Genomic DNA, 261,934 nt, shown 5'->3' with positions numbered 1-261,934 from the left:
TCCTTTACTTTATTAAATCACCTTCAAATCAAAAGCTCCATCTTTCTGTCTCCATTCCTCACCGTACCATGGTACCAGTTATCATGGGCCGCTTGACTGCTTCTTTGCTCAATCCTCTCTTTGTCAGTCGTGTCTTGGTAGGTTTGCAGTTGTGTCATACTCTTGGTGCACGGTTATCTGTTCTTTGTTTGGGTTATTTGTATTGGGTTCTAAAAAAAAAAAAAAAAAAAAAAAAGAGCACTGGATTTATTTATTTTGTGTAAGGGTATCATTTTAAATGAAAGCTGAATAAAAATGCAAAAACAAAAAACTGTTTTCTATGTTCTTTCTATGATAAAATGTTTTTCAAATGTCTAACAATTATTCCCTACTTTTTGTAGGTTTCTTACATAAAATCTTAATAAGATTGCAGTTTTAGTAACAGTAACAGGATTTGAAAGGCCAACATCCTCATTCCTGCAGGTTCAGAGTCTCGTCACTATATCTACATCCTGCTGGAGGTTCCTTGTCATCCAATTTTATTATGAGCAACTTGTTTTCAGGATAAACCTTCGCTGGTTTGGTTTTCAATTTGAATTGCTGGTTTCTGTCAGCAAACTCATATTCACACATCTGTCCCTCTCTTCTGAAGCACTGGAAAACATTGTCTTTGTTCGGCAGTGAAAAAAATCCTCCCACCTGCTGTGAAAATCAGTAACATCCATCCTTGTTAAGTAAAACAGGACACCTATTCATGTAAGACTGGATCAATAATAACAAGAAAAAATAACTGTTTGTCTTGTTACATATGTAGTAATTTCTGCAGTATTTCAGTTTTATGGTTGTAATCTCAGTCGGTTTATCTGCATCTCAACTGTCCAGCTGTTCTTCATCATAAATCTGCTCTGTGTGTGTCACAATGAATGTCTCACCTGACAGTTTGAACACCTGGATCTCTCAGTCTGCAGCAGGCTGTGGCTCTCTCCGTTCTGCCAGAGGAGGAATTATGTAAAAAATTCAGCTCTTCGCTGCTCAGATTAAAATGTGCTGAAGCCTTCTAGTTAATTTAGCTGCAGGGCTCTCAGAGTTCACAGCTGCTGCCCTTATTCTCTGGCTGTTATCAGGTTTAGTTATGGGTTACTGTGGAGCTGCACACAGTTTCTGATTTCTGCAGCAGCTTGACTCATCCAGGAATTAATCCAACTCCAAACTCAAAGAGACCACTTGAACTTCCAAAGGATGTTGATGGTAATAAACCCTGGAACAAACTCTCAGGGAACAGATGTGGTTAATTCACCCACATTTTAGGGTTCCCCTCAGAGCTGAGCTTCAGATGATGGAGCTTTGGTTATATTGGTCAGTACCAGTTCTTAGAGAACCTGGAAAAGCCACACTGGTGTAACAAAATACCTTGTTCCTGTTTGATAGCAGGATGTGGCAGGAGATGGATAGATGAATCAAGATGTGGTAAGAAAAGGACCTGAAAGGTGAAGCAGATGGATGGATATCAGAAACATAAAGTGATGTGATGTGAGTCTCCTCAGACTGCTGTTGCTTCTGTAGATAATCAGTGTTATTCTCATTGTCTCCATGTATCTACTCTCACCCTGACCTGCTCTCATTATGTTATCATCTTCATAAATATGGACATTTGGTTGATGCAGCAGTTTGTTTGCTGGTGGGCTGAATGCATTTAAATTAGAATGAACCAACGTAGCATTTGCATGTTGTTTTGTTAGATCAGTTTATAATTTTCTGTCCATCAGGAGCAGATCATTCAACTTACAGGTAATCATCAGGAGCCTGTTAAAGTTCCAGCTCAGGTCAAAGATCTCTTGCCCTTTTAGTCATTTCCTCCTCGTACCTGACAGCTGCCTGATGAAACAGCAGTAATTACGTGTCTGCAGCTGAATTATCTCCATTTACACAGATGACAGCTGTAATTCTGCTCTGACTGATCAGAGAGCCAGAACTAAAGCTGTCCACCATCATCTCTGTATATCAGATCATCTGTCACATTTGAATAATTATAATGAAACTTTTGATTAAGTCTTTATTATTCACCTTTTATTAGAAGTGGATGTTCCTTCAGAGCCTGCAGAGACACGTGACGTGAGTTGAAGTTTTTTGAGCAGAGCATAAAGAATCTCGCCTTGATTTGTCAATCCAGATTAGTGATGTAATTTCAGACAAATCTGCAGATGCTCTTTGTCTTAAAGAGAATCATATTTCTCCTCATGCTCACTTTACATGTGACCTTATGATGTCCCTGCAGACTTATGACGATATATGAAAGCATAAATCACATTTCTGTGGTTTTAGTTTCACTCTGTCCTTTTTGATTCCAGGATTTAGGTTTATTTTCCTACATACAACCCTTTCACATTCTGTGACGTTAAAACCACAAACTTCATCGTATTCTATAGGAATTCAACACAAAGTGGTGCATAATTGTTACGTTGAAGGAAAAGGATGCATGGTTTAAAAATGCTTACCAAAAAATGTCCAATAGAATGCAGTGTGCATTTGTATTCAACCCCTTTTGTACTCTGATACACCTAAAGAAAACCCAGCACCAGACTCCGCCTGTGTGTAATTAAACATCATAATAAAATTAGCTCCACAGTGTTTGGTGTGAGGTTCTGCACAGCATTCAGAGAAAAGTTTGAAGCTCATACGACCATAAACCTCTAGATATAAACCTCCACTTCTTTAGTCTGATCTGGCTGATGTCCTGACAGACGCTCTTTCACATCCAGCCAGCTTATATCTGTAATAAAATGAATAATCACGTCGCTCACATCTCAGCTGTCTCAGGTCTTTACAGGTCCTTCTCAAAATATTAGCATATTGTGATAAAGTTCATTATTTTCCATAATGTCATGATGAAAATTTAACATTCATATATTTTAGATTCATTGCACACTAACTGAAATATTTCAGGTGTTTTATTGTCTTAATACGGATGATTTTGGCATACAGCTCATGAAAACCCAAAATTCCTATCTCACAAAATTAGCATATTTCATCCGACCAATAAAAGAAAAGTGTTTTTAATACAAAAAACGTCAACCTTCAAATAATCATGTACGGTTATGCACTCAATACTTGGTCGGGAATCCTTTTGCAGAAATGACTGCTTCAATGCGGCGTGGCATGGAGGCAATCAGCCTGTGGCACTGCTGAGGTCTTATGGAGGCCCAGGATGCTTCGATAGCAGCCTTTAGCTCATCCAGAGTGTTGGGTCTTGAGTCTCTCAACGTTCTCTTCACAATATCCCACAGATTCTCTATGGGGTTCAGGTCAGGAGAGTTGGCAGGCCAATTGAGCACAGTGATACCATGGTCAGTAAACCATTTACCAGTGGTTTTGGCACTGTGAGCAGGTGCCAGGTCGTGCTGAAAAATGAAATCTTCATCTCCATAAAGCTTTTCAGCAGATGGAAGCATGAAGTGCTCCAAAATCTCATGATAGCTAGCTGCATTGACCCTGCCCTTGATAAAACACAGTGGACCAACACCAGCAGCTGACACGGCACCCCAGACCATCACTGACTGTGGGTACTTGACACTGGACTTCTGGCATTTTGGCATTTCCTTCTCCCCAGTCTTCCTCCAGACTCTGGCACCTTGATTTCCGAATGACATGCAGAATTTGCTTTCATCCGAAAAAAGTACTTTGGACCACTGAGCAACAGTCCAGTGCTGCTTCTCTGTAGCCCAGGTCAGGCGCTTCTGCCGCTGTTTCTGGTTCAAAAGTGGCTTGACCTGGGGAATGCGGCACCTGTAGCCCATTTCCTGCACACACCTGTGCACGGTGGCTCTGGATGTTTCTACTCCAGACTCAGTCCACTGCTTCCTCAGGTCCCCCAAGGTCTGGAATCGGCCCTTCTCCACAATCTTCCTCAGGGTCCGGTCACCTCTTCTCGTTGTGCAGCGTTTTCTGCCACACTTTTTCCTTCCCACAGACTTCCCACTGAGGTGCCTTGATACAGCACTCTGGGAACAGACTATTCGTTCAGAAATTTCTTTCTGTGTCTTACCCTCTTGCTTGAGGGTGTCAATAGTGGCCTTCTGGACAGCAGTCAGGTCGGCAGTCTTACCCATGATTGGGGTTTTGAGTGATGAACCAGGCTGGGAGTTTTAAAGGCCTCAGGAATCTTTTGCAGGTGTTTAGAGTTAACTCGTTGATTCAGATGATTAGGTTCATAGCTCGTTTAGAGACCCTTTTAATGATATGCTAATTTTGTGAGATAGGAATTTTGGGTTTTCATGAGCTGTATGCCAAAATCATCCGTATTAAGACAATAAAAGACCTGAAATATTTCAGTTAGTGTACAATGAATCTAAAATATATGAATGTTAAATTTTCATCATTACATTATGGAAAATAATTAACTTTATCACAATATGCGAATATTTTGAGAAGGACCTGTATATGACTGACAGTTGGGCTGTTCTTTTTCAGGAAAGTCTCACAGACATCATCTGTAGAAGATCATCTTACACCATCTTGTTATGCCAGACTAATCCTCACAGTAAACCAATAAGAAACCGGTTTGTTTTTATGTCTTTAAGTTACATCAGTGAAATGGGTTCGTTCTACATTAATGGTTCCTGCATCTTCTCTTAGAACCCTTCAGAAGCTTCAGTTTAATCTACTGTATGTTTGGTTGCTGAACTCTGCCTCAAGGTTCGCATTTCTCCATTTTAACTCTTCAGCTGGTGGACAAAACTTAACGACCATAGATTATTATAATACATTGTGATTTTATGTAATCCTTTATCTGTTGGACTGGAACGGACCAGATGAAGATCAGATTGGTTTTATATCCAGATGTGGTGTAAGGACACAATAACATCAGGATGATTTAACAGATTTACATGAAAACTATTGATGTTCTATCTTCCAAACCTCCCGTAGCATCTCTAGTGCAGCAAACATCTCAGTGAGCTGGACGGATCCGTGGATGCGTCCACCTTCTGACCTGTAGAATGAAAGAGATCCAGAGTATTGTGCCGTTCCTAGTCACCAGAATGGCGATAAATAAAACCACAATTCTTCTTCTGCAGTGGAAAGTGTCTATTTTCAGATCTGGGTCACAGCAACAATCTGCAAAAAACTTCTGTTCAGAACAAAGACTGTGATGATCCTCCTGAGACGAGTCTTAGATGAGGAATATTTCCCAAACTGTCAGCTGGTTCCCAAAGGAAAGAAAAGCTGTCAGGCCATTACAAACTGTTCTAAAATTCCAGGTCTAGCTGTCTTATTTTTCATAGTTCCCACATGCAGGACACCTGAAGACCTCCTGCAGAGCTACAGCAGAATACCTTCAGAACACCTTCAGAACACCTTCAGAATACCTTCAGAATACCTTCAGAATACCTTCAGAACACCTTCAGAATACCTTCAGAACACCTTCAGAACACCATCAGAATACCATGCACAAGAACAGGGCAAAACTCCAACAAAACAATATGCAGAACATGGACAAAATTCTTGCTGAACTCTTTCCGAATCTCTGAAAACAGATAAAACATTGAACAAGGTCCAGTTCTGCACATGTTCCAGTTTGTTCTTATCATTTCAGCCCTCAGGCCTCAGCTAGATTAAACTGCTTTGATGTGAACATGATGCACACATCTATACATCTATACAATTTGATGGACGTGCCGTAGTCCTGAATGGTTTATTTAGAAGAACTGTTTTATTGGAGATCCTTCAAAGGAACGTCCTGAGGAATTAACTGAAGTTGGTTTTAAAGCAAAATGTTTTTCTCTTTTCTTGTCACGAGCAGAAACCAGCTGTTTGTTCTTCATCCTCCGACATGTCAGCGAGTTAATTGTTTTCAGAGGTTCAAAGAGAATAGGTTCCTATAGAAGAAGTTTGTTTTACACATGTTCTCACAGGGTTTATGGATGAAGATCAAACAAGTGTCAGCTTTAGTAGATGTGTGGCTCATTTAGTCGTACTATGAGAGAACTGTTCAGAAACCACCTCTGCCAGACACAGGTTTTATTCAGCAGCATCTGCTGATGGTAAATTGATTTCAGGACCCATGATCTGAGCTCAGTGAGTTTCTGTTTATCTCAAAGAAAATGTTTATTTTTACCTGAATGTCTAAATGTTTTCTATATGTTAAACGGATACCCTGCACTTTCCTTTTAGCATGATGTCTTTAATAATTACATATGAATCCGAGGTGAGTGTTTCCTCCCAGGGTTGGCTTAAAATGTGTCAGACAGAAAATCAGAGTCCAGCTGAGCTCACCGGACCAACAGAAACGATCCGTGGAGATCTGACCCCACAGCCGCTTAGAGTGAGAATAAAAGGGGAGAAAAACTCAGCTCACACTCAGCTGACCCAACAGATGACAAGAACAAACTCACCTCGTTGGAGGTCAAATAGGTTCAAATAGAAACCGGATTTCACTCCGCTTCACAGTAAGACATGAAACAGTATTCTCTGTAGTTGTTCAAAAACAGTATGAACTTCTTTAAAATGCAATAAGCATATAATTTGTCACATTTTTTAGATCATCTATTGATGTACTGAAACGTTCAAGGTCCAGCTCACTGAGTGATCACTAAACTGAGCAAAATTTAATCCTGTAGCTCAGTCTGATAATAATCATCCTTCAGTTTACAGGTTTAAAACAGAAGCTTTTCTCTCAAATAACAAGAAAAGAAAACCTGCGCAGGAGGTTAAAGATCCTGAAGGAACTCGTTGGATTCTTTAGGATAAATCTGTTACGCAAGAGTTTAAATAATTTCTGATTCATCTGGATGATTCTTCACAGCCCTCTTACATCATGTCCCATCTTAAAGAGCACCAGAGACCCCCAGAGCTTCACACTTCAATCACTTCTTAAACATGAAATAATAAGACAGCTGCCAATTTTCCAAGGACTCTTTTGACCCTGAGATCAGACCATGCAATGCTAAGAGAAAAACCCAACAGCTCCAAATCATACTCCACAGGCCTTAGTTAGCTTATTAAATGTTAAAGTTCATGACAGGACAATTAGAAATAGATTAAAAATGAATGGCTTGTTTTGGAAGAACTGATGGAGAAAGCTTGTTTTCAGGTTGTGTGACCTTCAAAGAAATGGGAATACATACATGTTTAAAAACCTCAATGAACTGAAAGAATATTTGAAAGAAGACCTGGGAGACTTTTATTTTAAACAAGAGAGTATTTTAGGATCATCCCGCATTTACTGCTGTGTTGTGTTTGTTTCTTTTTTACTGTAATATTTAAGTAAAACTTATCCCTGCTAACACTTCCATCTGTTTCTCTTTGTACCGGTCACCTCTATTTGTTGGTCCGAATGTGACCTGAATGAATCTGTGTGGAACTCAATGTCTTGAATGTGTTCTGAGTGTATTGTGGTGGTCCTGGATGGGTACTGGATTTGGCACTAAATGTGTTCTAAATGGACCTTTTTGGTCCTGAATGTGACCATGGGTCCATGTTGAACTTATTCTGTACTGAATATGACTGCATGAATGGGTCTCAAATGTATTTTGAACATGTCTTTGAGGTTGTAAATAAGTCCTAAACATTTCAATGTGGTCATGAACGCTTCTTATGTAGATTTCCATAATAGTGGTATCCATATGTTGTTCTGAATGTGTTCTGGATGTGTCTCTGTGGTTGTAAATGTCTCTGTGTGGTCCGGAATGGGTCCTGAATGTATTTGTTGGGTTCTGTTGGGGTTATTGGGGCCCTAAAAATATATGTGTGTTAAGGCTTGCGAAATAGGACCCCAGAATGCAGACAAGCAGGCAGCATGACGGTAAGTGAAAAATGATTTAATAACAAAAAACAAAAACTCACGCAGAGCAGGCGGCAGGAACAAAACAACAAACGGGCAGGCGAGACAGGCATGGCATGATCAGAAAACAAGACTTGAGCATGAAAAATGTTTCGCCCCGAATGACAGAACAGGTGTGTATTAATGGAGTGTGAACAGGTGAAACAAGAAGACAGATTAACTTGGTGCAGGTAATCTGAGTAAATTTAACTGACAGACAGAACAAAACGTGGCTGGAGCAAAACAGAGACTCTTGAACACAAACTAACAGAAACTAGAAAAACATGAAACAAAAGCATAACCAGATCCGAAAACCAAACTTGACAAAACATAAACAAGACGACAAAACTAAAGCATCACCAGGAAAACAACAAACAGAAGCATGATTCAAAAACTGAGAGAACATATAAGAAAAACACAGAAACCAAACAACCCCAAATCATAACACTGTGTGGTTCTGAATGCTGAATGGGTCCTAAATGTGTCCATGTGATCCTAAATGAGTTCTGAATGTGTCTGTTTGGGTCATAAATGTCTCGGTGTTGTTCTGAAAGGGTTGCTAGGGTTTTGAATATGTCTGTGAGGTCTTGAATGGGTCCATGTGGTCCTAAATAGGTTCTAAATGTGTCATAAATGGGTTCAGAGGGGTTCTGTATGGTTCTGAAAGGGCCCTGAAATAGCCTCTGTGGTCCTGAATGGGTCCTGAAAGAGCCTGTTTGGCATTGAATGGGTGCTGAATGTGTCTTTGTGGTCTTGGACCGGTTCAGAATGAGTCTGTGTGGTCCTGAATGTGTCCACCTCATCCTGAATGGGTCCATAACATCTCCCGAAGTCTCCTTGCTGTTTTGAATATGTTCTGAATGTGTCATGAGGTGTGTTGAGTCCAGAGAGACAGATGCTGGAACAGATGTTGGGACCTGCAGCAGGATAATTAAACAGCTCGTTCCTGTGGGTTTGTTGTTGTTAATTAATTAAAATGTGTTTAGACACGATAACTGTGTGAGACCACAGTAACATCTATAGATCAATCTGATGTCACACCACGTAGTCCAGATCATCTTTTTCTGTTGTGAATCATGTTAAACAACATCTGTGGTCTGAATAAAAGGGCAATTTTGCAGTCAGGCTCAGTTTATTATTCAAATTGGTTCAAAAGTTTTTCTATTGAAGGAAACCCAGCAGATTGCATTGAGTCAGTGACTTACAGCATTCACTCCTCCTGAAGGAGCATGAAGCAACAGTGAAAAGTTGCTTGCAGGGTTCCTGTCTGGTATAAATGTGTTTCTTCTAAAAATGTTAAAACTTTGTCTTCAGATTTAGGTTTGCAGATCTGATTCCCCTTCTGCTCATCTTCAAACAATGGCCTTGAAGTGTGATTATTTTTATATAATTCTATCGTCTCAGAGCTTTGTGGCAAAATGTCAAAATGTCAAAAAATAGAACAGTCTGAAAAAGTTCAATATTTGTTTCTCTCTTGTTTCAGAAAGTGCAACCTTCAGAAATGTCAGGTTTCTGAAAAGTATGTCCATTTCTATGCACTCAATACTTGGTTGGGGCTCTGTTTGCTTGAATTACTGCATCCATGCGGTGTGGCATGGAGACAATCCGACTGTGGTTCTGCTAAGGTGTAATGGACCCCCAGGTTGCTTTGATGGCAGTCTTCCGGTCATCTGAATTGTTGGGTCTGGTGTTTCTCATCTTCCTCTTGACAGTACTCCATAGATTCTCCATGGGGTTCAGGTCAGACCAGTTTGGTCACTGAACCAGTTTTTGAAACCTTTGGCAGAGTGGGTTTGTACCAAGTCCTGTTGTGAAATCTGTTTCTCAATTAAGTTTGTCACCAGAAGCAAGCATAAGTGAACTTCAGGAAACCCAGTGGACCAACACCAGCAGATGACATGCAAAATTTGTGGCCTTTGTGTAGGATTCATCTGTATGCAGTTGCTCCTGATGCGCTGACTCCTGCTTCAGTCCACTCTTTTTGAAGCTCCCCCAAATTCTTGAATGGATTTTGCTTGAAAATCCTCTCAAGGCTGCGGTTCTCCCTGCTGCTGGTGCACCTTGTCCTACCACACTTTTTCCTTCCACTCAACTTTCTATGAGTATACTAACTTTTTCACTATTCTAATTTTGGGTTTTCATTATCTGTAAGCCATAACTATTCAAAATACTATAAATATAGGCTTGAAATATTTTACTCTGTGTCTACAATCTATATAATATATGAATTTCACTTTCTGAAATGAGTGACAGAAAATACTGAACTTTTCTTTTTATATAGTTATATATTTTTGACAGCTGTATTTGTAACACAGGTTTACGTAAATCTTCAGTGTAAACAGTGTAAATACATTTTTCACAGGAATAATCATTAAACCGAGGTAAAAACAGAAAAAGGCTCAGAAATAAACTTTCTAATAAACTCAGATAATTGATCCTCAGTCGAACTGGATCTTTAGGGTAAATTTGGGAGGGATCTTCACATTAACATTTACTAATGTGGAAATATGTGTGACTGTCTAGACTAAACATAACTGACTAATACAGAAAGACGTAATGAGCATAAAAGCCTGACAATGTGTTAGTTTAAAGCTATAATGCATAGAGCATAAGTGCATAAAGATAACATCAGCAACTTAAATCAAATCAGGCTGAAGGAAAAACGAAATCTCTGTGGTTTAATAGTCGACACTCACCTTTTCTGGACTAAGAGCATGATAAAATGGATGTCGCCCATTTGGAAAGGATTTGGAAAATGAATAAGCTTTGATCTAAACCATTCCAGTGTATCTCTGGCTGTATGTTTAGGGTTGTTGTCCTGCTGGAAGGTGAACATTCGCCCCAGTCTCAATTCTTTTGCAGCCTCTAACAGGTTTTCTTCCAGGACTACCCTGTATTTAGCTCCATTCGTTTTCCATGAACTGACCAGTTGAACAAAATCATCCCCACAGCATGACACTGCCTTCACCATGTTTTACAGTGAGAATGGTGTTTCCAGGGTGACAGACAGTGTTGGTTTGCAACACACATGGCATTATTCTGAAATCCAAAAGAGTGAAGACAAAATTACAATGAAACAAGAAACATTTCTGACTCGAAATGAGACCTGAATGACAAAGAGAAACTTTGTTTGCAGGGAGAAATGTTACAATACATTTTATACTACTTTCAATTTACCAAAACAAAGAGGGACTCACAGTGCTTTCACCCCAAAAACCTTTGGAATGTTTTTTATCATGCCAGAGTCCAGTTTTTGGAGTGGTTCTTGCCAGTGTGGGCCCATCCCGCACCCTGAAACGGACCAGAAAATCATACCCTGGCCATACCATGGTTACAACTGCTGGTCTCTGTACAGTTTATCCGGACCCTGGAGCGTGTTGCTTGCAGTGTGATTGCAGGCCGTTCTTAAAGTACCATAAGATGTGATGTAAGAGTAACACCTTTCAGTAGAAGAAGAAGAAAAATATGGCATGAGCAGGAATTTGAAGATGAAAGAGATAGAAAATGTCTCGTGGGGCTATGTGGAGCAGTTAGGAGGTGCAGGCGCACAACTACAGTTGAACACCAAAAGAAGCAACAGAAACCCCGATGAGCCCAACTTTCTTCTTCTTGCTTTTTTTCTTCCCGATCAGCGCAATACTGTTCCCGAAACAATCCATTGCAACTACACAGAATAAAAATCTCTGTGTGAAAGCAAACCCTTGGCCAATCTCTCTCTGGACTGGCCCAGCAGTGTGAATGTGCCCTTAAAGTGCCTTTCACTAACTAATATTAAAATAACCCCCCAAAAGAAAAATCATAATTTGAACTTGGAGTTGGACTACCCTTCATTATTGTACGTGACCATTTCTCTTCCAGCTTCTCCAGTTTTCAGAGCTTGATAACATAAAAGACACTTCATCATCCTAAGCCTGCAGGGATTTCTCTGATAACAAAGGAGAATATTTAAAATTTAACTGCATATAACTTAGTTCTGGACAGAGAGGCAAACATAGAAAGGGATTTGGTTGAGGAGTAGAACTGGTCCAACATCTTAACTGTGGAAGGAGGTGGACCTGCCAGTCCATTCTGCCATTAGGTCGCCCTCTCTGATCCACAGCCCCAAGAAAAATCTCTGTATGAGGGAGGCAAGTGCAGAGCTCAGGATGAGCAGGAAATCCTAGATGTGGGAACACTCAGGCAGCACAGATGGATTATGGTCCCGAACATCAAATTGTCTTATGTAACACATTGTAATGCTGACAGCAGCAGCAGCGATTACACAATGTGACCCGGAAAGTGGGAGACGGCATGCACATGGGCGTGCACGCTAACTCAGGGAGATCAAGCCACCGTCATGTGACCAAAAATAGCAGGAAATCACTTTGAACTGCAGTCTGGGACACTTTTCCACCAGACTGATGTGAAGTTGAGCTGAAGAGATCTGAGAAACTGAAACAGTGTATAGGCGTGGATTTACTATCAGATCAGAACTCTGCCTTAAAGACCTGCATTATGACACTAAACTGGCTCAGAACCTGCCTTTGAACCTTTTAAAAGTTTCAAACTCAACAGTTTCTTCTTCAAGCATGATTCTTTCATCCTCAGAAAACGCTTTACTATCCGCACTGAAAATATTTAGCAGCTGTTTGCTGCTCGCAGATGTGAACAACATGGTTTTATCTTAGTTAAACCTAGGTGTACTGGTTAACAGATACAGAGGAACATATATGTCCAGAACAAACAGACCTTGGTTCCAGGAAAGGACCATGGTGAAGCTTCAGTTTGTTGACAAACATTCAATCCAAAGCTAGAGTCTGCAGAATAAAGAGGGATTAGTTTTACGCGGAAAGAAAAATCAGCTGTCAGAAAAGTTTGAGAGGGAGCTGTGCAGAAGATTAAATCTGACAGAGAACATCTCTGGGAATAGTCACATCAACACAAACCTTGTTCGCACAGCTGGCGTTCATGGAGGAGTTTTATTTCGTTTCTTTTGGGAGACATATTTAATTTAGTGACAGCTTTACAAAATAAAGCTCAAAAAAAGACAGCCATGAGACAGACATTTGGGAGTTTCTGCTCAGTTACCTTCCAAACTTGGAGCTGTGCCTCTGGGTAAAATGATAATGTTGATGGTGATGATGACAAAGATTATGATAAACATGACAATGACAGACAATAATAATCTTGCTTGATGATGATTGCCTTGGTGACAATGTTGTTGGTCTTCTTGGTGATGATAAATTTCCTTAAAGCACATCTGTCCCCAGCTGTGCTTCCAGCTACATCCAGCCTCTGAGTGAGAAGGTATTTCTCTTAGATTACATGTTGGGTTTCAAAGTGTTCAGCCCTTCCACATCTTCATTGGAATTTCTGTGGTTGGTTCCTTTCTAACAGCTTGTTGATGTCATATACTGAACAAACAAGGAGCTTCCGATGTTCCCTCAGGGGATTCTTAGTGTATAAGTGAGTAATATACAAAACCTTTGCCATAGTTACTATTACGTGGTTAGAGGCTCAGGCTCTTTTGAAGACGGTTGAAGGTTTAAAGGTTTCCCTGGTGCAGGTCCCCCCCTCCTTCTTTAATCTGTCCTGCTCTGGAACAGCTGTCCTGATCTCTACGCGTCTTCCTGTTAGTAAATGATCCGCCTGCTGTTGCTGCAGAAGCTGATCCTGATCCTCGCTACAAACAGCAGCGAACATCCTCAACGGCTATGCTGGAGTTTTAAAAAACGGATGCTCCCTTTTCCTGCCAAGGAATCAGCTGTCTCTGTGCCTGATCAGGTGAATCAGCTTTCTTGGAATTATTCTGTTGTTTACGATGATGAGTAGTTTCAGCTTCACGGGTTACTGACATAAAAATAGTAGGAAATCCTGAACAGCTTTTAAAGCCAGCATCCTTAAACATAATGTTGCAGATGAATATTCTAGGTTTGCAATCATGCAATAGAAAGTGTTGTACTGAATGGTGTATTTTACCTAACTTGTAGGTGTAAATGGTTTTTTGGCATCTTTTTCTGATCAGAATAACTTCATCCTAAAGTTTCAGCTGCTAATCAGAGATGAGGCATTCACTGATATCATGGAGACAGGAAAGTTTTCTTTTGATTTGTGGTTCTGTTTGCTTTGTAACTTCACGTTTGTTTATGTTCATTCTGAACTAGCATAACTTATTTTATGACTTTCTGAACTGCTCTTACAGTCAGTGAAAGAGTTTTTGAAACAGCAGATCTAATGTTGTCAAAGACTCTGAACACAACACGCTACCCTTGTGTCTTATTGCTGTATTTGATAAGTCCATCAAAAACCTCAGAGAAAACCTGCGATTATTTTATTTACCACATCAGTCAACACATACTGTTCATAGTTAATGGACCACTCTGAACTCAGTCCAATAATAGTTCCAGACATTTTCCTCGTCTTTTTGTTTGTTCACCCGTTCTTACTAGTCTTGTTTGTTTCGTTTACCTCACAATAAAAAATGGAAAACCCTCCAGCCTCACGCAGGGAGATGATTAAACACAGAGAACAACAGAGACAACGGAGGGATTAGGCATAACACAGCTCCGCTTGGAGACATGTTGGGGATTAAAGGCTCATTCTGACCATCAGACCTGAAATCCTTTGTTTGTGATGTGAAGAGGAACATTAAAGGATCTGAACATCGGAATCAGAACGTACATTACCAGTTCATGTTGCAGCTGTTAGATCATAAATCTACAGCATGATGTTCCGGAGACTCATACCTGGGGCTTTTAAACATGTCTTAACTCTTCACCTTTTACTACTACTTGTTTGTTCAAACCAAGTGGTCCCCAAAGATCACTTCCCATTTTTCCTTCTACAGTTGGAGAAGCTCAATGGCAGCGTTCTGCAGCAGAAACTCTTGTAAATCTTCAGACTTGGAGAACATGGTGTGCATGCTCAGTTTGGCTGAGGTGACTCCATTTAGATGGCTTAAACCCAGTTGCTTACATATTAAACAAAAATAGCTGCACATGCTCCAGAACAGTGTGCACAACAATTTCACCTGACTTCAAACATTTTGTTTCTGTGACAACAGGAAGTAGAAAATCCATCAGTTATGAAAGACCACAGCAGGACTGAAGATGGTGAAGCTATCCATTTGAAGGTACAAAGGATACTAACCAGTTTCTACAGGTTCATGTTTTACAGTGACTGCTGTTTGAATGGTGCAGGCAGGCATAAATGTGAGGTGAACAGGGTCTGTTTCATTCTTCCCTCCCTCCTTCAGGTCTCCGGGCATCAGACGGCACTTCACCGCAGTGCCATGGTGGGGAACAGTGAGACCATGGCTGCCCTGATAGCTGGAGGCTGTGCTGTGGACCTGCAGAACCCGGTAAGTTCTGAAAATCAGTGTTTAGTCCTACAGATCACGTGCCTTCATTCTGACTGCAATGTTTTGTGTTTCTGAGCTTGGAAACACAGCGCTTCATGAGGTGTCCTGGCATGGATTCACACAGTGTGTCAAACTGCTCGTTAAGGCCGGAGCTGACGTGCACGTCAAGAACAAGGTAATCAGAGGAGAAACTCGTCTTAGCTGTTGTTCTCAACAGCAAGGATGGAGATGTGAGGTCTCCACAACAAAGAACAATAAAGTCTCTGATATTGAAGGAATAAAAGCCTGAAAATGTATCAGAGCAGCTCTTCAGTCTGAGGATTAAGCAAAGTTCAGAAAACATCCTGTTAGTTTTGATTTTATAGAAATTATACCTCTGAGACAGCAGTTTTCCAACCGTGACTCACATCTGGACCCTGAGTGTGTCCTAATGTTTTCAATAAATCAAGTCCGACAGTTCTGCTCTGATGGAGTTATTTGAGTCTCTGATTGGGCCAGCAGAATCCCCATACTCTGCAGTTGCTCTTAAATTAACCTGACAATCATCAGTAGTTTGTTCAGGCAGAAATAAACCCCTCAATCATCCTCACTTATTCCTGCTGAGCCCGTCAGACCAACTCTGAAGTGATTTCTGATCTCTACCTTCAGCAGGAGCTGCAATGATCTCCTGGGGTTCATGTCTATGTTTATTCTGAATGTTTCAGGCTGGAAACACGGCGCTTCACCTGGCCTGTCAGAACGCACACGCTCCGACTGCTCAGCTCCTGCTGCTCGGAGCTTCGAATCCCAACACCAAGAACAAGGTGGGATAAGAGTGTCTGACTGTAAACTCATCTCCAGCAGTCCTAGTATAATTAAACCACTTCTGTCTCAGGTGGGTGATACCTGTCTGCATATGGCGGCTTGTTACAACAACCTGAACCTGCTAAAGATTCTGCTGAGGTCACAGTGTTGCTTGAATGAGACCAACCAGGTAAAGAACTCTCCACAGACTTGCAAATTGTGTAACAGAGCTTCATCAGGGAGATTCACTGTGTTTTTGCTTACTGAGAACCATCTCACAACTATCCTTCATGGAAGCTGAACTGCTTTAGGGGAGGTTGGAGCAAAAACTCCAGAACTTTTCACCTTCTGACTCACAAACTAACAGCAACTCTGCAACTCAGATTGTTGCTGCTGGTACACAAACATCTCTACCAGGACTGTGGTCTTCAGTTACAACAACTGGTTCTGATTCTTATTCTTGTCTGGTTCTGACAAGCCTCTAACTAAGATTCTGGTTCTGATTCCACTTCTTTGCTTTTAGTTATGGATCTGTTTTGAATTTTGGTCGATGACTCAGTTTCTGACAATGTTTGGATATCTTACTCTCTGCATCTTATTGATTCTGGTCTCTAGTTCTGGTGTGATTCTTGTCTTTTGTTTGATTGTGATTCTGGTTTTGATTCTTTGATTCTGTGGTGTGACTCTGAGTGTGGTTCTGATTCCAATCTCTGACACCAAATATAGTTTTGATTCTAGTTTCTGATTCTGGTTTACATTTTGGTCTACTTTTATGAGTCACAAATCTGTTTTGGTATTTGCTTCTGGTCATTGAATGAGGTTCTGAAACTCGTCCTGATATCAATCTTATTCTCTAGTTGTGATCTGGTTTTGATTCTGTTCTCTAATTCTGGTTGTTATTGTGGTCTCTCACTCCTATCTTCTGTTTTTTATCCAGGGTTTTGACTATTGTCCTGATACTGATGTCTGATGTTGAAACTGGTCTGATCTTGGTTCAGATTTATACTTGAGATTCTGATTCTGGTTTGGATTCTGCTCTATGATCCAGCTTCAATTCATGTTATCTGACTAATTGTAGTTCTGAACCTGCACGGTCACTGACTCCAACTCTGGTTCTAGGACTAATTCTGCCCTCTGAACATGATTCTGATCCTGGTCTCTGACTATGATACTGGTTCTGATTCTGTTCTTTTCGACTGCAGGCTGGAGACACAGCTATGCACGTTGCTGCAGCTCTGAACCACAGTAAAGCTGTGCAGCTTTTACTGTCAGCAGGTCTCAATGTGAGAGTCCGGAACAAAGTAAGTACCATCTGACGGGTCTTGGAATATCTGACACCTCCCCTGACCGATCCAGATGAACTCATATCAGAATCCGAGTGTTTCCTAAGCGACATGTTGTTTTCCTCCTTCAGGCAGGAAAAACAGCTCTGGATAAAGCCAGAGAGCACGAGAGCAAACATGTGGTTCTCCTGCTCTCCAAAAATCCTCAGGTTCAATAACTTAAACACACTTGTTAATCCATTAGCATTTCCTCTTTGAAAAAATAAAAAATGTGACCAGAGCAGGGGTTCCTGTCTTCAGGTACGTTACATGAGAAGAAAGACAATGAAGAGACCCAGACTGAGAGCTCCAACACGACCTGCCAAAGTAAGAAACCAGAAAGTTTTAGAGTAGCTGCAGAATCAGTCCAGGAACTTCGGTTTACAGCATTATTTTCTCTGGTTTACTGTCTCCAGGACAGCAGCTGTGGGATGGAGCAAACTGAGCCAGGACCAGACAGTAAGGTAAATCTTGAACTGAATCAGGTTCAATCAGAGAGTGGATCCGAGTCACACGACTTGAACTGAAGTCAGATAAGAGTCGCATGACTTAGACTTGAGTCAGGGTGGAGCCACACGAGTTAGGTCACACTGGAGTGTCACACCAGAGTAGCATGACTTTGACCTTCAGACACACAGGTGTAATGTGACTTGGACTTGAATCAGACTGGATTTACTTGACTTGGACTCGAGTCAGACTGGAGTCATATGAATGGGACTTTAGTCAGCGTGGACCCATACGAGTTAGATCACTGATGATTGTCACACTAGAGTAGCGTGACTTCAAACGTCAGTAACACAGGAGTCACATTACTTGGACTCAACTCATATCGGAATCATAAAACTTGGATTCCAGTGAGACAGGAATCACATGACTTGGACTTGAGTCAGAGTTGAGCCACACGGTCAGGTCACACTGGAGTGGCATGGTTTGGACACACTGTTTGGACACACTGTATTCACAGCAATTTGACTTGAATCAGACTGGGGTCATACAACTTGGACTCAAGTCAGAGTAGAGCCACATGGGTTAGGTCACACTGGAGTGTCACACTAGAGTAGCATGACTTTAAACGTCAGACACACAGGAGTCACATTACTTGGACTCGAATCAAACAGGAGTCACATGACTTGGACTTGAGTCAGAGTTGAGCCACACAGTCAGGTCACACTGGAGTGGCATGGTTTGGACACAATGTATTCACAGCATTTTGACTTGAATCAGACTGGAGTCATACAACTTGGACTCAAATCAGACTGGAATCACACGACTTGGATTCAAGTCAGACTAGAGACATGAGTTAGGTCACACTGGAGTGTCACACTAGAGTAGCATGACTATAAACTTCAGACACACAGGAGCCACATGACTTGGACTAAAATCAGTCTGCAGTCACATGTATTGGACTGGAGTCAGACTGGAGTTACATGACTTGGACTTGAGTCCAAGTTGTTGAATCACACAACATTAATCATATTAGTTGCTAAGTACTTTAATATCCTAGACATTTTATGAGGAGGTCTTTTGCTGAGCAGCAGGTGGGGATAAATTATACCTAAGGTCATTTCACTTACTAACTCAAACAACATTCCTTATGTAGTCCTGCCAGGGTAATATTTGCTGTGAAATGTAATGTCAGCGCTGTGTTTTTTAAGTCTTTGCAGTTTAGTTGTACTTACTTGTTGAGATGCAGTAATTATCTTTGGAAACCACTACCATAAGACTGAATTACATCATTGCCCAACTTATTTGTTGAAGACTACAAATTCAGAGTTTAGGACCTGAGACTTGGCTCCAAACTTGCAAGTCTTGGTTTTAGACTCGACTTGACACTTTGCCTTTTATTGACTTGAGACTCTAGTGGACTTGGTCCCACCTCTGGATTTAATGTATCTGATCAGCAAAACCAACTGACTAATACCCTGAACATCAGCTCCCTTTCTAACCCTAACTATGGCATAATCGTGAGAATGGTGAGGAGTAAATGAAGGAACTTTGAGATCTCTGCAGGATCTGGATAAAGACGATCTCACTTCAGGAAGGAAACAAAATAAAATGCAGAAGAATGAGCTCTGGGATGAAGGTGGAAAACCTTGTCAGCTTTATACTCTGTATAGAGACGGGGAGGGCAGAGTTCGACAGGTTCGTTCAGCGTCATTTAACCTGATTCACAACATGAAGGTTACTCAGCAGAATATTTCATAGATCTGTTTCTTCTAAGGCTCCTGCCAGAAGCTGCCTCTGTGAGTCTCTCCTGAAGAAGCTGCGAGATAATCTGAAGACAACAGAGGTGGACCTGAGACTGCATATCCTGACTGTCCAGGAGGAGCTCTGCAGACAGATGGACAGGATGGAGCGCCGTAACAAACACCAGGTTAGCCTCTGAGCTTCAGGTCAATAATTAGAAGGATCAAATCCCATGTCTGAAGAATCAAATGATTGCAAGGCTGTCAGGTCTGCTTTGTTTCTTTGAATAGCTCAGGATGTTGGACATGTTAATCCAGGAGAAAGCAGCATCTGAGAGGAGGAGCATTACATCCAGGATGGAGCAAAGAGCAGCACAGGCGCAAGCAGAAGGTCTGAGGAACCAGGTAACATCTCCAGAGTTCTTCGTCTGATCTGTTGGATGTGATGGTGTTTAGCAGCTCTGTACTCCATCTTCAGGCTGCTCTGAGACACGAGCTGAAGACCTGGTGTTTGTCTCTGCTGGAGTACATGAACATCTCAGTGCCAGCTGAGACCCAGTACCAGAACCTGCTGTTATCTCCATCTGCAGCAGAAACAGACCCGGAGTTGGTGCCACTTTTGTTTTCTGGAGACAGCAGCCCTACTGCGTCAACAACCACCCTGAGACCCAGATGTTCGGAGAGTTCGAAGTCAGCTGAGCAGACCAGGAGCAGGACCTACTTTGAGATGAAGATGGACAAGTGTGCAGGTACGTAACGTGAACCAGCAAGAATTCAATTCAATTCAATTCAGTTTATTTATATAGTGCCAATTCACAACACATGTTGTCTCAAGGCACTTCACAACAGTCAGGTTCATTCATTCCAATTAATCCTAACCATTGAACAGTGCAGTCGGAGTTAGTTATTTATTCAAATTGGATAAAAAGTTTATCTATCTAAGGAAACCCAGCAGATTGCATCCAGTCAGTGACTTGCAGCATTCCCTCCTCCCGGATGAGCTTGTAGAGACAGTGGACAGTCACTGGCGTTGACTTTACAGCAATCCCTCATACTGAGCATGCATGTAGCGACAGTGGAGAGGGAAAACTCCCTTTTAACAGGAAGAAACCTCCAGCAGAACCAGGCTCAGTATGAGCGGCCATCTGCCACGACCGACTGGGGGTTTGAGAGAACAGAGCAGAGACACAAAAAGAACAAAGAAGCACTGATCCAGAAGTACTTTCTATGGGAAGGAAAATTAAATGTTAATGGATGTAGCTCCTTTAGTCGTTTCACCTAGAAAGAAAGAACAGATAAACTCTGAGCCAGTTTTCAAAGTTAGAGTCTGAAAGAGAACACATAGAGTCACAGTAAAAGCTCAGTCAATTTCCATGTCTAGGAGGTAGACAGACACCCTAAGTCCACAGGATGAAGGTTCATGAGCATATAAATTACAGAAGCATTACTTTTTAAACAAATTGGTTAATTAAATTAAATGTGCATAAAAGCTGTTAAAAGTTAGAAATTTATTTTCCTCAGAAACAGTTCAGATCCAGAACCTACAAAGCTCATCAGACCTCCCCACAGTCTCTGCTGCCCCCTCCTGGCACTTTGCAGTACTGCAAAACCATCTTGATTCTGCAGATTACAAGGAGGAACCCTCCAGCAGCAACATGTCCAGCACCGGCCCCCAGGAAGAGGTCCGGGGCCCCACAAATGACAACATGATTCTGGAGTTCCTGGTGGACAGACCTGCTGAGCCCACATTTATCCAGGAGAGGAAACACCTGCACGCCATGGAGGTAAGTCTCCTCACTGCAGCCTTCAGTCAAAGCTGGAAGGAGTTGTAAAATGTCCTGTGTTTAGCCAGGAAAACTTGAATTTTTTGTCAAGTAGGAAGAAAAGGATACATATATTTTTTAAAATGTGGTGAGCATTTATTATTTAGACCCCTTCTGTAGAACCAGCTTTTTGCAGCAGTTACAGCTAAACATTTTTAGAAACTGAATTTTTTGCCCATTCCTCTTTTTACTGTAGCTAAACGTCAGTCAAGTCAGATGGAAAGCATCTATAAATATCAATTTTAAGGTCCTGCCACAGATTCTCAATTTAATTTAGGTCTGGACTTTGACTGGGTCATTCTAACGCATGTATATCATGCATGTATATAGCATGGTTCTCAGTTTTGGTCCTCAAGGCCCACTGTTCTGCAGGTTTAAGGGTGTTCCTGCTGCCAAACATCTTACCTAAATAAACTAGTGGTGGCCTGCTGAGGACTTATTGTAATCATTTGTATCAGGTGTGCTGGAACAGAGCCATATCTAAGACGTGAAGGACAATGGGCCGTCAGGACCAAGATTGAGAACCACTGATTTAAGCCACTCCATTGCAGCTCTGGCTTTATTTTCAAGGTCGTTGTCCTGCTGGAACATGAATTTCTTTCCCGGTCTCAAGTCTTTTGCACCCTCTAACAGGTTTTCTTCCAGGATTGTCCTGCATTTAGCTCTATCCATCTTCCTGTCAACGCTGACAAGCTTTACTGTCTCTGCTGAAGAAAATCCTCCCCACAGCATGGTGCCAACACTACCATATTTCAGTGTGGGGTTGGTCTGTCAAGTATGATACACAGTGTTAGTTTTCAGACTTGTGAATTGCACAATGAATAGTTGTCCTGTCAACAGAGTCTAACAGCTGAAATGTGCGTCTCTGCAGCTTCTCCAGAGTTACCAAGGATCTCTTGGCTCCTTCTCTGATTAAACCTCTCCTTGCACAGCCTGTCAGTTTAGGTGGACAGCCATGGTTTTGGTAGGTTTGCAGATGTGTCATACTCATTTTCAGTTAAAGGACTGAACAGAGCTCTGTGAGATGTTCAAAGCCTGGGATATTGTTTCAGAACCAAACCCTGCTTTAAACTCCTCCACAGCTTTCTCCCTAAACCGTCTGCTGTGTTCCTTGATCTTCGTGATGCAGTTTGTTTTTTAACGTTTCCTAACAAACCTCCGAGGCCTTCACAGAGTTGAAGACTGTTTACTAATAAGTTGATTTCTGAAGGCAGTTGATTGCACTGAATTCTCTTTCAGGTCTTCAGAGTTAAAGGGGTGAATACAAGCATATGCATAACGTTCCAGTTTTTATTTGTAAAAATATTGTGTAAACTGTGTTGGTTGTTTATGTGAAAGTACAATATAATATGTTGAAGTTAAACACTTTTGCCAAACTACCAGAAAACGACTGAAGCTGTGGTCTCACTGCAGGTGACTCAGAGGTTCTTTGATGCCGTGTCAGCTCAGATGGAGCGCTGGTGTTCCAGGAAGATCCTGGAGGTGGAGTGGCAGTCAGAGGTCATCGCCCGGGCGGAGAGGAAAGAGATGCTGCAGCGAATCAGAGAGCTGGAGGAGGAGATTCACAGGCTCCAGACCAATGAGGGGAAAGAGAGCTTTTTGAGACAGAACAAACCAGCTTGTGGATTAAGTCCCGTAGGTACAGAAGGTCTGCCATAGGTTTAAAATGAGCAGTGTAATTTCAGTTATTGTTTGTATTGTCAGGAGAATCAGTTTAGACTAAAAGCTGATCCTCGTGGATCTCACTTGACCTCCAGTTTATGAGATTTTAATACTGTGACAAACACTCCAGACTCTGTAAAATCTTTCGTTCACCTAGATGGCTCCCCATAAATTTGGGACCTGACCTCATCTTAAAATTTCTGGATAAAATTCCTTCTGATCCACTCTGTCAGGTACCACAGACAGTCTACAGAAACCGGTTCCAGTGTCGCTGCAGATTCTGTGTTTTTCGGATAAGCAGAACCTCTGAGTGTTGTGTAAAAAATAAGAACGTTTAATTGTAGCCTGATGTAGAGCCTACAGCTGAAGATTTGATGATAAATGCTCTCCTCCTTGTGATGATGACTGTTATGTGAGACAAGTGTGGAGTAATAAGATGCTGTACTCTATTTAATGTTGATTTGTAGGTTATTATCTTTGCAGAAACACAGGGCAGAAAATAAAGGTCATTTTCCAGTAACTGTATTTTCTGCAGAATGACAGAGCTCTGCTTAATGCATAAATTAAAACTACAGTAAAAAGAAAAGGCTAAATATTTGTCCCTGGTGATGGATTCAGGGACTCAGTGTTAAAGTTTAATCTGTACCAGCATCAGATTTTGCATCTTCTAACTCTACAAATTCATCCTGACAAATCACTGTCTCTGCTTCTGCTGCAGTTATTGGGTCATTTCCTCTCATGTTACACTAGATGTTTTTCATGGGGTTTTTTCCAGATCAAAACTGATTCACAACCATCGTCGCGTCATTGATTTTTCTGTGGAGAAAACTGAGAGCAGCAGAAACCTGATCTGATCTGAAAAGTGAAGGGTTGAGAAGCCTCAGCCGCTGAAGACCTTTTTCACAGAGGATCAGACATGCCCCCTGCTGTACAGGTTAAACACTGCATTATTCAATCCATCATCAGAAAATGAGTATATCAAAAACATACCAATACATGGCCCTCGTTCTAAATGGGTCAAGAAAGGAGTTATTATTTTTGAGTTATAACATTAATCAGTCGCCAAGCAGCTAATGGTAACTCTAGAGGAGCCGTACTTTAACCTTTTTTGTAAAAGTGGCAATAAGAAAGTTGTTTGCTAAAAGAAACACATAGGGTCATGTAAAGGTGCCATGAAAGGTGCTCTGGTCTGAAAAGGTAAAAGTTTAATCTTTTGGCTTACTTGCAATCGCTGCATGATGCAGAAATCTAACATTGCACATCATCCTGGACACACCATCTCCATGGTGATACATGGTGGTGGCAGCATCATGCTGGGGGTATTCTGATGAGAAGATTGATAGAGCTGTCCCAGAAAAATAAATTGCAGCGAATGGTGATTCTGTAAAATATTGACACAGCTGAATACATCAATTTCCACACCTGTTTTTCTCCAGGCGTCGATTAATAAAACAAATATGTTCCTTGGCCAAAACCTACAGAAGTCTGCTGAAAGTTGATGTTTGAAAGATTTCTCTCTGTGGAAAAATTTAAGAAAATGTGGGACTGGGAATTTACATCTGACATTTCCAAGCTGCATTAAATGTAGCATTGATCATTTCAGTTAAACAGGTTTTACAGCAAACAAGCTCTTTAAACTCTAATAAATTCAAATCTCTGACATGAAAATTGTTTAAATAGAAAAACTGTTTCCAGCTTCATTGGAAACCAAATATTTTATGTAAACTTAAAGCCTGTACCACAACGCAATTTCCAAAGATAGTTTCTTCATGAGCTGCGGTTATAGCGAACCAGTGGGCGGGGTTTCTGTCCAGTGGGCGGGGCTCTGGTTGTGTAACCCAATGATCCTGGTGTGACACCTCAGCGACCACGCTGTTGCTTCTGAAGGGAAAATCAAATCAATGCTGCATCGACTGCATGGAGGCACGATGGAAACCTAATTAAAGGGCCTGCAGGCACAGCTGGTCGTTTCATGCAGACCAAGCTGAAACATGAGTCTGTACAGTGACGGAAGGCTCAGCGTACAACAGGATGCTTCACTCTGAGCTTATCATGGGATTTGGGGAGGATGTTGATCATCTTTACAGTCAGCTGGAGTTGAAGACACGATCATCAATCAGTCTCGGTCCCAGCATTTAATGCAGTGTGAAAATTTAAACTATAATTTTGTTACAATAAATAAGCATATTGTGATAAAGTTCATTATTTTCCATTATTTAATGATGAAAATTTAACATTCATATATTTTAGATTCATTGCACACTAACTGAAATATTTCAGGTCTTTTATTGTCTTAATATGGATGATTTTGGCATACAGCTCATGAAAACTCAAAATTCCTATCTCACAAAATTAGCATATCATTAAAAGGGTCTCTAAACGAGCTATGAACCTAATCATCTGAATCAACGAGTTAACTCTAAACACCTGCAAAAGATTCCTGAGGAATTTAAAACTCCCAGCCTGGTTCATCACTCAAAACCCCAATCATGGGTAAGACAGCCAACCTGACTGCTGTCCAGAAGGCCACTATTGACACCCTCAAGCAAGAGGGTAAGACACAGAAAGAAATTTCTGAACGAATAGGCTGTTCCCAGAGTGCTGTATCAAAGCACCTCAGTGGGAAGTCTGTGGGAAGGAAAAAGTGTGGCAGAAAACGCTGCACAACGAGAAGAGGTGACCGGACCCTGAGAAAGATTGTGGAGAAGGGCCGATTCCAGACCTTGGGGGACCTGAGGAAGCAGTGGACTGAGTCTGGAGTAGAAACATCCAGAGCCACCGTGCACAGGCGTGTGCAGGAAATGGGCTACAGGTGCCGCATTCCCCAGGTCAAGCCACTTTTGAACCAGAAACAGCGGCAGAAGCGCCTGACCTGGGCTACAGAGAAGCAGCACTGGACTGTTGCTCAGTGGTCCAAAGTACTTTTTTCGGATGAAAGCAAATTCTGCATGTCATTCGGAAATCAAGGTGCCAGAGTCTGGAGGAAGACTGGGGAGAAGGAAATGCCAAAATGCCAGAAGTCCAGTGTCAAGTACCCACAGTCAGTGATGGTCTGGGGTGTCGTGTCAGCTGCTGGTGTTGGTCCACTGTGTTTCATCAAGGGCAGGGTCAATGCAGCTAGCTATCAGGAGATTTTGGAGCACTTCATGCTTCCATCTGCTGAAAAGCTTTATGGAGATGAAGATTTCATTTTTCAGCACGACCTGGCACCTGCTCACAGTGCCAAAACCACTGGTAAATGGTTTACTGACCATGGTATCACTGTGCTCAATTGGCCTGCCAACTCTCCTGACCTGAACCCCATAGAGAATCTGTGGGATATTGTGAAGAGAACGTTGAGAGACTCAAGACCCAACACTCTGGATGAGCTAAAGGCCGCTATCGAAGCATCCTGGGCCTCCATAAGACCTCAGCAGTGCCACAGGCTGATTGCCTCCATGCCACGCCGCATTGAAGCAGTTATTTCTGCAAAAGGATTCCTGACCAAGTATTGAGTGCATAACTGTACATGATTATTTGAAGGTTGACGTTTTTTGTATTAAAAACACTTTTCTTTTATTGGTCGGATGAAATATGCTAATTTTGTGAGATAGGAATTTTGGGTTTTCATGAGCTGTATGCCAAAATCATCCGTATTAAGACAATAAAAGACCTGAAATATTTAAGTTAGTGTGCAATGAATCTAAAATATATGAATGTTAAATTTTCATCATGACATTATGGAAAATAATGAACTTTATCACAATATGCTAATATTTTGAGAAGGACCTGTATGAACTCAGTACTTCATCAGATCTTCACCTAACTGAGATGAAGTTCAGTGTTCCCCCAGCTTCTCTATGAGAGAGATCTCATATCCCTCTCTGTCTCTGAGGCCTGTATTGATGGTCCAGGCTGGAGTTGGCACTCCTGGAGCAGGGAACGGGGTGGGGGCAGTGTCCCAGCAGGAGCTGATCAATGCTCACATCCTGTGAACCCTGCATGTAACACGGCAGAGCGTTCCCAACACACACAGACACACAGCTGCACGGCAGAGGGAACAGCACGGCCGCTCAGGATTAAAACCAAGGGAGAACCAAGCAGCCCCATGGGGTAGAAGCATCCCTAATCAGCGTTTTCCCAGGAATTACCAACATGATGATGTGCACATGGAGGCCCAGAGGGACAGAGGACCTATGAGATGTAAGCTGGCGTTTGCATCTTTGTGTCATGTTAATGTCAGCATGTTAGATCATTTGAGAAGGCAGAGAAACCTTAACAAAGTGCACACTGAGGGTCTGATTCCTACATCTCTGTAGGTTTTTAATGTTTTCTACAAACACCAGCAGCATCCTAGTTTGACCATTGACCTTACGTCATCCACTGCCCAAACATTGGTGAGCTTAGTTCACCTCACCAATGAAACTAATAACTAATTTAAAGACCAGGGTGAGCTGATTTTAGAAAGACACTTGCACTAAAATGTGAAAGATGAGTTTTTCCATCTTGTTTTTGCTCCTTAAGGGCATCTGTGCACCGATTTCAGTCTCTGGAACCATGGATCAAATCAGAACCTAAGCTCCTGTGGATGAAACATATTATATAACATCCGGCTCATAAGCAGCCCACAGCTCAACTTTGAAGATCGACCACCGAGCTTTCCAACAAGTGTTTTGTCAATATTTTCCATACTGGAGATTTACCTGGACAGTTTCACCTTACCCTTATCTTAAAGCCTTATTCTTGTCCTGGATGAGAGCTGACCACAGCTGACTGAAAGCCAAAGGTCTTCAATGGACACAGATGTTTTTGCTCAGGATTTGTCCTTTAAACTCTGGAAACTCCTGAGACTCTAAAGGATAATTTAAGTTATCAATGGGTTTTCCTATGGTACAGCCATCTGTCAACACACAGACAAGAGTCAGGAAAGTCAGATTTAAAGTTAGAAGTTTATGTTCTGTACATTATATTTTCTTCTGATTAGTTTGAATCATTGGATTTCTGTTTTGCCCAGTAACGTTTTGTTCTCCCTACCTCTATCAGCCATAGTAATTAACTTCATTCGGTCCACCTGCACTAAAGCAATCAGTCTACCGGTTTCACCTGCACCATGCTCTTCATATTCACTGCCATGTTGTTTACTCCTTGCGTAAACATTGTCAAGTCCTTCGTTCATGCCTAGCCGGTTTTACCTATGGTCATGTCAAGTATGTTTTGCCTCTGTTCATCCACGCCTGCATCTGCAACCATCTACCCGCCTGCCAGTTTGTGTTCTTTTTTATTATTAAATCTTTTACTCATCTTGTCTGCATTCTGGGGTCCACTTCCAAGAACAAAACCTGACATGTGGAAAGAAAATATTTCTGTGGCGGCAGTTTTTTTTTGCAAATAGCACTCTAACGGTAAAACTCTAAATAATATTTGTCCAGGATGTGAGGGGTGTGTAGAGATGTTAGCTGCCTTTTTCCTTAACATATACCTGTACACATCCTGGATGGAGGGAAGATCAGCCCTGATGATCCTCTCTCTAATCCTACCTGTTTGTTGCAGTTTGGACCTATCCTGTTTTGTGGATGAGCCAAACTTCACAGTGATGGGTGAACACAGGACAGACTGAATGCTGGCAGTGTAGAAGATGACCAGCAGCTCCTGCAGCTTCTTGAGTTGCCACAGGAAGCATGGTCTCTGCTGGACCTTCTTCGAAACAGTGTCTATTTGTGAGGACCATCTCAGATCCAAAGAAAGGGTGGGTCCTAGGATTCACACTAGACAGAGTGTCGTTGAAGATGGTAAGGGAAGAGAGTGTGGGGGGTGTTTCCAGGAAGTCTACCATCTCTATTGTCTTGAGCGGGTTAAGTTCCACATGGTTCTGACCGCACCAGTGGACCAGCTGATCCAGCTGCTGTCTGTATGAAGACTCATCATTATCCTGGATCAGACCAATAACAGTAGCAATTCAGAGAGGAGTGGGGAGGGAACACACCCCTGGGGGGCACTGGTGCTGATGGTTCTTGTTCTGGAGAAGATGCTCTCCTGCTTCACCTGCTGCTGCCAGTCAGTCAAGAAGCTGGTGATTCACTAACAGGTGAAGGCCGGGCCTGTGACGTCCTTCAGATGCCTTAATACCAGTCGCTCAAAAGTTTTCATGACCACAGACATCAAGGCGACAGGTCTGTAGTGATTCAACCCCATGATGGTGCATTTCCTGGGGACTGGGATGAAGGTGGAGCGTTTGAAGCAGGAGAGAATCTCACATAGATCCAAGATCTGGATGAAGGTGAGGGCCAGTTAGTCAGTGCAAACTCTCAGGCATAAGGGGGAGACATTGTCAGGTCCTGGAGATTTCCTGGTCTTCTGAAGCTGAAAGTGCCTATTCAGGTCTACCTCAGCTACCTTAATAAGTCGAGGTAGGGTGTCTGAGGAGAGGAGAGTGTGTGGGGCATTGGGAGCCTTTGTGTCAGAGTGAGATGTGGACAAGCTGGTGGGAGGTATGAAGGACTGTTTTTCAAACCTGCAGTAGAAGCTGCTAAAAAGATTCTTCTCAGGGTAAGAGATTCTGCTTCTCCTATAATTAGTGATGTTTTTCAGACAAATCCTACCTGATATTAAGTCAACTACTAAGAGGCTGTTTTTTAGCTTCTCGATGTAGCTTCTTTTAGCTGCCCTGATTTCCTTGGTCAGTTTGTTCCTGGCCTTCTTATACAGGGCCCGGTCCTGGAGCCTTTAAAACTCTATGACTGACTTTGGAAAATGCTGCGATGTTGTACTATTACCATATAATAGGAACTACAAAACAACCCATCATAAACCATTTGTCTTTTGTTTTGTTTTTACAAAAGTATATTTTATACTGACTAGAAAAGAGCATTTAAAGTTTCACATCCTACATAAGGAAGGCCTTGACATAAAAAAATCACAGAAGAGAGTCTCTGATGGGCGCAGATATTTCTTTATCATTTTCAGAGCATCCAGGATAATCCTGGCATCTCCAGAACATTTTGCAGCACAAGTGAAAACTAAATTAACCACATAAACATAAAAGGATGCTCATACAGTGTCTCATCAACAAGATTCTAAACATAACTGAATGCATTTACTGTAATGGTGATTTCTAAGCTTAATGATCCACTTACTACAGTGGTGATCACAGCCCATGCACTGGTTAAATGCCTGCATGACCCCCAAGTCACTGATCAGGCCAGGTGATGCTTTACTGGCTTCTTAATAAGGAGATTCAGGTATACAGGTACAGGTGTTTATGGTTCTTCAAAATAGAATACACAAATAAAACATAAATTATAATTAAATGTAGTCATGACTTCTCATTTCAATAGATTACATAGAATATTATGGCCACATGATGTCTTGCAGCCTAATAGGCCCAAAGGTATGGGGTACCGTTTATAAAGTTACACAGTCAAAAATTGACAGCAATATTTTTGGATTATTTAATTTGTCAAAAAAAATGGGGGTTCCTTTTTCAAAGTCATATTTTCACCATGTTATGCATACATTTATAAATGTCACAGTTCCAAATTATTAGCTTTAACTATTATAAGCTTGATATTTAGATTGTAAACTAAATATTTAGCTTGGTAACTAAATATTTAATTTGCAAGCTAAATATTTAGTTGAAGTCTAAGCTTGCAGCATAACACAAAAGTGAATAAGTACAAGGCATATGAACACTTTTGGAAGGTATTGCATGTGAATTCTGGCTAAATACTCCCTGATATAATCTGGTAAAATAATTCATTGAAATACTGTGAACTGAGGAGACCCCACAGGAAAGTCCTGGACTATTGCAGCTGACAACGAGGGACTCTGTGGGGGAAATTTAACTGACATGGTTTGCATCCAGCAGTGGCCTTAAAGGGAAGGTCACTGCAGATCAATGCAGTGCTGTTCACAGTTATCGCCTTTGTCCTGTGACGGGAGTGCTTCTTTATTTGATGCCAAACCAGCCATCAGCAGTACAGATGGTCATTTTATCAGAATTTTGCAGCACATGATGGACTCTTGCCAGAATCTATTTAAAAGGAGGATTTCTTTTTTCCTTTAGACAAGTCCAAAACACTGATAATACCAACACCTCACTATTTATCTTTATTCATGTTGGTGCACCTTGCAATTTCATCGGGTTCTGACATATACAGTTGAACTGACTGGAGACTGGACAGGCATCTCTTAAAAGATAATGAAACATTGTAGGGATGTAAGATATACCAGCATTAACATCTGTATCGGTCGATGTTAGTAATTTTGTAACATATCGGTATCGGCCAGTAAAACTGGGCCAACAACAACAACCAATGTTTATTTCCATCTTGTTGCTGTTTGCGCTCGTGATTCCAGACGGGGTGGGGGGCATATGGTATTTATTTGGTCATGTGACAGTGATAGTGATGCCACGCAGGATTGTGGAGTCCTTAACTGAAGCTGGGAAGCAATGTCAGGGGAGTGGTCGTTTTTTTCATGGTGTTCAGCTACAGGTAATTATCGGTTATCGGCCATAGAAGCAATATTAATATCGGAGACAGATATCGGCCCAAATTTTCATATCGTGCATCCCTGAAACAATGTAAAAGAACTCAGAATTTTAAAAATAAAAATCTAGTTTTATTTACATTTTGTTAAAAGCTTGCATGTGGAAAACTATCTATGCCCTTGTCAATAATTGATGGAAAACTCTTTATTGGCATTATGGTATTAAAACCCATGTTATACTGGCTGATCAGTTATGTGCAGGTATTTTCCAGATTTATTTTGCTGAAGAGGTTTGAAGGCCTTCTTGCCAGTACCCTGATCTTCAGCTCCTTCCACATATTATATCAGATTCAAGTCGGGACTCTTGCTGGGCCGCTCCAAATTGTTAATATTATTTCCAGTCAGAAGAAACAAGTTGGTCAATTTCAAAGATTATGTTAAACCTAAATCTGTGTAAATAATAAATGCATAAATAAAATGAAAAAGAGCATTTCTCACCTTTCTTTTTAACTATGAAAAATAACCACAGAAGAGCTGAGGAGTAAAGAAACTGCAAGTTTCTAAATATGCACTCACTTACAAAAAACTGTTTTATGTCATCCTTTGCTGCATTGTGAAGAGTACATCCCACACTTACTGAATGATCACTCACCATAGTTAAGGAACCCAATGTCTGTGCCAGAGTGCCTGGTTCGATGTAACCCATGATCCACGATATGACAATCCACGCTACAAGTGGTCTCTCTTGGGCAGATAGAGCTATTATGATGTGCAAGGGACCTCACTGTGGTGTTGCAAGCTTTTCAAAAGTTTGGGGGGTGTTGTCTGTCCGTGGGGGGCATCAGCTATGAACTTACACACATGCACCTGGGATGGAAATAAGCAACACACACACACTGTCTGCTTCAATTGACCTCTTTCACAAACTGCAACTAAAACACAGTATAGTTTAAACCTACATTTATTTAATTACTGACCTTAACTGCCTATCCTAAACCAGAAAGGTGCATTGGTAAAGATTTGGGCTTAACATGATTTTATGGCTTAGTTTATACAAAAAAGCTTAATCAAAAAAAAAACCTATTGGTTATTTTTCTCTTTAAATAGGCTTTTAGCTTTTTACAGTAATATCACTTACAGGATTTCTATTAAAAAACTTCTCAGTCTTCTCTTGTCAATTTCTTTTCTGCATCTTCATTATACTAAGTGGCAAAAAGACAATTAAAGCTTGACAGAGTCATGAATCTGACGGACATGACAGACAGACTGCTTTTTCTGGCTAACATTTGTTAGCACGTCCAGAGAAACAATATGTTAGCAATAAATTACTTCTGTGTCAATAATACCGGTGTTTCCTCAGCACCAACGTAAGACAAACACAAGACAGGCACGATTTAAGCCAGGACAGCCAATCAGCAGCCAATCAGCAGCCAGTGTCAGGTTTCAATAGGAGAAGGAAGGGGAAAGGATTGGGGGAGAAATTCAGCGAGAACAGTATGGAAGAAAGAGACTGGTAGCACTGTGGGAAACGTAAGGATGTTTAACCATCTTACAAGGAAAGGTATGGCTGTTAAAACACTCTGCAAACGCTATATAAACTGATTGACAGCTCTGGTTGGAGTGGCCAAGGGGGGTGGCCGATCAGATTCCAGGGGTAGCCGGTGCCACCACAGGCCACCCCTGTGGCCACACCCCTGGCCCCTGGACATACTGTTCTGTGAATAAGTATTTATTTGGAAAAAATAATGTATTCCCCCAAGAAAAATACTTCAAGACATGGGTTAGGTCTTTCCTACCCAGGGTCCAGTCAAGAAAACCTTCTATCATGTCTTATAATGTCTGTTCTAGATCAAATATCCTGAAAAGAGCATGACTCACTCAAAGAAATATGAACTGGAAGTAATTTCTGAACCAACAATAGCTGCTAATTATCTTATTAGGTCTTTTTAAGTCCTTTATTCTTATTCAGGGATCTTAGCAATTCTTCTGTGACTTCAGGAATCACCCATTGAACTATAACTCCTTCTTTAATCTCTGTTTGAAATACATTTGTCTGGACCTCTATTAAAATCTAATGAGCTGCATTTTTGTGTCCTTAGGTTGACTATGTGGCATTAAAGTGGTGAAAATCTGACCATGGGTGACTGGAACCTGCTGGGCAGCATCCTAGAAGAGGTCCACATTCATTCCACCATTGTAGGGAAGATCTGGCTCACTATCCTCTTCATCTTCCGCATGCTGATCCTGGGAGCTGCAGCTGAGGACGTCTGGGATGACGAACAGTCGGAGTTTGTCTGCAATACGGACCAACCAGGCTGCAAGACGGTCTGCTATGACCGGGCCTTCCCTATTTCCCTCATTCGCTACTGGGTGCTGCAGGTCATTTTTGTGTCTTCACCCTCGCTGGTCTACATGGGCCATGCTCTGTACTGCATAAGAGCGCTGGAGAAGGAGCGCCACCGGCGACGAATCCAGCTGAAGGGTGAGATGGATGAGGCAGAGCTAGGACTGGAGGCTCATAAACGCATAGAGAAGGAGCTGAGGAGGCTGGAGGAGCAGAGGAAGGTGAAGAAAGCCCCTCTTAGAGGTTCTCTGCTGAGAACCTACATCATCCATATCCTTACTCGCTCTCTGGTGGAGGTTTGCTTCATCCTGGGCCAGTGCATCCTGTATGGGATTCATCTGGAGCCCCTGTTTAGGTGTGAGAGGCTACCCTGCCCCAACAGTGTGGACTGCTACATCTCCAGGCCCACAGAAAAGACCATCTTCATGGTTTTCATGATCATCATTGCTGGGGTGTCACTATGCTTGAACATTCTGGAGATTGTCCACTTAGGAATCCGTAAAATCAAACAGACTCTGTGCGGAGAGAGGTACACAGAGGACGACAGTTTGATCTACAGGTCCAAGAAGAAGGCATCCTTGCAACAGCTTTGTGTCATGAGCAATGTTTCCCCTTACAATGGGCCACTGACTCAGACCTTCAAAGTGATTCAGGAGGCCGACATAAAACCTCTTCATTACAGCAGTGGAGTCAAAGTCATCCACGATCTGCCAAGACACAACAGCTTGGTTCATCTGGGTCAGAGCAGCTACACCTGCCCCACAGCTAGAATGACACTCAAGTCTGGAGAGATCTGTGCAATTCCACAAACCAGTGAAGGTTCAGAGGTCCACACAGTGACCCTGGACCATCATCCAGCCTGGAACTCAGCCATGTCCACAGTGGAGGAGGACACAACCAGCCAAGCAGAAATATATGAGCAGCATCCTCAGTCCAGCAATCTGGACCCAGTGCTGTCTGGGAGAACCTTAAGGCCTGGAGCCATCAGAACCCTCAATGAAGAAGAAAGACGACAGTCGACAGTCAGCGACTTCCTGATCCCCAACCCCAGAAGGACCAGTTTCATGAACAGGCCTCCCTCCGAAAGTCTGTCCTCCATGAGCGCCTCTACCAGTCAATCCTTGCACAGCTCAGAGGAGTCAGATGAACTGGGATCTCTCCAGGGAGACATGCCTATGATGCCGCCGGCAGGAGGCCGACGGATGTCAATGGTAAGCAGAGATACAAAAGGTTCTGAAAATGCTAAGTCTGTGAAGTTATTACAGGAGAGAGCAATTTGTACTTCTGGATAGGTCTTGTCTATACACAAATATAACAGTTCAATCAGTCACTCTGATGTTGGTGAGTGAAATTACAGAGATAATCTTGCTTTATGAGTCAAAACCACTGATAGAGTGAAGAGACAAGCTTGTTTTTTAAAGAGAGACAAAGGTATATATTGTCATTAGACAAAGATCAGCATGGAAAATAGTCAGAGTCCGGTCCGATACTATCATCAGAGACGAGAATAGTTCTGAAACCTGCTCTGACAAAGTCATCAACAGAAATAACAATTAACAATCTTTCAGGATAGCTTTATGAAGATGGTAGCTTCTGTTCACATCTGTTAACTATTTAGTGTTTCTAAGGGCTTTGTAAAGACATGGTGAAAAGCCTTACATACCCTTTCTTTATAAGTTTTTCTTAGAAGCTTATGTTAGGAGCACCTTGCTCTGTTTTATCTACACAAGGTTAGGGTTCTGGAAGACTATTTTATTCACACAGATAACCCGCTCATGGAAAGTTGTAGCTTTCAGACTGACAGTTCAGGGTAGCACTCAGCTGTCTTGGAAAACACTGAGTCTCAGATAGTTAAAGTTTCCTCGTATGGGGATAATCTGCTTCCTTCAAGTTGGTGCTGATCCAGGTTTGTGGAGCATACTGGTCTCAAAGAACCTGTTGAATTGGTTCAGATTTGTAAAACATCAGTTATGTAATAACTGATTAGCAGTCAGACATTTGGGCAATCACCAGTTCTGTTTCTCTGTGTCTTAGATATGTAAGGAGAACCTCCATCATCTGGGGTCATGGGGTGGGGGTGGCACTCAGAGTCGGTTCATCTGATCAGGAGATCTCCGTTCCCACTGTGTGGAGACTCCACAGACCCAGAACTCATGCAAAAGACTATCCTGCTATTCTTGCCCTGGCACGACTTGGGATCTTGTAGGAAGAGCTGGAGAATGACCGTAGGGAGAAAAAGAAATGTTGGTTTCCCTCTTGAATCCCTTAAGAAGATCTCTGCAAAGGCTAGGATGACGGACAAATATTATTTGTTTTCTTTGAGTAATTTTGTTTTTTGAGTCAGGTTGTTCCCTTCCCTTCACAGGAAGAAAGATAAACGAGAATAAGGATTTCAACTCAGCTCCACAGTCACAAATGACAAAGAAAACCTTCTAAAAAGGGTCCACTGGTGAATAAGCACTTTTAGCAACCCCTGCTTGCCTGCCTGTGTTGTATATTTGACTGTATATTGGAAAAATCATTATCCTGCTGCCAAAGAGACAAACTACTCTATGCATTAATTAGTCCCACAACATGTTTACCAGAAAGTGATCTGATAAGCCTGCTGGTGTGGTCTAAAAACCAATGTGTCTGCTTCTTTCAGAGCATGTTTCTGGATATTTCCTCCATCATGAAGAAGTGAAGAGATGAGGCTGAGTTACAGCAGCTGGAGAGAAACTGTATCAGCAATCCATCGATTCTCCGAGTGAGCCACATGGGGCCAGGATCGGCCATGATGAGGCAGCTGACTCCCCGCAGGAGAGCAGCATGATTCAAAGCACCTTACGAAGTCTGCACGAGCCTTTCACTGCAAAAGCTGGATTGGGTTTAAAGAGGATCTGCTTAATTCAGGAACTCTGTGTTCAAATCAAGGACAGATTCAGTCTGTGTAGTCATTCGTATAAAAACCTCTTCAGTTCGTTCAGATTTAAAACAGAAACACTTGGACATATTTACCCAGAACACACCACCAACAGTCCTCATGCTTTTATTTCTCTACAAAAAGTTTTTTTTTTCCTGTCAGACCTTTTTTCTTATCAAATAAATTAGATGTGACATGTTGTTCAGTTTCTACAAAAGCCAGAGAAACCTCATTCAGAGACTTAAAAAGAAAAAGCTTTAAATAACAGTCATCAGTTAACAGTTACACAAAACAGGTAAAAATGGTCCACAAAACCTACAAAGAAGTATGCAGAGTCAAAAGTTAGAAACACAGAGTCTGTCGCAAAAGAGGAATGCTGAAGATCCAAACATGGATTCTTCTTCATTTTTATCTGGTATCAAGTCCAAATGTCACAAAAGTTCTCCTGAATGTTGATACTGCTGCAGAAAGTTCAGCTCCATAACCGTGCTGAAGTTCAAACCAAAAATTCAGTTTGTTTAGTCATGTTTATGGGATAAGGTCAGAGGGTTTGGTTGGGAGGAGGCTTGGTCTTACATAAGCTTTAAAGAAAGTTGTTCAAATTGCAGAAGATATTTGGGACCCATATTAGTCCCGTATGACACTGTTTTTCAACAATAGTGTCTCCAGTCAGAGGCTTCTTCAGATCTGCTGTAAGACAGACCGCCACAGGAGATCCTTTCTGCCCAGAGCCATCAGCATCTACAACGGCTCTTTGATGAAACCTTCGTAATATGAGCTACGTTAAATTTCACTTCGGGATTAATAAAGTATTTTTGAATTTAAATTGTGTCAAACATGTATTGACTACTAAATTAACTTACAAAATGCCATCTGGGCCCATTTTTTAGCCCATTATCATTCACTATGAGCCCCTTATGCATAGGTTGGGTCCCCTGTATATGCAACCAACTTGGGGTTATGTATCCCATGGATAATCCAATTTGGGCACATTTTTCAGCGGTTTTCCTACCAATATGGGCCCAATATGTGAAGGATGGTTTGTCTTGTAAAGGCAACTAATGTGGGGCATTATGTGACCCAGTGGTCCGCAACCCTATCCCTCGGGGCCCAGTGTCCTGCGTGTTTTGGATGTGTCTGTGCTCCAGCACACCTGACCCGAAATGTGTGAATTACCTCCTCTGTTAGGTTATTAAGCAGGCATTAATTTAAGTCGGGTTAGTGGCAGCAGGGAAACACCTAAAACAATTAAGACAGTAGACCCTAGGACCAGGGCTAGAGACCATTTATGTAGCCCACAGCTATCTATCAATCTATCTATATATATATATATATATATATATATATATATATATATATATATATATATGAAACTGAAACACCTGTCATTTTAGTGTGGGAGGTTTCATGGCTAAATTGGACCAGCCTGGTAGCCAGTCTTCATTGATTGCACATTGCACCAGTAAGAGCAGAGTGTGAAGGTTCAATTAGCAGGGTAAGAGCACAGTTTTGCTCAAAATATTGAAATGCACACAACATTATGGGTGACATACCAGAGTTCAAAAGAGGACAAATTGTTGGTGCACGTCTTGCTGGTGCATCTGTGACCAAGACAGCAAGTCTTTGTGATGTATCAAGAGCCACAGTATCCAGGGTAATGTCAGCATACCACCAAGAAGGACGAACCACATCCAACAGGATTAACTGTGGACGCAAGAGGAAGCTGTCTGAAAGGGATGTTCGGGTGCTAACCCAGATTGTATCCAAAAAACATAAAACCACGGCTGCCCAAATCACGGCAGAATTAAATGTGCACCTCAACTCTCATGTTTCCACCAGAACTGTCCGTCGGGTACTCCACAGGGTTAATATACACGGCCGGGCTGCTATAGCCAAACCTTTGGTCACTCATGCCAATGCCAATCGTCGGTTTCAATGGTGCAAGGAGCGCAAATCTTGGGCTGTGGACAATGTGAAACATGTATTGTTCTCTGATGAGTCCACCTTTACTGTTTTCCCCACATCCAGGAGAGTTACGATGTGGAGAAGCCCCAAAGAAGCGTACCACCCAGACTGTTGCATAACCAGAGTGAAGCATGGGGGTGGATCAGTGATGGTTTGGGCTGCCATATCATGGCATTCCCTTGGCCCAATACTTGTGCTAGATGGGCGCGTCACTGCCAAGGACTACCGAACCATTCTTGAGGACCATGTGCATCCAATGGTTCAAACATTGTATCCTGAAGGTGGTGCCGTGTATCAGGATGACAATGCACCAATACACACAGCAAGACTGGTGAAAGATTGGTTTGATTAACATGAAAGTGAAGTTGAACATCTCCCATGGCCTGCACAGTCACCAGATCTAAATATTATTGAGCAGCTTTGGGGTGTTTTGGAGGAGCGAGTCAGGAAACGTTTTCCTCCACCAGTATGACGTAGTGACCTGGCCACTATCCTGCAAGAAGAATGGCTTAAAATCCTTCTGACCACTGTGCAGGACTTGTATATGTCATTCCCAAGACGAATTGACGCTGTATTGGCCACAAAAGGAGGCCCTACACCATACTAATAAATTATTGTGGTCTAAAACCAGGTGTTTCAGTTTCATTGTCCAACCCCTGTACATATATGTGTATATATATATCTATATATATATAGAGAGAGAGAGAGAGAGAGAATAGACTATTCTATAAATAAATATTCTGGCCATGTAAATCATGCCTTAAACAAATTAGATCCAATGAAACATTGTTAGGACTAATGGAAAATCTTCATCTAGGATATTACAAGGGGATATTGCCATACCATCAACCCAGTGTAGATTTGCTGATGATGAAGTTATGTTTTAGGATGATTTAATTGTCATTTTCAGAATGATAATGCGGCTGTCCAGCAAAATACATTCCAATCTTTTTCAGGACAGGCAAATCATCTCAATGACATGTCCATGAAACAGTCTGGATCTCACTCCAGCTGAAAAGTTATAGTAGAAACTGGAAAATCTTAATCCTGCAAAGCTGATCTGCAAGCAGTTCTATGTTGGAACCTGACTGATGAGGACTATTATTAGAAAAATCCTCAAATAATTGCAGAAATGCCAAAGGAGCTCCAACAAAGTACAGACTAGGATGTTTTTGGTTCACAGTTCCATCATTTTTTCCACCACCTGATCTAAAATGAAGATGGGCAAGAACAATGCCATTTAAAATTTTTAGGAATGTTGTTTCAAAGCCAGAATATTTAGTGGTTAAAAAGGCAAATTATGGGTCACATTTGATGATCCTTTTGCAACACAGTTAAACCGACTGACTAAACATCCTCTAAGAGGAGGGATCCCAGTTTTTTTTACAAAGGAGTTGTACTATATGTGTGAGCATGCACTGATCCCTGGAGGAAGGCTTCAGGGTCATCTTTGTTTGATGAGATTGCCGCTTCCCTCACTCAAAAGTTTGGCCTTTATGGGCTGGAAAATTAGAGCCGCACCAGAAAGATTTAATCTTTTTTCTCAAAAAGTCATGAAAACAGTGTACATTTTGGACTAAATAAACAGCGTACAGACTGAATTATTCAGTCTTCATTCTATGTTACAGAAAGATTACAACAGTCAGAGCTGGAGGTCAAATATTACAGTCAATAAAAGGTTATTTCTCAACAGATAAAAAAAACAAGGGGAACAAACAAATTCAGATTCACATGCATTTTTTTTTGTCAAAGATTCCAAATAAAGAAATAAAACAAAATCAATATAGCTGCTTCAGATGGATTTATTACATCTCCTACTGTGGTAAATATCTCCTGCCGTGTGTGTCCGCAGTGACCCTGTGACCCTACCGTGGACTCCAGGAGGCACCGGAACATGTTGGAGCCTGAAACAAACAGCAGCAGCACTCTGCGCAGCCACGTGCTCCTGCATCGACTTTTCAACACATGAATTTGGCATCCCACCAATCAATACTGTGCCACAGTGTTTATTTAGAGCTCTGGCTTCAAACCATCCACCATTAGACAAACTGGTGTGTCAGAACAAATTGATTAGTGGCTCAACAAATTTACATGATATGTGAATTTTAAAGTTGCATGGACACAGAGCAGCGTTTGAGTTTTATTTCGCAGCTGCTGCAGAATCTGGGAGCAGAAATGATAAACTCTGTTTAGTCTGAATCAGTTTAAGATGAAAGGCAGAATGAAATAAATCTAAACACAGCAAGTTATTTTTGAATGATTTTTAACAATTCCAACCTGCACCAATTACACATCTACAGATATTTAAATACATTCTGAGTGTGAAAATAAAGGAAATTCCTGCAGAACTGAAATATCTGAGCTCATCATAAAAGTTTTGGTTTATATGCCTGATGTTTCCTCCTCTGAACCACAGGAGGTCCACCTCCCATCTGATTAACTCTGAGTGTTCAGAGAAAACTGTTCATATGCAGTCAGCAAACAGTCTGATCACCAAGGGGCCTTTGTTACCGTGGATAAGAGCTGCAGATGCAGAATAATGAGAGTTTTCTGCTACAGCCTAGTTATTAAATCATTTTAGCTCCATAAAAAAATCCATCAATGCATTTTGGGTCTGGTTGAATGTCATTCTGCATTGACTTTTACATATAAACTGGAGTAAAGATTAAAATGTGTGTGAAGTTATTTTAACAGTGGGCAGCAGTGATAGTCTATAAAACACAGGGTGTGTTTGATGATCAGAGTGATCAGGAATCACATGAATTCATGTGCAGGATTGATTTTTATTGTTTCCAGTCAGTTTAGGAAACCGATTGCTTCATTAAATAAAAAGCTTGTCATTCTGTTTATAAAACGCCACTCCGGTCGTTTCGAGGTATTCTCCATTTTCCAGGAAATCCCGGTGAACTGTGGCAGTTTGCAGTTCAATTTAACCGCTGTACTTTGCCTATTGCACAAATTGATTTTCATACAGAAAAGACGAGAGTGAAATGAAGCGATAAATACTGAAAACGCTGAGCTGGAATGTGAACCGACTGGGGAGTGGTCAGCAACTCGGACCGACCCACAGGTGTGGCTCTATGACAACAGGAAGAAGAAACTGAAAGTCGAGGGAAAACAGAGTTTAATTGGATGTCTAATATTATGCACCATCAGTTATTGGACAAAGGGAGCAACCCAACAAAGAATAAATCCTTCAAACTGTGGAGGAATAAATTAAAGAATCAATGGATAAACAAACATTAGCAGCTTTAGCAGATGTAACTTTAGGTAGTCACTATCTGTCTGACTTTCTCAGGCTTCTCACATCACTGTGGAGGTTTGCAGAAATGTGTTTCTGCATGGCTCTACTAAGGTCCCATCACAGCAATTCAATATGGCTGAGGTCTGGCCTTTGACTAGGCCACTCCAACAATTCTTCTCCTTTTCAGCAGTTCTGTTGTAGATTAGGTGCTGTGTTTCAGATTATTGCTGAAGACCCAGTTTGAACCAAGCTTTAACCTTACATTTGACTCTAGAATACAAAGAAGCTCAAGGTCAACTCAATGAAAGCAAGGTGCCCGGGTACTGAGCCTGCAGAACAAGCCCAAATCATCAGCCCTCCACCACCATGCTTGACAGTTGGTGTGAAGCATTGTGATGAGCTGCTGATGTTTTGTTACCTTCGTACATGGTTCCATGCATTAAGGCCAAACATCTCTACTTTGTTCTCATCTGTTCATAAAACAATGTTCAAGAAGTTATGTGGTTTGTTCAGATGCAGCTTTGTAAACCCAATTTGTTCTCCATTACATCTTTTTAGACATTGCATCTTGTAAGTCCTGAGGAAGTCTTTCTTTTAATTTGCGCTTTTGCTTCATAAATCATAATCCTCTGGTGTGACAGATTTATTCTTTGTGGTTGTGTTGCATTAGCTCCATATTAGGAGATGTGAATTTATACTTAAGTTTGATGAGGTGATTTCTGTTGCTTGCTTCAGTTTTCACAGCTGCAGGTCACTTCATACCTGTACCTTTGCAGTTTTAGTAGTTTTTGTGCCGTTTATCAAAGAATATATCCTACTGACCATGCCTCAGTTCATACCCACCTTTATATACTCTACTTATAGTCTGCTATAAGGAAATCTTTTTATTATAATTTCAATAAATAATATCTACCAACAGGAGATCACTTAAGAGTTATTCCGATTTTAAATTGCCAATTGGCCCAAATGGGGATTAAAACTAAACTAAAAGGAAACAAAGTAAAATACAAAGATTTTAGATAACAATAAACAACTAAATAAGGTCACAGACCAAATTTGGCATTTTTAAATTCTATAATTCATGAGAATACTTACACCAGTGGTTTAAATAGATGGGCCTGAAATAGTTTTTTACAAATTCAATATGGAGGCAGCATGATAACGTATGGATTTAAATTGAGGGTAAGAACAGGCAAGAAACAAACTGACCTGGAGTTGTTCTAATCCGCTGTTTATTATGTGATGATGTGAATGTTTTCCTCCGTGGGAGCAGATAAGGCCACCGAGTGACACTGTGCTCATACATGGAGATATTTCCATGTTTTCCCAAGAAAACAGCTCCACAGACATCCGGAACCCTTTGATGGACGTCAGCAGGCCAAAGAGAAATCATTTGGTAAACAACAACTCTCCCTCTTTAAAAACTGTTCCTTCATGGGCTTCTTTTGTAGACCTACATGGAGCGCTGAGTCTTCCTCAGCTTTAGGGAATCTGGTTTGGTGCTCATGTTAAACCTGTTACACTTATTATGGACTTGTAAGTAAGTAAGAGTTAAGGAAGAGTTAATGAGGCATTAAGGAGGAGAAAACTGAGCAATTTGTACACTTCCTGAGAAACACCGAGATAACCGGAGAATGTAACTCTTAAACATAGGAAATGAAGCTGCCGACATCTTCACTCACACCGGTCCAAATAAAAAACACATCTGCTAAACACATAATGCCCCGTCCAGATCTCACCTCTCCATTAGTACTGATGAGATCACAGGTGTCTCACTCAGGAAAACAAACAGGTTCTGCTCAAGATGAGTCCTGCGTGTCCGGCTCTTCCGTTGTGCACTTCACAGTCATCTCCTGACAGAAATCCACTGTCACTGTGGGGCTACACACTTCCTCATTGGATACCAGAATTAGTGGACCGTCTTCCTGGACTGGCTGTCCACTCTCCAGTTGCTTAGAGTTCTCTCCGACCTCACCTTGCCACGACACAGCGCATCTGGCCTTCACAGAGTCCTGGTCAAGACAGGATAAAGGAGAATCTGATGTGAGGTCGATGGTGGCGGAGGCCGGCGGAGTCTGGCTACTTTGGACCTCCCTGCACACCTGCTGCGAGAGGAAGGAGAGGTTCTGCCAGAGCTCTGACATGCAGACCTGAAGCTGGTTCCTCTCGCTCAGCAGCTTCTCCTTCTCAGACACCTGCATCCAGCAAAACACACAATTAAGTCAGATCTCTGAATCAGCACAAAATACAAACTGAAATGAGCCGAAAGAGAGCAAACGTTTAGATGTTTCTTTTCTTCACTCTAGAGATTCTTGGTCATTTTTCCACCAAACTTTAAGTGTTTGAAGTTGGATCAGACGTCTAATCCTTCTATCTCCACCAACCAAAGCATTAAACATCAACTTTTTAACCCCCTGAGATATTTGTGCAGTTTGCAGCCAGGACCACGAGGCCATTGACCGTGAGTATTTAAAACCCCTACCAGTTTTCGGATCTCTATCTCAAGATTCTGAATGCAGTCCAGCTTCCTCTTGCGGCAGCGCTGAGCAGCGATGCGGTTTTTGCTGCGCCTACGGATGTCGTGGATGAACTCCAATTGTTCTGAGGTGAGTTTGTGCATCTTGATGAGGACCTGAAAGTCGTTGCGAGGGAGGTTGGAGATCTGATCCACAGGGAATGGCAGCTTCACCTGAAAGAACCAAGGAGTTTAATCTGATCATTTCCAGTCTGATGACATGGGAGTTTCATGACAAGTGAAAAAAACTTAACAATGAAAAGATTTTAGGTAAGTATGTAGATCAGGCTATTTAACCACTGATAGTTAATGTGCATTTGGATACATTATGCATCCACACACGTTACCATTTTGAGCGACAACCACCTCGGGATCGACTGTCCAACAATTTGCTCTAACAAATCTGCTATGAATTATTAGTATTAATCAACTCTTCAGCTTCCCATCACGTTCAGCAGGAACTTGCAACAGAGAAAGGATGTAAATCCTGCAGAATTGTGACTCTGATCTAAACAAAATTACAAAACTTTACACGAAAAATAATCTGCTGCATATATATGCAGGTGTGTGTAATGTGGGGTAACATCCAGCAGGTGTCAGTATCAGACTAAACTGTACCTGTTTACATCTACAGGCCAAATACATCCTTCAACCACCAACTGAAAAATGTATAGTATTTCTTCATATTTCTTTTTGACAGCAGGGAAAATCGCAGGTCTTTAAACTGACAGCTAAGGTTCTTTATGAGGCCACCTTGTCACCTGGAAACTACAACTAGGGATGGACAATAATTACATTGTTTATCATTATCATGGAAAAAAGTGATCATGATACAGACTCTGATTTATTGTGACAATGATAAACTCTAATTAATGATGCCTGCAAACCTCAAATCTGACAGCATGGTTGGGATTGTTGCTTGTTTTGTTAAAACTATCCATGTTGCAGTGTTGGTTCCAAAGGAGCCCAATTAACATCAGGACATTTAAGAATATGGGTTATTGCAATTATTGTGTGCTGTTATCTGTGCAGTGGCAGCACATTAGGTAACTGGTGTACGACTGTTCGATGAGGGGTGTGCTTTTTTTCACAGCAGCTTTTGTTCGCCACTGACTCTATGCAGCAACACATTTATTTCCAAAAAGATGATTACTGTAGTGATTACTTTAACACGTGTTACTGTCACTTTTATTGTTATTGCAATAAATGCCAGATATTATTGTGATAACATTTTAAGTCCATATTTCCCATCCCTAACTACGACAAACAGCAGAGCCAACCCAAGGTACAAGCAAACTAATCAGATGTTCAGGACCCTAAGGTCAGCACAGGACTCCCAAAGGTACCTGATGTCTCGCCACTGAACAGATCTAAAACATTATATAGGTTTAAAACATTTAAAAACAGTAGGCCTTCTTTTGAATTCACTCCATTGTTTTCTGACTAAATATAAAGCTAGTATGTTTCGGTCCACAGCGAGTCCTAGATGTCTTGCATGCGCTACGGCAGGGGTGCATCCTTGCTCCAACCCCATGGATTAAGTGCCTGGATCACTTCTGCAGTGTGTAACTGAGTTCTGCAGAGGCATGATGATGAGCTATCATTTGATTCAGGTGCATTAGAATGAGGATCCATTTAAAGGTTGTAGGACAGTGGCTCTTGAGGACTGGAGTTGAAGATGACTGCTCTGTTCACTTAGTCCAGTTGAGTGCTGATCTAATCTCTTGATACCACTGTTGCCTTGCAGCATGAGGTTCCTGGGTTCAACTAAGCTGGATGGATGGATAGAAATTCTGAGCTATCCAAACACTGATATACAGGTCCTTCTCAAAATATTAGCATATTGTGATAAAGTTCATTATTTTCCATAATGTAATGATGAAAATTTAACATTCATATATTTTAGATTCATTGCACACTAACTGAAATATTTCAGGTCTTTTATTGTCTTAATACAGATGATTTTGGCATACAGCTCATGAAAACCCAAAATTCCTATCTCACAAAATTAGCATATTTCATCCGACCAATAAAAGAAAAGTGTTTTTAATACAAAAAACGTCAACCTTCAAATAATCATGTACAGTTATGCACTCAATACTTGGTCGGGAATCCTTTTGCAGAAATGACTGCTTCAATGCGGCGTGGCATGGAGGCAATCAGCCTGTGGCACTGCTGAGGTCTTATGGAGGCCCAGAATGCTTCGATAGTGGCCTTTAGCTCATCCAGAGTGTTGGGTCTTGAGTCTCTCAACGTTCTCTTCACAATATCCCACAGATTCTCTATGGGGTTCAGGTCAGGAGAGTTGGCAGGCCAATTGAGCACAGTGATACCATGGTCAGTAAACTAATTACCAGTGGTTTTGGCACTGTGGGCAGGTACCAGGTCGTGCTGAAAAATTAAATCTTCATCTCCATAAAGCTTTTCAGCAGATGGAAGCATGAAGTGCTCCAAAATCTCCTGATAGCTAGCTGCATTGACCCTGCCCTTGATAAAACACAGTGGACCAACACCAGCAGCTGACACGGCACCCCAGACCATCACTGACTGTGAGTACTTGACACTGGACTTCTGGCATTTTGGCATTTCCTTCTCCCCAGTCTTCCTCCAGACTCTGGCACCTTGATTTCCGAATGACATGCAGAATTTGCTTTCATCCGAAAAAAGTACTTTGGACCACTGAGCAACAGTCCAGTGCTGCTTCTCTGTAGCCCAGGTCAGGCGCTTCTGCCGCTGTTTCTGGTTCAAAAGTGGCTTGACCTGGGGAATGTGGCACCTGTAGCCCATTTCCTGCACACGCCTGTGCATGGTGGCTCTGGATGTTTCTACTCCAGACTCAGTCCACTGCTTCCGCAGGTCCCCCAAGGTCTGGAATCGGCCCTTCTCCACAATCTTCCTCAGGGTCCGGTCAACTCTTCTCGTTGTGCAGCGTTTTCTGCCACACTTTTTCCTTCCCACTGAGGTGCCTTGATACAGCACTCTGGGAACAGCCTATTCGTTCAGAAATTTCTTTCTGTGTCTTACCCTCTTGCTTGAGGGTGTCAATAGTGGCCTTCTGGACAGCAGTCAGGTCGGCAGTCTTACCCATGATTGGGGTTTTGAGTGATGAACCAGGCTGGGAGTTTTAAAGGCCTCAGGAATCTTTTGCAGGTGTTTAGAGTTAACTTGTTGATTCAGATGATTAGGTTCATAGCTCGTTTAGAGACCCTTTTAATGATATGCTAATTTTGTGAGATAGGAATTTTGGGTTTTCATGAGCTGTATGCCAAAATCATCCGTATTAAGACAATAAAAGACCTGAAATATTTCAGTTAGTGTGCAATGAATCTAAAATATATGAATGTTAAAATTTCATCATTACATTATGGAAAATAATGAACTTTATCACAATATGCTAATATTTTGAGAAGGACCTGTAATAGAGGGACTGATTTAATGGCTGTGATGGACAGTGGTACTGTGGTGACACTGAGACCAAACTGACCTTAACACAGAACAGCTGTGAAGACAATTGAAAGGACTTACTGTTGGGCCCGGCAATGGATGGAGAAAAATGTGAACTACATAAACAAAGAGATTGGTAAAACTCTGAATCCCAGAATGCACAGCATTAACCTACTTTTAGGACATCCCCATGAAGGAGTCACAGTTGGAATCCCCATGATGTCATAGTACAAAACTCTGGGACCGTTTGTCCTCCACCCACAGTCATCAACTGTTTGCATAGGGAGGATCTCACCAACCAAGTCAACGGCTACAAGCAGGATCCAAGTTGAGTACGATCTGATGTTTGTGTATCTGTCAATTGTAAACCGGCCAATAAAAGACTGGTCAACCTAACCTTTCTTTCTGAGTTTCTGCAGAAAAAGAATCTTCTCTACGACCCAAGAAGAGACGGTGTCACTTATCACTTCGACAATAGGGTTTTTCCCAACCATGTGAAGAAGACGGCATCGGAACCACGGCTGTGCATGCCTGACCTGTGTAGTCTGAGGAGAGGTTTTCTCCAAGCTGCTACTGAGAGCAGCCCCCACAGCTTCTTTGCCCATTGGACCTACTGAACTCATCACACAACTTCCTATTCACCAGAATGGTTCACGTAAGAGATTGTCTCTGGACAGAGAAAATAAATATTGGATAAATATATTTAAATATTGCTTTTTTTATGATGTTTTGCTTTGTTTGATGCTTAAACTGTGTCAAGCCGGAGCCAGCCTAGAGCAAGCTGGAGCTGAGGCTAGATAAAGCTAAAAGCTCTGCTATTGCTAAAACATGTTTACAGCATAGCTTATTCATTCCGTGCTACAATCAGTCATAAAGCACCGCCAGTGCTTGAATCTCCTTTTTCATCTAGTTTCCATAATACCGCCATATTGGGCTGATATTCACAAGACAATACCTGACAGACAAAAAGCTGCTTGGGAAATGATTCCTGATCAGGTGGGGCCCTGATTTTAAGTCTGACTAAAGATTTTGTATTCTAATTTTATTAGTAATTCTGTTAATAAATAGTTGTTAATGACAGTTATTAATAGTTGTGACAGCCAAACCAAACCTTCTGTTACACGACAATACTAACCTCAGGGCCAGAGACTCTAGAACCACCTTCACTGTCGTCTTCTGAGAATGATTCAGACTCATCGCTGGAGTTTCCTCCACTGGTACCAAACCCCTGCTCACTTTTGATCTTGATGTGGCCCTGGCTGAAGACTACCTCACTCCTGAGAGGCGTCCGGGCCTCCACCACCCCAACCAGACAATGAGGAAGAGCCGAGACTGAACCAACTGAGGAGAGGTCAAAGGCCAGGCTCGGCGAGCTACCAGTGGGTATATCGTCTGGATATGAGGAGTGGGAGCTGGAAGTCTGAGTTTGGGGTTCAGATGGTACTGGAGAGGCAGCTAAAGTTTTGACTGAGACAGGAGAGCTAGTGAGGCATGTCAGATCGGATGAGGAAGTCTCAACTCGCTCCATGGTGGAGTTTTTTTCTCTGTGGGACAACGTAGGATGCTCACCGGCTGCAGAGGAGAAAATGACAGTACGTCTGTCGAGCTCTCCTTCATACCGAGAGGAAGAAGTTTTGAATTGTTGCATGTCCCTGTCATTGACGTCATTGAGGTTAGTTTGGCTCAGAGAGTCCGTCTTACTCCTCTGTCGGTCTTTGAGAAGCTCCCTGTAGTGGCTGATGGACAGATGGTTGGAAAGCAGCTGCTGAATGGTGCTGCCCGTCATGGTGCCAAGATCCAAGCCACCTCGCTGGAGGTAGGAACGCAGGCAGGATGAGGCTAGTTCCTGATCTGCAGAGGGCTTATCTACCACTGGAACCCCCTCTACCTCCAACTCCATCTCCAGAACCTCTTCAGTACCAAACTCTGCATTGAAGCCATTCCTCTCACGTCCTGCCTCCTCAAAGGCTTCCTCTTTAATCCTGGAGGGGGTAAAAATAGTCTGAGGAGCAGCACTGGACTCTGTTGGCTCTGAACAGGTTAGAGTGGGAATGGTCTGTTGACCTAATCCATTGTGCTTGTTGTCACAAACCTGGTGCTGGTACTTCCAGGATTTAGGACTTTGTGGAAGGTCTTCATGAGGTAAAGCAGCATCAGCTGTTTGATAGCTTTGCTTCTTTGTCTCCAAACAGTTATCAAAGGAAAGGTTTTGGGAAAATATGGTATCCTCTTCATCATATTCCGCTTTGCAATTCCTGGATTGCTGTCCATCACTCTCTAACTGAGCCTGAAGAAACTGGAAGCAGGAATCCTCCAAGTTGTGCACACCAAGAAGGTCAGCGCAAAGAATGACCTCATGGATGTTTTCTCGACTTAACACCAGCTTGGCAGTGTAGGCGAACTGAAGCAGCGGAGCAAAACCTTTGGCTGTCACCTGCAGAAAAACAAACACAGCTAACCTCAGAAACATGACAGATCCAAAAGATTTAGCTATAAAAGAGTTAAAACTAGAAAGCCAGTATCACTATTGCGAACGTCCTGATCCAATAGGTCCCGTTAATTACAGGTTTAAGTGATCAGTTCAGAGTCCCTGATTAAACTCAACGCATGACACCTGTTTTTGTTGCTGCACTCTCTGTGATCATGTCAGCTGTAGCCCCAGTGAAGCACGTGTCCATGTTTTCTGCAGTCAATTTTTAACAACGGACTGCAACCTTCTAAAGAAGTCTCCAAAAACTGTAAAATTTCATCAAAAGGGCTCTTTCTTTACAATCCAAAAGAGACTGCACAAGTTTACCTTTCATGGGAGGTTCAAGGCTGAAACCTTTTCTCTCTAAGAAAAAAATTAAAGCTAAACAAAAATTTACCAGCGAGAACATAGACTAAGACCTCAACATTCTTTGGACCGATGAATCTATAACTGAAATATTTGTATCTTTGGTTTAAACCAAATACAGCATTCCAGGAAAATTAAAGGTAAAGTGGAACTGGACCCTGCAACATGAAATCTGGCTGAGAATCAAACACTGAAACTTCCGAGCCGAGCCCATATCTTTCGAAGTGCTTGAAACGGGCTGAACATGCAGGAAATCTCTCAAACATCTCACAGTTGAAATTGAGGAGTGGGGCAAACTTTCCAAACATGGGAAATATCCAGAACTGAATCAAACCCAGAATCTGTCAAGAGCTACAGCTATTTTTTAAAGAAGAAAAATCAAAAATTTGACTTTATGTGCAAAGCTGGTGGAGACATACTATAAAAGGCTTGTAGCTGTAATTTCAGCCTAAGGTGGTTCTATAAAGTATTAACTTAGGAATTCTGAATACAAATGCACACCACACTTTTCAGATTTGTATTTGCAAAAGCCACACGTAATGTTCCTTCAACTTCACAACTGTAGAGTACTTTGTATTGGTCTATCTCGTAAAATCCTGTCAAAATGCACTGATGTTCTGTGTTAATCTGTGAAAGAATGTAAAAGAAAGTTCAAGGAATATGAGCACTTTTGCAAGGCACTGTAGAGTATGAATAGTAGAAAGATAAGTAGATTTAATAAACCAAAGTAGGTTTAATAAAACCAAACGTTTGCATGTTTTCCTCTTGCTGCTGTATTTATCTTATGTGTCCTGAATGATTCGGTCTCCTTCATCCTTCATCATCCTCAGCTTCATACTCCTTTGCTGTTGTCAGCATCATCTATGTCTGTGTGTGTGGTTTGTGCTCACATCAGCATCCCTTCAGGCTTCACAGCAGAACAATAAGATCATGAAACAGGCTGAAGAGAGCTCTGCTTTAACTGGACTGGACAGATAGAGTTCAGACTGTCTGTTGGTTTGGTTTGTTCTTCATTTATTTTAAGTAATGTTTTGAAAAGAGTTTTCTGTTAATTAAAAACCTCACTAAGGAACAAAAATCATGTGGATATGTCCAGTTATCTCTACATGCTGTCATTTGCCCTTTACCTTGTCTGGCAGGCTGATGATGGGTTCTGTGCTGCCTGTTGACTCGCTGTGTCCCAGCAGAACCTGCAGGAAGTAGCTGCTGCTGGCAGCCAGGACAGCCCGGTGTGCTCGGACCTCCCTGCCCTCCACCAGTACCGTGACATCACAGAGGAGACCCCGCCGACGCTGCTCCTCCAGGCTAAGCAACACGTTGGCACAGTGCACCTTGGATTCATACACGTACACAGGCGCTGACGCCTCACTGTCATGCTGCTGCTCCGACATCACTTCCTCTGACACCCTGTACAAACTATACACAGAATAAAAGACAGAATATTTATTATTTAACTTTACACCAAAAGGGAGTAGATTCACCTTAAACTCAGACCGGGTTGTGGCATTTTTAATGTTCTGTTCTTAGTTCAGCAAACCATCAGAGATAAATAGATGGAATAAGTCTGTGGCGTGGAGATGGTGTCATCACATGCCAAAGATCCAGCCTCAGCTGAAAGCCTACAGCAACAGCAGCTTGAAGGTTTGTGTTGAATCTATAATGTTTGAAGCTTAATTCAAACCTTAAATGTCTCTGTAGATAAACTTTTATAAAAATAGATGTTGTATTAGGTTTTTGTTAGTGGTTCTAGAACAGAGCCATGAGGAACCCCATCAGCTACTACAAGGGAACTTAATCAGTGTTTAGTGATTGGTTTTTTTTAAAGTTTAATAAGAAAACAGTCACTTCTTGTCCAAGGAATGGTTAAACTAATTACAAGTTCCTGATTACAAGTCTGACCATTTTTACAACATTTCTTTTCCTCAGAGAAAGAACAGTAACCAGTTGTTTTGATCGGATTAGCGCCCACCTTTAGATAAAGAGAAGTTAAAATACAGAGGTCCATGAAGAATTAGTTTTATGGTCATTTAAAAGATGTGGTAAGTGTGGAAGAATGAAAACTCCTCTTAAAAGGTTTCTGATTATAAGAAGAGTTTTCTGGTCCTTTGAGACTGAAAATAAAAAGGTCTTCATAAATTTGTTGCGACTAGGTTTTTGAGAGTTAATTCCTGTCTTTTGGACACTGCATCTTGGTCAGACCTGCCACCAGGTGGCACTCTGCAGACAACACACTAACCAGTTCTATGAGAAGACTGTAAACTGTTTATCAACAACATATCCTATGACATTCCCACTGCCTTCTGCTCTAGGTAGCTAGATTTAGCTACACTTTATACCATTCTGTTGCATCTCTCTGCATCCTGCAACATCCAGTTGAATGCATGCCCGTTCAACCTGTTGCATCCTACTCCATGAAGCTACATCCTGCTTTATGCCACTACATCCTGTGGTATCCTACAACATCCCGCTGCATATCCCTGCATCCTGTTGCCTACTGCTGCATATCCATTCATACTGTTGCATGATGCTCTAGGAAGCTACTTCCAGCTTCATCCCACTAGACCCTGCTTCAGCTGCATTCTTCTGCATCTGTCTGTATCTTACTACATACTACACCATCCTGCTACATCCAGCTATATCATGCTGCATGCGCCCACATTTTGGTGCTTTCGGTAGCTACACCAGCTTCATCCTGCTACATTCTGTTGCATCCTGCTGCCTCTGTCTAAATCTTACTATATCTTACTGCATCCCTCTGCATCCTGCTCCATTCTGCAATACTCTGCTACATCCTTCTGTATCTTGGCACATAAGGCTGCATCCTGCATTTTCCCGCCACATGACCCTACATGCTATTGCATCCCCCTCTAGGAAGCTACAAACTGCTCCATTCCGCTGCATCTGTCTGAATCAAACTACATCCAGCAGCATCCTGCTACATTCAGCAGTATCCTGCTGCTTTCCAATGCATCCAGCTACATTCTGTCACATGCCTCTGCATCCACACCAAATCCTGCTGAATCCTCCTCAGGCAGCTGCAACCAGCTTCTTTTGACTGCATCCTGCAACATCCCACTGTGCTTCCGCGGTGGTGGGTCGGTTCCCGAAGAGAGACTCTCTGAAGTATTTGTAGTTCAGTAAAGTCTGAAGTGGTATGGTTGCAAGGTTTTGGTAAATTGAAGTTTGGATTTGGTTTTCTGTTCACCATTCTGAAATCATTTTCTTTCTCCACCTGTTTTCCCTGCTCCTCTGTTTCTAGTGATCCTGGCGCATGAGTAATTGTCTCACCTGCATCTATTCAACTATCATCTCACATGTTAACATTTATATACAGAAAGTGAAATATTCTTCCACACAGTCAGATAACTGTTGAAGGGAGTAATTAATTACTCTGTAGTACTGCAAAAGTAGGCAGTTCCTCATATCATGAATTAGAGGAACAAACATGTGCAGCTGTAGAAAGAGGCAGACACACAGACAGATGCAGCCATGCACACAAACTGCAGGCAGAGCTGCTGCATTGTGATTCATAAATCCTCCCTGTAGACAGCTGAGTGTGCAGTCTGTCTGAGGGTGTGTGTAGGAGCTTTGTGCTGAGTCAGACCTGTTGGAGCAGCCCACCTCTGAAAGCTCACTGTGAATCCACACCCCGACCATCATCATCATCGTTTCCTCAGCCTATGTGCTGCGTCCCTGAGGATCAACAGGACAGCTATATATCACCTTTTTATCCTGATCTAGTGTTTTACAATCTGTCTCTGTACCCTTTCATCCAATCACAGAGTGGTTTAAAATAGGAGGCGGTTGGTGTCATACGACCAAGGATTGACCGCTCAAGCTTCTAACGACTGGTCTCATTGCTCCTGTTGTTCAGTTTTTATTCCTCTGCAGCATTGGTTTCTTACTGTAATTTAATGAATACATTTGATACCATTTTCACTTCAGTGGTTCCGTTGGGCCTAATCTGCATCAGTGTTTGCATCCACAACCCTCCAAACAATAAAAGGCAAGAACTCCATCAGAACCAATAACATTTCCCCATCTTCCTTAGCTCTGTCTCCCCTAATGGTCACTATGGCTCAGAGAGTTTGTATCCAACACATTGGAGGTGGATGGATTTAATGGTTGTATTAAAACAGCACTCTGATCTGACTGATCCACAGACATGACACCATCTGAACTGGCACACAGCTTACTGATCCAGAGTCTTTTGGGATCATACAACTGCCTGTCATCTGCTGTTTCAGCTGGTGTCAGATCAGAGCTAAATAAAGTTTACTTTAAAGCACAGCATCCTGCTGCAAACTCATAATTCTCCTATATTCTGCTGTATTCCACTACATCCTCCTACATCCAGCTGCATCCTGCTCCATCTTGCAACAATGTGCTGCATCCTGCTGCATCCTTCTTTATCCAGCTCCATCCTGCTTCATCTTGCTCCATATGGCTGAATCTTGCTGCCTCCTATTGCCTCCAGCTTAAGACCACCACATCCTGCTGTATCCTGCTGAATTCTGCTACAACCCACATCATGCTGCATCTCACATCATCATGCTACATCCTGCTGCAACCCACTACATTCTGCTACATCATCCTGCATCTCACAGCATCCTGCTGCATCCCACAACATTCTACTACATCCCACAGCATCCTGTTGCAATCAACTACATTCTGCTACATCCTGCAACAACCCACATCATGCTGCATGCCACTGCATTCTGCTACATTCTGCTGCATCCCACACCATCATGTAACATCCTACAGCATCCTTTTGCACAAAGCAGACAACACAGAAAAGTTTCTCCGGTTAAATAAAACATTTCAGAACCATTGAAGAAAGGCAGATTAACTCCACTTCAGAATGCGGAAACATGCTGTTTCTATGAGTCTTTCAGATTACTCTAAACAACATTTACATTTATATCTAAATCCCATCGGCTCCACAGACTGACGTTTTCTTCCCAACACATGCAGCCTGATTAAATTTAATCTAGAAAGCACCAGCAGACATCCCTGAGGAGATCCTGATAAACATCCTGAAATGATATAATTGTCTCCTTTTTCTTCGCAGACACTCTCATAGAGATCCGGAAACATGAACTCTGATGTCACCCAGAACCTTCATCCCTAGGGCAGCCAGCCCTCCTCATACCAGACTACAAAGATCTGAGGAAGCACAGTTGCTGAGCTTCAGCCACTGAATCAAATACAGGAGAGGAAGCATTTTGCTTTCAATAAATATTTTTTCTGTTGTTTCATGATTTGTTGGCTTAAAAAAAAATAGCTTAACCAACACGATCAACATCTCCGCAACAGAATCCTCAGACCAACAGGACCAGTCTGTTCAGGTTGAGAACGATCAGTTCAACGATGGGTTCAATTTCGCCTCAGTGTTGGACAGACTCGGATCAGAAAACCCAGCCTGCAGGCAGTTCAGGAAGTAGAAACTGGATCCAACACATCAGGTTTCAGGGAAACTGACATAAGTCACATATTAAAACTCTAACAGAGAAACCGGATTAAAACAAGGCACAGGGCTGCGGATAAAACCCAGAGTTAATTTTTTGTAGTACCAGAAAACTAATGGATTTCATGAAGCTTCATAAACAAAACCGCACACAAGTGAGCTCATCTGCATCAGAAAAGAGATCTACAAGAACAGTGCGCATAGATACTGTTGGAAGGTCAGGAGGAGATTCTTGGAGTTTCACTGGATTCACTTTAATAAAAGTAACTTCTTCAGACAATAAGAGAAGTGACAGAACTGAAGTATCCAAGCGCAGAATCAAAACCGTCAAAAAACAACACATATATCTTACTACAGCACTGTAGCACCATCACGACAGAAGCAGTTAAACAGCAGAAATTAAAAAAATAGTCAGCCCATTTGTTGTACCGCTGTACTACTCTCTGAAAACTCCCAACATTTTGTGAGACATGTGCGTGATCATTTCTCTTCCGTCTCTGTCTGATCGTTCTCCTCTGATCCCAGACACTGTTTCATGTGTCTCACAAACATCCAGGAAGGAAAACTTGAAGGTATCAGAGTGACGGCAACTTTATTTTTCTAGATGTTAATTAACAAATTTACCAGCAAAACTGAGGTGACTTTCAGAGCTGCTTCATTCCCATCAACAGCTACAGGGCCTTCCAAAAGTGTTCTTATCCCTATGCTTTTTTTATGTTGCAATCGCAATATTCTATGTATTTAATTGTAATTTTATGTGCTACCAAACACAAAGTAGTGCATATACGTGAAGTGGATAGAAAATGATACATTAAAGTGAACAAACAGTATCATGAAAACCAAGGAACACAACAGACGGGTCAGGCATAAAGTTGTGGAGAACTTTAAAGATGGGTTAGGTTATAAAATAGCTTTAAAAATTCCTAAGAACTCAGTTTAAAAAAAAAAGTACATTACCATGAACACATCATCTCCACTGTAAAATATGGTTATGGCAGTATCATGGTGTGGGGATGCTGTTCTTCAGCAGGAACAGGGAAGCTGATCAAAGTCGATGGGAGGAAGGATGGAGCAATAAATACATGACAATCCTGGAAGGAAACATGTTAGAGACTCCCAAAGACTTGAAACTGGGCTGAGCTTCACCTTCCAGCAGCAGCCACAGTGACATGGTTTAGATCGAGATATATTTGTGTTAGAAAGCCCCAATAAAAGTTCAGATCCAACTTAGGATCTAAGAGAATACTTAAAAAAACCATCTTCACAGTCACTCTCCATCCAATCTGTCTGAGCTATAGCTGCTTTTACAAAAAGAATGGGAATATTAAATCATTCGGATTTACAAGCCCGGTGGAGACATAGCCCACAAGACTTGCGGTTGTAATTGGTTGTACAAAGCATTGACTTAGGAAAGTGAAAACAGGTGCATGCCACACTTTTAAGATTTTGAGCACCATTATGAAGGCATCACCTTCCACTTTGTGTTGGTCTATCATGCTTAATACTCATTTTGAAGAAATGTCTTTAGTGTATGCAATAGAACAGAGGGATCTTAAACAACACGTCCTCACCCCCAGTGTGATTATCCCCGTGGAGCTCTGCTGGGTTTAAACTCAGCAACATGAACAGCTCGGATCCAGGAGTAAAACATGCCTTCCAGGACCAACGTGGAGGATCTCAACCTGATCCTGGAAGCTGATCTGGGTCCATCCTGGCTTTGTTCATGTAGGCAGCACATAGAATCAGACCATCAGAACTCCCGCAGCTCTGAATAAAAAGCTGGAGGACTGTCTGCAGAAAACAAAGAGCTCAGCCTGCACAACCAGGTGTGTGCGCAGTATATGCATGCTGTCACACACTGAGACTTTTAATGAGATGCTTTACGATGAGCTCAATTATGACACGGTTCTGTGCACTACTGCTGCTGGTTCTGGTTCCAGCGGCTCACAGTCGCTGCTGCACCGGCCCTCAGCGCTTTGTTCCCCGGCTGAGGGCGGAGCAGCGGTCGCCTCCTTTGTCCTCCCCCCGGAGTAAAGAAACGTGTTCCCACCGTGAGGACCCACCAACACAAAGACCCACAGCTCCCGTGAACGGCCTCATGGAGCTACTGGGTTATGCACACCCACGCACCGTGGGTGTGCATAGCCTGTGTGTGCAGCTCCGAACCGCCAAAGAGACAACCGCACTGGGACACATGCATCCGCAGCGGCCGCTTATGGCACTCACCGGCTCCTCGTCCACGGCCCGTCACAGGTCACAGCGTGTCCGCATGGTGCCGAACCTGGGTCTGAGCTGGTCCGTCACCGAGCGCTGCAGGTCCACATGGAGCCGAATCAGGTTCTGAGTGTGGACAAGAAGCGCGTTCACTGATTCAGGAGCTGCTTTGTTGACATCGGCTCAATGACGTCATGGTGTCCCTCATTCACAATAACAACCCCCCTCCTCCCTCAGCAGCACAACCCCCAGCACTCTGCATCTCTAAAGATTAATGAGAATAATAATACAGCAGAGGAATTAAAACCACGTTTTACAAGTTTTTTTTTTTTACAAATATATGTTCATAAGAGCATTAAAAAATGGAATATTAATACAGGAGTGTTATGTTATAAGAAACATTGCTGACACCCATAACAAGAAGGGCGAACCACAAAAGGTTAGTGCTAAAGAAGCTTCTGTATCCAAGCATATGAAAGGCAAGTTAAGTGGAAGGAAAAAGTGTGGTAGAAAAATTCGCAAAAGCAATATAACTGCCACGTTAAGGAGAAGTAAAGACAAGAGTCACAAGCAACATTTTCCACTGAAGGAACTCTCGTTTTTGAACCGGTTTGGTTCGCATCGAACTTTGGTGTTTTGTTGAGCACAGGCCTGTGTTTCCACCAGTTTTGGGGACCAAGCATGAGTCAACAACAGTGGGCGTTACACAAGTAAGGGGGAAAGCATGGTAGCAAAACAAAAAGGCTTGCTGAGCTGCACTTAGTTATCAAGAGAGCTCTCATTAACTACTGTTAATACAGAAAAGGATACAGTGACTCAATCCAAGAACAATGTACAATGTTTTCATTTGCATATGTTCAGTATCTGCGAGTAAAGGAAACCAGTAGTTATACAATGCGTGTTTAGTGTGTTTTTACAAACATATAAATAATATTCATACGGTACGTTCTTCGTCTTCGCCTCTGTACTTGTTGCTTCTATCGTCTGCAGCTTCATACCACCCATGGTTGATATTCACACAGAAGAAACAAGTATTCTGCAGAGTTGAGCAGAGATGGAACCTTTTTTTCATCGGTGGAAACACGTGTCGCCGGTATGAAATCACATTCAGGAACTGGAACGGTGCCCGAACCCCGTTGGTGGAAAAGGCGTAAAGGTGTGGACTGTGTCTGGAGTTAGTGCTTCAAGAGCCACCACACACAGGCACATGTGGAACATGGTTTACAACTGTCACATTCCTTTAAACCAAGTTCAAGGTTCGAGAAGCAGCATCAGAGCCAGGGACTTAAAAAAGCTCAACAAGCTGATAAAAAGGCTGGTTCTGTTCTGGGGACTCCTCTGGAACCTCTGGAGATCATTGTGGAAAGAAGGATTCTTCATAAAATGAAGAACATTATGGAGAACCCTGAGCATCCTCTTCATGAGACTGTCCTACAACAACAGTGTCTTCAGTCAGAGGCTTCTTCAGATCTGCTGTAAGACGGAGCGCTACAGGAGATCCTTCCTGCCCACAGCCATCAGCATCTACAACGGCTCTTTGAGGAAACCTTCATAATATGAGCTACAACAACATTTAATTTCCCTTTGGGATTAATAAAGTATTTTTGAATTGAATTGAGACTTTGGAGGAAGAGTGGAGAATCAAAGTTGCTACAGGTCCAGTATGTAGTTTCCACAAACAGTGATGATTTAAGGAGCCAGATCATCCGCTGCCATTGGTCGACTGTGTTTCATCGCCCAGGAAATGTTAGAGCACTTCATGCTTTTCCCTGCTGACAATCTTTTGGATAATCTGATTTCTTTTTCTAGCAGGACACACTGCCAAAGTACTACCACCTGCAACAATGAGCATGACATAGCTAAGATTGATTTGCCAGCAAATTGGCCTGACCTGACCGCTACAGAGAACCTGTAAAAACGAAGTGGTTGAACTATATCACACCAGTGCTGAACTATCAAAGCCCTCTGAAGACCTCTGGAAGTGACTGACCGGACTTGCATCTCCTCGCTCTGCTCTCTTTTGCCCCACGACTTTGCTCTTCAGCAACAAGAAAATGATGGAACACAGGAAGAGCTGGGAAATTCAGAGGCTGAAATTCAGCCGATGACCAAGAACAGATGACTGAAGATCCAAGACACTAAAGAGTCAATGAGGATCAGTAAAGAGGCCGCAAATCGAGAAAGCAGAAGGTCTTCATTCCTCTGAAAATGACTGTGAAGAGAGGGTTGGACAATCTCATTAGGGCACTCAAAGTCAACCAAAAAACAGGCTTAAGACCTCATCAAAGCTGATGCTTCTGAAGCATCAGGATGGTCACCGGACTGTAGGGATGATAAATAAAATGCTGAGCTCATGAGTTGAAGTAAGATGCTGATTCTTACCAGGACCTGGTAAGCAAGTTTTCTCATGGGTCACACTTAGCAAACATGGTGGTATACAGAAACATCACTCAGATTCAGAATAGAACAATGTAATCCGGACAAGGGCCTTGAGTCTCAAAATTTGACTCAGTGGGATTAGCTTCCTTCTGCTACATGTTGATGTGCCCCTGGGCAAGGCACTTAACACAATGTTGCCTACCAGTTTGCGTTTTGGTGTATGTGTGTGTGGCCCGGGTTTGTGAGTGCAACCGGGTGAATCTGGCTATATCACTATATAAATTCAGTCCATTTACCAAGAACCGTCACATTTTGGACACCTTCACTATCACAACTGCCACTGACACCAACTCCAAACCATTTTCTAAAAACTTCTCCAACATCCCAACAAATAACATTTGAACTCTTCTTCTTCTTCTGTTATTTTTTGGCAGTTGGCAAATAACGTTATGATGTGCATTACCGCCACCGACTGGTATGGAGTGTGGTTCTTCATGGTTTTAAATCTTATTTACTGTTACAACAATCAAATTCTATTTATTAATTTAGTGCTTTTGAAAAATCTAATTATAATTTGAATATGCTTGCTACCTAAACTTCTTTGCAAAGTATCTCTCAAAATAACATTTTCTTTAATACCTACAAATTCTCTCCTTAAAATTGTTCTTTCTTGTTCATATTTCTGACACTTCAATATTACATGTTCTATTGTTTCCTCCTCTCCACAATAATCACATTTTCCTGTATTATGTTTCTTTATCTTGAACAATGTAGAATCAAGTCCTGTATGTCCTATTCTTAATCTTGTAATTAATCTTTCCTCTTTTCTGCTCCTTCTTCCTGTTCTTACATCTCCTACTATCTTGTTGATTCTGTAAAACCATCTTCCTTTCTTTTCTTCATCCCACCTTTTTTGCCACTCTTTCCTGATTCTCTGTTTAATTATATTTCTTGCCTCTGACCTACTAATATTTATTATAAAGCTAATGTTGTTTTGTGTTGCCTTCTTTGCCATCCTGTCCGCCTTCTCATTCCCTCCAACTCCTACATGTGCTGATACCCATAAAAACACTAATATTAATCCCATTCTTTGTATTCCAAATAAAGTATGTTTTATTTCCAACAAAATGTCTGGTCTACCCTCTGAATGATTATGTTTTAAACTTAATAATGCTGAACTTGAGTCTGAACAAATGATTGTTTTTAATGGTTTTATATCCTCCACCCACTGCACTGCTAACAATATGGCTAATAATTCTCCTGAATATATTGATAATCCATCTGTAATTCTTTTTCCTACTTTTATTTTAAATTCTGGTATTACAAATGCTACTTCTATTTTTTCATCTGTTTTTGATGCGTCTGTGTAAATCTGGACATAATGATAGTAATTGTTTATATATTCTTGTATTATACTTGAATCTAATCTACATTTTGGATCCTTTTTCTTTTCCATCAATACCACATCCACCACTGCTTCTGGTAACAGCCACGGTGGCACTACTGGCAAAGGCAACATTGAACTTATTTCTTTTTCATATATTTGAAATTCTTCTGCTGTATTATTGATTATCCAACCAAAACTCTTAACTTGTTTTTTTTCTTTTTCCCAGCATGGTTTTAAAATATCACGTGTGGGATGATCCGGATTATTGCTTTGTAAGTTTATCCAGTAATTTATTGCTAACTGTTTCCTTCTTAGATCTAATGGCATCTCTCCCATCTCTACCTGAAGTGCTGCTATTGGACTGGTTCTGATTGCTCCTGTTCAAATTCTTAAAGCTTGATGTTGTATATTGTCTAATTTTATAAGGTGAGTGTTTGCTGCTGATCCATAAATTATACTTCCATAATCACTATTTGATCTAATTAATCCTGTATAAATTCTTTTTAATGATGTTCGATCTGCTCCCCAATCAGCACCAGCCATACATCTCATAATGTTTAATATTGTTTTTCATTTATCTATTATTTTTTTCTATATGTACTTTCCATATATTTTTTCATCAAACCATATACCTAAAAATTTATATTTTTTACTTGTTCTTAAACTTGATTGTATAATTTTAGTTTGATATTTTCTCTTTTCCTTTTCTGTGTGAACACTATTACTTTTGTTTTTTCCACTTAGAACTTAAATCCCCATTGATTTGCTTATTGTTCTATTCTAATAATCTCATCCTGTATTTTCTTTTCAATAAGTTTGATATTACGACCCCTTTTCCATATAACTTCATCATCTGCAAATAGTGAGCAACCGACTTCCTTACCAATATTTTTAAATACATCATTTATCATTATAGAAAACAATAACGGACTTATAATACTTCCTTGAGGAGTACCATTATCTATTATATATTTTCCTGACAATTCTTGACCAATTCTTACTTGTATTGTTCTATTTGATAAAAAATCTTTAATCCAGTTAAACATTTTTCCAGTAATACCCATTTTATTTAATTTAATTAATAATCCTTCAACCCACATCATGTCATATGCTTTTTCTATGTCAAAAAATACAGCTACTACATTTTCTTTGTTTATTTGGGCTCTCCTTATTTCATATTCTAAACATAATGCAGAGTCATTTTTGCTTCTCCCTTTTCGAAACCCATTTTGATTTCTAGATATATATTCATTAATATTTAAATAATATGTTAATCTATTATTAATCATTTTTTCCATTATTTTACAAATATTTGATGTTAATGCGATCAGTCTATAATTTTCTGGTTTTGTGTTATCTTTTCCTGGTTTAACTATTGGAATAATTATTGCTTCCTTCCAGCTCTGTGGCAGCTCTCCCTCCTCCCAGACTTTATTGTATAATTCTAATATTTTGTCTTTTGCTTTGTCATTAAGATGTTCTATCATTGTATAGTTCATTTGATCTTTTCCAGGTGATGTATTTTTTGTTTTCCTGGTTACAAAGTTCAATTCTCCTTGTGTAAATGGTTCATTTATTAATTTATTTGTATCCACATTATTTTGCATTAATTCTTTATATTTCATCTTTGTGATTTCTCTACCTTTCTTCCCCTCTTCACTAATATTATTTGAACTATGAATTTTACTAAATGTTTTAGCTAATATTTCTGCTTTTTCTTTATCTTCCGTTATAGTTGTATTATCTATTTTTAATATATGATATCCATATTCTTTTCTAATACCCTTCATTCTTTTAATCGTTTACCAAATTTGATCAATTTTTGTTTCTCTCCCTACGGTATTATAAAAGTTTCTCCAATATTCTCTTTTTGCATCTTTAATGATCTTTCTTACCTTTGCTTGCTTTCTTTTGTACTCAATTAGATTCTGATAAATTGGGTTACTTTTTAACATTTTAAATGCTTTATTTCTTAATTTTATTACTTCACTACAATCTTTTGTCCACCATGGCACAATTTTTTTATCGTTCTTTCTTCCTCCTTTTTTTATTGATTCTTCTGCAGCCTGTAAGATTTTTTTACAGATATTTATATTTAAACTATTGACATCAATTGACTCATCTATTTCTTCCAATTTCTTTTGACTTAAATATTTAAATTTTTCCCAATCAGCCTTATTAAAGTTCCATCTTTTATATAATCCTGTATTCCTGTTATGTATTAATATTCCTGTTATGATTTTAATGGGGTAATGATCACTGCCTACTGTTGTATCTTTGTCAATGTCCCACTCACAGTTATTGGCTAAACAATTTGATACTATTGTTAAATCAATCACAGATTCTGTACCTGTTTTTACATTAATTCTTGTTCCTTTTCCATCATTTATACATACCAAATTTTTTATTTCCATTATTTCTTCAATAACTTGTCCATTTTTATCATTACATTTTCCCCATAATGTGCTGTTAGCATTAAAATCTCCACACCAGATTATTTTTCCTTCTAAGTATCCCATTAATTCATCCATCAACTCAAATGATAATATTTTACATGGATTATAAAAATGTATTATCTTACATTTTTATTTTTTATTGTAAATTTAAACTACTATGTATTCAAAATTTTTACCTTTTCCTAATATCTGATATTGTATCCCTTCTTTTATAAATATTCCACATCCTCCTCCACTTCCTTCTTGTCTATCTCTTCTGATACTATTGTACCCTTTAAACACAAAATCTAGGTTTGGTTTTAACCACGTCTCCTGTATACATATAATTTCTGGTTTTTCTTCAATTCCATCTATATACCCTTTAAATTCCTGTCCATTAGCGATTAAACTTCTTGCATTTCACTGTAATATTATCATATATTTCTATCAGCTGGGGTTCCTCCTTGCCTCCCATCTGTTTCCAACTTTTTATTAATGTTTTCCCAAGATCCTTCTTTAAACCCTAAGAACTTTTCTGCTCCTCTGACTATCATTTTAATCTTTTCTGCTTTGTGTTTAGCCTGTTCAGTGCAGTTAATGACATAAGTTATGAATAATATCAGTTTTTCCACAGACATTGTAACATTTGCCTCTGATTCTACTTTTCTTTGTTGATAAGCTGGAATCTTAATTTGACCTTCATCCCTTGATCTTTCTTTCTGTACATTTTTGACTGCTTCAGCATAGCTTATGTTTTTAGTCATCTTAATTTGTTGAATTTCTTTTGCTTTCTTCCTTACCTCACATCCCCCGAATGTAACTCTATGTTGCCCTCCACAATAACAACATTTTTCCTGCACTTCTTCCCCACAATCTTCAATTCTGTGATCTTCTCCACATTTTGGACATCTTTTTCCTTTACAGACAGCTGCTATATGACCATATCTCTGACATTTAAAACATCTTAGTGGTGGAGGAATGAAAGGCCTCACAGAAAAACTCAGATATCCTATTTTAACATTTTGTGGCAACACCTTTTCTTCAAAGTCTATTAAAATTGATAGGCTTCCTACTCTTTCTCCATTTATATTTTTTGTCAGTCTTTTGAGATTTTTTATCTTTGCACCAACAATGCTTTTTTTTTTAACTTGTCTATATCTTCCTCCAGAGGAATGCCATAAATTACCCCCCGAATGATTTTATCTTCTCCTATAATCTTCCTCTCTGTCACCGTTTTCTTGCAAATGTTTTCAACTTGTAAAGCCTTTCTTCTTTGTTCTTCGGTTTTACACACCACCAGTATATTTCCATCTCTCAAGACCTTCACAATTTCAACATCTCCTATCTTTTTTTAAAAATTCTCTAGATAGTGAAATAGGACTCAGGTTCTCTTTTTCTTCTTCATTTTTTATCTTTAATATTATTTTACATTCTTCCCTTCCAATTTTCCTCCTAACTACTCTCTCTTCCTCAGAACTGTTTTCTTCCAACTCTCTTTTACTCCTTTGGCTGTCTACATTTGAACTCTTTCAGAGGTCCGACTGAAATTTGATCTTTTTCGCGGGTAAAACTTCAGTTTCCGTGTTCTGGAGAAAAACGTGACACCTGCTGGGCTAAAACAGTATTACACGGAGTCAGGTCCCTAAGCTTGGTGAGTAAATTTATTTTGTAACAGCAATTGGGTAAACATTCTGTAAAAGAAAATGTTTCTTCTTTGTTTTATCGGCTTACTCAAAGCAGTCAGTCTTAGTGGAGTAAAAATTTCTAAGTATAAAAATATAAAAGTAAAAGTAGATAATTTAAGAAGTTCAGTATGAGGCATCTATTAAAATCAGTGCTCGCATTTCTTCAGTTTTGACTCTGCAGTTGTTTAGCTGATCTACTGGTTTAACTTTCGTCAGTGAGGAGGACAAACAATGATATCAGGCTGGCGGGCGAGTCCCTCAGACCTCATTGTGAACTTCACGTCAGGATCAGTTTCACTCTGGAACGGCTCCGTTACAGACTGCTGGTTAGGTACATAAAGCAGTGAGCTGAAATAACACGTCCTTGATGATGCAGATGTGGACCTAATATGTTACATCTGAAAGAGGTTCATGGACCAGAATCAGGAACATGTCGCAGTGCTCAGTTTTCAGCTGTAGGGCTGGTTCTGACTCTGGGTCAGGCTCAGCTTGCTCCTCAGGCCCTGGCAGACAGTCAACAGGCTGCTGTGGTCCTCCAGCAGCTTGCTGTGTTCCTGCATGAGGCGTAAAGAGGTCTGCTGCTCCTTCTGCTCCAGCTCCAGCTCCACCGTGAGCTCCTCTCTGAAGAGAAAGCATCAGAACCGAATTGGTTAGGAAAACTCTTTAATGTCGAAGTCGTTATGTGCACAGAATCAAGGAATTTACTGTGAAAACCCAGGGATAGTTCAGATCCGATGAGCTGGACTTAATAGATACTCTACAGGCTTTTGTCAAACATGACTTTGAACTATGTTGCAGGAAGAGAATATCTCCCGTAGGTGGAGGAAAACTTACTTTCTGTTCAGCAGGTAAGCGATCTCTGACTGGACTTTCAGGTACTCCTCAGCCATTTGAATGTGCTGCTCAAACACGGCCATGGACTCCCAGGAGTTTGGACAAGGAGCCAGAGGCTGAAGGCAAGCACATGATTCAGAGACAAATACACAGCAGGGAAATAGCACTGACAGAGTATTCCAAGGAGCACTGGCAGTTAGTTAATCCCACAATGATTCACCAATAGATGGGCCAGGTTTCCTAATGATCAATACTGAGAACTTCAACTTTGTTTTGTCTGTAAATCCAGCATCTGGTGTAATTCCTTTAGTAAAAACCAGACAATGGTTGGAGAAATATGTTCTGATCCATACTGGATTCATTTTTTCCTTTATGGTCAGTATTTATTACATTTAAAACTAAATGAACTCCATAAGTATGGACGAGTTATAGTCTGTAAAAAGTAATCTGCAGGCCAGACCTCAAAGAAAAAGCCAGTGATATAAACCTACCTGTAGTTGGTAATCCAGTTTCAGGTACATAGAGGGTACCGGACTCTCTGATCCGTCAGTACCTGAAGACAAAGTAACATTACAGTGATATTAATTTAACAGTAATTTGACTGTGAAAGTGACCGTTTGTATCAGTCTGCCTGCTCTGTGATTACACCGAGGAACAGTACAAGTAAAGTAAGAGTAGCAGTAATGTTATATAGCAGTAATGGAACAGTATATGTAACAGTAACTCTAAAGTAACAGTAAGAGCAAATGTAACAGTGAAAGCACAAGTAACAAAGTTTCATTACTGTAAATAACATAACAGTAAAGTCACAATAACAATGACAATAGTGTAACGTAACATTAATAATGACAGTAACAGTAAAATCAGAGGAAAAATAAGGTATTATACTGTAACTCTAAATGTATAATGACAGTAACACAACACTAATCTAACAGCAATGTAACAGTAAATGTAAAGTATCAATGAAGTAACAACAACGTAGCAGTAATTACCAATACAGCAAAACAGTGGACTAACAGTAATAATAAAAGAACAGTAACAGTAGTGTTAAAGTAATAGTATGAACATCACTGTAAAGAAACATCACAATGTGACAGTTACATTACACATTAAAAGCAATGTAAGTACAATGTAACAGTAACAATCAAATAGCAATAATAGTAAGAGTAACAGTGACAGTGACAGAAAAAGCCACGTACAGCTAACAGTAAAAAAACTTTCTAGTAACAGTGACATCTCAGTAAAGTTACAGTAATAGCAGTGGTAAAAGTAAAATAAAAGTAATAGTAACAGTTAAAGTAACTAACATAACAATAGACAACCATGTTTCAGTTACAATAAGGTTAAAGTAACATTAAATTCATTGACAACAAACACGTTAAACGTTAAGCTTTTAATGAAACATGAGTAAACAAACTATCATTAGTCTTGTTGTCATGTGACTCGACACTGATGTTGCCTATGGCAACAGACACCGCAGGAGCGTTTTCTCTGACGTTTCAGAACCACCGAAGTCAGCCGACACAATCCTGCTGGAAGAGGAGCACGCCTGCTTTAAGAGAACCTCACCTGTAGGACCCAAGGTCGTTCTCAGCTCTGATTGGCTGCAAGCACTGACAGAGCTGATGAAGTGGGCGGGGCTTTGACTTTCCAGGCTGGAGGTCCTGGACACAGTGGACCACTGTGAAGAAGTCTGGTACAGAGAATCAGAAGGTTCTGTTGGATCACTTGTCAGACAGAGTCAGTGTCTTTAGATATGTCATTGTGTTGAGGCTCGGTGTCGGTTTAAACTGTGGGGTTTCTATTGTGTATTTAGTGTCCTGTTACCTTGGTGGTTCTGACCTGCAGCGGGATTCTGTTGTCAGAGTTCTGCAGAGTCTCCTCACTACCAGCTACAGATCTGTGTTTGGTGTCGTCACTGCGATTACTGTTAATGGTTCCATCGCCAAATGAGCCTGAAGACATTACACAAAACCACAGAGATGCACTGATTGTTGCAAAGAAAGAGAAACAGCTTCTGTTGATCCTCACAAAGAGATGACTGTCATCCTTCAGCATCTGCTGGTCCCTGAGAGATCATCCAAACTGAATTTAAACTTCTCATTTTCAGAACAAAATTCTCCATTGTTTGAGCTGTTCCTCCAGGTGCGGTCCGATTGGGTTTCAAATAGAATCAAAGACACTGGCAGCTGGGTCTGTTTCGAATGCCCCCTGTAGTTCAATGCAACATCTGTTCTTTATCCTAATCACAGAGGAAATACAAAGATTTCTGCTCACACACGTAAACATTTATAACCTAAAAACAACGGAACATTTTAAGACAAACTAGGATAACAGAGTCAATAATTTGAGGACAAATCAAAACCTAGAAACCTTTTACATGTTTCGGTTCCCTCAAAACCTCAGAAACAGTATTCAGTTAACGGAAACTAAGGCTGTAAAGAGTTCACAAATTTAACAACTTGTCAGGTAAAAATCTGAACCACAGGTGTCCAACTCCTTTCTTCGAGGGCGTGGGACACGTCCAAACGTTGGAGGACACCAATGTCTAGGCTGATGTTTGATTAGTTTTTAATGAAATCTTCGAAAAAGCTCCTAAGTGCTGAAGTAAAAGGCAACAGGACGTCTCTTGTTTCTTTAGTGACCGAAGAAGTCTTTTGGATGAGATGTGAAACGTCTTCAAGAAACACGAGAAGTTCAGTCACCTTCTCACTTAGGATTGTTATGTCCCAGATGAGAGATAATCTACACCATCATACTCCAAGTACCTCTGAAGAGTTAAAGCATTGTTTCCAGCAAGGGTTCCTGGAATCGTTTTATCTAATAGGCTGTTTTTGTGTCCTTTTCAACTGTGGGTAAATTACATCCCCTAACACTGAGCGGGTCCTTCTCCTGCAGGAGTGCTGCTGCGGTCTGAGGACACAGATCCATAATCCATTTAAAAACAGTGAAATCCAACTAATACAGCATGAATCGCATTGTATCGTAGCAGTTATGGTTTAAAAGCCCAGGACTGCCACTATGCGAAAATGTAAAGATAAGGGCTAAAATCGGCTATCCGTTTATGACAACTTCATAGCGGTTAACCTCTGAAACTGAACTAAAATCGCTTCTAACTCAGAAGAAGTTTGTAATAATCCACAGAACTTAATTAAAGCGTGCAAGATGTGTCTCGTTTAAACAGAAACCAGCAGTTGCTACCACAGCGTGTTTGCTTTATTCAAACTTCAAATCACCAAGTAATTAACAATCCCGGGCAGTTGGAATCCCTTTAATCTGTCTCAGAATACGTTCTAAATTATTCTGATTTTGCTGGTTAAAATCTCTTAGACAAGGCTTTCAAGGAGAGCGTTATGTTCTCTCACGTATCTGTGGAGGAGCTGAAAGTGGAAGTAAGTAAAATTTTATTTATATAGCACCTCTCAAGACACAGATCACAAAGTGCTTCACAACACTAAAACAAATTACAATTGGAATAATATATTTATATATGTAAAATAAAAGAAGATAAGACAAAATCAAAAATAAACATCCAAACGCAAGCCTAAAAAGATAAGTTTTTAGCAGTTTTTTAAAAGACACCACCGAATCCGCAGTCCTTATACACAAGGGGATAGAGTTCCAGAGTCAGAGAGCTGCTGTTGCAAAAGCTCTATCACCCTTAGTTTTCAGCCTTGTGTGATGTACAGCCAGTAGGACTTTATCGCATGACCTTAGAGACCTGGGGGGATTGTACGGATACAAGAGTTCACTGATATAACTTGACCGTGAAGACCTCTATAAGTCAGGACCAGAATCTTAAACTGAGCTCTGAAATTAATGGGGAGCCAGTGCAGCTGGATGAGTAACGGTGTGGAGTGGAAATACTTAGAAGATTTTGTCAGAAGTCTAGCAGCAGCATTCTGAACAACCTGGAAACGTTCCAGGGAGTTTTTGCTAAGACAGGTAAATAAAGCATTACAGTAATCCAAACATGAGGAAATGAATGCATGGATAGCAATCTGAAGTTCAGAACGTGACACAATGGGACTTAACTTAGCAAGTCCGCCCTTCCTTAATAAAATATTTTCATTAAGGTTGGAAGATTGTTTTATCAATGTATTCCAATGCAAACTCAGCAAAACACAGTGATATTCAGCATGGGTGGTTGAGAAATACAGAAATTATCGTTAATTATGACCAGCAAAGGAATACTACCGTAGTTCCTGAAAAGGTTTCTGCAGTGGAAACATATCCTTAATAACTTGAGCTGCCATTTACTGAAGAAGAGTTAGTTACTCCTGGAGACTTAGAGTTGGGTCACTAATCAGAGTTACTCACCTGTGCAGAGTTAGTTGTAGTGAATTACTTGTGTAGTTAGTTCCCTGTGCAGAGTTATTTACTTTTTTATATTTAGTTACCTGTGCTTGCTGCTGATGAGGAGCCACTTTTGTTGGATGAAGACTGGTGAGGAAGATTGAGGGGTTCATCAGAGCCTGGGAAATACTGGAACACACACAAGCAGGTGAATGCAGAGATCAGTGTGTGGGTCCTTCAAAATGGAGGTTTCTAACATCCAGTCATGTAAGGTATTTAGAAAATACAAGAACAACTATGTATCATGTTGTAATATTAAGTAATTAGGGATGTTGGGGTGGTTTATGCGATTTAAACTGGCTCACTTTGTTGCAGTTACATTACCTTCATCAAGCTGCTCATGGTGTCCCGGACCTCACTCATAGACGGTCTCTGGCTGGGCTCTTTGTCCCAGCAGCGGGTCATTAGAATCTCGATGGGTTCAGGGAGGTCTTTGATCAGAGGAGGACGAGTACCTGCATTGCAATGACCAGCTGGTTAGCTTAAAGACGAAGCTACAGGATAAATAACGACACTCTGCAGAATCAGGTTCAGGCACATCCACCTCTATGCACAGCCCACATGATGCAGAATGCCGACCCGCCAATCTCTTCAAAGGGCTTCTTGCGAGTGAGGACCTCCCACAGGATGATGCTCCAGCTGAACACGTCACACTTCTCGCTGTAGTTATTCCCTTAAGAACAGAACAGGAAAGGAGGGGTGAAGATGGAACTCAAGTAACTATTACCACTGCAACATGTCACACAGGAATGCAGAAGAAACACCACTGACCTTCAAACACCTCAGGAGCCATCCAGGCTGCACTGCCTTTGTTGTTGGTCATGCAGGTGTGAATGTTACAAGCTGTTCCAAAGTCACAGATCTTCAGCACAGTTCCTCTGGCCACAAGCAACAGACTGAAACAGAGAAAGTTGCATCTTCACAATTCTGAAAACAACCTGCAAAGAAACGACCAAACTGGGCCAAAAAACGGGTCACATAATCTTGATGGGGTGCAGGTGCATCATGGTCCAGCTGTGTCCATGATGCAGGTAATACAAGGGTGCACTTACTTTGGTGGCTTGAGGTCTCTGTGGATCAGAGCTTTGGGCTTCATGGCGTGCAGGTAGGCAACGCCGTGCGCGCACTGCAGGCACCAGCTCATGGCATGAGCGGTCGTGTAGTGAGGCAGCGGGTCGACGCTGTGCAGGACTGAAACACAACAGAGGAAAGTGCAACACACACAGATAAGGGACCCTAAAATGCCTTAAAAAACTATTTGATGATTTAATTTACTGTGGGAAAAAAGCTATCCAGCCTTATTAAATCATAAACTGTGATTAATCTTTTCTTTTTGGTTCAGTTTCTCCAGCCACACCCAGGACTAATTACTGCTTGACCAAAAGAATAAAGAAATAACTTAACCTGAACCGGTCTTACAACATGAAGTAGGCTAAAAGTTCTGGTAAAACAAAACATTCAAGAAATTCAAAAACAGATGAGCAAAAAAAGTCAGTTCTAATGTTTTAGGGCTATAGTGAACCACAGTGAGAACCATTTCTACAAATGGAAAAAACATGGAAAACTACTGAACCTTCCCAGGAGTAGCTACAAAAATGACTGTAAGAGCAGACTGATGAGTCATCCAGGAGGTCACAAGAGAACCCAGAACAAAATCTAATGATATACAGGCCCCAACTGGCCTCAGATAAGGAGGCGTGCAACACCAGAGGCATGAAAGAGACGGCAAAATGGTCTCCATGAGAAAATTGTGAAGTGAAAAAACTGCTGAGGAAAAACGGCACAATCGCCCAGTTTACATCGGCCAAAAAACATCTTGACGATCGCCAAGATTGTGGTCTCATTACTATACATCTGGTGTAGAACTAAAGCAGCTTTTTAGAGAAACCTTAAACATGCAGTCAAACATGGGGGCGGTAGTGTGATGGTCCAGGGCCGCTTTGCTTCTTTATGACTTGGACAACTTGCTGTAATAAATGGAACCACAAATTCTGCTCTCTATCAGAAAAACCTGATGGAGAATGTCCAGCCATCAGCTTCTGACCATGGGTTCATGAGCACTTTAGTTATGCAGCAGGGAAATTATCCAAAGCACTGCAGCAAATTCACCTCTGAATGGCTAAGAAAAAGTGATGGTTTTGCATTGGCCTAGTCAAAGTCAAGTAATTAAATCTAAGAAAGATGCTGGCCTTAAAAAGACCGTTCATGCTTGAAAACCCTCTGGTGTGGATGAAATAAAACAACGAAATTCCTCCGCAGATATGGAAAAGATTTATAATCACTTATCACAAACTCTCAATGGCAGCGGAGCTTTTACTTTCTCACTCAGGGCCCAGGTGGTCCGGAAAGGTTTTTTTCCTTAACGAATGAAATCACCATTAGAAAACTGCATTTTGTTTGTCCTTAGAGTAACTTTGTAAAATTTGTTTGAAAATCTGAAACATTTAAACGTGACAAAAAAGGAAAAACCAGAAGAAATCTGCAATACTTTTTCCACAGCACTTAAAATGATATGATATGAGGATAAGACTCACGGTTGTATAAAGAGCCACATTCTGCGTACTCCATCACCAGGCACACCTGACATCCCAAACAAGACCCAGAAAGGAGCAGATGTATGATGTTAAAAGTATATTCTGTAAAACATTGTTTTCTCCAGCAGAACTGGTGTAAAGACAAAACATGTAGTCCATGATTTCACCTCTATGTATCAGAGAAATAAATGCTCAAATCTGACCTGTCATTTAATGTGACTTATTATTATTTACTAGATTCTGCTAAATTATATAATTATTAATTGATTATTTTGTAAGGAATTATCACCATATTTCCAAACAAACAGTGCAGCCAGAACTCTCCGACAAAACCTTATGCTGAACTGTGCAAATGTAGCAGTGATGTGTACGTACCGGATCTTCACAGGAACCATACAGTTTCACAATGTTGGGATGACTGACCCGGGACAGCTGCCGGAGCTGCACACGTGTAAACAAAGAGGAGTCCGTCTCAGGAAAACCTTCACATCATCAGAATGAATTTCGCTCCGAAACAAAAGCTGAATCCTACAAAGACGGTTCTGGTCCATCTGGGTTTTCTTGAGGTCCCTGTTCAGGCCCAAAGGGAGCTGTTTGTTAATGACTAAGTCTATCAATCAGCTGATTGATTGGATCAGGTGGCTTTATTAACAATGTTAGAGATCAGGTCAGAGGAACGCTGTAGAACATTTGCTGCTGATTCTGTGCTCACAGCTGTCCAAGAGAGCAGAACCTCACCTCAGACACTGTCCCACCAGAACACCCACCTCACTAAGCAGATCAAAGGGAGAACAATAACTGCTGTCTAATAAATATATGTGCAATAATATGTAGATCTGTGCAAGTAATGCAAATTCAGTGATATATCACTGAATGTATAACAGGACTCCTAGACTAGAGATTTATTCAGTTTTCTGTAACTTTATTTCTGTAAGTTTATTAGTATGTCCTCTGAATACTTCACTAAGAGTATTAAGAAAAAAGGTCAACAAGGTTAAAAGACGCTTTTAGGTTTTGCACAACAATGTGTGAGCTGTGAACTATGAGCTTAAGTTCTTTTATTCATTTTACATGAATATGTTAAACGACTCAGGTTTTTTACCCAAATAAGGTAGTCTACATGTCTTACATTAATCATTAGCATAATTATATAGAACAAAATTATATATTTATTAATAAGTGATCTTTTTCCTGAGGGTCAAGTAAGTTTCGCAGCTCAAGACAGATTCTATTTAGCAGAACTGGGGCAAAAATGGCTCTTTGGATCGCAAAGCGTGCTGACCCTGCGCACCTATCTAACCATCACACATCAGGGTTGGTTAAACTGGACTTAACCCGGGTCAGTCCCGGTTCTGACCCATAAATAATGCGTCGCTACCTCCACCAAAAAGGCGTTCCTCTGTGCGTCGCTCTCGATGGTCTTGATGGCCACATCTTTTCCTCTCCACACAGCTTTGAAGACCACTCCAAAGGTTCCTCTCCCGACCGCCTGCACGCACACACACACAGAACCTAAAGATGGATCCGCTAATCCGAACCTGAAATCCACAAGCTCGGCCCTGAACCTCAACTCCAACCTCGGCTTGGCTGCAGAACCAAAACCTACCGCCTCAAATAGGATATCATCGTACTGGATGTCCTCAAACACCATGGTCCCCCCTTCGGCCGAACCGGAACCTAGGTGCTGCTCCTAGATACAACGAACCAAAACAAACTCTGCAGTTTGAGGAAGTGGAGTTTTGCAGCCTGAATCCTTAAAGTCCGAGTGCTCCTGAACGTATCACGGAGGCGGAAGAGAACAGTGTTCTTATGGCAAGCCAACTGTGCCTCAAAACGCCACTTTTACCACGCGTCTGGTTAAAAGGTCACGCAAAAACGCCGTTTTATAAGTCAGGACGCCGTAGTCAATCAATCAACATTTATTTATAGAACACTTTTCATACAGTCAGGTGTAACAAAAAGAGCTTTACAGAAACAAACACCTCCCCCTGTAAGTCAGGTGAATTGGAGGTAAAGGAGTTTAACCTAAATCCACTGAAACCATCAATCGCTAATGGTTTGAATTAAAATCTAAAAATCAGTCAGTCACTGACACCATCCCAAAGAAGGGTAAGACACTAAAGATTGTTGCTGTAGCCAAAGGTCAGTCCTGTATCCAAGTACAGTAGAGGCAAGTTGAGTGAAAGGAAAAAGGGATATAAAGGTGCAAAAGCAACAGGAATGACAGCAGCCTTAGAGGGATTGTGAAGTAAAGTCCATTGAAGAATTTGTGGGAGATTCATAAGCGACGGACTGTGGCAGTGCTTTTAGAGCCACAAAATCAGAAGCGTCTTATCTGGGCTACAGAGAAAAGGGACTAAACTGTTCGGGTTAAACAAAATTTTTAATTTCATTTGGAAAGAAAGGTGCCACAGACTGGAGGAAGACTGAAGAGGCAAAGACTGGTTGACCTCCTGTGTGAGGTTACTACTGTGAGAGATCATTTGAGGAGTCATGTTATCTGCTGGTGTTGGTCCGCTATGCTGTATCAAGTCCAAAGTCGACGCAGCCACACTGGCAAAGCAACCAATACCTGTTTAATGACCATACTGTTACTGTGAAGAATCCCACATGATGACCTGTTTAATGACCATACTGTTACTGTGAAGAATCCCACATGATGACTATAGAATCGAGGCACGTGACGTCGCCCGGTACGGCGGAGCCGGGGTCCCACCCTGGAGCCATGCCTGGGGTCGGGACTTGTAGGACAGCGCCTGGTGGCTGGGTTGCTCCTCGCGGGACCCGGCCAGGCCAAGCCCGAACGAGAGACGCAAGACCATCCCCCAGTGGGCCCACCACCTGCAGCGGGAACCGTGAGGGACCGGTGCAAAGAGGATTGGGCGGCGGACGAAGGTGGAGACCTTGGCGGCCCGATCCCCGGATGCTTGGGCTGGCTCTAGGGACGTGGAATGTCACCTCGCTGGGGGGAAAGGAGCCTTAGCTGGTGCGGGAGGTCGAGAGATATCGACTAGAAATAGGCTCGCCTCCACACACACGGTGGGCTCTGGAACCCATCTCCGTTGTATCATTAGACCTTCGGCCGCATGTTTTGGACACTCGGGTGAAGAGAGGGGCTGAGCTGTCCACTGATCACCACCTGGTGGTGAGTTGGATCCGCTGGAGGAGGAGAAAGCCGGACAGACTTGGCAGGCCCAAGCGCATAGTGAGGGTGTGCTGGGAACGTCTGGCGGACCCCTTGGCCAGGGATGTATTCAACTCTCACCTCCGGGAGAGGTTTGACCAGATTCCGAGGGATGTTGGAGACATAGAGTCCGAGTGGACCATGTTCTCCACATCTATTGTCGATGCTGCTGCCCGTAGCTGCGGCCGTAAGATCTGCGGTTCCTGTCGCGGCGGCAATCCCCGAACCCGTTGGTGGACACCGGCAGTAAGGAGAAGGAGTCCTATCGGCTGTGGTTGGCTTGTGGGACTCCTGAGGCGGCTGACGGGTACCGTGGGGCCAAGCGTGCCGCGGCCCGGGTGGTGGCAGAGGCAAAAACTAGGACCTGGGAGGAGTTTGGTGAGGCCATGGAAAAGGACTACCGGTTGGCCCCGAAGCGATTCTGGCAAACCGTCCGGCGCCTCAGGAGGGGGAAGCAGTGCTTCACCAACACTGTTTACAGTGGGGGTGGGGAGCTGCTGACCTCGACTAGGGACATTATCGGCCGGTGGAAGGAGTACTTCGAGGATCTCCTCAATCCTGCCATCACGCATTCCATGGTGGAAACAGAGGCTGGGGACTCAGGGTAGGACTCTTTCATCACCCAGGCTGAAGTCACCGAGGTGGTTAAAAAGCTCCGCGGTGGCAGGGCTTTGGGGTTGGATGGGATCCGCCCTGAGTACCTGAAGTCTTTCGATGTTGTGGGGCTGTCATGGTTGACACGCCTCTTCAACATTGCCTGGCGGTCGGGGACAGTGCCTTTGGATTGGCAGACTGGGGTGGTGGTCCCCCGACATAAGAAGGGTGACCGGAGGGTGTGTTCCAACTACAGGGGGATCACACTCCTCAGCCTCCCTGGTAAGGCCTACGCCAGGGTATTGGAGAGGAGAGTCCGGCCGATAGTCGAACCCCGGCTTCAGGAGGAGCAGTGTGGTTTTCGTCCAGGCCGTGGAACACTGGACCAGCTCTACACCCTCTACAGGGTACTCGAGGGTTCATGGGAGTTTGCCCAACCGGTCCACATGTGTTTTGTGGACCTGGAGAAAGCATTCGACTGTGTCCCTCGTGATGCCCTGTGGGGGTGCTCCAGGAGTATGGAATCGGTGGCCCTTTACTAGGGGCCATCCGATCTCTGTACAAGCGGAGCAGAAGTTTGGTTCGCATTGCTGGCACTAAGTCGGACCTGTTCCTGGTGCATGTTGGACTCCAGCAGGGCTGCCCTTTGTCACCGGTCCTGTTCATAACTTTTATGGACAGGATTTCTAGACACAGCCAAGGGCCGGAGGGGGTCTGGTTTGGGGACCAGAGGATTTCGTCTCTTCTTTTTGCAGATGACGTGGTCCTGCTGGCCCCCTCTAGCCAAGACCTACAGCATGCACTGGGGTGGTTTGCAGTCGAGTGTGAAGCGGCTGGGATGAAGATCAGCTCCTCCAAGTCCGAGGCCATGGTTCTCGACCGGAAAAGGGTGGCTTGTCCTCTTCAGGTTGGAGGGGAGTTTCTGCCTCAAGTGGAGGAGTTTAAGTATCTCGGGGTCTTGTTCACGAGTGATGGAAGAATGGAACGGGAGATCGACAGACGGATCGATGTGGCTGCCACAGTAATGGGGGCGCAGTGCCGGTCCGTTGTGGTGAAGAGAGAGCTGAGCCGAAAAGCGAAGCTCTCGATTTACCGGTCGGTCTACGTTCCTACCCTCACCTATGGCCATGAACTTTGGGTCATGACCGAAAGAACGAGATCCCGGATACAAGCGGCTGAAATGAGCTTCCTCCGTAGGGTGGCCAGGCACGCCCTTAGAGATAGGGTGAGGAACTTGGCCATCCGGGAGGGGCTCGGAGTAGAGCCGCTGCTCCTCCTATCGAGAGGAGCCAGTTGAGGTGGCTTGGGCATCTATACCGGATGCCTCCTGGACGCTTTCCTCGGGAGGTGTTCCAGGCACGTCCCACCGGGAGGAGGCCCAGGGGACGACCCAGGACACGCTGGAGGGACTATGTCTCTCGGCTGGCCTGTGAGTGCCTTGGGCTCCCCCCGGAGGAGCTGGAAGTGGTGTCTGGGGAGAGGGACGTCTGGGCGTCTCTGCTGAGTCTGCTGCCCCCGTGACCCGGTCCCGGATAAAGCGGAAGACGACGAGAACGAGTACGAGTATTAAAGATTAGAGACACCGTCTGGTGTCTCTAATCTTTAATACTAAACCAATGAAGCAGATCAGCTAAAGGCAGCAATTAAAGTAAACTTGGGCTTACATGACACCTCAGTAGAACCACAGTGTGATCACTTCCATGCCACACTACATCGATGCAGTAATTAATGCATAAGGAGGCCCAACCAAATACTGACCCCACATATTGTATAACATGGACAAACTTTTCAAGTAGCCCACCTTTGTGCATTAAAAATATCTTTGGTCCAATCTGATACTGTAATTTTCTTGGAAACTGAATTTTGTGTTTTCATTAGGTAACCATCACAAATAACAGAAAAAAACATCTGAAATATATCACTCTATGTTTCATGAATCTATATAAGATACAAGTTTAACATTTTAAATAAAGTTTTTGAAATTATTGAGCTTTTCAATTATTTTCTGAGTTATTGAGATTTTCTATGTGTATCAAAAAACAAAGATGTGAATTATGACAAACAAAAAGTCACGTGTTATTATTCTCTGCCAGCTCAGAAACATTTTTATTTAACAGTTTGTTAATCTGAAAGCGACTCATACAGCAACAGGACACAGTTTAATATTTTTCACTGTTTAACATCAGACACAGATATGAATCATAGTAAGAACATGTTTATAACTTTTCATGAAGTCAAAAACACATTTATGTAACACCGATTATGTACAGCAGATTCTTTAAATATAAGATTTTTTTATTCTTAAATTACTTAATGCTTCAAAACAGTCATCTTGGAATATTCTTTCATTATATTAAGCAGATATAAATAAGCATTAATAATCAACAGATGGTTCTGTTATTGCACATCCCTTTCAGAATCACATCAGCAGCTCTGAAGATGGCCTTCAGGTCCCAGTTCACATCTCAGATCAAATTCGGTTCTGAGCCACAAACATGATGAATAGTCACTCTAACAAACAATAAATAGTGGAAAAAACAAATCCCCAAATAAAAAGGTTTATTCTATGTGAAAACGTTTTAATTCAGAAATGTCAATTGGTTAAATTAAATCTTATTACCTTAATGCTCAATATGGGAATTGTTTGGTTTATTTTACTATATGTTGTTCTTAAATATCCGAGTCTCTGTTTGTTGTCTTATTCTTTGTTTTTTAATCAAGATGGATTGTAATTAGTTGAAAGTTTGTATTATGCCCAGTGTTTTTGTTTTCATAATTGTGCATAGTTTCAAATAAAGTGTTTTTAAAATGTCGTCTCACAGCTGTTGCCTCTTTTTTATTGGCTGTCGGTAACACGCCGGTGGTCAGTTTGCAAAACCCGACTGCATCCAGATCCGCCTCAAAAATCTCAGCAGGTTTGTTTGATTATAACTGAGGTCGGGTCGGGTTGGTTCCCCTTACACACTCAGACTGCAGCCTTTACCTACTCTCACACTAACAGAACTATGCACCGACTGACCACAGCTAGCGAAGACTGATGCAGTAAAAATAATTTTGTGTGGCTCAAACTTTACTTTTTTCTGGATCTTTTAAGTTAATTCTGGTCTCTGGCTGCTGAGAAACATGAGATTTGATGGGAATGTTTCAGCCCTTTCTGAGTTTGACTGAAGGTGAAATGTGAAGAAATAGATTTTTAATAGCAATGGTCAGGAGTGGGTTTTCCTAGAAGCAAACCAACATGAGTTTCTGTATCTTTCACTGAATTCTTTATCAAGCAGAGCCATTGAGTGAAGCCAATTTTCACAAGTTCTGGTCCTAGTGAGCTTACCGGATACTCATTATATTCCAGTCCCAGTAAGGTGCTGTTGGTTATCAACTGTTACTGGGTCATGTCCAGTCCCAGTTAGCTCCTCTTGTTCAGAAAATGTCCTACTACTTGTTTTACTCCCAGTGAATCAGTACTAGTTATAAACACTCTCCTGGTTCTGGTTCAATTCCAGTCCAAATGAGCCACTGGCTATTAACTGTTGTGATACTGGTTCAGGCTCAGTCCCAGTGAACCAGTGATGGCTATTAGCTGTCCTGGTACTGGTTTAGCTCCAGTTCCACAGAACCAGAACTGGTTATTATATACCCTAGAAGTGGTTTTGCGCAAGTCCCAATGAACCCGTACTGGTTACCTGTCCTGGTACTGGTTAAAGGTCGACATTGGTCTTTGTCGGCTGCCAAGCTCTTTGGCTTTGCGCTGCCTCTTGTTGTTCAATTTGGACAGATTTTTGTCAAAGACCTCTCCTGAGCGCAGCGCAGACACTAGGTCATCAAACTCTCCACCTTCCTCTTCTTCAACTGACTTTGCCTTCCTCATCCTCTGCTCTCGGTCTTTCTTCATCTGTAGGGACAAAGACAAAGAACTGATTTCATCGAATCAACAAGGAGAGACTGTGAAGGTAACCCTGTGACAGACAGCTGCAAAATAACCTCTCAGGTAGACTTCTCAGGGTCTCGACTGACCTGAGCCTCAACAAGTGCTCGTTTCTTCTCCTCCTCTTGCCGCCGGGCCATGTCCTCATTGTCCTGTCGGGCTTCAGAATACGCCGAGAGGAAAGTGTTGAAGATCCCAAAGAAGTCATCTGGCTGCTGGTTGGATGAGTCCTCTCCAAAGTGTGTCAGTGCCTTTGCAAACTTCAACAGGAAACAAGTAATCAAGAGGGGCCTGTGTGATCTACAGACAGCATGCTAACTTCTTGAACACCACTGAAGTTTTGGAGAAGTTCCAGAGCTCTAACTTTGAAAGAAAGCCTATGGAGATATTAATCAAGACCACTTTAAAAGGTTACAAGAAAGTCTGGGTCACAAGATGTAAAAGGTGAAGAAAACGAATTAAACAATATGAGGACGCTTCCTGAACAGTCACCAAGACATAATTTGACCGTAAGACCATTACCATGAGAAACTCACCAGGTCTTTAGCCTCTCGCAGTGAATCTTCTACGTCTGAGAAGGTGAAGGATGCCACGGTGATGAACTGGCTGACCACAGAAACAAACTTATCAACTGGACGCTGGGAGGACTGTGTCTGCCGGTACTGCAGCTCCTGCAGACGTACACATAAACACACACGTTAGTATAGATCCCACATGGTTCAGCAGGTCTTTCATGCTTTTATTGACCTTACCGCCTCAATGCTCTTCAGACCAGACCTCAGAATGTTGATTTCCTTCTCCAACTCGGTCATGCTGTCGAGACAGAAAATTATGGGCGTTGTTAATGATCATACCTCATTCATGAACACGTTTACGTCTGTGTGTATGTGCCCTTTTTTACTTGACTTTAGAAGCTTCTGGAATGTTCTGCAGGTCCTTGCTGAAGGACGTGGCTGCAGGAAACGTTTTCTCCAGCACAGTGATCATGTAGTGCAGCAGAGTGATGTTTCTAGAAACACACCAACAGTCAGTCAGACCTTCACACCAACCTGCTGCAGATAATCTGCTATAAACCAGCTAATTGGTCTCGTTTAGGTCAATAACAAGGATTTGGTTTCTGTCCACCTGACTGAGATCTGTGTCATACCTGTCATTGCTAGACTTAGTGTCCACCATCTTGTTGAGGCTAGAAACTTTGAATCCATAGGCGTTTCCTCGTTGTCCTTTGTTCATGTAGTTCCCGAAGGCCAGAACCACCTGCAGGAGCTGTCGGAGAGCCTGGCTCTGGACCACCTCCGTGGAGGCAAGACTGAGAGCTGAAAGAAGAGACAGGATGAGGAAGAGGACAATGAGGAAGTTGCACAAAAATGTGGCCCAGACAGAACTGATCTCCTACCTCTGATCTTAGGTTTGACCTCGGCCATTCGGTCAGTGAACTTCTTCTTGAAGTGAAGAGTCTGGAGTCTCTGCTGGTAGTGGTTGATTCTGGTTAAGCAGAAAACAGGCTCTAAAAACAGCTTGTATCAACCCCTATTGGTCTAACTGGGAGAGGTCCAGCCAGTTCCCACCAAATGGGTAAAGTATTCTTTAATAATACTGGTATCTTTGAGCAGCTATGGTGAATAAGATGTGATAGTGAAGCTAAAACCTGATGAAGGGATGGCCAAATGTACATCACAAGGCAACACAGAGAGAAGAAAGAAGGTGGTGTACCCAAAAAAACATGTAAAGTCCAGGAGGAAAGACCCCAGAAAGCTTACTCTTCTTGCAGCTCCCAGTACCCTTTTTTTCCACTAGTTAATGTAGAAAAAAAGGTGGCCATCAGGTCCCACTATCATGGAGTTTATAGTTTGTTTGGGACTACAGCTTTCAAAGACCCACCAAACCCTGTTCCTGTCCTAGAGTCAGCTGACAAAACATCCCACCGAAGATGTCAATAGATGTTCATGCTGTTTTCAGACATGTGGGTTTGTTACACACCTGCTCATGTCATACAGGAAGCGGTCGGCTCGAGCCATGCGGTCCAACTCGTGTTTGTGTTCCTCTAAAAGATCCACGTCACTCTTCTCAGGAACAAACCTCAACAGCTAAAACACACACACACACAGCAAGAAAAACCCTTGGTTTCATTCATCGTCTGGTTCACTAAACCTGCTTCATACAGAAAGTCTGACAGTTGTTTCATACCTGCTCCAACATGTCTTTGGGCAACTCCTCCTGATCATCCATGCTCAGGACGGCCTGGCATATCTCCTCGTTGGTCATCTTCAGTCTGTCACACACAAATTCAAACATTCATGTTTCACTTCATATTGAGATCTGAACAAAACCTTATTCAAATTATCCCTGCAGGAGTCATCAGATTTATTGGCTGTCCCCTGAAATTAACCCCAGTTTAGGCTTAGTTTATAACCCATAGAGAAACAACTGTTACAGACAGATCTAGAAACAAGTTCTGAGAATAAACAATACTCTTGGAACTGACCCGAACCTACAACCGGGTTCCAAAACGTAGCAACACATGTTTTAGGCCCACAAATAGGTTATCAGACTGAACAACAATCAGCTGAACAGGCAGAGACCCAGAAACAGGATCTGAGATGGACCCACAAACTTAAAACTGATCCTGACCAACTAGCAGACACAAAAACAGGCTCTAAGATTGACCCACAAACCCAGAACTAGCTGAGATGTAGAAACAGGTTCTGAGATGAACCCACAGATCCAGAACTAACCCAGAACAAGAAAAAGAGTTATCAAACTGAAACCCCAACTTAGAAACTGACCCGCAAACAGTGCCAGAAATAGGTTCTGAGACAGATTAACAAAGCCAAAACTGACTATAATCCACAAACAGGTTCTGACACTGACCCACAAACCACAAACAGCCCAGTTTCACAAAGAGAAACCAAATTTAGAAGCAGATCCACAGATCCACAGATCCAGAACCAGATAAACACCCAGAAACTGACTGTGTCAGCAGAACTCTAACAGTAAAGAGGGACACCTGATACACAAGGCCTCAGACCAACACACAGACGCACTAATGGACCTTGACCCAGACCCAGATACTTACCGTGACAGCAGGATGTTGCAGTTGTGTGCTCGGCGGCCATCAATCACCGACAGCTCCTTGACTTTTTTAACAGACTCGGCTTCCCCAGCTTCTTTCTGTAAAAACACACCCAGGCAATAGCTTGGTTTACTGTGAGACGATGTCACAAACACTGACTGAAGCCACGCTAAGTGCTGTCAGTGCGTGTGTTAAACTGACTTACACTCACAGGCCACTTTATTTGGTACACCTGTCCAACTGCTCGTTAACGCAAATTTCTAATCAGCCAATTACGTGGCAGCAACTCAATGCATTTAGGCATGTAGACATGGTCAAGACAATCTGCTGCAGTTCAAACCGAGCATAAGAATGGGGAAGAAAGATAATTTAAGTGACTTTGAACGTGGCATGGTTGTTGGTGGTCTGAGTATTTCAAAAACTGCTGATCTACTGGGATTTTCACGCACCACCATCTCTAGGGTTTACAGAGAATGGTCAGAAAAAGAGAAAATATCCAGTGAGCGGCAGTTCTGTGGGCACAAATGCCTTGTTGATGCCAGAGGTCAGAGGAGAATGGCCAGACTGGTTGGAGTAGATAGAAAGGCAACATTAACTCAAATAACCATTTGTTACAACCAAGGCATGCAGAAGGGCATCTCTAAACGCACAACATGTCGAACCTTGAGGTGTATGGGCTAAAGCAACAGAAGACCACACATGGTGCAACTCCTATCAGCTAAGAACAGGAAACTGAGGCTATAATTCACACAGGCTCACCAAAACTGGACAATAGAAGATTGGAAAAACGTTGTCTGGTCTGATGAGTCTCGATTTCTGCTGCAACATTCGGATGGTAGGGTCAGAATTTGGCGTCAACAACATGAAAACATGGATCCATCCTGCCTTGAATCAATGGTTCAAGCTGGTGATGGTGGTGTAATGGTGTGGGGGATATTTTCTTGGCACACTTTGGGCCCCTTAGTACCAATTGAGCATCATGTCAACACCTCAGCCTACCTGAGTGTTGTTGCTGACCATGTCCATCCCTTTATGACCACAGTGTACCCATCTTCTGATGGTTACTTCCAGCAGGATAACGTGCCATGTCATAAAGCACGAATCTTCTCAGACTGGTTTCTTGAACATGACAATGAGTTCCCTGTACTCAAATGGCCTCCACAGTCACCAGATCTCAATCCAATAGAGCACCTTTGGGATGTGGTGCAATGGGAGATTCGCATCATGGATGTACAGTCGACAAATCTGCAGCATCTGTGTGATGCTATCATGTCAATATGGACCAAACTCTGAGGAACATTTCCAGTACCTTGTTGAATTTATGCCACAAAGGATTAAGGCAGCCTCTTCACACTCGACTGCGAACCGCCCCAGTGCATGCTGTAGGTCTTGGCTAGAGGGGGCCAGCAGGACCACGTCATCTGCAAAATGAAGAGACGAAATCCTCTGGTCCCCAAACCAGACCCCCTCTGGCCCTTGGCTGCGCCTAGAAATCCTGCCCATAAAAGTTATGAACAGGATCGGTGACAAAGGGCAGCCCTGCCGGAGTCCAACAAGCACCGGGAACAGGTCCGACTTAGTGCCGGCAATGCGAACCAAACTCCTGCTCCGCTTGTACAGAGATCGGATGGCCCCTAGTAAAGGGCTCCCAATTCCATACTCCTGGAGCACCCCCCACAGGGCATCACAAGGGACACAGTCGAATGCTTTCTCCAGGTCCACAAAACACATGTGGACCAGTTGGGCAAACTCCCATGAACCCTCGAGTACCCTGTAGAGGGTATAGAGCTGGTCCAGTGTTCCACGGCCTGGACGAAAACCACACTGCTCCTCCTGAAGCCGGGGTTCGACTATCGGCCGGACTCTCCTCTCCAATACCCTGGCGTAGGCCTTACCAGGGAGGCTGAGGAGTGTGATCCCCCTGTAGTTGGAACACACCCTCCGGTCACCCTTCTTATGTCGGGGGACAGCCCCACTATATCCAAAGACTTGAGGTACTCAGGGCGGATCTCATCCAACCCCGAAGCCCTGCCACCGCGGAGCTTTTTAACCATCTCGGTGACTTCAGCCTGGGTGATGAAAGAGTCCAACCCCGAGTCCCCAGACTCTGTTTCCACCAGGGAATGCTTGATGGCATAATTGAGGAGATCCTACTCCTTCCACCGGCCGATAATGTCCCCAGTCGAGGTCAGCAGCTCCCCACCCCCACTGTAAACAGTGTTGGCGAAGCACTGCTTCCACCTCCTGAAGCGCCGGACGGTTTGCCAGAATCGCTTCGAGGCCAACCAGTAGTCCTTCCCCATGGCCTCACCGAACTCCTCCCAGGTCCGCGTTTTTGCCTCTGCCACCTTCCGGGCCGCAGCTCGCTTGGCACCACGGTACTCGTCAGCCGCCTCAGGAGTCTCACAAGCCAACCACAGCCGATAGGACTCCTTCTTCAGCTTGACAGCGTCCCTTACTGCCGGAGTCCACCACCGGGTTCGGGGATTGCCGCCGCGACAGGCACCGCAGACCTTACGGTCGCAGCTACGGCCAGCAGCATCGACAATAGATGCGGAGAACATGGTCCACTCGGACTCTATGTTTCCAACATCCCTCGGCATCTGGTCAAAGCTCTCCCGTAGGTGATAGTTGAATACATCCCTGGCCAAGGGGTCCGCCAGACATTCCCAGCAGACCCTCACTATGCGGTTGGGCCTGCCAAGTCTGTTCGGCTTTCTCCTACCCCAACGGATCCAACTCACCACCAGGTGGTGATCAGTGGACAGCTCAGCCCTCTCTTCACCCGAGTGTCCAAAACATGCGGCCGAAGGTCTGATGATACGACAACAAAGTCGATCATTGACCTCCTGACTAGGGTATCCTGGTGCCAAGTGCACTGATGGACACCCTTATGTTTGAACATGGTGTTCATTATGGACAATCCGCGACTAGCACAGAAGTCCAATAACGAAACACCGCTCGGATTCAGATCGGGGAGGCCATTCCTCCCGATCACGCCTCTCCAGGTGTCACTGTCATTTCCCACGTGAAGTCCCCCAGCAGAATAATGGAGTCCCCAGGAGGGGCACACTCCAGCACCCCCGACAGGGACGCCAAGAAGGCCGGGTACTCCGCACTACCACTCGGCCCGTAGGCTGAAATGATAGTCAGAGACCTCTCCCCAACCCGAAGGCGCAGGGATGCGACCCTGTCATCCACTGGGGTAAACCCCAACACGAGATGGCTGAGCTGGGGGGCAACAAGCAAACCCACCCCAGCCCGCCGCCTCTCCCCGTGGGCCACTCCAGAGTAGAAGAGAGTCCAGCCCCTCTCAAGGAGATGGGTTCCAGAGCCCACGCTGTGCGTGGAGGCGAGCCTGACTATTTCTAGTCGATATCTCTTGACCTCCCGTACCAGCTCAGGCTCCTTGACCCCCAGTGAGGTGACATTACACGTCCCTAGAGCCAGCCTAAGCATCCGCGGATCAGGCCGCCGAGGTCTCCACCTTCGTCCGCCGGCCAATCCTCTTTGCACCGGTCCCTCACGGTTCCCCCTGCAGGTGGTGGGCCCACTGGGGGATGGTCTCGCGTCTCTCGTTCGGGCTAGGCCTGGCCAGGTTCCGCGAGGAGCAACCCAGCCACCAGGCGCTCTCCGACGAGTCCTGACCCCAGGCCTGGCTCCAGGGTGGGACCCCGGCTCCGCCGTACCGGGCGATGTCACGTGCCTCGCTGGCTGGGATGAAGATCGGCCCCTCCAAGTCCGAGGCCATGGTTCTCGACCGGAAAAGGGTGGCTTGTCCTCTTCAGGTTGGAGCGGAGTTCCTGCCTCAAGTGGAGGAGTTTAAGTATCTCGGGGTCTTGTTCACAAGTGAGGGAAGAATGGAGCGGGAGATCGACAGACGGATCGGTGTGGCTGCCACAGTAATGGGGGCGCTGTGCCGGTCCTTTGTGGTGAAGAGAGAGCTGAGCCGAAAAGCGAAGCTCTCGATTTACCAGTCGGTCCACGTTCCTACCCTCACCTATGGCCATGAACTTTGGGTCATGACCGAAAGAACGAGATCCCGGATACAAGAGGCGGAAATGAGCTTCCTCCGTAGGGTGGCCGGGCACTCCCTTAGCAATAGGGTGAGAAGCTCGGCCATCCGGGAGGGGCTCGGAGTAGAGCCGGTGCTCCTCCACATCGAGAGGAGCCAGTTGAGGTGGCTCGGGCATCTATACTGGATGCCTCCTGGATGCCTTCCTCGGGAGGTTTTCCAGGCACGTCCCACCGGGAGGAGGCCCAGGGGACGGCCCAGGACACGCTGGAGGGACTATGTCTCTCGGCTGGCCTGGGAATGCCTTGGGCTCCCCCCGGAGGAGCTGGAGGAGGTGTCCGGGGAGAGGGACGTCTGGGCGTCTCTGCTGAGTCTGTTGCCCCCGCGACCCGGTCCCGGATAAAGCGGAAGATGACGAGTGCGAGTACGAGGATTAAGGCAGTTCTGAAGGCAAAAGGGGGTCCAACCCGGTACTAGCAAGGTGTACCTAATAAAGTGGCCGGTGAGCATATGTTTTGTGTTTAGTATGAGCATGTTGTGTTACTGCTGGTCGCTGGTAAGCTGAGAAAGTATTTTGAAACTCCTCCAGATCCAGAACTTTGAACACATCCTGATCGTCGATTTCTTTCCAGATGGTTCCTGCTATCTTAGTCTGAAACAAACAAACAAACAAACAAATAAATAAACATAATCATCATCATCATCATCAGAGCTTTGATTATACAGTTCAATAGTTTATCTCAGATTTAAACTATCAAATCTCTTTGCCAAGAATAAATGAAAGTATTTTGGTGTCTCGTTCAAAAGTGATGGTAGGACGGAGATGGATAGATGAATTGGGACTTCATCTGAAGTAATGTGGGCACTTCTTTGATATGTTGTGATAAAAAAAAAAGCTGGTGCAAATAGGACAGCTCATGGTTAACAAGTCTGTCCATGTTCTGACCTTTACCTATGGCACCGAGATTTGGATACAAGAAACCAAAATTAGATCTCCATCACAATCCCACTGGGAGGAGACCTAAAGGGAAGGTCTAGAGGCAGCTAGAAGGATTACATATCCCTTCTAGCCTGGGAATGTTTGAAGTAGCTGAGAGAGTTGCTGAGGAGAGGAATGTCTGGGTTTCCCTCCTAGACCTATTAACCCCACCATCCGATCTTGGATAAGTATAAAACAATGGATGAATGGATTATTTATCCATCCATATTGGCATGGATATACTTAAAGAAAACAAGCAGCTGAAACGTGGTTCGGGTCAGAGCAGTCAAACTAAATCAGTGAGAAGAAATCCAAAAAGAAGTTAGGTTTACCTCCGACAGTTTGCTCCAGTTGAAAGACTTCAGTGGGCTGGATGGCTGAGGGATGTTTTTCATCTTCTCTGCTATCCCTAAAGGAAGTCCTGGAGGAGGAGGGGGAAGTGGAGCCATGCCAAAGACTGGGGGATCTCCTGGAGGAGGAGGTGGAGGAGGAGGAGGTGGTGGAGGAGCAGGAGAACTTGGGGATGAAACATGTGAAACGAAACCACCAGAGGTGACTGGAGGTCCTCCTGGAACACTTGAGCTCTAAGGGGAGAGAAGACCTTCTTCAGAGCCACACGATGAAGATGCAGAATATTTTAAGTGGCAGAAACTTTATTCATGTGTTTAAATGTTTGAGCTTACAGAACTGAGCTGCTGCAATCGAGCAGTCAGCTCCTCCACTTGTTGTTTAGCTTGTTTGTGCTCGTGGCTCTCTCGCTCTAGCTTGGTTTTCATCTTGTTCAGCGTCTCCATCATCTCTTCTTTCTCCTTATTCTTGACTTCACACTCCCTCTCTTTCTTTTCCAAGCGTTGCTGCAGCTTCTGATGCTCTGAGAAGATGACACACAGTTTGAGTTCATGACATCTGTCAGACTCTCGTTTAAAATGCAGACATGAATACATTTTTCTGTTACCTTTTCGCATTTCATCTGCTTGTTCTTTCCACTGTTTCACCTCATTTTCCTTTACCAGCCTGTTAAAGCACACAAAGGCGACTTCAGGTAATTAACTAGTCAGCTGTGCTTTAATTTTGGCTTTCAGCAGCATGTCATCAATGCTGAACTCTGTAGACAGCATAACCAAATGAAGTAACATATGTTTCACATCCATAACCCAAAAATATCATTAACCTGGAATCAATAAATCGGTATCACTTTATGAACTCAAACCACCACTAGATGTCACAGTAAAACTGCAGATTTTCAGTCACATTCTGTAGTATTGTGTCAATAAAAATTTGGCTGGGACTCTAATGTGATTTTATGGGTGATTAGATGCATGATGGATTATTTTTAGTAATAGGTTTAAAACAAAAAGAGGCATAAACCTATGATAAACATGGTTAGTAATTAAGACTTTTAAGATAAAGCTCATATATATTTAAAAAAATCAGTTTCATGATAGTACACAAGCATGTTAGCTTAAGTTAGCATAGAATATATAGTTATGTACAATATGTAGTATATTAGCACACATTTCTGTGTTAGCTAATCTGCTAACTTAAGCATGTTAGCTAATGATAATATACTGCTATTAGCAAAGTAGGTTTAGTTAGATAACATTAACAACATTGCATACAAATGTTAGCATTTTAGGTGATGACAGCATATAAGCTGTCATTACCTAAGCACAGATATATAAACACACATATTAACCAACCATAAGTTGGCTAAGGCTAGAGTATTAGCAAATGCAGCAATATAATATAACTTGAGTATGATGAATAGTGTTTGCCATTGATAGCTCGCCTGCTTAGACCAGAATGTTAGCTGTTTGCCTTTTAGCTAATTATTCAATATAACCTATATAACACCATTATATCATCCCAACAGGCGAGGCTCCGAAAGAATCCAGCTGCAGTCATTGTATTAATTTATTTGGAAGACTAACTACTATAAAGAAAAGGCAGAGTTGCTCAAGATTTTTTTGTTTTTTGTAATGGTTTTGTCAACAGAAAAGGTAGCAATCATCACTTTGCATCAAAATGAACATACATCTCGGAAACTGCTGCTGAGAATATAGCAGATGGATTAACAGTTTGCCAGACCATTAACAAGCTGGGAATTGCAGTTGGAGAAGTCCAAAAGAGTCCATCAAGATCCAGAAGGGCTGTGCTACAGAATCATGTACACCGAGCTTGCTCAACATCAACAGCAGGTAGACACACAATGTGCATCTGCGCTCACAATAATAAAAACACTTTTGAATGAAGGCAGCAAAGTAGCAACTTCAGTTCAACTAAAACTAAAAGTTGGACAGTAAAAGACAAATGCAAATGTAAAAGTATGCTAACACAATCCTTAGTGTAAGGTTTGTTTAATTCAAGACAATGTCCTCCTAATTCTGTCTAGGAACACTACCATGAATAAAGAGTGGAATCAAGATATCCTTAAAAATTACTTCTTCCAACAGTCCACGGACAATCTGCAGAGGGACTATGGTCCGTTTTCTGAGATTAGATTTAAAACTAATAAAATGAGATTTGTTTTGAAAGTACATGGATTCATATGCACTGTGCTGTGAGCATCTTTACATAAAGCCATATAATTTTAACGAACGATGCTACTTCCCCAACATTGTTTTTACATTTCATCCAAAACTGAAGTAAATCAAAAGCTTTGTTGGAACAATAAAAAGAATGGATTCACACAATTTTAAAATTTTCTCTATTGTATTTTCAGCTTTTCCCTTAAATTTAACATCTGTTTGGATGTATGAACTCACATGCGGCCAATATTCTTTATATTGAAATCCTCCAGAGGGGCCACATCTGGGTCTTCACCTTTATCCGTCTGCAGAACCAGTTGCTGAATGATCCGGTCCAACAGCACCCAGTACTGAAGCGTGGTCCCGCTCTTATTATCTGTATACAGAACCGAGCCAACATGTTGAAATGATGTTGCTGTTAGCTGAGATAGAACAACAGCGTGAAGTCGAAGGTAAGGTCTTACATGGCATTATGAGACAATGCTGCAGAGCAGACAGTAAATGAGGGTAAGCTTCAGTGTGCTTTAGTTTACTCCTGATCACATCAAACATCTGGCTCGCACTCTTGGTGTCGACGTGGGTCTGAGGAGCAACATAGAACATCAGATGATCAAAACCTGACTGATTTTGTCTGAATTTCCCATCTGAACTGTGAAAATGTGACAGTTACTCACGCTATCAAATCGTTTATACATCTCAAACTCATCTGCGTTCCTGAACATCTCAAAAACGTCTATATGCCTGAAAAAGAGCTGATTAAAGTCAAAGAACCAACACTGACACAGCCTGAAAGGTGAACACCCGATCTACCTGTCTAGGGTGATGTTTTCATGGAACCGAAGTTTGTCGAGGATTGGTTGAATGCCCAACATAAGAAACTCATAGCGCAGATGGATCCGGAACTCCAGACTGGTCTGAGATCAGATTCAACAATAGATATAAAGGGAAGGACCCGATCAAAGATCAGAGAGACAAAAACTTTATTTACCTCTCCTGCTCCCTGACTGAGTACAGCATTAAAGAAAGACATGATGGTTGTCTTCAGGCTGACATCGTCCCTGTTGCGACCCGTGGACCGGTCCAAGTCCGTCATCAGGTTCTGTATACAGAAAACATGTCAAATTAAGGCATCTCTAAAATACTAGTCCATGCTTCTGGAAACTCTTGCTTCTGGTCCACCTTAGAAAACAGTGGCAAAGTTACTTTAGTCCACTTTAACAGTTTTTTCCCCAGGTCATTCCAAATGGTCTTGTTGGACCTTAGATGTAGTCAAATGTCTTTATCCACGCAGGTGTCTGCCAGAGACCCCAAAGACATTGGGAGTGTCGGTCATGGTAGCTCTGAAGGAGCCTAATAGAGCTCACTCTAATTCAGACTCTGTGGCAAGACTTAATAATGTCTAGAGACGATCTCTATCCAATCAGACTGGACTTCAGCTATTTGGCAAAAACTTGCATTTTTAACTGGAGCAAAAGCTGGTTCTGTTAGCACAGTTGCCTTGCAGCAAAAGATCCTGGATTCAAATTCTGATCTGGAGTCTTTCTGAATGGAGTTTTCATGTCCTCCCTGCATGTGTGGGTTCTCTCCATGGACTCCAGCTTTGTCCCATAGTCTAAAACTATGCATGTGAGGTTAATGGGCATTCTAAAGGGAGTGAGTGTATGTGTGCATGGTTGTTGGTCCTGTTTGTTTCTGTGTGGCTCTGTGATGGACAGGCGACCTGTCCCACCTTTCTTGTAACAACTTGCTGGAGATAGGCACCGAAAATGAAATTATAGAACTAATGAATAAATATTTATTTTAATCTGGGTTCTATGTTTTATAAGAACTGAAAGCAGAAACACGCTGACAGTACTAGTTAAGTATTTGTTGAATTTGTTACAACATTCACCAGTGTTATCGCATACTGCATGTTTTCCTAATAGCGTGCATCTACGGTACAGACAGTGAATGGACGGATGGCTGACTGATAGTGGTCAGTATTTGTTGAACACAGATGTTTAGAGATTGTTCTCTGATTCAAGCCATGTTTTTACGTTAAAAGTTAACCATTAACTTCCGGTAACCTTCTGAAAGACTGATGAATTAGAGCAGATAATATTTAAAACTTTCATTTCCTAGTTTTAATTTCCCTGGTTAGTTGTTTGTAGATTAATTGGCATTGTGTGTCTTGTTATGAGGTTTATTAATAATAAATTCAACTCTTTATTCCATTGGTTACTAGCTTTTTGTGTTTCCTCTCATTATCTTGAGTTCAAGGGTCAGTTCAAATCCTGAGGAATAGAAAACTTGCCCTCACTTGTTTTTATGTAAGAGAATTTACTTTCTGTTGTTCACTGTATCTATTAGATAATCTAGGGGGGCAGTTTCTGTATGTTTGTGCAGGTTGCTTTCTAATCTCCTGCTGTTTTATCTTCTAAACATTATTAACATATTTGAGCTCAACAGACAGCATTTCACCGCTGGTTCATAAACAATAGATAAAATATGTCTAGAAGGCCTTAGAATATTGAAAAAATCTGTTTTTATAGACTTCTACTGAGTAATTTATTGCTTCCTGTTTCCCTGGGAACAATTATGAGGTGACCCAAAAAACTATTTCTCTTAGCCACTCTTCAATTTAGGAAAGATAAGACAACATATCATTGTTATCAAGTCATTCAAGGTATTTCAATTAAGCCAGATTAGTGTATATCTTCTGACACAGCAACATTTAGAAAAGTTATAACAGCTGGAACTGTGGAAACCAAGGCTGAGGAGGATCTACGTTTATGCTGCTATTGTGATGGTAAAGGCTCAGCAATTCTCTGTAGCAACCATTGGACGCAATCTACATGTTGTTTTGGCGGCAAGCAGTGAAAAAGCTTTTGTCTGTCCTACAATCACAAACATAAGCAGGTGTTTGCTGAACTCTGATGGAATCTGATGGAATGTGGTGTTTCGGTCAGAAAAGACAAAGATTAAGCCACTCCAGATAGGTCTAAGGTGAAAAAAGGTCAAATAATCTCAAGGCTCATGTGAATTGTGTTAGACTGGAATTTTAGAAGGTCTTAAATGAGATGGACTTTACTTGAAAACTGAAAATGGCTTGTTATTGGGTCTTTTAGCTGGATAATGATCCAAAACATGTACAGATCAACACAAAAGTGGTTCACCAGACACACAATCAATTCTTTATCATTGCCCCCCAGGCTCAAATCCTATAGAAAACCGGTGGAGTGGGTTAGGGATTGCACCTTATTGGCTGAGTTCACAAAGCTGGTTAGAGTTTCCTGTTTTTTGTAGCTATCAGTTGGATCTAAAGCTCATTCTTTTTGTTTTTAGGTTTAAAAATCAAAAGTTATTACTCCTTTCAAAAACTGTGAGCCTTTCACCTTCTCTACTCTCCAGCGAGAGACCAAACCTTTAGAATAAGTGCTGTAACTTCACTTCTAGATGCATTTGCTTGCTGCTTCCATTGTTTAATTGCCCTCAGGTAGAGTGCATATAGAGGTCAAATTGCTGTGTGTGCAACAGCAGGCTGACCAAATAAAAATTATGGACTGTGGACTCTGAATTCACAGCTTGAGTTTACAGATTGTTGAAATACTTTTGCAAATCTGACTTTCATATCTTCTTCCCACATATTAGCAAGAACCACTGGAAATCTGTCAAACTGATTAAACTAAGGTAACAGAGTTTCGGTTACTGTTTATACGGTTAGCTTTTTTCCAAGAGAAACATCCAGAAACTCTAGAAACATCTGCAAACATTCTGCATTTAGTTCCTGGTTACACTTATGAAAACAGAAGAGTTTAGGTTGGGTAAAAGCCAGAACCAAAGCCAAAACCAGACCTGGAAACGAGTCCTCTCTGAGGCAAAGGTCTGGTAGTGCAGCATGGCCTCCAGGACTTTCTTATGGCCTCCTGGGACCAGACACACAGCACCGAGGATCTCCAAGACTGCCACCTGAGGATACGGAGATGAACAGTGAGCTGTCAGATGTGAGAACAGTTTATTTAATAAAAAATGTACAAATAAAACTTGAAAGGTTCTATGGACACAAACAGTTGGAATGGAAACATTTGACAGAAATATTCTCGATATTCAGTAAAAAATTTGGTCCTTTTTTTTTTGTTTTAAAGATATTTTTTTGGTAATAGTGGCCATTAGTTTTTTGACAGTAGGCAGACAGGAAAGAGGGGGAGACATTTGGCAGATGTTGCCAGGTCTGGGACTTGAACCTGGGAAGGCTGCTTCAAGGACTGCAGCCTCTGTATATGGTTGCACACTTTAACCCCTACACCATGAGCGCTGCGCCCAAAATCTGGTCCTTTTTTATAATGGGATGATCTCTTCTAGATTTCCCAGAACATCCTTCACTTTCTGGAGAAACTTTAGCGTGCATGTTTTTCTCTGAATCCAACACCAGCTGGCACGTTGAGGTGAAATCCACATCTGGCATTTGTGTTTATACTGGGAAATGTATTTTTACAAAAAAAAAACTTTGACTGCATTGTTGAGATTCCCATTGAGGCTTTGGCTTGGGCAATCTAAGAGAGTGAGGATGTTACAGGTTTGGTCTGTTTGACGTTTGGGTTCTCGAGGAAGGGAGGGGCCAGATGCTGTCCTGAGAGTTTGTTTAGTGTGTAAACACTCAGTGAGCAACCTTTCAGGAAATCACAGGTCTGAATGATGTCTGTAGGCCTGGTGGAGCTGTTATAGTTTAGATTAATTTACTACATTCTGTCTCACGTCTTTAGTTATATGTCTTTGGTTTGATTTCAAAAAATCAATTATCTGGTGAGAAAACCAACAAATACAGACTTTCTGAACATGTCTCAAAGTGTTTGGTAAACAGACCAGGAGACATGCATGGTGCTAAATAAGTGGAGTCCAGTTTGATACAGGTAAAGCAAGAAGTTCCTTCCCTGTCCTGCTTCTATCTAATATGTTACAGTGAGAACAACAAGTGTTTGTGCCAAGATTCCTGCATCACCCGAGCTGGGAGAAAGGACTTTGGGAACTGAACACTTGGACTAATTATGTCTGTCCCATTAATGAGGCAACAGCATAATGTTCAACCACAGCAGGCACTCTAATCTCCTAGTCAGACACTGCTAATCTTTAATCTATCCACATTCATTAAATTTATCATAGCTATACCAACGGAATGTCATTTTTCCACATAGCAACAACGTTACAGTTATAACTATGTTAATATGGTTGTAAAGGCTGCATCCATACACCTTGGTTTTGATGTTTTCTGCAGTCAGACTTTGAGCGATGATGTTGATGCTCTCTGGGTGTCCCAAGACGTGGGTTCTGCCCTCAGAACTGTTCATCAGTGCCTTGATGCAGCCGATCAGAGATGTGTGGACCTGGGATTCAACCGTCTCGTAGTCCATAGACTTGAGGAAGTTAAGGATGCAGGTGAGGCCATCCTGTTCAAGGAAGCCTGTCACAAATCTGCAGGAGGTCAGTAAAAGCAGTTAATCTCAAACTCTCTGGAGGTCAGAAGGACAGTCATCTCTTTGACTGAGGTGCACCTTATTGGCTGAGTTCGTAGAGCTGTTTTCAGACCATCAACGTCCTTCAGATTGGCTTGATCTTCTTCATCCAATGCCAGCAGAGGCTTCATCTGAGGAAACAGGGATGGAATCAGCACAACGCCTCAGCATTTTAAACAGACAACCTGCTAAAGCAATTTCTGCTCCTTCTAAGTGAGTGTTGTATCCTTATTTTGTTGGTGGATGGTGGTTAAAATGTTCAGAAATAACTCACAGCAGCCATTGAGTTGAGCCGGCTGATGTAAAATTCAGGCCTGCTGGTTGCTCCTTTTTCCTCCTCCTTGAAAAACACAATACAGTCATCAACATTCACTCTAACACTGGACGATATCAGTTCACACACTGAAGCTTATGTGGTATCATCTTGGGCCAGTTTGTGTCCTTTGAATCTTATATATTCAACAGATTTGTTGGATATCCATATCCCAGCAGAGCAACGTTGCTAAAATCAGGAACATACTAGAGTGATGAAGTAAAACGGGTTTATACATTTCTTTCCTCTAGGCTGGACTATACCACAGGACAAAGTTTCCATCCACGCATCATTGGCAAGAAGGTCAAGTTTGGTCTTTTAGGTCTTTATTGGAAATGTTCTTTTATCCAGGCTGGAATAATTCTAGTAGATAAAACTTCAATGAATTTTAAAAACAGGTTTGAGTTTAATTCGGATTTTCTGTAACTCACACAGGGTCAATAATTATACATCCAGACTCTAACATATCCATAAATGTATCTAAATATTTTACCAAGTGCCCATAAAAGTTTTGGAAAGTGTTTAGGCCAATGCCTAAAACCTTTTTGGATAGTAATCATGATTGAGTGCATCCAATTGTTTCTCTTTACAGCTGTTAAAAGGATGTGTTTGAGAGCTCTCGTTGTGTTGAACAATATTCTAAACAGAAGAAAAGCCCAAGGAATTCAATGAAGATCTAAAATGAAAAGCCACTTGCACAAGTTGGAAAAGTCTTTTGGATCCATTTCTAAGAAATATGGATGTCAAGATCAACAGCTCCTACAAATGGACACAAGTACAAGTTATTCGAACATGACACCATTTTGCCAGTTCTGGAAGAAGATTCAAACTGCCCCCTTCAGATGGAAGGAAACTGGTTTAGATGTTCCTGAATGCCCAAGAACTCACCAGGGCTCAACCATTAATTAAAATCTGCTGAAAGACAAGTTTCTGCCCACATTGAAGCCAGTTTTGCATAACCATGAACTAAGAGGATGCAAACCAAAAAAAGCTCTAAAATCAACAACTTGAAGCTAACTGAAATTTGTATGTTTTTAAGCATCAAGGTAAGACTTTTAAACCTAAGAACCTTACCAACTGTTATGCATGGTGGTGGCAGTATCATGCTGAGGGGCTCTTTCACTCCCAGTAGTACAGGTGCACTGCACAGAGTTCACCTCAAAATTCAGCTTCAAGGTTTCTTACCATTTTCTTACTGCAGTAAATCTGCCACTTCTTTTCTGGCGGCATAGCAAACATGGCCGTTCTTTGGTTCTCTGAGAGCCCCAGTTCGTCCTGCAGAGAAAACAAAAAGAGGGATTAATGTCTGAAGATGTATTCAGAATACTGACAGAAAACGCGGTCCTGAACGCACCATGAGTTCAGTGAACATGGAGTTCAGCTCCGGGGCAGAGGGCATGGGCATTGTGGGCTCCATCGCTGTGACGTTTTCATGGCAGTAGCGGATTTCAGGTTGTTCACTTTCTTGGTAGCAGCACGAAAACAGAGCAGCGAGGCCCCATCCTTGAGGCTGTTTCACCCCTGACGTCATGGTTACAATGCGTAGGAACTGGAGAGAAAGAAACACAGGTAGACAACATCAAGCCAAGTGCCACCAACCTGTGTTTGACTTAAGGCTTTATTCTTATGTACTTCTTTATGTTTTATTTGTTTGTTTCAATTCATTACATGATGTGTTTCTTTAATGCCATACTAGTCAGACACACATTAGCCTGGTTTCAGTCTGACTCCTGTTCACCAGATCTCAGTCTGACTCTGATTTGCCTGGTTTCAGTTGGACTCGGTTTCATCTGGTATCAGTCAGACTGTGGTTCACCAGGGCCCATTGGACTGTGGTTAGGCTGAGCTCAGTTTGACTCTGGATGGCCTGGTCTCTGGTTCTCTGATCTGGCTCTGGTTTTCCAGAGCTTTCATCAGTCTGAGAGCAGTTCATCTAGTCTCAGTCTGTCTCCGTCAGACTCCGGTTCACCAGGTCTAAATCTAATCCAATTCACCTGGTCTCAGTCTGACTCTGATTCACCTGCTCTCATTCATTTTCTAGTTTGCCAGGTGTCCATTTCACTCTCATTTGTTGATCTAGTTCTGGTTTACCTGGTTTCTGCTGCTCCGTTCTGACTCAGGTTTACCAGCTGTCAGAATGACCTGTTGTCAGTCTGACTGCTGATTCGTCTAGTCTCCTGGTCTCAGTCAAACTCCAGTTTACCAATGAGTAAGCTACTTAACAAATACCCTGTAAGTGATGATAGGATCAATTATTGATGATCAGAACCAACCCGCCACCATGCAGTCTTCATGGACATTGGTGTCATCAACATCATCAATTATTTAACTCCTCTTACCTATGATATGCTGAATTTATTAATTTAACCAAACTAAAGTGCATTGAAGTGGATGAATTACTCTAAATGTGGATTGATTTTAAAAAAACTGAATAAACCTAACTTCTTATTTGTTAAAGGTATGGTATAAAAACTGAGTTTGAAGCTTAACCATCTGGTTTTTGTTTTCCAATAAAACACCAAACTAGCTTTCAGATGGAGACCCTGAGACTCCAAAGTTCACAAACTCTGAAACATCTGAGTTTCACCTAGGTCACTGACCTCTGTATTCAGACCAACACACAACGCTCACTCTGTGTGAGAGTTAATACGTCTACTCTGTGGTCTGGTTTATATGTCACACCTGAGTAAGAAATTAACTGGTGTGTTGATGAGATAAGGTAAAAACCCAGGTTCAGGACGGTGTCTGTTTTTAATTGAGGGGATGATGTGTGAGTATCTTACCTGCGTGATCCTCACTTATGTTAGAGGGTGTGAAGTCATTTTCCAGCTGTGATTAGTCTGATTGTTGACTTTGCTCTCGATCTGCTTTGTCCAATCCAACATGGTGAAGAAAACCTCCTTACATGTTCCAAATTATCAGAAAAAGTAAAATAAAATTAAGCTGAATCGGGTCCAGCAAGCAGCAACTCTTAGTGAAAGGTAAAATATGATCCCACGGCTGTTTCCCTCCACAGGAGAACTGACTCCACTGCTGAGCTGATTGATGCTGTTTGTCCAGTTTCACAGAAACCTGCAGAACAGCAGCAGTGTCTGTTCTTTCACCCGTTCTCACAGTTACCTTATATTTACCTGATGTTACAGAGACAGGCTGTAAATGTGTGTGTGTGTGTGTGTGAGAGAGAGAGAGAGAGAGAGAGAGCAGGCACATCCAGCAGAATGCACCGAAAGCTGACTCACATTCATGGCGGGAGTTTAAAACACACATGACTGCATTCCTGCAGCTGCAGTCACACCCAACCTTGCCTCACCCCTGCAGAGGGAGGAGGGCGAGGCTCAGTGTGTGGCAACATCTCTATCTGATCCTGATGATTTACCTGCAAATCAGCAGGTGAACTGAACATCCTTCACAACTGTTCTGGTTAAACGTGGACTTGTCTCCAAAGACGTTCCACATGCTGTTCAAGAACTCTTTAATCATAAACCAATCAGTAACTGATTTTTGAAATCCATTCTTTCATGTCTCCATGAAAGAAATCCAGACCGCATGAGTCTAAAAAAAAATCTAAAGTGTTTGTTATGAAGCTGGATCACATTCCAACGCACAGTTATCTGATCATGCAGGAGGAAAAGCTGCTATGCCTTCAGGAAGAAGATCCGTAACGTTTACAGCTGAGGATCAAAGCTGAGCCAGTTCTTCCAGGATGGAAACTTCAGGGCGTACAGGGGTTGTACTGGGAGAGGCTGAGGTGACCAGTTAAACCAGCAGATTTGCAGGAGCACAACAAGCATCTGTCTAGACTAGTAAATTCAGTCTCACAAGTAAAAAGGCACAAAGCTGCCAACCCTGCAAAAGAAAAATGGAACGTTACTATGTTAAAAGTTTATTGTCCTAGCGATATATTTTCAACTTTAGAATAGAATAAAATTATCTCTCAGTGGGAAGATTTCTGTGTATCAGAAGCAAACTGCCAGCCACAGATATATAGATTAGAAATAAGGAATAATAATAAAGAAAAAGAACTGAAATCTTTATTGTCCACTAGACTGAAAACAAATTAACAAAAAAGACCAGGCACAAATGGAGCAAAGAAAGGTTTAAAACCTGTATAGATTAGCATAAAAACAGACACATAAAATGTTACTGTAGCTCATTTTGTTACTACACTGTGTTTATTTTTATAAATTAAAAATACTAATGGCATTTGGAATAAAATACTCTTTAAACACTTTGTAGATCCTACCACAGTTAAAAAGCTCAATCTGAGTGAAAAGAGAATGAGAGCTTTCTTCTTCGTTCTGACATTGTGTATGTGGCTCATCTGGGGTTTTCCCACTATTTTGCTTGCCAGTGACAGAGACACTCAAACACACAAGCAGCAATGGTAGGACACTCTTAGTGTGGTATGCATGTAAAAACAACTCTCAAACGTTTCTGTGAAAAAAATGTTTTTCAACCAAAATTTGTTTTTAAGAGAAGCCAAGATTGCAACCAAGAACTTTGCCTATACTTTAAAAGTTTCTACACCTTAACAAGTTGTTTAGTGTAACTGACTCTTGTCCGCCCTTGTTCATCATAAAAAACAGTTTTGGTTTATATACAGCGCCCATCAAAGTGTGCACATCCCTACTAAAATGTCAGGTTTATGTTAAAACTTTACTTTTTACATTTTTAACATTTTTTCTACATATCTGATATTCATCCTGTACAATTCAACTGAAAACCAAACAAAATGACAAAATGTCTTCACAGTATTTGCCTGCTCTTCCTTGCGAAGGTTCTCCAAATCTGTCAGATTATGAGAACATCTAATGTCCAAAGCTCTCTTCACGTGACCCCACAGATTTTCTGTCGAACATAGTTCTGGATGGTGGCTAGGCCATTATAGAAGATTCATTTTCTTCTTCATAGCCATTATTTTGTCAATTTGAGTGTATGCTTGGACCTGACAGGTATTTAAAATTATTCAGAATTTTTTCCACCTTGACAAAAATCATTTTCATCCAAGGAAAAGCAAAGCCAGAGCATGATGGCACCACCAACCCACGCTGCTCTTTTGGTGATGATCAGCATTTTTTCAAATCTTATGGGTCGGAAAAGTTCAAGTTTGGTTTACTCAGATCAAAAATGCACTTGAGGAGCACATTCTTCTAACACATCAATAGTTGTACGTCACTTGTGGCCTTTAACACACATTAGACTTGTCTTGCTTTAGTGCTCTGAGAGAGGAAAGACTACTGATCTTCAGCTATGGACAGCTTTATCCAAAACATTGATGCTCATAAAATATATCCGAAAAGGATCCCCAAATTCCCTGCCTTGGAGTGTTGGTTGCCAGGTCAGACACAGCTGTTTAATGTTGCCCTAAATACGCTCTCCTGGGAGATTTTATACAGGCCTGGATGTTTTTTTTTTAAAGAAAATAATTCTGTGTTGCAGTCCTACTCCTAAATCCAGATGTGTAGGGGTCATGGTTTTCTTTATAGATTTGACCCACATGCGAAGTGACACTCAGGAGGCAGGAGAAAAGTTTAACAGGTTTATTTAGACAGGAAGTGGGTATTGTGCTGGAACACGATGCATACTGTATGGGGAGGTAGTTCAGATAAATTACTCTGGTTTGATGTAGAATTATTGGGGACTGAATATAAGTTCTTGCTTACAGATGAAGGAAACGTGGTGGGCCGAGGGAGAATGATGCGGAGCCTGGAAGGACGGATTAGTTGCTGCTGACTCAGGGTTTTAATCCAAAGTAAGTGGAGAGCTCTCTGGTGAAGATTCAGGTTAGCAGTAGGAAGTTGGATTCTCACACAACAGTTCACAGAAATAATAATCACCTGGTGTTGTTTCTTGAGACTTGATGCAGAGCTAAAGGTGGGGGGTGAGCAGGGTTTGCTTGCCGGAGGTCCTTAGGAGTCGAAGGGCTTGGGCTGTCTGCTGGAACTTGATCCAAATCAATTCTTGAAGGCTTAGCTGTCTTGACATTGGCAGGAGGCTGACTGAAGCTTGAAGCCAGCAACAAAGAGACACAGGAGCTTGGACCCGGGACTAGGAAGTCACCTGAGAAGGAGCACAAGAAGAAGTGAGAAAAACTGGAGTCAAAAAACTGGAGACAAGCAAGGATTCTGAACAGGAGACGTTACCACAAAGGCTAACACTCAGGCAATGGAGTGCAGATAGCCCAGTCTTCTTATACAGGTCCTTCTCAAAATATTAGCATATTGTGATAAAGTTCATTATTTTCCATAATGTCATGATGAAAATTTAACATTCATATATTTTAGATTCATTGCACACTAACTGAAATATTTCAGGTCTTTTATTGTCTTAATACGGATGATTTTGGCATACAGCTCATGAAAACCCAAAATTCCTATCTCACAAAATTAGCATATCATTAAAAGGGTCTCTAAACGAGCTATGAACCTAATCATCTGAATCAACGAGGTAACTCTAAACACCTGCAAAAGATTCCTGAGGCCTTTAAAACTCCCAGCCTGGTTCATCACTCAAAACCCCAATCATGGGTAAGACTGCCGACCTGACTGCTGTCCAGAAGGCCACGATTGACACCCTCAAGCAAGAGGGTAAGACACAGAAAGAAATTTCTGAACGAATAGGCTGTTCCCAGAGTGCTGTATCAAGGCACCTCAGTGGGAAGTCTGTGGGAAGGAAAAAGTGTGGCAGAAAACGCTGCACAACGAGAAGAGGTGACCGGACCCTGAGGAAGATTGTGGAGACGGGCCGATTCCAGACCTTGGGGGACCTGCGGAAGCAGTGGACTGAGTCTGGAGTAGAAACATCCAGAGCCACCGTGCACAGGTGTGTGCAGGAAATGGGCTACAGGTGCCACATTCCCCAGGTCAAGGCACTTTTGAACCAGAAACAGCGGCAGAAGCGCCTGACCTGGGCTACAGAGAAGCAGCACTGGACTGTTGCTCAGTGGTCCAAAGTACTTTTTTCGGATGAAAGCAAATTCTGCATGTCATTCGGAAATCAAGGTGCCACAGTCTGGAGGAAGACTGGGGAGAAGGAAATGCCAAAATGCCAGAAGTCCAGTGTCAAGTACCCACAGTCAGTGATGGTCTGGGGTGCCGTATCAGCTGCTGATGTAACTGTACATGATTATTTGAAGGTTGACGTTTTTTGTATTAAAAACACTTTTCTTTTTTTGGTCGGATGAAATATGCTAATTTTGTGAGATAGGAATTTTGGGTTTTCATGAGCTGTATGCCAAAATCATCCGTATTAAGACAATAAAAGACCTGAAATATTTCAGTTAGTGTGCAATGAATCTAAAATATATGAATGTTACATTTTCATCATGACATTATGGAAAATAATGAACTTTATCACAATATGCTAATATTTTGAGAAGGACCTGTACACCTCCAGTAGAAAGAAGATTGGCACCACTTGTTCACCTCAGCACCTGTTGTTCACAAAAGCAGAGGCTCTGGCGGCATCTAGTGGTGAATGAATGTTAATAGCAGGCATGAAACACAAAAAAATCCGACAGTAGGAGAGTTGTCATATGTAATCCATGCTGTTCCCATATTTAATCAATTTGGTGGAACTATTTTTAAGATCAAGTTCTTTTGTACACCAGAGGAATTGAATTTTATCTAAAAATGCTGTGTGAATCCTGAGGGCTGATTGGATGAGCTGATCTGCTAAATAAAAGGCTGAAGCAAAGACACTTGATGAAATGTACATATTAGCAGAAAGATTAGAAAAATGAAATTTGAAAGTTCTTGTTTGACACATGTTCTACCTAACAACCAGCATATATATATGCAGACGTGGAATGTGGCCCATGGTAATGCACCTTTGTGTTCTTCATTTATTTAAGCTTCATGTGCTCGCCAGAGGTAGCCTGACTGCCATTAGGTACCAAGATGAGATCCTCAGACCCCTTGTGAGACCATATGCTGGTGCGGTTGGCCCTGAGTTCCTCCTAATGCAGGACAATGCTAGACCTCATGTGGCTGGAGTGTGTCAGCAGTTCCTGCAAGATGAAGACATTGAAGCTATGGACTGGCCCGTCCGTTCCCCAGAACTGAATCCGATTGAGCACATCTGGGTCATCATGTCTCGCTCCATCCACCAACGTCACGTTGCACCACAGACTGTCCAGGAGTTGGTGGATGCTTTCGTCCAGGTCTGGGAGGAGATCCCTCAGGAGACCATCCACCGTCTCATCAGGAGCATGTCCAGACGTTGTAGGGAGGTCATACAGACACATGGAGGTCACACACAATACTGAGCCTCATTTTGACGTGTTTTAAGGACATTACATCAAAGTTGGATCAGCCTGTAGTGTGTTTTTCCACTTTAATTTTGTGTGTGACTCCAAATCCAGGCCTCCATTGGTTAATAAATTTGATTTCTATTGATGATTTGTGTGTGATTTTGTTGTCAGCACATTCAACTTTGTACAGAACAAAGTATTCAATGAGAATATTTCATTCATTCAGATCTAGGATGTGTTATTTGAGTGTTCCCTTTTTTTTTTTGAGCAGTGCAATAATCCATAAAGAAGGTGAGTAACAATAAAACTATGTTCTTGGAAGACATTTCATTTATTTTAGAAACACGTGCAGCTAAAGACAGTGACACTTTAAAGTAAGAAATGTGGTTCAAAACAATAAAAAAGATCAATAAGGTTTAGTAAATAAAGGCAGAAATAAATAATCCCTTTGTTGTCCTACTGGGCTAATATTTACTGTGAAATGCAACTTCAGCATTGATTTTATAATTTTTAAAGATCTTAAAGTTCAGTAACACTTATTACAGCAGATAAATACATCTGTTAAATCACATTAATGATCTTTAGAAACTAGCGTCACCCTGTGATTAAATATCATATTTGTTAAACATAATTGGTTAAGACTTAATATCTGAACTTTAGGCTAGACTTGAATAGAAACTTGCATGTTTTGACTTTTTCCTTAACTTGGGACTTGACCAGGGACCCATTGGAAAGACTTGAGATTTGCAAAACAATGACTTGGTCCCACTTCCACTATATCGACTGGAATTATTCATTCTGAATAGTTCCAGAATGACGAGACAATGATAATATTCTCCTAGCCTCAGATAATGGACCTGGCTTCATAGTTGTCCTGTTAGAGCTCAGTACTGCATTACCTAAAGTCCTTCCGATATGATAGATGGGGACAGATGATGCCTTCACTATCCCAGGAAATGTTTCTGCAGAACATTCGTGAATGTCATCAAATTAAAGGATAAACCCTGCAGCACTGACAGAAGGGTGAGACTGAATAAATGCAACAAAACATCTGCATAGGTACCGCTTGTAGCACCCTAAAGAGGGTGACTCTCAGCGACATCTACTGGAGAACTACTATGAACCTTAAATATTGAGCTCACCTTGTGGAGCAACTGAGTCCAGCTTCCTGAAATCATTTTGAATCACAAATTAAAAAACAAACTAAACATTTGATCCCTCTGGTAATTCCTGTTTATGGTTCAGGAGTTACAAGCAGCTGCGAAACACCTTGAGACATCCTGCAGCTATCAGTTTATTTTCACAATCAAGTTTTTTCTCCTGTGCATTAGAATTACTCTCCAAAGACTATGTTGGTAAAGATTTAAAGATTTTACTCTGAGTAAAAACGTTGGTAATGAGACATGAACGATTTTAATCCGTGTTCAGTCTGCGTGTTCCCTGTGTTTCTTGCCTGAGGAGAACACACCATGCTGCAGCTCATTACCAAACCTCCAGCATCATCTCGCTCTGGGTAATGTCTCTGAACCTCCTTCTGACGCCATCACAGTCCAGCCAACCCTTTTATCTCCAGATAGATGCCCCTTGCTCCCCTGCCCACTTTACCTAACCAGCTGGATTTTATCATTTAGTCAAAACCAACCTTCTAGGCTGCTGTTGTACTGTTTCTGGTTATTTAAAAACTGTCTGCAGCTGCATTGGACTCTTTTTAAAGAGGCACAACAAGGTATCATGAAGGTTAACCCTCATAGTTCTTTCTTATTAAAATACTTTAAAAAATCAACAAAAGCTTCAATACTGGATGTTCATTATGTCCAAATCCTGAATATTAAACTGCTTTTACTCAGTAGGTTGATTTTATTTTTAAAATACCTTGGATATGCAAAGCAACACTTAGCAGTTTGTTTCAGTTAAGCTGAAATGTTGTGAAACTTTCCAACATCAGAGAGGAAAACCTCTCAGTAACTCGTTGACTTCAGACTCCCCTTTACCTCACAGGGTGAATAATTCGACGCAGCTCCCAAAAAAGTCTCCTTTTGATTGGTTGGTCTAGGTAAAAGTGCAAGTTCCAGTGGTAGTAATTTGGAAACTGAACAGAACGCTTTAGTCCATCAAAGAAGCCTGACCCGGCCAAGTCAGAACTGGGTTTGATCACCCTGTTGTAAATGTTTGCTTGGCATCGTCCTCTACACTACGTTTATTTTTTAATAATGCTTTGCCATTTCTTTTAACTTTCCACCCATCTTTTACACTTTCAGTAACTTTTTTTGAGTGCACCTTCTTCACACTAAGGTATCCAAAGTGAACCTAGAGCCCATCCAAAACCCAGTGCCAGATGAGACCTTGGCGTCTTCAGAGTGGTTTGTGGCAGACAGAACCACAGCTGGAGAGTCTTTGATCATGTTTATTTCTCATACAGAAGAGCGAGCATTTGTCTTTTAATTAACTCTCTAACTGCTCGTGTTTTAGATTAGAACCAGGTTTGATATTAATTTATTTGTACTGGACTTGATTTTAATCTGCAATCACCAATAAACTGATACATTTTCCATGTTGATTCTTTTAGGAAACATTAATTATAAACTATAACAAACCTTCTCTTCTTCTTTATGACTGCAGTTGTTAATTCAATGGTTAGTATTGGACTTGGTGTAAAACATGCTTCAGATGAAAGTAAAGGTGTTGTAAGACAGCGTTATGAACGTCAAAGTCACTTAGTTTTATCTAAAACAGCTTTAGATGTTTAGTTTTCTGAAGTAACATGATGGAAAAACTCTGAGACCGGATCTGAAGAACTGAACAGTGTTTTCCCGGGGAGGAACGTTTGGCACTTTGAAAAGCAAGGAAACGCAGAGCTGGTTCTTGTTCCGCCTCTAGATGAATCATTTACACAAAGGTTCTGCTTACATTTCTCATAAAAAAAGCTCCTTAAACGTCAAAGCAAAGTAAAAGATCTGCATTCAAATGTCAGAACATCAACGGCACAGATGGTCCTTCAGGTTTCTGGATCAAACCAGGAATCCAACAGAAGGACTCTTGCTTCTGACCCGGTCACAGGCTGGTATCGGCCGTCTTTGTCTTTAGCTCCCCACCAGCATTTGGCAGCGACGTGTCGTGTTGGGTGTCCCTGCAGAAGAACACGGCCGGGTTCTTGCAGGCCCACATAGCCACCTCTCCTCCTCCTGCCATTCCTGTTTTTCCAGGACTGGAGCTCGACAGTCGGCTGTTGTTGTTGGTCCCGGCTCGGCTAACGTACCGGTCCCTGACCCGGTTCCGGCTTTGGCTGGACAGGTAGGTAGCAATGTTTCTGGTCCTGTAGCCCTCCTCCCGGCTGCGGCCCAAGAGCATGGAGATGTTGGGGTTCCTCAGAGCATAGATCATGGGGTTGATGGCACCGTTGGCCCACGCTAGCCAGATGGCCACAGTGTCCATGGCCGGATTGAACCGGTAGTTCCCGATGGCTGTGACCAGGCCCATCAGACAGTACGGTCCCCAGCAGCAGATGATGAACACGATCATGATTAGAACCGTAGTGGCTGTTCTCATCTCACTGTAGAATCGTAGCAGGTACGCATAGGTGGTGACGGGCCGAACTCGGATCTCAGAGAGCCGCACTGTTTTACAGATGTTGTAGTGGCAGAAGCACATGAGGGAGAATGGCAGCAGGTAGCATACCACGATCAGGGAGATGCTGTACGCCTTCCCTACACCAGAGCTGCCAGGATGGAACACGTACATGCAGTGGTAGAACCCTCGTTTATGGACTCCTGATGAGGTCCGAACCAGCAGGTACCCGGGCAAGGAGAAAACCACCGCCGTTAACCACACAGCAACCAGCAGCTGGGTGGCTTTTTGACGGCCGATCTTAGCCTGAGGCTGCTTGACGATGGCGTAATACCTGTCAAAGGAGATCAGCGTCATGGTGAGCGTGGAGATGATCCCGAAGCAGGTGTTGAAGAATCCATTGGCCACGCAGAAGGCGTCTCCAAACATCCAGACACCATCCTTGATGAAGAGCATGACGAAGGAGAAGGGCAGGCACAGCACGGCCGTCAGGAAGTCCGACAGTGACAAAGACATAATGAAGGCGTTGGTCACTGTTCGCAGCTGTCTGTGTTTGATGATAACTACGACCACCGCAGAGTTACCCAGACTTGACAGAAGAAAGATGAAGAGCAGCACCAGAGCCTGAGCCGCCACAGCCACGCCCTGCAGAGCTGAGTTACCGTCAGCAGCACTCAGAACTGCCGCCATCGCTGGCAGCTGGATATCACCAAAGTCGGTGCCCCTCTGCTTCCTGAGGGCCGAGAGGTTTCCTGACGCTCCCCTGGCAGCCTGCGTGGCTGCCGTCACCAAGCCGGTTGCTATGGAGACGACCCTGGAAACACGTCCAGAAAAGAGGGAGAAATTAGTCAAACACCGACCTACAGGTCAAACACTGACCTGTAGCTTCAAATCACCGTCCAGTCACAACACTGCATATAACCCTGAACACACCATCACAACCAGTAGTGCAGAACAGCAACCCTTAAAATACAACTAGAGCCACCACAAAACAGCTTAGGACAAAGTATATATGTGTTAGAATGGTCCAGTCAAAGTCCGGGCCTAAATCCAACCCAGAATCTTTAGCATCACTTAAAAACTGATTTTCATAGATGTTCAGTCTAACCTGGACTCTTGCAAAGATATCAGCCTCCAGATGTGTTAACCTGACAGGGAAAGACCCTAAAATACTTACAGCTTCAACGAAAAGAAAAGTGTTGCCTTAATGTGAGCCATTTTTCAGGTTTTTATATGTAAAAAGAAAGTGAAAACCACATATTATGTTCCTTCCACTTCATAATTATGCTCTATTTTGCTTTAGCACATAAAATCTCAATAAAAAACATGGTGAAGTTTGTGAAATGTGAAAAAGTTAAAGGGTTGTGAATACTTTTTTAAGGAGAACCTGCATTATATGTTTACATTATGTTGGTTCTATGAGTGACTGATGTTCTGTTGGTGTGTTCGGGGTCTAAATGGAGCTGCAACCTCTCGCAGGTGAAACAATGTGGGGTGAACAGAGTTACCTGGGTTCTACAGGTGAGGTGGTAACACTCGAACCCACGGAGTCGCCTGTGTAGTTGGAGCCGGACTGAAGAGCCCTGCTAACAGGAGAATCCATCGAGTTTCTGCATCTGAACTGGTTCCCATCAGCTCCCAGTTAGTCCTGCAGCTGCTGATCAATTATTGACATTGGTCTGAGCTACATTCACCGCCTGCTGCTGACCTTCGTCTCCTGACAGCAGCTCCCAGATGGAGAGGTCATCCACTGAAGCTGCGACTGATCCGCAGGAGTCCTCATTAAATATAGATGTTCCCACATTTAGAAGCATATCACACAGAACTGTTTCAGAACCATAACCAGCTCAGAACCTGTTGTCATTCAACTGGTGGCTTTATGTGGACCCAGTCTAGATGTGCTGCAGCATCTGCAGCTCAGTTCAAATATTTCAGTTGACTAAGAATCACAGACCTTCAGTTCATGGTGCAGTTCACAATGAAACACTGATCCTGAATCAGAACCACAGACCACTCTGAGTGAAAAAACTGATTCTGGATCAGACCCAGATTGAGCAGAAACAAACATCCTGGATACGGACCTGTCTGAACTGGAAGACGGAATCTGGATCAGAACCACTGACCTGTATGAGCAGAAACACCGATCAAGGAGGGAGAACCTCCTTAGAACCGCTCTAAGCTATTAATGCGACCCACTGGGTTACCATTTCTAATCACATCCATCGATCCGCTCTCGGTCACTTCCTGTCAGCTCGCGCTCCTCCTGTGTCCGTCATCTCGCTCCGAACGCGCGCGGACCGGATGTAACGCTGCGGGTTCGGCTGCGTTTTTATGAGATGCGGACACAGTACGGCAGCTGAAGTCACGGTAAATGCGTGGACGTGGTAACGGCTTTGTGACGGTTGCCACGGTAACCACTGATGATGCAGTCAGATGGCTGCTGGTTCGTTCTGGTGTTTACTGGTCTGCAAACCAGTTCAGACGCAATCACGTGATCATATCAGCCACGTGACCCCTGCCACATCGTGTAAAATTTTAATGAGGCCTGGTTCTCTCAGTGGTCTCCATGGTTACATTAGCAGTTGCACTATTTGGACCAGCAGGAGGCGTGTTCTTCAGGGTTCTGAATGGTACCGTTTGTGTTTTGTGGCTCGTTTTGTCCTTCAGCTTGATTGTCTCTGTGAGGAATGATGGTATGGAACTTCGCACAGATTTTTATTAATTTTCAGGTTTTTAACTCAACTCAATTCAATTCAGTTTTATTTATATAATGCCAATTCACAACACATGTTGTCTCAAGACACTTCACAACAGTCAGGTTCATACATTCCAATTAATCCTAACCATTGAACAGTTCAGTCAGATTCAGTTATTTATTCAAATTGGATAAAAAGTTTTTCTATCTAAGGAAACCCAGCAGATTGCATCCAGTCAGTGACTTGTAGCATTCACTCCTCCTTGATGAACATGTAAAGACAGTGGACAGTCACTGGCGTTGACTTTGCAGCAATCCCTCATTCTGAGCATGCATGTAGCGACAGTGGAGAGGAAAAACTCCCTTTTAACAGGAAGAAACCTCCAGCAGAACCAGGCTCAGTGTGAGCGGCCATCTGCCACGACCGACTGGAGGTTTGAAAGAACAGAGCAGAGACACAAAGAGAACAAAGAAGCACTGATCCAGGAGTCCTTTCTATGGGAAGGAAAAGTAAATGTTAATGGATGTAGCTCCTTTAGTCGTTTCACCTAGAAAGAAAAAACATATAAACTCTGAGCCAGTTTTCAAGGTTAGAGTCTGAAAGAGAGCACATAGAGTTAGTCACAGAAGCTCAGTCAATCACCATGTCTAGGAGAGAGAAAGGGTTAAAAAGCTAAAATAACAGCAAATAATGCAAAATTGGGGAGTAGTGTGAGAACGTAGTGAAGACAGTGAAAGTGGTCATTATGTCCTCCAGCAGCCTAAGCCTATAGCAGCATAACTACAGAGATAGCTCAGGATAAACTAAGCCACTGTAACTATAAGCTTTATCAAAAAGGAAAGTTTTATGCCTAGCCTTAAAAGTAGACAGGGTGTCTGCCTCACGGACTAAAACCGGGAGTTGGTTCCACAGGAGAGGAGCCTGATAACTAAAGGATCTGCCTCCCATTCTACTTCTAGAGACTCTAGGAACCACCAGTAAACCTGCAGTCTGAGAACAAAGTGCTCTGTTAGGAACATATGGACCAATCAGATCTCTGATGTATGATGGAGCTAGATCATTAAGGGCTTTATATGTGAGGAGGAGAATTTTAAATTCAATTCTGGATTTAACAGGGAGCCAATGAAGGGAAGCTAAAATAGGAGAAATATGATCTCTCTTTTTAATTTTCATCAGAACTCTTGCTGCAGCATTTTGAATCAGCTGAAGGCTTTTAACTGCATTTTGTGGACATCCTGATAGTAAAGAATTACAATAGTCCAGCCTTGAAGTAACAAATGCATGGACTAGTTTTTCAGCATCACTCATAGACAGGATATTTCTAATTTTGGCAATGTTCCAGAGATGAAAGAAGGAAATCCTAGAAACCTGTTTAATATGGGATTTAAATGACATCAAAAATAACACCAAGGTTTTTTACTTTATTACCGGAGGTCAAATTAAATCCATCCATGTTAAGTGATTGACTAAGCAATTTCTTTTTCAAAGACTCCAGTCCAAAGACAACACCTTTTGTCTTGTCTGAATTTAGAAGCAGAAAATTTAAAGTCATCCAAGCTTTTATGTCTCCAAGACATGCTTATAGCATATATACAGTAAAGAGAAATGGCCCAAGTACTGAACCCTGTGGTACTCCACAATTAACCCTGGAGTTTAAAGATGATTTATCATTTACATGAACAACCTGGAGTCAGTCAGACAAATAAGATTTAAAACAGCCTAGTGCTGTTCCCTGCTGTTTTATTCTCACTCTGACATAGATAAGGTCAACACAACACAGAACCAGAACATCACAATGATATATGGGTTCAACCTTTTTAGAAATTCCTAAAAAAAAAACAAAAAAAACAATTTAAATCCTTCATTCATTTAAATAAATGAATACATGTATTTTAGGACCCTCGAAACTTTGAAGCCCCAATGCCAATGTAATTCTTGCTAAAATTTGCCCCAGGTTTGTAGGATGGTACCAGGGCGGGGTCGTTGTTCTCAGTCTGGCTGAGGAGGACACAGCTGGGGCAGGAAACATGGAGATAATGTTTTTGAGACAGAGAAAATGTTTAAAACAATCAGAGAGAAAACACAAGAAACGATTCTTACTTTTGTGGTGCATTATCAATATCTGATACTAAAATACTTTGGAATATCTTAAAGGAACAAAGAAAAAGCCATATGGGCCTGGAGAAACACTGACATGACAGGAACTGTAAGAGTTGGAAGTGCTTGATGACTGAGATCTATAAGCTCACTCTGAACTTGATACGTATCATCGAGTTTCAAATTTAGGTTAGATGAAAAAGTAAAAATAAAATATTACTTTAAAAAAAGCATAAAAACAAGTTAAATTAAGTTAAATTAAAATATTAATACAATTAAAACAAATAAAATATAATATGAAAGCATGACAAAAATGATTTAAAATAGAAATTTTCTGTACCTTCTGTGTTGACGTCAAGAAGAAAATGTATTTTCTTTCATTTTTCCAGTAGAAAAAATATGTGTTTGGTTCAGAAACCAAAGTAAGTATAGAAACTGGGTATTTCAAATAGAAATACACAAGTTAACATTAAATTTATATGAATGAGTTTTTTTTATGTCCAAAATATGTTTTAATTTTAATACTAAATTTGGTGACTGATATCTGCAAATTAAAAAAGACAGGGTAACCAATAGAAAACAAAATGTTTTCAAAATGCACTTAAACATATACTTTACCAGTAAATAATTTTGTTAATTCAGTTTTAGTTAAAATAACTAAACAATGTTTAGTGTAGTTATTTTCTTTTGCTGAAAAATAAGTAAAGGGGTGAAACATGTAATCAGTTTTTTTCACATATAAAACATTCTTGTAAATAATTATAATAATAATAATATATTTTATTTATAATGCACACAGTTTACCGACCACAAAGGGCTACAAATATATTAATAATATTATGGACTCAACACAGAATGCATAGAATAATACCAGATTAAGGAGATGACAGTATGCGATCACTGTCTTTTTATAGGGTTACTTGCTGTTAGTTTTGTTTCTGAACACTGTTGAAGACATGATGGTGTTGACATGTTTTCAGTGTCACAACAAGGCACACACACACACCACTTTACCCCTTAGAGCTGAATAGAGTTGTAACTACAGCTTTATGTTTAAACAAAAACCCACAGTTTATGACGGAAGGGGTGAAAAAGCAGGATATTTTTAATATTTCAGTTTCAGCATTTACCGATTTATACAAGGTCAAGATAATCCAAACGGAGAAGGCACGTTAATTGCATTGGGATTAAAGCTGGAAGTAGAAAATGGATATTGAAAAGAGAGGAGTCGCTGTTGTGGAGGGCAACATAGAGTTACGTTCGGGGGATGTGAGGTAAGGAAGAAAGCAAAAGAAATCCAACAAATTAAAATGACTAAAAACATAAGCTATGCTGAAGCAGTCAAAAATGTACAGAAAGAAAGATCAAGGGATGAAGGTCAAATTAGGATTCAAGATTATCAACAAAGAAAAGTAGAATCAGAGGAAAATGTTACAATGTCTGTGGAAAAACTGATATTATTCATAGCTTATGTCATTAACTGCACTGAACAGGCTAAACACAAAACAGAAAAGATTAAAATAATAGTCAGAGGAGCAGAAAAGTTCTTAGGGTTTAAAGAAGGATCTTGGGAAAACATTAATAAAAAGTTGGAAACAGATGGGAGGCAAGGAGGAACCCCAGCTGATAGAAATATATGATAATATTACAGTGGAATGCAAGAAGTTTAATCGCTAATGAACAGGAATTTAAATGGTATATAGATGGAATTGAAGAAAAACCAGAAATTATATGTATACAGGAGACGTGGTTAAACCCAAACCTAGATTTTGTGTTTAAAGGGTACAATAGTATCAGAAGAGATAGACAAGAAGGAAGTGGAGGAGGATGTGGAATATTTATAAAAGAAGGTATACAATATCAGATATTAGGAAAAGGCAAAGAGTTAGAATATATAGTAGTTGAAATTTACAATAAAAAGGAAAAATGTAAAATAATAAATTTTTATAATCCATGTAAAATATTATCATTTGAGTTGATGGATGAATTAATGGGATACTTAGAAGGAAAAGTAATCTGATGTGGAGATTTTAATGCTAACAGCACATTATGGGGAAAATGTAATGATAAAAATGGACAAGTTATTGAAGAAATAATGGAAATAAAAAATTTGGTATGTATAAATAATGGAAAAGGAACAAGAATTAATGTAAAAACAGGTACAGAATCTGTGATTGATTTAACAATAGTATCAAATTGTTTAGCTAATAACTGTGAGTGGGACATTACCAAAGATACAACAGTAGGTAGTGATCATTACCCCATTAAAATCATAACAGGAATATTAATAAATAACAGGAATACAGGATTATATAAAAGATGGAACTTTAATAAGGCTGATTGGGAAAAATTTAAATATTTAAGTCAAAAGAAATTGGAAGAAATAGATGAGTCAATTGATATAAATAGTTTAAATATAAATATCTGTAAAAAAATATTACAGGCTGCAGAAGAATCAATAAAAAAAGGAGGAAGAAAGAACGATAAAAAAATTGTGCCATGGTGGACAAAAGATTGTAGTGAAGTAATAAAATTAAGAAATAAAGCATTTAAAATGTTAAAAAGTAACCCAATTTATCAGAATCTAATTGAGTACAAAAGAAAGCAGGCAAAGGTAAGAAAGATCATTAAACATACAAAAAGAGAATATTGGAGAAACTTTTGTAATACCGTAGGGAGAGAAACAAAAATTGATCAAATTTGGAAAACGATTAAAAGAATGAAGGGTATTAGAAAAGAATATGGATATCATATATTAAAAATAGATAATATAACTATAACGGAAGATAAAGAAAAAGCAGAAATATTAGCTAAAACATTTAGTAAAATTCATAGTTCAAATAATATTAGTGAAGAGGGAAAGAAAGGTAGAGAAATCACAAAGATGAAATATAAAGAATTAATGCAAAATAATGTAGATACAAATAAATTAATAAATGAACCATTTACACAAGGAGAATTGAACTTTGTAACCAGGAAAACAAAAAATACATCACCTGGAAAAGATCAAATGTACTATACGATGATAGAACATCTTAATGACAAAGCAAAAGACAAAATATTAGAATTATACAATAAAGTCTGGGAGGAGGGAGAGCTGCCACAGAGCTGGAAGGAAACAATAATTATTCCAATAGCTAAACCAGGAAAAGATAACACAAAACCAGGAAATTATAGACCGATCGCATTAACATCAAATATTTGTAAAATAATGGAAAAAATGATTAATAATAGATTAACATATTATTTAAATATTAATGGATATATATCTAGAAATCAAAATGGGTTCAGAAAAGGGAGAAGCAAAAATGACTCTGCATTATGTTTAGAATATGAAATAAGGAGAGCACAAATAAACAAAGAAAATGTAGTAGCTGTATTTTTTGACATAGAAAAAGCTTATGACATGATGTGGGTTGAAGGATTATTAATTAAATTAAATAAAATGGGTATTACTGGAAAAATGTATAACTGGATTAAAGATTTTTTATCCAATAGAACAATACAAGTAAGAATTGGTCAAGAATTGTCAGATAAATATATAATAGATAATGGTACTCCTCAAGGAAGTATTATAAGTCCGTTATTGTTTTCTATAATGATAAATGATGTATTTAAAAATATTGGTAAGGAAGTCGGTTGTTCACTATTTGCAGATGATGGAGTTATATGGAAAAGGGGTCGTAATATCAAACTTATTGAAAAGAAAATACAGGATGAGATTATTAGAATAGAACAATAAGCAAATCAATGGGGATTTAAATTCTCAGTGGAAAAAACAAAAGTAATAGTGTTCACACAGAGAAGGAAAAGAGAAAATATAAAACTAAAATTATACAATCAAGTTTTAGAACAAGTAAAAAATATAAATTTTTAGGTATATGGTTTGATGAAAAAATATATGGAAAGTACATATAGAAAAAATCATAGATAAATGCAAAAAAATATTAAACATTATGAGATGTATGGCTGGTGCTGATTGGGGAGCAGATCGAACATCATTAAAAAGAATTTATACAGGATTAATTAGATCAAATATTGATTATGGAAGTATAATTTATGGATCAGCAGCAAACACTCATCTTATAAAATTAGACAATATACAACATCAAGCTTTAAGAATTTGAACAGGAGCAATCAGAACCAGTCCAATAGCAGCACTTCAGGTAGAGATGGGAGAGATGCCATTAGATCTAAGAAGGAAACAGTTAGCAATAAATTACTGGATAAATGTACAAAGCAATAATCCGGATCATCCCACACGTGATATTTTAAAACCATGCTGGGAAAAAGAAAAAAAACAAGTTAAGAGTTTTGGTTGGATTATCAATAATATAGCAGAAGAATTTCAAATATATGAAAAAGAAATAAGTTCAATGTTGCCTTTGCCAGTAGTGCCACCGTGGCTGTTACCAGAAGCAGTGGTGGATGTGGCGTTGATGGAAAAGAAAAAGGATCCAAAATGTAGATTAGATTCAAGTATAATACAGGAATATATAAACAATTACTATCATTATGTCCAGATTTACACAGACGCATCAAAAACAGATGAAAAAATAGAAGTAGCATTTGTAATACCAGAATTTAAAATAAAAGTAGGAAAAAGAATTACAGATGGATTATCAGTATATTCAGGAGAATTATTAGCCATATTGTTAGCAGTGCAGTGGGTGGAGGATATAAAACCATTAAAAACAATCATTTGTTCAGACTCAAGTTCAGCATTATTAAGTTTAAAACATAATCATTCAGAGGGTAGACCAGACATTTTGTTGGAAATAAAACTTACTTTATTTAGAATAAAAAGAATGGGATTAATATTAGTGTTTTTATGGGTACCAGCACATGTAGGAGTTGGAGGGAATGAGAAGGCGGACAGGATGGCAAAGAAGGCAACACAAAACAACATTAGCTTTATAATAAATATTAGTAGGTCAGAGGCAAGAAATATAATTAAACAGAGAATCAGGAAAGAGTGGAAAAAAAGGTGGGATGAAGAAAAGAAAGGAAGATGGTTTTACAGAATCAACAAGATAGTAGGAGAAGTAAGAACAGGAAGAAGGAGCAGAAAAGAGGAAAGATTAATTACAAGATTAAGAATAGGACATACAGGACTTAATTCTACATTATTTAAAATACAGAAACATAATACAGGAAAATGTGATTATTGTGGAGAGGAGGAAACAATAGAACATGTAATATTGAAGTGTCAGAAATATGAACAAGAAAGAACAATTTTAAGGAGAGAATTTGTAGGTATTAAAGAAAATTTTATATTGAGAGATACTTTGCAAAGAAGTTTAGGTAGCAAACATATTCAAATTATAATTAGATTTTTCAAAAGCACTAAATTAATAAATAAAATTTGATTGTTGTAACAGTAAATAAGATTTAAAACCATGAAGAACCACACTCCATACCAGTCGGTGGCGGTAATGCACATCTTCAAGTTATTTGCCAACTGCCAAAAAATAACACAGAAGAAGAAGAAGAAGAGGAGTCGCTGCTGCTCCGGTCCAGCTGGGGGCGCCACCGCTCCTTTTAAACAGGAGCAGGCGGAAGCAGGTCGGAGTGTATCAACAGAACCCGATTTTCCGGGATCATTCCTGTGTTATTATTCCTGTTGGATTCTTGTTTGGACGATGAGTTCGGGTGAGTTGGAGTTGCGGTTTCATTTCCTCTCTGATCACTCAGTAGAACTGAACCGGAACTCCTAGTTCTGCTGTTTGGACCGTTTCAGGACCATAATTCAGTTAGCATCATCCAAACTTCTTAAGCAGAACCAATGGTCGCCGTTAGATCAAACTGATACTGGTTGAATGTTTCCGAACTTTGTTTCTAATCTGTTTGGATGTTAATTGAAACAAAAACAAAAAAAACGGTTTCCCTTTAATCTGTCCAGATCTGTCAGGACTGACGTCAGATGAACTGCCGTGACGTCACTCATTGCAGAGCCTACATCTTCTATTTATACAACTGATGGTCTCTGGATATTTTCTCCTTTTCGGATCATTCTCTGTAAACCTGAGAGATGGGTGTCTGTTAAAACCCAAATATGCATCCAGTGCGTCCAGAAAGTATTCAGAGCGCTGCACTTTTAACATATTTAGTTATGTTACAGCCTTATTCTAAAATTAATCTGTTTCCTCAAAACCTCTGAACACAATGCCCAATTATGACAATGTGAAAAAGTTTAGAGATTATTGCAAATTTGTTACAAAGGGAAAACTAAGAAATCACATTTACACAAGTATTCACAGCCTTGGCTTAATATTTTGTTGATCCACCTTTGGCAGCAGTTACAGCTTCAAGTCTTTTTGAATATGATTAGCTCACATATCTTTAGGCAGTTTCACCCATTCTTCTTTGCAGTATATCTCAAGCTCCATCAGGTTGGATGGGAGACATCTGTGCACAGCCATCTTAAGATCTATCCAGAGATGTTCAATTGGACTCTGACTTGGCCCACTCCAGGACGTCACAGAGTGGTTCTGAAGCCACCCCTTTGAGATCCTGGCTGGGTGCTTTGGGTCATTGTCCTACTGAAAAATGAACCGTCGCCCCAGTCTGAGGTCAAGAGCGCTCTGGAGAAGGTTTTCATCCAGGATGTCTCATCTTCCAACATCCCCATATGATGCAGTGAAGCATGATGCTGCCACCACCATGCTTCACTGTAGGGATGGTATTGGCCTGGGAAGGAGCGGTCCTCCAAACATTATGCCTGGCATTCATATCAAAGAGTTGAATCTTTGTCTCATCAGACCAGAGAATTTTGTTTCTCATGGTCTGAGAGTCCTCCAGGTGCCTTTTGGTGAACTTCAGACAGGCTGCCATATGCCTTTTATTAAGGAATGGTTTTCGTCTGGTAACTCTCTCGTACAGGCCCGATTGGTGAATTGATGCAGAGATGGTTGTCCTTCTGGATGGTTCTCTTCTCTCCTAAGAGGAACGCTGAAGATCTGACAGTGCCCATGGGGTTTTTGGTCACCTCCGTTGCTAAGGCCCTTTTCCCCGATGGCTCAGTTTAGATGGCCGGCCAGCTCTACGAAGAGTCCTGGTGGTTCCAAACTTCTTCCCTTTACAAATGATGGAGGCTACTTTGCTCATTGGGACCTTGTGACGGAGCAGTTCTGTCCCTTCCGTTGATAGAACGCACACACCTGTTCACACCCACACATTGCAATGCATGTGCCTACACACCCATTCAATTACATGTCCCTCGCAGTATATGACAGCTACCGCCAGATCGCTTTACACATTCATCTTTCCTTCTTGTAGTCCGTGGCGACCAAGGGTGCACACTTGGAGGCGCACGTAGAAATCGGTACTCATACATTCACATTTAAACATAATGGTACTCACTCATGTAGCGTTGTCCGGGTGCCTGTGGCAGCTTGAGTAAAAGTGGGCGTAACGCTTCGTCCTGTTTATAAAGGAAGTCGGTACTCTTCCGCCAGAAAATTTAATGGTAGATTATTTTTAACTAAAGAAAACCAAGAGCTTCAGAATGAAAGCAAGAAGTTAATATTGATTGTTTTTGGGGTCATTAATGTTTGGTAGTAAAATAAATGATTAATTGTTGGCTGATCTGATTGTGGGGTGGGGCTTAGGGTTTATAAGAAGAGTTTCTGGTTCTGCTGGTGTCAGTCTGGCCTGGTTACAGAGGAGGTAATGTTGATGGGCAGCACGAAGAGAAAGATAAGGAGTTGTAAATATCATGTATACAGGTCCTTCTCAAAATATTAGCATATTGTGATAGAGTTCATTATTTTCCATAATGTAATGATGAAAATTTAACATTCATATATTTTAGATTCATTGCACACTAACTGAAATATTTCAGGTCTTTTATTGTCTTAATACGGATGATTTTGACATACAGCTCATGAAAACCCAAAATTCCTATCTCACAAAATTAGCATATTTCATCCGACCAATAAAAGAAAAGTGTTTTTAATACAAAAAACGTCAACCTTCAAATAATCATGTACAGTTATGCACTCAATACTTGGTCAGGAATCCTTTTGCAGAAATTACTGCTTCAATGCGGCGTGGCATGGAGGCAATCAGCCTGTGGCACTGCTGAGGTCTTATGGAGGCCCAGGATGCTTCGATAGCGACCTTTAGCTCATCCAGAGTGTTGGGTCTTGAGTCTCTCAACGTTCTCTTCACAATATCCCACAGATTCTCTATGGGGTTCAGGTCAGGAGAGTTGGCAGGCCAATTGAGCACAGTGATACCATGGTCAGTAAACCATTTACCAGTGGTTTTGGCACTGTGAGCAGGTGCCAGGTCGTAATGAAAAATGAAATCTTCATCTCCATAAAGCTTTTCAGCAGATGGAAGCATGAAGTGCTCCAAAATCTCCTGATAGCTAGCTGCATTGACCCTGCCCTTGATAAAACACAGTGGACCAACACCAACAGCTGACACGGCACCCCAGACCATCACTGACTGTGGGTACTTGACACTGGACTTCTGGCATTTTGGCATTTCCTTCTCCCCAGTCTTCCTCCAGACTCTGGCACCTTGATTTCCGAATGACATGCAGAATTTGCTTTCATCCGAAAAAAGTACTTTGGACCACTGAGCAACAGTCCAGTGCTGCTTCTCTGTAGCCCAGGTCTGGGGAATGCGGCACCTGTAGCCCATTTCCTGCACACGCCTGTGCACCGTGGCTCTGGATGTTTCTACTCCAGACTCAGTCCACTGCTTCCGCAGGTCCCCCAAGGTCTGGAATCGGCCCTTCTCCACAATCTTCCTCAGGGTCCGGTCACCTCTTCTCGTTGTGCAGCGTTTTCTGCCACACTTTTTCCTTCCCACAGACTTCCCACTGAGGTGCCTTGATACAGCACTCTGGGAACAGCCTATTTGTTCAGAAATTTCTTTCTGTGTCTTACCCTCTTGCTTGAGGGTGTCAATAGTGGCCTTCTGGACAGCAGTCAGGTCGGCAGTCTTACCCATGATTGGGGTTTTGAGTGATGAACCAGGCTGGGAGTTTTAAAGGCCTCAGGAATATTTTGTAGGTGTTTAGAGTTAACTCGTTGATTCAGATGATTAGGTTCATAGCTCGTTTAGAGACCCTTTTAATGATATGCTAATTTTGTGAGATAGGAATTTTGGGTTTTCATGAGCTGTATGCCAAAATCATCCGTATTAAGACAATAAAAGACCTGAAATATTTCAGTTAGTGTGCAATGAATCTAAAATATATGAATGTTAAATTTTCATCATGACATTATGGAAAATAATGAACTTTATCACAATATGCTAATATTTTGAGAAGGACCTGTATATCAAGTTTTTCCTCTCATCTTTTCTGCTACTCTGCACTTCAGTTTTTGGGAGGTGTGTAAATAAAAAACCTCAACCTTCAGATGCTGACATGCCCTCCGTGATTTTTTCCACTTGTTGGAGTCAAGTTGATGGTGTCCAGGCCCACCACATGGGCAACTAGAAGGAACCCACAACAGACCTTCAAAGCAGCGTAACTGTTTTCTACAGGTCCTTCTCAAAAAATTAGCATATTGTGATAAAGTTCATTATTTTCCATAATGTCATGATGAAAATTTAACATTCATATATTTTAGATTCATTGCACACTAACTGAAATATTTCAGGTCTTTTATTGTCTTAATACGGATGATTTTGGCATACAGCTCATGAAAACCCAAAATTCCTATCTCACAAAATTAGCATATCATTAAAAGGGTCTCTAAACGAGCTATGAACCTAATCATCTGAATCAACGAGTTAACTCTAAACACCTGCAAAAGATTCCTGAGGCCTTTAAAACTCCCAGCCTGGTTCATCACTCAAAACCCCAATCATGGGTAAGACTGCCAACCTGACTGCTGTCCAGAAGGCCACTATTGACACCCTAAAGCAAGAGGGTAAGACACAGAAAGAAATTTCTGAACGAATAGGCTGTTCCCAGAGTGCTGCATCAAGGCACCTCAGTGGGAAGTCTGTGGGAAGGAAAAAGTGTGGCAGAAAACGCTGCACAACGAGAAGAAGTGACCGGACCCTGAGGAAGATTGTGGAGAAGGGCTGATTCCAGACCTTGGGGGACCTGCGGAAGCAGTGGACTGAGTCTGGAGTAGAAACATTCAGAGCCACCGTGCACAGGCGTGTGCAGGAAATGGGCTACAGGTGCCGCATTCCCCAGACCTGGGCTACAGAGAAGCAGCACTGGACGGTTGCTCAGTGGTCCAAAGTACTTTTTTCGGATGAAAGCAAATTCTGCATGTCATTCGGAAATCAAGGTGCCAGAGTCTGGAGGAAGACTGGGGAGAAGGAAATGCCAAAATGCCAGAAGTCCAGTGTCAAGTACCCACAGTCAGTGATGGTCTGGGGTGCCGTGTCAGCTGCTGGTGTTGGTCCACTGTGTTTTATCAAGGGCAGGGTCAATGCAGCTAGCTATCAGGAGATTTTGGAGCACTTCATGCTTCCATCTGCTGAAAAGCTTTATGGAGATGAAGATTTCATTTTTCAGCACGACCTGGCACCTGCTCACAGTGCCAAAACCACTGGTAAATGGTTTACTGACCATGGTATAACTGTGCTCAATTGGCCTGCCAACTCTCCTGACCTGAACCCCATAGAGAATCTGTGGGATATTGTGAAGAGAACGTTGAGAGACTCAAGACCCAACACTCTGGATGAGCTAAAGGCCGCTATTGAAGCATCCTGGGCCTCCATAAGACCTCAGCAGCGCCACAGGCTGATTGCCTCCATGCCACGCCGCATTGAAGCAGTCATTTCTGCAAAAGGATTCCCGACCAAGTATTGAGTGCATAACTGTACATGATTATTTGAAGGTTGACGTTTTTTGTATTAAAAACACTTTTCTTTTATTGGTCGGATGAAATATGCTAATTTTGTGAGATAGGAATTTTGGGTTTTCATGAGCTGTATGCCAAAATCATCCGTATTAAGACAATAAAAGACCTGAAATATTTCAGTTAGTGTGCAATGAATCTAAAATATATGAATGTTAAATTTTCATCATGACATTATGGAAAATAATGAACTTTATCACAATATGCTAATATTTTGAGAAGGACCTGTATATCCTGTCCCAGATCTTTGCATCAAGACAATTCTGTCTCGGAGGTCTACAGACAATTCCTTCAACTGTAGGACCTCATATAGACAGATGTGTGTCTTTCAAAATCACGCCCAATCAACTGAATGTACCACAGGTGGACTCCATTTAAGCTGTAGAAACATCTCAAGGATGTTAAGTGGGAACAGTATGCACCTCAGCTCAATTTTGAGCACATTCTTTCCAGAAAAACCTGGAGTTTACAGAGTAAAAACCGGCATCATCCAGGGACCACAACATGTTTATCTGTGCTTGTTTCTGTTCCAGGAGTAGCTGTGAGCTCCACATGTCCTGGTCTGTACTGCGGTCGGATCATGATGAATGGGTCGGTGGAGGGAGAGTGTGGAGTAAGTACCACACACCCGCTTTCATGTTTTCAGTTTGATTCAGAATTAGCATATCTGCACCATGTGGTTAGTTGGGGAGTATTGTTTATCACACGGAGCAGTTGACCAACAAGAACCCAGAAGGCCTGAGGGTTCTGAGACTGATCATGTGATGGACAGCAGTGTGTCAGCTGGTTAAATGCCAGTAGACACACTGTGAACAGTCAGTAGTCACAGTATTACATCCCGGCTGGTTTCTGAGATTTTCCAAATGATCCTGACTTATTCTGACACAGCAATCTGCTCCTAATGTTGTTCCACCAGGTGGGAAGTCTTTGGTGTTTTATTTTATTTATTCATTTTATTTATTTATATATATTTGTTGAAGCAGATCTGACCTGCTTGTGTTAATGTTTACACATTAGCGCTGTTGGGAAAACCGAGAATGTGGTTTTTATTCGTGACAGACAGACAGAGTGAGAATTGTGTGCGCTGTCTGGTGATGCCTCGTTACACTCGAATTAAAGCTGCGTCCGCAGCAGTTTCATTATTCCCTCTGAAGATGAAGCTGGAACTCTGAGAGTCCAAACCGGAGGGATCGATTTATTGAAATCCAAAAAAAATCTAAACATCAACACATCTGCTTCCTAAAGGAAAACCAGCAGGAGTTTCAGTAAACACCTGCTTCCCCTTCTCCTCCTTCTAGCCAAGTTAATTCCGCACAAGAAATTATTAAAAAAACTATCGAAAATGATGGCTGGAAAACCCACAAATTAACTTGGAATGATCACCCTTCAACTATTAATGTAAAAACAATCCCTTCTGCTGACCCTACATCATCAAAAAGATTCGTTTTTTCTGATTTTCCTGTTGTTTGATCAGGCAGAAACACACTTTTTTCCAGATCCAGTGAGGCTTTAACTCTGATTGTTTCTGTTGGAAGGTTTGTCCTCGAGGAGAGCGGGCCAACATCCAGAAGGTCTGTGAGCGCTGCATTGAGTCCCCTGAACTCTATGACTGGCTCTACCTGGGCTTCATGGCCATGCTGCCGCTGGTGCTGCACTGGTTCTTCATCGAGTGGTACTCTGGGAAGAAGAGGTGAGACCGGACCAAACACACACACTCTGGTGCCAAACCCAAAACACTCAGAGTTACAAAATGTAGGAAGACTGAAACGAGGAGGCAAGACAAAACAACTTTCTTTTATTTTCACAATTATTCCGAATTTTCACCTGCAGCAGTTCAGGCTCCTCTCTTAGATGCCTTAGGTCCACTCAACCAGGCTCTGGTTCTGTACCACTGTTGATCTGATTCTCCTTCTCTAAAGGATCTCTCAGGTGTCTTAGCAGGCAGTCAAGACTGTAATTGTAAGCAGAGATAAATATGTAAAATATTAGAGTTTAGTTTTTTTTCTTTCCATAAAATAATTAATTGGAAGCCTTCCTGCAACAGTGTAAAAAGAGCTTCAGTGTTTTCTGTCTGATTTCTTCACACTGGATTATAGAAATTAGCCAATCAGAAAATATTGAGTGTGGTCTTTCTGTGTGTTTGCAGTTCCAGCGCTCTGCTGCAGCACGCCACCGCCATGTTGGAGTGCAGTGTGTCAGCTGTGGTCACTCTGCTGCTCACTGAACCAGTGGGAAAACTCAGCATCCGGTCATGTCGGGTCCAGATGTTGTCCGACTGGTACACCATGCTGTACAACCCAAGCCCGGACTACGTCAACACTTTACACTGCACGCAGGAGGCCGTGTACCCGCTGTGAGTACACAAACACACACTCACACACACACACCGCAGGTTAGAGGGGACTGCTTGATTTCAGTTCTGCTTTCTGTTTGCTCAATTACACAATAACCCAGGGTCAGAGGTAAAGACCAGTCTCTCAGGTTTATATGGACATAGTTCTCTAAATGAACATTTAGCTTCTCTCTGAACCTTCTTAACAGCCCAGCAGACCCGTGGTGTTCCTCTGAGTCACGGACCAAGACCTGATCCCTGAGATGGCGACTCAAATATGAGACTCAAGTCGCTCTTAAGTCGGAAAAATAAAAGATTTCAGGCTCGACTTAGATGTTTGCCCTAAAGACTTTAGACCTGACTTGGACTCGTAGTCTGAGACTCGAGTCTTATTAGTTTTTGTCTTGTGTAATCAGGAGTCAAGGAAGCCGGTATGTGAGCTACAGACTGCAGCCGTAGCGCATTTTACTGTGAAAGGATGTGCTTCATTAGTTGCCAGTGATGTTGGTGGATTATTATGGGATGTTGATGGATCATAACAATCTGTTCATTTTAGCTGCTTGAATGTGGATTTAGAAAATGGTTTCCCAATGTTATTAAAAACTCCAGAAAACCTTTCAAGTCTCTTAACTCTCATTGTTAGACTTGGGGGAAAATGACTTGTCTGCAAACTCTTTGTTCACAGCCTTCTTCTGAGGTTTGTAATTGGAACATTTAGAAAACAGTTTTATGTTACAACCCTGCATGACCTGATGAAAGTATTCACTCTTTGTTTCTCCAGCTGCATGCCTTATTTATGTTTGTGTTTAGTGTACTTGGCTCTGTTTAGCATCAGAAAGTCTCAGGATGCCACTCAAACACCGCAGGGTTTAGTCAACATCCCTAGAGAAGAATTAACAGGTCATACCTCCGCCCTGCCTGAGGGGCCCAGGCTTCATGGGAGTTTTCTTGAAATGCTGTTATGAGACACTGTCTTTTTTATCTAATCAGAGCAGATACGGCACACCTCTTGAACACATGTCTGACGAAAATGCAAGGTTTACAAATAAAAAGCTGACGATAATCGATCTCTTCCTTTGTTAAATATGAATTTTACCACTACAGGTTACTAAAACAACCTCAGTTTTGATGCTAAGTTTGTTACATTTAAAAAATACGGCCTTTTATTCTGGCCAACTAAAAAACCTTGAATTGATTATCTCAATCTAAGTCTTTAAATCAGTCTGTGTTGCTGTTGTTCAGCTACACCGTAGTGTTAATCTACTACGCCTTCTGCCTGGTAATGATGATGCTGCTACGCCCCCTGCTGGTGAAGAAGATTGCGTGTGGCCTTGGGAAGACGGACCGCTTCAGGAGCATCTACGCCGCTCTGTACTTCTTCCCCATCGTCACCGTGCTGCAGGCGGTCGGCGGCGGGCTGCTGTGTGAGTGTTTTACTGTTACATAACAACGTCAGCAGGATCTGAGGGTTAAACAATCTGAATGTGTGTTGCAGACTATGCCTTTCCCTACATCATACTGGTCCTGTCACTGGTCACGCTGGCTGTTTACATGTCTGCCTCTGAGATTCAGGTAAGGTCTCCCCTGTATATGTTGTCAGATGAAGTTGGAACAGCAGTGTTCAACACAAAACCCCAGAACTGCCTTCTGGACATAATAATAATTGTTGTGTTCTTCCCCACCAGTCCTTCCAGTCTCTTATCTCCAAGAAGAAGCGTCTGGTGGTTCTCTTCAGCCATTGGCTGCTCCATGGTTATGGAATAATCTCTATCTGCCTACTGGATAAACTGGAGCTGTCCCTGCCGTTGCTCGCTCTCGTTCCAGGACCAACATTGTTCTACATCGCTACGGCCAAGTTCACAGAGCCCAGTCGCATCCTCTCTGAGGGCAGCAGCAGGCACTGAGCGCCACCATCAGGATGTTTAACTGGTTTCCATCCAAACTGATCATTTACTGTTTAAAGATGAAACTGTAAATGCTGCTCACATGAATCTGTAAATATTGACTCCGTTTTCTTGATGGGATGAAATGTTCCTATTTGTTCTGAGATACATTGATGTTCCTCAGTTTTGCTGCTCCTCTCTAAAGTTCTCTGTTTCTACCATGCTTGCAAATATGTTAATTTGTAAATATGCCTGTAAATATAAGTGTATTTATGTCGATTGGTACAAATAAACCTTTCCCAAAAAATACAAACCTCAGTTTTTTCTCCAGTTTAATCTCATCTAGGTGAAATGATGAAACCCATTCAATGTAGATCATCGGTCCAGAACGTTTTCCTCTTTCTGTGTGATGTTCCACCTAAATCACGAGCCCTTCCCTCATATTACAGGGTGCATGGTGTAAAGCACTCCCAGTCAGCACCACGGAGCAGCTTCAGCATATCCAACTGAAGCTGGCTGAGGAGTTTGGTCTATCAGGATCAAGGATGGTTTCACAGATTCTGCTCTGATAGAACCAAATGTTCTGGAACAACAAAACCAAATTAATTTGTTCCAGAGTGGGAATTTTAAGTGTTTGAATGCACAATCCAAAGATGGATGTTAACCGTGAGGTGAGTCCCGTTGGATCTGCAGCATTTGTGGCAGAAACTCATCTGGAGAGCAGAGGCGGTTGTGTTAGTTTCCAAATATCTATTTTTTTCAGTAACTGGAATGTCTACAAATAATAAACTTTTACATTTCTTTTTAGATGTTTTTGTTGCTTTTCACTGCTGCCTCTTTCAGTTTTTGAGTTTTCAGCTCAGTGATCAGTGTATTCTGCTCTGCTGAGTCATTTATGTCTTTCACTCCAGTACTTTATAAATAATGTTTCAGTCAGAAATAATTTATGCCCACAAGTTTATCACCAAGTGAGGGTTTGGCTGCTATAGCAGTTAGTGAGCACTCTCTCTACTCTTTTGATGCTTTATTTGCACTTTATTGCTGCCATTAACTGTTTTTCTCTCTGTCGTCGTTGCCCATTAAAGATACGCCTTTATTTGGGTGGACTCTCTCCGTCTTCCCACAACAGATCTCCTAGCTCAGTGCTTTATTTTTTAGTTGTGTCTCTTTCCTGGTGGTAGCTATTTACTATGCTATTGCTGCCATTAACTATGTGCATTTATGTTGTCTTTCCATAGAAAGTTCTCCTGGCTCAGTGCTGCTTTGTTTAGCCATGGCTCTTTCCTGGTCAAAACAAAAACAAGACTACTGTTATTGAAAGTGCACCTTCACCTGTTTCATATTTGTCTCATCCATCACTAAGCGTCTGGTTCTGATAGTGAAAGTCACTAGTCAGTCAGTCATTTTCTACCGCTTATTCCATAGTGGGTTGCGGGGGAGCTGGTGCCTATCTCCAGCAGTCTATGGGCGAGAGGCGGGGTACACCCTGGACAGATCGCCAGTCCATCGCAGGGCAACACACAAACAACCATGCACACACTCATTCATACACCTAAGGGCAATTTTAGAGTGACTAATTAACCTAACAGGCATGTCTTTGGACTGTGGGAGGAAGCTGGAGTACCCGGTGAGAACCCACGCATGCACGGGGAGAACATGCAAACTCCATGCAGAAAGACCCCAGGCTGGGAATTGAACCCAGGACCTTCTTGCTGCAAGGCAACAGTGCTACCAACTGCGCCACCGTGCAGCCCACGGTGGCGCAGTCACTATCTCTCGGAAAATCTTGAGGATCACTGACATTTTGAGGTTGAAAAGATTTGTGCGAACCAAAGAGTTATTAATATTAGACTTGAACTTACAGCACCCCTATAGTTGTCCTTTCTTATCCAGCAGCACAGCTCAGAGGTTGAACAGGTTTGTGAAAGCAGAAAGATGTGGTGCCTTCACATTCCCTTGCTGCCACAAGCTTTTAACATTAATTTCATGTCTTTGGCCCACACACATAAAATACTGCATCCTTGTGGAAGTGGAAAGTAAGATGTCCTCTCATTTTTCTGCAAGTTAAAACCTGAAAGGTCACACGGTGGCACAGCTGGTAGCACTGTTGCATTGCAGCAAGAAGGTTGTGGGTTCAATTCCTGGCTGGGAGTCTTTCTGCATGGAGTTTGCATGTTCTCCCTGTGCATGTGTGGGTTCTCACCGGGTACTCTGGCTTCCTCCTGTTAGGTTAAATGGTCTCTCTAAATTGCCCTTAGGTGTATGCATGGTTGTTTGTGTGTTGCCCTGCGATGGACTGGTGACTTGTCCAGGGTGTACCCCACCTGTAGACTGCTAGAGATTAGGCATCAGCTTCCCTGCAACCCACTATGGAATAAGTGGTAGAAAATGACTGAAAGAGAGAAAGTGTTGTAAACAGTGGTGTTGGTTCTGGGGAAGATCTGAGGCATCTAACCCCAACAGCATGCAGTAGCTTGGACAAATGCCTCAGAGGTTTATTAGAGAAAATTAAAGAACAAATAGAATCATGAAGACAAAGAAACACAACATACAAGTCAGAGAGAAAGTTGTAAGGTCATAACACAATATCCTAATCTTTGAACATCTGAGCTCTGTTCAATTCATCATTCAAAAATGTAGAAAGGATGGCAGAATTACAAACATTCCAGGATATGTGTTTTCTTTCGACAAAACGCAGTCCTGGATCTAATGTTTTTATTTTTTCTGGGCTTCCTTCCTTTCCTTCCACCACCCAGCTAGTTGAGGCAGATGGCTGCTCATACTAAGCCTTTTCTGTCCTGTTACAAGTGAGGTTCCCCACAGTTGCTAAATGACAATGAAGTGGAAAAACAGGAATACATTTAATTGCCAATCTTACAAAAATATCAGAATCATCTTACATGTGCTAAAAGACATACAATTCTGAGATGATTCAGTACGGTGATCCAATATGCTTATCTGCTCTTGACAAGAGAATGTGTGGTCCCGTCGCTCTGATCCTTGAGTACACTCATTTTGGACAGGGGAAACCTGTGATCCAGATGGTGATGTGAGGAATTGAAGCCACACTGCATCAAAATTCCTCTCAGATCTTCAATTTCACTCCAAATCAAACTTTAATATGCATTCAAAAACAGTCTTATTTATGCTTGCGCTGGTGAGCCGTAACTATACATAAAAAGGCCTATAAACCAACTTAAATTAAGGTTTGCACATCTCAAGGTTTTCTCACCATTACATTGCTCTCCTGACTGCTCACCAGGGTGAACCACAGATTAAAACAGAAATTGTGACAAGGTGTGAGGCAATAAGACAGAGTGCTCTAATCATTTAAATACGTGGAGAAACTTCCTTTTAGTACTCATGCCACTACTGTGGCTACCAAACATGTTTTCTACTCTCAATCTCACTCACCAACACCTCGATTTCTGCCTCAGTGAAACTGCGTTTCTTTGCTCTTTTCTCTATGGTTGCCATTGTTAACCATGAAATAACATTATGAATCCACCCATTCATCCACACACTGACAGTGGTAAACTATATTGTAGCCACAGTTGCCCTGGGTGAAGTGTCTTGCCCACGGACACAACGGCTGAGATGGATGGGGCAGGGGTTCGAACCGGCAACCGATTACAGGACGAACCCCTACCACTGTCGCCCCTCATTGATCAGCTGGCTCATTTAAATACACATCGACATTCATGACCGTTTATGGTTAAATATGTGCGTGTAGAGGGCTGATCATGGGGCAGAATCTTGTCAGCAAACGTTGAGGTGCAGCTGTGATTCATAAAGGGCACATTGCTTGCTGTTATGCAGGCGCATGGATTTTCTTTGGCGTACGCCATTTCGTCTTTTGGACGTACGTACACTTTTAGTATAGATCCTACGTTTTTAAATGAGACCCCAGAGGTTGTGATCAGCAAACCTTTTAAATTCACATTTGACCCAACATCGCAGTGTCAGAAAATTGATGTCGTGTAGGAGAAATAAAGAGGTTTGGTGTTTTTCCTAAAGTTTGATGTTGAATCAGTTTATTTCAAAGACATTCAACAGAAAACCTCAGATTACTCAGCTTCAACATGAGTAAAACTTACAGATGGTATGAGGATATGTTCTGAGACAACTCAGTTTTAACTACTTGCAGTTTCTTCTGAAACTGTAAAAACACACTCAAAGCCACTTAAATCTGACGTGTTTCACCTCAATGGTGATCACATCTCAGGAGTTTTGGGAGAACGCTGAAGTTGTGGTTCTGCTGCTGATGAACAGGATAATGAGCACACCGACTGAGCCTGAACACCAACTGGACTGAATATTCCCTGCGTCCATCTGACTAATCACTGCAATCCTGCAGAGCTACGCTAACTTTGGTGATGGAGTCAGAAACTGACTAGGAGCTGAAGCTGAAGGCAAACATTTTACAAGAATCTGCTTCTATGACCAAAACAGATAATCAGACTGGCACGTTTAGTCATTAAAGAAGAGGCAGGAAATCATCAGGATGGTTTGGAGGAGCTGCCAGATAAGGAAATTATGTTCTTTGGCTGTTTATGATCAGAGCTCCTGTTAACTTCATAATTAAAGCAGAAACTGCAGTTTCACATACGGTTGTCCGGGGAACCCCAAATATTCCCAGACGAAGATTCATTTGCAACTTAAATAACTCGAAACCTCCATGTGATATGTCACAGATGCTTCACAAACATCTGACCTCCTGCTGATTACAAACCACCATCAGCATGAAACCCATCTGTACCAAAGGACCCAGCAGCATCGCTCTCAGAATCACTTCTGGATGTAGATGATGATGATGCACAGAGTTCCCACTAATCCCAAAGCCTGGAAACCCAGGAACCAGAGCAGCACCCAGAAGACCAGCACCACCACCGGCTCCACTGTTCTGTCTCCAAAGTACACCTGGGTGAAGCCCACACGCCGCAAACACTTGTTGATCATTCCAAACAGAGTCCCCATCTTCTCGCAGTCGTCCACCTGAGGAGCTTGGACCGCCGGCTCACGGAAATGGTGCAGTCCGGCGTCGACTGGAGGGCGTGCTCGGAACCGACTGGGACCCACCTGCAGGGACAAAGTTCATCTTGGTTTAATTCATAACAAACATCAATTAATAGATCATTGCCGGAGAGATGGGTCCAATTCAGACCCATACAGTGACGGTGGTGTTTCTGCACTAACTGGCTGGTGTCAGACCAGGAAGTGCTTCGGCTGCATTACACTCACTGATGATCCTGTAAATGCTGAATCATTAACTGGGTTTGATAGGACACTAAATGGAACTGATACATCAGAAGCGTTGACAGCTCTTACTGTTGGGACGTAGCTTCCTGTTTTCCCCAAAATCCCCACCCCCACTCCACAGATCCACCTGCGTTCCGGACCCCACCCTCCATTATTCTGATACGGCAACACCTGTCCAATGACACCACACTGATCAGTTTTGTGGACCTTCCTGACATTTATCCTACAACTATTACACCAAAAGGTATAATAAAGAAGCCGAACTGAGCTCAGAACCCTGCTGATTACGCATATTCCATCGGTTCTACTCAAACCGAATCGAACCGCTGATCTTTCACTCTAAAGGTCCAATCATCAGATTTTTGAACGGAGTTCGGACCAGTCCTTGTTGCTGCTTTTAGCAAAACTTTGAAACAGAAACCATTTCTGACGTTTTAACTCGGTTATCTTCTACGCAGACCCAACAACACTATCCAGCGGTTCTGGTGAGTTCCCCCGAACCCATAATCAGTTTAAAACAGCAGGTTTCGTACGGTGACAGATTTACCCGGACTGAGTGCTGCTCTCCATGGAAGGTCTGCGCCGGGCTCCGGCTCCTCTGGTCCTCCACAGAGGGTCCGTCTGCAGGCCCAGGTCCCGTCGACATGTTCGGGCAACAACTTCGAACACCCGGAGTGAACTGACCGGAGAAAACAGCCGGAGAGTCTGCCCTGAGTGGAAGAGGCGGTCCATTCCAGACACTGTGGACCAGAGCGCCCCCTTGCAGGCTGGGAGAGTCATTGCGTCTACAGATAATGTAATGATCCGGACTGGGTTCTGCTCATCCTGGAGAAGAGCAGACTTCTCCTGGCTGATACCTTTGTATCCCCTTTGTAAACAATGACTTTTGCTAAAGGATCACATCCTAGGACAGCTGAACATCGTTTCAGGTTAATCAGATTCATTTTAACTGATGGCAGGTGTGAACCCAAGGAGAATTAATGCTGGAACTAAATCAAACTGTGATTCAAAGATATGCGCACTTTTGCAACCAGATAATTGCAGCTATTAGTGTTTTATAAATGTTTTCTTCTGAAAAATTAATTAGTTTTTTTGTTGGATTATACAGAATATATATATATATATGAATAAACGTTACTGTGGTGTGTGTACACTTTTAATGTACACGATGTATGTTATGGTTTTGTCATTATTTTTATTATATATAATTATATAAATATACAATCAAGAGAAGAGCAGACTATATACATGTTCTGCTTTTAGTGGTTAAATTTCCTATTTTCTCATTTATATGTTCTTTCCTGGTTCTCCCCTGCTTCAACCCAGCAAAATGTAAGTTAGCCTTTATTTCTGTTAAATATGATGATTTTCTGCTCAGTGAACAAAATACTCATTTACCATCAACCATCTCAGATACTGGGAAACGTGATGCAAATTACTCCTTTGCATGTCACACAGAAACCGAAACTTAGCTAAAGCAATTTTAGAAAAAGTATCACATGTTTTTTTCAGCTATTGTAACAAGAATACATCTTTTTAGATATAGTTCTGTTCAGAAACAGTCTGGGCTGCAGCACCAGAGGCCTGGTCCAAACAATGGGCACTGGCACCTTCTCTGAGGATTAATGGGTCACAGCAGTTCCTACTCCCTGTTTTACTAAGCTCCCTGTGTTCACAAGGCTTGCAAATGTCTATTAAGTTAGGGTTAATGAAAATAAATGCTGAATTATAAACACAAAGAACTAGGAGGACATGTAGTCAGAAAGGGTTGCACAAAAGGCTAGACAGAACAAGGTGCAGAATAGTAGAAATCCAGACAAAAGGAGGTATAGATAGGAGGTGCAGAGGAGCTGCTGAAAGAACTAAGTGCAGATAGGAAAAGGTACAGACAGAAGGAGAACAGTAGGAAGTGTGGACATAAAGAGGTGAGAATGATGTGTAGCTGGAAAGAGGTGCACAAAAGGAAAAAGTGCAGGTGGGAAGAAGATACTGAGTAGGCGCAGAAAGGAGAAGGTGGCAATAGCAGAGGAGGTACATACCAAAACAGGTGCACAAAGGATAAAGTACAAACAGAAGGAGATTGTGAGGAGGTGCAGTAAGGCTTGAGGTGCAAATAAGAGGAGGTTCCTGAGTGGAAAAGGTTTAGACATGAAGAGGTGCTCAAATGAGAAAGTACAAATAGGAGGTGCAGATTGTAGAGGGTGCAGAGAAGCTGCAGAGAGGAAAGTGTGCGGACATGAAGAGGCACAGGTGATGTGTAGATAGAAAGAGGTGCACAAAACAGGTTTGTTAGACGCAGATAAAAAAGCTACAGACAAGAGGAGTAACAGACAGGAGAAGGTGGAGAGAAAAACGGGTGCAAAATCATATGCAGACAGGAGGTTTACAAAAGGAAAAGATGCCTAAAGAGGTGCAGGTAAAAGAGGGTGCGAAGGAGCTGCAAACAGAAGGAGATGCAGACATGAGAAGGTAAAAATAACAGAAGGTGGCATAGACAAGAGGAGGAGCAGATTGAGGAACCCAAACCAGGGGACAAGAAAAATAATATGTAAATAAAGCTTTGTATTTAAACAAGAAGAATAAAATAAAACAATACAATAACTGTTTTTATTGTGGTCACTCCTGATTAAATAATGCACTGAGAGGATGTAGAGTTTAATTCTCCTTGGGGCCCCTGCAGGCTATGGCGGGCCCTCATGGTGTGATCTGCCACTCTTGCACTGAGGTGAGGGATTACAATCCCGCTCGTAAGAACTGTAATCCCAGCTAATCTGGGATTCCTTTACATTCTGCACTATGCACAAATCTGAGGACTGGGGAAGTATGGAGAAGCAGAGGACGTGTGTGAGCAGAGGAGCCGTTTGATGCGAGATGTTCCTGCTGGTTCTCCTTCACATCATGCAGTCATCTGTGTTGACCCGTTCTTGCCCAGCTCTCTGTGTCTGCAGCAGTGGAATGACAGAGCCCAGGTAGTTTTTCTATTAATTTCTATGGTTCTGTGTGCAGCTGACTGGTATTGTTTTCTGGAGGTTATATTACCTCTCATTTAATAAATCGGGTTCATTATTAAACCATCCAAAATTTTCAAGGAACACTTGAGAGTGCAGACTTTGTGTGTGCTCTTTTTAATAGTTTGAATTGTGCTGTGCTGCTTTTTCCTCCCATAACAGTCCATCAGCACTGCACGATGGAGCAGTAATTAGCACTGTTGTCTTGTGGCAAAAAGATCCTTGGTTCAGATCCCATCTTTCTGCCTGGAATTTGCATTCTCTGCCTGTGCCTAAGTAGGTTCTCTATGCCTTCTCCCCACAGTCCACTGTTAGGTTAACTGGTCTCGGTAAATTGTCCTTAGATATGAGTATGTTTGTTCCTGGTTGAGTGCCTCTGTGATTGACTGGTGACAGCGCCCCCCATCCTGTAATTTTTGCAGTTTATTTTCTGTTTCCTGGCAGTGTTTTTGAGTTCCCTGTTTCTACCTCAGTTCTTGATTTTGCTTCTTTCTTTCAGAACTCGACCCTATAACTGAATCAGGCCACCATTAGACCACCTACATGAGAAAAGCTTTTTTCTGTTTCTGAATTGTTTTGGCTGGGTCTTTTTTCTGTGTTTCTGCTTCAGTTATGGTTTTTCATGGTTGTCTTTAGTGAAATCTTGTTATTAAATCATTAAAGCCTGTATTTGCGTCCTTGGTAAAGTAACCAGACCAAAGAATTATTGTTGAGGCGTGCATTCCTTTAGCTTTAAAGAGTGACAACTTCAGGGCTTCAGATACAAACTGTTTCTACATCATTAAACATATTGTTCTGAAAGGGATTTAAATAAAAAAAGACAAACCTCACTATGTATTGGTGGACAACAAATTAAGTACAATGACAAAAATTTCAATGCTATATTTCTACACACAGAAATGTAGCTTTAATTATCCTGACTTAATAAATGTGTGGGTCTTTCGTTTTTATGTTTGGGCAGGTTTGTTCAGTGCAGTGACCCTGGGATGTCAGCGCTTCCTGTGAACGTTCCAGCCGACACAGTCAAACTTCGTCTGGAGAAGACCTTGATCTCCAGGGTGCCCCGAGCAGCCTTCTACAACCTGTCGGAGCTGCGCTTCTTATGGTTGACCTACAACTCCATAACATCTGTCCACCCTAGCAGCTTCGTCAACCTGAAGGCTCTGAGGGAGCTGCGTCTGGATGGAAACCTGCTGGCAGCCTTTCCCTGGGAGGGGCTTAGAGACATGCCTCGCCTCCAGACTCTGGGGCTCCACAACAACCGTCTGTCCAGCCTTCCAGCACATGCTGCCCTCTTCCTCCCCAACATCACCTACCTGGATCTGTCCAGCAACAAGTGGGTCATGGTGCTACATATGAGGCTGTAAACTTGAATTCAGTGTTGATAGGTATGCCTCACCTGTTCGCTCATGTTCTCCTCTCCTCAGGCTGACCATATTACCAGCTGAGCTCTTAGACCTCTGGTTTCCTCTTCCAGAACTACAGGAAGGACCAGTTCAAAGAAAGATCTTAGGCAAGTATGTAAGGCAATTGATCATTTCTGCAGTCCTAGTCCTAAAGACTCTTTGATTCGCTTTCTGGGTTTGCAACAGTACAATCTATCACATCAGATGAAGATGTGCCACGTTAGAAGGTGTTCAGTGGTAGGATACCACCTACAGCGTTTTGTGCGGTCCTTTGAGCAGTCTGAGAAGATTTAGTCTCTATTAGGCTCTTTAAACACTCAGTTAACCACAATATGTCTACAGATACATAACCTCATTGATTTACTGAAATGAATGCATTGAACCAGGTCTTTGCATATATAACCACATTAATAGTCTAAACTCTGTCTTTCCAAACTCCATCAACAGATGAGGAGCACTTTAGTGTCTCTATCCATCACCATCTCCGGTTTGTGTGATGATCAGAGGACAACCTCTCTGACAAATCTTCTCACTGTATGCTAACTCACCCCCACAAGCAGTTTTTTGAGAGGAGGATGCATGTAGGGTGATCTGGTGAAGACATCTATGCCTACCTTCTTGTTTTAATCTCAGAACTTTGTTAGTTGCCAAGGTTTTAATTCCTCCAACAAGGTGAGAGCAGTGAGGTTTAGGAATGATCCATCTGTCTTCATTTAATGCACATTTCTCTCTCAGTTGCTCCCAGTCCATATCGCCACCCGGCTGCACTGCATTGTGTGACTGAACTCACCTGGTTCCCATCTCACCGATCACCTCCGCATCACTTATAAGCCATTTATTTTCCTTCATTCCTTGTCAGATCCTTCCAGTTCCTGTCCCCCTGTTGACGCTCCAGCTCACCATTGTTCAATCTGTTCTTATTGTGTCTCCACAATATGTGTTAGTTTTTCTTTTAATGAATTATCTCCATCATCATGAGGTTTCCATTCTCCTGTTCTGCATTTGGGTCCAACTCCACCCCAAACCATGACATATATAGACTCCAATATACGAACACCCCCACTAAGATTTGTTAAAATGCTCCTTAGTAAGTTGCACCTCATCAACCTGCTTTTTGAAGCCATCACCAAACTTATGGCATAATACTTTTTTTGATATTTAACCCCTTTTGGTAGAATTGGTGGAGATTATTCAAATTGGTTGGTTTCCTGGCATGAATCTGACTTTGAAGCATAGTCTACAAATTTTCAGTAGGGTTGACGTTGGAACCGATCCCGAAGCTTAAGGTTAGCCTGCTTCATCCATTCCAAAAACAGTTTTGATGTCTGTTAGGGATCTTTGTCCTTTAGGAACATCCAACTGCATCCAATCTCCCTCCGATGAAAGGATACTTAAAAAACAACCCAACCTGCCATGAACTGGAACACCAGTGCCACTGTCCAGTTTTACATCACTGTGGACATCACTGAGAGAGTCCTGAACCCCAAAAGAAGAACCTGCTCAAAAATCCACACCTTGAAGCTTGACTCAAATTCTGGAAAAACGTTTTCTGTTTAGATGAAAGAAATATGGAGCTGTTTGGCCACGATGACAATAAGTATGTTAAAAGGAGTCAATGTGAGGTTTTTATAAAAACACTGCCAAACATTATGGTTGCATGGATTAATGAAGAAGAATGTAAAAGAATAACACTACCTCCAAATTCTTAAACCTCCAGACTACCTCAAATTGGACACAGTTGGGTTTTCCAACAGCACAATGATCCAAACTCACCTAAAAACCAGCTTCTGGTAAATGTTTGGAGTCTGTAGGTACTGAGTAAAGGTGTCCAGTATTGGATCTGAAGAGTCACTGACAAACAGATCTAAAACAGATCAAAATTTGCTTCCTACCCAGGTCTTCATGACAACCCATGGCTTTGTGACTGCCAGATATCAATGGTGACATCATTATCCATGTCCCTGGGGAGCCCGGTGGTTCTGATGGATCAGCTGCTAATGTGTAGCAGGTCTGTGGGTCTGTCCGGGTTGCTGCTGACACAGGCCGACCTCTCTCGCTGTATGAGGCCCTCTGTCCAGCCTGCAGCCACCAGGGTCACCTCTCCACTGGGCAGCAATGTGATTCTCCGATGTGATGCAAGTGGGTACCCAACACCAACCCTGACCTGGATTAAAACCTCGGCTTACACTGGTAATCAATGCAGAGCCACTCTCAGGTACAATCATCTGAGCTACAGCAACATCATGCAAAGATCTGATTTTTCTGAACAGATTGTTGTCAGCAAGACCTCCTGCAGAACTCTGAACAGCTTCCCAGGATTTTGGAGAGCTGTAAGTTGTCTCTTGATTGAAGCGTAAATATTTCACCATCATTTTGTCCCGTTGAATCTGTGTCTCATTATATGCATGTGTTAAACTTTAGTTTATACTCAACCTTTTACCCTTAAAATGCTGTTCTTTCCTAAAATAAGATGTTTTATGTGCTTCCAGCTCTAACTTTTCACCATATATTTCAGTTATGCAGGAATCTCCTCGAGTCGGTGTTCGCTGGTCGATAATCAGTCTAAATGGATTATCGTACAAGGATGCTGGGGAATATCGCTGTCAGGCACGAAACATGGCTGGAATATCCGAAGCTCCAATAAAACTCAAGGTTATGGGCATCACAAGACTGTCTCGTGTCCCAAAGAAGAAAACACAAAAGACTTTGTCCAAATCATCACCAAAATACAGAAAGCCTCCCCGAACTCCTGCCACCAAAAGCCTCAAAGAGAAGGAGAGCCAGAAAACTACAAACATTCCACCACTTTTTCAGAATAACGCCCAGGAAGTTTAAAAACTTCACTCCGAAAGATTTCAAGAAAACAAGGGTTTCATTTTTTTACTTATTGCACCAGGTCTTAACGAAGACATTCTAACAACTCCACAATGTTGAAGAAACAGATGAATGTGAATCACTATGAACCAATAAATCTGATAATTTTCAGTCTCTAGTTGACAAATAGAAATCAAATCACACTTTTTCCATAAATAACAGCAGTTTCAGTTTTCAGAGCTCTTTAAAACGTTCTGCATAGCTGTTCATATCACTTATTTATAAGAAATAAACTCAAATGTGTGATACAGAAACTAAAATGTTTCATCTTTTACTTTTGTTAGATATTAGAGAAGAGACCAGAGATTACAAGACAGGTGTCTAAGGCAGGGGTCTGCAGCCTTTACAACCCGAGACATTTTTGCTCTGAATCCAGCTACTTAAAACTTGTTTAGAGCCACAAATATTACATGACCTTTTGAAAAGCACGTTCTATGGGAAATGTTTTGTCATTTTTAAAAATCACAGATTTATTTTTATTCTTAGGTATAAAGAAAGATATTTTTGATAAAAAATTATGTAAAAACTAAGCACATATTTCCAACCTAATAACAAGAAAAATGGATCTCAAAAATATTACTGGTACTTTTAGAACCATTCTGTTGTGTTAATTCATGCAGTTATTCCATAAAAATACTGATAAATTGCTAAAAACCTGCATTTGTTATTATATTTTTTGGCTCTTTTAAATTTTTAGCCAAAGTTATTAGGGGCCACTGTAGAAGGTCCAAAGAACCACTTGTGGTTCTGGAGCTGCAGGTTGCAGACCTCTAATCCCAAGTTTAAAACCATATATCCTGATGCTTATCCTGATCTAAGCATTTGTTCAGGATCAGTATCAGAGTGTCTAATGAAAGCAACTCTTAAACTGTACCTGTTGTTGGTGCAATTTTACATCAGATGCATCAACATCAAGCCTTGCGACCGTGTTTTGCGCTGCCTTTCTTTAAAATATCCTTTATTTTCATGTCTATGGCTTGCTCTAATTAAAGCTGTGCTCCGCATGTTGCTGATCTAATGAATCTAAGTATTTTTCACCTTATACAATGAGTCACAGTGAAAGAGAGACTATAATTGCTGCAGCTTCCAGTCTGTCTGCATCATGTGACTTGGTCGGTGCACTGTGCTCAAACAGTTGAGTATGAATGGAAACTAGAACATACATTTTACAAGTCTAAGCACTGAGTTCATGAAAAAGGCAACAACTTTTACAGAACTGCACTGATATCTGTTATGAGCTTAATTATCCACAGTCATATCAAAATAGAGAGTAACCATGAGGGTGTCAACCAGAGAAAGACTTTAGTTTATCAAAGACTGTAGCTGGTCACTTCAAGCCACATTGTTAGGTACACCTTGCTGATACCAGGTTGGTGCACCTTTTGCCTTCACAATTGCCTTAACTGCCTCTTTGTGGGATTAATTCAGCAAGGTGTCAAAAATATTTCTCAGAGATTTTAGCCCATATTGACATGGTGGTGCTGATGAATCTCCCGTTTCATCCTGCAAGGTGCTTTATTGGACTGAGATCTGGAGACAGAGGAGGCCTTGGACTACAGTGAATTCATAGTCAAGCTTAAGTAACCAGTTTGAGATGATTTGACCTTTGATACATGGTTGGCTACCTGTTAGAAGTAGCCATCAGCAGATAGGTACGCTGTACAGTTGTTATTAATTTAGACTAACGAGAAGGAGCAAAAGCGGCACCCCATAAGCCTAATGTTTACAGCACATCAGCAACGTTTCCAGTCCCAAATCAAAGGAAAGCAGCTGTAAATGCTGCCAAAAAGACCAAATGCTGACAGTACAGATGTTGACCAATGTTTCCATGTTCAACCTACCATAAGTAGCTCAACCCTTATCTCAAATGTTTTTGTAAATATAGGAAATTGTTCATCCAAAAGCTACGATTTAAACAATGATGCGTCAGTTTTAGGTCCTCACTTTTCAAACTGCCGTTGGGTGATTACCATAAGGAGAAATGCAAGTCATTTTCATAACCACGGCTCTGTATTGCTTCATCTCCTGATGACCCAAAAGCCTTTGATGCATTTTTATCTGTTTTAAATATTAAGTCAAGGATGGGTTACAACGTCCTTTAGCTTAATCAGGAGAAAACTGAAGCTTTAGTTATGAGCACAGACAGAGAGAAACTCACACTGGAAATGAACCTTACCTTACACCCCTGCTCAGGATCACAATAAATTATAGGACACAAAATGATTATAAAAAAAACAGTTTAATTAAGCTCCATGTTTTTGACGTGACTCTGATTGCAAATACACATTTTAACAGTTTTTATGTTATTCTAATGATAAATAAGTAGATGTTTTGAATATTATAACAATATAGAAAAGGCTGGGTTAATTTCCCAGTAATGAGCACAGAATCAGGAATCATTTTCATCACAGACTGAAAGACTAAACTCAGCATATTGTTTTACAGAACACAAACTACACACCTGAACAGACTGGGTTCAGGTTCTATGTCTAGGCAACGTTGCTCTTCAGCCACACACTGATCTCATCCTTGTTCCTCCGGACCCATTCGATGTTGTTCCTCACCGTCTCCAGTGCCTGCTGCCTGGGCATCTCTCCGGCTCCGGCATCTGGAGTCAGTTTGAAGAAATGCTCCATCTGAATAGCCAGAGAGAGGATTACAGCAGGAAAAGGGGAGCCAGTTTAGGCTTACAGTGTTTTACACCTAAATGTACAGGTCCTTCTCAAAATATTAGCATATTGTGATAAAGTTCATTATTTTCCATAATGTCATGATGAAAATTTAACATTCATATATTTTAGATTCATTGCACACTAACTGAAATATTTCAGGTCTTTTATTGTCTTAATACGGATGATTTTGGCATACAACTCATGAAAACCCAAAATTCCTATCTCACAAAATTAGCATATTTCATCCGACCAATAAAAGAAAAGTGTTTTTAATACAAAAAACGTCAACCTTCAAATAATCATGTACAGTTATGCACTCAATACTTGGTCGGGAATCCTTTGGCAGAAATTACTGCTTCAATGCGGCGTGGCATGGAGGCAATCAGCTTGTGGCACTGCTGAGGTCTTATGGAGGCCCAGGATGCTTCGATAGCGGCCTTTAGCTCATCCAGAGTGTTGGGTCTTGAGTCTCTCAACGTTCTCTTCACAATATCCCACAGATTCTCTATGGGGTTCAGGTCAGGAGAGTTGGCAGGCCAATTGAGCACAGTGATACCATGGTCAGTAAACCAGTTACCAGTGGTTTTGGCACTGTGAGCAGGTGCCAGGTCGTGCTGAAAAATGACATCTTCATCTCCATAAAGCTTTTCAGCAGATGGAAGCATGAAGTGCTCCAAAATCTCCTGATAGCTAGCTGCATTGACCCTGCCCTTGATAAAACACAGTGGACCAACACCAGCAGCTGACACGGCACCCCAGACCATCACTGACTGTGGGTACTTGACACTGGACTTCTGGCATTTTGGCATTTCCTTCTCCCCAGTCTTCCTCCAGACTCTGGCACCTTGATTTCCGAATGACATGCAGAATTTGCTTTCATCCGAAAAAAGTACTTTGGACCACTGAGCAACAGTCCAGTGCTGCTTCTCTGTATCCCAGGTCAGGCGCTTCTGCCGCTGTTTCTGGTTCAAAAGTGGCTTGACCTGGGGAATGCGGCACCTGTAGCCCATTTCCTGCACACGCCTGTGCACGGTGGCTCTGGATGTTTCTACTCCAGACTCAGTCCACTGCTTCTGCAGGTCCCCCAAGGTCTGGAATTGGCCCTTCTCCACAATCTTCCTCAGGGTCCGGTCACCTCTTCTCGTTGTGCAGCGTTTTCTGCCACACTTTTTCCTTCCCACAGACTTCCCACTGAGGTGCCTTGATACAGCACTCTGGGAACAGCCTATTCGTTCAGAAATTTCTTTCTGTGTCTTACCCTCTTGCTTGAGGGTGTCAATAGTGGCCTTCTGGACAGCAGTCAGGTCGGCAGTCTTACCCATGATTGGGGTTTTGAGTGATGAACCAGGCTGGGAGTTTTAAAGGCCTCAGGAATCTTTTGCAGGTGTTTAGAGTTAACTCGTTGATTCAGATGATTAGGTTCATAGCTCGTTTAGAGACCCTTTTAATGATATGCTAATTTTGTGAGATAGGAATTTTGGGTTTTCATGAGCTGTATGCCAAAATCATCCGTATTAAGACAATAAAAGACCTGAAATATTTCAGTTAGTGTGCAATGAATCTAAAATATATTAATGTTAAATTTTCATCATGACATTATGGAAAATAATGAACTTTATCACAATATGCTAATATTTTGAGAAGGACCTGTATAAAAATTGTTTAGGATCAGAAAAACACGAAGATCGGCTTTTACCTGCCACAGCTGCAGCTCGGTGTTGTAGATGGTTGTGATCCGACCGGGCAGCCGGCCGAGGTTCCTGTCATTGATGGTGTACCTGTTGAGACGAGTAAATCATCAGCATCGCAATCAGAAGATTGTTTTTGATTTTTATGAAAAGATGATTTTCCAATACAGTATTAATTCAATTCTATTTAAAATATAGTCGGACCCTCTTAAAATTTAATCCTGTGGGTTTAAAGTGTCGGGAGAAAAAAATGAAAACACAAGATAAGCAAATAAAATTTCAAGTATATAAAACAAATTGAAAAGAAAACAATGAGCAGAAGACAAAATACTAAGATGAATAAATAAAATAAAACTAAAATAAAAAATAAACTTTTAAAATAGGTTTCTGATGGACTTTTAATAAAATGTGTATAAAAGAAAAATCATTAAGGTAAAAAGAGACAATAAACAGTGTTTTTGTGCTAAAATATAATCTCTAAAGCTCTCCTTTAAATTACTGTACTTTAGCGTAATTCTACTTAATTCTATAAAAACAAAAACCTTCAGTAAAACTTATTGAAAAATACATTTACTTTTTACCTTGCAAAAACCTTTAATGTAATAAAGATCATCTGTTCCTATTTGCACATAAACAAAAGGAGGCGAGAGTTAAAACATAATTCATCTAAACATGCTTCAAGCTTGCTCTGGACTCTGGACTCAGATTGTCATGATTTAAAGGTGTTTGTTTTGTTTTGGCTTTTTCCTCTGATGATGATTGTTTTGCTGCTTTAGTTCATTCTTTAGATTGTGTTTTTTATTATTCATGTGTTCTGTTCATGGTGCATTTTAGTTTATGTTTGGTTATATCTGTGAAACATTTCTTTAAGTTGGGTTGTGTCTTTTGTATTTCAGTTTAGTTCCAGACAAGTTTTTATTTCACTCTCTGCACAGTAATCAGCTTGTAATCAGTTTCATTCGGTCCGCCCGCACCATGCCAATCAGTCTTCTCTTGTTTATATACTCCTGTTCTGTTGGGTCCTCGCTGAATCTTGTTTATCCAGTTTGTCATGCCAAGTCAAGTCTGTTCATATCCTAAACTGTTGCAACATCTAACCTACCCATGCTCATGCCTACATCTGCTACCTCCAACCTGCTGTGAGGCTTCTTTTTGTTTTTTAATAAAACCTTTTTGTTCATCGATCTGCTCCTGCCTGTGTGCATTCGGGTCCAGCTCAAAGACACGGATCACCTTTGAATAAACTAACAGCTGTACTTTTTTTTTTGACATCTCTGGTTGTTCCCAGAAGAAAATGTTTGACAGTTTACAGGAAGCTCTGCACCTTATTTGTCATCAGCTGTAACTTTATATGAGACATGCAACAGTCTTTAGAGGCTGATATGTTATCTCAGTTTATTGCGGTATAAAAGGACCTGGATATCTCACTCGTGTACGTCAGGTGACTGTGTAATTTATTTATCTGGATAGCTTCACCGAACTCCCTCAAAATAACACATTAGTCTAAGCCAAGACACTTTGCTGTTTTGGAGGCAGAAACATGATTTTTTTGTTTTGTTTTAAAGATGCCTAAAAGTCTGTTTAAATTATTTTTCATTTATTTGAGCTTGTTGTTACCCAGTCCCACTGACCTGCTGACCAAGTAGTCCCAGTTCAACGTGGTCCAGTCCCAGGCCATTTTCTGACCCAGTGGGTTGTACGCCACGTACCGCACCACGGTGAACAGATCCTGACTCCTCACCACGTTCTCATCTTTGGTGGCCTCCAGCAGACTGTGGAAAAGAGAAAACTTTATTATTCTTTACAAGGATTTTTCTTTTATTTCAGTGTGAACCGGGTTAGATTTGAAGGCAACATCCCAATATGAAGGTTTGATCTGCTTACACATCAAATCTTTATTTATGTCTAAGACCACAGTTTCATTTATCCATCTGCATCTTAAGAAATAAACATTGCAGTAAATGTATTTCAAACATCAATCCAAAAGAAACCCTGATAGGAATCAGACATCAAGAGCAAAGTCTGAGAATTCAGTTTAAAGGTTAACTTTGTCAGATTAGGTGACATCTAGTGGTACTGATGGCAAACTGCAACCATCTTCTGACTAGAAATTAGTCTGAGGGCCTCAACAGTGGATGGACAGAAAATAATTAAGGTCAATGACTATTATAGCTGAACTCTGAAACGAGGAAGAGGAGGATAAATTAAAGGAGATCAGTAATGGGTGGGTAAAACAGGACACACCAGAAGTCTGGCACATTGTGATTTTCCTACAAAATTTCAGACACTGCTTGGTATTTGGTGTGAGTCGTCTCTAGTCCTGAGAGCTTAATCAGTGGCCCATGGGTCTGTTGCCCTGTATGACCACAGAACTCCAATTCAGGTCAAAACCACAGATCCAAAGATTTAAATCAGATTTTGTTTCAGACAGACGCTATATGTACTGTATAAACCCGGCTTTGATATCAGCAAACGACTAGCTTATAGTTTTTAACGAGGTTAATAAACACCATAACAACACTTCACTCTAAACCAGAGCTATAACAAGCGCCATCTAATGTTCAAACATTGTCATAACAGGAGAGTAATTCACCTTTTTTTTTAGCCTTTTTCTTTGATATTTTCCAGTTGGGAGAAGGTTTTTTTGTATTACCTTTTATTTCGCTCAAACGTTTTTCTGTGTTCATAGCAAGACAGAAAACAGGTAGTAAAGCTGATCAGGCGCAGCTTGGTTCAAACTGGATGAAAGTTTTCCAGATGTTTTAAGTTTTAACAGGATGTTACATGAACACAGACCCTGCCTTGCAGCACATATTCTGCAACCTTTGAGCCTCCTTGGCAGTCAGGCTGATTTGTTGCAAGTCAGCGTGTTTTTTAAAGAAAAAAATTAAGACGAAAAGCTCTCATTTAAAGACTTCAGTACTAAATTGAGATGTAATTATGCTTTTTCAGTGGATCAAACCATCACACCATCTTGAAAATGAAGGAAATCACTTATTTACTTGTTCAGAAGCTCCACGTTATCCACCGATGCCAGTCCGTACAGAAGTTTGTCCTTCTCCTGAGCCAGTGTCGAGGTTTTGTACCTTTGGAACATCTCGTTCCACTTCTCTGGAGACCCCGAGGCCTTCATGCCGTAGCGGTACACCAGCAGCCTCAGGTTCACAGGGACGCTGCTGCAGGTTAGCAGGAGAAAAAATGTCACTTTTAAACAATAGATTTTGATTAAAGATCCTGTGTTTCTGCAGGTTAGACTGGATTAAATAAAACCAACCTGATGGCGTTGTTGATCCACTGGTCAAAAATACGGTATGATTCATTCAGAGCGTGCTCATCTCCCATCTGACATGCAATGCCGAGGACAGCTTCCCTCAGCAACCTGCATCAATAAGTAGCCAGTAGCATTAATACTATTTAGGTAAAAATAAAAATAAAAGCCACTTTGTGTGAGTATGCAGTGTTGCTGTTGTACCTTTCTGTTTGTGTGCCCTCATCTGTCCACCCGAGCTGTGTCGCCATTGGTTTAACCAGATCACTAAACAGTTTCTAGAAAAAGGAATCTTGTAAATTTACCTTAAATAAAACAAAGAAACAATAAAAAACAAGAAGCAGAAAATCGATGAATGTTTGCTGCAACAGTTACCTAAAGTTAGCACTCATGTTTGTCAGGAAGTTGCAAAATACACATTTACAAAAATGTTGACTCAAAAACATATTGCACATATTTTGTTTGTAAGTAAAATATTTTTGTTTTTAATTGGAAAAGATTTGGACATAATTAACTAAAAAAGCAAATAAAGCAACATAAAATTCGGAGTCAGAATGTTTTCAGTTCTTATTTTGCCTTTTACACTTTTAAATATGTAAATGATTTTGCATGTGTATGTATTATGTAATATTTTGTCTTTAGTTGGTTTATTCTTCGCTGTTTTTGTTTGGATTTCCAACTTTCTCTTCATATACTGCTCTTTCTAGTTTTTAAAAACAATCATTACAGTATAATAGCTCTTATTATGCTATTAAAATAATATTTGTAATTCACCTTTTTTTTCTTTTTTTTATGTATTTCTGTATTTTCAGATTCATTTGCAGAGGCAATAACTATTTAATTAGCATTTTTATTTCCGAACTAGTTAAGTGAAAGCTAGGTTGACCTGGAATGGGTCTGAAATGGACTAAATACAAGATTTATGATTTAAATTTTTTTTTTATTACATATATAACAAGCAAGGGAAGCTCTCGATTTACCGGTCGGTCAACGTTCCTACCCTCACCTATGGGCATGAACTTTGGGTCATGAGATCCCGGATACAAGCAGCTGAAATGAGCTTCCTCCGTAGGGTGGCTGGGCACTCCCTTAAAGATGGGGTGAGGAGCTCGGAGTAGAGCCGCTGCTCCTCCACATTGAGAGGGGCCAGTTGAGGTGGCTCGGGCATCTATACCAGATGCCTCCTGGACGCTTTTCTCTGGAGGTGTTTCAGGCACATCCCACCGGGAGGAGGCCCAGGAGACGGCCCAGGACACGCTGGAGGGACTATGTCTCTCGGCTGGCCTGGGAACGCCATGGGCTCCCCCAGAAGAGCTGGAGGAGGTGTCTGGGGAGAGGGACGTCTGGATGTCTCTACTGAGTCTGCTGCCCGGTCCCAGATAAAGCGGAAGCCGACGGTTACATGTACGAGGCGAGTACATATTGTTGGGCCCCACAGCCATGGATTGCAATATCAAAATCCATTACAAACTTTTCATTCAAACTTTCAAAATAAATTGCATTTAACCGACTTCCAGCAACTGGGGGGGTAACAGCGGACTTCCCATGATCCATGATGCCACTGCCCGTATAAAACCCCCCACTTCTCCCACAAGGCTTTCTTTCCCACACAGCCTCCAGAGGGACCGGACAGGGGCGACACAGCGCGCTAATGTCTCTTTGCTGGCAAAGACATAACTCTCCAATTGGATCCGAGAGTGTCATACGATCATTGATCATATGCACTAAGATAAGTACAAATGAATCACTGTCTGTGTATCCAGTAGATTCATTAAGGTACAAGCCTGGCTTGACTTTCTCTCTGAGGTCTACAGAAGCAAATTGTGTTCTAGAGAATTCCCCTGCAGAGACGCGGTCTCTACGAAGCCGAGTGGAGCAGTTTCCTGGTCTGAAAGGAGGACAGCCGCCGCATCACCGTGGTAACGTACAGCTTGGTCGGCCGACAGTTAGCTGAAGCTAACCTTCGTTCAAAGTGGATGTTTCTTCAAACTTCGTTGTTGTCCGGACAACTCCTCAGCATGGTTCATATGAGGTTAGGGTTTGGGCAGAGTAATAGAAAAAGATTTATGATCTGAACGTTTTCATTTTATGAAGTTTAGTTTTGTTTGTGTGAAACTCAACTATCTTAGTGCTAGCAGGCTATCTGCAGCACACATGCTCAGGTTGTGTTCTGTGTTTGTGTTTTTAAAGTTAAGACAAACGTTATTTAAAGGGTGATTTTAAACACAGAAGATTGATCATAACCCGCCGTCCACGCTTATGCATTTTAACCCTTTTATTAGCGGTATTTTAAAGGTGTGTGTTTGATTCTGGTGCTAAGCTATCAGCTTCTTTTGTTAGCTTTCACTGCTAACAGCTAAGTAAACACCATTAAGCCCCATTTCTCCAGAAAGATTTGGCTGTTTTCCAAAATATTCCCTTAATAATATTTCTTTAAATATTATTTTAATAAATAAAGGCAGCTATTTAGACACCGTTGAGAAATAGTCATCCAGAAGGTTGGTTTTATTCAGCAGATCATTATTTCAAACAATATTTTATTAAAATTATATTTTATCTGATCTTGCATTGTGAATGGTTGTCTGAACGTTTGCTGATTATTGCATAAGTTAGTTCCAAGACTAACTAAACTTCATTTCCAGATTCTTCAAGATAATCCTTGGTTCTCAAACATAAACATTGTATGGTAATGTTGCATCACTCTTTTGGTCATGGTTTTCAACCATCTTTGATCAACTTGTTTATATTGTACATAGCCCATTAGTCTTCATTATTCTTTAATTCTGCTTGGTAGTTTAGTTGGATTGTTTTAGCATAGTAAAGAGTTTGTTGATTGAAATATGTTTGACTTTGAGTTGACTTATTTTTGTTAATAAATTCTTATATTTTAAGAAATTGTGTGAATTAATTCTGTGTGTGCAGAGTTTTTGCTGTTCAATAATGTCAGAGCTTGGCTCGTCCTTTTGATTTTGTCCTAATACCATCGCCTTACTGGGCTGGTATTCACAGGACAACCCTTAACAGACCGAAATATTATTTGATAAAATATTAAATTATTAATATTAAATAATATTTTCAGATTCATTAGTATTGATTAATCAATACTTATTGATCAGATCAGACACTCCAAGATTTAATATGAAATGTAATATGCAGGAATCTCTCCCTAAGCATTCACAGATTCATCTCCTCTCCTTCAGTGGGCCTGTAGGGATATTCATATTATTAAGTAGAGTTCAGCTGAAGAGTCATCTCCATACCGTTGCTCCATCAGACAGCTCCTACCACCCTTCTGTAGGATAAATTAATCTATGGACCTTCTCACTGTGTTTCAATCATTCCCTCGAGACCTGAGTACATCCAGTGTATAATAACAGACACATAATGGTAAGGTATAAGTTAAAAGCGGTACAACAAATACAGTAAGACATAGTATTATCAGCAAAATTGAACAAGTTTATGTAACTAGACAAATTTGGTACATTTAGATTTATGATATTATGCAACATTTTTAAATCTTTCTATATTTTATAGGACAATTCAATCCATGTTTGCTTTTTCTTTAAATAAAACCCTTCTATGTTTCGGATCTACAGTGACTGACGGATCCATTCTCAACAAAAATATGAATACTTTGTGCACTTCATTAAAATATTGCCTGTTAAGTTTATTGTGGATCTGGTAAAAAGATATGACAGCAAAATATGTTTTGTGTTAATAAAGAGAAAAATGTTTGTGCGGCACATGACCTCTTTCAACTCGACATTTCTGGCCTGCGTGACAAAGTTTTCTACACCACTGCTCCACACTATTAAGACAGACTGGATGCAAAAATTAAAGGTTAGAATTGTTAGAATTGTAAAGGACATATTAAAAAGGTGAACTAAGTTTAAAATACATATATTTTAAAGTTAAAAAAGTATTTGTGGCCTTTTTACACAATAGGAAAAAAATAATCAAGAGGAGTACAATCAAATGGTTCACTTGTTGTTCAAACGACTTTACGAAAGAATCAGAGCATCTAAATTTCAAACCTTTATAAACACTCAAACATTTATCCAATACTGAACAGCAATTTGGGTCCTTTAATTAACCCCATTAACAATGTATGACAACCCCCTACGTTCTTCCAGACCTACACAAGACATCAGGACATGGATGGATTTCAGCAAATTCGAAAAGCCTCCTTTAGTTTGAAGATAATTGTTACGCTGCTACACTCCGAACCTACACTCAGTTTTTCTTAACATTTTGTGCAACTGAAATGTTTTTTTTAACTGGTCCAAATGAGAGGAAATGACTGTGATGGAAATTCTTGCAGTAAGCATTCCACAGTGTATGACCTTTTTTATCTTACTCCTCTGAACATCTGTGTTAGTGGAGGAAGCTGTAAAAGCCATTATCAGAGTTTAATGGTTAAGGCCCATTTGTTAGGGTGATGCCTCGGGAAGAGCAGATGGTTGTTCCTAGGTAACTTTGTCACCTCTGAACCCGAGAAGGGTTGGGGTCATAAAACAGACTCTTTGAAGTTGAGATAACACTGTCATGTTCTGGTATAAATACTGTGTGTAAATGTTGTTCGGGGCTCTGCTTAACTGACTAACCTCAGTGACAGAGTCATTCAATCGCTGAATGCCTTTGAATAAAACTTATAAAGACAAAGTTTTCTCTTGTTATGAGTCAACTTCTACCCACTTTGATAAGAAAATTCCACAACAATTTTGGCGTCACGAACAGGATCTAACGTGCCAGAGGAGACCGCAGGATGGGACACGGACGCCTGGCCAGCCTGAGAGTTGTTCTCAGTCCACTTCCATATTACGGAGGGGAGTCCGGGTGCCCCCCTGCGGCTTCTGGCCGATTGGATCCGAACTATTTGTCTTCAAATATATCTGGGTGAGAAGTTGCTCTGTATGATATAATGTATATTATTATTTTTATTACACATTAACCATCATCTCCTAACTAATTAATTAGGTTCCAGAGTTGCGAGAGGGAGGACATCAGCTGAGGGCCCGGTCACCCTGTTGAGGAATGACAGGGAGGTTTTCATTGGTAACAATGGGATAAAGCAGAACACAGGGTTTTGCGGGTGGTTTTTAGCAATTTTCTACACCTCATAAAGGAGAAAAGCCAGACGGGTAAAAAAAATGGTTCCGGAACCTTGAGGCATCAGGGGTGTCTCCTTCTTCAGACTCTGATTTATAAAATAATAAAAGGAAAAAGTGGGGATGATTGTGTTAAATGTGCTTTAATTTGGAAGATAACCTTGGTTTTTCACAGTGTGGAAGTTTAAGTGTAAATAAGTAAAAACAAAAAAGAAGTTAAAACTTTCCTGAAGGAAGTTTCGTTTGTCTTAAATATTGCGATCAGTCGGAAAGAGCCCCGAACAACATTTACACACAGAATTTATACCAGAACATGACAGTGTTATCTCAACTTCAAAGAGTCTGTGTTTTATGATTCCAACCCTTCTCGGGTTCAGAGGTGACAAAGTTACCTAGGAACAACCATCTGCTCTTCCCGAGGCATCACCCTAACAAATGGGCCTTAACCATTAAACTTCTGATAATGGTTTTTACAGCTTCCTCCACTAACACAGATGTTCAGAGTAAGATAAAAAAAAAAGTCATACACTGTGGAATGCTTACTGCAAGAATTTCCATCACACTCCTTTCTTCTGATTACAAGATAATCACAACTAAAGGAAAATTCTTCAAAACCATCACCCCTCTCAGCTAACAGATAATCCAAAGCCATTCTACTTTGCAAACTCATCGTTCTAATAGCCTAGGCTGATTGAAGTATAAGTTGTAACTTTAGGTAGTAAGTGAGCTAGATAAAACACTCCAGACCAAGTAGCGGGCAGATACAGAAAATTCCACAACATGACGCAGGTTTAGTGACACATCAAGTCCTGTCACCTATATGAAGAACGTGTGTCGTTTAGCATGTTCTCCTATTAGGTATTTTGCATTTGTATTGGAGTCAAGGGTGCACAATTCCAGTGTGCTAATTGTATATGGACTAAGTTACATTTTGCCTTGGCGCCACCATCTCGTTTTAGTCTTTCTTTATACTGGCCAGGCCAGCTGAGTTAAAGTTCAATGCTCTGCTCACAGTGTATGAGATCCCCCAAGTGTTCAGATATTTACTAGCTCAATTAATGAGAAAATAATGTCAGGCCCACACCCATCTCCATGCATTTGACATGCTGGGGTGAGAGAATCTTCATTGGAGCAGACAGAACGTCTACATAGTACAACCTGATATTTAGTTAAATAAATCTAACTTCATTGCTGTAACATTTGTATTTATCGCTATGTGTAGAACATATAGCGTCACAGAGTTGCAATCCTCAAGGCACAGACTTTATTGATGAAGTATTTCTCTGTCTATTTTTTTAGATATTTAGTTTGATTCCTGATAAATATCTAGATGTTTTCAAGCTCACCTGAAACCTTCGGTACAGTTCGTCGTCGCTGGACAACATGCCCCGAACATAGGCAATCGATGAGGCCACACGATTCCACACGATATACTCCGACTCTTTTTCCAGGTACTTTGTGAGGTTGAAGGCATTGCCGTAATCTACAATATCAGCCCTTAAAAAGAAGCCAAACTTGCAGCATTTATCTTTGTTTGGCTCAAAAATTTTGACAGGGTTCTTTTGGGGTTTTTTTTCTACCTTGCCAGAGCAAAAATGTCATCGACGAAGCTCGCTCGATCAGCTGCATCGAAGGCCTGGAGAAGAAATCAGAACGTTTGAGCTCTGTAAATAAATAAAACTGTGAATTTAAAAGCATAAAGATGTAAGGACAGAAATACCGTGTGGTTAGTCTGAAGCTGCTGACTGATAACAGTCCACATGTGGTCTTCATGGTTGACTCTGTAGAATCCGATGTGGTCATTATTTATCTTCAGCAGTCCATCTTCTGAGGCTGAATAATCACTGATGACATGCTCTAAAAAATGGAATATTCAATGTGAAAAGCTGCTTAAAACAAATAATTATACTGTTTACAAAGTTTTCTATTTTGTAGGTCGTGCGATCTTTAATATTGGTGGGCTTTGGATTCTCTTTTGTAATTTATTTACTAAAAAACAAATAAAACCACAAACCAAGGACTTAAAGTGCTCAAGTCTATTTAATCCAATAAGCTTAATTGGTGGCAAAGTTCTGCTGTTAAACTGCACATTCCACTTTTACAACTAAACATAATTTCACCTTTTTCCCATAGAGGAGATCTGTGAGGGTTCTACTTTTTATTTATTTTATTTTTATTTAGTTTAACTGGGACATACCATGCAAAATCCACTTTTTTCTCTTATCTGTTACGTTTTTTCAACTGTTAAGTCACAGTATTTGCTGCAGAACAGCTAAATACAGGTCCTTCTCAAAATATTAGCATATTGTGATAAAGTTCATTATTTTCCATAATGTCATGATGAAAATTTAACATTAATATATTTTAGATTCATTGCACACTAACTGAAATATTTCAGGTCTTTTATTGTCTTAATACGGATGATTTTGGCATACAGCTCATGAAAACCCAAAATTCCTATCTCACAAAATTAGCATATTTCATCCGACCAATAAAAGAAAAGTGTTTTTAATACAAAAAACGTCAACCTTCAAATAATCATGTACAGTTATGCACTCAATACTTGGTCGGGAATCCTTTTGCAGAAATGACTGCTTCAATGCGGCGTGGCATGGAGGCAATCAGCCTGTGGCACTGCTGAGGTCTTATGGAGGCCCAGGATGCTTCGATAGCGGCCTTTAGCTCATCCAGAGTGTTGGGTCTTGAGTCTCTCAACGTTCTCTTCACAATATCCCACAGATTCTCTATGGGGTTCAGGTCAGGAGAGTTGGCAGGCCAATTGAGCACAGTGATACCATGGTCAGTAAACCATTTACCAGTGGTTTTGGCACTGTGAGCAGGTGCCAGGTCGTGCTGAAAAATGAAATCTTCATCTCCATAAAGCTTTTCAGCAGATGGAAGCATGAAGTGCTCCAAAATCTCCTGATAGCTAGCTGCATTGACCCTGCCCTTGATAAAACACAGTGGACCAACACCAGCAGCTGACACGGCACCCCAGACCATCACTGACTGTGGGTACTTGACACTGGACTTCTGGCATTTTGGCATTTCCTTCTCCCCAGTCTTCGTCCAGACTCTGGCACCTTAATTTCCGAATGACATGCAGAATTTGCTTTCATCTGAAAATAGTACTTAGGACCACTGAGCAACAGTCCAGTGCTGCTTCTCTGTAGCCCAGGTCAGGCGCTTCTGCCGCTGTTTCTGGTTCAAAAGTGGCTTGACCTGGGGAATGCGGCACCTGTAGCCCATTTCCTGCACACACCTGTGCACGGTGGCTCTGGATGTTTCTACTCCAGACTCAGTCCACTGCTTCCGCAGGTCCCCCAAGGTCTGGAATCGGCCCTTCTCCACAATCTTCCTCAGGGTCCGGTCACCTCTTCTCGTTGTGCAGCGTTTTCTGCCACACTTTTTCCTTCCCACAGACTTCCCACTGAGGTGCCTTGATACAGCACTCTGGGAACAGCCTATTCGTTCAGAAATTTCTTTCTGTGTCTTACCCTCTTGCTTGAGGGTGTCAATAGTGGCCTTCTGGACAGCAGTCAGGTCGGCAGCCTTACCCATGATTGGGGTTTTGAGTGATGAACCAGGCTGGGAGTTTTAAAGGCCTCAGGAATCTTTTGCAGGTGTTTAGAGTTAACTCGTTGATTCAGATGATTAGGTTCATAGCTCGTTTAGAGACCATTTTAAAGATATGCTAATTTTGTGAGATAGGAATTTTGGGTTTTCATGAGCTGTATGCCAAAATCATCCATATTAAGACAATAAAAGACCTGAAATATTTCAGTTATTGTGCAATGAATCTAAAATATATGAATGTTAAATTTTCATCATGACATTATGGAAAATAATGAACTTCATCACAATATGCTAATGTTTTGAGAAGGACCTGTATGGTGATGGACTTCCAGCTGATCAATTTCTTGTATCCGCCATATTTATGCTGTAATTTTGTAGTCCAAGCTCAAGTATGCCTACGCTGAAAGAGGATTGGTTCGGTTGTTGGTGTATTATATCCACACAATTTATTACATCGCCCCCCAGCATCAGAACTTCTTCGAAATGCCTCATTACATTTTAATTTTCATAGAAATCTACCCACATTAGTTCCCCATCCCCATTGTACTCATTCCCCACTTCAAGGATGAGTTCTTCAGCAACCTCCTCCAGTATCAAGAAGGATTTGCTGAAAGACTTCATCTGATTAAGGGCTCAGTTCCTTCTGTTTATGGAAACGACAGACACAGCAACGCTGTAAGCTGCAAATAACGCGAACAAAAACAAACTTTATTTTAGACATTAATTTATTGTGTGTTGATACAACGTCCTGGCCATTGCAGCAGCATCATGCCTTCTGCTTATTGTAGAGCTTTTTGCTGCTTTTGGCTCCTTGAGGACAGAACCGTACTGCTTGTTTTGAATATTATTATTACATAAGCAGTTTTGCATTGTTTTTCCTGTTTCTGTGCAAGATAATTGTTGTCAAATTACAAAAATTTGGCCGTGAAGTGCCTCAGTAGCATTTAAAGAGACAGCACCAAAACTAGTTGCTCTTAGAAGCACCTGTAAGACAGGTAAAAGAGGAGCCTGTGGAGCTACAATAACAAGGAGTTCAGACCAAAGCATTGCAGTTCCACTTTATACAGACCACAAGTGAATGAGGTAAGTGTAAAAGGAAGGATTTAAAAGCATGATAGGTCCCCTTAAAGCTGAACTTTACAAATAATTACCTGCATCATTCATGCTAAACATCGTCTCCACTATCTTGCCACTTTTCACAGAGTACCATTTGACTGGAATTGTCCAATTGTATCTGAAATCCAAACACATTCATGGTAAATAATATGGATAATTAGGAAATCAGTTGATTATTCCACACCAAGGATCCCACTGGGACACCCACTGAAAAGGTGAGGCGGGCTGGCTGAGGTCAGCTAAGGGGTCCAGAAGGAAACGCTTCTGGGTCAGTTTGGCATCTGTCTCTGAGACGGTGAGATCTACAACAGGATAACCCATCTGTTTGGTCCATGTGTCCATAACCTCTGCAACAGGTAACTTGCTCACCTAAACACGGAGAGCAGCTTCTGGTTAGACAATTCAAAGATATCAACCATTTTGTTATTATTTTGGGGGCGGGAATCCTTTCAATGCGAGGCATTCAGATAGTTTTAACTTCACACTTCACACATAACCTTATATTGCATGAAGACAAAACTCAGAAAGTCCTTCTGCAGGCCTGAAGAAGTGTTGATTAAGACAAAGGCAATCTGTAGGTAACTCTGTGACTATTGCACTCCACAGAAAGCGATCATTTCCCTTTCTTTTCTATTTTGTTTCTATTCTCTGCATGATTACATACAGCGTAAAAGTATTTGGCACCAGATGAGACAAAAGTAAAAACGTTCTTAAATTTAAATGTTAAATTGTATCAAGTGATATAATATGTCATAAATGCATATAAATATGCTTTCATTCTGTCCATGGAACAAATTTCAGACATACTTCAGCCAGAGAAGCCCAGAAGTTGGAAGTCTTGGCGTTGTTGAAATAGAAGTCCTTTAAATATTTCTGTGGACAGATGAAAGGAGGAAAAGACACCACTGTGAGGTGATTTTTATAAATGTTTACTGAGAGGTATTTCCTGATGGTCCACTCACCCTGCAGCCATCTCTGAACATGTCCCTTCCCATCCAGTCCTCCAGCATACGGAGAATAGACGCTCCCTGGAAAAAAGGTGCAACGTCTGATCGACAGACAATTCTTAATAATCAGAAAGAGAGCTAAACATTTGATCAGGTCTGTGAGAGAGCAACATAACGAAGGAAAATAATACACGTTTTTACAGCCAAAAATCTAAAAAGTGGGGTGTGCATTTGTATTCAGCAACCGACTGCCTTTTAGAAGTCACCTAGTAAATCGAGTCCACCTGTGTGATTTAATCTCAGAATAAATCCAGCTGTTCAACGAAGCCTCAGAGGTTCCTTCGAGAACATTAGCGAACAAACAACAACACAAAGACCAAGACCAAGCAGACAGGCCAGGAAAGTTGAGTTTAAATCAAGGTTAGCAGATATTTTTCTGCATTTGGTTGGCTTTAATACACTATAGCTGGTACACTACTCCTTATTTTAGGAAGACCCTTACTTACATATTCTAAAGACATCCGCATTGTCGCTGACATGTACGATAGACAGAAAAATGCTAAATTAGAGGCAACACTGTGTTTAAAAATTCCTTTCCTCTGATCGTCTCTGCAGTCTGCAAGCAAAGATCTGAACAAACACTAAATAAAACACGGGGTGCAAGCAGAACCAGGCGGGCAAACACAACTTCACATGGTCAAAGCATGGAGCTTCTTTCTTCATAGTTTAGCCTAAAGCATTTTTAATTAATTTACTCACCTTGCTGTAGGAGATGGCATCAAACACAGAGGTGATTTCCGCCGGGCTCGACACATCCACGATGATCGGATGAGAGGAAAGGAGGGCGTCGTCCACCATGACAGGAAGCACATCATCGATGATCATGATGTCTCTCTGTGAAGGAAGACTCATCAGTCTGAAAGCCTGAGAGGATCAACAGTTCTGTGGAAAACTGGAGAACTCACCATGCCCCAGGATGGCTCAGCCTCCTCCACGCCGATGTACTCGAAGAAACTGGCAAAGCCCTCGTTGAGCCAGAGGTCGTCCCACCAATCCATGGTGACGATGTTTCCGAACCACTGAGAGAGAAATCGGCATGAGGATCCAATCAAGGTGAAAAGGCAAAAACGGAGAACTGAGCCAAAACTGACACACGGTTGTTCATGCTTCATCATTAACCAATGGGACCTTCAGTGGGATTACATGTCATTTAAAACTGAAACTTAGACTCTTTAACTCTGTTTATCACATTTTATAAAGTCCACAAGCAACTGGGGAAAAATAGCGTAGGAAACTGAGATCATTTCATTTTAAACCTTTAGAGCTCTGTGTCGCCAGGCCCACCTTCTAGAACCAAACACCTCTTCCGGCAGTCTGAGATCTTCCAGTCGAGGCTGTTAAAGGTTAACCAACACTTTTAAAGACCAGAAGGGATACATCCTTCAGAGCTGTGGCCCGCAGATTGTGCATCGTCTTGATTCTGTTGATTCTTACCAGAATCAGCTGAAGGCTCATTTATTCAGACCCGGCTTTTAACTAGTTCTTTACTCTTATGCTGTTGCATGTTTGCTGCTTTATGTTTTCTTTTGTGTTTATCTCCTGCGTTTTTAATGCTTCTTTTTATTGTAAAGCACTCTGTGATTTTTGACCTTTGAATGGTGCTCTATAAATATAGTTAAATACTACAAACCAAGAAATATAGAAATATTTTTTAATCTATGGAAAGAAAAAGCTGAATTTGTTTTTTATTTAAATAACTGAACATTTTGCCTGTACTTTAGAACTTTATTCATTGTAAATGTATTTTCACCAATGTTTTTGATTTATTTTTGTACCTCTTAATTATTATTTATTTAAATGTTTAGTTGTTTAGTAATTATTCAGTTATTATTCTATTTTTTTATTTGCATTTGTTTCAAATTGTCAGTCTCCCCATCAATTTATTTCATAAACCTATTTTATTTTATTTGTATTTATATTTTATTTCTTTGAAATGTTTAATTTTTGTATCTGTAGCTTTCATTTGTTTTTTTTATTGTTTTAGTTATCAACTTTTTAAAGTTTATTCCTATTTTTGTTCAAATTATTATTTATTTCACATTGTTTATTAATAATTATTATTATTTTCTTTAACCCTGTTTTATCTGTTTAGTTCATTTAATTTAAATATTTTTATTTATTTGCACTTTTATTTATTTATTGTTTATCTGTTTATGATGGTTTCCCTAGTTAGGTAATTTAATAAATGTATTTAATTTTGTATTTATATTTTACGCATATTCTATTTTTATCATTTATGTTACTTATTTTTCTATTTAAATTCATATTTTTTCTTATTTATTTCACAATTGTATTCTTGTAATAGATCATAGACAAATAAAAAGTATAATAAATGATATTATTACTAGTTTTATAAAAAGCATCAGTTCACAACAAATGTCCTTTGCAAGACCAACAGATCCATTTTCTATACAGAAAGATATTATTCATTAAATCCAATCATATGAACATATGAAAGTCCATTTCATACATTCCAGTTAATCCCAGTTATAAAACACTGAAATTAAGTTGAATTTACTGTCCCAGAATTATCCCTCTTTTTATTGTTCCATTTGAATAACTTTCTTTTTCCGTGTGAGACATTTATGTTGTGCTGACGTTAGGAATCTGCTTTGCTGTGTGCTTGTTGATCTTCACCTGTTTTTACACTCTGAAAGTTTAAAGTTCACTGCACAGTTCATGCGAATCAGCTTTACTACGACAACCAGGAACAGTCTGGTTCAGTTCATAAAAATTTAAAGATGGTCATCGGATCTCTTATCTTTGTGTGTAAAAGAAATTATCACGCTTTGTGCACTGTAATAAAAAAATTTAATAAAACTAGTTTTAATGATTAACAGGACTGCAACAGGATTGCAGTAGAAGATTTTCATCTTAGAGATGAAAGGAAAGAGTATTGGTGAAGTACTGTTCATCATCTGAGGCTTGAAAGCAACACAAAGCTTTTATAAAACTTAAATTACCCACCAGAAGCAAAAGATAATAACAATAGATGATTAAAGTGTTATATTTGCTCTTTTTTTGCTTTAGAAGTCAAATTAATTTAAAACTCTTGACCCAAATCATTTTTTATTTTTTTTTGTTGCATCTGGATTCCAGTTTTTCGACCACCAAAATGCTCTCTGCTGTAAGTCTCACCCCAGAAAGTGATAAATGATGTATTTTCATACCTGGTGAACCAGTTCGTGAGCAATAACGCTCGCCACCCGCTGCTTGTTGATGGAGGACGACTCTTTGTCGTCATACAGCAGGTTGGTCTCCCTGTAGGTGATGAGCCCCCAGTTCTCCATGGCACCGGTACCGAAGTCAGGGATGGCAATCTTATCTGGATCAGAACAATACAGAGAAGCCGCTGAAGTGACCACAAATATGGTATGTTTTATTGCTTTGCTTCATCATAGTTTTGCTCAGTTGATGTATCGACAAGTTCTACCTCTTCTACTCTTTATTTATTATTATAGATGGAAAGGAAGTGAAATAATATTACATGATCTAACAGACTGTCCTCTGTTACCAGCAGAAGTAAATGATTTGCATACAAAAAGGACTGTTTTGAGATTAATTATAATTGGACACGAATTTTGCTGGTTTAAATTGTAAGGAACGGTTGCATATGAAATGGGTACCTTTATAATCTGTTTTTTATTGATTTTGATTTTAATTCGAGGGAATTAGACTGAAGTGAATCAGATTGACATAAGATGCATAGAAAAGAAATAAAGTAGAATAAACTGTTCTGAATGTTTATAATGTAATTAACAGAACTCTGTTGAGTTTTATGAAATTGGACAGAACAGAACTGAAACCACTGGACTGAACTGAACACTTTGTGGTTGGAACTGAACAGGAATCAGACTGTTAAACTGAATCTGGAATTGAATTGGTGTTGACTGTTTATAATTGGAAACTTGTAGTATTTGACTGAACTGCTCCATACTAAATTTAACTGAATGAAGTGTATACCTTTGCAATGAATTGGGGTAAATTAGATTATATTCATTTTGGATTAAATTGAACTGTTTGTTAACTGATGGGAATTAGATTTTTACTTCTCTCAACTCAACTGGATCATTATTGGATACTGAATGGGTTCAATTGGAGTTTGACGCAAACGACTGCATTGAACTGAAATCAAATGGATTTAAATTGTACTTGTATTCCAATCTATTCGACTATTGAATTAGAATATAAATGGATTAAATAGGATTGTAATCAATAACATTGAATGGGATTGTACAGATTAGAATTAGAATAACATTGATCATATTGGGTTCTGTTTAACTAGCCTGGGTGAATCTGTCAATTAAATTAATCTGGGAAATAAATGTGATTATTTTAGATATGATTGAATGGAGCTGGAAAGAATTACAGGAACCAGGTCTGCCAGTTAATCTGGCTCTATTGGGTTTTAGGTCGGGTGAACTACACTGTATTTATTTTGGATTTAATTTGCTTTTGTAGAAGTGGAATGAGCTGAGATTTTATAAAAATGGTGTATATTGAATTAAACTGGATTGTATATGATGTGGATTTAACTGATTTAGAGAAGAGTTATTGAATTATATTGAATTAAATTCATCTGGACCACATAGAGTTGGATTAAATCGGATTGAATATAATTGTAGTAATCAATAGAATTGAATGAGTTAATGTTAAATTTCAGTACAATTATAACTTGAATGAGGTTTATGTAACTGCATTTCAATTTTAGTCTAGTAGTATTAATCAGTTTGTACTCTGGTTACAGAGGCTTACATTAATAGTTGGTTGAAATTAACGGTTTTCAGGTGGTTTTGAAACATACCCAGTTTGGAGATGGAGTACGACATGTTGAAATATTCCTCAAAGTAGTCAAAGATGATCTTTGTTGTGTCTGCTGCGTATTTTGCAGTCGCTAACTGGCTGGGTTGGGCGTAGATCCTCAGCTGCAACAGAAAACACCAGAACAATGACTGAAAACACATCAAAAAAGCCCAATTTGTCTTAAATGTATCAATCTACAAGTAATTTACAACATTTGTTTGAATATTTATTTTAACTGAGTGACAGATTTCAGTAAACTTACAGGAATATTACTGGCAGAGGTTCTTTCCACATACCCAAACTGGTGGACAGCAAAACAAACCAAGTAGGTACTCATTGGAATGGATTTCTGGAAGGTTGTTTTTAGTTTATTGCCAGGCTGTTCTTCAGGGGGACCCTGGAAGATTAAAGCAAATTGCTGATTGGTACATTTATCACTTGGCTTGTATTGATGGGAAGATCCTAAGCTAATAAAATAAACAAACAAGATTTATTCCCCGGTCTTCAGCATTGAACACCCCAAACCTGGCTTGCTGTGACTTTACAATAGAAACATATACATTAATTCTCTGTGTGGTAATTTTTGAAACCGAAGCAAACCATAAACTCTTAGTAGCTGGGATTTTTATGCAAAAAGAAAATAACTGGTCATTTGGAAAGCTAGAAAATAAGTTCCTATTGGAATAGTCTAGAAATTCGATCTTTTCCCAACGCTTAGAGGATCTGATTGAGGGTTAATTGAGGTATAAATGTGCTTTGCTTTCCAAAATTCCTATACTCCAAATACTCTATTGCCTATCTATCAACTATTACCAACTACCTACCCAAACAGGTTATGCTTAAAATAAAGACATGACAATTTAGCATGGTGCTCAAAAAGAGCAAACAGCATTAACTTTAAGATAAATAAAATAGCACTAAGCACAATAAAGCTGCTAAAATATTATTCTAATCCTTAAAATGTGTCACTGTCACTGCGAGTTTTGCAGTCTTACTGCCTGTGAATCAATGAAGCAACATCTATTATATAGGTGGGGATTGTGGTTGAGGAGTGTCCCATAATGCATTAACTGGAAAACTCAAATGGACCTTTCTCCTGGTTTCCTGTTTTGAGTCCATGCACTAGTTTTCCATAGAAATAGCTATGACCCGCATAAATGTAACAAAGTGGTTAATAGTAATGCATTTGTTGGGAAGATGTTGCACTTATATTGATGCAGTAGGGCAACATATTCCACCACACAGTTGTTTTGAGTAATTGCACAAATCTTTGGAGATCTAGCATGGACCCACATAAAGGTTACAGGAAGTTTAGGCGTCTTGTAGCCATTAAGAGGTCAGTTTTGGGCCCTCTTTACCCTGTACTCCATCTTATCCCAAAGTGGTTGACTTTTATGTCATAAGTGAGTGGAAACTGACTAAAAGTAGATTAGAAAGGTTTAAAACACTTAAAGGACCAGCCTCCCAGCACTGCGGTTGTTGACAATGCTAATGTTGCTGATGAAGACAAGAAAAATCCTGGTATTTCTCAAGCAATTCCTGCAAACAATCCTGTATCTTTGGTTTTCAGAGTTTTCCCCACCTGTGACCTAATAGTTTCATTCATGCTGAACATTTCTGATTCCAGTCCTACCTCTGGTGGCATGTTGGACAGAGCACCATAGATCTTGTCATGAGTGATGGAGATTTTATAGGTGGCCTTCTTGTTTGGTTCATCGAAGCAGGGGAATGACTTCCTTGCATCTGTTGGCTCATGATCAGTTGCAGCAATCTTTCTGGTGAAAAAATAAAAGAGATTTATACATTCTCCATTGGCCGTCTACTGTAAGGTTTCAACTAAAAGATCACTAGGAATCACTTTGTAGTTGATAAAGTCCTTTTTCTCCTCCTTTTAAACCATCTTATCATTGATATTTTTTGTATTTTGTATTTCAAGACACAGCACTGGTTTTGGAGTTTAAAAGATAAAAAGCCTAACAAATAAATATTTTTGGACTGGACTGACGCTGAATAAAAAAGCAGCAAAAGAAAGTTTAAAAAACCTTCAGAAAGCGAAAAAAACATCTGATGAAGGCCTCTATAATAGATTTCAGGAAAGAATGGCTCATCATCACGCTGATATTGTTCAGTCCTACAACAGTCTGTCTAAAATGCTGTAAACGTTATTTACAGAAGTGATTTAATGAGTCTTTTATTAAGACAGAATAAGTGTCTGATGTTCCTGGCAGCAGAAATGTTGTATCTTACCTGGTGACTCCCTCCTCTGTGTAGATGACTCTGTAAAATCCCACCACTGATCCATTGAGCCAGCCCTGGAAGTCCAGACCGAGCACATACACCTCTCCTTGGCCAGTGATGGGCAGCTCCTCTGTGGCCTCCACCACCACATACTGCTCAGGTTTGTATTCAAAGCAGCGTTTGACCTCCACCTCCCTCTGGCCCCCCTGGCTGTCCTGCACCTTCAGCTTGGGCATGGTGCTGATGAACGTCTCCCTGATGTGCAGCCACAGGTGACGAGTGGGTTTACTGACCTCCACCTGGATGTCCACTGTGCCTGTGTAGGTGTCATCGACCAGGTTTGGCTCCAGGTGCAGGTCATAGTGGATCGGCTTCACATAGTCAGGCAGACGGAAATTAGTCCAGTCCCCGCTGGAGTCCGACGAAGGCTGACAGGGCCCTCTGTCAGATGAAGGGGGCTGTGTAGGGGCTGCTGTGGGGGCTGCTGTGGAGTCTGGTGTAGAGGAGGTAGATCTAGTGAGGCCTACCCCTAAACCCACAGCCAAGGAGCAAACCACCACAGCTGCACAGATGATGGCTGCATGTTTTCCTCGAATGCAGTAACGCTTCTCCTTATTCTCCATGTCCATGTGCAAGTTGTCAGGCATGCTGACTCTCAAACTGAAAACCTCTGAAGGTATAACGGGCTGTGAATTTGACCTGGAATCAGAGCTCCTGCAGTGTTTGGATCAGTTGTGTAGAAGCTGAACTACAGCTTGTCCCTGTGGTGCTGAGGGGAGGAGAGAGGAAAAAGGAGGAGAAGTAAGAGGAGAATCTCCCACATTCAGAGAGAGACTTACTTAGCCCAGTATGATGTTAGCACGCCTCTTTTTGTGAAACATCTACAGTCTGCCTGTAAATCAGCAGCTAAGGTCTAACGTCCTCTGTTGTTGGGTTACAGAAAGACATAAAAAAGTAAAACCTGATGTGTAAACCTGCATCACTGGAGGGGATGAAATTTCAATCTGTCCAGCTGACAGAGGACGCACCCTGTTGTTTGGACTCGACTGTGCATGCTGGTGCACGTGCTTTGTGGTCAACATAGAAGTGACTGCTGCAGAAAAGTATAAACTACAGACCAAAACAGTGACCAGATTGTGCTGATTGGAATGAACTCTTTATAATAATCAGCTTTTCCTGTTTTTTGTGGCTGAAGGACTTGCTCTAGAAGTCCCCCCCATTTCATAAAGACCATGAGATCTAACTTAAAGCAGGATATATTTCACCTCATTGTATTCCTTCAGTACGGTTCCTCCTATCACATGCTCTTCATGTCGGTTGGTTTTGCCTTAGTTGGTTGCCTGGTCTATGATTCTTTGCTGGCCTCATTTAAATTACTCCATTGTTTCCTTTTTAGCTAACTTTTAGCTCTTTCTTTAACTTAGTATAAACATTATTTTATCTGAATGCCTTTATGCATTTGGCTCTTCCAACAACGCTGAATTATGGTACTTTTGTAAATGTTTCATGTTTTTTGTTTTTACCCAAGCACAGTTGTTAGGTTTTTGTTTTAATCTGTTTAATAGTAAAGCTGTCTTGTTAAATAGACACTACACAATAAAAACCTTTTGTGTCCTACCAAGGCATTGACCTCTTCAACTGAGGACAATGGGGTGAGAAAAGAAAATCAGTGGAATCTCTCCTGGTAAGATAAAAAATGTGTTGCAGAAGACAAACTCTCCTTTCTAAACAGCTACTAACAACAATCCTGGTGAAATATGTTATGAACTCTGGAGGCAAGGGGCATTACCTGTTAAACATACCTAATATTTTGCTGTTTGTCCAAATCTTCTCATATTGTGAGTCTCATAGCATAATTGCCTAAGTGATATTCTGGCAAATATAGCTTAGACTAACGATATCTGAGTTTATTAACTCTTAGATACTCTTCTTTCGTGGAAAGTTTTCTTTATATGTGTACTCTCATTGATTATCTGTCATCTCCCCATTATTACTCCTTTTCTTATGGTTTGGCTTCTCCTTAAAGATCGGAGCAGTTTTACACACTCATATCTGACCCTGAGTGTCATAAATCTTTCTTGTTTTTGCAGTTTCATGGTGATAAGACAAGTGAGATAGGACGGATCCTTGACCTGAAGTGTGCACAATGTGGTCCAATCATTCGTCATGACTGTTCATTCATATGTTAAAGTGGTGGAATCATGAAGAAAGCAAGTAAACTGAATGCAGTAATCACATGTTGTAGCAGCAGAAGTATCAGGTGTAGTCTCAGTAATTACTTACTTACTTGGTTCCAAAGGTAAATAACAGAGATGAGAACATCACCAAAGTAAGCTGTAATTACCTTCCCACAGTGCTGCGCAATGTTTAAAGTGAGATCATCACAAATGTACCTATTATTATTTTCACATCCTCTGAACAAACTGAAAACTGTAAATATGAAATTAGGAATAAATTAAATAATGCTGTTCCATGTGGATGTGGGGGACGTATGCCGGGATCCTTGTTGTGAACTTCAGCTCGGCCTTCAACACCATCAACCCATACATTTTCCACCAGAACCTCACCGAGTTCAAAGTACCGGCATCCACCTGTGGATCACCAGCTTCCTGACTGACCGGCTGCAGCTGGTCAGGCTGGGGAGCATCTTCTCCCACACAAGAACCATCAGGAGCGGCGTCCCCCAGGGGTGTGTTCTCTCCCCACTCCTCTTCTCCTCTATGGACGTCCAAGAGTGCCACAATACAATAAATGAATCAGCGGATTTTTACCTAAACATGTCAATAGTTAATGAAAATGGAAAACTATTATAATCATGTAGTAAATATACAACTAAGAAATAATGTCAATTTTATTATTTACATTTTGTTTAAAGATTGCTATTATTTTACAACTTATTTAAATGTTTCATATTTGTGTTCTTCAATACGTCATGAATTTATGAATTTCTCAGTTGGTGGGGCTACCACTGCTCTTTCTGATGTAAACAGTAACTATGTATGGTTTTAGTATATAAGATCTTCAGATTTCTATTGAGGAATTACACATATACTTATTTATGTAATTAATTACTGGCTAAATTAAGTGACTTTGCAGGTATTCACTGATTTATTTATTAAATGCATTTATTTCCAATTTTATTTCAGTTGCAACAAATAAAAATAATTGATTTACTGATTTTTTTTAATTTACATGAAGGTACTTCCCATGATGTTGAAAAACAACATTGATTTGTAAACCTGTTAATAAAATGTGACCATCCAAACAACCACTAAACCAGCACACCTTTACAAAAAAAAATTCTTTAATATTCATCTAGAAGTATTTTCATTGTTTTCAACTATTTTCATCTATTACATATTTCCTAAATTATGTCACAGCAGTTGTTTTTGTGTACTTATAAATAAAAGTTTGTTTCACACTAGTAAATCTGACTCAAAGCAGTATTTTCTTTTTAGACAGAAAAGTCACTGAAACATTGAGGATGCTTGACAATGAGATTTCTAATCCAACTGAACCTCATTTATTTAACAGAAAAATATATGGTGTAAAATCCACATTAAGGCAGCGTATCTACTCTTGACAGGAAGACAGCACATAGAGTACACAGTTCCTCACCAGCAAGATCAAATGAACAACTTCTTGTAAAACCGATCCTTTGGTTTCTCATCTAAGTGAGGAGCTTGTTCAGTCAAAACAGGCACAAAGTAAAGCGTCTGTATCTGAGGTTGCTCAGGAATCTGGCTCCAAGTTTGATCACATGGAGGTTCTGAGGCAGGTCCAGGTGGTTTGGGGACATCTTGGTGTAAAGAACTGGGTTATTAGAAGGTCTTTGCACTGATTTAGTTGAAACATGCTTTCAGATTCCTCAGATGTAGCAAATGAATTAAAGGTGTTTGATATTTAGAGAATATGCCTTAGCCAGCTCCATAAAAAAAAAAAAACACAGCATGCAGCAGCAAACAACAGGAAGATGGATGGAAAAGTTGCAGCAGTTAACGATGTTTAGCCGATGATGTGATTCTGTTGTTGTCTTTAAGCCATGACCCTCATGGGCTGAAACTTGAAGGTGAAACGCTCCCTCTGGGTCTGGTTTGAGTCTTCTTCAAGAAGTTCAAGTACAATCCCAGCCTCTTTATTAGGTACACCTTGACTTAAGACATTCAAAGTAGGACTTATTGACCGAAGGCCTTATTCAAGGGGTTGATTATACCAGAAAAAAACTCTTCTCTTACCCACTCCCCATTCCCCTGGGTGGCGTTGGTGGCTGCTGTGTGTTTAGAGATGGTGTTCTGCATACCTTGGTAGTAACCAGTGGTTCACTTGACCTACTGCCTTTCTATCATCTCAAACCTGTCTGTCCATTTACCCTCTGACATCAACAAGACACTTTAGTTCACACAACTGCTGTTCACTGGATATTTTGTAACTTTTGGACAATTTCCTGCAAATTTGATAGATAGAACATCACAGTAGATCAGCAGCTTCTAAAATACATCACACGCTCACTTAAATTCCCTTTCTGATGCACAGCTTGAAGAAAGTCATCTTCACCACATGAAAATGCACGAATGCATAGAGCTGCTGCCATATAATTGACTTTTTCGCCATCTGGGTTAACAAGCAGCTGAAAGGTGTACCTAATAAAGTGGCCATTGAATGTATGGTTGTTTTTGAGGAATGGCAGGATTGAGAAAGAAACAGGTAGATGGATCAGAGTATTGTCTACAGTAGTGAAGACATTTCTCCAGTCTGTTGTGATGAAGGAGCAGCTGAAAAGCGAAACTACGGATTTACTGGTCCATCTACATCCAGCCCTCAGCTAAGGTAATGAGATATGGGTCATGACCAAAAGGATGTGATCCTGGATACAACTGACTGAAATGAGCTCCCTTCATGGGGTTTTCAGGCAAGTGATCTGGAGCAAGTCACTGGGGAGAAGGGTGTTTTGGACCAGTTACCTCTAAGACCAGATCTTAGAAAAGTGGTTGAATGGAAGTCTGCTACGTGAAATTAAAAATGTCTTCTAAACTGTATGTACAGTGTAAGTCCACATGGTGGCATCAGTGAGCGGTTTCAGCATACTGTGCTTAGACTGTTGAAACCTTGAGCATATACAGGGGTTGAACAATGAAACTGAAACACCTGGTTTTAGACCACAATAATTTATTAGTATGGTGTAGGGCCTCCTTTTGCGGCCAATACAGCATCAATTAATCTTGGGAATGACATACAAGTCCTACACAGAGGTCAGAGGGATTTTAAGCCATTCTTCTTGCAGGATAGTGGCCAGGTCACTACGTGATACTGGTGGAGGAAAATGTTTCCTGACTCGCTCCTCCAAAACACCCCAAAGTGGCTCAATAATATTTAGATCTGGTGACTGTGCAGACCATGGGAGATGTTCAACTTCACTTTCATGTTCATCAAACCAATCTTTCAACAGTCTTGTTGTGTGTATTGGTGCATTGTCATCCTGATACACGGCACCGCCTTCAGGATACAATGTTTGAACCATTGGATGCACATGGTCCTCAAGAATGGTTCGGTAGTCCTTGGCAGTTACGCGCCCATCTAGCACAAGTATTGAGCCAAGGGAATGCCATGATATGGCAGCCCAAACCATCACTGATCCACCCCCATGCTTCACTCTGGGCATTCAACAGTCTGGGTGGTACGCTTCTTTGGGGCTTCTCCACACCGTAACTCTCCCGGATGTGGGGAAAACAGTAAAGGTGGACTCATCAGAGAACAATACATGTTTCACATTGTCCACAGCCCAAGATTTGCGTTCCTTGCACCATTGAAACCAACGTTTGGCATTGGCATGAGTGACCAAAGGTTTGGCTATAGCAGCCCGGCCGTGTATATTGACCCTGTGGAGCTCCTGACGGACAGTTCTGATGGAAACAGGAGAGTTGAGGTGCACATTTAATTCTACCGTGATTTTATGTTTTTTGGATACAATCCAGGTTAGCACCCGAACATCCCTTTCAGACAGCTTCCTCTTGCGTCCACAGTTAATCCTGTTGGATGTGGTTCATCCTTCTTGGTGGTATGCTGACATTACCCTGGATACCGTGGCGCCAGCAAGACGTGCACCAACAATTTGTCCTCTTTTGAACTCTGGTATGTCACCCATAATGTTGTGTGTATTTCAATATTTTGAGCAAAACTGTGCTCTTACCCTGCTAATTGAACCTTCACACTCTGCTCTTACTGGTGCAATGTGCAATCAATGAAGACTGGCTACCAGGCTGGTCCAGTTTAGCCATCAAACCTCCCACACTAAAATGACAGGTGTTTCAGCTTCATTGTCAAACCCCTGTATGTAGTAAAAGCAGTTCCTTTTTCATCTACTGCAGACTACCACTTCCACTTGACGATTATGCTCTGGGTTTGATGGTGGTGTCTGCTACTGTACTGGTCCTTGGAGCTGGTTTTCTGACAGCTGCTGTCGAACGGAGAACTTTGAGCCAGCAACATCGCCCAGCTTTCTCCAAACCACCTGAGAGGCAGAAAATACAGCTGTCAGAGTTCAACAGGAGGCAAACAGAAATCAATCGCACTCTGTAGGTCTTATGTGGAAGCAGTCCTCTGAACATATTTGGTAAATCGTCAAAATATTTTCCAAAGCCTGTAGAAGAATCCAAGATCAAAATGCAGATCAAAGCTGCTGGCTGTTTAGGAAAGCCTTATTATGCCTGATGGTTTGAAGCTTTGTATTGTTTCAGAGGTTAATGCCATTTTCTTCTGCTTCTGGGTTCATGTTCTGATCTGGTGTGAGATATACTCAGAAAATACACACAGAAGAAAGAAACTGCTGATGAACCTTACGTTGCACATCTCCCTGACGATGGCTTTCTCCTTCTCATTGAGGTCTTCATCGTATTCCCTCGAGTTCGGACTGTCCAGCTTCTCATGAACCTCCAGCACCTAAACACACTTAGGGTTAATTACAGACTAATAAAACTGTTCTTCACAAGGTTTAAGTGTAAGAGCTTACCTTCATGGCATGGACTACAGCTTCAGGTTTCTGTCCCAGTGGGAGGTAGAACCCTGTGGGGGACAGTTCTCCACTGGGAGTCCGAGGACAGTTCTGATGAGGACGAAGAAAGGACCAAAATCAGACAAGACAGTAAGGAGAGATGGTCTCATTAAAAGGTCATGATGTTCTCCGATAAAAATCGGACCATAGCCTGAGGTGTTGCCCAGTCCCAGATTAAATCAGGGAACAGCAGCGCCAAAAACTAAAGGTTTTTCACAACTTTTACTCAAGGAGGAACCGTTGGGAAGTCTTATAGGCTCATTAATGTCAATCCAGAGCTAAGGATGCTGGTTGTACGTGGAAACGGAAACCACCATATCTACAATGTTTTCATATAAACCATACAAATAACAGAAAATATGAGAGACTTCAAAAACAGTTGCCAGATCATTGCAAAAACAATCGTTGTGATCAGTTAATAACAAAGTGGTTTGTATGTGAATCGGATCAATACTGGGTGCACTTTGCATGACCCGGAGTAAAATCAGTTTTGATAACAGTATATTGCAAATTCACACACATCCTGTTGATGTTAGTGTTTAAAACAATACATTATTACTTACACTGAGCTTTTTAATTAAGACCCTGTTAAAGAGGCCTACAGCAGAAAAGCTAAGGTGAAGGCAGGAATAAAAGTAAGTTACCTGAATTATCAGCAGTTTGTTTTCCTCCTCCAGGATCCTCACCTTGTTCTCCAGCTCTCTCATGTAGCACTCTGATATATCAAGAAAAATAACAATAAATATCACATTAATTATTGGGGACTAGTCCTAAAATCTATCTTAATGAAAAGAGACCAACGTTTGATTTTAATAAATCACTATTGTTGTTGTGTTCCATCTTGAGAAAACTGTTAATATACAAGTAATACAGCATCTTATTTTACATGGCAAAAGGCCAAATAAAACAAGTAAATATGATAAAAATACATTTAATCTCTCTGTTTACAATCATACCACCAGAGAGCTCAATTTAACTCCTCTTTTGTCAGTTCCTTATACTAACACATGTTTTCTAAACGTACTAACCCACGCAAATTAACCCGCACCTTCAGCTGAGCACCACATTGTTGATTTTTCCCAAAGAGATTCCAGTTAAGCCAGCTAATCCTGGAGTTAAATAACAGTATTTATCCATACCCAACCCTAGTGTTCGAATGCACGTGCTGAATTCAAAGCACGTTTCCAGTAACGGGGAGGAATTTCTGGCACAAAGGATCCGCTTAGAGGTTGTCAGTGAATGAGGGAATAAAACCTGTTTTTAAATCAGTGGTTTGCCATGAACTTTCACCTACAATAAAATGCATAACGATAACAAAATTGAACACATGTCTTTGTTCTACAGTAAAAGGAGTGGAATCCAAGCAGATGTTTCTGATTTCAGTTTGTCACCATATATGTTGGTGTTGCTGCAGAGCACAGCTCTCAACAGGTGACTGACATGTTGTTAGCTAAGATCCTCTCTGACAGATCCTTTCCTGCCAAGTGAAATTACAGCTTTGGGTGTTCCAGGATGAGTCTCTGCAGGTTTGACCTGATAGATTATGTCCATAATATGGAAACTTTAGTTTATTGTTCACCTAATTGGGCTGAAAAAGGACCCATTTGCCCAAAAAAGTACTTAAAATTATTAAATCCATTAACAATGTAACAAGACAGCACAAAACATTGTAAGATATTTTAAAACGCAAAGTTAATGATGATAAAAATACATTTACAATGTATACTAAGGAAACCTATAGTGTAATAGTTATTGTAAAACTTGAAGATGTTTGACATTATTTAAGGGATTTTTGATTAGCCAGAACATGTATGTCAAACAGGGTCTTCAGGGACCATTAAGAATCTAATGGTCTCCTCAGGATGTTTCCTGAGTTGGAGAAGAGGTTCATACTGAATTATCCAGTGCCTTCCCAAAGTATTGGCACCCTCTTTCACTTTTTGTCATGCTACAACCACAAACCTAATGTCTTAATTGTGAATTTAGGTGATATATCAACACAAAGTTCTGCATAACATGCTTTTATTTTTACTTTTTTAGAAAGAGAAACCTGAAAGTGTGGCATGCATTTTTATTTAAAATTACCTTCAAGCTCAACAAGAACCCTAAACAAATTCATTGAGAATCAAAGTTTAATTAGTAAAATTATTAGTAAAATTTTGTACATTGTCACCTTCCTAAAATAATAGCCTTTTTTCAAGTTTTTCAGGAAACACATAAAATTTCAGAAAATATATAGAATATTTATTAACAATTTCACCCAAAAAGGTAATAACAGGTGAGTGTTGACATAGCCATTTCCTATGGTCCTCTTTATTAAGCTACATGTCTTTCTCAATTAGATCATATAATGTGGAAAATTAAAAGAAAAACAGTTGATGAAAAAAACTATTTCTTGTTACAGCCACAGGTTCTGGAGCTCTTCCACTCTTTGCTATATGCTAGCTTCATGAATACTTTGTGGACAAAAATGATGACTGAGAAGCTGAATTAAATGTCTAAATATCTATGCAACATTTAATGCCTAGCCTATATTGTGGTAATCCTTATCACTCACCAATAAGGGATGAGCCCTGAATTATGGAAATAGCTTCATTAGCTGGTAGATTTAGGTTTGTCCTGAAGCAGTCGCCAGTTTGAAAAGCCTGTAAAACTAAGTCATACTCTTGACATTATACAACAGGCATGGAACAGCATGGCCTCCTCAACTGAGGATTTAGACAATTTTACAAGAGGTGGCAAGTATCATGAGGAGATGATTTAGGCAAAAAAAAAATCATTTTTGACAAAAAATGACTTCGGCCATTATTTTAGCAAGGTGACGATACGTCACTTTGTGTTTGCTTTTCACCTCAATTCACCATTCAGGTTTGCAGTTGTAACTTGACAAAATGTGCACTGTGTTTTTCCACTGTTATACGGCCTGAAGAAAACAAAGGTCTGCCTCCTGTTTCGTGTTGAAAAGTTGCTGAAATCATATACTCCTCTGTTCTTATATCAAATTATTTGTGATCATTTCCTTCTGTGCATTGTACTGATGCAACTTCATTATGTATTCAAAATTTCAACATTATTTCTAATCATACCCTCTTCTGAGCAACTGAGGTGCACCAGAGGAACTTTATCCAGCCGAAAACAAGAAATTTTTCTAAGCTGTTCTTAATAAAAACACGTGCTGAGACTGCAGATTTATTAGGGAAAACACAATATGGTTCCACAGCCACCTTCAGTAACTTGATGCTATAGTTTAAATTCTTGCTGTGTAAACAGACTTTCATAAATCTCTTTTCATATAGCACAACAGGAGTTAAATCAAGCCAGTAGCTTAGCTCTGGTAAGGTTTTAATTAACTCATAAGTTTCAGATTGCATGAGCAGACATTGTTTTTCATCGGGTTGGGTAACCTTCAGGCTGCTGATTTGATCCCCTGGAAACAAACACAGCTATGATGTCCAAAAAAACGTAACGTCCTGGGAGACGTAGTCAAAGTCACTGCTGCAGAGAAGCTGCTGACCTCACACACAACCACAAGACCAGACAGTGCTGACAAAATAAAACAGAGGGCATTCTTCAATTACAGATGGTCAGCATGGATCCAGTTAACCTTCCTGTCTTTTACTGTCTGCCAATGTGTCTCCACAAACAGGTGCAGCTTCATCTTTTACCTGCTCCACATTCCCTTTAAAGCAAAACACATACATTGCTATAACTGTAACATGGCAGTCATTGTTATCTCAACCTCTTGTGTTTAGTTAAAGCTCCAGGTGTTCTTGGACGATTCTCCACAGGTTTTGTACATCAAACCTTTGACAAAGTATCCAGTTGTTCCTGTTAGATTATCTTTTTCTCCATCAGAATGGATACAAAAATGTAACAATGTTCCTGATTACGTTTCTGATCCCATTTCCCACTTTATACTTTTACAGGGCTTTTTGAAATGTTTCTAATAGGTCTGAAAACCGTATAAGTCGGAGAGTAGTTAAGCTCAGAGATACTTCTTTAATGCACATAAAACTTAGTCAGTTCCACAGGGTACTTTATTAGAGCCACTTCTTTTCACTTTATAAGCACTTAGCAATATTGCAAAAAAAAAAAAAAAATTAATAAATGTACATTGCTACCCATATGATATTATGCTGTATATTATTGATAGGATAGAAGACATTAAATGTACCAAAAAAAAAGAAAACGTACCACATAAATATTAGAATATGGAGCATCTGAGTTTAAGCTGCTGAAAGGGTCAGTTATATATTTTAAGTAAGTTACATAGTCCTTAAACACTTCTAGAACAAAATCTAAAAAACTTACACTGATCAAAGCAGCATTATTGTTCATTACACAGAGATCTTATTAAAGTAAAGTTTGAGATTTAATTTAGTTTGTGAGTGAAAACATGAAACTAGAAAAGCACCCATGGCCTGCAGATTTAAATCCACTTTGATGGAACAACCCAGGGTGATAAGATGCTCCTGTTTGCAGACGATTCAGTTATTCTGTACAACAAATCAGAAAGTTGTGCTGCTGAAATCCATTGCAGAAACTCTACTGAATTTTGCAGAATGAGAAACAGCTTCTGGTTCTGGCAACTGTTCTAGAGCTGCACTCCTTTGCCCTGACCTCACCAGACAACACCTCCCACTCCCCGTAAAACCAGTTTAACCCCCGTTTATGGATAAAACATCCCATGTGTGTGTGTGTTTCTGGTCACATTAGTTCACCGCTCTGATTCTGAACTGATAAAACAGGCGTCAGCTGAGGTGGGGCCCCCATAAAATCTGAGGCCCGCTGGGGGAGGACGACCTCTGACCCCAACGGTCCCACAGAGGATGGGACAGAGAGGATTGGGAAGGGGGGGAGGATATGGGAAGCTTTGCACAACCAGTCTTTGAACACCGGCACCCCTACCCCATCACCACCATTGTCTGCCATATAATGCAGTGAGGCAGATGGCCAGGGCACAGGGAGCACAAACACAAACGTGTCAGGAATGAGGCCAACTGGGAAAAAAATACCACCACATCACTGGGAAAGAAAGAGAAGCGCTGGTTCAGAGTCCTGCTGAGGGTATACCACATTCAGCCGCATTTTACTGCAGGAAAACTGATATCAGATTAAGAAGTCTGCGGTGATTTCAAAAACTGTGATTGGTTTCTCCTAGACAACTCTTCATGATCAGCTGATTATGTATGTTAAAACTGGAATGAAATGGACCTGTCTGTCTAGTTAAAGTTCTTTAACATGGCATTTGTTATGAATTAGCGTTATGTGAAATAAACTTAACTGAATTCAGGTGAACTAAATTAAATTTAACAAAACAGAACTGAACTCACTTAAAATGAACTGAATCGCAATAAACTGAACTAGATTAAATAAAACTGAATTGAACTGAAATGAAGTAAAATGAAAAACACTGATTTAACTTATTTTAAACTTAAATAAACTGAAATGAAACAAATACATTTTAAATGAACTGTATTGACTTCCATTTAATTAAACTGGAATGAAGTAAAAAAAAAAAAAACATAAAGGAACCAAATTGTTTTTTAATTAAATAGAACTAAATTGAATTATACAGAACTAAAATGAACTGAAGCACAGCGAATTAACTGGGCTGAACAAAATTAAACTGAACTGAACTGAACTAAACCCAACAGAATTACACTGAATTGAAATTAACTGAATTGTTTTAAACCAAACTAAATTAATTTTTATTAAACTGAACTGAATTGAATAAACATAAATAAGATGAACTGAATAGAAAGGGACCGAACTGAATTTAGACGAGTCTACCAAACTTAATTCCACAGAACCAAATTAATCGGACTGAACTGGACTGAATTGGATAAAAGTAAAGAAACAATATTTTACTGAACTAGACTGAGGTTGACTGAATAGATTTGGGTGAAATAAATTAAACTGAATTTGAACTGAACTAAAATTTTGTTTGCCTGAAATTACCTAACTAAACAGACCTGAACAAAACAAAACTGAATTTAAATGAGCTGAGGTCAATAAATTGACTCAATTTATCAAACTGAATTGAACTAAACAAAAACCCAATTGAATTTGATTGAACTGAACTGAGCATGAATTGAAAAATCCAAGTGAATAAACTAAACTGAACTGAATAAAGTTAAATTTGAGTGAATTTAAATAAATTGAATACAAACCAATTGCATTTGATTAAACTGAACTAATCTGATTAATTTTATTTTAAATTGAACTTAACCAAGTTAACTGAACTGAATTCTGGCCTGGATGTATAATTTCTGTTTAAAAACCTAATAAATACCATAAAATTAGAAATATCCTATCCAGGAGTGATGCTGAAAAACTAGTCCATGCATTTGTTACTTCAAGGCTGGACTATTGTAATTCTTTACTATCAGGATGTCCACAAAATGCAGTTAAAAGCCTTCAGCTGATTCAAAATGCTGCAGCAAGAGTTCTGATGAAAATTAGAAAGAGAGATCATATTTCTCCTATTTTAGCTTCCCTTCATTGGCTCCCTGTTAAATCCAGAATAGAATTTAAAATTATCCTCCTCACATATAAAGCCCTTAATGATCTAGCTCCATCATACATCAGAGATCTGATTGGTCCATATGTTCCTAACAGAGCACTTCGTTCTCAGACTGCAGGTTTACTGGTGGTTCCTAGAGTCTCTAGAAGTAGAATGGGAGGCAGATCCTTTAGTTATCAGGCTCCTCTCCTGTGGAACCAGCTCCCAGTTTTAGTCTGTGAGGCAGACACCCTGTCTACTTTTAAGGCTGGCTTAAAACTTTCCTTTTTGATAAAGCTTATAGTTAGAGTGGCTTAGGTTATCCTGAGTTATCTCTGTAGTTATGCTGCTATAGGCTTAGGCTGCTGGAGGACATAATGACCACTTTCACCCTCTTCGCTACATTCTCACACTACTCTCCAATTTTGTATTATTTGCTGTTATTTCAGTTTTTAACCTTGTTCTCTCTTTTCTCTTCATAGAAGCTACATCTGGCCTGGCTCTGTGTCTACCTTTCTGGAGAGGGGCATCGTTCGAGCTTCTGCTGGCAACAACTTAATGCTCACCCTCTACAGATGATCCACATAGCCCTGTCTTTTAGTGTTTAACCCTTTCTCTCTCCTAGACATGGCGATTGACTGAGCTTAACTGTAACAAACTCTATGTGCTCTCTTTCAGACTCTAACCTTGAAAACTGGCTTAGAATTTATCTGTTCTTTCTTTCTAGGTGAAACGACTAAAGGAGCTACATCCATTAACATTTACTTTTCCTTCCCATAGAAAGTACTCCTGGATCAGTACTTCTTTGTTCTCTTTGTGTCTCTGCTCTGTTCTCTCAAACCCCCAGTCGGTCGTGGCAGATGGCCGCTCACACTGAGCCCGGTTCTGCTGGAGGTTTCTTCCTGTTAAAAGGGAGTTTTTTCCTCTCCACTGTCGCTACATGCATGCTCAGTATGAGGGATTGCTGCAAAGTCAACGCCAGTGACTGTCCACTGTCTCTACATGCTCATCCAGGAGGAGGGAATGCTGCAAGTCACTGACTGGATGCAATCTGCTGGGTTTCCTTAGATAGAAACATTTTTAACCAATTTGAATAAATAACTGAATCTGACTGCACTGTTCAATGATTAGGATTAATTGGAATGTATGAACCTGACTTGAAATCTGTATGATTCGATTGAACTGACTTTGTGCAGCGCATTGAGACAACATGTGTTGTGAATTGGCACTATATAAATAAAACTGAATTGAATTGAATCTTCAGTAATTTCATCAATGTATCATGGAGAGAATTCATGTATTATGTCAAACTTTCTTCTCGCAGAAACTGGAGCTGCTTTTGTTACCTTAAAAATGTGTGGGATGTTAGCAAAGCAAGACAAATAATGGAATTATGTCACTGAAACTTTATCTGTATTCTTTCTATCTGTGGAGCTTTTTGTCTGGAGCCACAGTTCAGAAGACACATATTGCTGCTGTGCATCGTTTACATTTAGATAGTATTTCACTCCTCCTGAGCAATCAGAATAAAATGGAAATACTGGCAGTAGAGCCTGTAAATATTTGACGATGGGAGTTTTAGAAGATGAATCGCCTTTAAATAAAATCCTTCACATTCCCGCTGCTGCTGTAAAGAAACTCATTCAAAGAGAAAACTGACAGAGCAGAAGAAAAAGTCAAGCTCAGCAAAATAACACCCTGAAAGTCCTGCACACACTGCTGCAAATGCACAAAACAAACTCACCTAATGATTTATCTGGTCTATGCTCATATTCATCTGTGTTAAATGAGCATTTAACACGGATGAAATATCATTCGACATTAATGAACATCTTAGCAGTCCAGGTAAATGTGTCAAAGCATAATTTTTCACCATGCAGTTTCTTATCTAATCAAACATTGGCGAATTGTTCGCATCAAGAAAGCAGCTTGAGTTTGGCCCTACTAGGCGTGCTGTTTTCATAATGTGACCAAATACTTTTCTAGCCAAGCTAAATAAAAGTTCAGTCCAAGATAAAACTGGAGCTATGAAAAGTTAATGAAAAGACTGTAATCAGTCAAATAATATCTCTGAAAGCACTGTGGTTGACGTAGTAATGGGGTCAGATGTGAAAGAAGGAGCTGGTGATGGTCATTCTGCACCCAAACAAGATGCAGCCTCTGGTCAGGAGCACGTTTCCAGTCTAAGCTCCTAAACTCTTCAGTAAACATCTTCAATCTGCGAGTATCTCAGCAGAAGTAAGAAAACTCCTGACTTGCATCTGAGCGGCGACTGATCCTCCATCTGTGCTCTGTCTCTTGCTGTCACAGCTAAGGTGCTAAATCCTCATTAGGCTTGACGAGGTAATCACGACGGGACCATCTGTCCCGACCCGGCCCAGACAGAGGAAGATCGAGCTGGGTGGCAGAGACCATATGTGTGTGAGACTAGAAATTCATTAAGTTGGGCTTTACCTGAGTTATCACCTGGTCTTTATTCAAGAATATACACAGAATGATATATTTTAATGGTTTTACCTCTGTTAATTTTAATGATTAGGGCTTAAGCTAATAGAATCCCAAAAATCTGTAACTCCTCAAGTTACAACAAGACATTAGGCCAATAAAAAGTGATTTTTAATACAAAAATGTGGCCCAACTGAAACGTTTGTCCATGCACCGTATGGTTCAACATTTGGTCAAGGATACTTTTGCATGAATTACTGCGTGCATGGAGTTCGTCTCATGAGTTTGGCTTTTGGAATTGCATTAGTAAAATAAATGAATTATTTGATAATATTTTAATTTATTTAAAGCAGATGCACCAAATAGGGCAGCACAATATTAGGAGAACATGCAACCATATTGGTGAATATCGCGATAACAACTTGTGATGAAACAAACAAAAATAACACACTATTACCGGCTTTTTGCTATGGGTACATAGCAAACGTAGAGCCTAGATCTATTCAGCTACGGGAAAGAGAAATAAAATGTATTTTTTCTATCTCTGCATCAAGGTTTTATTGAAAACATTGCTCCTTCCAATATCTGCTGTTTTAGTTTTTTAAAGACTTTACCACCTTACCAACTCTTCACCTTCAAATCCTTTTTATGCTGCACTAAGCAACTAGTTTCACAAAATATTTTGCAGACATAGAGAGCCAAAATACCCGGTTCTTAAATCATTAGGTACCATTTGTTGCAGCAGTTGCCAAGCAGTTCTTAGCTATGTGCACACTGCGTTTTGTTATCGCAGTAACGAGAAATTTGCACTATAATGTGCAGCCCTACCATCAAAGATTAAAGTCTGTCACAGAGTGCTGTTTTTGGCCTCCATGTAAATTCGGACAGCTTGTCGGCTCCTACACTGCTAGAGTCGGATGTTATAAAGGCGATAACTGGTATCTACAACCAACTGTCATTCCTTCACTCCCATTCCTGATTAAAGAGTTGCTTTCTGCACTTCCAAATGTTAGGAACTTATAAACCAGGAGAAGTTCAGGCTTTTAACGCGGGCAAAGGGAAACTACGTCATATAAAAATTATACAATTCATTTCTAACCTTCTGCAACACATATTTAAAAAATGACTAAGTTAACAAAAAATAAAAGAGTTTCATTTAACAGGTTATTAACAATGCTGGGTGGTTTTATGATCATGTTTTAAATATAGTAGCAATTATTTTTGTTTTTAACTCCAAACACTGCACAGACAGATCATCTATGGACCTGTTTTGCCTTTCAGACTGGACCAGCTGTCAGAGGAGGTATCTTGAATGAACTTTGCTTCACAATCCTCTCAAAGCTGTGGTAATATATGTAGGTTGTGCTCAATTTCAACCATGCTTTTTTCCTTCCACCTAACTTCTGCTTAAGATGCTTGAATATAGCCCCCTGGCAACCAGCATCTTCAGCAATTCACATTTGAAGCTTACCTCCTTGTGGAGGATGTCAATGACTGTCTGCAGGACAACTTTTAAGTCCTCCTCATGACTGCATAGTTGATAATGTGGCCATTAAATAGGATTTCGGTCTGAAAAATCCTGTTTTTTCTGGTCTTATGAAATATTCCATAACAGAATCAGTCAGCGGTAATCATAGAAATAAACGCATGAAATGTCACTCTGTGTGCAATGAATCTATGTAATGCATGAGTTTCACTTTTTTAGTTAAATTACCGAAATAAATCAACTTCTGAAGAAGCAACCATGTTGGATTTTAACCTGATCTGAACTCACCACTGACTCCAGAACCTTTGTGCAGTGACAGATCATCCATGGACCTCCTCAGAGGGCCTTCCTTCCCCCCACAGCCTTTCAGGTACGGGGTATGGTGGTCTGGACTCCCCCCGCTGCTACCGTCCCCTCCGTCCCGTGGCGGCACCGGCCCGCTCAGGTGGCCAAGGCTGGACTGGCTGTCGATGGAGCTCCGGGAGCCCGCTCCGTTTCTCTCCTCGTCCAGCATGAGGACGATCTCCTTCAGCTCGGCGTTCTCCGCCCTCAGCGCCTCCTGCCCGGCCTCCAGCTCGGTGAGCTTCTGCTGGTACAGCCCCAGATCCCTCCATAGCACGCCGGCCGTGTAGCGTCCGAAGCGCTGCCACTCCCGGGACACCTTCCTGTCCTTCTGCCGGTCGTCGTCCAGGAAGCAGCAGAGCTCCCGCAGCTCCTGGTTGTCCTCCTGCAGCTTCTGGTTCACCTCCTTCAGGCTCCGGATCTCCTGGAGGTGGACCTGCAGGTTCCGGTTCACGTCCTTCATCAGTTTGCCGTGCTCCAGCATCATGTCCGAGTTCCGATTCTGCAGAGTTCTCAGCGTCCGGATCAGATCCTCCTTACCGAACCTCTGCAGGTCCTGATCGGAGAGCCGGATCAGGTCCTCCATGTCCAAGCCGGTTCTAACGAGTCCTGAAGAGCAAAGAGAGTCTAGTTCCAACAGGTCGAGAACAGCTAAGTTATTATAAAACCCAGATCCATTCTGGGCAAGGAACAGAATCAGAACCAGCAGACGGGCTGGTGTTTATGCATAGAGTTCCTAACATAGAAGACCAGAGTTTGTTGCTCCTGAAGTAGCAGAGACACTGAGTGTGGCTCACACTAAAAACACGCAGGGAAGCACACGCTCACACTCTGCTAATACGGGAAACGGTGCCCTCTACAGGCCAGGCCTGGTAAGGCAGGTTTATTAAAGAGCTGGTCGGACAACAGACGCCGCATGTTTGCACGGATTTTACGTCAAGCTACGTGGATACAAATGCAAGATGCTGTTCAAGACTGTGCAAATAGTTATAGATTTTTTTTTCTGTATGTAGTTACTTGCTGAAAAAGGAGATATATATACAGGTGCATATTAAAACGGGCTTAAAAATATGATATTTTAAACAGAAGTGTCAGGCTTCTAAATAATATTTTTTATTTCTTGGCACTCAATACTTGGTTGGGGCTCCTTTTGTATGAATTGCTGCATCAATGCGGCGTGCTATGGAGGCGATCAAACTCTGGTTTTGTTGAGGTGTGATGGAAGTCCAGGTTGTTTTTATAGCCGCCTTTAGGTTATCTGCGTCGTTGAGTGTGGTGTCTCTCATCTTCCTCTTGACAATACTCCATAGATTCTTCATGGGGTTCAGGTCAGACCAGTCTGCTTGTCACTCAAGCACAGGGGAATCAAACAGCTCTTCAAAGCTCAGCAGGTGAAGGAAACTCGAAGTCCTTTACATTTTCCTGGTAGATGGCTGCCTTGACAATGGACTTCAAAAATCACAGTGGACCAATGCCAGCAGATGACATGACACCCCCAATCATCACTGACTGTTGAAACTTTACACTGTACTTCAAGCAACATGGATTTTGTGCTTCTCCACTTTCTCTCCAGACTTTGGGATTTTGATTTCCAAATGAAATGCAAACTTTACTTTCATCTGAAAAGAGGGTTTTGGACAACTGAGCAACAGACCAGGCCCTGGTTTAGGAGTGGTCTCACTTGATTAATGTTACATTTCTATCCCATGTGTGCATGGTCACTCTTGATGCGCTGACTCCAGCCTCAGCGAACTCCCTGTAAATCTCCTTCAAATTAATGAATGGATTTTGTTTGATAATCCTCTCAAGGCTGTGTTTATCCCTGATGCTGGTGGACCTTTCCTTCCACACTTTTTCCTTCCACTCAACTTTCTATGAACGTTTGGGTATGACACCATGAGTTTCCAATATTTAACTTTTTCAAAATATTCTAATTATTGGTTTTCATTTTCTGCCAGCCCAAATCAACAAAATTACAAGAAATAGTCTTGAACTATTTCACTGTGTAATAAATCTACAAGTTTCCCCTTTGAAATGACAAAAAACATTGAACTTTTTCATAATGTTCTAATTATTTTTGATGTACCTGTATATGTAATTTATAGCTAGCCCCATAAAAAGGACCTTCAGTCGTTAGATACTACTGTCAATGTTCTGAGTCATTCCATATTAATAACAAGGGTCATCGTATTATGTATTTTATCAATTATAACAATATGCTGCATATTGTTGCTTTGTACTAAAAAAAAATCCTGGGTTCAAATCCCATCAGGCATCTTTCTGCACTGAGTTTGCAAATTCTCCCAGTGCATGTGTTGGTTCTCCAGATTCCTCCCACTCAAAAACATGACTGTCAGGTTAATTGGGGCCTCTAAAATGCCTCTAGGTATGAGTCTGTGGTGCCTGGTGATTAACTGGCAACCTGTCCAAGTTCTACCCCACCTCATGCTCAATGTCTTGGCTCTGTGGGTCTTCTAGTCAGTCCATTATTGACTGAGACACAGCTTATACTACCAGAAGAACATTACTTTAAAGGAGCATCACTCCACCTGTAGTGGCATGCATGTAAAGTAACAGTTTATCCCAACAGCTTCATAATGACCCTTTTATTTGGAAGAGTGAATTGTGTGCGTCTGTATGTTCGAGGTCAGTTTCTGCGTTTTTCTTTGACCCAAACCACCACCAGTTAACTGGGCTCCTGAAAAATGCTCTTAAGGTTTTCACTGCATATTAATTGGTCAAATTCACAGAATATTTAACTAAAAACTTTAGTTTGCTGTTTTCATATTGGACACAAGAACAAAAGTACAGTAACTTGCATCTCTTTATTTCAACAGCAGGAAGTCGTGTGGTACAGTCAAACAAAACAGAAAATATATATTCACATAGAATATATAGAATAAATTGTACATTTCTTACATTTATTACTTATGTTAAGTGACTTAACATGACTAAAGGAAGGGAAAAGGTGTCTCATAACAGTTCCTTCCCCATATTGTAATTACAACCATGCTTACTTTGGTTTACTGTTGTTAATGTAAGGATTTCATGATGTATGGATATGCTGTAGTAGGAAACAATAAAATCTTTCTAAAAGTCACCAAGGATTTCAAACTCAGATATATGGGAGATTTTGGAAAAGCTGCATCTACATCATTATTCGAGATAATTACAGAGAACCTGTTAGAATGTTGAATCAGTCTGAAGGCAAACAAAGACCTACCCGCTGTAGGTTTGATTCAACAAGTGTTTTCCATACAAGAGTAAAGGTGACAGCAGATGGGTCCATATCTCAAAGCATCTATACACTTAGGAGGGAACAATCAATTTAAATAGGATTTCTAACCAAATTCAGACCCTTCAACGTGAAAAAACTCTCCATAGCTTAACAACTGCATTGAAAATGTTTAAACACAAAAACAGAACAACATTACGGAGAGAAATCAAATCTATGAACTAAAAATCTGTATTTTTGAGGACTTTTGATTTTGAATTCATCCAAATAAGCTTTTTGAAAAACAAAAGGAAAAGATCACTTCAAGTGAAACTCATCCCCAGCACACAATCAAACTGAAACAAGGCGACTTCGGTCACATCTTCGTCTCCGACTGTTTCACCGCTCCGGAAGGGATCAGGCCTCTTCTGATTGTGGAAGGCTTTAAATACGTGCATGTTTGTGTATGTGCCGTGGAAACACTGTGCTCCGTGGCTATGTTGACCATTCCCAACAAGCCACCAGAGCTCGGGAAATCCTCACACCAGCTGCCACTCAAACGCAAACATAACGTTGACCATCTCCAGGCTGCGGGCGATTTCTTCCAGGATGCAGTGCTGCTGCCACAACTGGTTTAGCTTCCTGTAACGCTCTGGGCAGATGTGCAAAGGATTGCCCCTTCTGTAAAAATAAAAGGCATACAAAGAAATACAACAGTTGCTGTTAATAGAGTCTCATTATTCTGCTTCAACCCTATACAATAACTGTTTTAACAATTTGAACACATATTAGTTTGGATGTGTATCCTTTATATTGCAGGATCTGAGGTATGTGATCATATTTGGTGAGGCTGAATATCTATTAAGCCGATGTGTGTTGTATCTGTAGCTTCATAATAATTTGATAAAAATAAAAGTTATTTCTGGAGGTAAACCAGGATGGGAGGAAACACTGACCTGACCAAGTAGAGTGAGGAAACATTTTTTGTTTGTAGTTTTATTTTCTTCCAAGCAATACTGGCTGATTTTGATGAATATCGTTAAATATGCTGGGGGATATTTCTTAAATCAGTCTAAAATGGCTTAGTTAAAAAAAAAAAAAAAAAAAAAAAAAAACAGACATTTGTTCGTAATGACAAATTTATTTCAATTGAAAACAGCATTTCTGAAACCACATTTATCTCTCTTTAAGATTTCATTTTTACCAACCAGCTGTCAATGTTTTATATTTGTTCACTAGATGGCGCTACTCACCATAGTTAGTTTTTGTTTGCAAAGAAGTAAAATTTTGTAAACATACTGCCTTTTAAAGGTTAAAAAACCCAAATTATAACCAATTCTTGGTTTAAATGTTTCATGCTTAAGTAGAATATTTCATGCTAAGAAGAAGAAATACTCATTAAAATGCATTAAATGGAAATTGTTTAAAAAAAAACAAAATTACTAAAATAATGTGCATAGTTTGCATTTGAGGGGATTATTTGTTTATTATCAATTTTGGGCCCTGAGATGGGTCAGTTATTTTGATGCATCAGTATTTTTTCTCCAGAGTCAAATTGCAAAGAAAAAAGGAAACTTCTAAAAACAAATTTCCGCTTTCCAAAACCTTCTGTACAAATTGTCTGAAAATAAGCCTAAAATATTAATATGAATAAGAACAATTTTAATAATAATTTAGGTTAAAAAAATGTATGATAACTGATGTAAATATTTCAGAGTAAGGTACTTTTTAAAGACTGACAAATATATTTTTCTGCAGGTTTTGGGAAGAGAGCATTTTTGTAATAAGGGATGAATGTGTTCAGGTTTTAAAAGACCTTTAAAAAGGGTTAAAAGTAAAAATGATGCAGCTGCAGGAAGCAAATAGAAATTTTTACCCAAGATGAGGGTCAGTTTCCCCATAGTCATCAAGGTAAGGAGCAGGGTACGTGCTGCCTCGAGTCTTACTGGCCATCAGGACAATTTCACACTCTCTTATTCTGTAAGGAACCACACTTCATTTACTTACAGCACAGTGTGTTTTCATGAAGATACCAAGCCATTAATAAGGCTGTAGAGATGAACTGAGCTCAGTGCGGCTGACCGACCTGAGGAACATGCCCACTCCAGCACCACAGGTAGCTGCGTGGGCCGTGCATGCTCCCACATCCTCCCCATCCAGCTGACTGAGGCAGCAGGAGCTCTGCGAACACAGCATGGCCCCACAAACCAGACACAGAGTCGGATGCTTCCTTTCGTCAACCGCAGACTTCGGACACCTGAAGGAAGAGTACGAGCAAGTCAGAGGAGTCGCACATCTGTAGCAGACTGAAACAAGGTCAATGGAGAGGATTTGGTCCCTTACTGAAAATGGCTGGCTTTATTCAGGAGGGCGCTGTAATCCTCTGGAAGATCGATCAACCGATTCCTTCTCCTCGGATATCTGCAGAAGGATAAATATTAACAACTAACCTATAGCAGAAGTTTTTACAGACATTATGCATGAGTTATAAAGCCAACCTTATGGTCTGGATTTTCTCTTGCAGGGCTTTGGAGATGGAAGGGCTACCACACCACCTGAATAAAATAAGACTTTTAGTTAGAAAACTGTCCATCTGTCTACTAGCTACTTGAAGCTGCTGCAATATTTTAAGTGACCTTTGAAGCAGAGGAAAAACAGCGTCTCTGTAGTCCTGGAAGAGCTGAAAGATATTGAAGGGTAGTGCCAAATAGCTACACAGCGCCTCCATCTGTCCTGGAGAGGTAACTATGACACAAAACATCAGCCTGAACATGAAAGGTTTAATGAATTTTATTTAAAGCCGATGCCAAAGCCTGCAGTTCGACTTACCAGAAGCATTAAAAAGCTCCTCTGGAGGATGTACTCCTGTAAGGCAGCTGAAAAATAGAGCAGCACATCGCAGAAAAGGTTCAATTCCGGCCTTCACCTTTTGTGCCACAGAGCCACCGGACAGGTCTGGAAGCAGCCTGAAGAGCGAAATGAAGAACAAGCGGTTACCACAGAGCGGGCCAAGAACAGCCACAAAGAAAAGCACATGAACTTGAATAGAAAAAACATCTCTCATATGTGTTTTTTGCAGATAATTTAGGAACACCTTCCAGTGTGTTGAGACACTGTTATGTATAACTCTGCTGCTGATCTTGCCTCCTCGGTCTCCTCTCCATCCCCTGCAGCTGGAATATCTGTGAAAAATACGTGATTTAAAACAAACAAATCACCCTCAGTGTGGCTTACTTCTAGTTACATATTTTAGAAACCAACAAGTAATCATTTCAACTCTTTGCAACTTCCTCAAATGGAACCCCACTTCAGTAGTTTACCTCCACAGGATTTGAATTGGGGTAAATTAGCCTGTTTTCCTTATTAGGAATCCAATAAAAGGGATGTTGGAGATCAACATCAGATAAATAAGACTGAGACAACCGTGAAAATGAGATGAAGAAATCTTCTAGCAGAGCTGTGACCAGAGGAGTCAGTATAAGATGTTGCTGCAGCAAATATATGAGTCCTCTACTGCGGCTTCATGCCTTTTATAAACCAAGATAATTTAATCTATGAGCCCTGGAAATAATTACACACAGAATGCATCCTCAGCCCAGAACAAAACAGTCCCAATAGGTGCTGTGCGATGGAGCATATTTCTGCATTTATAAAAGTAGTTTGTCAGCAAAAACATATCAATAATGTAAAATAACTCTTTAGCGTAATCTGCTATAATTGCCGTTTTTCAGTCTCAGCTATATAAATTAAAATGTGACTTAGAGGCTTTGGCATAATATAATCACCTATAACTTTAATGCTCTAATAAAATATTACAAATAAAAAATAGTTTTCATTTTCTTAAATTTGCAGATTAGGAAATCTGCAGCTATGTAAATAATGAAGCCAAAAGCAGATATTTTACAGAGAAAATTAATTTTCTTCATTATTTTCTGCAAGTTATTTACAATTTACAAAACAAACCGAATAAAGTTTCTTTTTAAATGTATTGTCTGTCATTGTTAACGCAGTAAAAATGACTCTTTGGTGGTTCCAGTCTTGTTGATAAAGCAGATCACAACAGACTCCATATTTATTGGCACCTCTGGTAAAAATGCGCAAAAAGCATTAAAATAAATTTATCATATTCTCACACTGAAAAGCCTCAGACTTTAATATTAGTACACTTATTGTGTTTGGAAAACACCATGTTTAGAAACCATTATTAACTTATTGTTTTTGGCACCCCTAACAATTCCAATAAATTAAATATAACTTAAGTATTTTTTATTTATAATTCAGTCGATCTGAATGTTGAGGAAATTTTAATCCAACCCTCGACCTCCTGATCAACAGATCAGCGTTCTGCAGCCTTTACGATCCACAGAGCTAAATAAAAATGTTACATGACCATTTGAAAAAAGACAAATTATATTTTTTGATAAATATCTGCTATGGGAAATGCGCTGCCATTTTTAAAGAATCACAATTTATTTATATTTTTAGGCTTTAAAATAAAGAAAAACATGAAACTCTTGCAAAAAGATACTTTTCCTTCTATGCAATGTTGATATTTGTAAAAAATAATGTAAAATAAAAGAAAACACAAAGTTTCCAACCTAATGACAAACGTCCAACAAATATTACTGGTACTTTTAGTGTCATTCTGTTTCAGAAATTCAGCGCAAATATTTTGTTATTATGTCTATATTTAAAAACATACTTGGTTTTTATCATTTTTAGCCAAACTTGTGGAAGGTTCAAAGACTCACTAGGATGCAGACCCCTGGTCTAGGCTCCTGGCCTAAACTCGCTCATCTCTACAGTCAGAGGACTAGTTAAAAGTTTTAAACCAAAACATTTTATCCTGCACATCGCACACTAAGCAGGAGGGAAAGGAAGGTAAGAACATCTCCATAACTCAATGAACCCACATAGGGTTTGTGTAGTGATGGTACCTGTGGGAATCAGGAGGAGCTGCAGAATGTGAGCCATAGTAACCAGGTGAAAGATGTACATGTTGTTGAAGGCAGAGCTCACAGCAGAGGGCTGCAAGTCAATTCCTTCCTCCTGGTACAGAGAAGGCATCGACAGCACTAACCCCACCTGACAAAAGACGGGAGGATAATAAAGTTAAGTCACCTTTATAGAGGCTAAAACTTTCAACTAAATTCAAAATTAACCTCAGTTATACCTCAGTTCTTCAGCCTCTACCAAATTATTCAAACCACCTCCATCCTTTTAGTGTGAAAGTGAATCAGGCTTTGGTTTGGGTAGGGAGGCATTGTTATTTCTAATATCTCAACAGGTTACTACAACGTGTTGAATAAAATAAAGGCTATAAGCACACAAAATATGACTGGGTGGTTGTTTCTACTTCAAGAATAAAAGGTTTTATTACGTGAATCCAGAGCTGTTCCCCTAAGGGGAACACCTACCAAAAGATGGAAGAAGTCAACATCCAGAACAGAAGGCGTGTTCTTCCTGCTCAGGACCGGCAGTAAGACTGAGGAGAGAAATCACAGCTTTGACATGAAGGAAAACTATGCAGAAATCACAAGGATCAGTAAATGGATTTTAGACAATATTGTACTGGGAACACAAATAAATAAATAATTTCTTGATTATAATCACAAATGCAAACATCCCTGAGGTCTGTGAGCTGCAGATGTATAATTAAACCCAATTGTCAATCCAGAACAGTTTTATTATAATTAATGTGCCACATATTTGTAAGTTTTACAGGATCTTACAGACTCTATAGTAGATCTGCACATTTTTTTCTTTAACATAGAAAGTACTCCTGGCTCAGCCCTTCTGTGTTAGTCCTCTGAAGCTGGTCGTGACTGAAGAAACTGAGCCCGGTTCTTCTGAAGGTCTTTTTCTGTTAAAATTGCATCGTTCCTTTCCACTGTCGCCAAATGCTTCCACAGAATGTAATTGGCTGGGGCTCTCAAGATTACTTCCCACCAACTAGCATTACAAACTGGATTTTGAATGGATTTCATGTATGAACATAAGTTTGGGTTGATCTGGTTTTATATTTCTGCACATAAATATGATGTTTGTCTTGAAAAGTGCCTTAAGATGACATTTTTGTAGTGTACATACCCCCCATCATGTCTGCAAAGTGCCTCTGGATAACTCCCTGGGAGCTCCTAAGTCTCTGTGATGCTGCAAACTGGACAATCGCCTTCAGTCCTGCAATCTGAAAACAAATATCAAGAACTTTACAGTGTTGACCCCAGAACATAGATGTTTAAATCTGTATTGTTGCTTTTCATTCTGTTTTATCGCACTTGTCTGTTTTGTAAGGATCCAAACAGTGGCTTGTCCTCTTCCTGCAATATGTTTTCTGTGAAGAAAAGGAAACACACACTGAGAAATGCACACATGAAAGCTTTAAACGAGACGCTGAAGACACGTGTTAAGAGTACCTATGGCCTGGATAGTGAAGGCACATGTGTTCCAGGCCATGAGGGGCACCCGGGGGCACAGCTCATTGGGTGCCGTCTTCAGTCCCACTCTGTGGACTGTGGTGGCGCACACCACCAGCATTTCTGTGATTCCGTCTGAGAACTTCCTCCTAAGAACCAAAACCAGAAAATGTAAGAGACAGATGCCATGGAAACACAATGAATGCTGAAATAAATGACGGTTTCACTCACGGTTCTTGTATTCCATAGGCCAGGATGGATCTGAAGTCTGGTTGGCCGTCACCAAACAGACCAGCTGCACCACTGCTGCCGCTCCCACCATCTGCATTAAAATCTGAAAGAGAAGCCGAAGCAACAAAAATCCGCTGAAACCAAATATTTCCATACACTTTATATTAAAAAAAAAGAGACATAACCGCTGTTTTCTCGCTGTCTGACACAAACTCAGACTAAAATGTTCCTGTTTAAAATCAGCAACACCATTATTTCTTTTTGCTAAATGGCCGAATAATGAGAGAGGCTGACATACATTAACGTTACTATCCCTTTAAACAATTAGTTACAGTCCAGATGATGCTATGGATTTGTAACATAGGTTATTACACAATATTTGCACCAAATTGAGACAGTGGGTAGTCGTCTTGCAGTCAGAAGGTTATGGATTGATTCCAACTTCCTCCTGCCAGATGTCGATGCACCCCAGAGCATGGGAATTTAACCCCTAGTTGCCTACCGGCGCATATCGGTGTGCGAATGTGTGTGTGTGAATGGGTGAGAGGTTGGTATGTATGGCTAGAAAACCTGTATAAATTCAGTCCATTTACCATTCCTTGTGCGACATAGTGATAAAATCAGGACACCAAGATATCAGAAGGAGGAGATTTGTGGACCTACACAAGTCTGGTTCATGCTTGGGAACAATTTGCAGATACCTGATGGTGTCACGTTCATCTTTTCAGTTATATGCAATTAGAAACTCTATGGTCCAGCTAGCATACCGTTCAGAAGGAGCCGGGTCTGTGTCCCAGAGATAAACCTGTTTTGGTGCAAAACATGGGAATCAACCCCAGAACAAAAGCAAAACACCTTGTGAAGATGCTGGTAAGTGAGCATCATCATCTAGACCCAACATGAGATGTAATGCCACTCAGTGAAGAAGAAGTCATTACTCATAAAGTAACAAAGAACACAAGAAAACTAAAAGTTCACCAAGACCAACTTAAAACTGAAGCGAAGGACGAATGGGGAAACCTGAAACACCAAACCCACTGTGGAGTATGGAGGTGGCTGCAACATGTTCTGTCAGGAGGAATGGGCCAAACCTCCAGCTAACTACTGTGGGAAGCTTATGGAAGGAGAACCAAAACATTTGACCCATCATGGGTCAGACAGTTTAAAGGGCAACTCTACCAAATACTACAGAAATGTATGTAAACCTCTGAATTTGAAAAAAGGGAAAAATTCCTCATTATTCCGGCATTCAGCAAACAGAAATAACCCTAAAACAGGAAAAGTTGAACTAAATTTCTTGTTAAGCAGTGAGGTAAAAGCAGGCCATGTGTTCTAATACCGTGTGTGAAAATATCTACTTTCTATTGTATCTTTTAAAAGAGTATTTATTGTGCCACTCCTCCAGTTGGAAGTAGACACGTTTTCTTCAACTCTTCCTACCATTTTCCTGCATGACAGACTTCAGTCCTTTAATCCTGGCAGCGAGGACCTGAATCCAGCGGGGCAGTGTCAAGTGTTGTCCTATTATCTCTGCATTTTCACTACAGAGAAAACGTTTTTACACACGGTACAAGCAACCCAACACTATAAACTGGCTCCGATTAATGGACCAGGCTTACTAGTTGAATGTAAGTGGCTCTAAGGGGATGAGAGGGATCACTGTGTTGTTCAGAGACTTGCACAATGGACACAGGTACTCTCCGTTCTCCAGATCGACGATGAGCTCAGCATGGAGTCTGTTTCTGGTGGTGTTTTGAACTGCCTCAAAATATCTAAGAATGAGAGAAGAGTGAAAGATGCAATAATCTGTTGAAAATGCTCTCTACACACGAGCATTGTTGGTATAAACGGACTTCTGCTAAACAGGAAAAGGAAACCTTTTAGTTACTTACTTCTGCCAACATGTGGCATGCATAACATGTCCACAGCTACCAGTGTGGGTCCCCACCGCAAGGTCAGGGGGCATGAAGAGGGGATAAGTCCCAGTTCCTTCAGGGTGACAAAGGCACACGGACAACAGGTTAGGTGATTCCTCTTACGGCAGGATTCCCAGTACTGAAAGAGACTGACCATCCGATCTGTTGGCTGGGATTCTTCCTCTGCACTGGGTCAACACGGTGGATCTTTGGACACAAGCAGTCAGAACCATGGCCTGAGCCAGAGGCATCACCTCCTGCTCCTCCTGACAAAGAATGCAGGTGAGCACCTCCCTCTCAGCTGGGGTGGGTCCCCTGAGAGGTCCGAAGGCTATGCAAAGTTCCCTCTGCTCCATGGCAGAGCTGAAGAAATAAAAATAACTGATTAGATTTAACAGCAACAGCTTTTCAATTAAAACAAACAATAATGCAGATAGTTTTCCACCAGAAGTCTCTGCTGACCTCTCAAAAGATGTCACAGGCTCTTCCTGTGTGCCTGGCTCAGGCATGTTGTCATACAGCATCTTGTTTGATTCAATGAAGTTCTTCTGCATTGCTGACATCTGGGCCATGATCTTCTGTCGGTGGAGCTTAGCTGCCTCTGCCTTCCTTTTCCGCTCAGCCTTGTCTTTGTCCTGGGTGCTCTAGATTAATAAATCAGTCAGGATCTCAGAAGAGGATGGGGGGGGGGGGGGGGGGGGGGGAGTCTAAATCTACTACAGTAGATGGTTTTCTTACCTCTTCTGGCTTGGTTGTGTCCATGCTCACACAAAACGTAGAACTGGAATTCTCTCTCAGGCACTTCACAATCTCAAACATCTGGAAATAAACAAAAAAATATAAATAAAATGGAAATATTGAAAAGGCACAAATACGATCTAAACTATGAGGAAACTCCCTTTTTAACGAAAACGACCGCACTTTTCATCATGTTGCATGGGAAGTATGGGCAGAAAGCTGTGCCAGAAACTGAATTTGAATTGCTCAGACTGAATCTGTATTTCGTAAATTAAATGTATTGGTTTGAAAATTAACTTCACGAAATCGAAACTGAATTTAATGGTTTGAAACTGAATTAATTTGCTTTGAAAATGTATCTTTTTGTATAGAAAAATCGGTTTGACTAAATTCACTTTCAGTTCGATTTCATTTCAGTTCTAAAATTCAGATTTTTCTGTTCCACATCCAGGTCCTTGAAGAAAGCCAGAGTAGTCAAACTCAGATTCACTGATGTCATTCATTATTGCTGTGTCCAAATTCAGGGGCTGCATCCTTTGAGGGTCACATTTATAGGCCGAATTCCTATTTTGCAAAGTGAACCAGTCCCCCCTGCAGCAAAACACTCCCACAACATGATGCTGCCACTCCCGTGCACCAGTTAGTATTGAAAGCATCCCAATTTTATATCCAAATGCCACAATGATCCTTTTCTCCTCATGGATGAATGGCTTCTTCCTCTCCGAGTCCGAGTGGCTTATCAGGCCATGTGGGTACAGACCTTGATTCACTGTGGATAATGCCACGCTCCAACCAGCATCTTTACCAGGTCTTTTGCTTTGGTTCTGTGGTTGATTCACACGTTTTGCATCAAAACATGTTCATCTGGGACACAGAACTCCTACCTGAATGGTGTGACGGCTGGATATTCCCATGGTGTTTATACTTCCTGATGTCTTGGCTGATTTCTTTTGATGGAGTGTTTGAGGCATGTCCCTCCGTTTAATCTTACTCACAAAGCCATAGCATCATTAACTGGGCTTTCCCAAATGGCTTCATAATCTTAACAGGTGTAAACTTCTGACTTTGAAGAAAGTGATAGAGTAGAAGTAACTCCAGATATTTTATACACTTAAAAGGAATAAAAGCACAAGATCCTTAAGGTTCGTTTGTTCAACTCTTTTTAGCGTACCTGCAGAAGCCATTTGATCAAGTCTTTCTGAGCTTCAAGGGAGGGCAGTCCCTTAATCTTGGACAATAAGAGGAAGAGCGACTTGCCCTGTTCTGAACCAACTGCTGCAAACAGAAAAGAAAGAAATTATTTAGCTTAAATCAGTCAGTCCAGCATCCAGGCTTGGAAGGGAACAGTTGGTCAGGGATTACTCAGAGTTTTCTCTCACCGCGGGCTTTCAGGCTGAAATCAAAGGTCACGTCCTCCACACTGCTGTTCTCAAGCTGGGTCTTCTCTTCCACCAATGCTTGACCAATCAAATGGAGGGCCTGTTAGGAGAAGAGGTTAATTCTGGAGCTTCAACTGAACTCACTAACAAACATCAACTCATAAGAAGATTCAACAGCAATGTATTCTGCACCCTTTGGATCATGGCTTCGGTCCAATGCGTCGACTGATCCTCCGCGGCTCTCTGCAGGATGTGTCTCAGGATGTGGATGATAACATCACAGCAGAAGAGGTGCACGATCCTGGAGAAACTTGGAGAAAAGGCTGGTGGCACCGGAGGACGCAGAGCTGAGCAGAGACAGACTGTTAGTACCACAGCTGAGACTGTAAACACATTCAAGCTTTCCCTCATCCTGAAATAAATCACCTTTATCATTACTCTCCTGAGCTCTTCTCTTCTTCTGAGACTCCTCCGCCTGCAAACAAACAGTCATAAAACATCCTTCAACCAAGAGCCATTTCACGCGGAGCATCCACTGAGTCAAAGACTGAGTGCTACCTTGCTACGCTGAGATCTCGAGTAGTGATAAAAGAAGGGGTTAAAATCCATCAGCCGCTCCTTTTTTACTTCATATAAACCATGTCCAGACACGCCTGGCTTTCTGAAAACAGAACGCACATATTAAACTTGTTTTAACTCAATATGTTCAAGGTTAACTTTATGAGCACTTTTGTTTTCACATTAAAATACCTGAAAGTAGCAACTTTTGCTATTACCGCCTCCAGGCCCGTTTCCTGATTTTCCTAAATACAAATAAAATCAGATTGAATCAAAGTGAAACCCGTAAAACGTGTTCAATAACTTCGAAATGTCTCATCGTGATTCATACATTCTCTGGGAGGCTCTTCACCAAAGTGCTATGAGCCATGGGCTCGATGCAGAGCAGGTGGACAACCTCCCTCATCGTCACGTCCTCTTTGGTCACCTGACTGATCCCGGGAACATAGCGCTCACCTGGGACACACGACATCAGTCAGATTGCGTCACTCCTATACAAGCATCCTAAAAGCTGGTCAGAAGAACACGAAGCCGTACCAAAGATGACAATCAGCAGGAACAGCATCTCCTCGGTCAAACGGTTCCATTGCATCAACTCATCCTACAGGTTTAGTTGCGTGAAACCAATCAGGACATTTTTCCCAGAAGCGGCAATGTTTCTGTTGGAATAACTTCTATGGGTATTGTAAAACTTACCTGGTCTTTGTTCACACAACCTCCATTGAAGTTTTCAAAAAGCTCAAACCTGAGCAGGATCAGCATGAGGAAGTGGTTGGGATCCATTTTGGAAGCAGCAATCTGTAAAAAGCAAAAAGCTGGCAGGAATCAGTTGTTGTTTTAAAGCAAAAAAACAAGAAAATAGAGCCAATGATGGCTGACTGATGCCCACCTGCAGCATGACAATATCTTTATCGTACATCTCGTCCCTGCATTTTACATCCTGATAGTAGTAGACCTGTTCAGAAACCAATGAAAAATTATTTTTTTCTTTAGAGGGAATAGATATCATGAGAAAAAAGGCCTTGTGACTCAAACATAAAGGCTTACTTGGCTGACCAACGACAACCCGTTTCGGCGCCACATCTCAGCCGTAACCTGAGCGGCGAGGACCACGCAGTGCAGAGGATGCTCTGCAAGCTGAACAAAATCGTAGCCTTCCTGCATGAAGGAAAACAAAGATTAATTGCAACTGTAGCAGCTGCATTAGCCAGCCCACATGCTGCGCTTTTACATGAGAGGGTTCATATTTCATATGCTAGCTTCATATTTCTCAGAATCAGTAAAATAAGTAAATGAGCAATTTTCTGTCTCACTTACGGGATTATTCAGACGTTTAATGGCGCCTGTTTTCCACAGAAGTACATACAGACCTATGGATCACAAAAAAACACAGAATAGTCAGGTACCAACTTCTTTATACATCACTGTTTATGTCAGATTCCAGTCTTTCTACCTGCTAGCAGCCTGGAAATGGGCAGGTGTATGCTGACCGGCTCCTGCGACACTCTGTATGGACGAGCATGCAGGATGTGCTTGCACATGTAGAAGTCAGCGGGCTCCCTGTTTAAAGGCTGGTTGTTGCATTCGGTCAGGGCTGCGTGGCACGCCTTAAACGCCTGCAGCATGATCTCATCCTGAGGGGGCAAACACAACACATAAAACCGCACTCTAACAGGGAAAAAATGAGCTGATTCAATGGTTGTGCATTATGTTCACATATTTGAGATGAGGTTCAAGCTTTATAACAAATAGAAACAAAGAAGGCACATCTGAATAGAAATATGAGAAAATATGCAAACAGAGTCTGATGTCCAGGAAAACAGAACCACTTTGCTTTAATTCCCTTTAATAAACAATAATATTAATAGGGGACATCTTACATCAGAGGAGCACCAGTCCTGAAACATGGGAAGAATGTGACGGAGCTGGATCTGGAGAGTAAAACCAGCCTCCCATTCTGGCTCCACCGCGATATGTTGCCCGAGCTGGCGCTTCACTTCCTCCATACCCTGATCATCAAAACAAAGAATTATGGGGAACCACTGGCCAAGTTTAATAAAATGATGCTCTACGATTGGACTGGTGTGGGGTGGTTAGTACCTGCATGCATTTAAGAAATCCAAGAAAGACCTTGAATCCCTCCAGGAACTGCCCTCGCAGCTCCTCTGTCCATACAGAGGGCTTACTGATCAGAATGTACCTGAGGCGGACAGATAATTGTACCTCAAATTAAAACTCAAATGTTCAGGAACAAAGCGAATCTTTCAAATGTGTTAACTACCTGAGGTCATGGAAGATGACCTGGATGCGGGAAAACTTTTCTGAGTTGTAGCCCAGAAAGATGAAGCGATTGCTGTTATCCAAATGTTCCCGCAGCAACTCAAAGACGGCATCAACGATCACTTTAATGACATTACACTCTTCAATGAGCTGTCTGGCCTAAAGGAAAAAATAGTATCTATAAACATTCATATGATTTACAAGTACAGTTGTAGAAATTAGAATCTTGTGAAAAAGCATTTTTGTCACCTAATTCAGAAAGTGAAACTCATGTTATAAAGATTAATTACCAATGGAATTAAATATTTCAAGCCTTATTTCTTGTAATTTTCATGATTGTCGCTTACAAATCATGAATACTTAAAATTCAATGTTTCAGAAAATTACAATATATATATATATATATATATATATATATATATATATAAATAAAACTTAAGGTATCACAGGGGCCACAGGGACAGCTACAGCCTTGAGAGGATTGTCAAGCAAAATTTGAAGAAGCTTCACAAGGAGTGGACTGAGGCTGGAGTCAGGTCAAAAAGAGCAACTATGCACAGATGAATCCTTCACATAAGTTACAAATGTAGCATTCAAGCAGACTGGTCTGACCTGAACCCAACAGAGAATCTATGGAGGATCGTCAAGCAAGAGATGAGAGACACCAGACCCAACAATAAAGATTACCTGACGGCCGCCATCAAAGCAACCTGGGCTTCCTGAACACCTCAGCACAACTACAGGCTGATCTCCTCCATGCCACGCCACATTGATGCAGTAATTCATGCAAAAGGAGCCCCAACCAAGTATTGAGTTCATAGAAATAAAGATACTTTAGAAACCTGACATTTCTGTTTATTTATTTATTTTCTGAGACACTGAATGTTGGGTTATCATTATCTGTAAGCCATAATCATCAAAATTAAAAGTAATATAGGTTTGAAATATTTCACTCCATGTGTAATCTATATGAGTGACAAAAACTATTTTCACAATGAATGAGCAAATCTGAATAATCTGACTAACAATCATTTTTTGCATATAAAAAAGCCTTTAACACAATGTAGGTTGGCCAAACAAATAAAATTGCAATAAAATGCGTATTGCAATGAGGACGAAGCTCAGTTGTTTAATTGATAAGTTGAGTTGTGGGTTAGAGCTGAACAGAAATGTCAAAAAATAGACATGGTTTAATGATATTAATCATTGTCTGTGGATTATCTTCCCGCAGAACACTGAACTAACTCACCAATGTAGGAACTGTGAAGATCTGAACAGACAAAGCCGTGATGGATATACTCCTTTCATGGTCATCACTGATGAAGTCCTTCTGTAGCTGTTTGTAGTACTGTAAAAATAAATACAAACATAGTACAATAGGGATTTAGATCATTGAAAAAAAAAGCCAGTCTAGGCTGTTTCTGTGTTTGCTCACTTTTGTAAACTCGATTGCAAAAAGCCTCTTGAATTCAGAATCCATCAGCATGCTACAGAAAATCAGCTCATGTACTATCTTGCGAGCCCCTACAGAAATAAAACACATACTCCTAAAGTTAGAGACAAAAATGAATGTAATTACAACCCAACTATCATAGATGAAAAACCCGCTTAGCCTAGCCTACCTTTGTACATCCGTGCATCGTGCAGCATGAGTCTGCTGATGAGACAAGGCCAATCTCCGTCTGCGTTTGGTTCTAATGCAACCTGACAGAAGGCTTGTCTGAAGCCCACTGCACAAAACGGACACGACACATATCAAAACAAGCTCAAACTATAGGGTTGCAAACACGATGACTGAAGAATAAAGATAAATGGGCACAACTCCCGCAGCACCTGAGTAACCAATGATCTTCTGGAACCAGGAGCCGAGGCAGAGAGCAAAAGTCTGATGAGCCATCACTGCTGAAGGGAGGATCTCCACACGTAGAGGCTGCAGGGAGATGTGCTCGGAGTTGGACTGCAATGCAGCACAGAGAGGGTTAGAGCAGCAGCAACTCATGACAAATATCAATTAATTTTAGGAATGAAAAGACAGAGATTACCTTGATAAGGTCTTTCACTTGCTGACAGGTGCGGAGCGGTCCTCTCTTCACTGCCCGCCGACCCTATTCAACAGTTATTCACAGATTAGGAGTGGCCCAAAGGGAACAATTAGCAAGCGTAGCTACTGGCTATTTTTCCAACTATATATCTGATTATAACTGTATTGTCCTCTGGTAAATGTGACCCAACATGCTGACAGCTGAAATTTTATGTTAATCATATAACCCCTGGGGGCGCTTTAGGATTTTATATAGCTTTTCCATTTTATAAATGCCATTTTTTTAACTTTAGTGCTTTAGTGTCAAATATTGAGTCAATTTTTAATCAGAATACACAAAAAAGTAGATTTTTTTATTATCTTGTATATGCAAACAAGCAATTTGTATTTAATTAATATTAGTTAATATATGAGCCTGATGGGGTGTAAAAAATATTTTCTTACACAATCACACACATGGAAATTTTTAGATTTACAGAACATAAAAAAATTATTTATCAAGATAAAACAATAAAACTTGATATTTTATGTGTTGATGGCAAATAAAACAAGTCAAAACATTATTATAGTATGTAAAATAAATGCATTTTAAATGGTTTTATAATTTATCCCAAAGTTATGCAAATATAACATGACCAAACACACGCAGAAAAACAATCTGCAGATACCCTGAAGACCTTTTAGCAAAAAACTAACCGAGGTCCGGTATTTCCCTGCATGTTTAGTCTGATAATTAACTGTAGTTGCTGAGAAAAACAAACCTGACACTGATTTTTACAAACTGAGCACAGCTCTTTTGTAAACAAATGCTTACCTTAATTTCTTACTAAAAACTCAACATTCTGCATCCATCTTTCTTTTTATGTTCGCTAGTTAGGAAAATCCAAGCAGGTTTTTGGAAACAGACCCACGTATTCAAACTTATGCACTAAATCAACACTTTATGCGTGCTCGTTTACTTCAGATTTCACGTGGGCAGGCCTGAGGGCATCTAAGGGGCAAGAAGAGGCCCTCGGGTCATAAAACTCCCAGATTTGATCATCTGTCAGTAATATTTGTCAACATAGTGGAAACTTGGCTTATTTTAAATATGAAAAAAGGAAAGTCACGAGGGCATAAAAAGTGAAGAAATACCTCTTTGTCAATAAGTGTTGTGTGTGTTTGTGCCTCAGCCTGATCACAGTTAACCGATCGCTGCAGGGTGTAGATCACGTGGTCGTACGAGTGGTGCTCATCGTTGTACAGCACACAGTAGTATGCGCTGTCTTTTATTCTGCAACAATGAAAACAGCAGTCAAAGCTGATCTCATTTGTTTAAATGTTTTTGCATAAAAATGATATTTCCATTTAATCTGTGCGGCCCTACCGGGGCTGAAGTTCAGCCGACAGCTCAAAGTCCTCCTCCCATACCAGGAAGTTAGTGACGTAGCCCAGAAGGATCCGAAACAGCTTCTCAGCACGTTCGTACAACTCCGGCTCTAAAACCGATTCATCCTGCACAAAACAGAAGTGGTACGAAGTGTTCTTACATAAAACATGCTTCACATGTTCCAAACAGCAGGCTGGAGAAATATGCAACTGCAGACATAAAGCGTAACGCTTAAAAACCAAGATAAAAACATTTTTCTGCAACTTTATAACAATCCACTTGAAATGCCAAAAATGTAACTTCAGACTTTTCCCATTTCCCTGAACGGCTCACATGATTTTCCTAATGAGCAGAGAAAGCAGTTGGCCTTCTGACATAAACATTCAATCCTGTGGGAACAAACAGAATAACACAAACGGCACAAAACCTAATATAAATAATTAACACAAATAACAAACACGCAGTTTACATGTCTGTGTGAAAACAAGCTAAAATTATTTCTATTTGCTAGATGCCAGAATAATGAGAGTTTCTCAGTACTTTCTTCAAAGCCAGAGGTCTCATACCGGGAGATTTAATCTGATGATGCTGCCATGGCTTTAAAACCTTCTAATTTACATTTCAGTTAATGGAAGATGTATTTTATAGCTCAAACACACTACTTCCTTCTGTGACATCATGGAAAGATCTAAATAAATCAGCCAAGATATCAGGAAGAGAACTGGTGGACCTCCATACTTCTGATCCATCCCTGGATTTCCATAAATCTGAAGGTGCCACATTCATCTTTCCAACCATTATACTGTTCAGGGAGGACACAGGTTCAGTGTGTTTAATAGTGTCGTCATCCACAGTGAAACAAGTTCTGTTTCAAGGCTGAAAATCCACTCACAGAAGAAGAAGCCATTACTCCAGGAGCAACATAAATGTCCTCGGGGACAGAGACCTTAATTTGTGAAGACATGTCCTGTGATCTGATACAGCTGACTCTGCTTAGCCATTTGGCCTTAATGACCCTAGTCACATTGTTAAAGTTTCATGGCTGCTCATCCTAGCTCTGAAGTATGGAGGTGGCAGCATCATGTGGTGCAGGAGGGACCGGTGCATGGCATCATGAGGAAAGAACATTTTATGGAAATGCTGAAGCAACACATCTCAAGACATCAGCCAGGAAATTCAGTGCAAATTTGTCTCCCAAATGGACAAATAACCTAAGCACACCGGCAAGTTGGTAAGAAAATGGTTTAGGGGGAACAAAGCCAATGCTTTGGAGCAACTAAACAAAACCCTGATGTCAGTTATTCTAACTAAATTAAGAAACGATTAAAGAAAGATGATGTGCTTTGTAGCCCAGTGAATGTAAATATCTGCTTTCTACTGTATAACCTAAATAATCAGGGGAAGGTGGCTTATCTCATTCACAGCCGACACGCTGTTGTGCCTGTGTGAACACTCATTAAGCACAGGTTCAGATCTTGTATGGCAAACACAAAGCAAGCTGTCAGACAGCGCCCGGGCATGTTAATGGGACCACCTGCTGTTTATGGAAAAGGCAGAGCCGTCCAGATGAGTGCCTGCTCACAAGCCCTGAGCGTGATCTTATCAGAGCTGAGCCTGAACACGGTGATCAGCAAACATCTACAGAGAGCCAAACTGAGAACGTCGCTACACAGTTCAGCTCAACTCGTCTCAAGAAGAGAAAATGTTGTCTCTGTGATTCTGTGCTGATTTTTCTCAGCTGGTGACGGTCAGCAGAGGGCCTTCATCTCTTATTTCCTGAGCCAAACATACAGCAGCATCCACTACGAACATGGGAAAATAAGCATTCTGGGGATCACTGACACAGTGGGACCAGTACACCACTCCCACATCCCTCTTTTTTGCCATTACGCAATGCACTGTTACCATGGCAGTGGCAGCCCCCGGGTCGTGTTTGGAGCAATACGGACCGATCTTCCAGGCTTCCACATCGCCACAGTCACAGAACCCCCCGCCCGATGACGCGTGCATCTGAAGAAAAAGCAAAACAAAATGAAATGAGTCACCGAGGTCAAGATGATGAATCCACACAACAGTCATTAAGTTGCTCAGTGGGAACACTGAGGTCACAACATCACCGAACAGATATAAGGTCTTATTATTGAAAATAAAAACAGTACAGATGTAAATATTTACCTTATAACGATGGCTTTTGTGCACACTGTCCTGGAAGCAGTCCATGCACAGCACACAGGTAGGATCTATTGCACAGTCCCTGCAGCAGGACGAAGGGGATGAATATATGTGTGGGTCCAAACACGCAACGCTTCAGGAAACTGAAAAAAGTGGTTTGCTTCTAAAAGTAAATTGATATGGATCGGTCAAATTCACATGCTGGTTTTAATACTTTTCACTGGATATGTATAGATGGACCCACAGGGACGAGAGAGCTCATTTTCACAGGAAAACAACAACAACAACAAGGTTTATGTTAATTTTTAGCGGCGCCTTACTTTCTAAAGTCAGTCGGATTAGGAGAACAATTCTCACATAATGTCACAACAGATGATGCACAATTAACGGACGCGCGTCATTCAATGTCTCATCACCACGGATCTGCACAATGAAGGAACTCTGGGGTCTACTAATCACCCATTTATTGCTACCATTCAGCCTAGAGCTGCACAATATATAAAATTGCATTTGACACTGCAATATAAATTTATTTAATACCGAATTGCAACGGACTGCTCTGGTGAAATACTATAATTGAAGAGCAATGCGTTGCCCCTTAAATGGGTTTTCACTTTGCTCAGCGCCCACAACTGATTTATATTTATATACATGTTTTCCTGATAACCATAATTCAGCCTAATCAAGGTGTGGTAGCAGCCTAATTGGATCCTAGTCAAAGTACAACCTCTTGAGACCACTGTAATTATACCTTTGTGTTTTTACATTTAGTCAATAATCTAGGATTCCACAGGGTTGGAAGCTTCACACTTTTGTTTTACCTGCATAACTCATGCTTCAAGTCGAAAACAATAGTTTCAGCCAAATATGATCTATTTGCTACCAAGTTGACTTACATGGGAAATAAAATGTTTGGATTTTTTCAACCAAATCAAAAAAATAAAAATGATCTGGACATATAAACTTCTACACAACAGAAGAGCAGACCTGCAGGAGTAAACAGTTTCTCCCTCCTTGAACACACGGCCACAGAGCTGAAAGGAGGTGCTGCCTTGCTTGAGCTTCTCCAGACCTTCTTGAGGATCCTCTCCGAACAGGAAGCACTCCAGAGGATGAAGGAGTCGCCTCTGAGTCAGCTCCTCTTCTTCCTGAGGGCTGAGCTCCTTCTTCAGGCAGAAGATCTGAGGTACCTGGTCCTTCAGGTGCTGCAGCAGCTGCGACCTGCAGTCTGCCGCCTCCAGCCATTCCTTTAGGGCCAACAAGGAGAACAAAACGCCTTGTTGAATATTGATACAAAACTTCATGAACTTTTTTAAAAGCTGTGACAGTACGTATTCATTACAAGATCAGAGTTACTCATCAATAGACCTTAGATAAACAGATGGAAATATGGACTGAAAATTCACATCCATCCATTTTCTATATCCGCTTCTTCTGTACAGGGTCACAGGGGAGAACATGCAAACTCCATGCAGAAAAAACCCCAGCTGGGAGTCGAACCCAGGACCTTCTCACTGCAGGGCAACAGTGCTACCAACAGTGCCACCGTCAAGCCCAGAAACTCACATATTTTATATGAGACTGAAAAAGACAGTTGCATGGTCATAATCAAGCATCTTTTACTATGATATTAATCACAACAATTGCAAAAGATTGTTTAGATGCAACGTTTGGTAAGCTATACTATTTCATGCGCCCTGAATTAAAACCCTGCTGTCTAAGAAACTATCTGCCCCCTTGGATGGGCTTTCAATGCCCACAACTGATACAGATCTTACCAACGAGGATCAGAAAGCTCCGAGAGAGCAAAGTAACAAAGGAGAGAAGACAATGTGGGTTAATCATAATCAATATCAACATCGAACAGGTGTCACCAGTTAAAAAGTCAACCTGTTACAGCAAAGCGATCTCTGGTTTTTCTTGGGAATTATGCAAAAAAAAGCCTAAACTATTAAAGTCACCTACACTCACCAGCCACTTTATCAGGTAATTGGTTGTAGCAAGGTGGTCGATGCCAAACGGACCAGTCGGACTAATTCACAAATTGCTGATCTACTGGGATTTTCACACCCAACCATCTCAGGTTTTCAGAAAAGGGCGCAGAAAATTGAAAATATCCAGTGAGGGGCAGCTGTGAGGATTAAATTGCCTTGTTGATGACAGAAAGAAAACAGTAGCTAAAATAACCACTCACTCCAACAAAGGTATGCGCCACAACGTTTAACCTTGAAGCAGATGGGCTAAACAAACGGAAGACCACACTGAATATCACTTTTGTTAGCTAAAAACAGAAAAGTGCGGCTCCAATTCAAGCAGGCTACGCAAACTAGGACAATAACTGATTGGGAAAACATTGCCTGGTCCGATGAGTCTCAATTTCAGCTGCAATATTCAGACGGTAGGGTCAGAATTTGGAGTAAACAACATGAAAGCATGGATCAAATCCCGCGTTGTATAACCAGCTCAGGCTGGTGGTGAAGGGGTGTGGGATATTTGTTGGCACAGTCTGGTCACCAACTGAGCATCGGTTAAACATCACAGGCTACCTCAGTACTGCTGCTGACCACATTCATCCCTTTATGACCTCTGATGTTCACCTTCAGCAGGATAATGAACCATGCCACAAAGCTCAGACCATCTAGAACTGGTTTCTTGAACATGACAATGAATTCACTGTAATTCTAATGACTTCCACAGACACAAGATTCCAATACAGTAAATCTTTGCAATGTCATAAAACTGAAAATGTGCATCATGGATGTGCAGCCAATCAATCTGCAGTGACTGTGTGCTGCTAATATATCAATATGGGCCAAAATCTCCAAGGAATATTTGCCAAGAAAAAAAAAAATAAAGGGAGTTCTGATGGCAAAAGTCATTAAAATGTTACAGTTAAAAAAAAAAAAAAAACGTTTTATAAGTTTCTGCCAAAGGTGATAAATGCATTCTGAAGATCATACTGAAAAGACAGACTGCATCAAATCCTTATCAGAAACACGGTGTTTTAGTGTGTCAACGCCTCTTGGCAGGACTCCTAAGCTGAAAATAAAAAAAAGTCAGGAGGATCAGTTTTGCTTTCACATAAAAAAAATAAAAATAATTGCAACAATGACGGAAAGCAGTCATGATGTCACACCGCAAAAACAAGCAAAACATCCCAAACTGAAACACATATTTTAACACAGATCAGTGTTAAAACTCAAACTAATGCTGCTTTAAACCCAACAATGAGCTGTATAATTAAAACAATAACCAAAGGTGCTTTATACACATAAACACATCTAAATAAACTGGTTGTTGAGAAGTAAATGTATAAAAAAAAAAACCAATACTGCTTCAAACCCGTGTAGATATGTATATAAACACGTTTATGACCACTACATTTAGTTATAGAGGCTCTTTGAAGCTAGTTAGTAGTTAGCCCGGGAGCTGTATTAGCTTAGCCGAAACGGTGGTCTCTAACAAAGCAAAAAGAGCCTATTATTCACAGAAATGATCCCGGTGGAGTCAACATTTTCCTCTCGGTTTGACGGTCAGCTGTCAACTGAATTTAATCTCAGAACATCTTACCTGACTGAGCTGCAGCCCCTCTGACGGCTTCACTCTGTCTGCCATGTTCAACCGCTGTTAAGGAGCATGCGTCATAGGAAGACCGTTTCCTGTGTGTAGCCCAAAACAGTTCACGGCAAAACCCCTGCGAGCGCCGAGGCGAGCTAACCACCAGGGGGCGCCAATAAATATTGTCTCCTGTCAGTGAGCTGATGAATGCGGAAGAGCTGGGGGTCAGAGTTGAATGTTTCACAGAAAGCTCAATATGGATTCCATATTTCATGAGAAAGTAGGTAAAACATTTACCCAGACCCGTTTATCTGTAAATGTTCACTGCGATCCGTCCTGTGAGCGTCGGTGTCCGTTTAGCAGCCTGAAGCTGCCGCCGCTTGGCTCAGCTGTGTAGTTGTTGTTTGCTCTTAATGCTAGCTGCTAGCTCACCAGCTAACCAGACAGGTTGAAAAGTTTGTTTTCAGATTGTTTTAACAGCTTTAAGCTGATGATCTGAGCCGGGACATTTTGATTTTATTAGTAAAAAAAAGTTGCTTTAATAACGTGACGTGCTATCGCTGTGGACTAGAACCACTAATTTGATGCTTTTGGGCAGTTTGATCACTGAAGGCTGCCTGCTGTTTATAATTACACTGTGGGGCTGATAATCGATCTTTATTGTGGTTTAAATTAGCAATTACTTGGCTTTAAACAAATGTAATAATATCTACTGAAGGCAGACTGCTGTTAGTATAATTTCCATGATTAAAATGCAACAGTTTCTCATCCATTATGATTAATAGATTTTTCTCTCTTTTAATTTTTCATCGGTTTATTATCAATATAATTATTATTGCTTGTGTGGTCTTCCTGATGTTTTTGATCATTTTAAAATGCCTTTCTCTGGTGGTTTAATGCATGTCTTTCTATTATTAACTTTGCGTTAAACTCGGCTGTATGAAAAGTGAACTCTGACTGATTGGTTGAGTTTGATCATTTATACTCTCAAGTTGAGGATTGATCATCCCTGAGGTTTAAAAATCATAAATACAAAGGATTAAAATTGAAATGTTCATTGTGTGTTTAGCACTGCCCGAACTATAATAAAATCACTAATGTATAGTCAGTGAGACTAAACCTTACAAAGAAGGATATTGAGTTAAAGAAAAGAAAGGAGGAAAACCTGAAAATGTGGGTTAATCATAATTAATACCATTGCAATATTTAGCAAAAGGATCAAGTTATACATGTTTATACTCTGAAGTTAAGAAAATAGCATTATTAAGGTTCAAAAACCTCATTACAGTTTAAATTCATTAATCCTCTGTTTGTAGCGAGAGAACTCATGCTGTGTCCAGCACTGCCTAAACAACCGTAATAAAATCCAGAGATGTGATGCATTTGAGTAGTTTTATCGCTGAAAAGAGCCCCCTGTTGTGAATATACATTGAAGCTGTGGATCGATCGTTATTTAAGAGAGCAGCAAGAGAGCCGTGGTGTCTCCAGTTGGGATGCGTGTTATGGAGTTAGTTTTTATAGTATTTATTCTGGTAATGTCAAATTGATGATAGAAAAATATAAACAAATGTGTGAAATTCATTTTGTTTATAAATCTGTCATTGCATGCAAACAAATACTGCTGAGAAAATAAAACTGACCTGTTATCCAATAGGCAACAATCGGTACACCATTACCACTAAGAGATGCTGCCAAATAACAACCTAATTTCAATCGACAGTCTCAGTCATACTCGCAGCGTTTTGGGTTTGCAAACATAATCGATTAAATTCTAATATTATCAGAATGAAATGACCATTCTTGTTCCAATATTTTTTCCCACAATAACAATAAACAATATAAGTGCCTGTCCCAGTGTGTCCAGCTCTACCTGATCTGTAATAAAACTTCTCATGTGGTGTTTTAAGCAGTTTTATCCTTGCTGACAGATGTTGGATTGATCAATATTTTGCTTTAAAATCCACAATCCTTTGTTTGCAGCAAGAGGGCTCCCTGTGTGCCCAGCATTGCCTCAACAACCTCCTGCAGGGGGAGTACTTCACCCCCGTGGATCTGTCCTCCATTGCTCATCAGCTGGATGAAGAGGAGAGGATGAGGATGGCTGAGGGGGGCATGGCCAGTGAGGAGTACAGGACCTTCTTACAGGTAAGTAGAAGACAAACTGTAATTTAAAGGCTTATTAAGCTTGTTTAATATGTTATTTTTTGTCTTTAAAGCAACCCTCAGGGAACATGGATGACAGTGGATTCTTTTCAATACAGGTATGTGTTTACATCCTGCCCTCCTTATTGCCAATAAATCTAAAGTTTGGACCATCTACAAGTTGTTCTCACTCTCATTTGTCTACTTGTTGCCTTAGGTTATTAGCAACGCTCTACGGGTGTGGGGCTTGGAGCTAATCCTCTTTAACAGTCCAGAGTACCAGAGGCTGATGATAAACCCAATGTGAGGTTTTATCACAAAGACTGAATTGTGAAGAGGTTAAAATTTACATTTCAGTGTAAACTGATGTCTTCTTTTATGTTTCAGAAATGAGAAAGCCTTCATTTGCAACTATAAGGAGCACTGGTTTACTATACGCAAACTTGGGCAGCAGGTATGAGGGCACCTTTTAGTTCTTCGTGAACCCGGTTTAAGCAGTTGGCTTCACCAGAAACGCTGTTTTCATTGCAGTGGTTCAACCTGAATTCACTGCTGACCGGACCTGAGTTGATATCAGACACGTATTTAGCCCTTTTCCTCGCACAGCTGCAACAGGAAGGTATTTCAAAAAGAAATGCTATTCACATTCCCTGTGTTTAGATATCGGAGTTCAAATAAGATGCATAAAAAAAGTGTATTTGTGCAGGTTATTCCATATTTGTAATCCGAGGAAATCTCCCAGAGTGTGAGGCAGAGCAGATTCTTGGGATCATGAGGGTCCATCAGCAGCAGCGGCCCAGACTCATTGGAGAGGACGAGGCCCAGACCAGTATGGGGTATGTGTGTTCAGTTTGTGGAATACAGATGTCCCGAGTGGATCCAAATAAACTGCTGACTCGCATGTGGCAGCTAACTAAGATGTTTACTGCAAGCAGGACATCAGGTTCTCAGAGCCAGGCAGATGTGGGGTTCAGTGTGGAGGATGACGACGAAGAATTAAAGAGAGCTCTGGCTCTCAGCAGACAGGACATGGATGTGGAAGATGAAGAGGCTGATGTCCGTAGAGCCATACAGCTCAGCATGCAAGGTAACAGGTTTATTGGAGTCATTTATCGGATTTCAGGCACATTTTGCCCTTTACGTACAATATGCAGGATTATGTCAAGGTTTTAGGCAGGTGTAATAAAAGGAAAGTGTTACCACTTTCTTTTTCTGTCAATAAAGAAAATGCAGTGAATGAAAGAGGAATCCGAAGCAAATCAATGTTTAGTATCATTACCTCGAATTCTGCACAGAATGGAGTCTGAAAAAGTCTGCAACTTGACGTCCGTATTTTTCCAGATTCTGGAAAAGTACGGAAAAATGTTTGTATTTCCCGAACATCCTTTCTCATCCTGTTGTCTGAATGTGGTGCCCTATTTCTCCATTCTTCCTTCTCCCTTTTTTTTATACTTATGTCCTTCCTTCTTACCTTTCTCGTGTCCTTTCTTCTTATTTTCCTTGTGTCCGTCCTTCCTTCCTTCCATCTTCCTCTCCATCTTTATTCCTGGCTTGTTTCCCACCACCATTTTCTGTCCTTGATTTCTTCCTCATGTCACTCTTTCCTTCCTGCTTCCTTCCTTCCTTTCTTCCTTTGCGTTGTTCCTTTGTGTTTCACATTTAAAAACCACATGCTGTAATCCTGGCTGCCATTTATTCAGAGGGACCTTTTGTATTTTATGTTTCAAAGTGAAATGAAGAGGAAACCTGGACCAAACTTTGCCTTCTGTTCTTTTACTTGCACACAGTGCTTGAAGGCACCCAGTTGGTAGGTTATTCCATTTTGGAGAACTAACACCAGAATTTCTCTCTCTTCACACCTGCCGAAAACTTTTGCACAGTAATGCTACAGTGAAAAAAGTGAAGAATTTAGCTCAATTATGGCAACTAAACACTTGTTGGAAATCTGTAAAGCCCTGGGTGATTCCAAAATGTTTTGGTTTTTGCAGGAACGGTGAGGAGCGAAAGGTCTTCAGAGTGTGAGGTGTTCGATGTGAAATCACGTATCGCTGGTGATGAACAAAAAGGAGGCCAGAGTGAGACACTTACAGCTGAGGAGCTGAGGAAGAGGAGACAAGCCTACTTTGATCGGTAGGATAAAACGTTATTCATCTCCTAGGAGAACAGGAACACATTTTGGACTAAATCCTCTCTGATCCCTGTTTGTAGGCAGCACCCACAAGCTCAGCCAAACCTTCCCCAACAGCCAGATGTACCTCCAACCGCTGGGTCAGGTGAGCAGACCCACTTTACATGATAAGAACAAAGACAAAACAAGTAGATTGTTAAATCTATTCAAAACTTAAATTAAACTCAAACAGGCCTGTTCATCAGATGATCAAAGGTTTAACACCATTGCTGTCAAAAAGCATAAAAACAGAAGGGAAAGTGTCTAAAAAGGACTGAGTACTGAGCGATCCAGCTGTTCTTGTGGATTACCTAAAACGTGTGTTTTGCTCTGCTTGATGCGAGTGTTTCTGGTAGGCTGGTGGGAACGTTGCTCCATGTGGCGAAGGACAAAGTGTTTTCAATGGGATTTAGTTTAGGAGAACATGCAAAATATGTTTTTTTCTCGTTAAAGATTAAAACTTGTGCGGTACTCAACCCCCCACTATAGCTGGACAGTTGACAAATTTTTCTCTTATTTTGTCTTTTATAAAATTTCATGATTAATATTACCACACATATTTTACTCAAAAGCAGTAAATAATAGCGGAATAATTAAACTTGGCAAAACACAGCATGTGTTGGTGAAAAGAATCACCCAAATCCTGCTTTGTTGCTGAACATGAATAGAATTTTATTAAAACTTTATTAAACATCCCTTTGATAAGGCCGATACGATAGACACTTTTAATGTAATTTACAGATCAATTTTCTACAAAAATCAGACTTGCTTTAGTTTATTATTGAGCAGGTTCAAAAAAAATTACAATACAAGTTTTTTTCTTTTTTTAATAGAAAAGTAAAATAATCGAATTTTTGTGGAGAACTTTTAACTTGATAATTTGGTGCATTTAGCAGAAAGTTTAGACACCACTTTCTTCAGGTGTTAATCAGCTGATGAACAGCTCTTTTGAGCTTAAATGTATTAAATATGAACACTTGCAGTTTTTTCCCCAATTCTAAGATTTTGAATGTATTATAAAAGTATTTTAATTCAACATGTGTCCTTAAATATTAACCTGAGCTGACCACTTTAACTAGGATCAGCAAACAACGCCTCAGAGGAATACCAACAGCAAGAGTCCAGCCAGTGAAATCGTGAAAAGTTTGTGTTGTTAACCAGCAGCCTGGATCAGAAACCCCTGACTGGGGCAGCTTTATCCCTCCTCTAACCTTTTGCATATGCAAATATAAGGACGTAAGGACTTGGTTTCCTGTGTTAGTTCACTGACCGACCAGAGAGAAGAGAAGAGTGACAACGAAGCGGCAGCACTTTGATGTGACTCGGTGAAGCACTTGGAAAGTGGGGGAAAGGGGTCACCACTAGGCTCAAGAGGACTCATGATGCAGTAAATCCAAGATTGCAATTGCCTTTTTTACCATGGCGCCTTCTTTTCTATTGAATACAGTTTTTTTGTTTTTTTTTATTCCAGTTCTTTTGTTTTTTAGGGAGACCTGGAAAGACAAAAAAACATGGAATGGGCTTGAGTTGGAGGTAAAAAACGGAGCTAGGCATTCTATGAAAGCCATAAGAGACCAAGGTTTTGGATACAGATAAAAGCTTTATAGGACAACCCCTCCTGCTGTTAGGTTTGGGTTTGTGGAACAAAGAAATGATCAGGAGGCCTAATCCATCATCACAACTCCTTTATAGTTTGAAATAATCCAACAATTTCACGCTGCACCAAAGTGTCTTTTGGTCTGAAACATTAATGTCTGTGGATGGTTTGTTCCTGATCTCAGTGATCATTTTACTCCAACTGCTTTCAGAATACATGTTGATGTCGTCACTTTATTCCTTTCTTTAAATGTACAAGTTGACATTAAATGAATACAGTACAAGGGTCCACTGTGGACAGAGAGTAAGTACAGGTTTTTCTACTGTCATTTAAATCTTGACATTCAGTTAAAATCTCTCAAAAAGCACTTAGTGAACTAAGAAGGAAAGCCAGTTTAGTATGTTAACTGTAGATAATGGAAATATGTAATTTTACTGCCCCTAAAATACTTGTTTAATTACTTTAATTTGGCTGAATAATGTAAAGTAGAAACCAGATGTTTACATACACTGTAAGAATAGACATTTAACTGACTGTCTGACATAAAACCAGACAAAACCTTGGTTGGGATTATATGTACATATTGGAATAATAAGGGATTTTGGTAGAATTTCCCTTTAAACTTTATGATTCAGGTCAAACATTTCAGGTTTCCTTCTACAAGCTTCTCACAATAGTTTGCTGGAATTTTGACCCATTCCTCCTGACAGAACTGGTGCGGGTTTATGGGCCTCACTGCTCACACACCTTTTCAGCTTTACCCACAGATTTTCTATGGTACTGAGATCCGGAATTTGTGAGGGCTGCTCTAAAACGTAGACTATGTGGACCATAAGCCACTAGTTTGGTGGTATGTTTACGGTTATTCTCTATTCAGAAGCCCTATTTGTGCCTCAGCTTTAAGGTCTTTGCTGATATCTTGTTGCTTCAACATTTCTCCGTATTGTGCTTTCTTTATTTCATTTTGTGAAAACCCGTCCCTCCTGCAGAAAAAACATCCTCACAGCATGATGCTCCCACCCCTCCCCCCACAGTTAGGATTATATCCGCAGGCTTACAAGCTTTCCCTTTTTCCTCCAAATGTCAAACTGGCTGTTATGACCAAAACTTTAGTTTCATCAAACCACAGGACAAACTGAAATCTGGCTTTTTATGTTGCTGTTGATGTAATGACGTCTTCCACACCGAGTGACCTTTCAGCCCCTGTTGATACAGGACTATGTTTACTGTGGATAATAACAGCCTCGTCTAATCAGCCTCTTCACACGGTCTGCTGCGTTAGTTCTCGGGTTGATTCAGACATTTAACACCTAATTATTCTCTTGGACACAAATCTACTGCTGAACGGTATGGTGGCTTGACATTCCAGTGCTGTTAATGCCTGATAATTGTTGATTGTTTGACCCAGTAAATGGCTCTTTCAGGCCTCTGGAAATCATAGCCAAGGATTAACCAGACTTATGGAGGTCCACAAAACCCACATAATATCTTGATCGATTTCTTTAAATGTTTTGTCCCATGATGTCACACAAGGAGGCAGTGTGTTTAAGATCTTGCCTTAAACGACATCCCCGGTATTTGCTTTCTGTAAACCTTAGATGTTGTGAATGAACCTACCAGAGGCTTAAAAGCAATGACATCATCATCTGGGCTTTTCCAAATTGGCTTTGTAATCTTAGTGTATGTAAACGTCTAAAAGAAGTACCGTAATAGAAATAACATTGGTATTCCTAGCTGACCCGAAACAGGAAAAGACAGATTTAATGTTTACAGTGTGTGTAAATATCTGCTTTTATCCACCTTACATGATACATGGGTTTGCATTGTGGTTGCAGACGGTTCTTGCAAGTCATTTGCTGATTGACGATCTTCAGAAATAATAGAAAATAGTTATTAAGATACATAATCTGTTGAACTGAAAAGCAAAAGAGAGAAAGCAAACACAAATGTTGCAGCTTATTGGATCCAAAACTCTAAGGGCCGTTATCAGGTTCTCTTTTGTTGGACGGACCACACCAGCGCATTAAAACAGTTTGAGTCAGGTTTACTGGAACCAGGGTGGGGGGGTTATACTGAAAGCTGGTGGAAGTCATGAAAAGGAAAGGACTTGCTGTGTTTCATGACTTCCTGCAAGATGTGACGTTTTCACTGTTGCTTGCTGGGACTGGCTGTATTTTTTCTTTTTAAATGCACTTATGTGAGAGTATCCAATGTTTTATCATTGCATTGTTTTCAATCACTTCTTTCTTACAGTAACCGGCTTTGTTTGTTTCATTTTGCGATACACATTCTTTCATTTAATATAATGTTCAGTGTTGCAGGATTAAAGTGATATTAACTCATTCTAATATTTGCTGCGTGTTTTATTTTACTTAATTGTTGGGTCTTGTGATGGCAGCTGCAGATGATGATTCCCTATTTTTACCAAGAGAAAATAGCAAATAAGTGGATCTAAATCTGCAGCCATTATCTTTGATGCACCCCAATGTAAACCCAGTACCCAATATCAGGTGTAAATAAGAGCAAAGTGCAGAGATTTATGTGTAACGGGGACAGTGCTGGTGAAAGCGGAGGTCTACCCCTAACTTTGTTGCATGTGGTTAATATGTAACCAGCAGTGCACACTTGTACTTTGTTTCCCCAAATAACAGAAGAAGTTTACAGAACTCATCTGGCTCAAGCTGAAAGGTACGTATGGCGGTTAGTTAAGCTTAGGAGAATATTTCAGCCCCAAATTACAGTTTTTTTGTTGGGACAAATGTAGATGATTTAAATCTTACTCTTCAAGTGAGCACTCTTAACAAAGTAACATTTTTATATTTCAGGTTCTAAATTCTGGACTATAATTATGGGAACACACAAACTGGAAATGCCGTTTATTTTCGTTCTAACCTACATGTGCTTCCTGGCTCCTGTCCATCAAGCAGCACTTCCAAACATGACCATCTCTGATCTTTCCTACAAGAACATGGATTTTGCCATGGACCTTTACAGAAAAATATCCAACTACCACGACAATAACGTCTTTTTCTCGCCTCTGAGCATTTCCACCAGTTTCGCCGTTCTGCTGATGGCTTCTGGTGGTGGCACACACCAGGAGATCCTGAGGGGACTGAACTTGCAGCAGCTGGAGATGGCCGACCAGCCAGAACTCATCCCAAGACTTTTTCAGCTCCTTCAGGAGAACATTGCGCAAAACGGCTCTCTGAAAGTGGACCAAAGCATGGCCCTGTTTATCCGTCAGCAGTTTGAGGTCGAGAAGGCGTTTGAGGACAAAATGAGGACGTTTTTCCATGCCGACATTAAAACCGTAGACTTTGCAGACATAAAAGGGAGTGTCAGATACATAAATGAATACATCAGGCAGAAGACCAAGGATAAAATTACAAAAATGCTCTCCACCCTTGATGAAACGACTTTGCTCCTGCTGATCAACAGTATTTTCTTCCAAGGTAAATTGAATCCAGCTTATTGACCTGTTTGTGAGTCAAACTTTGTTCCCAGAATATTTACATCCAAGCTAACCATGTTGTCCCCAATACAGGAACCTGGCTGATGCCTTTTAACTCCAATTTGACCAGAAATGGCCCTTTTTACATTGACAACTACAATATAATTCAAGTGCCCATGATGTTTAAGGAGGACAAGTTCTATACTATGGAAGATGTTCCCCTTGGAGCCAGAGTGCTGAAACTGCCATACCAGGAAGGTGTTTCCATGCTTATCCTGCTGCCCAACAAGGGCATTGACTACACTGTGATTGATGATGAGATCACTGCTGAGAAGTTCCTGAGCTGGGTCAAAGAGCTGCGCAAAACGCAAGTTCCTACTGTGACTAAAAACTGACAGGACTGCTTTTCTCTCTGTGCTTTGTCCAGTTCTTGCTTGTCCATCATACGTTATAAATTAGCCATTTTCACGTTGTGTAGCTTTTTCTGTTTGTCCAGAGTGGTGCTTTTGAACATAAACCAGATACAAGATTGTCAATAAACTTTCCAGCATGGATTTAAAAGTTTAACAGACATTGTTCCATGTTCTGTTTGCAGAAGACTGGAAGTCAGCATGCCAAAGTTCAAGATGGAGCAAGAGTATTCCCTGCACAATCTTCTGCCAGACATGGGCATGGTCAGCCTCTTCGGGAGTTCAGCAAACCTTACAGGGCTCAGCAAGGAAGCGGGCCTCAGAGTGTCTGAGGTTAGTTTGAAAGTTCTCCATGTTCTAACCACATCCATGCATGTTCCCACCTGAACACTGTTATCCCTACTGTCAAACCCCAGGTGCGGCACAAAGCTGTGATGGAGGTAGACGAGACGGGAACAACTGCAGCTGCTGCAACCACAACCGGCATCATTCCCTACTCTCTGCCCAGGATGTTCACCATCAACAGACCTTTCTTCTTCTTCATATACCATGAGGACACAAACTGCCTCTTGTTCATGGGGAGAGTTATTAACCCCTCCAGCAACTAGTTATTACACATGTATCTGTTTAAGCTCTGTAGTAGCCTGTGCATATTGCCTGTTCTATTGTGATGCATTTTCTTTAAACCAACATTTATCCCACTCTTCTTTTGCTTTGTTGTGTTTACATGGTTTCTGCAAGATTCAGTAAGTTAAGTCTTTTTAAAGCCATTGTGATTTCAATTTAAGACCTACTTGAAACACGAAAATACCTTCATTAAATATCTACTTACTTGACCGTTTAAGCAAGTTAAATATAACCTTTTCAACTTAAATCGTATTGTCCGGCTCTGGGTTACCTGACCACACCTTACAGCAGCATACAGTAAGCTTCATAACAGTTACTGACAAAGGTTTTTAATCAGCTATTAAGATTCCTATTAAACGTAAACTTTCTATTGACAAAGGGCATATTGGATTAGATAACCTTTGAATTTTAGAGGTGTCACGGCAGCCTCTAAAAGCTATTTTCTTTGTATATAGTTGAGCCCAAAATTATTTAGACCTCGCTGATTTAGGTTTAAAGTAATTTAATTGGAACACCATGTTTCTTCTGACTAGAAGTAATATTTGTATTTTGTTGTGGCCCTGGAGTCCCTCCAACTTCAAAGATTTCATCACCATGGATAAAATGTGAAAATAAGAGTGGAAAAACATTGATCAGTAGTTATTTTATATTATCTTTTGACAGATTGCTGTCTTTGCTCCAGTGAGAAACAAACTTCTTGGTTGAATAAAAATAGTTTTGAATCTTAATCTGCCAGGGATTTGAATAATTATGGCCCTAATCCTGCAGCATGTGCGGGTGGTGTTACACTGGTTCAAAAAGCCACTTTATGACACTCAATACACTGCCACCTCCCGGCCATCCTGTGTAAGTGCAAAATGTCCCCAAACCCCCATGTCTTGCTGTCAATAAGAACTACAGAGCACCTCCAGAATATCTTGCCAGTCCTCTGTAGAATCAGAACCTGGCTGGAAAAAAAATATATAACATCAAGTAACAACTAAAGATCAAAATAACTGTCACAAATGGGAGGAAATTGACAAAAATCATCTGTCCACTAAATTGGACATCATGCATCATTGGGTGTATTATACCTTGAATTTCAAGTGGTGCATGAGGACTATTCAAAAAAGAACTTTATCTCAAACTTTAAAACTTTCTCAATAGATTTTAGAAATGTATGCTTTATTCAGGTGTTTATTAATGCAGATAACTTCACAAGAAACCCTTTATAATAGTGTACATTGGGCTGCTGGTTTGCATTTGTGATTTAATTAACTGTATGATCTGTCATGAATTAGACACTTGTGAAGATTTGATGTTGACTTCAAAGTGAGAAATGTTTCATTAAGCATTTTGCCATCTTTTTTTATCCTTCTTTGTAAAGATATTTTACTTTTAGATCTTCTACACAGCCCGTTAGTAAATATAATCCAACCCCTCCATTTATTCTGACGCATGAAGACAACACATCACAAAAACATAGTCAAAAAGGACAATTCATGAGGACACACCAAGTTACGAACTGAGGTTGGACTGAAACTGTGAATGTTGTGGTCTCAGAAACAGTTTATCACAGCAGAAATACTGTTGCAACGTTCACACACAAACTTGAAGTCAAGTGTTTGATTTTTTTATTTTTCATTTTGCACGCAAGGAATACCAGATCTTTAAATCTGTTGTTTTATTAAGTGAAGCATGGTGGTGGCTCAGTGGTGCTTTGGGGTTGGTTTGCTTTCTCTGGCCCTGGAAAGCTTGCAACATGTGTGGTCTGGATGAAAGATGTCATGCCACATGTGAGAAAGCAGATGCTTGGGCATCATTATCATTGACCTTCGAACTAGACAATGATTCCAAGCATATCACAAAATCCGCCAAGGCTTGGCCTCAGGGGAAGTCCTGGAAGCTACTACTGGCCATCATAGTCACCTGTCTAGATTTGCAAAAGGCAGCTGCATTATGGAAACTCAAGCATATTTTTTCTTTAAAGGAAATAAAAACCTCATGCATATTAACTATTGGTCTGGGCTACAATTTCTAATGAACACTGCCAGATGTTGACGTTGAGTTATGAATCATGTTTGCAGCCGATCATAACAGCAAAACAATGCTCTACAAAGTACTAAAGATATGGTGGCCATACTCAAAAACTGACAGCAATATTTTGAGTTGTTTAACCTGTCATTAGAGAAAAAAATTTCCATGTCATTCATACATTTAGAAATGTCACAGTTCCAAACGGAATATTTAATTAGCAAGTTAAATATTTAGTTACAAATTAAATATTTAGTTAGTATGCCAATTATTTATCTCCAAGCTAAGTATTTAGTTTGCAAGACAAATATTTAGTTTAGTTGGAGCTGTGACATTTTTAAATGTATGAATGACATGGTGAAAATATGACCTTTAAATGAACCGCCATTTTTCTTCTCATTTGACAGGCTAAATTATTCAAAATGTTGACTGTGTAACTTTACAAACGACACCCCGTATAAAGATGCTTGTCATGAAGGGGTTATTTTAAGAATATTCTTGTCAGTAAAAGTGTTTAACTTGGAGTACCCACTACCTGTATAAGTAGTGACGAGTCATTGAAATTACTCCTGTTTGCTTTATTTATTGCAAACAGCTGTTGGCTTTTATATTTTGCCAATAATAATACTTTGCACAGGGGGGTCAGTGGCAGTTCTCACATGAATGGTGTCTGGGCGAGACCCTCCTGCCGCCCTCCAACTAATTTAAATTAGAAAATGAGATTCAGGGGTGGGATAAATATACAGTGCAGTCTTGCACAAGGTACAAGCTAGTCGTCCTATTAACTCCCAGTTAACTACAGATAAATAAAAGCAGTGGAAAACCTGTTCAAGGAGACAGATTCATTTTTCAAATGCCACCCTGGACAACTGCCCATATGGCTCATATCACTGCATATGTTGAGCGTTGAATAATTTAGGAGAAAATATAGAATAATAAAGGTAAAAAGTACTCTGTATTGTATATTATATATTCGGTGTGTACAGCAGTACTACTAGAAACAGTGTTTTAATTTTTGAAGTGTATAGCATGACCTCGTTTACAGTGGAGGATCGTTTTCTGCCTCCACTGCAGAAACAAAAAATGTGTTTCTTATAACAGAAGTTTACCTGTTTTAGGAATTTTGAACATAAAATAAGTCATCTGCTGCGCAGTGGGACAATCCTGATTCACTGTTCACGTCGTTGGACGAATAAAGTTTTTTCAAACCACGTGACGATACTGTCATGGCTGCGCCCTCGTGTCATGTGCTGTCTGACCAGACTGAAGCCGCTTCACTTTAGGTCAACTGTTCTTATTGATAATCTTCGCTGGGTATTCCGCCTAAAACATACCCGTTAAAGAAATTGGGCCTAGTTTTAAAGCGCGAACCGGCGCAGCACGCATGCGCATATAAAGACTCAGGAAGTAGTTCAGCACGTTGGGAAAACTGGTTCCAGTTTGAAGAAAAATGAAGCCAAAGAAGGGGAAAACTGGAGATAAGCGGGTTTCCTCGGTCAGACGGAGCTTCGACATGAAAGGCAAATGGAAACCCGTGGAGCTGGATCCTCATCTGTTCTCACAGGAAGGCCTGCAGGACTTGATCTGCTTCGAGGAGCTGACCTCCTACCGTTTGGTAAACAGCGGGAAGGCTGCGAAAGAGGTGAGAAAGGAAAAGAAACAGGCAAAGAAGAGAGAAGCCGAGCAGGCTGTAGAGGAAGCGGCCGAACCTGCCAAGAAGAAGAAGAAGAAGAAGAAACACGAGAAAGTGGCTGCAAATGATCCAGAGACAGGTAGTTGTGGCACCAATAAGGACGTGATGCAGGAAAGTGAAGTACCCATTGAGGAGGATGGAGAGAATGAGAAAGAAACAGCTGCTACCTCTGTACCTGCTCAGTCTAGTACCACAAATAGAAGAGAAAAGAAGAAGAAAAAGAAGAAATCAAGCCAGAAAACAGAGCAGCCTGCAGTCACAGAGAAACAGACAAGCATCAAACCTCCATCACTTCCAGAAGAACCCAGACAGGATCAGATAAAGCCTCCAAAAAAGCAGAGAAAGAACTGGACGAATGCAGCACTTTCTGGTTCTGAGGAGAAAAATTCTGATGTGAGTGCTTGGAATGACCTGTTTGTCCCATCTGCAGTGCTGGAGGCTTTAAGCAGGCTGGGGTTCACTTCACCCACTTCCATTCAAGCTCTGGCTCTGCCTTCAGCTATCAGAGACCGTATGGACATCCTGGGGGCGGCTGAGACCGGTAAGACTATTTTAGGTGGCCACAGAGGGGTGCATCAAGAAACCTTTCCTTAATGGTGTTCACTGAAACTGATTTGTAATTGCAGGAAGTGGGAAGACTTTAGCTTTCGGAATTCCCATGATCCACACCATCCTGGAGTGGAAGAACGGCTCGAGGAAAACAACCGAACCAGGTGACACAGAGGACCCCAAAACTGGAGAACAACAGGATGACAGCACGGAGCCTTCAGAAGAAGATGATGAACGCGAAGTGGACCAGACTAATGCAGGCTCTGATGAAGATGAACAGGGCGCTGAGGGTGAAGATCAGGACGAGCAGCTTGGGTGTGTTCGAGTGATTGATGACGCAGAGTTTGATTTCAAAGGAAAGGTCGATGAGGGGCAGAACCAGCCTCTCCTCGGACTGGTTCTCACTCCGACCAGGGAGTTGGCTGTTCAGGTCAAACACCACATTGATGCTGTCGCAAAATACACGGGTAAGTCGTGATTAAACACAAAGATCCGTGTGAGTGTGTTCAAGATAATTTACCGTGATTTAGATCTCCAGTCAGGGGCCAACTGATAAAAACATTCGTGTTGGTGCTCATGGTAGAATAATAACTGTTGTCGAGCTCAGTCAGAGCACCGATGCATTTAGTTGTATTCAGTGTTTTGTGTTGGAGTTACTAATCCAAGAAGTGTCAGAAGAAAACTCGTCATCTCTGTCTTTCTCCCACACCGCCTGTCTTCCTGTCCTGCAGACATCCAAACAGCCATAGTGGTGGGTGGAATGGCTCAGCAGAAGCAACGGAGGATGCTAAAGCGCAGGCCGGAGATAATCATAGCCACTCCGGGACGTTTGTGGGACTTGATCAAGGAGCGGCATCCTCATCTGCTCAACCTCAGACAGCTGAAGTGAGTCACAGTTCAGATTCCTCTGGGTACAGGTTCATAAAATGTATATTAAAACATGGAGGGAAAAAAGTTTTTTATTATAAGAAGTCATGATTGCCAACCAAGAGGCAGCAACCTGAGAAAGTCACCAGACCCACAGAGCAGCATACTACTCAGTTTAAATTGGGAAAAAACATAAAGTTTACACAGAAAACTGCCTTTAAGACCCGCCTCTGTAGCGTTGTGATGATTTTCTACTTTATGGTCATTTAGACCACAGCTTCTACAGTTGTTCTCTTGATTAGGGCTCCATAATGAAGAATCCTTCCTTGTACAATGATCTCCAGAGGTTCTAGAGGAGTCCCCAGAACAGAGCCAGCCTTCATTAGCTTGTTGGGCTTTTTTAGGTCCCTGTCTCTGATGCTGCTTCCCCAGCATGATTACTGCAGTCTCAAAATTATTCAGCCCCCTTTAATATTTCATAAGAGCCACGTTTGTTTTCAGGTCCACCTGATGCAACCAATCAGTAGCTACCTTAGTTGCATCAGACTGCCCTGAATACCTTGACTGCTGATGGTAAATTTTTAAACATGTTAGAAATATCATTCATTCAAGAGAATTGTCCAAAAACTGCAGAAAAGCTTTTATTGTCTTGCACAAACTGAAAAGGATACAAAAATATAAAGCTGCTGAATGTCCCTGGAGTTCCAGTTATAAGCACTTTTTACAAATTTAAAGGAACAAAGGCTATGCTGCCTGGAAGTGGCAGAAAAACAAAGTTGTGTTGTGGCACTGAGACCGCTGATGGTCTTGTCTCGGGACTTTTCTTAAAAAAAACAGCTGCAACATCCTTTTTTTACAGCAACTTATTGTGAACCTCCAGATCGCATATATATCGCGTATATTTTTAAAAACTTATTTCACAGTGGGAGTTGAATATTTTCAGGTGCAACTGCAGAATAGTTACTTTAAAAATATTTTTAAATGATCTAAGAAAATCCAAAGTGTGTACAGCAATACTTTATACTCTAGATCTCTGAAAAGTGTGGTAATTGTTGAGTGATGCTGCCCTGTTGTGCTGCAGGTGTCTGGTCATTGATGAAGCCGACCGCATGGTAGAAAGAGGTCACTTTGAAGAGCTGGAGAGCCTCCTGGAGATGCTGAACACCACACACTTTAATCCCACCAGACAGACATTCGTGTTCTCCGCCACTCTAACGATGGTTCACGGTTTGCCCAGCCGTGTCCTTCAGAAGAAGAAGAAGCCGGAAAACAGGAGCAAACTGGAAATCCTGATGGAAAAGGTGGGGATTAAGTCCAAACCGAAAGTCATCGACCTCACCAGGAAGGAGGCCACCGTGGAGAGCCTGACTGAAACACAAATCTGTTGTCAGAAGGATGAGAAGGACTTCTATCTGTACTACTTCCTGATTCAGTATCCTGGGCGCACCATGGTGTTCGCCAACAGCATCGAATGCATCAAGAGGCTCACTGCTCTTCTGGTTATCTTGGACTGTAGTCCTCTCGCTCTGCATGCCAACATGCACCAGAAACAGCGCCTCAAAAACCTGGAACGCTTTGCTGAAAGACAGAAGTAAGTCCTGCAGCCTTCAGGTATCTCTGGGAGAAAATGTCTTGTCATAATTTGAATCTGATCTCATCTGAACTGTTGAAACCGACCAGTGTTCCCATGTCTCTGACTTTGGATGTACCAACCTTTCCCCACAGCTGTGTTCTTCTTACGACTGATGTGGCCGCGCGGGGCCTCGACATCCCCGACGTTCAACATGTTATTCACTATCAGGTGAGCCCATAGGATCCTCCCATCTTCAGCCTCAACATATTCTCACACATTTAGTTACTGGTTTACTTACTGGTTGGAAAAAACAGAAAATAAGAGAATGGAAAAAAAAAAGTATTTCCATTCTTTACCCCTTGACTCAGTGTCTAAATAATTAACTTCTGTCCTTCCTTATCTCTCAATCATGACATTCCTACTTTTTGTTTCTTTCTTCCTTGTCTCCTTTTTTGCCCTATTTGCTTCCTTTCTTTCATTCTTTCCTCGTCTTACCTCCATTCGTCTTTTGTACCCTTCTCGTTTAATTTCTTCCTTACTCCCTTGTGACATTGTTTTTACCCCCCTTCCTTGCCTTTTTCTGTCCTGTCTTTTTTTATGTCCTATGTCCTTTTCTTCCTTGTGTCTGTCCTTTCCATCATTCTGTCCTCGCTTCCTTCTTTGTGTTCTTAATTGCCTCCCTCCTTCCTTGTCGCATCTGTCCATCTTTGTGTCCTTGCTTGATTCCATTCTTTCGTGTCTATTTTTCCTTCCTTCCTGGAGTCCTACATTTGACCTCGCTTCCTTTCCTTCCTAATTCCCTGTTCCACCTCCTTTCTTTCCTGCCTTCAATCCTTCCCTCTTCATCTTACCTCACTCTCTTCCTTCGTCCTTCTGTCCAGTCTCTGGTGTTTTCTGACTCCATATTTGAAGTCTGCTCTCTGTAGAGAAACTTCTAGTGTTTTATTTTCTACTCTGTGTGTAGGAATGTTTTAAGAAACCTTGAACAAAAACAATGCAAACCAAAATAAAAGCATGAAACTGGTTAATAATAAAATAAAGAGGTCAGCACAGAGTCCTGCTGATGCTGCGATTCTGTTACCTGCAGATTTAAAAATAGTTTTGTCCTCATTGTAACATTTAAAAAAAACAAATTCTTGCTTTAGATTTATGTAAGTAACTCGGGGACAGGTGCACAGACCTTTATGTGGGTCCTAAATGTTTCCAAAACTGAGTTTGCACGTGCTTCTAATTCTGAAAATAGACACAAAGGAAAATCTACTCTGAAACAGCGTCTCTCTGCAGTGACACAGTCATTAAAATTTACTTGATATTTTATCCAATACTTTTTATTAAAAGAAACAGTTTAAACTGTTAAAATCAAGTTGTTTTATTAAAGGGCAGAACAAAAACCTCAGCAACACCCCGCATGGAAATCAAATCAGACTTTTTTTAAATTTCTGACATGAGAGTTCAAATAATATTGCACACCAGGGTTTCCTTTTTTTATGATGCGTTTATAATTATAAAAGTTGTAACATTCAGAGTATATTTGTAAAGACTACATAAGTTTAACTTGAGTCCTTGCTTTTTATCTCAGAGTGAATCCGTTAAAGGGGCGCATTGTTCCTCTGATTTTCAATCTGCAGCATCACTTTTTGATTTTGGAAACTTCAGAAATGTTATTGCTCCAGTCAGATGTTCCTCAGGTTTTTGGGAAAGTCTCATTAGGTCAGAACATGGAGATCTCTGTTAACATTTAAAGGTTCCTTCTCTGTGGTCCTCTACCTGTGTCCCGTGGGCACAAAAATGCTCTGTGAAAATTGCAATAAAAATATGAACCTTTTTCATGATTGCCATTATTAAATTTAGTCGTTACCATACATGACTATTCATATTTAGTTTTTTTTTTTTTTTTTAATGAGTACATTGTTTCCCATCCCAAATTAGCTTATTTACAATGCATGAAAAAATGTCTTCACCAAGAGGAAAGCAAAACATGACATTTTGGAGGGATTTCAACAGCAGCAAATAAAAACAAAGCCTGTAACAGTAGTAGTGTATTGAAAAAATTAATTTTGAATGGGAGCCATTAAAGATGTGAAGAAAAGAAAACTTGAATTTCACCCCTGGCCAAGTTTTCTACGTTTTCACCATCACAGCCATAGCAATGCGGGGAAAATGTTAAGTGATCCAGGAGGCCTAATTAAAGTATTAATTTAAAAACGAAAATATTTTTTCTATCACTTCCACATGACTTGATTGTTGAAGAGCAAACAGCAGTGATCTGATTTTAGTGAAATCTGCTTTGTGAATTCAGTGCAGAAATAAAGCAAGTATGTTATTTGTCCTTCAGGTTCCTCGAACATCAGAGACGTATGTCCATCGAAGCGGCCGCACAGCAAGAGCCACCAAAGAGGGCCTCAGTCTGCTGCTGATTGGCCCAGACGATGTGATGAACTTCAAAAAGATTTCCAAGACCCTCGGGAAGGACGAGGACCTCTCCGTGTTCCCCTTAGAGAACAGATGCATGGAGGCAATCAAGGTATAATCCATCAGCATCATGTGTGACAACAAAGCCACATGCAGGGCTGCAAAATGAGGTCTGTGGAAAGATGGTGTTTCTAAATTAAAATGATCCTAGAACTCCCGTTTGTTAAAATGCTTCTACCCACCAATAAAAATCCCTAGCTGCTGGGATTTTATGTCACCAACTCTGGCACTTTACAGGAGCGAGTGAACCTTGCCAGGAAGATAGAAAAGATCGAGTTCTTCAACAGCAAAGAGAAGCAGCATGACTCCTGGTTTAAGCAGGCAGCAAAGGCCCTGGAGGTGGACCTCGACGATGATCTCCTCATGGGTAAGATCAAACTGAGCACACCCCACTGAGATGTTAAATATATCAGGTCACTAAGAAAAAAAAAACCCCTGAAGAACCGTCTGTGTCCACAGGAAGCGCTAGAGAGCAGGATGCGAACAGCGAGCAGCAGAAAATGGTGAAAGGGATGAAGAAGCATTTAAAGCATCTAATCTCTCAGCCGATATTCAAGTATGTGGTGAAAACAAAGTATCCCACAAAAATGGGAAAACTCGCCCTGGCAAACATGTCCGTTGCAGGGATGGAAAGTGCCCTGACCAGGATTTCAGGACAGAAGATGACACAGAAGCTGAAGAGAGGTTTTTCACAGCAGCAGAAAGAACAAAAGCAGAAGAAACGGGTGAAGAAGCAGGCGTGAGATGATTTTACAAAAAGTTTCTGTACTAAAAACGGCTTTATTTCACCTTAATTCCTGCTAATTATGTAGCTGTTTGAATGGACTGGAATATTTTATAAAGGCCTCTTTTCTTAAGGATCTGAAAGCCTGAGTGTGTTTTTCCCCAGTTGAAAAGTGCTGCTGTTTCCTGAGCAGATCAGAGCTGAGTCTGTCGGTAGAGAATGTTGTAATGTGACATCTGGTAGAGGAGACGCACGGATGGATCTGCTCCTTCGGGAATGATGTGGTGGACCAGCTGCTGTTCATCACCCTCCATAGAGGCGATGTGGATCCCAACGTCCAGAGCCTGCGACAAGGCCAAGATGTCCACGTGGTCGCACTCCATCGCCATCACCTCCACTTCCTGAATGAGGCCAAGATAGACTTCATTAGCTCAAATATTAAACATTCTCAGCAGGCAACACAGGTTTATTACCTACCTGACGACAGTACACCTTTAAATCTGGTGCCTCGATGAAGTTGCAGAAGTCGTCTGCATGGGTTTGGAGGTGGGCAGATGTGAGCAGCCTGAGGAACTGCACCACACTGTCAGAGATAAGCTGCTCGTTGAATAGCCTGAGGAGAGTGTCCTCATGCTCTGCAGCCATGCATTGATCCACCACATGTAGGACCTGCAGGGCAAGACGAAGCAGCAGGAAATATCACATCAAGGGAGCAGCAGAGGCGGGACACATTTCTGTCATTTTTCTTTCCTGTGGTATTTGAAAACCGGAGCAAGAAACACATTCAAAGCTGTGCTTGTTTGCATAATTATTAGTTCTAGTGCCAAAATGTTTACAAGCAGACACAGCAAGCCCAGATCAGTTGATCTCAACCAACTGGTTTGGGCTTGCTGTGACTGCTTCGTTCACATAAAATGCAAATGAAACAAAGACAATACTTTAAAATTAAAAGTTTGTTGCTGTTTGAAGAGCTAAGTTCATATTTTTAGAAAGTGAAGGGGTACAGGTCCATAATGGGCTAATATTAATCGCTGTAATTAAATACAGTTACTGACTTGGATATTAACAATATTAATAGTTAATAAAAATGTATGAATCAGTCTCATGGCTTGGTTCTAATAGAGAAACAGTTAACCCTGTGATCTCATCCATATACACTGCTCAAACAAATACAGGGAACACTTAAACAACACAATATAACTCCAAGTAAATCAAACTTCTGTGAAATCAAACTGTCCATTTAGGAAGCAACATTGATTGACGATCAATTTCACAGCTGTTGTTCAAATGGAAAAGACAACAGGGGGAAATCTTTGGCGATTAGCAAGACACACTCAATAAAGGAGTGGTTCTGCAGGTGGGGACCACAGACCACTTCTCAGTACCTATGCTTTCTGGCTGATGTTTTGGTCACTTTTGAATGTTGGTGGTGCTTTCACACTCGTGGTAGCATGAGACGGACTCTACAACCCACACAAGTGGCTCAGGTAGTGCAGCTCATCCAGGATGGCACATCAATGCGAGCTGTGGCAAGAAGGTTTGCTGTGTCTGTCAGCGTAGTGTCCAGAACTTGGAGGCGCTACCAGGAGACAGGCCAGTACACCAGGAGACGTGGAGGAGGCCGTAGGAGGGCAACAACCCAGCAGCAGCACCGCTACCTCTGCCTTTGTGCAAGGAGGAACAGGAGGAACACTGCCAGAGCCCTGCACAATGACCTCCAGCAGGCCACAAATGTGCATGTGTCTGCACAAACGGTTAGAAACGGACCCCATGAGGATGGTATGAGGGCCTGACGTCCACAAACGTTCACAGCCCAACACCGTGCAGGACGCTTGGCATTTGCCGGAGAACAACAGGATTGGCAAATTCGCCACTGGTGCCCTGTGCTCTTCACAGATGAAAGCAGGTTCACACTGACAACATGTGACAGACGTGACAGAGTCTGGAGACACCATGGAGAGCGATCTGCTGCCTGCAGCATCCTTCAGCATGACCGGTTTGGCAGTGGGTCAGTATTGGTGTGGGGTGGCATTTGGCCCTCCATGTGCTCGCCAGAGGTAGCCTGACTGCCATTAGGTACCGAGATGAGATCCTCAGACCCCTTGTGAGACCATATGCTGGTGCGGTTGACCCTGGGTTCCTCCTAATGCAGGACAATGCTAGACCTCATGTGGCTGGAGTGTGTCAGCAGTTCCTGCAAGATGAAGACATTGAAGCTATGGACTGGCCCGCCCGTTCCCCAGACCTGAATCCGATTGAGCACATCTGGGACATCATGTCTCGCTCCATCCACCAACGTCACGTTGCACCACAGACTGTCCAGGAGTTGGCGGATGCTTTAGTGCAGGTTTGGGAGGAGATCCCTCAGGAGACCATCCACCGTCTCATCAGGAGCATGACCAGGCGTTGTAGGGAGGTCATACAGACACGTGGAGGCCACACACAATACTGAGCCTCATTTTGACTTGTTTTAAGGACATTACATCAAAGTTGGATCAGTCTGTAGTGTGTTTTTCCACAACCCTTTTTCTCTGACATTAAATTAAACCCAGCTTTCAGGGTTTTAGGTCAGGGTTGCTGAAATTCTATTTGCTGAATGCTAGAATAATGAGAGCATGTCTTATTGCTCTCTTCAAAGACAGGAATCTTTGTACATTTTAGTATTTGGTTGAATTGCATTTTAGTCTGCATGACTTGTACCCAGCATTTTATTATCCTTCCACGTTTGTAGGCCAGTCCATCCTGCACCAAAACACCAACACATGATACTGCCACCTCCGTACTTCAAAGTTGGGAGGATGATCTCAGGCTTACAAGCTTCCCTCTTTTTCCTCTAAATGTTTCAACAGCCAATAAAGCCAATCAAATTCTAGTTTTATCAGACCACAGAACATCTCACCAAATATTTACAACTTTGTCCCTGAGTGCATTTAGCAAAACTTCAATCAATCAGTTTTATGTTGCTTTTAGAATAATGGCTTCTTTCTCACTGAGTGACCCTTTCAACTGTATGATTGCCGGACATTCCTATGGTGTTCATATAAGATGCACCTTCAGACATCTGGGAATTATACCCAAGGAGGAACCTACCTTATGGAGGTCCACATTTCTCTTGATATCTTGGCTGATTTCTTTTGATTTTTCCATTATGTCACACAAGGAAGCAGTGTGTTGAGGTGTTGCATTAAAATGTATCCACAGGTGTGCCTCCAATTAACTCGTAAGTAAATTAACCTGTAAGAAGCTCGAAAAGCCATCTGGGCTTTTCCAGCATGTCTCAAGCTATAGTAATCCTAGTCCAGGTAAACTTCTGAACTAAAAAAGGTAATAAAAAGATTCTCTTAAAAAAAGCCTTTTAAATATTCTGGCATTTAGCCAATAGAAATAACTGACCCAAAACAAGAAAGGTTTAGTCCGATTTCATGTCACAGGTAAAAAAACAAATGGCTACGTGTGTTTCCTCTTACACTGATTTTATTAATTAGAAAAATGACTCAAAACTAAACGGAGTGTAGAGTTAAACTCACTGTGCTCTGGTGGTGGCTGAATGAAGTCTCGTCAAATCCTGCAGAAACCAAAACATCTCCACTCTGTAAGACCTGGTCCTTAAACCTGTAATAAACCAAGAAAGACCAGACATAAAACATTTTTTCATATGTGCTGATACTGAGCAGCACAGTGTCCAACTGACCTCTGCAGGGCTCTGGGGACTGTGCAGATTACTGTTTCTAACTGACTCTGCAGAGGTTAGTAAGTCACTGGGATTGTACAAACAGTAGTTTCCTCTCCATCGTTGTGCAAAGTACAGTTTTGGACCTCTGCAGGGCTTTGGGTCTCTGCACGGTAGAGTTACTGACGCCTGCTGGGCCCTGGGATTGTGCATTGAACAGTTCATTGCTGACCTTTACAGGGATCTGGGTCTCTACAGAGTACAGTTACTGACCTCTGCAGGGTAATGGCAGTACGCATAGTGCAGATTTTGGCCTCTGCAGGGGCCTAGAACTTAACTATGGGTCTCTGCATTGTACAGTCCATTACTGACCTCTGCAGGGCTTTGGGACTGTGCAGGACTGACTCCAGGTGTGCGAAGCAGACAGCTCTGTAGAAGCAGTTCCCATCACCACAAACTTTCCTCACTGCCGAGAACTGGCGGCCTAAATCCTAAGAGGAGAGCTTTGGTTATTACACAGCGGACCGACTAAATCACATAAAGCTGCGTACTTTGTGCTGTTCAGTGGTTCATGAAGCTGCATACTTTATACTTGGGACTCGTTTCCTCGGGCAGCAGCGATGAAATGTCCTCTTTCCGTGAAACCAGGCTGCAGACCTCCATCTGCTGAAAATCAAGCAGCTTCGGGACCAAAGCGCAGCTTCACACGGTCACACGCAACATGACGTGCGTCAAAAGATGCGTTTAAACGCGTTTTGCAAAAAAAAATGTACTTCCACTTTCCGAAAACCGGATGTTTGCGGAAGAGCATGTGCGTAATTCGTTTAAAGGGCCAGTACACGTTGCTGACGTCATACTGATGTAATTTTGAGTGACAGGTGAAAGGTATGGTGGATGAATTTACGTCCTTTTCAAAGACCAAAGCAGGTGAATTACGGATTTATTTGAGGAATTTTAAACATACTTTAATCGTTGAATTGTGCATGCACAAACTGAACATATCTTCAATCCAATCAAGCACTAATGTTATGGAGCCATAAATGTGGTGTTAAAGTTCCTTTCTGTTGGGTCCACTGAAAATATAATACCACAGCTTATTTGACAACAAGAACTTTAACAGTCTATACAGTTAAATAAAGCTATCATGTCATCATTTTATTGTATATTCTGCAGAATGTATGATATACGGCGCGCTTCAATTGCCTCTCCCCAAAAAATGTAAAAAACCTTCAAATAAAGCAGCAGCAAAAATACAACTTTTAATGTGAGTACATTTAGTTAGGTGCCAAAAACTTTTTAATATATATATTTATATTTTTTTTATCAGAATCACAACTGCCACATTAAATGGTACCCTAACAATCAATTTCATAAATTTACCTGAAGCATTTTTTTTTTAAATAATGCTATAGTTATCTTTGACTTCCTGTTTCCGTAGGGGTTTAAAAAAGACATGATTCTCTTCAAAATGGCAAAGGCAAGAGAACATATTCAACATTACTGCTCTATATTTACTCTCACTCACTTAAAACTGTGCACTTATATTTATATTATATTGTAGATATGTTTGTACTGTTTAATTTGTACTGTATTGCACCGACTACGCCAAAACAAATTCCTTGTATGTCCAAAAACGTACTTGGCAATAAAGCTTTTCTGATTCTGATTCTGATTCTGACCTTCTTAATTTAATTAATACAAAACATATTACTACTAATTTAAATGTGCTAATATCTACAGTCAGAGCAGTAATAAAAAAGTTAAATACTGGAGCTGAAAAACAAGGCTAGGTTAGATGAGGACCTCAGCTTCTGTTCCCCCACACACAGAGAGGTCTATGGTAAGGGAGGTAAACCCATCAGCTAACCTCACTGTTAGAGGCCTGCAGTTTTTCAGTGTAAGATTTTGCTGGTGCAATAAACAGAACAATATGTTTTCAGGCTTTTTCATGTCTTTAGCAGATGTGCCAATAAATGTGGAAAGGGCAAATGAAGCATATTCCATAGAGACCTAAATACCAGATGATCCAAATTATTACCTCATCTGTACACAAATCACCCAACTTAAATCCCAAAAGGTATGTCTAATTTAATTTTACCACATTTTGTAAATGGCTCTTCAGCCTAATCTAAAATTATCATCAAAGAGTAAAATGTTTTTTTTTACCTGTATGTCTTAAATGAGTATTTTTTCTATCTTACCATAAATGCTTGTAGCCGGGTTGCTAAATATACAAAGAGACCGCATTGCATATTTTGTTGATCATGTGCATTCCTTCATGGTCGAATGCATTATTTGAATTTAAACATTTCCTTTTAAAATTAAACAATGGTTACATCCTCATGGCGTTTTCCCAGTTCTGGAACTTAAAGACACACTCAGGTGGAAACCTGTTTAAAATGCAGAAGAAAAATGACTCAGTCTAATAAAACAGTTTTACATGTGCTTAGCAGAAAGAAAGCTTGACTAAACCTTCCAACAAAAACTACAAGTACCTTTGGTAACAAAGTCAGAGTGTGAAAAAGAACAAAAACAACAGCATCAGTTGAATGTCTCAGTCATTTACTAACTTTACTTGAACTTTTGATTTGGGTTTTGCTTCCGATGCTTTTTAGTGAATCTCTCCATCGTTTGTCAGTCAAAGCTGTTGTAGAGCAGGACTCCAGCCTCCTCGCTCTCCTCTCGGTGTCCGCCTTGTCCAGAATGAACTCCTGAAATATTTAGTTGGACATTTATTTCGTCTGATCAGTTTGTACAAAAACCACATATTTATATAAAAAAAGGCGAAAATAAACTTTTTTTTTCAGTGTCAGATATTAAATCAGATGAAATATGTCCTGTTTTAGATCAATTAGGAACAACAAAGTAATCCATATTTGCTAAATGCCAGATTGATCAGAAGGAAAATCTTCTACAGATTATTTTTGTCTACTTTTTGTAAAGTCAGGCATTTACATACACTAAGATGACTGTGTCTTAAAACAATTTGGGAATGCCTTGATGATGATGATGTCATAACCTTGTAAGCCAATGGATGTATTTCAGGGAACACCTCAAACACACTTCTTGAAAGCCGCTAGAAGCCATTGCTCCGGACAGCCAAGTTACAGTTTGCAATTGCACTCAAGGACGGAGATGTTCATTTTTGGAGATGTGTCCTGTGGGCCTTACTAATTTGGCCTCAAGGACCGTTTTCACATTTACATGGGGAAACTTGTAGATCTGGAAACAGCATCTCTACTATGAAGGACAAGGGTGGCAGCATCATGTTGCGTGCCTTGATGCAGGAGGGACTGGTGCACTTCTCAAAATAGATGGCACCATGAGGAACTAATATTTTAAGACTTTAGACAGGAAATTGAAGCTTGGGCATAAATGGATCTTCCAAATAAACAACATACCACCAAATTAGTTGCAAAGTGGATTAAGGACGATTTTGGAGTGGGCATCACAAAGCCCTGATCTCAGTTACATAGAGAATTTGTGGTCGGGGCTAAAAAGTTCGTGTAGGCAAGGCAACCTACAAATTCAACTCAGTTACACCAGTTCTGTCAGAAGAATTCTAACCCTAGTTATACAGTTTACATGTACAGTCGTGAAAATGGTACGACATTAATTAAATATTGAGTTCTTTCCAAAGAAATGTTCACGTATAAATGTCTAATCTTGTTTTAATTTATCTCTATAGAACTCTATGAAAAAAAGTGATTCATTGGGTAAACAGTGTTTTAAGTCACTCCACAGCATCTCATTGAGATTAGAATCTGGTACTTTCCTTTTCTTCATTCTCACTCAGTTCTTGGTGGATTTATTGGTATGTTTTGGGTCATTGTCATGTTTCAGGATACAGTTCTGCTTCAACTTTAATCTTTTTACAGATGATCTTACATTTCCCTTAAGAACTCTCTGATACAGAGTAGAAATTATGATGGGGGCGTGTCGTGCTGTGTAGCAGTGTGCTCTACCGCTACGCCACGCCATATACAGAGGCTTCAGTCCTTGACGCAGCTGTCCCAGGGTCAAGTCCTGACCCTGGAGACCTGTGCTGCATGTCTTAATCCCCCCCACCCCACCCCACCCCACTTACTGTCTGCCTACTAAATAACAAAAATAAAGGCCACTAGTGCTGCAAAAAAAAAACTATAGAAATCATGGTGGATTTTATGAGCTAGCCTGGTTCTGCTGAAGTAATACATCCCTAAACAATGACCCTTCTACCTTCATACTTCATGGTTGGAATAAGGTTATTTTCCTAAAATCGTCTATTTGGTTTATGATAAACATTTTCTTTTCTGGTGTCTAAAGGACATTATTCCAGACTCCTGGTCCTGGTCTTTGTCTGGCTTCTTTCTGGTAAACTTTAGTCCAACCTTCATGTTTTTCTTGGAGAGCTTTCTTCTTTAAACACCTCCCATGAAAGTTAAACTTGTGCCGTCTCTTTCTGACTGTACAGGTGTGCACATTCATATCAACAGTTGTCATCACAGCACCAGTTGTAGGTCCCATGATAAGATTTTAGGATTTTTGGAGACTTCTTTTAGCACATTGGCGTCTGCTCTTAAGATGAACGTGCTTGGATAGCCAGTCCTGGGCTTGTTGGCAGTCCACAAATTTCCTTACAGTGATTTTAAACTATGTTACCTCTTTAAATGTCCTACCAGACTCACAAGCTGCTACAGGCATCAGACAACTCTTTGGATCCTGAGAGTGTTCACCCTCATCTCAACAGTCAGGAGCTGAACTATGTAAAAATGATCTAACCATGTGCTCCAGATATCTGGGTGTGATTTTAGCTATTTTAAGTATGAAGAAATGCAGAGGCGTCCTAATGTGTGCTTCACCAAAAAAATACACTTAAAACAAATTACAATAAAGAAATACTCAAAAATTTTATTTTTCTTTTGATGTTATTCTTTATTAATTTTACCTGTATTTATCATCATTGTTTAAGTTGATATAAATATATCAGTTATGCCCAAATAAGTATACACAGGCTTTCACCGAGTGTCCTAATTTTTCACGAGTGCATTTTAACCTTCAACTTTGAACCGAGTAATGAAAATAATCTTGCTTATTATTCCAGTTCGACTGTATTATTTGAATGCAGATAGGGAGCTCCGTACATGAGGATGTTACCTTCACCATGTCCATCATAGTCAGTACACTCATGCTTTCCAGCGGTCCAAACTCTGGAAGGTAACACTGTTGTGCTAGATTGTTGACAGCCATAAGTAATTTTCCAACTTCTTCAACCTGGGAGACACGGATGCACATTTCCGTGTTTTTATCTACTGTCTTTAAACCATCTTTAAACTCTAATGTTGAAGAAAGCACACCTTGTCTCTTGATATATCTTGTTTCATCAGCAGGTTAACCTCAGCCTGCTTGTTCTTCTCTTTGAGGCTTTCTAACTCGCTCTGCAGTTCAGATAATTCTTTGTTTGACATCTGTGCATGAAAAATACAATCATTACAGCCGTATGATAATCAGAAGTATTATCTAAAGGCTTATACTGTAGATCTCTTACCAGTTTTTTAATGCTGTGCTGCTGCTTCATGCTTTGCAGCTGCCGCTGACCCTTTTCCACCTCCACGTCCATGTGCCGCAAACGTTGCAGCAGTTCCTGGTGGGTGATGGACAGCGTCTCGTGGCGCCGAATGATGGGCGTGACCAAAGATTCGTAGCTGCTGTGATGGTAAACTGGAAGAAATTGCACACGTTTTGTTCCATCTTGATGCCAAGGCCAAATTAACAGAGGAGATTGAAATACATTCACATTCTTCCTCCCTGTATGGCAGTAATTCCTGCTTTTGGTCAGAGTGGATTAACAAAATCATTTCTTTTTGCTAAATGTCAAAATAATGAGAGAAAATAGTTTTTAAAACCCTTTTTTTTTTTTTACTCTACCCACAAATTTATTAGGGGACTGAGATCAGGGCTTTCTGATGACCACACCAAAACATTGACCTTATTATGCTTAAGCCAGTATTAAAGTAATTTGGCAGTATGCCTATGGTTATTGTACAATTAGGAGACTAATTTGTGACAGAGCCTTAACCTCTTAGCTGATGATTTGAGGTATTGCTTAAATATTTGCACATAATGGTCTTTCCTCGTAATTTCATCTATTTCGTATAGTGCACCAGTCCCTCCTGCATCAAAACTCCCACACAACATGATCCTGCCTACCCCTGTACTTCATGGTTGGGATGGTGTTCTCAGGTTTAGAAGCTTCCCCCTTTTCTTTAAATATAACAATATTCCTTACTTGGACACAGAACCCATCTCCTCCCTGAACTGTATGATAGCTGGACAGTACCATGCTGGTTATACCACTATTGTTTTATGATTTTGTTGGATGTTTCCATGATGTCACGGAAAGATTGTTTGACGTGTTGCTTTAAAATACGTCAACAGGTGTACCTCGATTTAACTCAAATGTTGTGAATTAATCAGATAAATTTTATTCTGCGTAATAGAAATTATTTAGGTTAATCCTAACTGACCAAAACATAGAACGTTACATTTAATTTATTTTCAAAAAGTGAGATAAAAAAAGATTATATGTCTTTTTCTTCAGTGTATGTAAATATCTGGTTTCAGCTGTATATAATAAGCGCTGGACTTACTGCTAGGGAGATGATCTAGAGTTTTCATCAAATAGTCCTCGTAGATTTTGTATTTTTCCGTTCTCTGCTTTAAAACTTGCCTCCTGTGAGATTGAGATGGGCTCAGCAAACAATGAAATTTTTTTCTTATATTAACTATTTGTTTCACATCCTCACCTTGCTTCCAGTTTTTTCAGCTGTTCTGTCAAGTCTTCCAGCTCTCTCTGTTTCAGGATGTTCTGCTCCAGTGTAGCTTGACACTGTTTCAGGACTCTCCGTCGCTTCACTTCATTCTCAGCCACAAACCTCTCGAATTTCAGCTCCTTCTCTTTAGCCTGGAAGAACATCCAAAACCAAAAGGCACTAGAGGACAGTCTTTTTTTCCCAGAGCATTTTAAATGTCTGCTACATTAACTTCAGGAGATTTCAGCTCACTTGTTGTTGTTTCATTTCCAGCTCGGACCTTCTATGAGCAAGAGCCTCCATGCAGCTCCTGAAATCTTGTGTCTTGAGTGCGAGCAGGACCTCCACGTCATGCAGCTCGGCCTGTTTTCTTGAAATTAACATTTTTTTCAGCGTTTTCAATCCAGGCATCAAGAGTTTGCCTGGAGTCTAGACATTATAAAAAAAATCAGATGAACTGACCCAAACTCTGGCAATGTCCAACAATAAGCAACAAGCATAATTAAAGCAAAAGTCACAACAATTCCACATTTTAAAGTTTTAATTCCTACCTCCATTGCAGGTATGTAGAACATTTCTTTTTTCCTGTCTCTAAATAACAAACCGATCATTACTAACAATGTGATTTAGTCAAGACCTTTTTAAATGTCCTGTTCAAAACGAGGAGGTCAGGCCTACCTGGTGTCTTCCAGCTGAGTAACAAAGACGTTTTTCACTCTTTTTTCCATCTGCAGTTTTGGACAAGTGTCCCCGTCCAGAACAGGGAGAGGAGACGTCGCCATGTCTGCTGTAAATGTGTCTTCACACAGTCAAGGCTCTTCTTCTTGGGTTTGTGTAGGCGTTGCCTAGCAACCATCAGGGAGACGGCCCAGAATGCACTTCACAAAAACTCTGGAGGCATGGTTTTTTTTATTTTTATGCTTTATTGAGACTGAACAGAACAGAGCAGGGCAGACAACAAAAATATGTAAATATGCAAAATTATAACTGATTTATGTTTTGTGGGGGAGACCAGGGACACGTTCTGAACGTTTCTGCCTGTGGCCCAGAGCTCTTCTAAGCCGGTGAACTAAAAATGCTGTGCAAACTGGTTATGTGTCTGCTATTAAAATAGTGTAGCTCCATGGTTTTAGAACTGTGGGACAAGTACCACTGGTGGTACCTAGGCTGCCTAGTTGAATTGTAGTGGTGTCTTTGGTATAATTTATTTGAAAGGCAAGTGCTATTTCCTTTTTTTTAAAGTTTGTTTTACCTTTTTTAAAGTAGAAACATGCTTCTGAGTTTGACAGGAATCCAATTTAGATGTGGTCCAAGTTTGAAGCCAGTTTCATTTACTAATTAATTATGCTGAGTGACCAGGCTGTCTACTGTTAGCAATTCAAGATCATAGTAATGCACTTCTCTGCATTTTGTGTTCTCAGACGATGTAGAAACCTAAAGGAGGTGATTTAGTACTGTATGAGTGAAAGATTTAATAAGATCCAGATAGTCAGAAGTGCAAAACAAATGTTTTTACTGCAGGTATCCCTGGGTTTTATGAGCATCGCAGCCATATTGCATTTGTATTTCAGGGTTTGACAACCACTGGTGTAGCTGTTATCTTTGTACCACAAACAGAAATCAGATAGTTTAGTCTGAATCACAAGAGTAAGGTGAGATGCAACACTTTGAAAAAAGTAGTCATTGCAAATTTATTTTTTTGACTATAACAGCAGAAGAAGGAATAATAGTTGTGCAGCAGAGCTTCGGGTTGCTTTAACATTTACATTCCAGCACATTTAGATGCTGTGCCAAATAAACCAAATAAAAGAACAGGTCTATTTATTTTCAAATGAATGATTTTTTACATCAGCCACCCGAAGTCCTGTAAAATTTATCTGATATACACTGCCTGGCCAAAAAAAAAAGGTCACACAGTCTAATAGCTTTAGCTTTTAGCTTTCTAATAGCCTTTAGCTTTGATTACGACACGCATTCGCTGTGGCATTGTTTCGATAAACTTCTGCAATGTCACAAGATTTATTTTCACCCAGGTTTGCATTCATTTTTCACCAAGATCTTGCATTGATGATGGTAGAGTTTGACCGCTGCGCAAAGCCTTCTCCAGCACATCCCAACGATTCTCAATGGGGTTAAGGTCTGGACTCTTTGGTGGCCATCCATGTGTGAGAATGGTGTGTCATGCTCCCTGAACCACTCTTTCACAATTTGAGCCTGATGAATCCTGACATTGTCATCTTGGAATATGTCTGTCCCATCAGGGAAGAAAAAATCCATTGATGGAACAACCTGGTCATTCAGTATATTCATGTAGTCAGCTGACCTCATTCTTTAAACGCATACTGTTGTTGAACCCAGACCTGACCAACTGCAGCAACCCCAGATCATAGCACTGCCCCCACAGGCTTGTACAGTAGACACTTGGCATGATGGGTGCATCACTTCACCTGCCTTTCTTCTTACCCTGATGCTCCCATCACTCTGGAACAGGGTAAATCTGGACTCATCAGACCATATGACCTTCTTCCATTGCTCCAGAGTCCAATCTTTATGCTCCCTAGCACATTGAAGCCTTTTTTTCCGGTAGCCTCATAGATTGGTGGTTTTCTTAAGGCTACACAGCTGTTCAGTCCCAATCCCTTGAGTTTCCTTCGCATTGTGCGTCTGGAAAGGCTCTTACGTTCACTATGACGTTCACTATGACATGGTTGTTTAAGGAATGAGAAGCTACTCATTGCAACAGTTGGGTTTAAATAACGTGTTGCCAGCTGAAACATAATCGGCCAAGCAGTAATTATCCAATGGGAGGCTTGTGCCTATTTTGTCATAGTTCAATTTGAGTGGTGGACCAGGGATGCAGGACAAGCGGAGATAGTTGGAGAGAATATCACAGTTTAATGAAGCGAGCCAACTTACAAATGCCAATGCGGGCTTAACAGAAGATCCAGGTAACAGAGTTCATGAATAAACAGTCCTGGTTACTGGATCGCAGCACAAACCTAAATGTGGCAAGAACTGACAGACTATAGAAGACCAACGACACCGCATGGAACAAAGGACAAAGATTAACTTAAATACAGATGAAGGTAGACATGGAACAATAGGGTAGGTAATCAGGGGAAACAGACACGGGTGTTGAACAGGCATGCGGGAAGACAGAGGGCCAGGTGAACCTAATACGAAGACTTACGCATGAGAAAAGGGACTAATTAACAAGACAATGAGCAGAGCAAAACGAAACTATAGACCAAGATAAATAAAGCACAAGAATCAAGAATAAACATGAACTAAAGGAAACTGAGAAACTGGAGGGAACACAAGAACCTAAGATCTAAGAACTTAGGAGAATAGAAACCATAAAGAAACCCCAACTACAAAAGTAAACAAACCTAAACCAACACTGATGGAACAAACTGAGAATGAAGCAGAGGAAACGAGGACTAGAATAAAAGTAAACAACAACTAAAGCTAACCTATAAAGGAGGGACTGGAGAATAAAGATAAACTAGAGGAACTAAGCTAAGAGGGACAATGAATGTAAAGGGAACTAAAACCAAGTAATTAATAACTAAAAGAGGAAAACTAATGATGAGAGGAGTAACAGAAAAGAAACTAATAAATAGGAGAGTGCAAGGGAACCAATATTAAAACATGAACACACAACGAGACACTAAACAAGAGCAAAGCTAGGGAACCAGAGAACTATAATAATAATAATAATAAGGAAACCATTCAAAATAAATAAATAGGAAAGCATGGTGATGTGCTCTGAGTCTGTTACCATGGTGATAGACTACCCTCTCCTTTTGGAGCAGAAAACCCTCTGATTTGCAGCTAAACAGAAACTTTTACAGCAGGCCAAACACAAACAAAGCTGGCTGGAATCTCAAAGGTTAGACAAACAAAAACAATTACTCAACCAAATCTTAAAACAAGGAAATCAGGGTTGTCTTTGATTGTGATCGCCCTCTATTTTATCAAAGGAAGCTGGGAAATACAGTAACAAAACAAACCGAGATAAGGATATAGAATAGAATACCATAACACTTTATTTATAAATCGCATTAAAACAGCAACAAGGCCACCCAAAGTGTCGTAAAATAGAATAGAATAGAATAAATATTTTTTATTGTCCCACACTGGGGAGATTCTGGTGTGTCAGCAGCAACATAAAAGGCAAGTGGAAGCATACTGGTACTCACTCAATTATAAAAATCAAAAAGGAGGAGTAGACAGTACAGTAAAGGAAAACAATTACAACCTAAAAATAAACGCAGTTATTAAAAATGGCACATGAAATGTGCAACTGAGTAGGGTGATTTAAAAAAATTACAAAAAGCGCATTTGTATTTGTGCGTGAGAAAAGACACTTTACAAAAAATGGAAAAAACTGTAACTACCAGCAGGGATGTAAACACCTATTAAGTGTGTTGGGAGCAGTGATGGTTATAAAGTCAACAGCTGCTGGGATGAAGGATCCTTGGTAACGCACCTTTGTGCACTCAGGTGCACAGCTGTCTGTCACTGAAGGAACCATCCAGTTCTGCAACAGCTTCGTGCGTGGGTTGGGCAATATTGTCCAACAGTGATGTTATTTTGTGCCAGAGTCCTTCAGTCCCTCACCACCTCCACTGTGTCCAGGGTGCATCGTAGGACACATCTGGCCTTCCTGATGGGCTTATCTAACTGCTTCCTCTCAGCTGTGGATAAGCTGCTGCTCCAACAAACTACACCATAGAAGATCGCTGATGCCACCACAGTCAAAAAGGTCTGTACTACCTGTCTGTAGCTGCTGAAGTCCTTCAGGTGTGTGGTCTTTGACACTGGTACCCCACAGGAGGTCTTCCACAGCCGTGGTACTTTCTCAGCTTCAGGCTTATGTTGAACATGTATCCCATGATGCCACACAGTTGATCTGCATGGAGCTTGCATGTTCTCCACCCACAACATGTGTCGGCTTTCTCTGGATATCCCAGATTCCTCCTACAGTCCAAAAACATTTTATGTTACATTATCTAATGAAGTGTGTACATGGCTGCCTTTCTAGTGTGTCTGTGTTGCCCTTTGATGAACTGGGAACCTGCTCAGGGTATACACTCTTACCTTTTTAAAGCTGAAGATGGACAAACCTCTGCCAGGACTAAGCAGGTAAAATACACATGCATGGATGCAGCACCGTCTCTTTCATTTAAAGCCAAGATCTGAGATGAAAACATTAAATCTATTACCCATATCTATTACCCAAGCACTTTTCTTTGCTTTGCTATCCTGAGTTCTGCCGCCAACACCTGAAGCACTTTTCTGCTGTTAATAGGAACTTAAACATTGCTAATAATGAAAATGTAACCTGATATTTCCTGGGTAAATGTTCTTGCCATGGAAAATTGTCACAGAATTCCTTGTAATGGTTTATGATAGTTCAATGGCACAGCTCATTTTTTCCAGTTGGGTATTTCCTGAAACATGCCACCAGACAGGTAACTCCTGTATTGATGAATAAAACTAATGTAGTGAACTTCTAAAAACAATCATAATTACCCAGCCCAAGGTTCTGACTTGGAGCCAAAATATGTGTTTATTTAAGACTTGTTTTTCTGCTCCAGTGGTGTCAGGTTTAAGGATTTTCAATCTTCTACTTTGAACACATATTTGTACAATGTCTGATTTATTTCGCTGTCACAAAGTTAATCAAGCACCGGTTTTGTTATTATTCAAGTCTTTTTATTGAGTTTAAAGATTTTAGAACAGTACAACTCACAAAACAGTAACAATAGGTGCTAATATATCACAAAGCCCTCAGTAGGGAAGGGGAGAGAAAAGAAAGAAAAGGGGGTAGGACTGGACTTAATTTCAAGGAGAATTCAGTTTCAAAGTACAAAAGAAATGGCTGCCATGTAATATTATAGTTCTGAATAGAGTAGTTGAAGTTATGTTTCAAATGTTCAAGCTTTAAGTGGGACATACCATCTACCACCCACTGCTTACGAGATGGAGGAGCAGCTTTCTTCCACATGAATGCCTTGCAAGTAATGTAATGAATGCTATTGCGTTGGCCTGATGTGTTGTTATTGTTGTGCCCGTAGGGACGACCCCTAATAAGGCAGTTATTGCACTCGGGACAATGTTCCTCTTACACATGAAGTTGTCTTAAAACCTTCCCTAAACCTGTCTTAAAACCTACCTCCCAAAAGATGTGAAGTCTGAGGCCCAAAACAAATGATTAAGTTCAACAGGATCGTGTCCAAACCTGACAAAACAGGAGTCTATACCAGGGTACATTTCTGAGATTCTACGTAAGCACTGGTTTTGGTCTTTTAATGCCATTTAACTGTAGATTAGTCTTGTTTTAGACTGAATAAACATTTAATTTTCATCTTGCTTGTTAATTTTGTTATATAACATATAACTATGATAATGTATCACAACTTTGACCCAAAAATGTCAAATCTTACTCTTGTTATAAATAACCTACAGTAAATAAAATAAGAGGTGTGCTTTATCCACTTCTTCCCCCATCGCAGACTGAATTTGATAAAGTGTGCCTGCGAAACATGCATGACAAACACTAGAGGCCACCTCCAGTAGACAATGAGGAAGCCTTTTTAATAAACACTTCCTCAGAAGTAATTGTGAAACCAATATCAGATGTTGTTGGTTTCCTCCAGCACGTTTTCACACTCCACTGGCAGCTTCGCAAAGAGCAACTTCTCTAAAAGAGGATGACAAAGAAGGCTGTGTTATGGTGAGTCTTTAAATCTTTAAGTTGCGGTTATCTAATTGTGTTCATCTTGCTGCTCTCAATGTCAGTAAATGTGAACCAGGTATTTTGACTGGTTTAAAGTATGATGTCTGTTAAGGTAAAATATAAAAAACACCTCTCTCAGATGCGTTTGTTATTATAATTCCTAGCCTACGCTTGATGGGTCACTGATACTGCACACATAAACTCTGCAGCAGGAGAATCAAGTGGAACTGAACACTTTTGTACATGCCCTTAAAAGGTATCCCACTTGAAAATGTCGAGCTGCTGCTCTCTGACTTCTCCCAGCACACTGTTCGTCTTCTTTAAATGAGGAGATGAACTGTCCACTGAACTCTTCTTTAAATCTGCTTTCTTTATTGCACCGGGCCTCTAATACAGTCTGCATATTTCTAGATCTCTGGATTTGTATTTTTATACTTTTTCTGATCCCCACTTTCTATTTCTAACGTCTGTTTTTTCAGATTTGATTTGCATGGTCATTGCCTTTATTTGTAAAGAAGATGGCAGTCCCACTGTCAGACATCCTGCTTCTTCGGGCTCTTCCAGGGATGACTACAGTTAGCAGATCCAGGTTTCTTTACAACAGACTGAACAGTGATTTCAAGCAGAGACTGGCTGTCAGCTCCCAGAGCCTTCACATTTCACCAAACTTCTTCCGGTAAGGAAAACAGACGGATATAAGTCAAATCTGTCTATTACAAACTGTCATGCATTACATTGCTGCCCCATGGACATGCATGCATCCATCCATTGTTTTCAGCTTATTGGGGCAACAGATCCAGGAGGGAAGCCCAGACATTCTTCTCCCTGGTGACACCCTCCAGTGCATTCTGGGGGATCCCAAGGTGTTCCCAGGTCAGACGGGATATATAGTCTTTCCAGTGAGTTCTGGATCTTCCCCAGTGTCTCCTCTCAGTGTGATGTGCCATGTAAACCTCCAATAGGAGGCGCCCAGGAGGCATGCTGATCAGATGCCCGAACCACCTCAACTCACCTTCGATGCAGAGAAGCAGCGGCTCTACTTCAAGCTCCCTCCGGATAACGTAGCTCCTCTCTCCATCTCTAAGGCTGAGTCCAGCCGCCTTACAGAAGAAGCTCATTTTGGCCGCTTGTCTCTGGGATTTCATTCTTTCAGTCACTATTCATATATCATGATCATAGGAGTGGGTCGGAACCAAAAGCTTTACTTTTTGGCTCCGCTCTTACTTCACCACAACAGACAGGAGCAGCACCCGCTTTACTGCACACGAAGCCCCAATCTGTTTGTCCATCTCCTGTTTGATCCTCTATTATCACTCGTAAACAAGATACCAAGATACATGCAATTTAAAATTATTTTCAGAAATTTTTGAGGTGCACTAGTGTTGAGTCACCATGATAAGAGAGGAAGTGTAAAAATTTTTGTTCACCACCATAGTTAAATTGTCTGTTCCCAGTGAGAGCATCAGCTGAAATCAGAATTTTGACTGGGAATTTTGATTTTAGTATCCGACACTGCTCTGTATATGAAATGTAGGGAAAGTTGCTATCTATTAGCATTTGTGACCGGGTGCATCTCATTCAACCATGCGCAGACATGCTGCCATCTATTTTTTTACTGTTTGAACATTGCTAATTGCTAATAGTGGCTTGCATCCAAACAGTTGACAAATCCCACTTGCATTGGATTTACTTTTGACTTTGGGGCTTGGAGTTGGGAATAACATCAGACCTGAGTTTTAGAACATTTTGTTGCAAGTCGGAAAATAGTGGACATTGCTAATGTTGTCATGCTATCTACTATTAGCAATAAAAGCTGATTGCAATTCATTTTACACATTAAAACTAAAGAACATGTTCAGGAATCGATACTTTACAGCACTTTGTGTTCCACTGGTTTAATGAAATCCCTCAGTTCTAATAATAAACTTTGCACAAAAAGTAAGTACATTTGTGGTTGGTAGTTTGTACTTCTTTGCGATAAATTTTGCATTTTAATGTTTACACTGGAAATCCTAATTATTTTCCTTTAACTGATGGCACATTTGTAAAGAAAAAGAATTTGTAGGTTAAACAGCAAAGTTGAATTTGTGTGTCACACATTAACTCGGTTTTGACTTCATTCCCTGCTCCACACTCCAACATCCGAGACAAATCAACAGCTTTATAATATGTTTATTAAATCTTGCTTGCAGTGTGAGGAATATTTTTCAGTTCTAATGAGTCCTCAAATCTCCAACCTAGAAACCCAAGAGTATATTTTAAAGAAAATTGCAGCTGCAGCTCTGACAACCTTCAATGATTGCAGATGGCTTTCATTTGAATGAGTAGCAAATTCTGTGGCTTCCAGCAGAAGCAACGCTCTAAAGCTGCATGTGTGTCCCAGACATTCGTCACCCCTTTTCATTTCAGGCCTCCTATATTTTCTAAATATCTACAATGTAATGTACATCCATATGAGACAATAAGTTAAATATGTTGACCTGTATTTAGTACGTACAGATCTGAACTATTTATTTTACTTCCTGATGACGTCAGACATTTGCATCTTATCTGTCTCTGAGTTCAACCCCTCCCTCTGCTGGTTTAACTGCCACTCATTGAACTTGAGTGGCTCAATGAGCTTTCATTTTTGCATGTAAAGAAACTTGAGGAGCTAAACAAATGAGCTCTGTGCAGAGATCCTGTTAGCACACCTCATATGACCAATGATCTGGGATGTTTTAACTTCTTTACTCTCATTTATATTTTAGACACAATTGGCGTAGAATTTTACTACTTAAACTTTAAATTTCTATTTTTAACAAAGCTGGTTTATGATAAGGCTGGTTGTTATAAATAACACCCATCATAGGTATTTTATGACCATTTTTGTCACTCTGGCACATACTTTTAGATTCAGATTGCTAACCAGTCAGTGCGGACTTCAAATAGTTTATTTGACTTTCGCAAAGACGACGTGAATCACTGAAAGTGTTTATTCTATTTATTTTACATTAGTGTGACGGTTTGTTTTGGAAAGCAGCCAATTTCCAGCAAAGAAAGAAAGGCGACAGGGCCGCTGCGTAGACTCCCTTATCTTTAGAGCAGTCTGGCTTATCTCTCTGGATGTCCAGAGTCTTTGTCATATAAGGCTGCAGCCGTCAAACCACCTCCTGACGCTTCTTTCCCAAAATAATCCGAGCAGCTGCGCCCTGAGCGGCGCGGCGCCTCGAACCCCGCCGCTGCTTTTCCGTCACAGCCAGCAAATCCGCCGCCACGATGACCAAATTCAACTATTCCAGCTATTTATCTCAGTTCCGTAACGCAGGACGTAAATGTGGAGATGATCTGTCGCGACTGCAGGGAGAAAACAGGAGAGGAGGATCACCAGAGCCGCAAGAGTGAGTGTTTGTTGGAGCGGCTGATGCGTTCATAGTGGCTCGGTGTGTGCAGGCTTGTGTGCAGCACTGACTCCCATCGTGCTTGAGAATTATTACAGCATTTCAGATAAAACAATTTAGGCAAAAGATTGAAGGATGTTGTTTTTCTGTTCATCTGTAATCATACTTCACTGCTGTTTCTCCTCCCTTCCAGGGATGCTGACCCTGTGGTTTTTGCCATCAGGAGTGGAGATGTGGAAACCCTGAATGATCTGGCAGCATCCTCCTCCCACAGCCTCCTGAAGGAAAACAACAATGGATGGCTACCTTTGCATGAGGCTGCCTATTCTGGACAGACTGACTGCCTGAGGACCCTGTTGAAGGGTAAAGACATTCTGCATCTGAATCCCATTTTCAATCTCTTTTCCTCATCCTTAACACTTAGGACTGCATTAATTAGGGGCAGGAGGTCTTAATTGTTGTGGAGTACAGGGAGGGCTAGTGAAATACCTCTGCAGCTGCTGAAAAGGGAAACTACTCAGGGGCACACTTGAAAACAAAGAGGTGGACGCTTTGCTTGCAAATCTTATCACAAATATAAATAGTTTCTTAATCAACATATGTTTATGGCTCCGTATTCAATCAATGAGCCATTTTAAGTGTTCTGATATATTAGGCTTAATCTCATTGATTATTATTGTTATGTATTATTTTAAAAGCCAAAGAGCACACATTTCTTAATTTAAAATATCTATTGGTTCAATGGATTCTAATGCAAAACCAAAACATACAAGAAGGTAAAGATAACCAGGTTTTATGTACTCCAATGTATTACCTTAGGGGAATATTGTTGTACTAAGTATATAAAGTACTGACATGTTGAAGTATATTTGCAGGCAAATGAGTATACTTATAAAAGTCTGCAATTTTTGACCAACTCCTGTATATAGAGGGTAGTTTTTTTTTGTTGTTACTACAGTTGAAACTCAGATTTAACTGTATTAAAAAGACATATGCTTTTTTCTCATTAAATCTGGCTAAAAATGTTCTAATTTAGGTCAATTAGGGTTACCAAAAGTATTTCTATGTGCTAAATGTCAGAATAAAGAGCGAGAAGATTACTAAAAGCATATATCTCATCAAGACTATTTCATACTTGGGTCCAATTTCCAGAAGCCTAAGGGTGACCAAACTGATCAGTTCAAACTATTAAATGTGAGTCTAAACACCATGGTAATGTCCAGCTTTTATACCAGGAACGGGAAGGAGACGGGTTCTGTGTCCGAGAGATAAACATGCTTTGGTTTGAAATGTGTGAATCAACCCCAGAACAAAATCCAAAGATCTTAGGAAGATGTTGGTGTAAGAATGTCACTATCCACAGCATGCTTAAATGCCCCTCAGCGAGGAAGAAGCTCTCACTCAAGAAGCAGCATAAAAAAGGCTATTTACAGTTTGAAAATGTAAACAGGGACAAATATTTAATTTCTGGAGACATGTCTTATTGTGTGATGAAACTATAATTGAAGTTTTTTTTAGCCATTGTTGTATTTAAAAGAAAAAGGGGAAAGCTTGCAAGACTGGGATTACCAGTCCAGCTGTGAAGTACGGGGGTGGCAGCATCATGCTGTGTGGCTGTTTTGTTGCAGGAAAGACTGGTGCAGCTCACAAAGTACATGACATTATGTGGAAATGTTAAAGCGATGTCTCTTGACATTAGCCAGGGTGTTACAAATTAGTTACGAGGTGGCTTAGGGACAACAAAGCCAATCTTTTGAAGTGGCCACCACAAAACCTCGATCCTCTAGAGAAATTCTGGGTGGAGCTGAGAAGATGTGTGTGTGGAGGGATGCCGAACAGGTTTGACCCAAGTCATTCAGTTAAGAGGGAACTCTACCAAACACTTGGTGAAATGTATGTAAATTTATGAATTTGATGTAAGTTAATTAAATTCTCAAAAAAAAAAAAAATGTTGGTAATCCTAACTGACCTAAAACAGGAGATGTTTTGTCTGATTTAATGTCTGACAGAGAAAAAAGGTTTTGTGTCTTTTTATACAGTGTATGTGAAAATCTGGTTCCAACTGCATACTGGCAAACATTATTGACAATTTACAATTATTTGTGAATAGGGTACATTTCACATTACATTTTTGTTCTTCCTTAATACGCAGCAACATGTTGCTTGTGGCAGCATTGATAATTACTGCCTAGTTTCTCAGTGGTATTTTACCATTTCCTGAATTAAGTGCCAACAAAGGGAAGTGGGGAATGTTAGTGGTAACCCAAGCAAATGGGATTTAGCCAGTGTGTAAATTATGGTCCTATGAAGGATAACAATGAGATTCAGTACATTTTTGTTTCACTTTTTAGCTTTTCACATTTTCTAAATGCTTAAAGATGGTTGTTAGGGTCTGTGTTTTTTCTGCTGCAGCCCATCCAGGTTCAGTGGACAAGCGGACCCTGCAGGAACAGACTGCTTTGCTGCTGGCCGTGTCATGTGAACAGTTGCCCTGCGTGCAGTGCCTTCTGGAGTCAGGCGCTGACCCCGACATCTGCAGCAGTAACAAAGAAACTCCTTTGTATAAAGGTACAGCTGTGAAATCAGAGATGTTAAGGAGTGCCACGACATACGGGTGTGTGTGGAATGATGTGTTCTCGGTCTCCACAGCTTGTGAACTGGAAAATGCGGACATGGTAAACCTCATTCTGTCCTACGGTGCCACTGTAAACCAGCGGTGCAGTCAGGGCTGGACAGCCCTCCATGAGGCTGTTTCCAGAGATAACACAGAGATCTGCGAGATACTGATCCGAGCTGGGGCCACAATCAATCCGGCAAACACCTACTGCATCACACCGCTTATTGTAGCAGCTCAGCGAGGACTGATGAGGGCGCTGTGTTACCTCATTGAGAAAGGTAGCTTTCCACCAAAGACATTCACACTTTGATGACTTGGATTTCATTTTAAATCCGACAAGGGGCTGCTGTTTTTTCAGGAGCAGGTGTGAACATGCAGACATGTGAGGGTTTTACAGCTCTGCATGAAGCCAGTAAGAATGGACACGGAGAAGTTGTTGCTTTACTCCTCACAAAAAACGCAGATGCCAATAAACCTGATAACTCCGGACTGCTGCCTCTACATGTTGCTGCCCAGTATGGACACCATGAGTGAGTCTGAACTCCTTATTATAACACGCAGATACAAAACAGTGGTTTTATTAAGTAATAGAGAGGATATTGTGAGCTTGCTTACTTTGTGCCAAATTCATTTTAATGTCAAACATCAACACGGCATCCAGTCCAGTGGGGGAGGGATGTGGAGCGTCTTTTTTTCCCTGTTAATGACAGTGACAGGTTTTATCTGCTCTATACAAAGTGATTGTGTGCACAACACAGGATATAACCAAGTGGAAGGTTTTTGTAGTTATTTCGGACTAGTTCTAGATGTAATGTCACATCATTTTTTTCTATTTCTATTTTTTTCTGTTTTTTCCTTTTTATCAAATTTTTCTTTCTTTCTTTCTTTCTTTCTTTCTTTCCTTTTTCTGTTTCTGTTCTTTCTTTTTTCTTACTTGTCTTTCCTTTTTCTCTATTTTACTTATTTCTTTTTTTTAAAAAAAAGGAACTATACCGTAGATAAAAAAAATATATAATCTCATACAATTCATGTACTTCATTTATTTGAATTCCAACTGTTAATCATCCATCTATTTTCTATACCCACTTCTTCCATACTGGGTCATGGGGGAGTTGGTGCCCATCTCTAGCAGTTTATGGGCGGTAGGCGGGGTACACCCTGGACAGGTCACCAGTCCATTGCAGGGCGACACAGTGACATACAGGACAAACAAATATGCACACACCCATTCACACCTAAGCGCAATTTAGATAGACCAATTAAACTAACAGTCTTGTGTTTGGACTGTGGGAGGAAGCCGGAGTACCCGGAGAGAACCCACGCATGCACAGGGAGAACATGCAAACTCCATGCAGAAAGACCCCTGGCTGGGAGTTGAACCCAGGACCTTCTGTTGATAATCTTTTGATAAATAGTAATTTGTCAGCTTTTGAAAAATACAGGGAGTATGTGTTGTGCTTGAATTAATTGTAAAACTAAATGCAACGACAGTGTTTGGTTTATCATAAATGTGATTTTGACATAAGCTGAAGATCTACTGTTCTTTTAGAACATGAACAGAACATCCTTATCTGGACCTTGAATGGCACCAAGGTATTATTTAGAATATTGTATTCTGTCTACTCTGTAATCTGTGTATGTAAACAATATGTGTTTTTGCTGCATTTAATGATGGCAAGACATTGTATAATTTTTAGGAAAAGATACAGACTTATAATTGGTTGATCAATAAATTTAGCAACTTATAAGTTTACTTAATTACAGTTATGTGTCAAAAAGGTTATCAATTTAATAAATGAAATATATTTTAAGTTTACCAATAATACATCTGAAGTCATGTATTCTCTTTGCCAGGGATCTCTTATTGCATACTCTATAGAATGAAATTAGGTTTATTTATTATAAAATATAATTATTCCCCTAATTACAATATTGACATGTCAATTGAAAGTTATATAGGAACTAAGCACTTATAGAATCAATAATTAGCTATTAATAATGACTTATATGTTTAATGAATAGTTAATTAATTAAAGAATCAAGCCAAACAATCAAAGATGAACTTCTAAAGGGGCTTTCTGAAGGGAACTTTGAATGAATATCAAGGTATCATTAGCTGACTGAAGATTTACTTTTAATAAAGGTTCTCACTCTCACTCTATAATGTAAACACAAGCCCTCCTGCCCATTATTTGGATTTCAAAATGTCTGGTCTAAATGTAAAGGAAAGGTTTGTAAAAGGAAAGAAGAAATTAAGTGCAAGTGAGACATCTTTGTTACATTAACTCTGGCCACCTTTGATCCAACATGGCAAAACTGATAAGCAGACTCCTAAATTTGGTCTGGATTCAAACTGTGATGTCAGTTCCTGCACACATATTTCTGTTGCTGTTGATGAGGAATATCTTGACATATAGCTGCTGTTCAGCCAAGAAGGTCTTTATCATCACCAGGGCCGAACCCACGGTAGGCTGCTGGTTCGAATCCCTGGTCTGACATCTCAGTCATTGTGTCCTTGGCCAAGACACTTCCCTCACCTTGCTGCTGATGGTGGTCACAGGGTCCGGTGGTGCTGATTGTATGGCAGTCTCACTTCTGTCAGTTTGTCAGGGTAGCTGTGGCTACATTGTAGCTCACCACTGTCAGTGTGTGAATGGGTGGATGATTGATTGTAGTGTAAAGCTCTTTGGAGTCCTCGGACTTGATGAAGCACTATACAAGTGCAGGCTATTTACCATCATACAGGTTGCCCATCCCCCTCCTGGCACTGGCCTATGAACGTCTCTGTGGGTTCCTTACTTGGACTTCAGAACTGAGTTGTAAACATCTTGCTGGACTGACTTGTCTCAGGTGCATCAAGGCAAGAAAAAACAAATCGTTGCTGGAACTTTAAAGACTAAAGTATCAAAAAGCACAATAAACGAAAGAAATAGACACAGTAAAATAAAACAAATATGCATTCATATTGTTAACCCAATGGATCAGCCTTGATAAAACTGGTTCCTAGTCCTGACCTCAATCTTCTTGAAGACCTTAGGGATGAATTATCGCAGAGGCTGCAATTCTGGTTTTCTCATCTACCTATGAACACACTCCTAAACCTCATGGAAGATGTTTACACAATAGTTAAAGTGGCTATTGCTGGCAACGGTGGTCCATCAAAAAAGTGGACCTTATAGATTAGGAACAGTATGTCATCAAAGTTCATGTACATGTAAAAAATAGACTGACAAATACAGAAAAAAAATATAGAAAAAATAACCCTATTAATTTTTCAAACCTTTTTGCTTAGATAAAATATACAGCTGGAAACAGTCCACACAAGCTCTACTGAAAGAGACAAAAAGAGAAGAAAATGCATTTAAAAGGTTAGAACTGACTGTGAATTAATTATGGGTCATTTCAAAAGCTTACTGAGTTCTAAACTAGCAGAATACAATAACATTTATTCACAGGTGTCTAAATGAACAGTTCATCACAACGGCCCCAGGGTCATAAATACTGCATGTTCTGACAGTCTCAGGCACACAATCTGTGGAATAAAACAATAATTTATCTCAATGTAACGTCATGATGGAGGTCTTCTGCGCAATATTGGTCAAAAAAATGAAAAGAGGTAGTTCCGTACCGATAAAATTTAGATTTTCACATTAAATCATTAGGATATTCTGTAACAGCTCTGTCCAGGTTAGTTTGATACTGTAGTGGAAGTTCATTCATTAAATCCCCACATGCTGTTATTTGTAATCTACGTCTGTATTAATTCCAACAACACAATATCTGTGTGCTGTCTTCTCCTCGCTGTCATCAATCAGCTCCCTTTGTTTTCAGGATTGTTTCTCTGCTCGTCTCGGTTACCAGCCGAGCCAAGCTCCGGCACAGCTGGATCAGCCCCCTCCACCTGGCAGCACAGTACGATAGGCACGCTGCGGCAGCCGTGCTGCTGAAAACTGGTGCAGACGTGAACGCCACTCTGCCACACAGTCACTCCATTGAGTACGCCGACCGACGCACCACAGCTCTCTACTTTGCTGTTGCCCACGGCAGCAGGAGGACAGCGGAGGTGTTGGTGAATGCCGGTGCAAGCCTGAGTCTAGATCCAGTCAGTCCTCTGCTGATGGCTGCACATCACGGCTGTGTCAGCACCGTGTCCTTGCTTCTGGAGCGAGGGGCGGATATGAATGTCAGACTCCCATCTTTTGCTACTACATTCCCAGCTCTTGTTACACTTTGTAAGAATAATCTACCTCTGCTGAAGTGCCTTTTAAACCACGGCTGTGATGCCCTCACTTGTTTCGCCTGTACATACGGTGCTGACGCCCACCCTCCTTTAAGAGGATCCAGCATAAGAACTGCTGTCAGCCATAGATATGATTGTACACTTCCTTTAAACTGCGATGAAAGGACAGAAAGGGTAACACAGGTGGGCAAAACCAACAATCACTGTTCATTTCACACTGAGTGATTTAACTTCTGGTTTAAGTCATGAAGATCTTTTTTTATGGTTTTCAGTTCTGTGAGTGGATCTCAACACCAGCTATGTGTAAATGGGCCGGGCCCATCATAGACTTGTTGCTGGAGCACGTTGGTCATGTTCAGCTGTGCAGCAAGCTCTCTGAGCTCCTGGACGGCAGAGAAGAATGGCACGCCATCAAAAGGAAGTCATGTAGGTGTCAGATAAAAATCATTACACACACAAGGAAACACTGTTTTCACTTCCTCAAAGAAAAATGTCATGCATTTCTTTAACATAGTTCTTATCTTCTGTTCTGTATTTCAGTGTCACCACGTCCGCTGCAGCACCTTTGCAGATTAAGCATTTGGACTCAGATTGGGAGAGACAGAAGGAGATCTATTACTAGCTTGCCTCTGCCAAGCAGACTAAAAACATATCTCAGTCCAGATGACTGACTTTCAAATAGATAAACCTCAGATTTTAGTGTTTTTGTGCATAGATATATTTATCTTCCAGTTTCTTTTTTTAGTCATATTTCAAACCTTAAAACTGTAACGGCCCTCTTGTGTATAAATATCTATTTATACTTTAAGCGATGTGACAGCCAGGCTCTTTAATCTGTCATTTAGGTTGTGTGTTTAAGAACCCTGCCAAAAGGAATTATTGAGAGAATTTGAGTCTTTTATTTAAAAATAAGTCATTTCTGCAAACATTATCTGACAAAGACAGATTTTTCTTGTTAAAAGGGGTAACCATGACAGCTCACGAGTACAAAAACACATTTTTCCTTCTCCTTCTCTGTGGACAAAGAGAGGGAAATTTAACTGACATAAACGTGAAGCTGATTAGTTTTTTTTGTTGTTGTTGAAAAAGTGCAATTTATTCCTGTGGGCTTAAACATCACAAATAGATGCAGCATTCTAGTAAGTGCTTCCGGGAGTGTCTGGTTTAAACACAAAGAAAAAGGTCACAGTTTCACCTTCTCATGTGATGGGCAGATTAAACGAATCCAAACACGCTGAAGATCGGAGACTGAGCTGTGGGTTTGGTCGGTATAGGTTTAACCACAACGTGTGTGTGAAGTTTCTGTCCATAAGGATGCTCACATCTCTCCGGCCCTGGCCCTGCTGCTTTGCTCCACAGACCCATGGGAGGATGGGGCACTACGATTTGACTGTGGAGGACCTGATGTCCGTGGAGCTGGAAGGGCCAGCAGCCGCAGAAGCTCACAGAGTGGTGGGAAGTCAGATCCAGTTTCCGGACTTCTTTTTCCGCAGAGTTGCGCCGGTTGGAGGAGGAGATTGCGGTCTTTGGAGCGTCGTCCTGACTCCTTTTCCTCTTTTCATTCTCGCTGCCATCAGATGTTCCCGAGCTGCTTCTTCTCAAATCCAAACAGGATGTGTCTCTCTTAGTTTTGGTTATCCTGGGTTCCTCCCAAAACGAGGCCGGTAGCTGTCGTTTCCTCATGGGCACCTGCTCCACGTTTCCGACGCTCTGAACGTGTTGCGCATCGGAGCTGGCCTTATCTATCACTGTTGCGCTTTGACGTTCAGCTCCTGCGGATCTGGCGCTCCTGTAGTCCGCAGATCTGAGCGTCTGGCACCTTGAGACTCTTGAGAACTTTTGTGAGAAACGCTTGAGCTGCTTCTGCAGGTATTTCCGGTGATCCACAGAGCGCCGGCAGGGAGCGGATTTGTCCAGGGCCGCCTTGATGTCGCTGGATGCCAAATTGACAAAGTTGAGCAACGTTTTAACTTCACTGTCTGCGCTTGACATTTTTACCAGAAGCTCTTTGGCTCACTTCATCAGTCCATGTTAAAGATATGAAGAGTAATCCACCGTCACAGTCTAGAAGATATAAACTAGTTTAGACTCTGCGTAATTGCGCACCAGCAAAATCTCACATTTTAATGATAAATGTTTAAACCCATGCTCACCACTCGTAGATTCCCTCAGAGACCGTCCTCGTAGAAACTTCCCTCCAGATTGCAGGGGTACTTCAACAAGTTGAATGAATATAAACTCCTTGTAGTTATGCTCCTTCCCTTGAACCAATCAGCGACCCCAAACCCCTTACAATGCACTCCAATCAGTCTCCAAGCGCCTTGGTATCAAATTCTTCACCAGCGCAAATTGCTGCCATGGAGATCTGGAAAGCCCGTACGGGTAACGCGATATTTGTCCTAAACTGCAGGAGGTAATAATTCCTAAAACTGCCCGTTTATACACAAATAAAAATAATTTAATATAAATTCACTCCGTGGTATTGGACATGTTTTAGATTCCTCTTTCACAGGTTAAAGTTGAGGTTTAATGCCTTCCACATTATGTCAGCTGTAGGATTTGGTGGGGGGGGGGGGGGGAATCTAAGGAGCGCATAACCATGGAAAGGGGCTTGAACGCTCAAGAATCTTGTCTTTCTGTTTGCCCCCTCAATCGAGCGACACAAAGGCTGAATTACTCATTCAAACCTGGTGGGACAAAGGGGAAGGAGCTGGATAGCACTCCTGCATTTGTAGTCAAACATTTAGAGACTTAAATCGAGTCGTCATGAAGGAAAAAGACTCAGACAAAGCCCATAGAATTGCCAT

The 261,934-nt window shown here is 40.9% G+C and overlaps 18 protein-coding genes and 1 long non-coding RNA gene across 43 annotated transcripts; 8 read left to right on the top strand and 11 right to left on the bottom strand.

Moving 5' to 3' along the window:
* Positions 1-13,427: 13,427 nt before the first annotated feature.
* On the top strand, positions 13,428-24,388 carry ankrd6a (ankyrin repeat domain 6a). Of its 5 annotated transcripts, none has more exons than XM_047393288.1 (17): positions 13,432-13,558; positions 14,622-14,712; positions 14,838-14,906; positions 15,030-15,134; positions 15,211-15,309; positions 15,839-15,937; positions 16,009-16,107; positions 17,120-17,218; positions 17,332-17,409; positions 17,501-17,566; positions 17,656-17,703; positions 19,250-19,381; positions 19,461-19,613; positions 19,744-19,830; positions 19,904-20,174; positions 20,947-21,209; positions 22,662-24,388. In XM_047393288.1, the coding sequence occupies exons 2-17, from the start codon at positions 14,635-14,637 to the stop codon at positions 22,905-22,907; spliced, it is 1,992 nt and encodes a 663-aa protein (XP_047249244.1). In that variant the 5' UTR covers positions 13,432-13,558; positions 14,622-14,634; the 3' UTR covers positions 22,908-24,388. The 5 variants fall into 5 exon arrangements, with proteins under 5 accessions (XP_047249245.1, XP_047249244.1, XP_047249246.1 ...); XM_047393290.1 differs by having other exon boundaries at positions 19,717-19,830; positions 21,052-21,209; XM_047393287.1 differs by having other exon boundaries at positions 19,717-19,830.
* A 9,098-nt stretch (positions 24,389-33,486) lies between these two features.
* Positions 33,487-38,037, top strand: gja10a (gap junction protein alpha 10 a). Its single transcript, XM_047345653.1, has 2 exons — positions 33,487-34,931; positions 36,365-38,037. Exons 1-2 carry the CDS (start codon positions 33,513-33,515, stop codon positions 36,401-36,403), a joined length of 1,458 nt encoding a protein of 485 aa, XP_047201609.1. The 5' UTR covers positions 33,487-33,512; the 3' UTR covers positions 36,404-38,037.
* Positions 38,038-40,096: 2,059 nt separating this feature from the next.
* bach2a (BTB and CNC homology 1, basic leucine zipper transcription factor 2a) lies at positions 40,097-58,484 on the bottom strand. Of its 2 annotated transcripts, XM_047346196.1 has the most exons (6): positions 58,320-58,484; positions 51,754-52,042; positions 48,926-50,224; positions 44,314-44,520; positions 43,934-44,026; positions 40,097-43,843 (listed from the first exon to the last, which is right to left on the bottom strand). In XM_047346196.1, exons 2-6 carry the CDS (start codon positions 52,015-52,017, stop codon positions 43,631-43,633), a joined length of 2,076 nt encoding a protein of 691 aa, XP_047202152.1. In that variant the 5' UTR covers positions 52,018-52,042; positions 58,320-58,484; the 3' UTR covers positions 40,097-43,630. The 2 variants fall into 2 exon arrangements, with proteins under 2 accessions (XP_047202152.1, XP_047202151.1); XM_047346195.1 differs by having other exon boundaries at positions 40,097-44,026.
* A 7,667-nt stretch (positions 58,485-66,151) lies between these two features.
* Positions 66,152-75,692, bottom strand: LOC124855438 (mitogen-activated protein kinase kinase kinase 7-like). 2 transcript variants are annotated; one of them, XM_047345299.1, is made up of 14 exons: positions 75,524-75,692; positions 75,296-75,406; positions 74,293-74,358; positions 73,918-73,963; positions 72,436-72,574; positions 72,155-72,279; positions 71,928-72,056; positions 71,708-71,838; positions 71,428-71,512; positions 68,870-68,982; positions 68,597-68,720; positions 67,519-67,580; positions 67,028-67,143; positions 66,152-66,814 (listed from the first exon to the last, which is right to left on the bottom strand). In XM_047345299.1, exons 1-14 carry the CDS (start codon positions 75,566-75,568, stop codon positions 66,643-66,645), a joined length of 1,464 nt encoding a protein of 487 aa, XP_047201255.1. In that variant the 5' UTR covers positions 75,569-75,692; the 3' UTR covers positions 66,152-66,642. The 2 variants fall into 2 exon arrangements, with proteins under 2 accessions (XP_047201255.1, XP_047201254.1); XM_047345298.1 differs by having other exon boundaries at positions 68,855-68,982; positions 75,524-75,688.
* Positions 75,693-79,771: 4,079 nt separating this feature from the next.
* Positions 79,772-101,096, bottom strand: daam1a (dishevelled associated activator of morphogenesis 1a). Of its 2 annotated transcripts, none has more exons than XM_047345296.1 (26): positions 100,798-101,096; positions 99,369-99,563; positions 99,200-99,289; positions 97,976-98,041; positions 97,741-97,832; positions 97,441-97,660; positions 96,047-96,160; positions 93,201-93,311; positions 93,023-93,126; positions 92,887-92,953; positions 92,677-92,794; positions 92,450-92,588; positions 90,640-90,698; positions 90,368-90,555; positions 90,017-90,268; positions 89,250-89,357; positions 84,694-84,788; positions 83,805-83,889; positions 83,598-83,704; positions 83,014-83,102; positions 82,765-82,933; positions 82,519-82,626; positions 82,370-82,430; positions 82,154-82,288; positions 81,707-81,877; positions 79,772-81,584 (listed from the first exon to the last, which is right to left on the bottom strand). In XM_047345296.1, exons 2-26 carry the CDS (start codon positions 99,543-99,545, stop codon positions 81,372-81,374), a joined length of 3,138 nt encoding a protein of 1,045 aa, XP_047201252.1. In that variant the 5' UTR covers positions 99,546-99,563; positions 100,798-101,096; the 3' UTR covers positions 79,772-81,371. The 2 variants fall into 2 exon arrangements, with proteins under 2 accessions (XP_047201252.1, XP_047201253.1); XM_047345297.1 differs by having other exon boundaries at positions 81,447-81,584; positions 81,674-81,877.
* Positions 101,097-106,573: 5,477 nt separating this feature from the next.
* On the bottom strand, positions 106,574-112,301 carry LOC124855549 (G-protein coupled receptor 135). Its single transcript, XM_047345505.1, has 2 exons — positions 111,338-112,301; positions 106,574-110,643 (listed from the first exon to the last, which is right to left on the bottom strand). Exons 1-2 carry the CDS (start codon positions 111,430-111,432, stop codon positions 109,317-109,319), a joined length of 1,422 nt encoding a protein of 473 aa, XP_047201461.1. The 5' UTR covers positions 111,433-112,301; the 3' UTR covers positions 106,574-109,316.
* Positions 112,302-112,393: 92 nt separating this feature from the next.
* Positions 112,394-129,987, top strand: LOC124855550 (jnk1/mapk8 associated membrane protein). Of its 4 annotated transcripts, none has more exons than XM_047345507.1 (7): positions 112,394-112,459; positions 125,997-126,076; positions 126,999-127,153; positions 127,610-127,816; positions 129,038-129,219; positions 129,291-129,367; positions 129,481-129,987. In XM_047345507.1, the coding sequence occupies exons 1-7, from the start codon at positions 112,396-112,398 to the stop codon at positions 129,697-129,699; spliced, it is 984 nt and encodes a 327-aa protein (XP_047201463.1). In that variant the 5' UTR covers positions 112,394-112,395; the 3' UTR covers positions 129,700-129,987. The 4 variants fall into 4 exon arrangements, with proteins under 4 accessions (XP_047201463.1, XP_047201464.1, XP_047201462.1 ...); XM_047345508.1 differs by having other exon boundaries at positions 112,410-112,522; XM_047345506.1 differs by lacking the exon at positions 112,394-112,459 and adding an exon at positions 120,119-120,274.
* A 3,696-nt stretch (positions 129,988-133,683) lies between these two features.
* On the bottom strand, positions 133,684-135,750 carry fam241a (family with sequence similarity 241 member A). Its single transcript, XM_047393179.1, has 2 exons — positions 135,485-135,750; positions 133,684-134,757 (listed from the first exon to the last, which is right to left on the bottom strand). The coding sequence occupies exons 1-2, from the start codon at positions 135,581-135,583 to the stop codon at positions 134,467-134,469; spliced, it is 390 nt and encodes a 129-aa protein (XP_047249135.1). The 5' UTR covers positions 135,584-135,750; the 3' UTR covers positions 133,684-134,466.
* Positions 135,751-137,766: 2,016 nt separating this feature from the next.
* lrit3b (leucine-rich repeat, immunoglobulin-like and transmembrane domains 3b) lies at positions 137,767-142,799 on the top strand. Its single transcript, XM_047345963.1, has 6 exons — positions 137,767-137,906; positions 138,907-139,281; positions 139,373-139,458; positions 141,248-141,541; positions 141,622-141,681; positions 141,867-142,799. Exons 1-6 carry the CDS (start codon positions 137,809-137,811, stop codon positions 142,184-142,186), a joined length of 1,233 nt encoding a protein of 410 aa, XP_047201919.1. The 5' UTR covers positions 137,767-137,808; the 3' UTR covers positions 142,187-142,799.
* A 1,646-nt stretch (positions 142,800-144,445) lies between these two features.
* On the bottom strand, positions 144,446-168,495 carry LOC124884906 (glutamyl aminopeptidase). Its single transcript, XM_047392951.1, has 20 exons — positions 167,711-168,495; positions 167,097-167,238; positions 165,726-165,860; positions 165,465-165,585; positions 163,831-163,985; positions 161,566-161,679; positions 161,360-161,494; positions 160,616-160,681; positions 160,461-160,526; positions 159,862-160,022; positions 159,689-159,771; positions 156,682-156,818; positions 156,542-156,597; positions 156,308-156,458; positions 150,058-150,131; positions 149,860-149,964; positions 149,588-149,761; positions 148,217-148,357; positions 146,594-146,675; positions 144,446-144,861 (listed from the first exon to the last, which is right to left on the bottom strand). The coding sequence occupies exons 1-20, from the start codon at positions 168,346-168,348 to the stop codon at positions 144,715-144,717; spliced, it is 2,883 nt and encodes a 960-aa protein (XP_047248907.1). The 5' UTR covers positions 168,349-168,495; the 3' UTR covers positions 144,446-144,714.
* Positions 168,496-173,885: 5,390 nt separating this feature from the next.
* On the bottom strand, positions 173,886-188,181 carry LOC124855304 (coiled-coil domain-containing protein 85C-A-like). The gene is made up of 5 exons (XM_047345060.1): positions 185,474-188,181; positions 175,394-175,464; positions 174,708-174,800; positions 174,539-174,637; positions 173,886-174,209 (listed from the first exon to the last, which is right to left on the bottom strand). Exons 1-5 carry the CDS (start codon positions 186,111-186,113, stop codon positions 174,117-174,119), a joined length of 996 nt encoding a protein of 331 aa, XP_047201016.1. The 5' UTR covers positions 186,114-188,181; the 3' UTR covers positions 173,886-174,116.
* A 152-nt stretch (positions 188,182-188,333) lies between these two features.
* Positions 188,334-211,540, bottom strand: ubr1 (ubiquitin protein ligase E3 component n-recognin 1). Of its 2 annotated transcripts, none has more exons than XM_047345058.1 (47): positions 211,412-211,540; positions 208,829-209,088; positions 207,845-207,923; positions 207,575-207,679; positions 205,667-205,794; positions 205,435-205,573; positions 204,302-204,364; positions 204,093-204,216; positions 203,882-203,989; positions 203,695-203,783; positions 203,509-203,607; positions 202,261-202,418; positions 202,080-202,179; positions 201,860-201,988; positions 201,433-201,613; positions 201,297-201,349; positions 201,027-201,137; positions 200,869-200,934; positions 200,676-200,777; positions 200,517-200,580; positions 200,311-200,435; positions 200,172-200,224; positions 199,980-200,082; positions 199,848-199,896; positions 199,614-199,768; positions 199,422-199,521; positions 199,214-199,317; positions 198,043-198,123; positions 197,767-197,948; positions 197,459-197,667; positions 197,281-197,377; positions 197,008-197,160; positions 196,829-196,929; positions 195,389-195,491; positions 195,158-195,306; positions 195,020-195,075; positions 194,832-194,928; positions 194,159-194,226; positions 193,679-193,826; positions 191,836-191,923; positions 191,571-191,707; positions 191,378-191,486; positions 191,240-191,296; positions 191,085-191,162; positions 190,828-190,998; positions 190,618-190,719; positions 188,334-189,422 (listed from the first exon to the last, which is right to left on the bottom strand). In XM_047345058.1, exons 1-47 carry the CDS (start codon positions 211,454-211,456, stop codon positions 189,281-189,283), a joined length of 5,220 nt encoding a protein of 1,739 aa, XP_047201014.1. In that variant the 5' UTR covers positions 211,457-211,540; the 3' UTR covers positions 188,334-189,280. The 2 variants fall into 2 exon arrangements, with proteins under 2 accessions (XP_047201014.1, XP_047201015.1); XM_047345059.1 differs by having other exon boundaries at positions 199,214-199,314.
* A 45-nt stretch (positions 211,541-211,585) lies between these two features.
* LOC124855249 (ataxin-3-like) lies at positions 211,586-222,521 on the top strand. Of its 3 annotated transcripts, XM_047344962.1 has the most exons (14): positions 211,586-211,679; positions 213,380-213,544; positions 213,616-213,660; positions 213,759-213,844; positions 213,929-213,995; positions 214,073-214,160; positions 214,248-214,377; positions 214,477-214,628; positions 215,530-215,671; positions 215,750-215,814; positions 220,131-220,757; positions 220,850-221,123; positions 221,352-221,499; positions 221,583-222,521. In XM_047344962.1, exons 1-14 carry the CDS (start codon positions 211,635-211,637, stop codon positions 221,772-221,774), a joined length of 2,226 nt encoding a protein of 741 aa, XP_047200918.1. In that variant the 5' UTR covers positions 211,586-211,634; the 3' UTR covers positions 221,775-222,521. The 3 variants fall into 3 exon arrangements, with proteins under 3 accessions (XP_047200918.1, XP_047200920.1, XP_047200919.1); XM_047344964.1 differs by lacking the exons at positions 220,850-221,123; positions 221,352-221,499; positions 221,583-222,521 and adding an exon at positions 219,957-219,993 and having other exon boundaries at positions 220,131-220,272; XM_047344963.1 differs by lacking the exons at positions 220,131-220,757; positions 220,850-221,123; positions 221,352-221,499; positions 221,583-222,521 and adding an exon at positions 216,788-219,648.
* A 2,473-nt stretch (positions 222,522-224,994) lies between these two features.
* Positions 224,995-231,820, top strand: ddx24 (DEAD (Asp-Glu-Ala-Asp) box helicase 24). Its single transcript, XM_047345085.1, has 8 exons — positions 224,995-226,040; positions 226,126-226,515; positions 226,780-226,933; positions 227,997-228,506; positions 228,641-228,716; positions 230,824-231,012; positions 231,198-231,327; positions 231,420-231,820. The coding sequence occupies exons 1-8, from the start codon at positions 225,257-225,259 to the stop codon at positions 231,701-231,703; spliced, it is 2,517 nt and encodes an 838-aa protein (XP_047201041.1). The 5' UTR covers positions 224,995-225,256; the 3' UTR covers positions 231,704-231,820.
* LOC124855328 (ubiquitin thioesterase OTUB2-like) lies at positions 231,721-237,748 on the bottom strand. Of its 5 annotated transcripts, none has more exons than XM_047345088.1 (6): positions 237,556-237,748; positions 235,940-236,020; positions 235,727-235,845; positions 235,212-235,296; positions 232,162-232,353; positions 231,721-232,085 (listed from the first exon to the last, which is right to left on the bottom strand). In XM_047345088.1, exons 1-6 carry the CDS (start codon positions 237,604-237,606, stop codon positions 231,879-231,881), a joined length of 735 nt encoding a protein of 244 aa, XP_047201044.1. In that variant the 5' UTR covers positions 237,607-237,748; the 3' UTR covers positions 231,721-231,878. The 5 variants fall into 5 exon arrangements, with proteins under 5 accessions (XP_047201044.1, XP_047201045.1, XP_047201047.1 ...); XM_047345089.1 differs by having other exon boundaries at positions 232,177-232,353; XM_047345091.1 differs by having other exon boundaries at positions 235,940-236,054; positions 237,556-237,633.
* On the top strand, positions 237,036-243,017 carry LOC124855329. Of its 2 annotated transcripts, XR_007035064.1 has the most exons (4): positions 237,036-237,431; positions 240,921-241,049; positions 242,419-242,707; positions 242,880-243,010. It is a non-coding gene; the product is annotated as an uncharacterized LOC124855329 (long non-coding RNA). The 2 variants fall into 2 exon arrangements; XR_007035065.1 differs by lacking the exon at positions 242,419-242,707 and having other exon boundaries at positions 242,880-243,017.
* On the bottom strand, positions 237,896-242,954 carry si:ch1073-416d2.4 (coiled-coil domain-containing protein 42 homolog). Of its 2 annotated transcripts, none has more exons than XM_047345087.1 (9): positions 242,824-242,954; positions 242,697-242,736; positions 242,398-242,574; positions 242,140-242,297; positions 241,984-242,066; positions 240,882-241,054; positions 240,691-240,801; positions 240,478-240,607; positions 237,896-238,065 (listed from the first exon to the last, which is right to left on the bottom strand). In XM_047345087.1, coding segments are annotated over exons 1-9 (978 nt in total). In that variant the 5' UTR covers positions 242,928-242,954; the 3' UTR covers positions 237,896-238,063. The 2 variants fall into 2 exon arrangements, with proteins under 2 accessions (XP_047201043.1, XP_047201042.1); XM_047345086.1 differs by having other exon boundaries at positions 240,491-240,607.
* A 3,531-nt stretch (positions 243,018-246,548) lies between the features above and the next one.
* LOC124885063 (ankyrin repeat and SOCS box protein 2-like) lies at positions 246,549-259,935 on the top strand. 6 transcript variants are annotated; one of them, XM_047393254.1, is made up of 13 exons: positions 246,549-246,913; positions 247,193-247,293; positions 248,229-248,438; positions 248,667-248,887; positions 249,055-249,146; positions 249,370-249,566; positions 252,464-252,633; positions 254,683-254,838; positions 254,920-255,165; positions 255,246-255,417; positions 258,719-259,310; positions 259,400-259,553; positions 259,668-259,935. In XM_047393254.1, the coding sequence occupies exons 6-13, from the start codon at positions 249,409-249,411 to the stop codon at positions 259,796-259,798; spliced, it is 1,779 nt and encodes a 592-aa protein (XP_047249210.1). In that variant the 5' UTR covers positions 246,549-246,913; positions 247,193-247,293; positions 248,229-248,438; positions 248,667-248,887; positions 249,055-249,146; positions 249,370-249,408; the 3' UTR covers positions 259,799-259,935. The 6 variants fall into 6 exon arrangements, with proteins under 6 accessions (XP_047249210.1, XP_047249211.1, XP_047249213.1 ...); XM_047393255.1 differs by lacking the exon at positions 248,229-248,438 and having other exon boundaries at positions 248,811-248,887; XM_047393257.1 differs by lacking the exons at positions 246,549-246,913; positions 247,193-247,293 and having other exon boundaries at positions 248,020-248,438; positions 252,494-252,633.
* A 68-nt stretch (positions 259,936-260,003) lies between these two features.
* LOC124885066 (protein FAM181A-like) lies at positions 260,004-261,680 on the bottom strand. Its single transcript, XM_047393259.1, has 2 exons — positions 261,281-261,680; positions 260,004-261,191 (listed from the first exon to the last, which is right to left on the bottom strand). The coding sequence occupies exon 2, from the start codon at positions 261,117-261,119 to the stop codon at positions 260,343-260,345; it is 777 nt and encodes a 258-aa protein (XP_047249215.1). The 5' UTR covers positions 261,120-261,191; positions 261,281-261,680; the 3' UTR covers positions 260,004-260,342.
* Between the last annotated feature and the right edge of the window lie 254 nt (positions 261,681-261,934).

This window comes from Girardinichthys multiradiatus, chromosome 19 (genome assembly GCF_021462225.1).
Source record: "Girardinichthys multiradiatus isolate DD_20200921_A chromosome 19, DD_fGirMul_XY1, whole genome shotgun sequence".
Taxonomy (NCBI): domain Eukaryota; kingdom Metazoa; phylum Chordata; class Actinopteri; order Cyprinodontiformes; family Goodeidae; genus Girardinichthys; species Girardinichthys multiradiatus.
This window is presented reverse-complemented; position numbering and strand designations above follow the sequence as displayed.

Excerpts from the sequence above, each read along its gene's own strand:
- LOC124885066 (XM_047393259.1), bottom strand. The coding sequence starts at position 261,119 with ATGTCAAGCGCAGACAGTGAAGTTAAAACGTTGCTCAACTTTGTCAAT.
- LOC124855328 (XM_047345088.1), bottom strand. The coding sequence starts at position 237,606 with ATGCAATGCGGTCTCTTTGTATATTTAGCAACCCGGCTACAAGCATTT. Across the intron at positions 236,021-237,555 it reads CCCGGCTACAAGCATTTATG|CAGATGGAGGTCTGCAGCCT; the intron begins GTAAGATAGAAA and ends CTTGATTTTCAG. Across the intron at positions 232,354-235,211 it reads TCAGCCACCACCAGAGCACA|GTCCTACATGTGGTGGATCA; the intron begins GTGAGTTTAACT and ends CTTGCCCTGCAG.
- daam1a (XM_047345296.1), bottom strand. The coding sequence starts at position 99,545 with ATGACGTCAGGGGTGAAACAGCCTCAAGGATGGGGCCTCGCTGCTCTG. Across the intron at positions 93,127-93,200 it reads TCAGTCAGGGAGCAGGAGAG|ACCAGTCTGGAGTTCCGGAT; the intron begins GTAAATAAAGTT and ends ATCTGATCTCAG. Across the intron at positions 82,289-82,369 it reads GTCTGAAGAGCATTGAGGCG|GAGCTGCAGTACCGGCAGAC; the intron begins GTAAGGTCAATA and ends GTACGTCTGCAG.
- LOC124855249 (XM_047344962.1), top strand. The coding sequence starts at position 211,635 with ATGTTTCACAGAAAGCTCAATATGGATTCCATATTTCATGAGAAA. Across the intron at positions 213,661-213,758 it reads GTGGATTCTTTTCAATACAG|GTTATTAGCAACGCTCTACG; the intron begins GTATGTGTTTAC and ends TTGTTGCCTTAG. Across the intron at positions 214,629-215,529 it reads CATACAGCTCAGCATGCAAG|GAACGGTGAGGAGCGAAAGG; the intron begins GTAACAGGTTTA and ends TGGTTTTTGCAG.
- LOC124885063 (XM_047393255.1), top strand. The coding sequence starts at position 249,409 with ATGGCAGTCCCACTGTCAGACATCCTGCTTCTTCGGGCTCTTCCAGGG. Across the intron at positions 252,634-254,682 it reads CCTGAGGACCCTGTTGAAGG|CCCATCCAGGTTCAGTGGAC; the intron begins GTAAAGACATTC and ends TTTCTGCTGCAG. Across the intron at positions 255,166-255,245 it reads GTGTTACCTCATTGAGAAAG|GAGCAGGTGTGAACATGCAG; the intron begins GTAGCTTTCCAC and ends CTGTTTTTTCAG.
- fam241a (XM_047393179.1), bottom strand. The coding sequence starts at position 135,583 with ATGTCGACGGGACCTGGGCCTGCAGACGGACCCTCTGTGGAGGACCAG. Across the intron at positions 134,758-135,484 it reads GAGAGCAGCACTCAGTCCGG|GTGGGTCCCAGTCGGTTCCG; the intron begins GTAAATCTGTCA and ends TTGTCCCTGCAG.
- bach2a (XM_047346195.1), bottom strand. The coding sequence starts at position 52,017 with ATGTCGGAGCAGCAGCATGACAGTGAGGCGTCAGCGCCTGTGTACGTG. Across the intron at positions 50,225-51,753 it reads TCATCAGCCTGCCAGACAAG|GTGACAGCCAAAGGTTTTGC; the intron begins GTAAAGGGCAAA and ends GTTTTTCTGCAG. Across the intron at positions 44,027-44,313 it reads AGATAGAGATCCGAAAACTG|GTGTCTGAGAAGGAGAAGCT; the intron begins GTAGGGGTTTTA and ends TGCTGGATGCAG.
- gja10a (XM_047345653.1), top strand. The coding sequence starts at position 33,513 with ATGGGTGACTGGAACCTGCTGGGCAGCATCCTAGAAGAGGTCCACATT. Across the intron at positions 34,932-36,364 it reads GAGGCCGACGGATGTCAATG|AGCATGTTTCTGGATATTTC; the intron begins GTAAGCAGAGAT and ends TGCTTCTTTCAG.
- LOC124855438 (XM_047345298.1), bottom strand. The coding sequence starts at position 75,568 with ATGGTGTTTGAGGACATCCAGTACGATGATATCCTATTTGAGGCG. Across the intron at positions 72,575-73,917 it reads ATGTGGCTCTTTATACAACC|TCCTGCACAGCGTCGACCCG; the intron begins GTGAGTCTTATC and ends GTTGTGTTTCAG. Across the intron at positions 68,721-68,854 it reads TGCAGGTCAGAACCACCAAG|ACTTCTTCACAGTGGTCCAC; the intron begins GTAACAGGACAC and ends TCTCTGTACCAG.
- LOC124884906 (XM_047392951.1), bottom strand. The coding sequence starts at position 168,348 with ATGCCTGACAACTTGCACATGGACATGGAGAATAAGGAGAAGCGTTAC. Across the intron at positions 161,495-161,565 it reads CTGAGCCATCCTGGGGCATG|AGAGACATCATGATCATCGA; the intron begins GTGAGTTCTCCA and ends CTTCCTTCACAG. Across the intron at positions 160,527-160,615 it reads TGTTCAGAGATGGCTGCAGG|AAATATTTAAAGGACTTCTA; the intron begins GTGAGTGGACCA and ends ATCTGTCCACAG.
- LOC124855549 (XM_047345505.1), bottom strand. The coding sequence starts at position 111,432 with ATGGATTCTCCTGTTAGCAGGGCTCTTCAGTCCGGCTCCAACTACACA. Across the intron at positions 110,644-111,337 it reads ACCTCACCTGTAGAACCCAG|GGTCGTCTCCATAGCAACCG; the intron begins GTAACTCTGTTC and ends ACGTGTTTCCAG.
- lrit3b (XM_047345963.1), top strand. The coding sequence starts at position 137,809 with ATGTTCCTGCTGGTTCTCCTTCACATCATGCAGTCATCTGTGTTGACC. Across the intron at positions 137,907-138,906 it reads AGTGGAATGACAGAGCCCAG|GTTTGTTCAGTGCAGTGACC; the intron begins GTAGTTTTTCTA and ends ATGTTTGGGCAG. Across the intron at positions 139,459-141,247 it reads AGTTCAAAGAAAGATCTTAG|GTCTTCATGACAACCCATGG; the intron begins GCAAGTATGTAA and ends CTTCCTACCCAG.
- ankrd6a (XM_047393287.1), top strand. The coding sequence starts at position 14,635 with ATGGCAGCGTTCTGCAGCAGAAACTCTTGTAAATCTTCAGACTTGGAG. Across the intron at positions 15,310-15,838 it reads ACGTGCACGTCAAGAACAAG|GCTGGAAACACGGCGCTTCA; the intron begins GTAATCAGAGGA and ends TGAATGTTTCAG. Across the intron at positions 15,938-16,008 it reads ATCCCAACACCAAGAACAAG|GTGGGTGATACCTGTCTGCA; the intron begins GTGGGATAAGAG and ends CTTCTGTCTCAG.
- ubr1 (XM_047345058.1), bottom strand. The coding sequence starts at position 211,456 with ATGGCAGACAGAGTGAAGCCGTCAGAGGGGCTGCAGCTCAGTCAG. Across the intron at positions 200,581-200,675 it reads GTTGTGTGAACAAAGACCAG|GATGAGTTGATGCAATGGAA; the intron begins GTAAGTTTTACA and ends CTAAACCTGTAG. Across the intron at positions 191,924-193,678 it reads GCTCCTCCTGATTCCCACAG|ATATTCCAGCTGCAGGGGAT; the intron begins GTACCATCACTA and ends TATTTTTCACAG.
- si:ch1073-416d2.4 (XM_047345086.1), bottom strand. The coding sequence starts at position 242,927 with ATGGCGACGTCTCCTCTCCCTGTTCTGGACGGGGACACTTGTCCAAAA. Across the intron at positions 242,298-242,397 it reads TGGAAATGAAACAACAACAA|GCTAAAGAGAAGGAGCTGAA; the intron begins GTGAGCTGAAAT and ends ATGTTCTTCCAG. Across the intron at positions 241,055-241,983 it reads TCTAGATCATCTCCCTAGCA|TTTACCATCACAGCAGCTAC; the intron begins GTAAGTCCAGCG and ends AATTTCTTCCAG.
- LOC124855550 (XM_047345507.1), top strand. The coding sequence starts at position 112,396 with ATGGTTACATTAGCAGTTGCACTATTTGGACCAGCAGGAGGCGTGTTC. Across the intron at positions 126,077-126,998 it reads CGGTGGAGGGAGAGTGTGGA|GTTTGTCCTCGAGGAGAGCG; the intron begins GTAAGTACCACA and ends TTCTGTTGGAAG. Across the intron at positions 127,817-129,037 it reads CAGGAGGCCGTGTACCCGCT|CTACACCGTAGTGTTAATCT; the intron begins GTGAGTACACAA and ends GCTGTTGTTCAG.
- ddx24 (XM_047345085.1), top strand. The coding sequence starts at position 225,257 with ATGAAGCCAAAGAAGGGGAAAACTGGAGATAAGCGGGTTTCCTCGGTC. Across the intron at positions 226,041-226,125 it reads CCTGGGGGCGGCTGAGACCG|GAAGTGGGAAGACTTTAGCT; the intron begins GTAAGACTATTT and ends TTGTAATTGCAG. Across the intron at positions 231,328-231,419 it reads CGACGATGATCTCCTCATGG|GAAGCGCTAGAGAGCAGGAT; the intron begins GTAAGATCAAAC and ends CTGTGTCCACAG.
- LOC124855304 (XM_047345060.1), bottom strand. The coding sequence starts at position 186,113 with ATGGAGGACCTGATCCGGCTCTCCGATCAGGACCTGCAGAGGTTCGGT. Across the intron at positions 174,801-175,393 it reads ACAAACTGCTGATAATTCAG|AACTGTCCTCGGACTCCCAG; the intron begins GTAACTTACTTT and ends CGTCCTCATCAG. Across the intron at positions 174,638-174,707 it reads CTGTAGTCCATGCCATGAAG|GTGCTGGAGGTTCATGAGAA; the intron begins GTAAGCTCTTAC and ends AAGTGTGTTTAG.